The sequence below is a fragment of the Acartia tonsa genome, chromosome 11, assembly GCF_053477335.1.
Source record: "Acartia tonsa isolate MP-2025a chromosome 11, ASM5347733v1, whole genome shotgun sequence".
Classification (NCBI taxonomy): Eukaryota; Metazoa; Arthropoda; class Copepoda; order Calanoida; family Acartiidae; genus Acartia; species Acartia tonsa.
The window spans coordinates 7,941,526-8,229,883 of NC_137270.1; the positions used below are offsets into that span (position 1 = coordinate 7,941,526).

Consider the following 288,358-nt stretch of genomic DNA (forward strand, 5'->3'; position numbering starts at 1 on the left):
TTATTGGACATTTAGTGTGAATTCGAAACAGTCCAGAAAAACATTACTGTATATTATAGACTTAGAGTTGACTAGTTTAGCCAAAGTCTTTTATACTTCATATAAGAAACAAAACATTGAAAATAATAACATTTCATTTTGGTATTCCCTAAATGCATTGGAGGCCCTTCAATATTTTGACTAAAAGATTAGAAGCAATCTTTTCTAAGCAAGATTATTGAGTATTTTAAGATAATTTTTTTTTTTTTACACAATTTTATTTATTATCATTTGCCAATAAAAAAAAATGGAAATTGTATAAACACCATGTAACATCATAGGTATGACTTCCGTTCACCAATGTCGATTAGGAAGGGTGTTTACATGGGGCGTAGAAGGGGATTGGAGACCACCTTTTTTAGAATTCAGGATTGGTTTAACTTCCAGAATACAACCAAATTGAATCTTCAAAATTTTAAATAACATTGACAAGAAAGGTATTTTTTAAAGGTTTTACCGTTTTGACACTTAAAGGAGAGAGTATATTCGATAAAAAAATATCCTAAATTGGAGAGAACACCGAAAAAAAAGTAAATTTTGCCAATTTTTTTCTATTAGCTTAGATCTGAACTTCCTGATATCGTTTTAGAATTTTTTTGTTAATAAGTGATCATATCAAATAGCCCCACTTTTATTTGATTTTGAATATTCCCCTGTCCCCACGCAGTCTATACGTTTTTTCTACATTTATGTCCATTCAGAAAATCTATTTCAGAAAACCTATAGTCAATCCTATCTATCTATCTATCTATCTATCTATCTATTTATCTATCTATCTATCTATCTATCTATCTATCTATCTATCTATCTATCTATCTATCTATCTATCTATCTATCTATCTATATATCTATCTATCTATCTATCTATCTATCTATCTATCTATCTATCTATCTATCTATCTATCTATCTATCTATCTATCTATCTATCTATCTATCTATCTATCTATCTATCTATCTATCTATCTATCTATCTATCTATCTATCTATCTATCTATCTATCTATCTATCTATCTATCTATCTATCTATCTATCTATCTATCTATCTATCTATCTATCTATCTATCTATCTATCTATCTATCTATCTATCTATCTATCTATCTATCTATCTATCTATCTATCTATCTATCTATCTATCTATCTATCTATCTATCTATCTATGTAGGAACGCTCAGCGCAGATGAGTTGGGACGAATCAATAAGTTTAATGAGTTCAATCCTCCGGATGAGAAAGAAACTGTACAACACCAGAAAGGAATTTATCCAATGTTTCTTTTTATTGTATTAGGGATATGTTAATTAAGAAAATCCCAGGGAGGAAGAAGACATTAAAATGTAAATTACACTGGTACTTAAAGTTATATCAACCAATTTATCTTATCGTTGGCTAAAAGTTTTGGGGTTATTTTATTTATCATCATTGGGGGTCTGTATGAATTTATCATCCTGGACATATGAAAAGTTTTGAAAAAATAAAATCCCCATTGGATTAGCGGCATGCGAGATTTATGCTTCAGACAGGCATACAAACATCCTGTTACTTTAGTATAAGGATTAGTAGAAACATTGATAATTGTGCCACAGGAAATGGAGTTAAGAAGCCAAAAGGTGGAGTTGATAAACAAGGCGATAAACCTGATCAGGTTCTCAAACTAGAAATTATTAAGCCCATGGGTAGCGCAGCGACAACATAACTTTCTAAGCCGGTTAATTATTACAGTTGCTTAACACGTAGCGCATCCGCTCGTCGTCGGTGGGGTCATGAGTTCGAATCTTGTCTCAACACCGCTCATAACTAGAATTCAAAGTGGATTGTTTGTTTGTGTGTTACTATAGCATTAGATAAAGTAACTACAAATATGTAGAACAAAGGTTCCTTATTATAAAATATCTTTTTCGAAATCTTTTAATATTAGAACCTGTTATGAGTCATACTAAATACTAATGTATAACATCGTTTTACAGAAAATTGTCCTATCGATTTCAAACTTAGCATTTTAGTTAGGTAAGATTTAGAAAGCGTAGCAACTCTATGATTTTTACCAGATTACCCTTACGTCCATTTTAAACATGTTGATTTTTTACTTTTTTAACAGCAAATTTTTATGGGTATAATAATTTGATAGATCTGAGTTTTGAAATACTAATTCCTTGCGCAATGTTAAAAGCGAAGCATCTGTATAATCAAGCTCTAAAAATGTAAGCATGTCCTTAAACATTAACATTACTATAAAGTGTTAATGTCCCTTTGTCCAACCGTTTCAGTGCTTCACTTTTATGGATGTTGTCACCCTTGTTATTTTAGGAAAGAGGAGGACAGCCCCCAATTCTACCAGTTGTAGAACAAAAAGTTATACAAATGCCCCAACAAGAAAATATTAATCCAAAAGAAGAATTGATAAATAAAAATGAAATTGATGTTCTTGAGAAAAATGAAAATGTTGTTGCTGTTGAACAAGTAAAGGTTTTAGATTAATTCAAATGAAAGTTTTGGCCTTTTGCTTTATGGATAGTCAAAATGGCAATTAATTATTTTAAATCGGTTATGTAGTTAGTGAGATATCAAGCTTCAAACAAACAATAAACTTTACTGCTTTATATAATTGGACTAGCTGCTGCGCCCCTAACATCTAGGGGTTCTGTATTAGAAGGGGTGGGGGAGTTGTGGGTGGCAAGAGCCTAAAATCATCAGCTTAAATCCTATAAACAATATAGCCTAAAACAATGCCAGGTCCATCCCTTGAAACGACAACACCATGGGTCTTAAGCATCAAACAAAAAAAAACTTTCTAGTTTAACATTAGTTCCTTGAATATCTGTTATTTTCATATTAAGGAGGTGACAGAGGAAGTAATAAAAGAGGAGGACAAAATAACCTTACAAGAAATTGAACAATTCAAACAAGAGAACACTGACAGGGTCAACAAAGTGAAGGAAGAGTGCTCCAAGTTCTTGGCTGAAGAAAAATTGGACTTTGTCAAAGTTCTTCCTGAACATGTTAAAAAAGTTCATCCTAGAGTTGAATTGTTTACTATAAGCAAAGAAAAAAAGTAAGTTATCATTTTAGATGCATAGCTATTCCTTAACATCTGTATGCCTGTACAGCTTTGAAAATAAGATGTTATGTGAATATTTATTTAACTAAAAACAACCAATTGTCTTTTTTTTGTTCTACTCGAATGTTTTATATTTCTATGGTTTATTAGGTTTTGCTATTTATCCTTAAATAAAAGTTACAGGATATCTGTCTGTCTCTTTGTGTAGCAAAGAATCTATCTAACCGCTGAACCGATATGGTTCTCCAATTCAATAAACCTTATTATAGTTCCAGGGTAAGTATTGATCGATTTTTCTCTCAAGAAAAATCACCCCTAGGAATAATTCCAACCGATATTTACCGTTTTTTCTTAACTCTAAAATTAAATTTGGAGGGTCATCCACCCCCCCTTCTTGTTGTTTATTTTTTCATAATCATAATGCATTTTTTATAGTTTGAGTTGGTGTAGATCAGGAAAGGTAAGCAATTTTAATTTTTAGAATAAAAACTTTATTTTAACTTACGATGATTAAAGTTACACTATAACATTGTCTTTCCGTTAAGCGATTTGTAAGGCTATGGGTTAATGTGATTGCCTCGGCTCCAATCCAAGATGGACGCTTGATTTTTTTGTAAAGATTCCCTATACAAAGAGCATCCAGTATATAATTTACTTGATCCGTCAGTCTGTCAGACATGATACAAAAATATAAATATTAAAACATTAGAAATACATGGAAAAGGTTTCGTGATTTTTGTACAATAAATTTACTCTTTATTATGACTAAATCTTCTCTTAAAATCGTTCGTCCGCATTTTCAACCTCCAAGTTTTTAAGATTCGCTACTTAAAGATGTTATCATCCTTGTCTTTTATTTTTAATTAGATTGGTACGACAACCTGGTCTGTCTTGTTTTCTAGAATATTTGGACAAGATAAACTTTCTAGCAGACTACATATGCAGGTAAGCAATGTTTTTAAAAAGTGAAGCTGTTCTATAATTGGGGTCGGTCCGTCCGTACATTCGTCCGTCCATCTGGAACAGATAGGTTTTTACGTTAATTTGGGCATGTTATAATTTCCTATCGATTCCAAACTTTGCATAGTGATCCGTAGTAATTAGGTACGATTGAGAATGAAAAGCAACATTATAATTTTCACTAGAATGTCCGTACGTCCATTTAAACATGTTGGTTTTTAACTTTTCTATCGACAAATTGTTTATGTGATAAAATAATCCGATTGACCTGATTTTTTTGATACGGATTCTGAGGACAACAAAGTACAGTGTTATAAGCGAAGCATCTCTATAATCAATTCCAAAAAATGTAAGTATTGTATGCCCTTGTTTATTATTCTGTATTTAAGCAGTTTACAACATATTTACTTTTATACTTTTATATTTTAATTATTAAGTTTTGAAACTCTACAGGAATTAATGTGCGTTTGTCCTACCTTTTTAGAGCTTCGCTTTAATGGATGTTGTCATATTTGTTATATATAAAAATTCGGTGCTTTGACGCAAAGTGACTTTATTTGATATTCATGGATTCATTGACAATACCTACCAAAACCATTATTTATTCGACTAGCTTTTCAAAAAAAATTAAAAACATTGCTTTAAAAAAGATTTAATTTTCACTGGATAAAATATTTCCTATGTATACTTTATAATTAATAAACATACCTTAGCTTGTTTTAAAATCTCTAAAGCAATCTATTGATTAATTGATAAAATAAAAAAAATAATTTTTAAGGCTAAAAAATTGGAAAGAGAAATGATAACGTCTGCACAGAAGAAGGGTACAATTAATTCTCTTAGAAAACCTAACCCTATCAATAGAGGTGATAATTTTAAGCTCTTGGCGATTTTACAAAAAGTACCTTATCGAGCACTGAGATCCCCCAACCCTTTTTAATTAGAAAGGGTCTGGAGGTTAAGCAAATAATTTTTTGTTCGTTTATTACTTTAGGTCAGGTTATATTGAGTAGCCCCGCAGGGTTAGAGCACCGCAGTTATAGCAGGAGTTAGGCAGAGGAAATATATTTTTTATTTCAATAAAAAGGGGAAAAAGGTTCAACAAACACTTTGTGTTAAATCACCAAGAAACTTTTTTTAGTAGCGAAATATCCATCGTCTGTCCGTCAATCAGGATGTAGGGGAAACGTGATTTTCTCGGCTGAAATTTTCAGGGATTAAATATGTTAACATTGTTCCTATTTTCACCAAGTTTCATTGAGATTCAATTAACTGGGATGCTAGATCGATTCCTACATTTTTTAATTTTCATGATTTTCTCTATTCCTATTCAAGTTATACGGATGAAATTTTCAGGGATTGAAAACCTTAATATTCTGCATACTTTTATTAGGTTTTGTTGAAATTTGCTTAATGGCTGGGGTGCTTGTTCGATTTCTAGAATTTTAAGTTTTCATGATTTTCTTTACTCATTTTCATTTTTTCAGGATATCCATCCATAATTTTTGAGCTTCGCTACTTACGGATGTTGTCATCCTTTTTTCAATTGTGATTCTTTAAGTTTTATATTTTTCAAAGTCTAAAAATTATACTCTTTTATAGTTTAATGGATAGTTTTAGTAATCTGAAGAAAAAAAGTCATCTGTTAATCTGTGTTGCTTTAAGGTATGGTTGCAGCTAGACATCCTATTGATAGACTTATGTCTGCATACAAGGATAAGATTGCTAGAAGGAGGTGAGTAGATAAGTAGAATTTAAGGTTGCTAGTCATTATATTGATAGATAGATAGAACAGATAGTTAGGATTAAAGACATAATGTTAAGATTACTACTAGAAGGTGAGCTGATAAAAAGATAGATAGATAAAAACTTATCCAAATTAATATTATATAGTTCAGAAAAGGATATGTGAAGTACATTGATATTCCATTCTATTGCATTCTATAAGGCACTATGGTTTTTTTTTTGATAGTCTGTCTCACTAACTACTGAACAAATTGAGTTCTACAAGCTTTTATAGCAGGTTCTTAGAATGTTTTTTTATTTATTTTAGCACTCCTCCCTTTCCTCTCAAACACAGAGCCCCTAGATTCTAGAGGCGAAGCCACCAGTGTAAAATAAAGAAGCAAATAATTAATATTTAATTATTTCAGAATAGTCCTGAATGGAGTAAATACCAAATCTTTACAGCCAACCTTTGCCAAGTTCTTGGAAGTTATTGTCAAATCTGCACCTGCACATCAAAACAAGTAATTTACACCTTCTAGCGTTTAGTTTTTAAACTAAATTACTTTATCTATTTAAGTAAATCTTATAAGAAGTTTGGGTCTAAAGTACCAAACATTGGCATATACATAAAAGAGTAATTACAAAGAAAACAATAAGATGTTGACTTAATTATCTAAAAAAAATAACAACTAATAGTGTACAGTAAATTTGAAATGAAAAAGTGAAAGTGAAAGTTTGCAATTAATTTCCTACTATTATTGTATAATACTTGAATTATTTTCTTATGAAAAACTCAAAAAAAAACTCTTTTTATTACTCCTAATACGTAACTGTTGTTTCATAATGTTGTTTACTACTTTGGGTGAAGTTAGGTTAGGTTCTATATTGGGTAAAGGGAAGCGCATCAAGTTTAAGACAGTTCAGGTATAGACCACACAGTATTAGATCCCCAACAGGGGAAAGGAATAGAAAATAAAAGTAGTCTCCCTCAGTTTCAATTTACTTCAAAATAAAAAGGAGGGGAGCTATTGCTCGATAGGAACATTGAGGGAAAGCACTAACTACTTTGTTTTAGACATTGGAAGCCAAACTGGGTGTTGTGCAACCCCTGCATGTACCATTATACCTTCATACTGAAAATGGAAACTTTTGATAGAGATTCAGGCGCTGTTTTGAAACTGGTAGGTCATGTCTTTTCAGGGACTTAAGGAAAAGACAATGACCGATAAATTGATGTACATCCCCAAATGATGATACAAAAAATGCCCCTTCTGTAGATTACAATCAGTGGTTAAAACTTTTAGATTCTCAATGAACCAACAAATTAAAAGCCAACGAATGAGAAAACGTTACTATATTGTAATGAACAAGCCCAATGTCCCCTCCTTCTCTGTGTATTTGTTTTCAGACATATAGGTTTAATTGAAAGGTAGATGTATATAATTTATTAGGATATATTGTTATTTGTTACCTTATTTATTAAATTAATTTTTAATCTTGAAAATCACGAAACCTTTAAAGAGTGTCCGACAGACCGACGGACTAAGTAAATTATGACACTAATACTTAGATATTATTATTTCATTTTCATGATAGAAAGTTTAATCTTTCTAAAAAAATATATTAACATGTTTTTTTTCATTTTTAATGCTTTTTTAACAGAATGCTAATTATTTTAATTAGATCAACAGTGGAATAGATACAAAGATCAACCGTTTCAATGCAAGTAAACACCCTGCTCCAACTGATTATGTAAAAATGTTAGGTAAGTTTGTATATTAAATATATTTGCATTCATTAGACCCCTCCCACCTTCTCCTAAACATTTAAAATTTTGTAGATTAAATTTTTTAAAACATGAGTATTAAAATAATGGATATAGAATATACGTGGATATTTTGACAGGTGAAAAATTATCGTCAATTTAGGTTGCTAACATGGACATAATTTTTTGTCAGTTCGCTCATCCAGTAGGAGGGGAAGGGATGGGTTATAAAGAGTAGATTGGGGGTATCGTTTTAGACAGCTATAAGTTTCACTTAGTTAGAGTATAGATATTGATAATCTGGAGTAAAATCCAATTGATAATAAGTCCATTATTAAAATGTACGTTGCAGGTGCCGAGTCTCATTTTAATGCTTTTCTAAATAATAATTCATTCTTAATTATTTTAGAAGACGTAGATTCAGCCACACTGGAAAAGATATTGAGCATGTACTACTTGGATTTCAAATTATTTGGTTATGATATTCAACCTTTTATAAACATATTGGAATCAAAGCGAGCTAGTGAAAAGCTCTCAGGACTAAATGGTGTTTAAGGTTTTTTTGTCTTAAAAAATCCAGTAAAAAAAACTTACAACAATATAAAAAGTGAACATTATATTAAAATGTGAATTCTAAACTCAAAGAACAAAAGCTGTTGATTGACACCCTTCTGGCGAAAATGAAATGACATCATTCTGATGAATCTTATATCAAATATCTAAAGAGTTAGACATTGACCGATAGATTAATGCACATCCCTAATGTTAATACACGAAATTATCCCTTTGGACGTTTAAGAAAACATTATTATAAAACTTTGGGGACTAGTGTTATAAACAGTTCGATGTCCCATCTCTCTCTGATCTTAAATTCTTTGTGATCACCAATTTAGCATATGTTAATATTTTGAACCTAGTAATAGTGTCTAACTTTTTATCTTTTTGACGTAACACAATTCGAAGGATGAGAGGGGAGGTGGGAAAGGAAACCCCTAAAAAAGAGATGGATTTTTTTTTACGTCACAAAGATAAAAAAATTGACACTATTACTAATATTTTGAGAATATACTACATTTTTCTTCATCCTGTTTTTTTTTTTTGATTTACCAGCGGCTTCGCCGCTAGCCTCTAGGGGCTTTGCCCCAAGAGGTTTAACCAAACCAATTTTTCGTATTTTAGATTTAAAAGAAAAATTTTAAAAAAATATGGGGGGGGGATTTTTTTTTAAGGGGGTGGTAGTCGACCCCACTATTTTAATTTTCGTTTTAAAAAGAAAGAAAAAAATTTGGGGGGGTATTTTTCATTTTTTGGAGGGGTTGGGGGTGTCCTACCCCCCCAAGAAAATGGTTATAAACCTTCCCGGGACCTATGAGAAGCTACCCTGTAAAGGAGAACCCGTTCGGTTCAGTGGTTAGCGAGATCCTTCGCCACAAACAGACAGACAGACAGACATCGTTCTACTTTGTATTATAGATTTCTATGAGATTGCTACTTTTGGTTCTTGTCATTATTTTTTATTAGGTACTAATACTATTGATATTTTTTTATTTATTTTAAATAAAATAGAATGTAAAGAAAGTTAATATTGTATTTCTAATGTTTTAATGTATTTCCATGATAAAAATTAATATTTCAATATGTTATTTTACACATAATTTTTTTGGTAAAATTTTTAAAAATGAACATAGGGTTTATTTGCTTCACATCTATGGAGATTCATAAATCATATTTTTATAAGTGTGTATTTAATTATAGTAGCATAAAACTAGAAAAATATGAATGACGTCAAACACTTTGTGCGCGTAGCCAACCAAGGAAAGACTATCGCGCGCGCAAATTACGGAAACGTCTTACCAAAACTTAAATACAACTCACACTAGGTAATTTCGTAAACAATAAAAAACACGGATTTTTTTTACGTAAATATTTTTTATACACGAAATTTATTACCTAATCTTTTTCTAATTAACATTCATGTTAAAATCATGGACAAAAGATGTTCCTTATTTATCTTCGTTTTGTTAACGAGATCTTACGGGACATAAACTCACACACACACTCACACATATAGAGTGAATATGGTTTTTAAAGGAATAGGGTCTTTTAACTTATTTTCATTACAGCAAATCTTTATGAACAATTTTTATTTTCTAATTATTTGAACAGATATATTGGTTGTTCTTAGTGGATTTCTAATCCAGCAATATGGATTCAAAATTTTTATATTTCAACAAAAGCCTACTCTCTTAGCGACTTTCTGAAGGGTTTGCTACCCTACCCTACATCTCCCCCCTCTATGGGCACGCCTAGGGTTGATGCACTATGTATGTTTAACTATATGTCCTTAGTATGACTAAGCAAAAAACTGACATAAATATCTATAAGAGTATTTTTTGTGAATTACAAATTTATAAAATTTGCTCTTTATAGAGCCACTTAACCCGCGGCTGTATCGTAACATGCAACATATCCGCTCGACGCTGGTGAGGTGATTGGTTCTATCTATTTTTGGCCCAAGGATGCTATACGTATTGGTGCAAAAAATGGGGACAGTTTTTAAATTGATTTGACGGGGCTGTTTATTTACGTCACAAGTGAGGGGAGAGAAAAGGGAAGGAGGAAAGAAACCCCCTAGAAAAGAGATGGGGGTATGACGTCACACGCTAAAACAATTTGAAATTTGTCCCCATTTTTTGCACCAATACGTACAGCATCTGGCCCAAGCTGTGTCATAACTAAAGACACTAAAAGTTGCATCTACTGCTGTTATTTTAGAGTAAGAGTAGCGGGAAATGCATTGGCACAAAACAGGCGCAACACAATACCATGCAAAGTATAAGATGCGATTGATAATGAGTATTTTTTACTTGAAATATATTTCGGAATGATGAAGTAGACTTTTTTCCTTTTAAATTGGGTTGAGAAAGATTTATAACTGAATAGTTTTTTAAAGTAAGGAGTATCAGACAAAGCAGTGGCGTTCACAGGGTTCAGCCATGGGGATGTGCAAAGCTCACTAAAAATTGTTGACACAACCCATAAACCCGTATCGATGGCCGGGTGGTGTATTACATAATTAAGGATTTAATTATTATTAGTAGTAAAGCTGCTCTAAAAGTATATGTGTCTGTCATCTGTCTTTAATTACAGGATGGTTCGCCACTAGTGGACGTAATTGTTCTCAATTTAGGGCCCCAGCCTTCCCCCTTTAAACATTAAATGGTAAGGGGAGGTTTTACAACCCTCATGGGACAAAGCGATTTGTGGGCTAAAATAGATACATAAACATTTCCATTCTCCAAAGTTTAAATGATTGATTGCCAGGCCTATTATATTGTCTAACCCCATTTTCTTATATGTTTTACATTATTTAGGTTTCTGGTTTAAAATAATGCGTGTCTGTTTTGGTATTTCCAAGTTTCCAAACCTGCAGGCAATTTTTCATTTATAGTAGACATATCCTATTATATAAAGTAGTAAGGCTTTCTGTTCTGAAGCTCAAGATCTCAATAACTACTGAACTGATTGGGCTTTCTATTTCAGGTTAGCTTCATATTTGTCTTGTGGTGGTTTTAGGCTATTTTATTTTAAGTCGTCGGATGGTTTTAGGCTATTCTACTTCAAGTCCTGGGAAGGTTCAGGCTTCTTTCTAGGCTAATTGCTAGGGGCGTAGCAGCTAGTTTACAATAATTCAACAATACTGCAATTTTATGTGTAATTCGTTTTTTTAATGGGTTAACTTGACATAGAGGCGTACAGAAAAGTGGATGACAAGTTTCTAAATACCCCTAATAAAGCCAAGCCAAGTACAAAAGTCACACACCTCTTGAATTTTAAGAGGGTGTGAAAAAATTTCTGCACTTCGCTGGTCAATTTATGTACTAGAGGACGATTATTTGACTTTTCAGTATGTTGATTAATAGGGAATGGACATCTAGGGGGGTTTATCCACTTTTAATTAAAGCCATTTAATGGATATCGTCCGAAACATTTCAAAATTAGCATATCAATATTTGTCCGCAATAAACAAATTTTCTTCAAGCCGTAAAGTCGACATAATCTTTGAAATTGCATATTGATATAATGCAGTAGACAAAATTTTTTGCCAATGGACAAATTTAGATATAATTTTCAATCCGAAGATATTTGCCATTTCTTAGCATGAAATAATGCCAATTTCCTAGGGTGAAGACACTTCTCTTTTAAAATAATTAATTTGGGTTTGCTTTTCAAGAAAAATTAAATTCCTACTGAATAATGATGTAGTATTAAACCATTTTATTTGGAAGGTTTTATTCCTCCTTATTGTCTCAGAAACCTGAAAGTTGTAGTTTGCATTAGATATTGCATATTGCTTATAAGCAAATTACAATTAGCAGGGCATATTCATGTGAAGGAATATATAATTTACCGATGTCCTATGTGTTATATTTATTATTTTTTTTGCTTTCTGTATTTTCAAGTATGCAAATAAACATGCAAATTTTGTATTTAGTAAGGAAAATATTGAGTAATAAAAAGGATATTGCACATGGAATAAAGGTGTCAGTCCCTCCACCCCCTTAAAAAGCCCAGAAGCCTATAACTTTAAATTAGATTTATTAATGATTAGGGTCCAAGAATGTTATTGACAATAAAACTTAATTTTAATCATCACTTAATTTAACAAGGATGACATCATCCATAAAAGCAAAGCTCTAAAACGATATGACAGACGAACATTAACTCTTGTGTCAGAACTGAATATACAAAATATGAATATATAAGTTTTGACAAAATTATACGTAAATTTGTTGCAAAACCTCTTAAATACAGAATTCTGTTTAAGGACATACTGACATTTTTAGGACTTTAGTTTATAGAGATGCTTCGCTCAAAATATTGTCCCTTATTGTAATAGGAATCAGTAATCTAAAAATCAGATCAATCGGATGATTTTATCACATAAAAAATTTTTAATAAAAAAGTTTAAAAATTAACATGTTTAAAATGGACGTACGGACATTCTGGTAACGATTATAAAGTTGCTACGCTTTCTAAATCGTACTTAACTACTACAGGAATAACCATGCAAAAATTAAAATTGATAGGACAGTTCTAACATACCTAAATTAACGAAAAAAACTTATCATATCTGGTCAGGTTTTTAAGCATCTTGTACAATTACATTGCTCACTTCTAATTAGTGTTAAAATTTATTTACATTGTTACTTTGTAATTAAATTTTTTTCTGGCCATCTGAATGTTGTCAGCCATTTAAAAAGCAAAGTTTTTCTATAATTAAAGTATGTCCACCTGTACTATACCGATGATTTTATAATTTTAATAATTATTGAACAAAGTAGAGTGTTATAAGCAAAGCATCTCTTTAATAAAATCCTGACATTAAGTATATCCTTAAACAGTATCCTATAATTAAGCAGTTTTGCAACAAATTTATATGCATTTTTGATTAGACTCATACATTTATATTCTTCTTAATTTAAACAATTAACAATTAATGTTATAAAAAACAACAAAATTGTAATTTACATTGGGAATAGAAAGTTTTATAGAGATGAACGACCGTTATTATATGCTGTGTGGCTGTGCCATCAAGGTTTTTTAGTGGCGAAGCTACTTTATAATTCGAAATGTCTGTCCGTCCGTCCGTCTGTCCGTCTCCTATAAAAGATTTTCATGGATTAAATATATTACCATTCCTCAGATATCAAAGACTTTTTCACTCAGTGATTTTATCCTAGACATGATAATTCCTGTTATAGTTAGGTACAATCTAAAAATCGTAACAACTTTATAATCAATGACAGAAAGTCATCATGTCCATATTGAATAATGCTAAAATAAAAAGAATTTTTAATTTTGGTATTCATTTGGTATATGGCTTCCTGGGGGTTATTTTATGAAAAATATTAAGACAAAAAAATCAAATAAATAAACCTTGTAAATTGGTCTTGATCCAATAATATCTTTATCAAACAATAAAATAAATTATAAAAAAAAACCTTGTTTAATTTTTGCATTTGTGAATTTTTTCATTCTTTTTAAAACTAATTCAAAGCTGTGAAAAAAACTGTATTTGTGAATCAAACAAGTTATTTTAAAAAGTTTATCTGTTAAATATGATAAAACTAAATATAATAATTGAAACAAAATTTGCGGTATTAAGAAAACAACTGAAAACTTTTTAAAAATGTAATTAACCAAAACCATTGAGAATAGAAAGTTTTACAGCGGTTTGTGGCCTTCATCATAAGCTTAAAGGATTCGAGTCTCTAGCGGCTGTGCCCCTAAAATAAAAATTTTATTTGCATTTTACATTTTAAAGAACCAATAGAACAAAAAATTCAAATTTTGCCCCCCCCCCCCCCCATTTAAAAGTCTTGGAAGTCCTTGACATTATCCCTTAAATTCTAATTTAAATATTGACAAACTTTTATTTGATCATATATTTATATTATAATGAGAACTAAGTATTTTAATCAACATTTTAAAGCAAAGCTTTTTTATAATTTAGGAAGCATAGCAACTCCTTAATCGTTACCAGAAAGTCCATACGTCTATTAAAAACATGCAAATTTTTTACTTCTTCGACAACAAATTTTTGTATTATATAATTAACCTATTCATCTCTGGAATACTGATTCCTATTTCAACAAGTTACTCTGTTATAAGCATCCCCTCAAGATAATATAATCAAGTCCTAAAAATATATTTTGTTTAGACTTATACATTTAAATTCTGTTTCTTCAGTTCTGACACTTTACAATTATCAATGTTTGTTTTTTCTTTGCTTTTGTGAAAGTTTATATCCTTGTTAATGATACACTCTTATTCTGTCCATACTTTAGCGCGCTTTGGTACTTCACACAAAAATTTTTAGTTATGAATTACAATTATTTTCTTGAAACAACCCTGTGGAAAAAAAGTTTTAAAAAGCCGTTCCAATTTTACACACAAAAAAACATCAAAAACAATTCTTTCCTTATATGAATGTAAAAGGATGTTTGTCTGTGTGGCTTATTGTTTTACCTATCTGTAGCTAACATCACTAACTACTGGACCAATATAGTTCTCTTAGGTTCTTGGAAGGTTTATAACTAGTTTGTGGGAGCGTACCATCACCCTCCTTAGAGAAATTGCCATTATTAATAGCTAAAATTAAAAATATAGGGTGGTTGATCCCCCTCCCCCTTTAAAAAAAATATAATCCCCCTCTTCAATTTTTTTTATGAAACATTTTTGACAGGGTAGGAAGAAATATCCCAACATACACATGCACTCTTCAAACCCACATATGCATATACAATTATTCACCCTCCTAGAAAGAGAAATGTATAAAAATTAGCGCACCACACATGTATAAAAACTGGGATTTTCTATTCTGCTCCTCACTTTTCACCTAGCTACTAACAAGATCACAAACTTTAAAATGTTTGTTTCTAAATTGCTTCTAACATTGCTGTTTTTTGTATCCTTTGAGGCAGGGTAAATATTTTAAATCTTTACTTTTATATAAAAAAACCAATTAAATATTTGTTTATATTGGGACAAAGAAAATTAAAGAATAAATTTCATTTCCGGTTTACTGTTTTAATTCTAAAATTTTAAAACATGAGGTGTTTGATATAATATAAAAAATATATCTTTTTGTGCAAAGAAGATGATTTAACTGAAAGGTCCCTCATTATCTGACTTTTTTTTAGCTACACTCAATTCCGCAAAAATTATGCATTTGCAGCGGCACCTGCTACTTCTGGAGACTACCGTAAATGCACAACATCATCTGGACCTAAAACTGGATTTCGATGCAAGTTTCCCTTCACGTAAGTGTTTTATAAATTACTTCATTTTTAGAATCTTATTTTATGTTAGCCAAAGCTCAAATAAGTTTAATTTTTTTTACTAAATCTACTTTATTTATATTCAACAGCCATTTATGGAATGGATATTAATTAGAAATGAATATGCTTTTGGAGTAATTTTATTCAAAAAATGAACATATCCTGTTTGACATTATTATGAATTTTGCTTAACTTAAGGTGTTGATGTATTATTTATAAAAGTTCCTACTTTTTAATTTGTAGATAGGTATAACAAAACTGAAATAATTTTACACAATACTTTTGCCTGAAATTACTTAGAGTTATATTTCTCCTGCCATGGTCCATAATTTAATGTTTTAAATGATTTTTTAAGATTCAATGGACAAATCTATCACACCTGTGCAAGAGATGGAGATGGTAAGATATATATTTTAATTGTATCCTATGATAATGATGATTTTTTCTGTAGTATATTATTGAAACATTGTTTATCCTACATAAATAATTTTTTGTCGTGCAAGTGTTCATGTTTATCAAACTTCTGAACTGTTTAGGTCTATTCTGGTGTTCTACCAAGACTGATTATTATGGAAACCACAAGCAAGGGAACTGGGGATATTGTGGTACAGGCAATGGCTGTTATAGTTATAACAACGGACGACCATCTGGGTAATAATCCAACTTCAAATAGTTTTTAAAATAGTTTACATGCAATCAAATTTTAAATTGATAAAAAAAATAACCTACCCTACAAAAAATATTTACCTGAATCTCAACTAAATTTTCACAAATTTTTGTTAAATAATATTTGTTATGTTTACAATCAATTTTATGAATAAAAATGTAATCTGTTGTAAATAGTCTTTTTATCAAATATATATCAAATTAGTTTTTATATACAAATATTTCAACCCAAAGTATTCACTTGAAATAAAGTTTAACAAAGATGACAACATCCATAAGTAGTATGCCTGTTACTCAAAATACACTTTTTCGAATTTAATTCTTCTGCCGACCAAAAAAGTTAATTTGGGGGCCTATAAATAAATGCACAAAATTTCACATCTCTATCTCTACTGGCTTTCTAGCGCCAGACCTCTAACAGATAACAGAGCATCATCCGCGTGTGATGGGATATAATGCTAAGTAACATCCATCAGACAACTAACCCTTTGATTACACGACCTTTCTCTGAGAAGTCCTAACTGTGCACGGTAGTGAAATGCGCCTGTTTATTGGCCAAGGCATTCCCCCTACTCTTACTATTTATGTCGCGCACCTGACATAGCTGTAGTAGGAACCATTTTTAACGTCTTTAGTTATGACGCTGTGTTGGCCTGAGAGAACCTATCACCTCCACGGCGACAAGCGGATGCGCTACGTGTTGAGCCACGATCTTACCACTATTATATGAAGGAAGATATTATTTCCCAATGCCCCATGATTAAATGATGGAAAATCTATCCAGTTGCCCATTGTCCAATGTATTTTATATTTGAATTAGGTTTTTGTTTGAAGGAAATGGTTGTCTGTGAGCTATTTCCAAAGTATGCCAACAAACAGGCATATCTTTTTATTTAGTAAGCACAACATTGAGTAATTGGTGCAGTGCACACGGTAAGGAAGGATACCCCCCCCCCCCCCGGCCCTTCCCTTGAAAAGCCCTAATTATCTACAATTTGATTTATTTATTATGATGGCCCAATGGTGTTATTTGCAATAAAACTAAATTTTAATCACCACTTAATTTTAAAAAAAGCATCATATTAAAAAACAAAGCTTTACTACATATAGGGTCTGTAAGTAATGGATAGCTCTTAACATGAACATGAGGTGCATGTTAGAATTGTCCCATCGAAATCAAGCTTGTTATGATTATTCAGGTATTAATAATTTATATGCAACTATACATATAAATATTTCCAGAAAGTCTTTATTATAATTATTTTATTATTATTTATTCTTTCTTTTAAAGATAACATAAATATAACGGAGCTTTTTGAAATATTGGTTCCTAGGACCTTTAGATATATGTATGTTAAAACAGAATTATATCTAGCCAGAAATATAAGCATCCTGTACAATTACATTAAAGTAATTTTCACAGAGATTTGTAGGGAGATTTTGCTCAGACTTCTAATTGATGTTAAAATTTAAATAAATTTTTACTTTATAATTCAAATTTTTTCTGACCATTTGAATGTTGTCAGCCATTTTAAAAGCAAATTTATATGCAATTTTGTTTAGACTAATACATTTATATTTTTCTTAAGTAAAAAAATGTAATGTTATCAAAAATAACAAAATTCAAGAAAAATGTAATTTACATAGAAAATAGAATAGAAAAAATTATAGAGATGAACGACCTTAATTATATGCTGTGTGGCTGTGCCCTCAAGGTTTTTAGTAGCGAAGCTACTCTATAATTCGAAATGTCCGTCTGTTTGTCTGTTTGAGACAGAAAGTAGGAAACGTGATTTCCCGGCTCCTATAAAAGATAGACAAATTTGAAGGGATTAAATATATTACCATTCTTCATATTTTCAGGGATTGAATATTTTAATATCTTGCATACTTTTATCAAGTTTTATTGAGATTTGCCTATTGGTTGGGGTGCTAGTTTAATTCCTAGATTTTTAAGTTTTCATGATTTCCTTTACTCCCATTTGTGATAGACAGCTGATATTTTTAGGGATTAATTTACATATCCCCACAAAGTTTCATTAGAATTTGCTTATTGGTTAAGGTGCTAGATCGATTCCTAGATTTTCATGTTACAAGGTTGTGGGATTTTTTTAGTTTAATGTTTGTTATATATAGTTATAGTTCATTTTTTCCAGATATCCATCAATAATTTTTTAGCTTTGCTACTTATGGATGTTGTCATCCTTGTTTTATTTAAAAATCCCCTCAAACAGCCTAAAGCCTAACCTATAAATGAAAACTTTCTTATTCAAAAAAACAGCACAGACACACACACACATCTACGCTTCGCAAAGATAGATTTATCACATTTTATCCCACACACCTTAGTCTGTCCTTATTTTAGAGCTTTAAGTTCTTCCCACATAAACTCTTAATTGTGAATTACAGAATCTTTTATTGATAGTACATTACTTAAACTAAAAATAATTCCCTGAAAACAAGTCAAAATTATCCCTGTTTCAAACACATATAAACAAAACATCAAAAGAATCTCATATACTCTGTGTACAAAAGTAACAGGATGTTCATACATGGTGTTTCAATAGAAATGTCTTTTTAAAAATCTTAATTATGCATTAAGAGATATAAGTTTTCCGGAATTTTAATGTAGGGAGTAGATTTGAAATCTGCATCAAATTTTAAGGATTTTTTATAGAATTCGTTTTTTGTAAAATTCTTTATCTAAAAGCGAAAATACATTTTAAGTTAATTAATTTTTACCAATAGGATAGGTGGATTTTAAACTACCTGCGCTCTAATTGGTTGAATGATGTACGACATCCAATCAGAGCACAGATTTTTTAAATCCACCAATCACAGATGCCAAAATTAATTACCTTAATTTGTATTTCCGCTTTTAGATAAAGAATTATACAAAAAACGAATTTTATAAAAAATCCTTAAAATTTGATGCAGATTTCAAATCTACTCCCTACATTACAATTCCGGAAAACTTATATCTCTTATTATGCATAGAAAAAAAACAATTATACAAAATGCTTTATATATCTTGAAAACCTATTCTGCTATTCTGGGACATTTATGTTTCAAATATCTAAATATGCCTTTTTAACAAATTATGCCTTAAATGCCGGTTTTCCAAAGGCCTTATTTTTAAAGATGTATGTTTATGACGATTCTATCGGCATGCATAATGTTTTTCTACTATTAATACAAGCCGCGCAATTCGAATTTTAAAAACGTGCAAATTTTTTCCACAATCTTTAAATCTGGAAACCCAGTTTTTATGACATAATTTGTTGACAAAATCATTTTTGGATATTTGAAACATAAATGTCCCAGAATAGGTTTTCCAGATATATAAAGCACTTTTTATAATTGTTTTATTTTCTATGCATAATTAAGATTTTAAAAAAGACGGTTCTATTAAAACACCCTGTAGAAAGATTTATAATGGCCAAAAAAGGTTTTAGTCTATTTGAGGTATGACACCTTTCCCCCTTTGAGATAATGCCACTAGAAACTAAACAAACAAGGATGAAAACATCTATAAAAGCGAAGCGCTGAAACGGTAGGACAAATATACATTAGCACTTGTATAGTGTCAGAACTGAATAATCAGAATACAAATGTATAAGAGTCGATGCAAAATTCTAAGTAAATTTGTTAAAAAAATGCTTGATACAAAATAATGTTTATGGACATACTAAATTTTTAGGACTTAACTATAGAGTTGCTTCGCTTATCATATTGTATTTTGTTGTCCCAGGAATCAGTATACAAAAAATCAGATCAATCGGATGATATGATTATATAAAAAATTGTTGTTAAAAAAGTAAAAAATCAACATGTTTAAAATGGACGTACGGACATTTTGATAATGATTATAGAGTTGCTACGCTTTCTAAATCGTACCTAACTACTACAGGAATGACCATGCAAAGTTTGAAATCGATAGGACAATTCTAACATGCCTAAACTAACGAAAAAAGCAATCCGTTACGGACGGACGGACGGACGGACCGACCCTAATTACAGAAAAGCTTCGCTTTTAAAAATTACCCCTATCACAGAAAATAACAAAATTAATTTTGTGCCGGGTAGCTTAAAGGTTTATTTTCTCCTCTCTGAAATAAAATCCTCCTAACAGGTTTTTTCTTTGTAGAAAACTGAAAAGAAAAACTGTCTGTGTGTCTGTCATACATATCTTATTTCTTTCTAGGTTTGCCTTGAGTTTTCCATTTTTCTAATGTTGGACGTAATTGTCCTTGATTCAATACCAAATCATACAACTGTCTTACCCGAACATAGTAACATTACTTGTCTGCAAAAATTTGCAACAAAATGAAACTTTGCCAAATCTAATGTCAGTTTGTCTGTCCATAATGGATAGCTTTTACCGTGAAAATAGGTATGTTAGAAGTGTTTACTTCAACCTAGACATGATTAGTTAACTTTTAACATCCAGTTAAAACTACAAGGTTGATCATATTATTTTCTTTTTTTAGCAACATTTTCTGCCTTCATAGTTCCACAAATTTCTTTTTACCAATCTTTTAATATGTAAATTAAATTGATATGATTTATGTCATTTAGACTAAAAAGGTTATGAAGAGGGTAAATACATTTCAACAAATAACTAATTTTTAATTTTGGTATTCATTTGGTATATGGATTTCTGGTGGTTATTTACCGCTATTTTATAACAGGTTGCTCTATTTATTAGATTTGCTTCATTGTTTGATTGAACTCATTTACCACAAAGAGAAAGTTGTTTTGTAGTAACATTAACCTTGCAAATTTTTTTTTCATCTTCAATTTTCTCTCTCTTTTTTTTACTTCCAACTGACACATTTTATTAAGAGAAAATTTTAAATTAGTTTTAACTTGTATTGTTATAATAACTCTCATAATAACTTTTTAATGTAAATAATTAAGACAAATAAAGAATCAAATAAATAAACCTTTTAAATTTGCCTTGATCCAATAATATCTTAATCAAACAATAAATTAAATTATAATAAAAACACCTTGTTTAATTTTTGCTTTTTTGAATTTTTTCATCCTTATTTTAACTAATTCAAAGTTTTGAAAAACAACAGTATTTGAGAATGAAAAAAGTTATTTTCAAATGTTGATCTGATAAAATATTGTCTCAACCATGACACTTTGGTTGAGCTTGACTTCCGAATTAGCGGGAAGTTCACGAGATCAGTTGGCGAACATACAAACCCCCAATACCAGGAACCATCAAGTTTCAACAGCAGGTTTGAATATAGATTTATTGATGAAATTATTTCAAAAGACCTGAAATTACAAGATCAATTAATAAACAGAATAAAATATTATTCGTTATCTTAAAACTTTGAGCACTAAAAAAATCTTTTTCTTTTCTTATGGTTAAAGAATCTTTGGAAACTTTGGCTTTAAAGGAAAATTATTTGGTTTAATAAATCATTGTTAAATGCAACAATAAGGCACATAAAAATTACTAAAACATATATTAATCATAATTAAGTTTCATGCTTAGCTGGCTAAAGCCTTTTTTAAAACTACATATAATCGTCCTATACACCATACTTCTTAATCAAATTAACAAATTCTACCTGAAGCTCTTATGGTTTCAAATCCCTGATATACTAGGGTAGTTCACACTCAATGAGACCAATGATAGGCCCAATTTTGTTCTCCGAAATCTTCACACTCTCATATCTCATTCAAAAGTGGAAAACGTGGGCGCATATAAACAATCCATGCTGCGTCACATTATGAAGGGAAAGCCAAAAAAGACGACATTTGCGCTTAGTTTTTTGGATTAATGATAAGGAATTAATTTTGCACTTGATAAACACAAAGCTTCCTCGAAAAGAGGTTAAGACACACCCCCCGTTTGAAAGTCAAATTAACTTCCTTAACGAGATTCAAGGTTTTTTTGCGCTGAGCACTAGCAACATTTCTCACTAAACTCAACTCACCATAATCACATGAGAATGGCCACATCCCGAAAACGTGACAATTTTGCTCCTAACTAAATGAAACCCCGTGAAATGCATACACAATATTATACTCCTCACTAGGACTCATAATACCTCACATTTTAGGATAGAAGGATGGGGATTGGTTTGTACCATACAACATTCCATGCACATGACAATCATAAGATCACATACACAAATCCTAAAATGGATAATCCTATTAATCATGATGTTGTAATATAACAACTATACTAGATAATAATCATTTCATAATCAATAGGTAATAAATCATTATTAATAAATCAATAAGTACCTACGAAATCAGGTTGAAATGTAAATGTAAACAATAATGGTAAAAATAAAACGAAATAAATCTTAGACAAGAAAATTAAGATTTATAGGTACTTAAAACTAAATTTGTTAAGCATCAAAAAGAGTAGTAAGAAAAAATTTTTCAAAATCCTTGGGCAGAAAGTTTTTCAAACCTAATGAATAAGAACTGTAATATCTTAATCAACAAATAAAACTTTTTAATACTTAAAGAATAGCAAAATAATAATATCCTCGTTAGAATTTTCATTGGAATTATGAAAAAATACCAATTTTTCTTTGTAAAAAATATGAGACTTTAAATATGAATTTTCAATCATTCCTTGATCTGAATAAAAATGTTTTACTTGATTGAAATTCATATATAATTTTTAAAAAAAATCTGCTAAAAAAATACTTGATTTTTTTTTTCTTAGAATAAATATCGAATCACGCAACCTCGACACATTTATTCCTTTTTGTTAAACTTTTCAGGTAAGTTTTATAATGAATTGTACTTTTGAAAAGAAATTAAACTCAATAAAATTAAATTTGAGCATATGAAATAGAATAAAATTTTATCGCATTTCATTTGATCCTTATTTTAGGCATAAAAATAGGCATCTGAAAAATGTGGCTTTTTTACTAAAAAAAATCTCAATTTCCATAAAATAAGAATCAATTATTATCATAATTTTTAATAACCGCTTTTATTTTAATATCTGCGATAAAATGAAGGAAAGGTTAATTTAAAATATGCATAGTTTATCTTAAATTAATTCTGTGATATTCATATAAATAATAATCAATAATTTAATAATATCCTACATCGTGTTCATTATTATAAATGCTTATCTCATAGAAAATAGAGTTTATATTTAAACATGAACGAAAATATATGTACCTAGGAAATAATTGCTATAAAATACTTCTCAAAGTTTAAAATTGTCCGAAGTCACTAGGTACATATATTACTACGAATCTCTGCTCTCGGAATGAAGAAAAAATCTTTACGCGTGGATTATTAGGAATCCTTGCCTCCGGAGTGAAAGAAAAAACTTTATTTGCTTACAAATTAAAACAAATATCTTGATTTTTTGCGATAATCTTTTTAAAATAATAATCAGAAATATTTTTAAACATTATCATAATAATTTTACATGTTGTGTTCTTTACTTTAATGCATTATCTCATATGAGAATCTGAGAAATAACATTTTTTAAGCAAACGTGAACCATGAAAAAAATACCTCGAAAAATAATTTTAAAAAATCTATTTTTCTCAATCTAAAAAAAAACTGCAAAAATCATTTGGTAGTTAATACACACAAACTTTTGCTTTTCAAAATCATACTTAAAGAAACCAAAATCTTTTAAATCTGCTTTAAAAGTCTAAACAATTTTGTAGAATTTTTGTGCTTAAATATGAATAATAAAATTAGTTGAATAATGAATACTTATTCTTTGCAGAACCTTTTTAGGTTCCCTTCACAAGCTTAATATAACTTGTAATATTTTTTCTTTAAAGATCATTTTCACATAAATAGTTTATGTCGTAGATTAGATATGTGTGGTTTGAAATTTTTCAATGACTTTCTGGCGGCAACACCCGCCATATTTCCACCCGCCATTTGCAGGCCTCTTACCCTTTGTCGGGCGGCAAGGTTGGCAGCAGCCAAGTCGATTCTTGATTCATGACAGCACCAGGGCAAGTAATAAAAGTGTGACTGTCATAAAATTTAGAATCATCTACCGGTTTTTGTCCAGCCGGAACCGAAACTCCCGTCGGCTCTTGTCCGGCTGGAACCGAATCATTCAGCGGCTCAATACCCGCCGTAACAATATCCTCAACGGCTACAGTAACGTTACCAATATCATCAGGAATAACTGCAGCACAACTAACATCATTATCAATAGCAGCTACGGCAGACCCAACCGGCTCATTATCAACAGCTACGGCAGTACTAACCGGCTCATTATCAACAGCTACGGCAGTACCAACCGGTTCATTATCCACCGCTACGGCAGCTTTATATGCAGATTTCTGCTGACCAGCTCCATAGTCAGCACTTGTACAGATAAAACCACTACCAAAAATGGTTCGCCACAACATAGACTGGCCCACTTTCTGGTAGGTTGATGGAAACACGTCAGGATGTGTATTTCCAATGATGATATCTAAGCCTCCACTAATATATGTAAATCTTTCTGGCGGCATCTTAAATATTTTGGCGGCGGTTTCCGGATGGACCGAGCGCATCTCGTTGCCACCTCCGAGGTTAGGCATAACAGCTGCCTCAAATTCTCTCAAGTTACCATCCCTGTCCTTCAGATAGAACACCACACTGCGGCAGGATGATTCACTACCGTCAGCAACAGAAATGTTTGTATATCTGCCGGTAGATTTCAGCTTCAACTTGTGGGACATCTTCTCAGATATAAGTGGTAGACTCGAACCCGAATCAAACATGACGGCGGCATGGCAGGCGCCGCCGCCAGGTGCTACAACTGGAACTATTTGCAGCAGGAAGGTACATGTGCTAGGCTCAGAACTTAATTTGTAGACTGTATTCACACTAGCACTAGCCTCATGCAACATACGACTATGATAACCGTCGCAATTATTGGTGCCACAGACACCAAGCTTATCCGATTTATTACAATTGTCAGCAGCATGACCCTCACACAGGCAGAGTTCACACAATTTATTCTGCTGGACAACTTTTTTTCGGTCAACAACATCCATCTTCTTAAATGTGGGACAACGGAAAATAGGATGTTTATCCTCGCAATTTTCAACAGGACATGCACTGTTCCACTTGGAAGCCTTGTCCTTTCCAGCCTTTCCATTCTCATTGTCACTGCGGCCAGACACTTGCGCGGCGGCAGCTCTATCACGATTTCTCTTGCCGGCGCCATTGTCATAGGACATATCACCGGCCAACATGGCACCCCTGGTCCTCTCCAGCAGTTCTACAATCTTCTGGATGTTTGGTTGGTTCATGCTACCTAGCTCCATCATAATTTTGTCTCTCAAATTTTCAGGGCACTTGTCTTTAAAAATATGAATAAGAGTTAGGTGATTGTAATCCTTAGCTGCAGAACCAACGATGGCTTCTACCTCCTGCATCATGCTCTTGAAGGTAGCAATTGCGCTAACCACGTCCACAGGTTTATCCACAGGTTTCATCTTGTTCAACTTAGTTAAAATCCTCATGAACCGGCGAGTGTTTGATAAAAACATCTGATCAAGAAACGCCCATTGTTCATTATGATCTCTAATCGCTGACACTTGCTTGCGTAGTTCCGGGTTGGTTATCACCTTCTCCATACACAACATCAGACTTAACCTCTGGTCAGCAAATCCATAACCAGAGCACAGGTCCTTAAAGACCTGTTTAAAGTTTGGGTAATCCGTGTCAGTACCGTCGAACGACGGCAACAAACTGTTGTCCCAGCGCCCATACTGCGGGTTGGAACTCCGAATGTCCACGGCAGACATACTTCTGGAGAGAATGGCAGGTGTCCCACTCTCATCCAAGTTAGATGAACGACGTTCCATCTCTCTAAGCCTTCGGTACATATCACGTACTTCTTGGCGCAACTCCATGGAAATTTTAAGCACTCCCATGTCCATCTTCACCTTCTCAATGACGTCGAGGTTCTTGGCGACAGTGCTTGACCTCGCGTCGTCTGAATCATTGTCAAGCCAGTACAGAATTTTTGTACACTGCTCCAACGACGCATAAACTTTATCTGCAACAGTTTTCTGCTCACTAGCTTCATCCAAATCACGCTTGAACTCGCGCAGCTCACTAGTATCCACGGCAGGTTTTAGACTTTTTATTAGGTCAGATTGATCCTTGACCTCACTAAAAATGTCACGAATTGATTTTAAATTCACATTTTCACATGAACTAAAACTTTGGCAGGCTTTTAGATTTTCATAAAACACTTTTATCTGTTCGTCAAACACCTCTAGCCTTTCATTGCCAATAGCGATAGCTCGCTCAATTTTCTGCTTTTTAGTGAGCACCATATTGATTCACTAGGTAATTATTTCACAGAAAAATTGTCAATGTTTTTTTTGCATCAATATACTATATGCTATTGATTTATTGAAGAATGCTAACGCCTATTCTTCAGATTCTTTGAAGAATGCTAATGCCTATTCTTCAGAACCATTTGAAATTGCTTGTGCAGCGCCTTCAACCATCATTCATTTGAAATTGCTTGTGCAGCTCTTTCTTTTTTGCATCAATAATCTAGATGCTATTGATCTCTTGATGAATGCTAACGCCTATTCATCAGATACTTTGAAATTGCTTGTGCAGCGCCTTCAACCATCATTCATTTGAAATTCGCTTGTGCAGCTCCATCAAACTTTAAGACTTTGAAATTTGCTAACGCCTAAACTTCAAGTCCTTTGAAATTGTCTCAACCATGACACTTTGGTTGAGCTTGACTTCCGAATTAGCGGGAAGTTCACGAGATCAGTTGGCGAACATACAAACCCCCAATACCAGGAACCATCAAGTTTCAACAGCAGGTTTGAATATAGATTTATTGATGAAATTATTTCAAAAGACCTGAAATTACAAGATCAATTAATAAACAGAATAAAATATTATTCGTTATCTTAAAACTTTGAGCACTAAAAAAATCTTTTTCTTTTCTTATGGTTAAAGAATCTTTGGAAACTTTGGCTTTAAAGGAAAATTATTTGGTTTAATAAATCATTGTTAAATGCAACAATAAGGCACATAAAAATTACTAAAACATATATTAATCATAATTAAGTTTCATGCTTAGCTGGCTAAAGCCTTTTTTAAAACTACATATAATCGTCCTATACACCATACTTCTTAATCAAATTAACAAATTCTACCTGAAGCTCTTATGGTTTCAAATCCCTGATATACTAGGGTAGTTCACACTCAATGAGACCAATGATAGGCCCAATTTTGTTCTCCGAAATCTTCACACTCTCATATCTCATTCAAAAGTGGAAAACGTGGGCGCATATAAACAATCCATGCTGCGTCACATTATGAAGGGAAAGCCAAAAAAGACGACATTTGCGCTTAGTTTTTTGGATTAATGATAAGGAATTAATTTTGCACTTGATAAACACAAAGCTTCCTCGAAAAGAGGTTAAGACAAATATGTATATAAAATTAGATATAATCATGAAAAAAAAATTGCAGTAACAAGAAAATTACTGAAAACTTATAAAAAGTGTAATTTACCAAAAACATTGAGAATAGAAAGTTTTACAGTGGTTTGTGACCTCCATCATAAGCGTAGAGGAGTGGCCCTTTGTCTCTAGCGGCTGTGCCCCTAAAATAGAAATTTAATTTGCATTTTAAATTTTAAGGGACTAATAGAACTAAAAAATTTAATATTGCCCCCCCCCCCCCTCCTTTAAAAAGCTTGGGCGTCCTTTACATGATCTCCTAAATTCTAATTTAAAAATTGATAAGACAAACTTTTATTTGCTTATATCTTTATATCATAGCCAGCACAAAGTATTCTAATAAACATTTCATTTTTAAAGCAAAGCTTTTCTATAATTTAGGAAACATAGCAACTACATAATTGTTACCAGAAAGTCCCTACGTCTATTTAAAAAATGCAAATTTTTAACTTTTTTGACAACAAATTTTTGTATTATATAATTATCCTATTCATTTTTGGAATATGATTCCTATTACAACAAGTTACTCTGTTACAAGCATCCCCTCGTAATAATGTAATCAAGTCCTAAAAATGTGCTTTGTTTAGACTTATACATTTAAATTCTGTTTATTCAGTTCTGACACTCTACAAGTTTGCATATTTGTTTCTTCTTCGCTTTTATGGATGTTTTTATCCTTGTTTATGATTAATGATGTATTTTCGTGCGCGCTCTGGTACTACACACTAAAACTTTTAGTTGTGAATTACAATTATTTTATTTATTTTCAACCCTGTGAAAAAAAAAGTTTTAAAAGGCCAGTCCCATTTTACACACAGAAAAATATTAAAACAATTCTTTCCTTATATAAAAGTTAGAATATTTTAGTGTTCTTTCTGTAGCTAACCTCACTAACCACTGGACCATTATGGTTCTCCTCTACAATGAAGCTTCTCTTAGGTTCTGGGAAGGTTCCAAGAAAAAATCGCACCTAGAAAAAATAAACCCCCCCCCCCCAATTTTTTTAAAAATTAAAAATGTGGGGTTGTTGATTGTTGGATTCAGTATTTGCTGAACCAATACTTTTCTCCTTAACAATAAAGCTTACTATATTAGGTTCAGGGAAGGCTTTGACCTATTTGGGGGAAGGTACCTTAACCCTCCCAAGAGAAATTGCCCTGATATATATTTCCATAAAAGAAATTATTATTTTCATTTAAAACTAAAATTTAAAGATGAGGGTCAACTTTACCTCCCTCATTCTTTTCTCTCAAATGCATCTAGTTGTCTCTAGTAATTTTATAATTTTAGGGTTTAATAAAATCTAAAAATGCAACTTAAGTACAACAAAGAATTATAATTACTCCTTTATTACTTAAAATTCTGAAACATTTGCTAAAAATTGAATGTATATTCCTCACTCAACCATTTAACATTTTTTGACAGGGTAGGAAGAAATATCCCAACATTCACCTGCGCTCTTCAAACCGACATATGCATATACAATACATTCACCTCCTTAGAAAAGAGAAAGATAAAAAAATTAGCACACCACACATGTATATAAACTAGGATTTTCTCTTTTGCTCCTCACTTTTCAAAGAACCACCAACAAGATCACAAATACAATCTTTTATCATAAAGAAATGTTTGTTTCAACTTTAATTACAGCATTACTGTTCCATGCAGGGTAAATAGAATTTTTTTTAATTAAAATTTTTAAAAATGATTATTTTTATAGTGATATTATGTACATTACTTATTTATTTCAACTTTGCAAGTTTTTTTTGAAGGGTTTGCAATAAGAGTTCACCCTTTGAAATATTTCAAATAGGATTTAAAAATAATACAGTTTAAGCTTTATTACATTTCCTATTTTGTGTTGGGATTGATTACAACATTGACAATAAATTATATGCTTTCTAAAAGTTATTAATTCAGGAGGGGGTTTATAATTCATAAATATAATCATCAGTATTTGCAAGGAAATATAAAAGTAGAATTCGTGGTGGTGTGGGGGAGGGGGATGTGATGAGCTTATTTTGACATATTTTTAAAAATCTAAGGGCCAATATTATGTTTTGCCAAAGAGGAGGATTTAACAAAATTTGATATTTTAGCTACAGCCACTATGCAGCACCACCACTAGTACCAAGAACACAATGTACAACAATCTATGGTGAGAAATGTGTATTTCCATTTACCTACAAGGGCAAGACCTACAAGTAAGTTTTCTTGTTTTTTTGCCTAATTTTCTTGTTTCTAAGTTATATTTAGCTTATTATTAATTTTCTAGTTGCTTAGACCATAACCTTCAAGGAATGTCAGAAAATAGCCAAAAATAAACTTACTTTGTGAGGAAAAAAACTTTCATGAAAAATACAATCAATTTAAGATTTTATAAATATAAAAGTAGGCTAAGTAAATATTTATACTTATATACTCTGAAAATATAAATTGATATTATACTTTAATTTAGTAAGTGTACAACAGCTAACAGTGTAAATGGAAATGCTTGGTGTGCCACTGCAACCTATAGTAATGGAGTAGCTATACCTAATAACTGGGAGGACTGTAACGGAAAAAGTAAGCATAAACTATTTACATGAAGTATTTTACTTTCCATTTTATATTGCTATGACTGATTTTTGTTTATTTCAAGCAGTCTTGATATTAAATTAAAATTAAATGATATTTATTTTATAGCTTGTTCACTGTACCGAACCGCCCCAAAACCAAAACCCCAAAAGCAAAAACCCAAAATCCCAAAACCAGGGAAGAACACACCAGGATATTGTGTAACTACATCTGGACCTGATGCTGGAAGTCAGTGCGAGTTTCCCTTTACGTAAGTGAATTATAAATATCTTTTTTTATTTTACCTTAAAGATAAGTCTAAATATGACATAAACTTAAATATAAAATATCCTACTTTTTATATTTTAAACTTTGAAGCCATTAATCATTTTATTCTGAGTAATATCTAAAAGATAAATATTAATATCATAGTAAAATTAAAAGACAAATAATTTACTCAACCTAAAAATTATCTAAGGTCTCTAATGTATCTGAGTAGTTACTCTTTAAATGAAGTATGTTATAAAAACATTTTACACAATGTATGATCTTATATAACAACTCATTTATGATTCTGTAAATTTGACATTTTGGTCTGAAAATTATTTTTATTGATATTTTTTCAGGTACAAAGGAGAAACCTATTATTCCTGTGGACAATGGAAGTGGGGAGGACATGGACACGGTAAGTTCTATCCTTTGATTATAGTGTTCTGGTATATGATAAGGAAACATTGCTTAGTTTGAAGACAGTCAAATGATAAGATATAAGGTTGAGGTGGGTTAGAGAATGGCAGACAGGAATATTATTTGCTTCAAAAATTTTATGACTTTAGTTAAAAAAAAATTTATTATGTGGTGTTCTTGTTTATAAAAATTTTGAACTGTTTAGGTCAATACTGGTGTTCCACAAAGACTGATTATTATGGCAACCACATCAATGGTCAAGGCTACTATGGATTCTGTGGTGTTGGAACTGGGTGCTATTGATTCCAACAACAATAATTTTTTTTGGGTCTAACCAAAGACTAACCTTACTTTGTTGAATTGAACTAGTTACCTGAATATCAACTAAATTATTGATAATTTTTGTTATTTCTGTTAAAAGTTATTTGTTATTCAATTTTGTGAATAAAAATACATTCTGTTGTAATTAATTTTTTTCATCAATTATACCAACATTTTATTCTAAAATGCAGTTTTAAAAAAGGGTTCCATTCAAATCATAGGTAAAAGTCTTTAGAGAAAGTAACAAAACCGATCATTGTTTGAAATAACCAAATAGATTTTGTTGGTTAAAGATCAGAATATACAAACTGAAAAATTTGGGTTTAGAGTTAGCAATGCAAATTTTAAAAAAGGAGAAAAGTGAAAATTTGAGTTTACTTAGTTTTTGAATTACATTCTCTCATTTGTTGGATTAAAATCTTTAGTGTCCCCCATCAAATGTAAAATATTATTTGCTTTACTCCTCTCGCCAAATAGAACACATCCCCAACAAATGAAATAACAAAAAGTTTAGGCATGATTGAGGGAGAGGGGTCTCTTTTTCTTTGTGTAGCTAAAAAAAGTCAAAACTGCTAAAAACATAACCATTTAGATACTTTTCTTTATTGCAGTGTTGCGGAGCCGGAGCCGCCATATTTTGCTGGAGCCGGAGCCGTAGTTTTCGTTAAAAAACGGCTCTAGCTTCGGACTAGATCAATAAAGAGATTTTTTATAAATTATAATTTGGTAACTCTTGTTTTGTCATGTGCAAATGCCCCTATTAAGTTTTTCAAGTCCATTTTTATCAAAAATTGAACGTTTAAAACCTTCAAAAGTCAAAACTAGACGCTGGAAAAAAATATGTCGAGTTTTTTCTTGATTTTAGGTCGGAGCCGGAGGGAGCCGCACCAAAATCAAACAGCTCCAGAACGCTACTTCATTGAATAACCTTTAAAAGAAGTTGTTTTTTTTGCTTCATGACTGCAGGGGCAATAACCCTGTGGGTTGTTTACCTCCATGCCCTAAGCCTGTGGGCTATCCAACCTTTACCAATTTTAACCTCGGCTTAGGAATCATAACTAAGTTTAACAATAAAATTCTTTACCAGTATTATTTACCAAGGAGAGAGGGGACATTGGGCTGTTTATTACACTAGTCCCCAAAGTTCTATAATAACGTTTTCTTATTTGTTGGCTTAAATACTTTAGGGACTTATATTGAATTTTGATTGTTTGGTTCAATTAGTTGAGTGTTTAAACGTTTCAACCACTAATTGTAATATACAGAAGGATTAATCTTGTGTATCATCATTAGGGATGCACATCAAGTAATCGTACATTGTACAGGATAGTGTCTTTATATATAAAAAACACAGCTGAGAACAAGGATATTACTGCTATTACAATAATTTTTATTTGTTTCTAAATAAGGATAAAGGGGGAGTTTTTCAGTGCTTTATCAGCAGTTTGAGGGAAATTACATATAATTATATATTCTCTCCTTCTTGAAAATTAAAAGATTTTCAATATTTAATGATTTGTGGCAAACAATACCACAATTAATCTTATAATATGTTTGTGAAATAAGTTTAAATGCAGCTATGAACGTGAATTAGAAGGTTGAAAAAGATAATGTCTTAAAAGTTACAAGGATTGCATATCATTAGAAACAAGTGCAAAATATTTGGCACATATTCCAGTTCTATTGGTGTGAATACTATACAATTTGGGAGCTGCATTTAAAGTTGTTTTATCAGACCAAAAACCTTGTAAATTAGTCTTTATCTATTAATATATTAATGATCAGTTACTGTAGGTAAACATCTTTTTAAGGCATAATTTGTAGAACTTCCCAATCTACGGAGAAAAATGATTCTGATTTGGTTAGGTGGGTTTAAATGAACATATGGACATTCTGGTGTAGATTATAGAGCTGCTATGCTTTCAAATCATATCTTCTAAGTTTGAAATTATAATAAAACAATTCTAATATGTCTAAATTAACAAAAAGAGCTAACCATTAAAAGTTAATAAAATAAATGTAAAAATTGAAAAAATTGCAGTAATCTATAATACAAAGTAGCATGATGTCTGTCTGTTTGTCTGTTTGTTTGTAGCAAAGGATCTCGCTAACCGCTGAACCGATCGGGTTCTCCTTTATAGGGTAGCTTCTCATAGGTTCTGGGAAGGTTTTTAACTATTTTCTTGGAGGGTGGGAAACCCCCCCCCAAAAAAAAAAAAAAAATTTCGTTTTAAAACTAAAATTAAAACGGTCGACTATCCCCCCCCCCTGCAAAAAAAATCACCCCCCCTCCCCCCAAATTTAAAAAAAAAATTTCTTTAAAATCTAAAACACGAAAAATTTGTTTGATCAAACCTCTTGGGGCAAAGCCCCTAGAGGCTAGGGGGCGAATCCGCTAGTAAATAAATAACTTAAAACCTAACTTAAACTAAAAACCTAATAATATAAAAAATATAAATTACAAATTCGTGGCCTTCATCTTATGCAGGAAATTATAGCGAGTAGGTATTTCAATCAGTCCGCCTTTTCGAGCGCGCTTTGGTACTTGACATATATTCTTTTAGTTGTGAATTACAAATATATTTTCTTAGTACAACCTTTGGAAAAAAAGGTTTTAAAACGCCCAATTTTAAACACAAAAAAACATCAATACAATACTTTTTATCAATAAAAGTAAAAAGATGTTTGTTTGCGTGTCTTATTGTGTAACTATCTATTTGTAGCTAATCTCAATAACCGCTGGACCAATTCGGTTTTCCTTTATATAAAGCTTTTCATAGGTCCTGGGAAGATGTATAACTATTTTGTGGGAGGGTACTGCCACCCTCCCAAGAGTAATCGCCCCAAGAAAAAAAATTACCCCTTCAAAACTTTATGAAACTAAATTCAAGAATGGATGGTCAAATTCAACCCCCCATCATGTCAGGTGCGCCTAGAGGCCTCTAGGTGCATAGCATATAATAAAGTAAATACATTTCTCTATGTATGTCCAGTCCACTTAGATCTTGTAAATGGCTTGACTGACAATTCAATATTTTGAGGGAATTTTACAAAGAACGAGAAAAAAATTCTCCATTAAATTTTGAGGTTTTTTAAACGTTTTTCTAAATTTTTTCTTTATTGAAACTGTATATAAAAGTAACTGTCTGAGGATTTCACTTACTTTACACTCCCAAGAGAAATTGTCCTTGGATAAATGAATTTTCCCCCAAAAAATTATTATTTTCTTTTTAAAACTAGAATTCAAAATTAAGGGTCAACTATACCCTTTTTTGTCTCAAGTGAACTTAGAGGTCTCTAGTGGCATAGCCGGTAGTAATTTTATTATATTAAGTTTCTATAAAATCTTAGCAACTGAAAACTACTAAAAGTATTAAAATTACTATTTTTCCTTAAAATTCTTATTTTAAACAAATAAAAAAGTTAAATTTATCTAACAAACACCTAAACAACTGTAAAGATTTGCTGTAAATTTGCTAAAAACTGGCTGTTCTTTTTAACAGGATTGGAAATCCCCCCATATGCTAATTGTTCACTCCATTTAACATTTTCTGACAGGGTAGGAAGAAATATCCTTACATACACATGCCCTCATTCACACCGACGTATGCATAAACCCTAGTTCACCCCCTAAATAGGAAAAAATATTAAAATTAGCACCCCACACATGTATATAAATTGAGATTTTCTATTCTGCTCCACACTTTTCAAATAACCACCAACAAGAGCACAAACATTCATTAGAAATGTTTGTTTCAAGTTTGATTACAGCATTGCTGTTCCAGGCTGCATATGTTGCCTCTCATGGAAGGTAAATTTTGGATTTTCACTAAACTACATAAATACATTTGGTTTTACTTAGTTTTATTAAATAAATAATTTATGTAGATTTATATACAAAAGTTATCTATATCAAATTTGCATGTTTCTTTAGTAGAGTGGGCAATAAGAGTTAAACTCTTTTAAAAATTCTAACATTCTAAGTTTTAATTATAATAAAATTTATCATATTTATATGTCTTTTTTATTTTGGGGAAAATACAACACTGAAAATAATTTAAAACCTCCTGAAAGTTATAAATTCAGAAAGTATGATTGATAAATATAATCAATAATTATAAATCTGCCCCTGACATCAAAGTGTTTGCTAGAAGTAAAAAAAATATAGGGAAGGGGGGCTTATTTTACATATTTCTAAAAATCTATATCGGACAATTTAATGATGATTTAACTTAAAATCTGATTTTTTAGCATGCGTTCTTGGCGTCAGGCAGCACCAGCACCACCTTTACAATGTACAACAATCTATGGTCAGAAGTGTGTATTTCCATTTACCTACAAGGGCAAGACCTACTAGTAAGTATTCTAGTTTTTTTTGCTAAATATTCTCATTTATAAGTTTTTTAGCTCATTATTGATCGTCTAGTTGCTTCGCCTCTAACCTTTAAGGGATGTCAGAATATAGCCTAAAAGCACCCCAAGATGTGAATAAATCTGAAAAATATAGCCAATTTGAACCAGTAGTTCCCAAGATCCTTAGCTTCAGACAAAAAAAAATCTCACTGTTTTATATCCCAGGATAATATTATGTAAAAATAAAGTCATTTCATCCTTCAGTCATAAAGTTTAATCATTTCTTTAGTAAATTTTGTTTCTTACCAATCTAGTACTCATAATTTAGGCTGAGTAAATCAATTTTCAGAAACCCTTCATATTCTGAACATATAAATTATCATTATACTCTTAGTGAGTGTACCACAGACAACAGTGAAAATGGACAACCTTGGTGTGCCTATGAAACCTATAGTGATGGAGTAGCTATACCTAATAGATGGGAGGACTGTAACAGACAAAGTAAGTATAAACTATTTACATGAGAGGTTGGGTGACTTTGTTTATAATTTATTTCAAATATTTATAAGGGCTTTCAGTTTTCACACTATGAGGGAAAGCATCAATATACCTAATAATGTTTTTTTTATAGCTTGTGCACTGCAAGAACCACCAAGATCCTGCAGTAGAACAACATCTGGACCTGATGCTGGAAGTAAATGTATTTTTCCCTTTAGGTAAGTGATTTATAAATAACTTTTTTCAAAAATTTTCAAGCAAAGATAAATCCAAATCTTACATGATTTTTCAAATATCTTACTTTTATATATTAAACTTTAAGGCCATTACTAATTTATTTATATTCAAAATAGTGTTTAAAATACACATTTTAATATCATAATAAAACTTAAACACAGATATTCTAATCAACCTGAAAATGATCCTATCTTAAGTAATTGTTCTTTAAATGGGGTGTGTTATAAAACAGAGCAATTTCACCCAAAATATGATCTTATTTATTAACTCATTTATAATTCAATATTATTTTATATTTTCTTAAAATTATTTTTCTTGTTATTGCATAATTTTCCAACTATTTCATAATTGATATTATTTTAGCTACCAAGGACAAACCTATTATTCCTGTGCACAATGGAGGTGGGGAGGACATGGATATGGTAAGTTAGAATTTGAAAGTGCTATTGTATCCTATGATTAGTATGCAGTAATATGACATGAAAACATTGCCAAGTTTAAAGACAGTTAATAAAAGGGGAAAATAGTAAGATTAGAAGTTTAATTGTGTTAGAGTGTGTCAGATTTCTTATTTGTTTATTGTGTGGTGTTCTTGTTTATTATAATTCTGAACTGTTTAGGTAAAACCTGGTGTTCCACAAGGACTGATCGTTACGGCCGCCACATCAATGGCAAAGGCTACTATGGATTCTGTGATGATAGTTGTTCTACAAATTCTTACCCTAGTAATGGTGGATATCCCGCACCCACTTCTAGAATCTGGTGAAACCATCACATTCCATCAAAAATTAAGCATTGATAATTTCTAAAAAGTTTTAGCTGTTTTAACAGTTTACAAAACATACAAAAACTTTTTTTTAAATGTAATTCTTAACCTAACTCTAAACTACAGTTACCTGAATCTCAACTAAATTCTTACAAATTTTTGTTATATCTATTGAAAGTTATTTGTTATGTTTTCAATTTTGTTAATAAAAATATATTCTGTTGAAAAATTGTGTTTTTTTTTCTCAATTATTTTTGTACAGCTTAGTCCATTTAAATTAGAAAACTTATTGGTAACATACCTAACCTAAAATATTTAATAGATTTTTTATGCCTTTATGAAAAAAGGCATCTAGTTTTTAATTCTTCCAACAAATCAATTTTATACAATGCTTTCTTGTCATTTTTAAGGCCCGTAGACATCTGAAATTGTGGTTTTCATACACCCTAGTTCACACTAACTCTAATAATATTTGAATATAGTAATCTAGAAGAATGTTTATCTCTCGGCTATTATTAAAGATGGCTAGACAATTTTGTGCGTGTCCCCTGATAATGAATTTTGACTATAAGGGAGTGAAAGTCATTTTTTGCTTCCTTTACCCTTTCACAACCTTTGTTTTTAGGTAGTTTTACACTTGAAAATTTTAAAAGGCTGTAATTTCCTTATTTTTTTTAGCTAGAAGAAATTTTTTTCTTTATGTAGAAATTTCAAAACATAAATTTCGGCGGTGGCAGAAGATGCTGGAAAACAGTGGCGGGATAGAGATATTGAAAAAATTCCAACTCTGGGTTATTTGTCATACCCATATTTAAAAAGTTGCTCAGTTATGGCTCTCTATCTTTCACACACAGAATATGAGATAGAGAAAAGCGCTAAGGGTTTATGTCACAAATATACAAAAGAAATTGAAAATTTGATTTTTGTTGCCAAAAATAATATCTTTGTTAATCCAGGTTAATTTGAAGGTGCCTGAACAATACTAAATATATTCTTTATTCCTTTTTTTGCCCCAAACACAAAGTAACTATGATAATAAATTCCGGAATCTATTCCGTCTGTTTGTACAAAAGGATCTTGCTAACCCTTGAACCATTATGGTTCTCCTTTACAGTGTAGCCTTTTATAGGTCCTGGTTAGGTTTATAGCTATTTTGTGGGAGGGTACCAACACCTACCAGGATGTATCGATAAAATACACAAAAATCTTTATAAAGTCCCACTGGTCAGCGCCACTTGCATTTTGATTTATACCTTGTTTTAAAACTTTTATAAGTTATTATACAATTAAATATTTATATTAAAACAAGGATGAAAACATCCATAAAAGCGAAGCACTGAAAAGGTAGGACAAACGGACATTAACACTTAGTGTCAGAACTGAATAATAATAATATAAATGTATAAGAGTCAAAGCAAAATTGTAAGTAAATTTGTTAAAAAAACTGCTTGATTCAGGATAATGTTTATGTACATACTTACATTTTTAGGACCTGATTATACAGTTGCTTCGCTTATTAAATTATACTTTGTTGTCCCAGGAATCAATATACCAAAAATCAGATCAATTGGATGATTAGATAACATAAAAATTTGTTGTTAAAAAAGTAAAAAATCAACATGTTTAAAATGGACGTACGGACATTTTGGTGATGATTATAGAGTTGCTACGATTTCTTAATCGTACCTAACTATGAAAGGAATCACCATGCAAAATTTGAAATCGATAGGACAATTCGGGTATAGTCCTTTCCACGACATCCCTCCATAAGGAGCGATTCTTCGTATTTTTCACAGTAGCTTTTCTCCTATTTCTAGCCCCTGCGGGGGGCTCTAACCCTGCGGGGCCAATTACCTAACCCTGTGGGGCAATCACCTAACACAATATAACCTAACCTAACCTAAAATAACCTATAAATAGCCATTTTAAAAATACGAAGAATCGCTCCTTATGGAGGGATGTCGTGGAAAGGACTATACCCGACAATTCTAATATGCCTAAATAAACGAAAAGAGCTCTCCGTTACGGACGGACGTACAGACGTACGGACGGACCGACCCTAATTATAGAAAAGCTTCGCTTTTAAAAACAATTTTGACAGAGTATATTTTATTCACAAAATTAATTGAAAACATGACAAATTACAAATTGTATGTAAATTATTAAAAGCTCGAACTTTAAAAAAAATAATAACAATGCTTTATTTTTTTAGGTGTTTTCACCAAGTATTAGCAGTATCAGTTGAAATCAATAGCATCCATCTCCAACACCACAGAATCCATAGAAGCCTTGCCCATCAAGGTGGTTGCCATAATGATCTGTCTGTGTGGAACACCAGTATTGACCTAAACAATTCAGAATTTTCATGAACAAGAACACCACAAAATAAAGTTTTAATAGTTATTTCTCGCATCGTATTATAAATGGCTTTCCGTGGATATAGAATGTACAATTATGAGATTAACACTAGTTTTTTTTTAGCCCCGAGGTGCCGAAGGCACCAGCTAAAAAAACTGGTTTTAATATTATGATTGAACATTTTATATTCGTAGAAAGCTGGATATGATACGATGCTAGACATAGGTTTTTCGTATGGATGAGAACCGGTTCCTATCCACCGGATTCAAATGAATACGATTAAATATTTTCTTTGAAAGTCATAAAATCCGTGAAGCAAATAATTTTCATATCTGAAATTCTCTAACTCACTTCAACCCCTCATGTCTCATCTTATTAATTTCAACTTTTTTTTCACTTTCTTCTGATAAAGAAATATTTCCAATATCATAAAAATTTTAATAACTCTAATTTTAGGATAAAATCACACTTAGAAATTCTAACTTACCATGTCCATGTCCTCCCCACTTCCATTGTCCACATGAATAATAGGTTTCTCCTTTGAACCTGAAAAAATTTAATTAATTAGAAAATTTGGAAAATTGGAAAATTATGCAATAGCAAGTAAAGTAATTTTCAGACTAATACGCCAAAGATTATAGAATGAGTTATTATACATTAATGTTTTATAACATAACCCATTTTAACAAGTATATTTATTTGAGACCTTAGACAATTTCAGGTTGAATAGAGTATTTTTGTTTTAATTTCATTAGGATATTAAACTAATCAGAGTATATTAATGGCTTTAAAGTTTCAAATATAAAATGTAGGATATTTGAAGGTTTATGTAATACCTAGCTTAAGCCAAAACAAGCTAAAATTTTGAAAAATGTAATTTATAATTCACTTACGTAAATGGAAACTTGCATTGTCTTCCAGTGTCAGGTCCAGATGTAGTTCTACAATATCCTCCTGCTCGTTGTTGTGATGCTACGTAGGTTGTGATGCTTCGTTGTGCTGTTACTTTTGTCTCCAGAGCACAAGCTAGAAGATAAATAACATTATGTGTATTGAAGCTTTACTTTAAACTAATGGGCTTTGAGATGGATTGAAAACTAAGAGGTTATTTTTTCCAATGCCTAACTCATTGGGAGGGCCCTAACCCAATAGGGCTTGTACCCACTGTATACTTCTGTTGTGGGGTTTTACAGTAACCTGACTTGACCTAAAGTATTAAACAACAAACAAATTTTATGTTTTTACCCATTCTCTCATGTAAATAGTTTATGCTTACTTTCTGTACTACAGGCATCCCAACTGCCAGGTACAACTCTTCCATCTCCATAGGTTGAAGTGGCACACCAATAGTTTCCATAGTTTCCATCTGTGGTACAATGACTAAAGTAGAGATAAAATTTAAATTAGTATTTATATTTAAGAGTATGAAGTAGATAGCTTTTTGTCTGTAGCAAAGGATCTCGCTAACCGCTGAACCAATCTGGTTCTCCTTCACAGTGTAGCTTCTCATAAATGTCCCTAGATGGTTTTAGACTTTTTTTTATAAATTATATCTGGGTATGGTTTTAGGCTATTTTTCTGCCCCTCCATATCCCTTTGAATAAAAAATCTCCTAGAATTTAGGGGCTTAGCCGCTGGTAAATATAAATAGGAATATAAAGCAAACAAAGAAGAATACTTACTTGTAGGTTCTGCCATTGTAGATAAATGGAAATACACATTTCTGATATTTGATGGTTGTACATTGTCCTTGTGGTGTATAGTGAGCCAATAAAGCATGAGCCAAGCTGTAGGGGATAACTCTAAAAAAAGTCAGATTTGAATTTTAATCATTTGCTTTGGACTAAACAATAGATTGTTTTACACTTAGCTGCTGGTGCTGCATTATTCTATATTTGTTTAAATATATAAAATGCTGAGTATATTTCAAGCTTTTCTCTTAGAAACCATGCTAAAGAATAGAGAAGCGGTAGTTGAAATGCTGTACCCCCTACGACCATTAACCTCATAATGACACCTTACTGATTCTAAGATTTGTCTGCTTACACTTTTATTTTAGGAAACAATGCAGTAGATGAAAAAAATGAGAGATTTGCTTTTTCCTGCATAAACAAAGCATATACTTGAAATTATTAATGACATACAATTTTTAGCATTGTTTTTAAAATTGGTAATGCTTTCCATTCTTTTAAAGTGTAAGCTTGTTAAGATAAAGACTTTCTGCAAAATTAGGGTTCAATGAAAAATATTTAAGGTGGTTGTCTGGTCTAATCCGTATTTAAAAATTTGCAAACTCCTACATATCCTTATTATAAAATAAAAGGATGTCTATGTGACTGTATGTGTGTATCAAAGGATATTGCTAACCACAGAACTAATATGGTTTTCCTTTACAGAGTAGCTTATCATGGGTCCTGGGAAGGTTCAGAACAATTGTTGGGGAAGGGTACCACACTCCAAAGAGAAATTGTCCCTAGAAAAAAATAACACCCTCCCAATTTTTTTACTTTTTCTTTTAAAACTATATTTAAAAATGGGAGGGGGGAGGGACTTCGACTTTCCCTTCCGACGAAGCCCATTTTGTTCCGAATTTGTATCACTTTTGAAAAGTGCGACTCCAGTTACATCATATTTTTCTTTCCTGAAAAAGGGAAGGGGGAAAGAAAATCTCTTCAAAAGAGATGGGGAAAACCCCCTTTTCTCTCATCTCTTTTTTCTTCCCCCCTTCCCTTTTTTTTCTTTCCCCCTTCCCTTTTTCGGGAAAGAAAAATATGACGTAACTGGAGTCGCACTTTTCAAAAGTGATACAAATTCGGAACAAAATGGGCTTCGTCTTCCCTTCCCTCAAAGGCGCTGGTACAAAGTTAAGTAAAAATCTAAAATTTACCTTTGATGCAAGGCAACATATGGTGCTGGTGCTGCCTGTGAGGCAACATATGGTGCTGGTGCTGCCTGTGAGGCAACATATGGTGCTGGTGCTGCATAGTGATCTAGTGAGGCAACATATGAGGCCTGGAACAACAATGCTGCAATTAAGCTGGAAACAAACATAGTTTCAATCTTTGTGCTCTTGTTGGTGGTTCTGCAAAAAGTGAAGAACAATAAGGAAACTCATGGTTTTTATACATGCAGGATGCGCAAAGTTTTTGGCTTTCTCTTTTTAGGGTTGAATGTATGCATAAATGCGTGGTTGTATGTGTGGGGTAGGAGATCTTTCTTTTTAAAAGCGAAGCTTTTCTATAATTAGGGTCGGTCCGTCCGTAACGGATAGCTTTTTTTGTTAATTTAGGCATGTTAGAATTGTCCTATCGATTTCAAATTTTGCATGGTGATTCCTTTAGTAGTTAGGTACGATTTAAAAAGCAACTCTATAATCATTACCAAAATGTCCGTACGTCCATTTTTAACATGTAGATTTTTTTACTTTTTTAACAACAAATTTTTATGTGATCTAATCATCCGATTAATCTGATTTTTGGTATATTGATTCCTGGGAAAGCAAAGTATAATGTTATAAGCGAAGCAACTCAAGTCCTAAATATTTAAGTATGTCCATTAAATGCAGTCAATATTTTTTTTTTCATGGAATATTGATGCAGTTACTTTTAAAAAGGTAATTAAATAATAATTCATTTATAAAAAAAATATTTTATTATAAATTTTATTAAATATTTTAGTATAAATAACAAAGATATTAAAAACCGCATGAAGATTTAGGGTTCGCAGAGTTATAAAATTTCAAAAAAAATCATATCAAGAATATAAACTTTTCAGATAATTGGCAATTAAAATCCTTATTTGTATCATAAAAGGTAATAGCTGCACTATTATTCCAAATGTTATAGTCATTTTAGAAAATATTGACTGCACTTAACATTATCCTGTATAAAGCAGTTTTTCAAAAAATTTACTTACAATTTTGCTTCGACTCTTATGCATTTATATTCTGATTATTCAGTTCTGACACTATATAAATGTTCATGTCCGTTTGTCCTACCGTTTCAGTGCTTCGCTTTTATGGATGTTGTCATCCTTGTTTTCTATTGTAAAACCAAAAAATTAAATAAAACATTAAATAAATCTATCCAAAAGCAGGATAGCCATAGCCCGCTACCTCAAGTAGATAGATACATACATAGTTGCAGAGTCAGACAGAGGAAGGGAAAAAACGCCTATAGAACACATATTGAGTTCGAGTACCAAAAAGAACATAACTTTAAAAATGAACACCTCTGTTGTTGAAGAAAATAAAATTTTGCTTATATTGTTTATTAAAACTGGTTTAAAAGTCTAGTTTACTATAACAAACGATGATAACATGAGTAGAAAACCTTAATTTACCCGCTTTGTAGCGGTTATTAACATACTTTTCAGTTTCATTGTATAAAATGGCGGTATGTAACCGCCAATTACAGGAAATTGGAGGTCAAAAATTAGCCGTTTTTTTTTAAATTGTCCTAGAGGAATTGAAAAAAATATTGGGTATAGTCCCTTTCTTGACAACGCCACTTAAAGGGCGTTTCGTCGTATTTTAACAGTATCTTTAGATAGGTTATTTTAGTTTAGGTTAAGCCCGCGGGGTTAGGCAATTGGCCCCGCAGGAGCTAGAAATATGCAATAAGCTATTGTGAAAATACGATGAAACGCCCCCAAAGTGACTATACCAAAAAATTCCTACAGGCCATTTTCTTTTTTAAAGGAAAGCTTTTATATAATTAGGGTCTGTACGTAAGTTGATTTAGGAATAATATAATTGTCCTATCGATTTCAAACTTTGGATGATGATTCCTGTAAAATTAGGTGTGATTTAGAAAGCGTAGCAACTCTAAGACGTAGCCGTACGTCCATTTAAAACATAGTAATCTTTTTAACTTGTTGACAATAATTTTTTGTATGAAAATATTATCCTATTTATCTGATTGTAAGGGGATGAGGAAGGAGGGAGATTAAGGATATCTTCATTTTAGCCCCCTACTGAGTTCACTTTATTATAAAACATAAAAATCTGGTGTAAGATCCAAGTATTAATAAATCTATTTCTGCTAATTAAGTTTGTTAATTATACATAATTTTGTCTATATCTTTGAATTGATATTCTGCTTATTAAGTTTTGCCTTTTACAAGTTTTTATGTTCATTTGTTCTACCATTTGACTTTTGAGCTTTTATTGATGTTGTCATCATTGGTTATTTAAGTTCGTTGTCAGTTCAACAACTTTTTATTCCAGCGGCCAGTGGACATTAGAAATTCCTACAAGCCGAGAAACCAGGGCTCGGCAGCCTCGGGTCAGCCTCAGTGAAATCATATAACATTAAAATTCAAATAGATGTATAAACGTGTTTCTAAGCAGAAAATTCATCTTTCCGAATTTTTTTTTGCATAAAAGTTACTTTCAATTCGAGGCGGAGGTGCTGAGCCCTGATAAAAGTTTTTGGTTGTATTTAACAGTGTTTTTGTTTTGTGTGAATTACAGCAAATTCCGGACAATGACTTTTTTTAAATGGACATACAAAAAGTTTGGATATCTCATCTGATAATCATTATGTCTACATTTCTTTTTAAGAAACAAATTTTTTATGTTTGCACAGTTTGTTTTATTTTGCAGATTTTCTATTTTATGAACATCATAAATTGTTTTTTAAAGCATTCTGCATGGTTCTCAATAAAGATTATCAAAGTTAACTCATTAACTTTCGTTCTAACTTTTAGGTGAAGCCTCTTTACAATTACACGTCAAGCAAGGCAAACAAAAAAATCCCACTAATCTATTCAGGGACGCTTCCAAACCATTCACAAATAAAAGTAAGTAGATATGCATATTCACTATAATGAACAGGTATACAATAAAAGTATAAGTATAGATGTAAAGTATAAACAACTACTTGCCCCCAAATACCACCCTATTCGTCTGCTAGAAAATTGGTTTTATTTCTAATGCTGGGACCCAACTGTGTTTATATTTCTGAAGATGATATAACAGACAAATCCGGCATAGGGTCATTGTCCCCTATATTCTTTACTTCACGCCAATATCCATAAGAGCGAAGCTCTGAAATCAAACAGTATAACAAATGAACGTGATCAGTTGTAGAGTGTCAAAAATTAATAAGCAGTACATCAATCTATAGATACAGACAAAATTGTATATAAACGTGTTTCAAAATTGATTAAATACTTGATACTGTTTAAGAACATACTTACATTTTTAGGACTTGATTATCGGGACACTTTGCTTAAAATATTGTGCTTTGTAGTCCTAAGAATCATTGTTCTCAATTTCAGATGAATAGGAAAATTATATCACACAAAAAATCGTTGTGAAAGAGATAGAAGTCAGCATGTTTAAATGAACGTACAGACTTTCAGATAACGACTATAGAGCTGCTACGCTTTTGAGTCATATCTTATTGTAACAGGAATCAACATCCAAAGTTTGAAATTGATAAGAAAATTGTAACATGTCTAAATTAAAAGAAGGAGCTGACCATTATGTACGTATGGACGGAAATATAGACCCTAATTATAGAAAAGTAGAAAGCTTGGGATTTAAATTTTAAACAATTTATTGAATGGGCAAAAGAAATTGCATACCAAACTATTTTGAAAATGAGATTATCATCAGATAGAATGGCTAACAAATAGAATAATTATTTTGCTTTATCTAAGCCTTTGCCATTATAATTTGAGAGTTTCTGTACAACTGAATGGTTAACTTTTAATTGAAGATAATTCAATTTTTAAAATATCCATTTCTAATTCTTCAAATGATTATGCCCGAATTTGGGGGTGACTAAATAAATATTATCTACTCAAATTTATTGATATCAGGCTTCGGTTGATGATAAGAAACTTTTTGCATATTCCCGATCATTTAATTCAAATGGTGTATTAGATACCAGCGGATACGTCCCCTAGAGGCCTCTAGTGGCACTTTAAATGTTTTTTTTTATTCTATTTCACATATGTCTGTTACGTTCAAGTCTCTACGTAAAAGCCAAAATTAGTTATGAACCTTCCCGGGAACAATAAAAAGCTACCCTGTTAAGGAGATCTCGATCAGTTCAGCGGTTAGCGAGATCCTTGGGAACAAACATACAAAGACACAGACAAAAATACATCCTTTTACTTTACTATAAGGATTTGGTGGTTTATCTTCTAATATTATTCAAAATAAGCATAAATCTCAACTTAATCTTTTATTTTTGTCAAATTTGTTTTTCTGGTTTATAAAGTTTTCATATAAAAGTTAATTTCAATATTTAGTAGTTTAAAAAGATTAATCTACTTTAATTTTTTTTCTATGTGTTTGGTAAATTTATTTGTAACTTAAGTAACTTCTAATCTCAAAAATTTCAAGTGGCTTTGAAATGTTCTTGGGCAAATTTTTTTTGGTTCATTATTGCACATGGCAATTTTTTCTCTGTGCAAATACTTTCAGTCGATGAATTGCTCTCTTTTTTGGATAAATTGTATTAAAACAACTAGAAAATTGAAATATATTATTTATTTACAATTTTAAACATTTACAATAGAAGAAATAATAAAGTATAAATACACTCAATTCGTTAGTGGGATACTTTTACCTCAACCCTTACAATTTATTCCCAAAAACGATCTTTTACATAAAAAAACGTGAAGCCATGAATAATGTCATATCAGAATAGTCCATTATTCCTATATGACGTCATTCAGGATTTTTCGGTCAAAAAGTTTTTTAAATTTGTCCATTTTTAAAGGGCTTCAAAATACCTTCATAAAATGTGAGGGGGGGGGGCGGGTGGCCCACAGACAAATCAAGTAATTAAGTAAAAAAGAAATAACTGAAATTACATTTGAGGTTCAAGTTATCAGGTACATAATGTGGTACATGATTTTAATTATTAAGAGGTTAAAAGTAAGGCCTACTTAAAGGTTTACCAAGGTAGAAAAAAAGGTTTACCTAATAGGAGAGAGAAAGAAAGATTCTCTGGTTTAAAAAATGGATATTTTCTTGGTTTTAGTGAAGTTACTTCATTACAGTTTGTGTCTGTCCTTCTGTCTGTCTGTCTGTCGGTAAAAGAGAGAAAATTACGTGATATACCCAATTGACGGCGCCCTAAAAGCAACATCATTTTACTAAATGTTTGTTAAGCAGGACTTTATGAGCCAAATACAGTTGCTGTACAGACTGACTTGTGTAGATTTCTCTCTTTCTCTTAATGTATATTCTTCATAAATTATATTATGGACATACATATACAATAAGAGATATAAGTTTTCCGGAATTGTAATGTAGGGAGTAGATTTGAAATCTGCATCAAATTTTAAGGATTTTTTATAAAATTCGTTTTTTGTATAATTCTTTATCTAAAAGCGGAAATACAAATTAAGTTAATTAATTTTGGCATCCGTGATTGGTGGATTTAAAAAATCTGCGCTCTGATTGGATGTCGTACATCATTCAACCAATTAGAGCGCAGGTAGTTTAAAATCCACCTATCCTATTGGTCAAAATTAATTAACTTAAAATGTATTTTCGCTTTTAGATAAAGAATTTTACAAAAAACGAATTTTATAAAAAATCCTTAAAATTTGATGCAGATTTCAAATCTACTCCCTACATTAAAATTCCGGAAAACTTATATCTCTTAATATACAATTATAGGATGTTGCTTGCTAATTTCGGACAAGCAGGGTAATTTTGGAACAAATTAAGAATTTTTTTCCATATTCCAATTTCTCTGCTAGTTCAAGCTATGTTGTATGTTCCTTAATTATTTCTGTTTCTTCTTTCCCTCTTGATGGTTTGTTGTATACTTTGGATATCATTTCATAACCTCTTCGTTGCTATTGACATAATTTTTATTTTCAGTTTATATATTTTTTCTTCTAGAATTGATTTTTCTTCTGAATGTCTTCACTTCTAACATAATCTAAAAGAAATGATAATAAATTCAAGGATGGCAACTTCCATTAGTTGCATAATTTAGCTTTATCCCAGAAAATCATTCTTTATTGATCATTTACAGGAAGGTCATTTAAGGACTACGGACCAACTGACATGAATCTATTGTATTTTTGCTACAAAATAATAAATATAGAAGCAGCTTATAGTGCTTAAAAAAATATGATTTCATACAATACAAATGGCCAATGATAGGCCAGTATACATTGTAATTGACCAATGGTAAAATGTACAATGGCCTATTAATGGTCATTTATATTGTATGACGTTATTTTTTATTAGGCTCTGTAAGCTGTTTCTAAATAAATATACTCACCTAACACTGACCCAATTGCTTAACCTAGGGGACATAACCAAGAACACTTCTCTGGGACAGCTGGTGCTTCTGTAGATGCCTGGCATGGAGGGTCAGGAACATAGGAATGGAGAAAAACTGGAGGATTATCAGCTGGAGGTTGTTCAGTTGGGGGACATGGTGTTGAGGTAGAGGTAGTTGTGGTGGTTGGGCATGTCCAGTAGCATCTAGGGGGTGCTGGAAGGATGTAGGGACGGGGGGCTGGGGTTGTGGGACTTAGCATTACACATAAAAATATCAAACTTATCTAAAAAGAAACATACATAAAATATATTACAAAAATAAAATGTTAATTATTGTTTAAAGCTACGCTTTTTAGGGTGGGTCCGTCCATACGTCCATCCGTCCGAAAGGAATATATCTTTTAGTTAATTTATATGTCAGAATTATCCTATCGATTTTATCCTTTGCATGATGATTCCATTAACAGTCAGTACTATCCAGGAAGCGTCGCAACTCTATTGTCACTACCAGAAAGTCCGTACGTCCATTAAAACATACTGATTTTTTGTATGATATAATTATCCTATTCTTTGATTTTTGAAACAATCATATAAATAACAACAAGGTACAATAATATCAAATCCAAAAAATAAAAGTATGTTTTTCACTGAATCCTGTATTTACACAATTTTGCAACAAATTTTGTACAGTTTAGTTCTGACAATACAAGAGTTATTGTTCGTTTGTCCTTCCTTCTGATTATAGAGCTTAGTTTTTTTTTTGATGTTATCATCATTGTTAAGGTTAAAATTAAAATATTTTTTGAAAACTAAAACATTACTATAAGAGTTCTTAGAGTAGATATATGCATATAAATGTAATTATTAATATACTTACAAACATATTTCTGAATAGCATGACACTTCCTTAATGTTGTAAATCCGTTGTCTAACTGAGAAAAGAAACAACTTTCACTAGCATCGTTGTTTGTCAACTTTAGTCAGGGGTTTGAAATTGACTCATGCTTACTCGATCGGCAAACCATTTTTTTCTATTTTAGACGTCTGCTAAAAAAGCGAGGCTTTGCTATACTTAGGGTCAGTCCGTCCGTCCGTAACGGTTAGCTCTTATAGTTAATTTAGACGTAGAACTGTCCTATCGATTTTAAACTTTGTACGATAATTTATATAACAGTTTAGTACACATCTTAGAAAGCGTAGCAACTCTATTATCATTACCAGAAAGTCCGTACACGTCCATTAAAAACTTGCTGATTTTATGTCATATATATGTAATTACACTCTTTATATGATTATTGGAAATCTAACTCCTAGGACAATATAGTACAATGTTATAATCAGGAGTTCTCTGTAATCAAGTCCTAAACAGTATCCCACATGGGTTAATATTTGTCTGTCCTACCAATTCAGCGCTTCGCTTTTATTGATGTTGTCATTAGTATTTTTAAATAAGTTGTTCAAACTTATTTTTCTATTTATAAAAACTAAGACATATAAAATATAACATTAACAAACAACAAAAATTGTGTCTGTTTAAAATCCCCACTGTCCATCATGATAACGTTTTTGTGAATCCCCTAAAAAGTGGCACACTTTCACCAGAACAGGGTGAAGGTTAAGAATCGGTGATCAGCGATAAAATGCCGTTTCTCGAAGTCGTACGAGGTCATGCGCAATATTGGAAGCGTGACGCAAATTTCTGATCTCGGTTTTCGCTATTTTATTTACTTTTTTCTCTGTAAGATAAAAGCGATGCGTGCAAATTTATTTAATTCGCTATGATATAAAGATAAGTTTTTTTCAAATCGCGAAAACTGAAATCTGTAATGTGTGCCACCCTTCCAAAATTGCGTATGGCTGCGTGCGACCGCGAGAAACTGCATTTTTATACTGACTATCGAAGGTTGAGAATCAACTTTCACTCCTCACTCGAGAAATTAATATACCCCACTCGCTCCCCAACAAAGAATAATATTTGCATTTTTTGAAGTTCACATTTGTGATTATGGCAAGATGCAATTTTAAATGCATGAGTTGACTATGAATCAAATCAAAGAGGTCATGGCCAACATAACATAACGCATCGGGAAGAAATTAAGTTTAAATTTTCAAGTCATAACTAAAGACGTTAAAAATGGTTTCTTCTATAGATTCGTCAGATGCACGACATTAATAACTGAGAGCCTTTGTCCAAAACAGGCGCAACTCATTACCATGCACAGTTAGGACTTCGAGACAAAAGTCATGTTCATTAGCAAGATTTTTTTTAGAGATACATACATATAATCTAATGGTGTATAACATCTTTTTAGAGGTATACTAGAGGAAGGGGGTGTTCCATTTGTTTATTTTAGGATTAACAGCGGCTTTTTGCCCACACATATGCTTCATAGTGAAAATGGTAGTGGTGGGGGGAATGCCCTCCCCCCCCCCTTCTTTACAACTAGCAATTATACGGAGAATAATTCAACGATACAACACCCCCACAATAATCTTAAACCAAGTGCACATCAACCCCTTTAAATAAAACCTGTGCACACCCCTACCAAGGTTAGTAGTTGATGTATGCATATATGTTGGTAAAAATAGAAAGTGAAGGTGTCTCAATCAGGGAGGGATTAGACATTGGGCTGCTTGTTACACTAGTCCCCAAATTTTTATAATAATGTTTTCTTATTTGTTGGCTTAACAACTTTGGGGACCTTAATTGAATTTTGATTTGCTGGTTCACTAAGTTAAATGTCCAAACATTTCAACCACTACATGATAGAAGGGGAAATTTTGTTTATCATCATTAGGGACGTACATCAATTTATAGGCCATTGTCTTATCTCTTTAGATTCCTGAGTTGTTATATTTATGCATGTTGCTAAAAATAGAAAGTGAAGGAGTCTTAATGCCATGGCAAGATTCAGGGATAGGTAAATGGAAAAGATTATATTTTCACCAACTCTTTTCAATGTGAATCAAATTATTGTTATTTCCAAAGTAGATAAATATTTTTTTTATATACCAAAAAAATATTCCATTAGCTTATTCATTAATTTATGGGTTGGGCACGATTTGATTATCATTGATTAAAATGCACTTTTAGGTTTACTCATTACCAAAGTTATTAAGTTATTAAACAAAATAAATTCAAATTTACAATTATGCGTTTTTTTATGCACTACTTTGGTAATTCTTAAACCTAAATGTGCAATTTAATCAATGACAGTGTTGAAAAAACTCATAGCATGTTTTATATTTTTTGATCACTAATTTTATATACATTTGTCTAATATGTATATTAAAAGCAAAAAGAACTATTTTCTTTAGATTTTCATACTTTGGTTACTTTTTGCACTATATTGACTCTAAAAAGGATTCTATATCTGATTTTTACATTTAGGATGATAGACTTTATGCCAATTATTGTGTTTAAATCAAGAAAAAAAATATTTTATCTTTTTTATCATAAAATGTGAGAAGCTGCTTTTTTTATATATAAGATGAAAAAAGTAACAAAAAGAACATTTTTTTGCCTTAAGTACATAGAATAAGGAGGAATAGAAATGAAAACCCTAAATATTTCTGGGAAATTTGAAGGAATCTTTGACTTGCGCAGTAAAGACAATAATTATAAAGTACAAATCACAATGACTAGTTGAACAAAACTAGAAAATTTTAATTTGTATCAACATCTAATATAAGAAACATAAGAGCGCAACCTAGTTTTATAATATAAATACTGAGACCAATATTTTGTTGTAAATTTTCTTACATAATTATTTTTTTAAGGCTTAATATGCACATTAAATTCATTTTTAATCCATTGTGAATAGGGAAGAGGAAGCTGGATTCTTGGCTACATGGCTTTAGTAAATCATTGGAAAAGAAATTTATTTTGAATATTTTTTCTGAATAATTACTGAAATCATGTTATTTACTAACAGCCTTGTAGCCGTTTTGGTCTTTCAAAAGTTCCAATTTTACTTCAGGCTAGCCAGGCAGAATCTTCTACCTGGATTCTATTCTATACTTTATCTTCTTTGCTTAAGTATATTCTAAACTTATAGATATACAACTTTCATAAAAAAAATTTCTAAATCTTTCATTTTAGGCATAAAAATAATTATGCAGATTTTTGCAAATAACTTGCAAATATGATTTCTGCGGATTTTCTAATTTACATAGGCGTTTTCTATTAATATTCCTCTTTCCAAAAATACCTCTCTTGTCAAGATTGGATTAAAAAATCTTTATGGTCGAGATTCCATAACTGTGGGTGGTGGAGGGAACATTAGACTGTAAATTACAATGATACCCAAACTTTTTGAGAAAAAAAATTTATTTAATTTTGACAATTAACATTTTACAACCAATATCTTAATCTACAGAAGATGGATTTTTTTTTATAATCAAAGGAGATTTATATCAATTTATCTTCTTTATCTTATCCCTTAAGATTCCTGGCTCATTTAAATAATTTTTATCAATTAGTTTTGTTAAGAATGTAGTTCTAATTTTGAAATACATCAAAGTCTTTTCTAGAAGTCACACTTACTGATTTGTCTGTCTGTCTGTTCTTCGCCCATTTGAGTTTCATTAATTTGATAGGTATTAAAAAAATGTTGTTAGATATATCTTACAATTTATTGTGTAAAATTTTAAGAAAATAAAGTATTAGAATATTTATTCCACTTATTCCATGGCATCAAGCAGATCTAAAGTAAATAAGTTTAGCACTTTCACAAGTAACAATATATTTAAAGTAATAATATTATTTTATTAAATGGATCCTGTACAAATGTTGTAAAAATTTGCCAGAAGTTGAGAGAGTTTTTAATCATTATTGTAAAATTCTTGCGTTTTTTATCTAAGTTTTTTTTAATTTAAAATTTAAAAATAAATACATTCATTAAGTTTAGTTAAATTACCTGCTGGGATAGATATATTATAAGATATTACCTAAGATAATATGAAAATTAATTAATTTGATTGATTAATACAGTTTCCAGATCCTTAAATAATTAAAAACAATGTAAATTGATTAAATTTAAAAGTTTAGGGCTTGGTAGCCATGCGTCAGCTGCAACTAAGACTCAAATTAAAACCCTTTGGAGCTTGGAAAAATTTTGTAAAAGAGGGATTGCTATATTTGGGTAAGTTTAAGACTTCCAGCTAATAATTAAGATTTTAAAAGGTTGATTTCCCTGAGCCTTTCAAAAGGCTGACGCATAGATACCGGTCCCTAAAAGTTTTTTTTTTTAATTTTAATCATTTCTGTTGAAATTTTATTAAAATTTATGTTTTCAAAATTCAAAGGCCTTAGAAGGCCATTTGATTTACCTGCTGGTCTCAGTTTAGATTCATGATAGATATGCCTAGGCTTATGATGGAATAAGCTAAATTTAAGCCCATGATCAGAAAAGCCTGAAACCTTAAGCTGAATACACAAGCTGGATATAATTAAAAAACATTTTAAAAATAGATTAATTATATGATCAATGCAATGTCCTGAACCTGAAACAATTTAGTAAAATGTAAATAAAAAATTTCAATATAATTTTTTGTGACAATATATTTTCCTACCTGCATTGACCAATTTCAAAAAGATTTAGTAAAAATGTTTGAAATTATAATAAATTCTTGAAATAAATTTTCACCTGAAGTTTCAAGAATTATATCTTCACACTTTTGGATTTTGAAGAATTTTAAATTCTTCATAAATTCCTTGTTTTTTTTTGTTTTTTTTTTTTGAGGGGGGGTTACTTACCAGCACTGGTTTTAATAGATATCTCCTTTGTAAAAATTCAAACACAACATTTATGATAATATATAGAAATGATTCAAGCTCTAATTTTTTCAGGAAAAATGATATAACATGCAAATTTAAACAGTAAAAATCATATGTCCTCTTTTTAGTTTTTATATTTAAGATTGTGCCTTCATGCTAAATTCAAAGTGAAATAATAATTGAAAGACAAGAACAAAATTGAGGTAATGTTGAAAAAATTATCATTTTCACAAGCACTAGATTACCATGAAGATTTAGTTTTCAATGTTTTTTAAGAAAAACTTTGAGAGAAAAAATCTTTGAACTGAAAAAAATTGAGAAAAAACTCCTCCAATGAAAACATCTAATAATTCAAATGCTAATATTTCTAGTGCTTTTTGTAAAAAAAAATTGGTGCAGGATTGGCCTACCAAGTTTTAAGTCTTGTATTTTTAAAAGCTATGTACTCTAAAATATATAAAAATGCCATTTCTTACCTATAAGTTAAGCTTTTGGCAGACAAAGAATCTTCCTCAAAGTTGCATTTAACCCTAAAAATTTTTACACTATCATAATTACCGTAAAAACAGAAACAAGTTTTTTAACATACATAAAATCACATTAATCAATTTAAAATTTAAAACTTACTGTACTTCGCTGTTATTGATAAGAATCCTAAAAAAATATTTTAGATTTATATAATATACAATATATTAAAACATTAGGAATTTAGAAATAAAAATTAACCTGTATCTATTAGTTAAATATGAATGTCTTTGAAAATAAAGTTGACCACAACTTGTAGACTGAGCCAAGTCTGTCAGTTTATAATGATCCTAATAATATAATAAAGAATTGATTCTAATAATTAAAAAATAATAATTTTAATCGATTATTTAAAAAATTTAAATTCAATTACCTTGAACTGACAATTTGAATCAAAATTCCAGTTATTTACATTGCGATCAAGTAAACATTTACAGTCATTATTCTGAGAGAAAATTATTAGAAAAATTATTTATTCATTTTATATGTAATTAAAAAGGATGATTAAATTCTAGTCTGCATAATTTAGTTAATTAAATTATTACATTAAAAGTCAAGTAAGTTGATTCTGTTCAATTAACTTTTTTTCAAAACTGATTACTTGGGCTTGTAAAGAAACTGTTTCAGTATTTAGATCAAAAATGGTCTGTTTTGTATTTTTGACAGAGCTTTGGCCATTACATAATAAAAAAAACAGACTTTACTAAAACTTACACTTTCTTTAATTCCAATATAGCCTCCTTTAATTTCTCTTAAATAATCATCTTCATTATATTTGCCTCTACATGTCTCAAGACATAGCATTTGATATCCATGATTATTGGTCATTATGTTTTTCAATGCAGAAACAGCAGAATTCTAAATAAATATTAACAAAAAGAAGATATTTCTTAAGCTTGCACAAGATTTTGATCACAAATGATTTAAAAAATTAAAATTTAGTAAAGATGTGACTTTGATAATTTGATTCTAACATGGTGTTAATATAATTTGGTAAAAGCTCAGACTAAAGCTATCTTTTCCACAAGCCAGAAATAATCAAAAAGTAAATTAAATAGATTATAAAAATTGGAGGGAAGAGAGCTATTAAGACAGGGGCCTTCACACCTAAAAAAAGTTATATCAAAACACAAAATATTTTTAAAAAATATTTTAAAGGGATTTGTTGAGTACAGCTACTAAAAAACTCACAAAAACCCGAAGATAAATGATTGATTATTTACCGTATGTTCTATCACTGCATTAGTCTTAGCTAAACAACCTCGTGATGTCACTAAAGTATGAATAGTTATTTCTCGTATCGTATTATAAGCGGCTTTCCGCGGGGCTAAAAAAACTAGTTTTAATCTTATGATTGTACATTTCTATATTCGTAGAAAACTGGATATAATACGATGCTAGACATAGTTTTTTCGTATGGATGAGAACCGGTTCCTATCCACCGGATTCGAATGAATACGAGAAAAATTATTATTTGTTAATTCTTTTATTGTTTAACAAGGATGGCAACATCCATATGTTGCAAATAGTAAGATTTTAAATTGTAGGATTAATTCTAGTTTTGTTAGGTCTGTAGAAAAGCATACATAGGTATATGTCCTTTGTGCCATGGATAACGGTAAATTATGCTGGTTGCTCTTTGGTAATGGGAAGCTGTACAAAACTATAAGCCCTCTATTTTAAATTGAAACCGAAAAAATCAAATTTCCCTTCAAATGTTTCATGCAGACAGAAATTTCAAATTATAGAGTAGATTAAGAAATATTAAATCCTATTTCCAAGTTGCTCCTGAAATGATTATTTCTAAGGGTGCCTCATCCCTCTTGCTGTCTTAAGCAATAGCTCATCAATTTATATATTTTCTCAGAACCGATTTTAATCCAGCAGAAATCAATTAGAATTGGAGCAATAATTGAAAGATATCTTACCTAATGTTACTGAAAATCTGAACTGGCTGGCAATGATGGAAGTTAATAAAATGATCTTTAAAAACAATAAATCCATTTTTCTAAATATTAAAAGAAAGAAATGAAATAAAAACATCTAAGATAGAAAAACTAGTGAGGTACAACAAATTGAAATTGATGTTAACTGAAAAGTGCACCGTATGCTAATGACTAATTTTTCATAATTGATTTCCTTCCTTAATTTCAGGTCAATTGAGATTTAATTAGTCCTATAATATTGGCATGTAAAGCACTTTGTTTAGAGGGGGGGGCGGAGATTTTGAACACTTTTCCAATTTTTGCCACCCCCCTCCCCGGCCCTAAAACAAAGTTGGCAATAAGAGCGGAGGGGCATTTTTATTAACAATATAGATTTTTAAATACGGAAGAATAAGGTTACATAATTTAGGGATAGTGGACAAAATAATGTCATATCTCCCGGTCATGGGCCGTCAGGTTAAAGGGTGGCGCCAATTTCAGATCCCAGATCTTTTGAATTAAATAATCTTGCAAGCATCAATTTTATCTTCCTTAACCCACTCCCCTCTATTTACTGGATGAGGGGGCATGTAGTCATAAAGTCATTCTAGTTTATTAATATGTGAGTGCTTTTTTCCTTCAGGAATAAAGTGATTAAAGTTAAATTAACAAAATTAAAGTCAGTTATAGTATTGAATATTACTCTATCAACAATTAAAAGTATTAGACACTAAAGTACATTAACAAACTTTTACACAAATATTCTAATTTCATTGACATTAGGGGGACATTGGAATTTAATTTACATACACTTGTACCAAAAGTTTTATAACCATTCTATTTTACTTTTTTGCCCAAAAACATTAGGTACTTTTATTTAATTTTGATTGACATGTTCCAATCTTGTAGTATTTACCAATGTCTTTCATCAGAAGGTGTAAATTTGTTTATCATTTTAAATCAATTTATATTTAATTATCTTATCCCCTAAGATCTCTGACTAATTTGAATAATTTTGATTAATTAGTTTTGTTCTAATGCAGTTTTAATTTTGATTTATATTGACTATTTTTGTTTAATTTTTTTATTCTTTTTGCCTAAACTACTCTACAAGTCATGCTTATCAATTTGTCTGTCTGCCTGTAATGCTCTTTTTTGTCTCTTTTTATGTTCCTTTAATTTAATATAAAAAAATGCATTAAAATATATTTTACAATTTTAAAAAATTATTTATTGAAATTAATTGATTCCAATGATTCCATCACATCAAGCAGATCTAAAGTAACTAGGTTAAAGAGAGTAACAATAATTTTAAAGTAATAATACTATAAAATTAAATGAATGCTGTACAAATGTTTTTTAAGTTTGCCAGAAGTTAAGAAAGATTTCAATTAAAAAGTTTTTTTTTAAAATTCTTGTCTTTTTTAATCTAAATCCCTTAATAGTTACCTGCAAGACAAATTTTTTTTTTTAAATATTTATAAAATATTTTCATTTGATTGATTATTACTGAGTCTGATCCTTAAATAATGCTAAAGACGGGAAATAGATTAGATATTAAGTTTTCAGGGCTTGGCAGAAGCGCATCAGACACAAATAAGACTTGACAATTCTTTTGAAAATGGGTATTGACAATATCATGATCATGATCAGTTAAGCCTAAATTGTCTCAAAACTCCAGCCTAGTTCACAGGCATTAAATTAGTTTTTTTTACCAGTAATTTCAGATTATTTAAAAGAAGGTGTATCAACTTTTTTTTTATAGCTAGCCGGTTCTTTTAGTAAGTAGTAGATGTAAAATTTTTCATAGAATTCAGATATGCAATCGTTTTTTTTGTAGACCTCTTATTTTTTAAGTAATTTAAGTTTTTTAAAAAAATAATTAAGTCGGTTTTAAGGTACTAAAACGCAACAAAATAAAAGAAGAAAATGGCCAGTAAGAACAAAAATAGTAAGATCTTTAATTTGACACCTTACTTTTAAAATTCTGTTGAGTAATTATTGAAAAAATCTATTTTTTTAACCTCGGTTTAATAAAAACTTTAGACCTAAATATTTTCTCAAACAGACATAAAAAACATGGGTTCATATATACCTTTAGAATCAGAAAAATATTACGAATCCATTGTAAGCAAAATTGAAAAAAAGTAAAAAAATAAAAAATTAAACAAATGGCCAATTGTATTTTTTGTTCAGGCAACACTATCGTATTCCCTTTCTTATCCCCTCTTTACCCTCTCTTTACCCCCTTCCCATTTTTATACTCAATTCAAGAATTAAGACGTTGCCTGTACAATATAATATGTTATTTTCATATAATTCCTTTTATTGTAGTTTATATACTATATTGTAAACTTTTTTTTTCAATTTTGCTTACAATGAATTCGTAATATTTTTCTGATTCTAAAGGTATATATGAACCCATATTTTTTTATCTGTGAAATAATAAAATTAAGTTCAAAGTTTTTATTCTCGTGGGTTTAAAAAAATCGATTTTTTCAATAATTACCTGACAGAATTGAAAAAGTAAGGTGTCAAATTAAAGATATTACTATTTTTGTTCATAATGGCCATTTTCTTTCTTTTTTTTGTTGCATTTTAGTACCTTAAAATCGACTTAATTTTTTTTTTAAAACATAAATTACTTAAAAAATAAGAGGTCTACAAAAAAAACCGATTGCATATCTGAATTCTATGAAAAATTTTACATCTACTACTTACTAAAAGAACCGGCTAGCTATAAAAAAAAAGTTGATACACCTTCTTTAGTAGGTTTTAAAATCATGATAAATTTTTAAAATAAATTTTCACCTGAAATTTAAAGTTATAGCATTTTGGATGAATTTTGAAATCCTCTTCAAGTCTTATTTTTAGATTTGCTTATAGTTTCTAACAAGGTAACATTTTGCGTGGAAACGTGGAAAATGTACTATAATAAAATATTTTACATGATTTTTCAGCATGACTCAGAACCGATATTTACTCCTGGGGACATCAATCAGTTTCCAAGATAAATTGGAAACTTTGATTTGTCCATAATAAATAAGGAAATTAAGCACTAATTGTTTTTTAATGACTTTTTTTTTAGCTATTTGAGTCATTAATGTTTTATTAATGGATGGGAAACAAAGAAATAATTTTAAAGTTTTGCTATTTAAAAAGTAATTATTTAACTTTATAAAAAATGAAATCATTAATGATCATTTTAATTTTATATTGATTTATGACCTAGACAAAACCTGTCGTCTTTTTATAGCTAATTAAAGCAAAAAATTTATTCATAATTTGAAAAAAGTAATTAGGTCAATTGAAAACAAAATATCTGTTTTAATTACATTTTATTTTATGATATTCTAAATTGATACTATAAGTGCATCTATAATTAAGTCTTAAAATGTGAATGCATATATTAATCATTCTGTAATTGTTTTGGGGTTTGCTTTCATTTAGACTTCTTAACAATGTTAAATATTAAATGTGTAGTATACCCTAACATTTTTTTTAAGACTTGTAGAGTAGCCTCGCTCTCAATTTAGTAATTATGACCAATTTTGTATTCAACTTATTATTTACTAAGTATATTTGCGATAACTTTTATTTAATGAAATCTTCCAATTTTTAACATGTACAAAACGGCCTGCTTAATTGCTTCAAGATCCATGTCAGATCTATATAGGAAATAAATGTCTATAAACGAGCTCAAGTTTTCCAAGGAATATTTGTTTAAAACTCATAGTGCTCCAATAATCCATAATAAACTCTAATTGCCCAGAACGATAAGACCCATTATTTTACTTTATTAAAAATAAATTCCTTTTTTTAATTTCATGTTGCCATTTACCTTATATCAATGTATTTAATTTCTAATCATAAAAAAGAAAATTTAAATTTATAATATAATAAATTTAAGAAAACTCTGTTTTAAAAGAATTCGATTGTGGCGACACTTTGTGTGTTCAAATATTAAACTAAAATTGTAATCATCATCATTAACCCTTTGGTGATGGTAATGTAAAGAAAAAAATATAATTTAAAAAATCTTTTTAAAATCATTTAGATTATTAAATATTTACTTTCTTTTAGATAGTAATGCCGGGTGAGGAAAATAGATTTATTGAGAAATAGATATGCATATAGAAAACTAGCCAATAGGGAGATAATTATATCGAGCCAACTCTAGTCCTATTATATTGCTATGAGTTAATGGTTGTTCCCCTGTCTTCCCTGCCCCAAGGACAGGGATAGACATTGAGTTAACCATTGTTATTACTTATGTTTTGCTTATATGATTTAACTTTATACCTGTACATATGAACTGTAATGCATTTGATGTAAGTAGTTAGTTGTTTTTTTTACCGTTGATCAATATACATATAAAATAGACCTTACCTGGTTTATGATTCCATATCAGCGTAGCTGATCTATAATTAGTGAACTGTACGTCCGTATGTCTACCGGTGCTCGTTATTCAAAGAAATGGAAAGCCTGTCAGCGAGGACACACTCTTACAAATGCGCTGTTACTCTATATTTACTAACGTTATCTGATTTATTGTTAGTAGCGAAGCTACTCTATAATTCGAAATGTCCGTTCGTCTGTCTGTTAGAGACAAAGTGGGGGAAACATGAATTTCTCAGCTCCTATTAAAAATAGACAGCTGAAATTTTTAGTGAAGATTCCTATGACATATGTGTATCTAATATATACATTGTTTTGTCCGTCTGTCTGTTAATTGGGGTGCTAGATCGATTCCTAGATTTTTACGTTTTTGTAATTTTCTCGATTTCTGTTCAAGATAAACGCCTGGAATTTTCAGGAATGAAATACATTTTACATATTTCCATCAAGTTTCATTAAGATGCCTTTATTGGTTGGGGTGCTAGATCGATTCCTAGTTTTTCAAGTTTTCATCATTATCTAAACTCCTGTTCAAGATAAACGGCTGGAATTTTTAGGGATTAATTAAGTCAACATTCTACACATTTCTATAAAGTTTATTAAAGATATGATAATTGGTTGGGGTGCTAGATCGATTCCTAGTTTTTCAAGTTTTCATGATTTTTTCGACTCCTGATAAAAAGCTGGAATTTTTAGGGATTAATTAAGTCAACATTATACATATTTTCACCAAGTTCAATAAAGACTTGCTATTGGTTGGGGTGCTAGATCGATTCCTATATTGTACGTTTTTCTTTTTAGCTTAATGCCTCAAAAGACATTATACATTTTTAAAATGTTTCGTGATCTATTCCATTTATGTCTCTTTAACATACTCAAAAGATTATTCTTTTCCAGATGTCTATCAATAAGTTTTGAGCTTTGCTAATTATGGATGTTGAAATCCTTGTTTTTCTAATAGTTACATTAAATGAGTCACATACATACAGAAGACAAGCTGACAAAGTGAGTGATTTTAAGCTTTATAATGCACCACACTAAGTATGTTAAAAGGTATTTTTTGTGTCCTTTTTTGTAGCATTAATGAACTTTTGTCTTTATTCGTTTAAAACTGGCATCAACAGCCGCGCTGCTGCCAAGCCCTGGTAAACAATAGTAGAACAAGCAAACAAACAAAATTAAGCTGCTTTAATATTTATTCAAATATAATTATACATAAGTAATTTAAAATTCATATGGTTTTATCGTGCATTTTAAAATAAATCATAAATAATGTTTACAAAGTTGATTCTCGAGTTTTTAACCCCAGTAGTTCAAATATGAGCACAGATCAGCATCTGAAAAAAAATGTAGTGAGAAAGAATCGTCCTATTTAATAAAACTCTACGAGTAAAAACTTGTCATGATGGAATATATCGTAACTGAAGGGAGGTGGTGGGTAAGAAGGAAGAGAAATAAGGGTGGCGGTTTTGGGGAAATTTTCATTTATAATTGTTTGTCTGAATCACATTTGTCCAGGGACTTCCAGACAAATGTATTGCTATCAAAGTGTTGGTTGTTTGCTAGGTATTCCTTGGGTGAAGGCGCAACACCTTCAGTCCAAATTAACGATGCACTAAGGTCATTGGACGAGAGCTTGAAGTCCCCACTCTTACAAGGAAGAATGCGTGAGCTGTAGAGCAGCTGCACTATAAATAAAAACTTACAATAATAGTCTCTCATGCAGCACATTCCACTGTCCAGATCACACTTGATTGGCAACCATCCGTTCACTAGAAAAAAATAATATTTTAGTAATTTTATCAAAAGTAAGAATTTCTCAGAAGCTATAAATGTTTAGGGTCTGAATTTTCTTGAGTAGATTTTTGTATTTTAGGGTCATGTTTAAGTATTTCATGACTTTGGTAGTCAATCTCATTAACTGATTTTAAGCCGCTTTTTTTTATTTTATAAAATTTGTTCTTGTATCTATTAAAGAAAAACTATGTCTAGCATCGTATTATATCCAGTTTTCTACGAATATAAAAATGTACGATCATAAGATTAAAACCAGTTTTTTTAGCCGGCACTCGGGGCTTAAAATCTTATAATTGTATGTTTTTATATCCGCAGAAAGCCAGTTTATAATACGATGCTAGAAATAACTATTCTGTATGTATTTTTACCCCCCCCCCCCTGACCATGGATGAGCGTACTCGCCAATATCTGAGGACTGTAATAGCAAACTAAATTGACTAAAAAAATTTCCTTGTCCCAGTACCCACGTATTTTAATTCCATTTAACGAGCATGTTTAATAGCAATGTCAGTTAGACTGTGTTCTTATATCTATAGGATATGTTACTAATGGACAGTATTCTCCTTGTTTTATCTTGATTTAATAAGCTATTTACTGGGTATTTAAAACTGTTTTTGCTTGCTTTATTTATAGACCTGAAGGAACTTTTCTTTCATTGGTGATATCGTCCTCAAAGAGAAAAGTAAAGGATATCCAAATATATCCAAAACAATCTCAAAATAGCCTAAATCCTGTCTTAGGCTAATACTACGCATTTATAATAGTCGACTCAATACATCCAGTTACTTTATTAAAAAGAATAAAGGATGCGTACGTGTAAAGTTAACATAACGTCCCAGCTGTCCGTTCTGGTACATGGTCATGTACTGGCTGAGGGAACTGGCCAGTGAGCAGGGTTTGTAGCACTGCAGCTGGCTGGCGGCGGCGGTTGTTGTAGTAGTGGTAGTAGTGGTTGTAGTTGTTGTTGTAACAGGGGTAGCAGTGGCCTACAATTGTTTGGTTGTCAGTAACAGGCGGAATGACTCACTTGACAACAAGTTTTAAGAAAGAAAAAACTCAATTTTTGGGTCTAGTTTTTCCTAGAGCGATTTCTCTTGGGTGAGATACCCCCTTAAAAAATAAGTAAAAAACCTTCCCCGGACTATAAGTTGCTTTACTGTAAAGAAAAATCATTTTGGTCCATTGGTTACCGAGAACTTTTGGAACAAACACAAGACAGGCAGCAAACCTGTTACTTTTATATCCTGTATTATAAAGCAATAAGATTTTTTAAACATATGCTTAAGATTTTGATTACTATTGAACCAATTGAGTTCTTAATTTTTTTCCTTCATCATTCCCATGGTTTTAGGCTATTTTTTAGACAAAATGTTACCTGTCCCCCGCAAGGATAGTTGACACCAGCGCAGAAGTCTTGTCCGTCTGTGGAGCTACAGTATCCAGCGGCACAGGTCACTGGGTATCCATTGACTAAACATCAACATTTATGCCAAAAAAAATATAGTTTGAGTTAATTAATGCGCTGAATTTTAATTGGGTCTTTGAATATCAGCCAATAGCATCGTAAATATTGACACAAAAGAGCAGCAGAAAACAATTTGCTGGCAGAAGAAAGAGGCCCCAAAGACAGGGGCCAGGTAGTAAACTGGGATATACAATATACATCTATGCTCTGCTCCACATAGTGTCGGCCTGTGAAAACTCTACTCCCCACATTTAAAAAAAAGTTTATTGAAATTTTTCCTATGTCTTACCCCAACAGCATAAATTAAACCTAAACCTTACCGGATCTAAAGTAATAAACAAAAATCGAAAACCTACTTCCTTGTTTTCAATTTATTTAGAAATAAGGGGGGGGGGGTTACAAGAAATTGTCTTTATTTTAAACTTACTGATGTAGCTTCCAGTGAGGGCACCCAAGTTGGTACAGGTAATGTCACAACCTAAAAAGAAATACCATAATTTATGTTGTATAAAATTAGATAATAAATGTGAAATTACGCCATATAAAGTTAGGATTATTTTTATTTACTAACACATTAAGTTAATAATTTTTTTTCATGGGTGCATTCACTTAGGAGAATAGAAATACCCTACCAAAAAATTTGTATATACCTTCCCTATAAGAAGCTTCACTGTAAAGGAGAACCATATCGGTCTAGTGGTTAGTAAGAAACTTAGCAATAAACAGAAAGGCACATAGACATCATGTTACTTTTAAATAAGGATTAAGTATTTCAAAAAAAATATTGGATTACCTACACCAGGAGCAGCAGTTGTGGTAGTTGTTGGAGCACTTGTTGGTCCTGTTGTGGTTCCACCACACCATCCGTCCTGCATAATAACAAATTATCACATTGAAAAAAAAACTTTCATATTATACCTTACACATAAATTTTCTTTACTGAAGGAGATAAAAAGTGTGTTAATATAAGTAACAACGCAAAACTGTTTAGATAGCCTAACAGACATACGTCCAAATTAAATATATGTTTATTAGTCAGGTGCGTAACCACAAAAAAAATCTCCTAAATCAGCCAAGTAAATCACATTTCATATTCAAAATTCGTTGTTCCTTCAGGGCATTACAAAGTTACGGATTATCTGTGGTTTGCCTTTTATTCACACGTAGCTTTTTATCTTAAATAGCAGCCAAGAAAATCATGTTACCAATGTACACGTTTTAGAAACACCAATATTTTGAATTAAAATCCTTATACTAAAGTAACAGGATGTCTGTCTGTGTGTTTGTACCAAAGGATCTCGCTAACCGCTCAACCGATCGGGTTCTCCTTTACGGGGTAGCTTCTCATAGGTCCCGGGAAGGTATATAACTATACAACCCCAACCCCCTAAAAAAATGAAAAATACCAACCCCCCCCTCAAAAAAAATAAAATTTAGTACAAAACAAAGAATAAAATTAGACTTACAGCAACATTGGCATTAATCCAGTCCAGGTATCCAGTCACTTTAGCATAAACTCCGGCATAACCGGTTCTGGCACATCCAGATCCGTAGGATACAACACCAACCAGAGTGTTTCTATAAGTAGAATAATAATCTCAGGTATTAAGTTTGCTCTTGTTATATAAGAGTGTCAGGATGTCTGAGTCCGTCTGTGTGTAGCTTATCATAGGTTCTGGAGGTACCACCAACCACCCAAGAGAAATCACCCCTAAAATGATTACCCATTCTCAGATTTTTTTCTTTTTCTTTTTAAAATTAACATTAAAAATGGGTTAGAGTCGCAATTCGTGTTTTAAAAAAGACATAGACGTCTCAAACTGAAACCCCCCATCCCTCAAAAACCTCTCATTTTACTCCACTCAAAAAAGCTTGGACGTCCTTGAAAATTGGGTACTTTTTTGCATACCCCTTTACATCAATTCTATATTCCAATCTTCTTATAATCCTTTAATTTGTACCTTCCATCCTCTTTGACAACCAGAGGTCCACCGCTGTCACCTTGGCAGCTGTCTGTTCCAGCTGTGTACGCACACATCTTGATGTTTCCATCGATACGATACTGAAAAATTCATATATTAGAATAGGTTTCATGAAAATATGGGGCACCTAAAAAAGTCCTTTTTTGAAGATTGACCAGGTAATTTTGTATTGGATGCTTATCGGTTAAGAGAATCTTCACCAAAACTTTCAGCTGACCATCTTAACTAATAGCAGAGAAAATTCCTTTTTCCTAATAGTATTTAATACAGACTGATGAAGAGTGTGCCAGACAGACAAAATGAATTATGGAGTAGATTTGCTACCAAGAAAACTAGCTTACAGGTGTGCAAGTGGCATCATTGTCTGGTACAACAGAGACTGTTGTCTGCTTGAGGAAGGGGCTGGTGTTTCCTCCTTCAGATGTGGTTCCCCATCCTGAATATAAACAAGAACGTTCAGATTTTTCGGGTTTACCTTTTTTTCCTCCAAAAATGCCGCAAAATCAGGACATAAAACCTCAATATTGTTGTTAATAATACCAAATTGGTTGATTAAGAAATTAATAAAAGTAATTGATAAAAACGTTTATCAAATTTTGTTACAATTCCATATTTTTGTTTAAGACACCTAGCGGCAAAATTAAAAACTAGGTAAAATATCAATTTAATATTATGTCTGTTGCTATTTCTTTTAATACTACGGGTATAAGCACGTACATCGGAGAGGGGGGGGGGGTGACGTTATTCAAATTTGAACCAGATGCAATATTTTTCAGATTTTAAATTATGTATTAACAATGACCTAAAATTCTTGTGCACGCCCTTGGCCGCGGGTACGGTCAACCTGCTTACCTGAGACTGTAGCTTGTTGACCAGTGTATGAAGTGGCGGTGCTGCTGGGCAGACAGGCAGGTACAACATAGTCACTCAAAGACACATCACGTGACAGCTTCAGGATGGCGATATCGTTGTCAATTCTTAAAAAAATGTGTAGAAAAACTAAAAATAAATAAGACCCCTTCAGAGAATCTAGGGTCACAAGAGGCAAGGGGAGTGTAGTCGACCCTCTCACTTTTAAATTTTAAGTTTTTAAATGAACATTTCTCCCCAAAAATAGATATGTACCATCTCTAAACTACTAGAAGATTAAATGGAAAGGAGAATCATATCGGTTCGCGAGATAATTCAAAACAGACAAATACACGCAGACTAAGAGACAATTTGGTGCGCCCTGAATCTCGCGCTGCGTAGAGTGTGCCGTACGGTCGGACATGTCCTAATGATAGAGTAGCGCCGCTGGTGAAACGAAACTTACGAGTTCTCATTGTAGTCGGATCTTTCGATGATTGTGGAAACAGAAATTGTCTAAAAATAAAGAAAATCAATAAAATAACTGGTGCTTTTACTCTAACTTGCTTCTTTTGACCATGAACCAAATACCCCTATTTTTTTATGAAAAAATGTTTTTTTCTAACTCTATAGGACCCTTATCATGCCGGGCCGGGAACTTTCCTGCTTTGCTCCTGAAACCTTTACGGTAGCGGACAAAGTAGCGGATTTTGTCGTATTTTCACAGTAGCTTTTTTTTAGGTTAAGTTGGGTTAAGTGATTGCCCAGCAGGGTTAGGTAATTGGCCCTGCAGGGTTTTCTTTTCTTGATCCGTTATTCTAAGTAAAGGTTTAACTTTAATGAGACCTACAGGAAGGGCAAAAAGATGCCCTTCATTATAATTAAAATTTGAATCCTGACCTGAGGAGTTGCACTTGTCTCAAAGGATTGTTGTATATTGTGCTCTCCAAACACAGCCTAAAATAAAAAGTTATTCTTTTAATGTTTATTTGTCTGTACCAAAGAATCTCGCTAACCGCTAAATCGATCTGGTTCTCCTTAACAGGGTAGCTTCTAATAGGTCCCGGGAAGGTTTCAAACTATTTTGGGGAAGGGTATCACCACTCTTCTAAGAGAAATTACCCCTTCCCCCCCCAAAAAAATGTATCTTACTTTTTAAAAATATATAAATTAATCAAAACTGGTTTTTTTTATTCAACTCCTCCTCTTCAAGTGCCTCCAGAGTCCTCTAGGGGCAAAGCCGCTAGTGTAATACCAAGTATCAAGGCTTTGTGCTTGTCCGTTAAGATCTTGCAAACAATCAAACATTAGAAAATATTTAATTTCGAACACAGTAATAGTGTCTGACTGATTATGACGTAACAAAAAAAATTAGCCAGAGAGAGGCCGTTATTGACCAATGGTAAAATTTATAGTGGCCTCTCATTGGCTAATTTTTTTTGTTACGTCATAATCAGTCAGACACTATTACTGTGTTCTTTAATTTCGCATTTTGGCTTCCAATAGGTCCAGGGATGGTTTTAGGATTTTTAATTTGTAAGTTTGTTTCAGGCTATTTTCCTGCCCCTATTAGTTAAAAACACAACCACAGTCATAAGGACTTATGTTATTTAATCATACCCTAATTAAATCAAGTTCTAGGCCTAATACGTGGCATGATTAAAGATATTAAAAGATTTCCACTACTAAAACAGCACAGGTGAACGCTGCCTTTGCCTTAAAAACCATTGTGATGACTTTTAATTCATAATTTGAACTTTTAGACAAGGATCCAGCAATCTAGGGGTTATTTGTTTATAATGCTACATTTGCAGGGGCTGCTCACTGGAAAATAATCCTACCTCAACACTTCTGGCCTGCTCAGAACCACTCTTGATACAATGCATAGCAGTAATGATGTATCTCTTGTTGATCAAAGTGGCTGAAATTTTGTAAAATGAAGACGACAAAAAATTTATTTTCTTGATGAAATAATTAACAATCTGAATGTTTGAAATTCTATTCATGTAAATAATGTGATAATAGTTATTTCTCGCATCGTATTATAAACAGCATCGAAGGCACGGGCTAAAAAAAACTAGTTTTAATCTTATAATTGTACATTTTTATATTCGTAGAAAGCTGGATATAATACGATGCTAGACATAGTTTTTCGTATGGATGAGAACCGGTTCCTATCCACCGGATTCGAATTAATACGAGAATAGTTATTCATCGCACTGTATTGCAGACAGTTTTCTGAAGATAATAAAATAAAAAATACTATATCCCGGGCTTACAACACAGGGACTAATTTGATAATTATTCTTTTATTTCATTATTCGTAAAATAATTCTCCATAATACAATACGATATAGGATTTTTTTGTATGGCTTAGAAATAGATTTAAAGCCAAAATGGAATAAACAGTCTTCTGCGGATAGTAAAATGAAATATTATTGTTCGCTGAAGGTCCGTGCCAACTAAACTGGTATTGATTTGATTTTATTATTTGTTAAACATTCTTCATAAAATAATTATTTACCTCCACAGAGAGCACAACCATTGCTGAAGCAAGGCTAAAATAATTAAAAGTTTATTATTTTATTTGGAAATCTAATGACTAATCTGTTAATCTTTAAATAAAAGTATCAGGATCTGTGTCTGTCTGTGTGTACTAAAGGATCTCGCTAACCACTGAACAATGTAGTTACTCATAGGTCCTAGGAATGTTTATAACTATTTTTAAGGAGGGTACCATAAGAGAAAACGTCCCAAGAAAAAAATACTCTCCGCAAATTTTCCATAATTTTTTCACTTTAAATCTAAAATTTGAAAATAAGAAGGGGGAATGTCCCTTCCCCCACCTTAAGTGCCCCTTTAAATAATGCTTTATCAATCTCTATCTATCTATCTCTATCTGGATATAGACTTGATCTTGATAGCTATCTCTATCTACCTGCTATCTATCTATATTTACCTGGATTCTGACTTGATAAGGAAGAGAGTGGATGGGATTAGCCTCACTGCCACCAACAATTCTGCCTGCAGCTGGGTTGGGGTTCACCACAGAATATCCACATCCTTGTTTAATTTTAATGTGTCATAAGTTTAGAGTGAAACATTAGAGGGAGAATGGATCAAATAACTTAATGTCCCCACCCAGATGACCCTGTGCCGACTTTCAATTGGAACTTTGAAAATCAACCAATAGCAATGGGAATAATAACACAGTCACGTACGTCGCTTCAAAAGAGCAGAAAGTAATTTGTTAGCAGACGAAAAAGGTCCCCAACAGGGGGATCCAGGTCGTTGTCTAGTTATACATCTATATTTATAGATTTCTTGTCATACGAGTGATGTTAAAAAGAAATTTTTTAACTAAAAAAATCTACGAGAAAAAAAATATCAATATCCATAAGTAGCTATTCTTAAAACCTTAAAGGTCATAAGTAACAAGCAAATAACAGGCTTAAAACCAGGATTCCCCTTAATGAAATTGAAATGAATAGGCGTACAGACAAGTTTAATTATTGAGTAGCTTCAATTCTAAATAATAAAAAGATTACCACAGTCAGTAGTTGCTCTATCCATAGCTGCCTCAAAATCATCATCTGAAAAATAATTTCAGTCTTTTTTTTGTGTTTAAAAATCTATAATATGTAAAACTAAGTGGTTGTTTTCAGTTAAATTAGGTTAAGAAGGTCTAACTGGGTCACTGCCCCGCATGGTAAGGACAAAATCTTGCAAGCAATTAGCTGCTGTATAAGTTGTGTCTGTCTGTCCTTCTATATGTCTGTAATGCTCTCTTTAGCTCTCTCTCTCCTGTATAAATGCAATTTAAACTTCCTCTATCATATTTCTAATTCTTTCTTTTATTTTTTTTCTATTTGTATGCTCTTATGTCAAACTAGATTTTTTTTAAATTTAAAAAATAAATTTTTACCTCCAGTAACATAGGTAACATTAAGGGCCAGTTTGGGTGTCAACTGTATTGGCAGGTTGATTCAAGATATCATATATTTTGCTTAGCATTATATGATTAGACTAGTGGCAACGCCCCTAACATCTAAGGAAGCTGTACTCAGAGAAGGGCTAGAAAAATAACTGAAAACCATCCCAAGAACTATAAATAGCCATCATCTTTACAGGACCCATGTGAAGCTTACCCATATCGGCTCAGTAGTAATTAAGATCTTAAGCTTCAGGCAAAAAACTCTTTCTACTTTAAATAATGGGATAGATCATATTGCGTTATCAAAAGGCAACTACGTACTCTATAATGTTATTTAGTTTGATAATAAGTCTGTTCTAAGTAAATTACATTAAAAATCGCTGTAAGTTCTAAATTGAACTGAAAACTGCTATTTTAAAAACTGCTTATTACTCTCTTAATATTTAATTTAGCTAAGTAGAAAAATGAATTGGCAGCCTATTACTGACTATTTTATGTGATAATTAGAAAAAATCCACAAAACTAACAGAAAAAAATCTACGAGGTAATACTTACAAGAGTTGGATTTTAGTTAGAAAATTAGTTAGTCTTGAATCCCAACCTTAGAAGGATCAACCAATCCATCGTTGTGAGCGGGAATGGCGTTCAATTCAATTTCTCTATCCATTATTAACTTCGGCGTTAACTGTGAATTAAGTTTTGTTCATTCAAGTTTTTTTTAAGAGAAGTACGCTCTTAAAACCGTTCCTTATCTTGCTAGTAATCAACATTTGAACATCAAATTGATAGGATAATTCCAACATGTCAAAATAGGAGAAAAAAAGACGTACAGACTTTCTGGTAATGATTAAAATTTGTTGCTCGTTGTAGGAATCTTTAATCAAAGTTTAAACCGAATTAAACTACTTTAGCACGCCTATATTTACTAATGAAAGCCATGCTATGGACAAGCAGACATGTCTTATTAAGAGTTCAGCTACGCTACTAAAAAGTGGTAGTACTTGAACCCAGGAAGGAAGGGGACAATAAGCTGTTTATTACAATAGTCCCCAAAGTTTTATAATATCATTCTCTTATTCCTTGACCAAATAACTTTAGGGACTTTTATTGAATTTTGATTGGTTGGTTCATTTAGTTGAGTGTCCAACGTTTCAACCACTAATTGTAACCTACATAAGGGATAATTTTGTGTATCATCATTGGATTTGTTCATCAATTTGTCGGCTATTGTCTTATCCCTTTAGATCCCTGACTTGAACCAACAACCACCTGTGAAGGATCAATGAGTCCATCTACATGGGCAGGAATGGCGACAAAGTCTGGAATACCTAAATTAATGGATGTAGAAGAATATACCTGGATATTATGACGAAATAATTTACGTCAATTTATTTTGCTTACTGGAAATTATTTATTGGTCAGTTCGTTCATCCAGTAGGAGGGGAGGAGATGAGGTACGGTAAAGGTGGTAAATAGGGTATCGTTATTTTAGCCAGCTACAAGTTTCACTTTTATAAAGTAAATGATTATCAGGTGTAAGATCAAAGTAATAAAAATCCATTTACCTAATCATATGGTTAATTTATTTTTCTATCATATCTTTAATAAATCTAAATAAAGTAAGAGGATGTCTCTGTGTTTTTAGTGAAGGAACTCCCTAACCTCTGAACCAAAGTGGTTCCGCTTTACGGTGAAGCTTCTTAAAGGTACAGAAATGGTTTGTAACTATTTTAAAGGAGGGTACATCCAACAAAGGACCTCAACGTTTTTTTTTAGGGGGTAAAATGAGGGGTTTCAAAGGTTTGAGTGGTATAATTTAGTGAAAAATTTAGAGGGGGGTAAAATGAGGGTTACTAACTTTGAGGGTAATAAAAACAATTTTACCTCCCACCCTTATGGAAGTCTATGCCTTCAACCCTCTAACAAAAATCACCTATAATTATGCATCCATCTATCTATCTATCTGTACCTTGTCTGTTTCCAACTAGTTGTCCATCGTCCAACTGGAGGTCGATACCTCCAACATCAATGGTACCGGCTGAAGCCTAAAAAAATATTCAACATAATCAAGGAAAATTATGTCCATGATTAGCGCGTCAATAACCATAAAATTTTAAATGGAAAAAGAATAGTAAACTGTAATTATGTGGTAAATCCAGAAAGATCACAATGATTATTTTTCTTCTATCTAAAGTTATAAACTTGTTTTTCAATTGCTTATTGCTCCAAAATTGCTGTGGAATTATTAGGTAACCTAATTCCTGTATTAAAATAAAAGAATGTATCTCTATATATGTGTGTAGCAAACAATCACGCTAACAAATGAACCAATATGGTTCTTCTTTACAGAAAAGCTTCTCATAGGTCTAGTAAAGGTTTATAGCAATTTTGGGGACGGTACCACCAACTTCCCCCGAGAGATCGCAACAAGAAAAATAATGATAACTTCAATAAATGTTACTTTTTCCTTTTAAATTAAAATAAAAAGTGTAGTGTATGGTTGTCTCCCATTCCTTCAAGCACCCCCTAGAGGCCTCTAGTGACATAGCCGCTAGTATAACTATACTAGAGGCGGCGTTCTAAAATTATCCCGCTATTGGCTAGAATGAATATTAAACCGTATTCATAATTTTGTCTCTCCCTTTCCTTAAAATATTTTAGGATCCTAGTATTTTTTTTTATTTCAAATTATCGTCCTGAAAGGGTTAAAATGTTTAGTTTAATGTTAAATTTTAGTTTACTATCTGAACACATTTCGGACGCCTCGCTAGTTTCAAATTATTTTAAAAGTAAGTTTTCTTTGATTTACTATTTTATAAATTTAAATTTTCTATTTTATGAATAGAAATTTAATACTTTAATATAATTGAAATAGCAACATGAAATGAAAAAAAAAGAATTTAATCTTCATAGAGTAAAATACGGGGTCTTATCGTTCTGGTCAATGAGAGTTTATTATGGATTATTGAAGCACTATGAGTATTAAACATTTTACTATTGGAAGACTCGAGCTCATTTATAGACGTTTATTTCCTATATAGATCTGTCATGAATCTTGATGCAATAAAGCAAGCCGTTTTATAAAAAAATCTGTCGAAAATAATTCATAAGGTAAAAAACAGGAAAAGTAGTCGCTCATATAGGTATAGAATAAATAGATTTACACAGAGGAGTCCTGAAATTAAATAACTAACTACCTGCAAGGCACACAAAGCAAGAACAGAGAACCTAAGCATTCTAGAAAGAAAAATAAATTTTTACTTTGTTTTTATATATCTAATTTATCATAAAAAAAATAAGCTGTTTATAAGTCACAGTGCGTTTGAAGGTGCTTTGACTTTTGTGTCAGAACCTAAATTGGGACATAGTGCATTTCATTACCCTTGGTTAGGTAACTTCATTTCACTTTTCAATAAAATCTAAAATGCAGCCGTTTTTGAGAAAATTAGGTTTGAAAATTTCAAGTTCAATTTTCATACACTAGGAGTTACCGCATAATCATGACAAGAAAAGCAAAGATTATTTATTAAAAATTTTGAATAAGTTTGCTTTTATAAAGTTCTTCATAAAACCACTCCTTAAGTGAGTTGATTCATGGCCATTCTTATCAGTTGCTTTGCTAAGGTCACGGAAATTCAGCCTTAAATAAATCATATATAGAGAGGTTTTGTAACAGATTTTATAAAAGAAGAGTTGTTCAAAATTTCAAATAAATAATATTTGCTTTTCTTGTCATGATTATACGCACTGTGAAGTGTTTTTACTGGGATCTAAGTAATTAATCTACAAGCCATGGGTCAAACCTATAGTTTTCTAGGCAAGCCAAGGCTGGTAGTCAGTGTTCCCACGCCTTATATATATATTTAGGAAACCCTAACACTTAACCAAAATTTAAATCCTAAAGATTATTGATTACAGAAAGATTTTAAATTTACATGATATTAACGAAAGAATCTTAAGTGTACATGCTCAATGATGATTCACAAAACTAACCCTTTTGTAAATATATTATTGGTGGGAAAGTTGAGACACTGTTAGTTTCAACAAACCAATCAAAATTGAATACAAGTCCCCAAATTTACAACGTGGGTGTCAATGTAATTGGTTCAAAATCCTCCCTGGCAATTCCATGCAGTCAACAGTGAAATGTATTGATTAAGAGATATAAGTTTTCCGGAATTTTAAAGTTAGGGGGAGATTTGAAATCTGCATCAAATTTTGAGGACTTTTTATAAAATTGTTTTTTTTTCTATAATTCTTTATCTAAAAGCGGAAATGCAATTTAAGTTAATTAATTTTGGCATCTGTGATTGGTAGATTTAAAAAATCTGCGCTCTGATTGGATGGCGTACATCATTCAACCAATTAGAGCGCAGGTAGTTTAAAATCCACCTATCCTATTGGTCAAAATTAATTAACTTAAAATGCATTTCCGCTTTTAGATAAAGAATTATACAAAAAACGAATTTTATAAAAAATCCTTAAAATTTGGTGCAGATTTCAAATCTCCCCCTAACATTAAAATTCCGGAAAACTTATATACCTTAGTATTGATGTTGATATAGAAAAAGTATGCTAGTTAGGGTATCGTATTACAGCTTTCCGCTAGTATTAATTTTTGTGTTCGTGAAAAATTGTCTATATAATAAGATACATAATTTTTCAAAATGGACAGAACGTTTCTAATCCAGCGGATATTCATCGGTTTCGAATCTATATAAGTTAATAAATGTTACCTCTGTATATTGGGACACGAAAGGTGACTGTTTTGGGATAGCTTAAAATTTCCTTTTTAAATAAAAATCTTCTATTATCTAACCAATAAACATCTGTACTTTTCAGGATGTTAGGGAAATGTAAATCAGTCAAACTTTGATGTGTTTATATTAACCGAAGAACGTATTAGTTATTTCTCGTATTCATTTGAATCCGGTGGATAGGAACCGGTTCTCATTCATACGAAAAAAACTTTGTCTCGCATCGTATTATATCCAGCTTTCTACGAATATAAAAATGTACAATTGTAAGATTAAAACTAGTTTTTTTAGCCCCGAGGTGCCGAAGGTATAATAGAAACAGTATAATAGAAACAATTCCACAGATATTAAAATGAAAAAATTCCACGGATATTAAAATGAAAAACGATTGGAATAAAACTAGGCGAGCAAAACTGGTATTAATTTTATGATTTTTTTATATAATATTCGTGGAAAACTGTCTGTAATATGATGCTATACTCATTTTTTCCGTATTGCTGTAAACTGGTTCTAATCCAGCGTATTTCAATTGGTTTTGAAGCCATACTGGAAATTCAATACCAATTTCTTGAAAATCGTGTTGATATGTCAGTCACTTTTCATAGAATAAACAAGGATGACAACATCCATAAAAGCGAAGCACTGAAACGGTGGGACAAACGGACATTAACACTTATATAGTGTCAGAACTGAATAATCAGAACATAAATGTATAAGGATCGGAGCAAAATTGTAAGTAAATTTGTTGAAAAACTGCTTGATTCAGGATATTGTTTAAGGACATACTTACATTTTTAGGACTTGATTATAGAGTTGCTTTGCTTATAACATTAAACTTTGTTGTCCCAGGAATCAACATACCAAAAATCAGATCAATCGGATGATTAAATCACATAAAAATTTGTTGTTAAAAACTAGTTAAAACTACTAAAGGAATCACTATGCAAAGTTTTAAATCGAAAGGACCATTCTAACATGCCTAAAACAACAAAAAAGCTATCCGTTTGTGACGGACGGCCGTACGGACCTACCCTTATTATTGAAAAGCTTCGCTTTTAAAAATAATGTGTTAAAAAAACGAGTGCATAATGTCAATTATGACAACGTTTTCACAATACATATAATCTAGCCGACAAAGGAAATTAAAATTTTATAAAAGAAAAATTATTCCAGAGACGTCCTAGGGGAGGGCGGGAGGATTACACCCCCAAGACTTTTTGAAACCCCTTATTATTTTAGGCGCTTTGCTCCGTGATTCAAAGCACTTGCTTTTTACAAATCGAGTAATTTCTAGACCAAAATTGTTGGGGCGGATCGAAAAACAAATATATCATTTTACTTGGTATTATAGATTGAAATTATAATGTGTTTTTATTTTTAACAAGGATATCAAGTTATATACTTATCCATCTGTCCGTGGCAATAAGTAAACCTTATTGTTTACTTTTCTTTATTGTTATTATTATACGTCTCTATAGAAGATGTGAGAAAATAGAAAACAAGAACATAAATATGCCAAGCGCAATATCTTTAACTAACGGATATGCCTCTAGAGGCCTTTAGGGGCACTTGGGATGGATGGAAGTCGACTCCCCCCCCCCCCCATTTTAATAAAAGTTTTATAAAGAAAAATATAAAAAAAAATTTACGTGAGGTCAGATTTTTCTTGGGGCGAATTATCTTGGATGATAGTGGTACTATCCCCCAAAAATAATTATAAACCCTCCCATGATCTATGAGACGCTACCCTGTGAGAGAGAACCATATCGGTTCAGTGGTTAACGAGTTACTTTGGTACACACACACAGAAAGAGATCCTTTTACTTTATTATAGAGGTAGAAACTTTATAAATTTGACCTTTGGAAAGACTGAAATGTCTAAAAGATCTAATATCGTCCATTTATATTCATTATATGTCAAAATATTCTCTTTTTTGGGGGGGAGGGGGGTCTACTTGGGACTTATTTTTATTTGGTTGACAAATCTTTGCGAAATAGTCTAAAACCAGCAATAGACAGATAATGAGTTTTCCTGAAATGTTTAAATGAATCAGCCCAGTTGTTTACATTGGACATGATGGACCATAAATTCATCTATCGCCCATTTCCCGAAATTAATCCTTTGGAAGCTTAAATGGTGGAGAATTTTGAAGAATATCAATTTGTCCATTCAAGTTTTGGGGATCTTAAGGATAATACAATGGACGGTAAAATAATGTACACCTCCAATTATGAATAAACAAAATCTTCTTTTCTGATGATTAAAAGTTTTAACTCTACAAGTTTGTACCATTCGATGAGCATTTCACAAAAGTCCCCAAAGTTTGTGTAAAATTTGTTTGTTAAATTGGGTACCAGTATAATTTACAGTCAAATGTCCCTAACCTCCCGCCATTGTCCCCTCAATCTCTCGGCCTTTTTGAATTTAGCGGCAAAAAACTTTCTAGCGGCTGTTGACCTTAGCAAACATTGAATAATAAGGCTATTGTTATTCCAAATGACACCTGAAAATCCTTGTCGCAACTAGATTTTATTTGTTGACATACAGCTACCCCTGTCAAAAAGTTGTGTCATTATTATGTTAACATAAACGTTCAGATATAGTGTCATTAGGCTGTCGATATTATGTCAGCTAAATAGAACCATGTAGTCGAAGTAAAGATTATCAAATATTTATTTTAGATATTGCGTATCGATATTATATCAGCAACGGCCACTTTGGATATGATACAAAGCAACAGGATGTCTGTTTGTTTGTCTGTAATAAAGGATCTCGCTAACCGCTGAACCGATCGATTTCTCTTAACAGGTTAGCTTCTCATTGGTCCCGGGAAGGTTAATAACTATTTTGGGGGAGGGTACCACTACCCTCCTGAGAGAAATCACAAAAAAATCAAAATGTTTTTAATATTCTTGAGACTTGAACAAAACATAGACACGAAAATTTTTTAATATTTAAGAGACTTGAACGCAACATAGACACGAAATGAAAAAAAACAAAAACATTTAAAGTGCCACTAGATGCCTCTAGGGGCGTAGCCGCTAGTATATCAATATAATGCTTGCAGTTATGGCATGGACAATAATTTAAATCGCTCATATGGCTTTTTAGATAAAGAAACCTAAATCCTACATGTAACTATTTTTTATGTTGATAAAATATCAACCATGCAGTGGTGTGCACAGAGATTCACTAAGGTTGTGCTAAACCATTAGAGGGATGAAATTGATATTGGGAAGGCAGGCCTTCCCAATTTCAATTTTAAGGGGGATTATTACACCCCCTACCACACGACATTGATTTAAACACTAAATATTTCTATGGATAATTCATAAAACTTTTTTCTTGTTAATTCTAGATTCATGAAGAGAGAAATATTATAGCGCATCTTTTGATCTGATAAAACATTTGTATTTTTTTGTAGTAAAGCTTCCCTATAATTAGGGTACATCCGTCACACCGTAAATGAAATTAATATGATTCATGAAGACTTTTATTAGCTCTGATGATTGTTTGGTAAAGCTGCTCTCTATAAGGTTCTTTCTTACTGGCATGCTTAATTAAACTGCACAAAAAATTTAGATAAACCAATTTTATTGTTAATTATGACTATCGTACTTTGACATTTCATTTCCTAAATAACAGTATTTGATTCAGTTATCCCTCACATGCCTTAAGGAGGGATTAGTTTTTCATTTCCTTGTGTATTACTTTAGGTCTTGCAGGTTAGGTAGCACTGCAGTGTAAGGGCCCCCCAAAGGGGTTAACAAAGCGAAAAGGGAACTGGTAAATGTAAAAAGTACAAACTATGTACAATATTTCAGCTCAAAACAATTTTTCGACATACATATAAAAAGCGTGCGTAACATTTAATAGTTATTTCTCGTACCGTATTATAAACGGCTCTCCGCGGATATAGAATGTACAATTATAAGATTAAAACTAGTTTTTTAGCCCCGTGGTGCCGAAGGCACCGGCTAAAAAAACTAGTTTTAATCTTATGATTGTACATTTCTATATTCGTAGAAAACTGGATATAATACGATGCTAGACATAGTTTTTTCGTATTCATGAGAACCGGTTCCTATCCACCGGATTCAAATGAATACGAGAAATAGATTTATAGAAATATTAAATACCCTTAACGAAGCACATCTACTTTTCAGCGTTACATTACTTATACATTCTTAAAATTTATTATGTTGAATAGGAACCAAGAAATTACGTTTCAACTTATAAAAATGCGGCTAAAACAGTCTAATTGATATGAGTGTTTTGTACTTACTACTTCTTCATAATATAGAGAAGGAACTTTAGCCGCCTCTCTTTTATAGGAGCTGAGAAATTAACGTTTTCCCAAAAAGTTTTAGTTGGATATTATAATTAAATAGGTAGTAGATCAGCTACAAATTAAACCTAGGCATAAGAGGTCTAAGAACAGTGCTGGATTGCAAAGGTTTGCTTATTTACATTCTTAGCCAATATACAAGTGTCAAATATGACCTATTATTAATAGAAGTAGTGCGGCTACCCTATAATAAGGTATATAAGTCCGTTCGTACTACGTACACTGTATACTCTACGTAGCGAGGTTCAAGGGGCGAAAAATATAAGGATTCAATGTTAAAGGCATTTTCAATTTTGTTTAATGTAAATTTTAGTGAAAAGTGTCCTGCACATGAACCCCAACCCCTTCTTTTTGAAGCAGTACCAATATCTGCTAGGGTGGGTTGATTTTGGACATTTTGTATCTGAGACCAATTGGGGATCTGCAAATGATTTGCATGAATAATACACCTCTCGATGATTTAAAAATTATCCTAAGTTTTAAAACCGCTGACGACCAGACATTCAATTGTATAGCTATTTGTAAAAGGGTGTCGAAAATTTATGGATTCAGAACTATAGCTTCATGGTGCTCCTAGGAAAGGCATTGAGGAGTAGAATCAGAAACTTTTGACCGTTTCAAAAATCTCGTTCCTAGCCTGAGAAAATCTCAAAAAACCTCTACAAATTGGACAATTCTCAATAAACCTTTAAAAATGGTGTTTTTTTAGTAATTTCTAAGGCTAAAAACGAGATATTTCAAAACAGACAGAAGTTCCTGATTCTACTCCTCAAGGCCTTTCCTGGGAGCACCATGAAGCCATAGTTCTGACTCAATAAATTTTTTACTCTCATTTTAAATTTGCTATAAAATTTTATGTCTAGTCGTTGGTAAAAGGTTGTTAATTAAAGGGTAAGGAAGCGAAATATGACTTTGACTGACTTATAGCCGGAAATTTATTATAAAACTGGGGAAATACACAAAAAAAAATTAGCCCTCTAGCACTAACAGTAACTGAGATAATAAGTGGAGAGCACTCGAATGTCGTCTTTGCATTTTTTAAAATTATGAAATACATTTTAAGTGGTCTAGTTCTAAAACTGAATTTTTAAAAATTCTTTTGGTCAGAAATTTTATTTAAGTTAGTTTTATATGTTGCACATCCCCTCCTTGTCTTATTCCGATATGAACCCGCCCTAAATCTGCAGTGCACTAAGCCTGGGGGGGGGGGGGGGACTCTAAATCAATATGACACCAAGCAAGGTGACACCAGCAAAAACAACCCCCCGGCCTATTTATTTTATAAAGATGGGATTGGGGGGAGAGGGAGGTGGGTTCTGTGCTCGTCTAGGCACTTTATGGGAAACTGCCTATATATCATTGTTCCATTCCAGAAATTCTAATATCTATTGTGACTTAAAGTAAAAGTAAATATTAAAAAATTGATTTTATTTTACAATGATAGCTGATTGAATAAAAGCGGAACATGTAAAATTACTTCTGAAACTAGCAATTACATATGGGTTAGGAAATTTCTGAAGTCTAACTTACATAGCAACCAAATAAATCACATATCCTAAATAGGAAATTCATATCATTAAGGAATCTTCACAAGAAAGTTCAGACGCCTATCACACACTGTAGCCAAGACACGCTCATTTCTTACGTCTATCTTTAATGTCAGCTAAAAAAATCTCATTTTCCAAACTGGCGGGAAATTGTTAAGTAGCCTCGCTTCATTTGACGTTATGAAAAACAAGTGTAAGGACTGAAAAGAAAATGTTTACTTATTTGTATTCTTATTTATCTTAATAGAATAAAAGAAAATTTGTTTCGTACATATCGATTGAAATGGATGTAGAATATACATTAGGTATACATACGTAGGAGGGGAAGCGATTGGATGGTATCATTATTTCACTTTATTAAAGAACAAGAAAATCTGATGTAAGCTCCAAGTATTGATTCATAAAATATTATCAAATATCGATGTTTTTCTAAAATATTACATTTTTGATGGGTTATATATGTTCGGAGGTTGGGGTAATAACCGTCTAAATCTGGCCTGAAAAGCAGTGTCCAATAGGTCCAGCGGTTAGCAAGATCTTAAGGATAAATAGACATTGTTATACTTTGTATCATAGGTATGGAGGGGACGTTGCCGTTCCTGCAACTGGCAGAAATACAGTGGATGTATTTTTGTCAAAATTGTTTGTCTGGATGTAAATTCGACAATAATTTGCTATATATTGTAGGTATGCTGACAAATATACATCTAACATAGGCATTTAAACATCCAAAATTGTCAATTATACATCTATTTCTTGCCAATTTCATGCACATCTAAACTTAAAACTACATGTTTAAAACCAACTAACCGAAATTCAAATTGAAGTAACCAATGTTTTTAGCCAACCTAACCTATAGGATATGGTTCACTCCAATAATCTAAACCCACCCTAAGACGTTTAAAAGCTTCCCTTAAGAGAACAACCAATGCGAACCAGCAATTTCCAAAATCTCTAGTTTCATTTTTATATGAGCTGGATGCTGTTTATAATACGATGCGATATTTAATCATTCGAGTTCGTAAAGACAGTGTGCCATCACAATAGCAAATTATCCTAAGTGTGTTTAATTATCGTGTTAGGTAAATTTTATGCTATTTCGTACGCCTCCCATATTTCCTACTTGCGGCTACGCCCCTTAAGGCATCTAGAAAATGTATTTTTTCTTTTCGTTAAGATCAGCTGGCCGCTAGATGGGGTTAGTTATGTATTTTTTTTTGTTCGATTTCTCTTGCAATTGGGGTGGTTGTTCTACCCCAATAAGTTATAAACTTTCACGGGACCTAAAAGAAGCTACCGTGTAAAAGAGAATCATCAGGAGATCCTTCAGTACAGACAGACAGATATCCTGTTACTTTATTGGATAAAAATTTAATATCTAAATTATTCTCAAAATCAAAGTTTATTTTTGTATTTAAAAAATTATCAAAATTAAAACATACAACACATTGAAATAAATAAGCATATGTATGTGAGCCTTGGCTCCACATAAATCACTGGGAATTTTTCAATTAAAAAAATACAAAGAATAATAACACATTATTTTCTCCATGATTTAAGAAATGGTTCTAAACCAGCGGAAGATAATCATATTTGGAGACATACAGAAAAAATACATGAAGTCTTTGTAAGGAAGATTTTATTCTTAGACTCTTCTCCAGTTCGCAAACAAACCTATAAAAAAAAACAAGGATATAAACACGCATGAAGGCGAAGCTAATAAAAATAGACGTTTTAAGCTGTAAAGTTGTTTAGAATTCAAGATTCTTAATATTGACTAACTTAAAGTTAATGTTAATAGAAATCAATAATGTAATATATTGTTGTTGCACTCTTTATTAAGATGACTGTTATTAGCGAAGCTACTCTTTAATTCGAAACATCCATAAGTCTATCCCGTCCGTAAATTTCTCGGCTGCTATTCAAATTAACTGAAGAAAATGAGGGAGGGGGCAGATGTGCCACTTTTTGAAACTAAAAGTAAAACGCGCATGATCTCAGCCCATAAAAGAGTTACAGCTCCAAAATTCGGCACTGCAGTTGCTTTTGTGGAGAACAGTATGGAACTGTGAAAAAACGGCCAATTTTTTCGTTAAGTGTATAAGGGCAATTTTTTTAAAATTTTATCTCAGATGATTGAAAATTGTCTATTATGGCGAGAAAAGGTAAAAAAAAAATTCGCAGCCGTTTCTTCACAGTTCCATATTGTTCTCCACAAAAGCAACTGCTGTGCCGACTTTTAGTGCTGTAACTCTTTTATGAGCTGAGATTATGCGCGTTTTACTTTTAGTTTCAAAAAGTGACACATCTGCCCCCCCTTTTTGGTAGTAAGCACCCAGAATATAATACACTTAGTCCGTCGGGCTGTCGTTCATGCTTGTTTTTTTTATAATACCTGTTGTTGTTTGTATAATTATTTCTTGTATTCTAAGTTGATAGCTTGCACTAAGAAGCTGTACATGTCAGTTATCTCTTCAATTTTCTAGAAAACAAGGATGACAACATCCATAAAAGCGAAGCACTAAAACGGTAGGACAAACGGTTATTAACACTTGTATAGTATCTGAACTGAAAAATCGGAACATAAATGTATAAATCTCTAATCAAAATTGTAGGTAAATTTGTTGAAAAACTGCTTAAAAACAGGATAATGTTTATAGACATACTTACATTTTTGGACTTGATTATAGAGTTGCTTCGCTTATAATATTGTTCTTTGTTGTCCCAGGAATCAATATACCAAAAATCAGATCAAACGGATAATTAAAACACTTTAAAATTTGTTGTTAAAAAAGTAGAAAAATCAACATGTTTAAAATGGACGTACGGACATTTTGGTAATGATTATAGAGTTGCTACGCTTTCTAAATCGTACCCAACTACTACAGGAATCATCATGCAAAGTTTGAAATCGATAGGACAATTCTAACATGCCTAAATTAACGAATAAAAGCTATCTATCTCGGACGGACGTACGGACGGACTGACATACGGACGGACCGACCCTAATTATAGAAAAGCTTCGCTTTTAAAAAAGTAAAGATTTATGAAAATTCAATTTTGTAATAAATAAAAACAGGCCAAGAAATCCAAAACAGAATGATGTGCCCTAAAAGTAAGCTGGTATTTTCAAATTCGGATGGGAAAATATGTTACACACGAACAGACCAACTTTATAAAGACCACTGTTTTGGAGATCCTATGGGCCATACAAATGACGAGAAAGCATTATTTCTTTTTGAATTGGTGGAAGTAGTGAGATTCAGGCATAAAATCTTATTTCTTGACACTACACCGATCATCATTTCACTAACTCTTAGGTAATTAAGCCAAAATAAAAAATGCTAAAATTTTTCCGAAAATTTTGTTTGTGGTCCAATAATCGACATATTATCAGTTGGATGTTGCATCAGATTTTTAGTTAAAGTGATGCTCGCAGCTGGCTAAAATAACGATACCCCCCAAAAAATTTTTTACCCCATCCCCTTGACTTAAACTGGAAAAAAAACTGACAACTAAAAGAGCTAAAAGCAAGCTAAATTGACGAAAAATTTTCCCCTGTCAATATAATAATATCCACATAAATCCTATATCCATTGGTCCAATATAAGTTGTTTACCTTGGAAGAAGGAGTGCCTGCCCCGTGCCCAGCCTTGGTGTCAATCCTAACCAACAAGGGTTTATTCTAAAATAAAATAAGATTAGTAGTTTTCATAAAAACTGATACCTTTTTTTAAATAAAAAAAAAGATGACTGTCCATTCGTGTAAAGACATACCAAGAAGACTCAAACATCACTGTGACGGACACACACACACACACACACACACACATAAAGAAAACGTTTTAAAGACTTAAAGACTACTGTGTTGGAAGTCCCAAGAGCCAAATGACAAGTGAGCCTCACTTTTTTTAAGTGGTGGAAGAAGTGAATACTAGATGCCTCTTTTTTTCAAAGAGACATACAAATTTCTCGTATTCATTCGAATCCGGTGGATAGGAACCGGTTCTCATCCATACGAAAAACCTATGTCTAGCATCGTATTATATCCAGCTTTCTACGAATATAAAAATGTACAATCATAAGATTTAAACCAGTTTTTTTAGCCGAGCCTCCGGCACCTCGGGGCTAAAAAAAATTAGTTTTAATCTTATAATTGTACATTCTATATCCGCGGAAAGCCGTTTATAACACGATGCGAGAAATAACTATTATAGGCTTAGTAATATAAAATCAATTTGATCATAAAAACAGGAGACATTAAACTGTAAGTTATATTGAGATCATGTTTTAAAAACACATACTCTCATTCGTTGGCTTAAAAACTATAATACTTTAAATCTCATTCTTGATTGGTTGCTTCAAACAAGCAGTGTCCAAACATATTCAATAATAATAATAGAAAGGGGTAATTTTGTTTATATTACTTGGGAAGGTACATCATTTTATCACGCATTGTAAGAAGCTGCCACATACTCTTGAAATTTAAATCACACACAAGAAAAAGCATCAGAAACGATTTTTGTATAGTTGTTTCTTGATATTGGTTAGGATTCGAACCGAATATTTAATGTGCTACTTTTAATTCCACAGTCGTCGAGAATACAACACGTACCTATAGTTTGGGTCAAAGTAGCCAAAAAAAAAACGGTCAAAAACCTGCGTGGGTACAGCGCCCATGGTGTGTTGAAGTGTAGCCATGTATTTGAGGGTGTGGGAGGGGACAACTCGGTCATCATGGTCACCGGTCAAGGCAAGAACAGCCGGGTATTTACCACCCTCCGGAATTCTAAAACAATATTGATTCTCTTATTAAATGGCGCAGCATTCTAGAACAGACGAAAGATTAGTAAATCTGTCTGTCTATCTATCTATCTATCTATCTATCTGTCTGTCTATCTATCTGTCTATCTATCTGTCTGTCTATCTGTCTGTCTATCTGTCTGTCTATCTGTCTGTCTATATGTCTGTCTATCTGTCTGTCTATCTGTCTGTCTGTCTATCTGTCCATCTGTCTGTCTGTCTATCTGTCTATCTGTCTGTCTGTCTGTCTGTCTATCTATCTGTCTGTATGTCTGTCTGTCTGTTTGTCTGTCTGTCTTTTTGTCTGTCTGTCTGTCTATCTATCTATCTATCTATCTATCTGTCTGTCTGTCTGTCTGTCTGTCTATCTGTCTGTCTATCTGTCTGTCTATCTGTCTGTCTATCTATCTGTATGTCTGTCTATCTGTATGTCTGTCTATCTGTATGTCTGTCTATCTGTATGATTGTCTATCTGTATGTCTGTCTGTCTGTCTGTCTGTCTGTCTGTCTGTCTATCTATCTATCTATCTATCTATCTTTCTATCTGTCTATCTATCTATCTATCTATCTATCTATCTATCTATCTATCTATCTAATACGTTTAACTAATAAGTTACCTAATATTATGAAGAGGAGAAACCTTAATCAGATTGTCGTATTCAGGTTTAGAATCTTCACTACATCCATAGTTAGATTTCCATGCGTACCCAATTGTGTACTTGTGGAACCGTAGCATATCCATGACACTAAAAAAACAAGGACAAAATCTATACAAGCTTAATAATTGATATGCCTAAATAAATTGTCAGAGCTTAGTTATTGTACTAATGTTTCAAGTCCTGAACAAATAAACAAAATTCTTTTTTTTTAAAATGCACTGAACAACACCATCAATCGATATGCACCAGATTATCAAGAACTCAGATATAGTTATGCTCGCAGCTGGCTAAAATAACAATATCCTTCATCAACCTCCTTAACACAATTCCCTCTCCTTCTACTGTATGAACGAACTGTCCAATAAATAAGGTCAATAATAATAAATTAAATTGATGACATTTATTTATATTTAGTTTCCATTATTAGGTGGCGAAATTAATTGTAGGGGAAGATTTTCTTACTTCAATTAATCATCCCTGTAATCATATTTTTTTCAAATTTCTCTGATTTAAACTAGATTTCATTTAATATGCAGGGATACAAAGGATATGACAACTAATATTATTAATTAATGTTACAAAACAATGTTATTGTTTTCGCATTGTAGCAGCGTTTCGGAGCCGGAGCAGCAACATTTTTGGTGGAGCCGGAGCCGTATTTTTCGTTAAAAACGGCTCCGGCTCCAGATTAGCTAAAAATGATTTTTTAAAGTAATATTATAATTTGGCAACGGTTTATTTCCATATAATAAACTGAAAAACTATTGTTACTTAACAAATAGACACACATCCTTCTACTTTTATATAGCTTTAATCAAATAAAAACAAAAATTGATATATTAATTTTAAGGTAGGAGCCGGAGCCGTATTTTAATAGAGTACATATAACTACTAAATGCCTAGTTTGTCTTAGAAGTCTGGTAAATGTTTATAACTCTTTGGGGGTAGGGTACCTCCCCCCTCCCTATCACCACTGCACTGGAAAGACAAGACAAAAAATATTTGAACTGCCACTAGTGGCCTCTAGGGCTGCTGTAAGTATTGGTGCAAAAAATGGGGACGAATTTCAAATTTATTTGACGGAGCTGGTTTTTTTACGTCACAAGTGAAGGGAAAATCCCATCTCTTTTCTAGGGGTTTCTTTCCCCCTTCCCTTTTCTTTCCCTTCACTTGTGACGTAAAAAAATCAGACCCGTCAAATCAATTTGAAATTCGTCCCCATTTTACTTACAGCATCGCCTCTAGGACTAGGTCCAGAGAAATCTTTTTCAAAAAGCCAATAGATGCCTAACCAATAGGGGCGTAGCCGCTTGTAACTACTATACTAAAGTATGTCTGTTTATTAGAATAGAGTACATGTATCTTTAATTTAAATGTCTTTATTTTCTTTAGAATTACTTTTAAATCAAGACCTTCTACTCCCTGTTAAGATATTAAATTAGGTGTATATTTTCTACCATAAATATTTATTATATCAATACATCTTTAGTATCATTCATCTGTTTCTATAAAGTAATATGTTATTTTGATCGTTAAGATCTCGCAGACCACTCAACTATTTGAATTATTTAAAAATTGACAAACTACTCATTCCCCATTATTATACTTTCGTTATTAACTATCCATTTTATCTATTTCTTTTTATTGCAAATATAAAACACACGTAAATGTAGGAACACTAGATATGAAATACATACAAAAAACTGCTTAAATAAGCAATTTTCTATTTAGAAATTCCGTAATGTAAACATACGTAATAATAATATTATATGCCAGTGAGTCATAGTACACTTATATGTTATTTCAAGTGATCACTTAAAAGTAGCGCAGCAATACTTGAAAATAATCAATAAAGAGGACTATCCACGAACAAGAGCAAGTGATTCTAAGCATCTTCCAGCATTGACCCATAGTATTTTTTTAGTGAATATACTAGATTTATGTTTAATATTTGCTTTATCGACTAAAAAGTTACGTTTCACCATGGTTTTATATGAAAAAACTTTGAAATGTTAAGCATTGTTTGGTGCAATATCATCGAATGTTTTGATGAGTTCAAACTGTTGTAAACAGTTTAATCAATGTACTTTAGCAATTTACAACATTTGATGCTTTTTTTGCAGTGTTATTTTACTTTGTCCTTTGAACTCAACAAAGCATTTGATGATATTGATTTAAAAATTGCTTTACATTTCAAAGTTTTTTTCATATCAAGCCATAGTGAAACCTAACTTTTTAGTCGATAAAGCAAATATTAAACATAAATCTAGTATATTCACTAAAAAATACTATGGGTCAATGCTGGAAGATGCTTAGAATCACTTGCTCTTGTTCGTGGATAGTCCCCTTTAAGTTGATAGAAGTTATATATATTAAGATATATAAGTTGGAAAGAATTTTAATGTTAGAGGTAGATTTGAAATCTGCATCAAATTTTAAGGATCGTTTTTTGTATAACTCTTTTTATAAAAGCGGAAATACAATTTAAGTTAATTAATTTTAACATCTGTAATTGGTGGGTTGAAAACTATCTGCGCTCTGTTTGGAGAAGCTTAGGTGTCGTACATCATTCAACCAATTAGAGCGCAGGTAGTTTTCAAACCACCTATCATGGATGTCAAAATTAATTAACTTAAATTGTATTTGCGCTTTTAAGAATTATACAAAAAACGAATTTTATAAAAAATCCTTAAAATTTGATGCAGATTTCAAATCTACCTCTAACATTAAAATTCTTTATAAAAACTTTAAAACTTATATATATTAATATATACCTATATACCCTTAAAAAACGACAATTATGTCCAAAATTGGCATAAAAAGAGATGGGATGCAACATTTAAAGCTTTCTAGTATATTACTTAAAATAGAGCACCCAATCGGTTCAATAGTTATAAAGATCCTAAGGTTTAGACAAAAACTATAACTGCTTTATATAAAATCTTATTCAAACACTTTTTCGTGCCTAGAATAAAAAGAATCTTATTTAACATGTTCAACAAACAAATCCTTGTTTCAGCCCTTTTAGAGATAACAAGGATGACAACATCCATAAAAGCGAAGCACTGAAACGGTAGGACAAACGGACATTAACACTTGTAAAGTGTCAGAACTGAATAATCAGAATATAAATGTAGAAGTAAATTGTAAGTAAATTTTTTGAAAAACTGCTCGATACAGGATAATGTTTATGGACATACTTACATTTTTAGGACTTGATTATAGAGTTGCTTCGTTTATTGTTGTCCCAGGATCAATATACCAAAAATCAGACCAATTGGATGATTAGATCACATAAAAATTTGTTGCTAAAAAAGTAAAAAATCTAAATGTTTAAAATTGTAATGATTGAGTTGCTACGCTTTCCTAATCGTACCTAAGTACTAAAGGAATCACCATGCAAAGTTTAAAATCGATAGGACAATACTTCCGGAGCTCCAGGCCTGCAGGTCCTCTCTGTACAGGTAAAAATGAAAAAAAAAAAAATTTTTTTGAAGAGTTAGAAGTCAACTTATGAAACAAAATATGCGTTTTTTTCTTCAAATATGTGAATAACATTCAAAAATATGCATATTTTGTTTCATAGGTTGACTTCTAACTCTTCAAAAAAAAATTATTTTTTTAATTTTTACCTGTACAGAGAGGACCTGGAGGCCTGGAGCTCCGGAACCTGGAGGCCTATCCAAAAAATCTTAAAACTTGGGAAAATTCATCATATAAGAATGATTTTATCCCTAATAACCTATCCTCTCAGTCCAAAGATAAAGCCTATACTCCCTGTTTACGCAAATGTGTCAAAACTTCCCCCCCCCTTATATATCTTCCAATAGATCTATGGCCTCCTTACTGTAAAGTGGTCAGAGAGATCTTTTGGTTCAAACAAACACACATACAATCACTATTACATATATATAAAGATTTCAATAAATTTGTTCTTGTTTCTAATAATGCTTACATATAAATTGTAACAAATAATGTGTGCCATCACTTTCGCATATTGTCACTTCCCTATTTTTGTAGAGGAATAAAACATCTGTACAAAGTAGTTCAGTGTCTGTCTGCCTGTCTGATTCTTACAATCTACTTGATTTGCTTTCCAATACACCTACTAGTCCTGTTGTGGTTTTAATATTTCTCAAGGAGAAGGGCCAAAAAAATCCTAATTTTTTGTTTTATGTAGCATTAATTTGCAGTTCTATTGAATTGACAATGTGATACTCTTTGTGGAAATGATAACACACTGTAACAAATACGCCTTTAAACAGTTCCAAAAAAAAATTATTTACAGTTGTAATTTTGTGTTAAAAACATTTTTAGAAAATAAACTGAAGTAATGAAGTGATTAAAGATGAAAGTTCTATTAGCTGTTTTAAGTTATTTCTTTACTAGGTAATTTAAGTCAATCTCTACCCCAATCAATTAAAAAACTAAAACAATCAAGAGAATATTTATTGTTCCTTGCACTTTGTTCATTCTTCCATAAATCTTAAAATGTTTTTTTTTGTTGTAGGGCAAATGGACAAGATTCAACTGTATTAAACAGCTTAGAAGTATGCTGTAAAAAGGTACTTTTTCCAATTATGCTTTGGGGATTATTAATGGATCTTAAGGTTAAGGGATAAGACAATGGACAATAAATGATGCATAATCCAAACAATAATAAAGAAAATTTTCCTTTCTGTAGATTATAGGTTAAAAAGTTTGAACACTACTAGTTAGGAACAAACCAATGGTCCTAACCTTCTAAAGAATACCAAAAACATAAATCACAAGAAAAATTCTAATAATCTAATTTGTACCTAATTTTTGCTTGTTAATTTTTTATTTATTTATTTTTAGGGAGAGGTATGGAGTAAAAACCTAAATCAGGAATGCATGAATTATCCAACCCCAGTGCTCAATGTGATACCAGAAATGCAGCAAATATGCTATACTTCCATTCAGGTTCAAAAGTCATACAAACATATTTAAAATTAACTTGAATCTTTAAAACCTAAACCAATAGGTTTATAATTGTGAAGCTTTGCTAGTAAGAAGCTATTTATAACAGGTAATCTCAAAAGAGCCTCGCTTTACATGTGACTTAAAAATTTCTGTGTATATCTAATCTTGTGCCAAGAGTTCAATAGCTTGCCAGGCCAGGTTTGGCCTATTTCTTAGGTTCCACAAGCCTTCCCTTGAACCACTAATGTATATCCTTTCTTCAACCTTCCCTGTGTATTAGAATTAAGAAAGAGAACCTATGCACAATTAGGGGGTAAGAAAAAACTTTGTAGCTTGAAAGTGCATAAAATTTATAAAAAAAACAACAATTTAACAGATGTGTTGTACAAGAAAAAGAAGAGAACAAGAATGTGAGAGTGGCAAAGAAGCGGCTCTCAGTGGAAAAGAATGCTTTATTGGTGAAGAAAGGTAATCTATAATTTAAATCATTTTTTTCATTCAATAAGAAATTCATTAAAATTAAAATTACATCTAACATAAAAATATCTATTTTTAAAATATAATACTCTGTTGTAGTAAATAATATAAAATCTGACTATTGGGATCATGAATTTTCTCATCTAAGACCAGAGAAAAAGAGGTATGAAGATTGTTGTACTGCTTGTACACTTGGCATCACTGTAGCCTCCATGGAGCAGAAGTGTGGGGGAGTGGCGGATAAATATGGAGCACCTTGGCAGGTTAGTTGAGTAAAATCTATTGGCCTAGATGAGTTGAGGGTTGCCTTGAAGCTGGTTGTATCACAGATGGTAATCTAAGGCACTTTACATAATTAATTTTGATTTAGAGCCAATTAACTACTAATTATCTGATTATGCAAAACAAATTCAGATTTTAGATCAATCTGAGGAAAAACTTCATTTATGGTTTGAAATTGATAAGACAAATAATTAAATAGTGAACACAGACTTAATACATTGTAGGATCCCTTCAACCAGTGTTGTGAGGAGAACCTACTTCCTGTATTAACAAATGATACTGCCAAAGATGAGACATGTACTGAAGGATTTTCTTTCAATGAAACAATTTCTGCCTGTGAAGACATAGATGAGGTTTGTATTTTACATAAGCTCAAAGATCAATATCACTAATTTTAGTAATCATTTAAATGAGAAATAGAAATTAATGTTTATGTTTTAAAAAAGGTCAATGTTCAATATCTATGCAACATATATCTCAAAAATAAAATTTAGTGCATAAATAATTTCAGCATTTTAAAATAAATTCTATTAATTTGTAGTGTTATGGTTTTGAAACACCCTGTTTGGAAACAGAAACATGTATCAACACAGTTGGTTCTTATGAATGTGAACCATTGTTAGGAGAGGATTGTCCTTCAGGATTTAAAGTAAGTCAATGTTCTGTAAACACAAGCTTTAATTGCTAAAGTTTATGACACTTTCAACTGACCCAATGACTTATGTTCAGGGTAAATAATATGACTATATTGATTAAAATATCTTAAATGTAATAAGTACTTCTATCTTCAATTTTATTAGTTTTTCTTGATATCCTGTATTGATATTGATGAATGTGAAGAGGAGAATCCATGTGGGGATGATGAGGACTGTGTAAATACTGAGGGCAGTTACACTTGTCAGAAAAAGGAGGAATATAAGGTAAATTATTTTGTTCTGTAAAATATATTAGTGTTAATACTAAAATTTGACCAATAGAATTTTTCACCTAGTGTTTTTTTTCTTCAGGACAAGAATCTTTGTCCAGTTGGATATTCACTGACAGATGGTGAATGCAAAGATATCAATGAATGCCAGACAGGAGCACACACATGCAAAGATTCACAGCGATGTGACAACACAATAGGCTCCTTTGTTTGTGTAAGGTAATATTAAACAATTAAATTACCATTATTTATTCTTGAGCTGTATTATGGTAATTTTAGATTAGCAAACTGTGGTACAGGCTATACAGTTAATTTTGATACTGGAGAGTGTGAAGACAATGATGAATGTGCGCTTGGAACCCATCACTGTGATACCTTAGGCCCTGAATACATGTGCAGAAATATCAAGGTGACACACTTTCATTTAAATTCTAGTTAATGTCTGATATGGATTCTAATTTGAATGTATAAAAATTGGTGGATTCATGAATTCAACTGAAAAACTTATATAGATTCTCTTACTTATCATTCAAATCTTGTAGGGATCTTTCCGCTGTGAGAAGAAGAGATGCAATATTGGAGAAATCCTTGATCATAATGGTTTATGCATTCAGCTTAATTGTGGAGTAGGATTTGAACCTGGGCCATTAGGCAACTGTATGGTAACTAAATAATTCAAATAACTTGATTATGATTCAATTGCAAGATTTTACTTTTTAAAAATATGTATATCATCAACTTGAAATATTAAAGGATATTGATGAATGTGCTACTCCAGACACATGCAACAATGGTGAAGAATGTATCAACACAATGGGAAGCTATGATTGTTTGTCAAAGTGTGAGAGAGGACTAAAGCTAAATTCTGCTCTTGGAATATGTGAAGATATTGATGAATGTGCACAAGGGACAGCTCAATGCTTCCATGGATCTCAGTGTCGCAACACTATAGGATCATATTTGTGTTCTTGTGGTCCTGGTTACAGAGAGGTGAATGGTGTCTGTAAAGATATTAACGAGTGTGCTTTGAATAGTAGATTTTTGTGTGGTATGGATTCAGAATGTCAGAATACTGAGGGTTCTTACAGGTAGGTAAATGTTCAATTTTGGGATAATATTATATGCAAAAGTACACAATTTTCTTAAACCCTAACCATTTAAACATTTTTATAATATAGATGTATATGCAAGCAAGGCTTTAAAAGTGACAACAATAGATGTACAGATATAGATGAATGTGAAGAAGTGCCAGATATATGTGGACACATGTGCCAAAACACTTATGGATCTTACTGGTGCAGATGTCAGCCTGGATATCAGCTAGCTGCAGATAAGAGAACTTGTGAAGATATTGATGAGTGTGAAGAACAGAGGTAAACTTTTAAATTACTGCCAATAAATCATCTTAAAGTATAGTAACTTGACTTGTGAAACAACAAATATATTTATTTGTTGTTTTTTTTTTAGGTGCATTGGAATGTGTGTAAATGAACCAGGCACATTTAGATGTGAATGTCCAACTGGATACAAGCTAGATTCTGATGGAAAGACATGCTTGGATATCAATGAATGTAGTGAACAAGATCCTTGCAATGATGGGGAGTACTGTCAGAACACTAAAGGAAGGTGATACATTTTTGATAAAATGATATACTATGTACCAAAGTAACAGGATTGCTGTCTTTTTTCAATAACAATACAATCAATCTACAATTTTCAAGGAAGTTTCTCATTTGTCAGGGAAATTTTTTTAGGTGGGTGGAGGAGGGGAGGGGAGGTGCTGTTACAAAATCCAAAATCCCCTTTGTATATTTAGAACTAAGTATGATAATGATATCTCCACCCTCCTCTTGATCAAAGTTGCTAGTTTTAAATGATGTAAAAAATTAAACACAACCATTGTATCTTATTTGCTAGTTACAAATGTATGGATGTCAGTTGCCCTGAAGGCTACATAAAAGAACCAGGTCCAAGTCACAGGTAGCTATAATTGATTGCTTTTGAAAATGGTAAAGCTTTTAAAATAATTAGATCTAAAGTTATTTGTTTTAGTAAAAAAATGGGAAACAAAGATTTTGCATGAAACATATTCAACTTAACATATTATTTTCCTTCATATGAAAACATTTTTGTGTTAAATTGTCAAGATAGTTTAAATTCAGGTGCAAAAAAGTGAACAACAGATGTAGAATGGGAGACCTGGAATGCCTTCAGAAACCTGTATCACTTTCTTATAACTTCCTTGCAATTGTTTCCAAAATACCAGTAAGAATTATTTCTAAATCCTATTCATATTAGTCATTAAATAAAATAACTACTTTAATTTTATAGATTGCAACTTCAGGTCTAGAGTTATTTACAATGCAGAGTGCTAGGGTAAGTGGAATATTATAAAAATAAAAATATCAAAACTCCTTCCCTGACATAGACAGATTTTGGTAATAGAAATGGATAAATGTAAAAATTTTATGTAATGTCTAAGGAACATAAGACATAATTTTATAGTTACACCAAAAATTACTTAAAAATTTGCATGTTCTGGAAAGTAACTTCAAATATATTTCATGATTATTTTATAACCATTTACAACAATTCTTAAAATTTTAGTATGCTCAAATATCAACAAAATTCAACTTGGCTTTGCTGAGTGCCAGAGCACCTAGAGGAATTACACCCGCATCCAGGTAAAAATTATAACCAAGAACATGTTAATAATTAAAATATCAATAATCCAAAATTTGTAATATTCGCTAAGTTTTATTTGATTTTTTTGTTTCAAATTTTGATCTTGGTAAGATTTTTATATTTTCTCAATTTTTAATATACATATTCAAATGTTTTAAATACTTAAAAAAAAGAAGATAGAAATTAAAAATCTTGTCCAGGCAATCCTTTTTTTTGAGAACTGGAGTTCATCATGCAACACTAGCTCTAAGAGAACCTTTAGATGGTCCTCAGGTAAGAGAACATGTGGTTTAGTTAGATACTTGCCATTTGAAATTTTTAGCAATTATAGGCGTAACTTTGAAGGCATAACTTGGATTACATCGAATTTCTTCTGCATTAAGACTTTTTTCATTTCATCAAGAAATAACAAAAACAGTACTTTTAAAAGAAAAATAGCTCTAGACAACTGTTATACTTAAGATTATTTGTTCTTGTATGTCAATATAAAAATTTTGACTCCCTAACATTTGGCAAAAAAAATTGATAAACACACAATTGATTGCCCATTTTTTCCCTAAATTTCAAAGTTGTACTACAGATAACCCAGCTATTTCAAAAGCTATTTTCAGCTACTCCGGTCAAAGGGAAAGGCTTTTTAAATTTACAAAGCAATTTATGCATTGAAAATTTTAATTTTTCAAATTTAGATTATTTTGAAGTTTGATGCTTTTTTTGCTAGTAGTAAATATGTAGATAGGATGAGGGTGTTTTGTACAAAATCGAAAACTAAACACAGTGCCTTCAAAGGTGCTTTGACTTTAGTGTAAGAACCTAAATTGGGACAAAGTGCATTTCATTACCCTAGGTTAGGTAACTTCATTTCACTTTTCAATAAAATCTAAAATGCAGCGGTTTTTGAGAAAATTAAATTTGAAAATTTCAAGTTCAATTTTCACCCACCAGGAGTTACCGCATAATCATGACAAGAAAAGCAAAGATTATTTATTTTAATTTAAAATTTTGAACAACTTTGCTTTTATTAAGTTCTTCATAAAACCACTCCTGAAGTGAGTTAATTAATGGCCATTTTTATCAATTGCTTTGCTAAGGTCACGGAAATTCAGCCTTAAATAAATAATATATAGAGAGGTTTTATGACTGACTTTATAAAAGCAACGTTGTTCAAAATTTTAAATAAATAATCTTTGCTTTTCTTGTCATGATTATGCGCTAACTCCTAGTGGGTGAAAATTGAACTTGAAATTTTTAAATCTAATTTTCTCAAAAACCGCTGCATTTTAGATTTTATTGAAAAGGGAAATGAAGTTACCTAACCTAGGGTGATGAAATGCACTATGTCCCAATTTAGGTTCTGACACTAAAGTCAAAGCACCTTCGAAGGCACTGTGTAAAAGTGAACTGTTTAAAATATGTAGTAAAAATTTGTTATTTGTAAGGAAATTGAACTGGAATTACACATGGAAATGTATTACAGGTTAAATTTTAATTAAGTAAAATGTATTTGGGAAATTTACAAGTCATGTCAAGCAGAACACAGTTACATTTTAGCAAAATTCTCTATTAATAAATTAAATACTAACAAAATTAACTTATTTTATAGTGACAGGCTCTGTATTGAGATACATAATGTCTATAAATAATTTTTACTTTCAGAGGAAAGTTTGCAGGTGCTGCTCTTGCCAAAGTATTTATCTTTATTGGTGGACATCCATTTTAACTATTTTTTACTTGTATCAATGTATTACATATTTATTCTATTAAAGGTAAAATTTTAAAACTTAAAAATGTCATCAATATTTTCATGATGTTGTTTTCTCTACCAGTCAAATCAATCATTATTAAGGCAAAATGATGTTTTATCATTGGTGGAAAAGTTGGAACACAAATTTTAATAATGTGATATTAGGCAGCAGTAGAAAAGACATTTTTGTATCATTGTATTTGTTTATAATTTTAAATCTAAATATATTGATATTTTCTTAATTCTTTTTCTCTTGGCTGACTAATTGTGATAATTAGCCAGCCATTATTCCAGACTAAAGAATATTCATTCTTAAGATTTTAACAAGCACCTAGACAATGACATCCTTTATTCATAAGTATCACTTAGTCTTACCCTACAGAGGCCAAGGTGGCGCCAAACAGGTCGGGCCTCTGGTTAGTGCAGGATCCAACCTAAAAGCAGTAAAATATTTTACCTTTTTTTCATGGAAAGCATAACTTAAACAATTTGTGACAAAATAGCATAGATAAAATAAACTTACTGTGAACTTGCTAAAAGTAAAGATAAGCTACAATACTCACGGAGGTAAGGGATATTGGACTGAAAAATAAAAAGGTAGGTAAAATTTCTTACCAAGAAGCCACCATGAGAACCACCATGGATGACAAGCTTTGCTTTGTCGGCATACTTCTCTTTCACTAAATATTCACCAGCCATCTAAAATAAAAAAATTTACAAGCTATGCCTTTATGACTGTTATCAAAGGTATGTGCGTCAGTAAGAAAAACAATAGAGCAAATTTCATTTTCAGGTAAAACAATTTTTGTAATTAGAAAACTAGGATAATATAAACCTTATGCAACAATGGACCGTTTTGCGCAAACTTTGCTTGACAGTTCAAGAAATCCATATCCCCTGGTATAATCTAATGATAATCTGAATATGTCTTTTATTTACTCAGTAAAAAATATCTTAGCCTTACTCAGCTCACCCATGTTCAGACATGTTTGAAGTCTGTTAGAAACGACTGTATGTCAATGTTTTTACCTAAATGTCTTTTATGTCCATATTTTTACCTGGAAGTCTGTTAGACATGTTTGTATCCGTATTTTTTACCCGAGAGTCTGTTAGACATGTTTGTATGTTCATCTTTTTACCTGGAAGTCTGTTAGACAAGTCTGTATGTTCATCTTTTTACCTGGAAGTCTGTTAGACAAGTCTGTATGTTCATCTTTTACCTGGAAGTCTGTTAGACATGTTTGTATGTTCATCTTTTTACCTGGAAGTCTGTTAGACAAGTTTGTATGTTCATCTTTTTACCTGGAAGTCTGTTAGACATGTTTGTATGTTCATCTTTTTACCTGGAAGTCTGTTAGACAAGTCTGTATGTTCATCTTTTACCTGGAAGTCTGTTAGACATGTTTGTATGTTCATCTCTTTACCTGGAAGTCTGTTAGACATGTTTGTATGTTCATCTATGTACCTGGAAGTCTGTTAGACATGTTTGTATGTTCATCTTTTTACCTGGAAGTCTGTTAGACAAGTCTGTATGTTCATCTTTTACCTGGAAGTCTGTTAGACATGTTTGTATGTTCATCTGTTTATCTGGAAGTCTGTTAGACATTTTTGGTTGTTCATCTTTTAACCTGGAAGTCTGTTAGACAAGTTTGTATGTTCATCTTTTTACCTGAAAGTCTGTTAGACATGTTTGTATGTTCATATTTTTACCTGGAAGTTTGTTAGACAAGTCTGTATGTTCGTTCATCTTTTTACCTGGAAGTCTGTTAGACAAGTCTGTATGTTCATCTTTTTACCTGGAAGTCTGTTAGACAAGTCTGTATGTTCATCTTTTTACCTGGAAGTCTGTTCATCTTTTTACCTGGAAGTCTGTTAGACAAGTCTGTATGTTCATCTTTTTACCAGCATCACTCCAGTCCTCTCCATATTCACCTCCACCACGAATGTTAGCAATAGCCTATAGTAAACAAGATTATGACAACATTTTTATATAAATTGATTCCAAAATAAAAAGAATAGGAATGGCAGTTCTAACCTTCAGGGGACATTATTCAAAACTTAAATGAAAAAATCATGGATAGACAAATGACCAAAGTGCCATATAGAGCAGGTGTTCAGTAATAATAAAAGATAAAGAAGAATAAACCACATAATAATAGAAAATCAGAAAAGCTTTGTGAACATGAATTAAATATTTTTTGTGGCATGACTGACGAACCAAGTAAATTTTATACTAGATTTTTTTGTTATGGAAAATCTTCACAAAAAAAAGTAGGTAGGTATATACAGTGAATTATAGATTAGCTTCACTAATATAAATTCTACAGTAAAAAAAAAGACAATTGTTGAATATTAATTCAACAGAAGTAACAACCAACAACAAACTTAGAGCTAAATTTTAGCTATAATATATCAAAAAAGACCATAGCAGTAATAAGAACTTACCACAGCTCCAAAATGTTGGGCAAAGTAAGTTTGAGAAATGCTAAAGTAGGGAGTCATACTGATGCTAAAACCACCGTAGGCATACAGAAGACATCCGCTTGTTCTAAAAAAAAGCAAGATTGTAAAAATTTGAAGAAACTGACTTACCACTGGACCAAAATGTTGGGCAAAATAGGTCTGGGAAATGCTAAAGTAGGGAGTTATACTGTGGCTGAATCCACCGTAACCGTACAGCAGACAACCAGTAGTCCTGTAAGTACAAGGATAGGTCAATGGCAGAATATAAAAATTTGGGAAATTTGATTTTGTAATTTGTATTACTTAATACCTACTCCTATATTAAAAACATAATTTGCTTGAATTCCTTTTATTTTTAAGTTTGTTTAACCTTAAAATAGCACTTAACGTAAATATATAAATGTATATAGTTTAAAGAATCTAGCTCAATATTTAGACCATTTTGCTTACTGTTTAAGTTTAGATGTCATAATGCCCCCCCCCCCCCCTTATATGATAATTTGGATGTGTAAATGTGAAAAAGGTCCTTTAACACAAATTGCCCGTCGAGCACTCATCCATCCCCCTCACTTAATTTTTATTAGGGGGGGGGGAGTTTCTTCCCTAGCCACTATCCTGATATAACCTAACATGAACTTAACTAAAGTACTAAAGAAACAAAAAGAAAAATCAATATCCAGTGTGTTTTTTTTTGAGAGAACTTTTTTGAAAGCAATTTTACCCCACTTATAGTTATCAGAATTTATTGATTAATGGCTTACCTATTTTCTTCGTTTTTTAATGCAATTAATGGAACATTAAAAAAATTTCAGTTTTTTTATTAAAAAGTGCAGAAAAATCTAAAATTCGAAACTTAGGTGACAACATCTAAAAATGGGTTTAGCGCATTTTTCTTAAGCTCAAATCTTCAAAAAAAAAATTGGATTTTCAGTAGTTGACTTTGGGGGGCCAGTACTCCCTCCCTGATTGAGATATGGCCTTCAAACTTTAATATATTCTAGTAAATGTCCCCAATAGTATCTGTATTAATTTTTAGCTCTATATCTCAACATTTTGTAGCCATTCTTGCAAACGGTAGAAGATTTGAATATAAGAAAAATGCGCTAAAACCATTTTTAGATGTTGACACCTTAGTTTTGAATTTTATATTTTAAAGTACTTTTTAAACAAAAACTGTAATATTTTTCGTTTGTTTTATCAATTGCATTAAAAAACGAAGAAAATAAGCCATTAATCATTAAATTCTGATAACTTTAAGTGGGGTAAAATTGCTTTCAAAAAAGTTCTCATAAAAAAAAACACACTGTAGAAAACAAATATTCAGATAGTGAGAGAAGCAAAGCTTTATAGAACACGCTTTATGCATGAAAAAATTACTTTTCAGCTAAAACATCTTTTCTAGTAGATAGTAATGAAAATAAAATATATAGGAACTTTTTACCATCTTTGCTTAAATTGAAAACTTTACAGTCATAAATATAGAGTGCGTGAACCAAAACTTTATAGAACACACTCTATGCATTAAAAAATTACCCATCAGCAACAAAATCTTTTCTTGTTGTAATAAACATTGGGATCTTTGTACCATCTTTGCTTGGATAGAACACCTAAATTAATTTCAAGAACGATTATCCCTCAAAGTAGCTTTGATTATAGATACATATAGTTCTATAAACAGAGGGCATAGTCACATAAGGCCATATTAAAACAAACTAAACCTATTACACAGCCATTTTGACAAGAAAATTCATTTATGATTTATTGAACTGTCATTTAAAGATGACTGTATTTAAAAAAAAGATTTTTCTGATTATTTAGCTCTTACTTTTTCATTAGGTATCATACACTATAACTAACTTAATTTGTACAATTTTTTTTAGGTATTTTAAGGGATATTAACATACCTAGTAGTAAGCATTTATGGAGGTTGCCATTTTTGTTTTAAAAAATACCTGTTCTAAGTTAAAGTCATCAGGATTGAAGTTGTTCACTTTGGTTTCTGAATGGATTTTCTGGTTGACTGTTGAGTTAGACAAATCTACATGGTAGATTCTTCCTAAATTGATAGATGAATACATTAATCACCATATAAGTATCAGGATAACTGTGTGTATGTCTGTAAAGAATTTCGTTTACCAATGAACCTATATGGTTCTTCTTTATTGTGTAACTTCCTAAAGGCCCAGGTAACTTTACTGGGGGACCCTCCCAAGAGAAATTGACACTAAAACAACCCCCCCCCCCCAAAAAAAAAAACCCGAATATAATTGTAATAATCTAAAAGAAATTAAATATAAATTAATAAAATAATTTCTGCTAAATAGGTAAAATGTTTAACACAGCTAGTTTGAACCCACCAATTAAGATTTACTATAAGTACACAAAGGTTTTATGCCAACGAATGATGGAAGGTGTTTTTAAAACTTTAAATACAAGTACAATAAACAGTTCAATGTATGCCCCTTCCTTATCACAATTAAAAAAGCCAACCTGGAACAATTTGTGAGGAGAAAGAGTAGAAAACTTCATTGTGCCTAATGTTCCCACTGAAACCTGTGACACTACCAATAGCCAGCTCAAAATTGTGGATCAGCTCACCAGACAAAGATCTTTAAAAAAATAGCATCTTTTACTGTATGACAGTTAAATCTACCTATTGTCTGTATATCAGTTTATATATTTTTTTTCAAATGTCTATTTATATACTTTTGTATTCCTTTGACAAATACATTGTTTGACTCTCTGAATGTATCTTTGATTTGGTGACTTTATTTATCTTTCTTTCTGTTTGAATCATGAATGTTTGTCTTTCTGTCTAACCATTTGATTTTCACTGTTGCATGGTTCACTTGATATTCTGTTTGAAACCAGGAACTATCTATGTGTTTGTCTATATTTCTATCTATTTATACACCTAAAATTATCAATTTTAATTTGGCTATCTATACATCTGACTGTACCTAAGTTGCATGGTATTCTTGACATCCTGCATGTAGCAAGTAACAAGTTTATCCCCGGCCACAGCCGCAGCCCACTCAAGAACATCCTAAAAAAATTTTAGTAAAAACTTGTTACACCCAAAATTATAGGTAAATAAAATTTGCTACAAATAAAAAATAATAGAAATCTTTAATATGACAACTGATTAAAAGGTTTTTCTAAAATGGATATTTATTTACATTTGCTAGGTATAGATAGAAAAGCTCACATGTAAGCAAAACAAAAAAAAATTTATCTTGCCTCCAATTTACCTTTTCATGTTCTGGCACAATATCCACCCAATTAGATTCTTCAGGTTTTGTACTGTCAATACTAACAAGTCTGAATCTCTTTGCATTCTGAACAGATGATTTGAAATGAAAGTACATGTAGCTAGGTTTTAGCTAGCGTGAATCTTGTATTGTAAACAAGTAAAACTATAGATCAAAGGTCATGAAGCTAAATTTGTAACATGTTTTATTCTGCTAATATGAATGAAATTGAATGTCTTTATAATTAACAATCTAAGATGAAAGGATATGAAGCAATTTTATAAAATTTTGTCACTTTCTGACTTTAAGAAAGCTTTTGATATGACATCAATATGAGTTTCTTTTATGAAAAAACAAATAGTGTTATAACTTACCTTGTTTGTATGGAAGTAGAATTTTGTTCCAACATTTGTCACATAATCATAATCAGCTTCAAACTAAGTGTTAATACAATTTATCCAACTATTTATACAATCTTCATTATGACAAGATTAACTTTAACACTTTTTTTCTACATCTGTATGTCAATCCAATAAAATACATATACCTATCTAACTTAAGTTCTAACCATATCTGGTATATAGCTTTTCTGGTAACTTGAATAAAAGCAAGATTATCTTAAAATCCTCTCTTTAATTATCTATCTTGTTTTAAATCCAATAAGCTGTGTCCATCTAACCATGTATAGTATTTATATGTGTGTATAATATTTCCTCCTATATAATAGCAAGATAAAACCCTCCAGAAATGTATATCTAAGCAGCTTTCTAACAAACCGTCTATCTATCCAACTTTATTTGTAACTATCAATAGGATGATTGTATTTCCTGTTCAGGTACAAGTGGAGTGATGGCAAGCTTATCCTTAACTCCCTCTTTACATTGGTCAGACAAACTAAAAAAGACGTAGTACCTATATTTTCACTTTATTTTACACATTTGACTTGAGCGGAAACACAATATAATAAAGAGATGTTTTCAAGACTTATAAGACATTAACTTGTAACAAGTTAATTAAAGAAAATTTCTGGTAGGTATAGCCCCTTTATTTATTCAGGTTAAAATAAATTTGTTTATATGCGCTATTGATATTTAATACTTTATATTAAAATTCTTTAAATTAACTTGACTATAATAACATGCTTTAATAGTTATTTCTCGTGTCGTATTATAAACGGCTTTCCGCGGATATAGAATGTACAATTATGAGATTAAAACTAGTTTTTTTAGCCCTGAGGTGCCGCAGGCACCGGCTAAAAAAACTGGTTTTAATCTTATGATTGTACATTTCTATATTCGTAGAAAGCTGAATATAATACGATGCTAGACATAGTTTTTTCGTATGGATGAGAACCGGTTCCTATCCACCGGATTCGAATAAATACGAGAAAAAATATTAAATTATTTTTACCTTGCCAGGTACACTAGGTTATATTTGCAGGAGTCACTTGTTGTTATAACTATATAGTTGCCACAGTCAGTTATCTCACAGCCAATCAGCCACTTGGGGTGTTCAGGGAACTCCACCGCCAACACATCCTAAGAAAGCATAAGAGAGGAATATTTTTTTTGTATCATTTAAACACAAAATTAATTTTCTATAAATTCAAAATCTTCAAATAAGAAAGATTTAGGGATCTTAAGGGATAACCTTCCAATTATGATAAAGCAAATTACCCCTGAAGTAAATTAATTGGAAAATTATGGAAAAATTTAGACATGGACAATGTTGGTTTATAAAAACCAGTCAAGATTTTTTTAAAAAGTCCTCAGGGCTTTAAAGCCAAAATATAATTTAAAACTATTTTTTAAGTTAAATGTTTCCTTACTTTCTGGTAAAATCAGATTATATTTATTTGCTGGTTTTTATTTCATTTTACAATCTTTGATTATTTGTATACCTTATCTTGTGTGGTTCCCACAAGGTGATAGTAAACCTTCTGATTTTCAACATTGGCTGTATCTCTACCAGTAGCCTTGCTGTCTTCATGCAGGGGATAACAAGCATAGAAGAATCCCTAATTATAAAACTTAAACTAGATAGGAAGTATTAGTAATATACTAAATCTACTGCTGCTTCAAAAGAGGCATGTATACATCTTTTTAAAGCCATCATTTTGGCTATAGTTTTTTCATTACTTTATAATTACAGATAATCTAAGCTTTTATATCAACATTTGTTTTGTAGTTTAATTGTAAATTGAAATTAATAAAAATAATTGCACCTGTTAAGTTGCCATTTTATTTAAATGACTTTTTGAGTAAGCAGCAGGTTTTATTTTTATCTAGGTACTTAAGTTTTCCAGAATATTAGAGACACCCACCAACTCTTCAATTAGCAAATATGATTTAATATACTAAAACTATTTTCTAACAAACCTTATTATCATGGGTCCAAGCAACAGATGAAAATTTAATTTTCTCCAAAACTTCTGGGTAATCTTCACCAGACTCAACTTTCTTGATTCTAAAATTAAAATAGTTTTATTGATGTGATAAGAGTAAAAAATAAAATACTTTGCAGTTTTTTAAAATTTGAGCAGAGATCATCATTGTAAAAGATTTATAATTTAAGGGGCTGGTAGCATAGACGTCCAAGGGGGGGGGGGTAATTGGGCGATTACCCCCCCCAAACGATTTTGGGGGTGCACCCTCAAAATTTTTTTCATTTTACCCCCCCCCCCCCCATTTACACCCCCAACCATTTAGGAGGGGGTATTTACCCCCCCAAACAATTTTGGGGGGGTAAATAACCCCCCCAAAATAAAAAATCTCTAATAAAAAAAAATTTTGCGCGCCTTGCGCGCATTTTTAATACTATATATTTAATAAAATTTAAATTACCCCCCCCAAAAAATTTTACCCCAGGGGTAAATTTTGGGGGGGGTAAACTAAATTTACCCAAGCCAACAGATTTCAGGGAGGGTAATTACCCCCCCAAGCAAATTTTACCCCCGGGGTAAAAATTTTGGGGGGGGTGAAAAAAAATTTGCGGCGCGCTTCGCGCGCGCCATTTTACCCCCCCCCTTCAAAATTTTTTACCCCCCCCAAAATAAAAAGCTTGGACGCCCCTGGCTGGTAGCTTAGTTTAATAATAATCTCATTGCTCAAATAATATTTAATCAATTACAACAAATCTTTTGCTGGTTGACCAATGAAAACAAATCTTACTTGATACTTGACCAATCAGAGCCAGACTGAGAGAGTCCATATGCCATCATGGAGCCATCATAACTCCACTTGGATAACTTCAAACTCACCTAAAAAAGATTATCCACAGTTAGGTATCATGATAAATTGATAACAAAGCCTAGTTGATAAAATCCGTAATTTATAAAAAAACATTTTTAAACGCATTCATCCTCGAAGTATATTGGATACCTAGTTAAGAAAAAGTTTAGCCATATCTCTTAAATATGGCAAAGATATTACAGTTACAGATATGGACAAACTGACATTCTCATATAATAACTAGGTATAAAAACAGACAATAAGGAAACAATGGAAGGATATAGCAAGGATAACAAACTGACAACAAAAAGTAGTTAAAAAATTGCAAGCAGTGGTACTTACTGTTCCATCCTCAGAGAGTTGGTTAGGGTCAAGGAAGACTTTGGGTTCACCCTCAAGGGACTCTTGGACGTACAGCACACTAAAATATTTTTTAAAAACCTCTTACAGTGAATGATAATAAAATGTAATTATTTAGAAATAAATATTTTTTTTTCTAAGAAAATTGTCCACTAATTTTTTATCGCATTGGATTTTAGAAAGCTTTATGTGGATATTAATATGAAAACTTAAAAGATTAAAACTGTTAATATTAATCGGTTTCGAAGCCATACATAAAACATATTAATTTTTTAATAATTCACCCAATAGAAACAGTTAAAGAAAAGAAATAAATTTGACAAATGCTTTCATCAAGTCTAAAGTACAGAAAAGGAGTATTTAGGTATGATAAGGCACTCTTTCCTCCTGAATTTTCATAAATGTAACTTTGAATATATATTACAATATACCTATCTATTTATGTATTTGACAATCTAAGTAGCAACCTTTGATTTTGTAGACCAGTATTCATAGAGAAGAAGTATCTAGTTCCCTTCTTGTGAGGACAACCATACTTGGGAAAGTCCCAGAGATCAGTCAGCTCCTTCTTGATATGCTCTCGGTCCTCTAAGATTATAATTTTCCTTTAGCAGTGAAGCTTCCCTTTGTAGAATTGGGTCTTAAATAATATTAAAGGAAGCCTGCAAGAAATACACCGCTCCACTTGCAGTAAGACTGCCATAGGTAGACAAGGGTATTGGGTCTACTTGTGGCAAACTTTCAGCAGTTAGAACAGTGTATTTCTTGCAGACTTTCTGTAACAATTTTTCTTGTATGTTTTTTGTAAAAAATAATGACAACGACTAGATATCGAAATGCTTGGTATCTAAAAACTGACTTACTACAGGCCTCAATGTACTCCTTGGTGATCTTATTCTGGTTGTCAACAAACTGTTTGGTCTCATCACAGTCGGGGTCCTCCAGGTACTTGTATGGGTCAGCCACCTTAAATAGGACAATTATATACATAGTTATATACCTAAAAAGAATGAATAGGTATAGAAATTTTAAATAAAAACTCCAATTTGGCCAATAGCAGCACTCAGTTGGAACAATCTGACAGTATTATTGGTTAGAAAAATTAAACAAAATTTGAAAATCTGATATAAGATGGCCAAATTACATAAAAGGGATATTTGCACGAAGTGCATTTAAAAAGTTTTATTGCAAGCATAAGTTACAATACCATCTAACATTTATAATTTTGTATTAAAATGAATAGCAATAGTTTACCTAACTATTGAACAGAAAAAAAACGTGCAGTTTACAAAATTCAAGTTAAATGCACTTCATGCAACTACACACCTTAATCCTACTTCTTTATAAGATTGATATCCAATATGTGCATGGAAATGGAAATATATTTAATTTCCATTATTACGATTAAAACAGATTCTCAGTCATACTGAAAAATCATGTATAGCATCATATTACAAACCATTTCCCACAAATATTTAAATAAAAATCATAAATCAGTTTAATTAAACTGGTCCTTTGACCATTAGGGACTAAGAAAATTGGTTATAATCTTTTCATTTTAATATCTGCGGAAAACTGTCTATAATACAATGCGATTCATAATTATTCTAATACTAACCTTTTCTCCATGGAAGTCGTCAAAGTGGGTTTCATCTCTCCTAGCGGACGGGTAAACAATTCCAGCCATTATTCTCTGAAAAAAATGTAAAAAAAATATTTCATAATAAAACCAATAAAAGGAAATATCACTTAATTGTTAAAATTATCTACCTATAAGGATTATTTTTTGTACCTTATTGACTTAAAATAGTAAGTTCTTGTTATCATTAAATATTTGATTTTAAAGTTATAAAACAAGCATAGTGTCTTTTCTTTTCAATTGTTGCCTCGTTATCCCCCAGTTTTTGGCGCCATTTTTCTTTTGTCTTTTTGGCGCCTTTTTGCTTTGTCTCTAAGGTACAGAAGTGGTTTGTTTACATAAAATCATCAGAATCACTACCGCCATCTTTGTTGCTCTTCATATTTGTTTCCTAAAAAAGAAATATGATAAGGTAATTTTTCAAAACAACCTCTTTTATAACTGTAATAGCACAGCTATTTTTCATGGTCAGCTAACTGGTAATGCTTCATTATCAAATAGTCTATTATGTTCAAAGCATTACATACTGGTAATCAAAACTCAAAAATCATAACACTTAAAAAAAGAATAGTTATTTCTTTCATCGTATTATAAACCGCTTTCCGCGGATATAGAATGTACAATTATAAGATTAAAACTAGTTTTTATAGCCCCGGCTAAAAAAAATGGTTTTAATCTTATGATTGTACATTTCTATATTCGTAGAAAGCTGGATATAATACGATGCTAGATATAGTTTTTTCGTATGGATGAGAACCGGTTCCTATCCACCGGATTCGAATGAATACGAGAAAAATCTTTAAATACACAATAAAATATACTGACAAACAGAGCTTTTATCTAACACCCTTTACATTAAAAAAAATTAAGCATAAAGAAGCAAAAACAATACCTTCATAAGATTTGAATAGCTTCTCATTTCAGCCTCTGCTTTTCTTTGCTGTTCTTCCAGCTAAATAAAAATAAGTTCAAATAGATTGTATACAGATGACATATATTAAATAGTAGATTGAAACAGTGTTCTGGAGCCGGAGCCGAGAGCAGCAACATTTTTGGTGGAGCCGGAGCCGTATTTTTCGTTAAAAACGGCTCCGGCTCCGGATTAGCTAAAAATGATTTTTTAAAGTAATATTATAATTTGGCAACGGTCTATTTCCATATAATAAACTGAAAAACTATTGTTACTTAACAAATAGACACACATCCTTCTACTTTTATATAGCTTTTAAATAAAAGCAAAATATTTTATATTATTTATTTTATTTTATCAAATTTAATAATGAAAAAAATTGATATATTAATTTTAAGGTAGGAGCTGGAGCCGTATTTCCAAATACGGCTCCGCGGATATAGAATGTACAATTATGAGATTAAAACCAGTTTTTTTAGCCCCGAGGTGCCGAATGCACCGGCTAAAAAAACTGGTTTTAATCTTATGATTGTACATTTTTATATTCGTAGAAAGCTGGATATAATTCGATGCTAGACATAGTTTTTTCGTATGGATGAGAACCGGTTCCTATCCACCGGATAGCTGATTTTTGGCTATTTTCAGGGCAATCCCATCAGTAATTATGTAGCAATCAACTTTTGAATGATATTTGTATTTTGTACATTGTTTGGTATTAAAATGATGCTCTTGGCCAGCCGTTAAGCGGCTGGTACTAGAAATTTTTAAAAAGTTATATTCAATTTAGGGAATTAGACCTACCAAGGATCACTCATGCCAAGTTTCATAACAAAATTCGGATTCTAAGTGCCATTTGCGCATTAATTACGAGATAATTGTATTAACCCCCCCCCCCCCTTACCTTTTTTGCTTCTTCAAGCTTCTTAAATTGTTGTTTTTTAGATTCTCTCTCATTTCTGTCTCGGGTTTCTCTTTCAGCCCTGAAAGTCAAATTAATTAATTTTCAAGGGAGTAAGGAATCCGCATATTGGAATCTTTCTATCTATTTTCAATTTTTCATGGAGATTCCTATAATGATAAATACATAAAAACTATTATTGTTACAAGGAAGACCATGCATTAATTTAGAACTCAACATTTTATTTTAACTTTTAGACCCGAAATTTTGAAAGTATGTTACCTAATATCAAATATGTTTTGACAAAGGGAAAAGTAGGTTGCGGGTAAAATCCGTAAAGGTGTATGTTTTAAGGTTAAAAAATAGTAGTAACTTAGTAGAACGATAATATTCACTAAATATGTGTACTTCTTATAGAAAAGAACTAGAAACACACAAACTTTACGGATTTTACCCGCAACATACTTTTCCCTTTAATCTTTCCTTTATTTGGCGCTATAGATCACTTTCTTTTATTTCTCAACATTTAATGGTAAGAATATCACTCTTTAGAGACAGACTGACAATCTCACAAAGTTGTAGAGTAGCTTCGCTACTGAAAATTCACAAATAAAATGGCTTACCTAAAGTCCACCTCCTTCTCGACTTTTGTTTTGTTTAATCTGTTAATTACAGTGTTGTCCTTCTTGGGAACTCTAAAAAATAAAGTCAACAGTTACATGAAAGAATGGATATAGAATTACTTGGATTTTACATCAGATTTTCATCTAGGCCTCCCCAAAAATGATTTTTTCAGCTGGCTAATATAACAATACCCTCCTAGGGTTGGCAATCCGAATCCGGAATCCACCCAATTTTTGGCCAATTTTGGAATCCAAATCCGAAATCCGTTTTTTAATAGCGGATTCGGATTCTTAATTGATAAGCTAAAATTAGCATCATGAGTTTGTTCTTTCAACTCCCCCTTTTTGAAGGCAAAGATTATTTTTATTATATATAATATCTTTTAAAATCTGGTTCGATTCTTTGAAGTAAATTATAGAGAACACCAAGAACATTAATTTTTAGGACACATGAAGCGCTTAAAACTTGTTTAATTTAAAAAAGCCTCTTAAAATATAGCTAGAATCCGGAATCCGAATCCGGAATCCGCCAAAAATAAGAATCCGGAATCCGCGAGAATCCGCCATTTCTTGGACGGATTCTTGTAAGAATCCGAATCCGGTCCAAAAATTTGACGGATTGCCATCCCTATACCCTCCCCATAGCTTATGACCATTGAGTAACATATTGACCAATATCTGTTGACTATTTTAGTAACCTAAACTGACACAAAAATTTCCCTGTAACAAGATCCACATATTCTGTATTCATTCATACAAGTGATAATGCTAATAATAATTTAGCCTTTCATAGTATAGGGTTGGGCCGGATACTTTTTTGGCCGGATACCGGATATCCGGCTGATTTCAAATGCCGGATATCCGGTAACCGGCCGGATATCCGGCCAACGCCGGACATCCGGCAAATATCCGGTTATCCGGCCGGATAACCGGCCAAATTACCAGATATTAAAGTAGTAAAAAAAAATTTCTTCAAAAATCTTATACAAATTTACATAAAGTTAAACTTATTCAGAAAAAATGTTCTTCTAGCTTCAATAATAAGAAAATTATAGCCATTTAAGATTTTAAAAAGCAGAGATTTTTGGTGTAAAGTATAAAAAATTATAGAGCCGGATATCCGGCCGGATAGTTTCAATATCCGGTATCCGGCCGGATATTGAAAATGGCCGGATATCCGGCCCAACCCTAGTACACAACATAATACATTTGCCTATGTAATGATTGTTTAGGTAAACTTGCATACAAATTGGAGCCACATAGTTTTTCTGCGGATTACAGATTATCTACTCTATTCTTTTACTTTGTTGAATCAGTGTAAGATGTGAATTTGTGAAAACTATATGCCTTTTTTCTAAAAGGCATAAAATGACAAAACCTTTGAAATGAAAATTTATTTCCCAATCATTAACCTATCCCTAAAAGAAAGTGGAAAAGGAAAAACTATCTGACAACTTATTTTGAAAAGGCATGAAAATAAAAAGATCTTACCTAAACTTTTTAACTGCTTTTTGACTATGGAAACCAATCTGGCCAACCTAAGATGAAAAAGCAACATTTAATAAAAATACAAACTAGAGTAATTTAAAAAGTTTAATTTATTTCAAGTAAGTATACTGTGATACATAAGGTACAGGTTTTAAACAGGTGTACTTTTGTAAATCTATCCTCAAGTTTAAAAACAAAAATTAAAAATTGTTTACAATTGTTACATTGTGTTTTTCTTTACCTGATTTTTATTTAACCTCTTGAAATCTTATTGTATAAGAGGAAAGACATAATATTAAACTTTGTTACCTCCATTGATTCTGTTTTATGGAGATTTGACCACATAGTATACACTATATCAACGTCATTCATCTAAAGAAAACATTCTAATTTAAGAAAGATATTAATAACATCGGTCTGTCCGTCAAAAATTATACAAACCACTGGACCAATCAGACTGGGTTTTAATGGAAATTGTAACAACTACGATGGTCAGACTAATAGATATTACAGGAGTGTATATTCTGCACAAGATTTAATTTTTTTCCCTGCTACAAAATTTTTTATTCCCCCCTCCCTAGTTTTTTCTCATCAAGTAGGGGGGAAAATGGAAAAATATTTAAAGAACTCTATATTTTATTTATTTTATCCCTCCTACCACACAATTCTTTAGTTTTGTTTCACCAAGGAGGAGGAGGGGGGGGGGGGAATGGAAAAAATGTTTTTAGTTTCTTAATTTTAAAATTTTTTTCCCTCCAACTACTTATTTTTTATTTCCCCCCCCCCCCCCTGAGCAGGGGATCCCATGTAGAATATACACTCCTGAGATATTATGACGATGGTATTATAGACTTTCTACTAGGGTTGGGCCGGATATCCGGCCATTTTCAATATCCGGCCGGATACAGGATATTGAAACTTATGATTTAAATTGCCAGATATCTGATTATCCGGCCGGATATCCGATAATTTGCCGGATATCGGGCAATTTTCAATATCTAGCCGGATATCCGGCATTTGGCCAAAAAAGTATCCGGCCTAATCCTACTTTCTACACTACTGAAAACTATACCTTACATCCTTCTATGCTGTTCTGTTTGACAAGCTGACATGCGTCCTCTACCAAAACCTAAACAATACTTTGGAAATTAAAAACCTAAAAATTTTCAAATTATTTATTCAGAAGGCATTTAGACCACAATCAAACTTTTTAGGTAAAAAAAAGTAATTTAGGTCACATCACAATACATAAAACTGAAATTAAGGTTGGCTGATAATGTTGGTTAAAAAATATTAATAGGTTTCGGTATAAGAATCCAATTTTATAACATTCAAAATGTTTTAATAATATATCCATATCCATTGAAAACCAAGAAAATCTTTATCCAAAATGGATATAAGTGGCTGTTTGAGTAATTGTAAATAAAAAAGTTTTTGTAGATAAATCACTGTATCTAACGTTTGAAGGGTTACATAATACATACCTTGGGAATAGTTTCAATAGTTTGTCCCTCACTCAGCCTCAGATACACGTGAGCTGAGGAAACCTGCAAGTATACAAGCAAAATTATATCCATTTATATCGCAGCAAAGTAACAACATTTTTGAAAGAATAACACTAGGTAGCTATACAAATGTTATAGGATCCTGCTTGTTCTTGCGTTATTCATAGAACTGGTTCTAATATAGCAGAAATTAATTGAATGCAGTACTTTTCAGCTCCTTAGTTGCGCTAAGTGGCCCCTCTCCACCTTTTTAAAGGGTTGCCCCTCCTTTTCATAGGGTGGCCCTTCACAAGGAGGACAAAAGTTTAGTTTAACTTGGGTTGCCCTTCATAAGGAGGACAACAGTTGGATTTCACTTGAGTTGGCCATCTAAAGAAGGACAAAAGTTGGGGTTTACTTGAGTTGGCCTTCACAGTTGGGCTTCACTTTGGTTGCGAAAACCCAACTAATGCATTGCAGAACCACACTGAAAATTTCTTTACCTTATCAACGTGGAACCATACGTCTTCAGGCCAGCCATACTTTATCAAATCCTAAAACAAATAAACCTATTTTAAGCATTTTTTTTTAACTACTGGATTTGTCCTTAAGTAGAGTTGAGATTACTCAACAAATTCCAAATAACAAGGATGAGAACATCCATAAAAGCGAAGCATTTTTCAGCAATATTTAGAAGTGTAAACAAAAATTTCGAGTAAATCTATAACAAATACAGGTTCTTAATACAGACATAAATACCTACATATTATAGAAATGCTTGGGATAAATCCTAGTGCTTAATAGTCATAGAAATCATTGTTTCGAAAATTGTATCACTTAACAAAAAGTCTGAATGGTTTGATAACAAATTATTTTAAATGGGCCAACATAATTCTGGTAATGATTATAAAGCTGCTACGTTTTCAAAATTTTATCTAACTGTTACAGTACTGTTACCGTTACGTACGATCGGACCGGCCCTAATTCATAATAGAAAATCTACGATTTAAATGATTAAAACGCTTGATATCTATTTAACACACAAATGCAAACTATTTAATACCTATTGATGATTAAGTTTTCATCACACAGTAAATAGATGAGTTTCCACATAAGAACAACAAAAAACATTTAGACAATTTATTAGATATAAAATATTTCCTTTTATCTATTTTCCATCCTTATCAACGATATCTTGCCATTTCCCAATATCCCTCATAGTGTCCTGTTGTGAAATAAAAGGGGGGGGGGGGGGTATTGCAAAAATTTCGTAATCTGTGAGCAAATGGCACTTAGAATTCGAATTTTGATATGAAATTTTGCATAAGTAATCCTTGGTAGGTCTATTTTCCCTAAATTGAACACAAAGTTGGAAAAGTAACGGCTAACGCCTCAGCCGTTTAGCCATTGTTAAACTATTTTCAAGGCAAATCATAACGAAACCTATCTCCACATAATACTCTTTGCTGCTCCAAAACTAGTGATGGGAATCCGGATCCGGAATCCGAATCCGGAATCCGCCCAATTTTCGGCCAATTTTGGAATCCGGACCCGGAATCCGTTTTTTATAGCGGATTCCGGATTCTAAATTGGTAGGCTAAAATTACCGTCTGGAGTTTTTTCTTACAACTCCCTCTTTTTGAAGGCAAAGATCACCCCCCCCCCCCCCCCTCCTCCCCAACACACCACCTTCCCCCCAAACCCCCCCCTCTTTTCTTCCCACATAAACCACGAAGTTGATATACCAGCTAATAACACAGAGCTCTCATTGTCAGGCCAGCGATCACGTGATGAGCTATTCAATTCCAAGACCTCAGATTTGACAGCCAACGATCACATGATGAAGTGTAATCCACTCACCATCAACTAAGCCCTCTAATTGGCTGTACAGTGATCACATGACATAATAATATACACACTCCCGTTAGAAAATACCAAGCACATTTTTAGGACATACGTAGCACTTAAATTTTTTTCTACATAACAAATTTTAATATTTAATAATGTGATGTAAATGTTTTAGTTATGCTGGAAGTCAACACTTTTAACAAAACAAGGCTTCAACCAAGTAACATAGTGATAAATTAACGAAAAAAGCTATCCCTTTGTGACGGACGGCCTTTTAAAATACTGCTAGAATCCGGAATCCGAATCCGCAAGAATCCGTCACTTTTTTAGACGGATTCCTTAAGAATCCAGAATCCGAATCCGGCCCAAAAATTCGACGTATTCCCATCCCTATCCAAAACGTTAGCCGTTACTTTTTTAACTTTTTGTTCGATTTAGGGAAAATAGACCTACCAAGGATTTCTCATGCAAAATTTCAGATCGAAATTCGAATTCTAAGTGCCAATTGCTCACTGATAACGAGATGGTTGCATTACCCCCCCCCCCCCACTTTAAAACGGTAATTTGAAATAAATTGAAAAAAAGTGGGGGCAGGGGAAATTTTTTGTATCATTTTGGGTCAGAGTAGGTTATATTTGTAGGGTTTACCCCTGCTTAACCTTTAGGGTTCCATCAATCCATAACCTATTGTCTTACCCCTTAAGATCACTGTAAGTTAATATTTATTAGCTGAACTACATAAAATTTCTCTTAGAATTGTAAGATTATTAGTTTAATAACTATTCTTCACTATGCAGCTAAACAACACTGTTTATGACTAATCACCATATACCTCATTCTCATACTTGTCTCTGCCCATGAAGAGCAGAGCCGGAGGGTCCACAACTGAACTTGTAAAGTAGAACACCATTTTTACAACAACAAATCTGCTTAGTAATGATCTGAAAAAGTTGAAAAATGTAAAAACAAAGTCTTTGTTATTATTATTACTTGGGTGACTATGCTATTATAATTTCTTACGTGTGGAGAAAGAATTGAAAATGCGGTAAAAACTGCCCACTTCTAACCAGGGTTTCGGATCCGCATTGATTTTTTGCAGATCCGGATCCTCCAAATTTGGTCAGTGCGGATCCGGATCCTTGACAATAAAAATAAAATCACCAAATTTTTCAAAAATATTTATTCTTTAATTCGAAGTCAAAAATACTTTTAATTTTCAAGTCTGACCCTAAACCTTAAAGATTGGCTCTCATCAAGAGAATGTCTGAGATTTTATATAAATTTAGGTAGATTTTTCCATTTTTTTGCGGATCCGGATCCTTGGACTCAAAAATATGCGGATCCTTGCGGATCCGAAACCCTGAAACATACCTTTTATAATAGTGGGAGAAGGATGTGACGCCTGCATGGACATGGGATAATGCATACAAAAGAAAACTATTTTACACCAACCAATCAAAAATCAAGTTGAAATTGTTGCCATCAATTATCCCGTTAAAAGTAATGAGCTGATTTATAAAGATGCAAATTTACTTAATTGATGATGATTACAACATGCTACAAATAGTATGCAGAAAATAAAACGTAAAAAACCGAAATTGGCATTCTATTGCTAGGGCAAAATAGTTTCCTTAAAGTGAACTAACCCTTTGTTTTTAAAGATTTTTCTATGTACACTCTGAAAGTTGTAAAAAGTTTAAACAAACTAAGAAATTAAAAATTATAAAATAATGGACAAAAATGATTGAATAGGTTTTTTTTATTGAGTATAAAATTACTATTACAAAACTCTACAAGTCTAAACAATAAGATATTTATAATTATTAAATATTAAAATAAATCCCCCTTCCTCTATTTTACATATTTTTTCTATAAATATTACAGAAAGTGTCGTTTCTTACATAAAAATTAAATAAGCTAGGTAGTATTTTCCTCTGCAGTTAGTTTTTTTTTCAAAATTAAGTGTTTAATACACAAAAAAAAAAGAAATTAAGGAAAATATTTCAAATCAAATGAAATTTTTTTTTACAACTGCTACCTCTCAAAATAATGACTACAATAAAAGCAACTAAAATGCTGTTATTTCATTACAATACTTTGATTAAATACAATGGATTATTATTCTTTTAAATGGCCATAAAATACTAGGTAGTTTTTTTTTATAAAAAGGTATCTATTTTTTTAGGTTGGCACAATAAATATTTAGATTTTTCCAAAAAATCTGTGAATTTACATTAATAATTAATCAATAATCATATAATAAATTTTTATTTTTGGTTTACTTTTCTGAATCAAAACAAATCATTACCACCATGCAACACAAAAATCATATATTCAATTATTTCAAAAATATAACAATACAATAAATAAAAATATGAAATAAATAATAAAATTAAGAACAGATATTGCATCTAGAGTTAAACTATTTTATCTGAAATTTTGTATTTGTCTCCCGAAAAAGGTAGGACATCAAAATAGTTGTCTTTTGATAAAATATCCCTTAAAATTATCTGTTATTTGCTATAATGATGCATATTACTGTAGAATAATAAATAAACTAACTGGGTTCAGGGCAATTATGTAATCAGAAATTTTTATCTGTTGCACTTTTATCAAAATTAAATTTTTTCCATCTTCATTGAGCATAAGGTTTTTGGTTAATAAATCCACGAAATTGTAAATTAAATGACAAAATTTTAACTACGTTTAATTGCTGGTTACTTAATTGCTGACTACAAAACATTGCTATTGATAAAATGGATTGTTTGGTTGTGAAAATATAACTCTCAAACCCCCAAAAAATAAAATATGATGTTATTTGGTTTTTTTTTTTCATGGGATTTGACAGTTTAATGTATAAAGCTTTCAACAGTGCTATGTCGATTTTTCTGTTTTGTTATTTTTTTCTGCACAAAAATGCGCATTTTAAATTTAAATGTACAATTGCCGCGTTCAATGTTCAGCATTTTGGCGCCAAAGTTGTACATGTTGTATTGACAAGCACGGATGCCGCATAATTATTTATTAAACAGACTCGGTGGCCACGGTGACAAGTTTGCCGCCCTTGATGACAGTTTTAAATTGCTCCGGCACAGGATGCTCCACAAAATCTTCTCCCTGCAACAAAAAAAACATTAACCAAAGAAAAGGCAAGCTAGAACCCAACGGCGAGAATATAGTAGGTATCAGGTTAGGTAAATGCGAATATAAACAACACATGGATAAACACAAAAAGTTATAACCTAATGTCCGACCTTGAGAAGTATTTTATCATGAATATTTTATTATTTCAACCATGGATTTACTTAAATTCTATAGAAAAAAAAAGATTTTTACTTTCTAGGATATTTTCAAATTTGTCAAAAACCTTGATTGAAATATTTTTGTAAAGCTTGTGATGGTAGTTCATATTTTTAGAGTAATCAATATTTAAAAGGCAACAACGAAGCATCTCTGACAATTCAGCTGTGCTGTCTCCAAAATCTTAAACGCTTACCTGGGGAAAGAGAATGTTCATTTCACTTGACTTAGCAGAAATAATCTCGGCACCAAGAGAATCCTAAAATTTTAACAAAAATCAGTAAGCTTGTTACAGACTCAAGGATTAATTTAGTTTCGTATCATTTTCTATCTACTTAAGATTTAGGTATTGGCATTATGAATAGCAGTTGCTTAGAACTTGTTATATTTTTAACAAATATCGCCATTCTAGGATTAGGCGGCAGCTAATCATTTTCTTACAACTGCAACTGTAGATATTTGACATAACTGGATCTTATATTACTTTTTTATCCAAAAGTTGACTGAGTATGACAGATGTCCTACTTTATCATAAACTACTTTTTATAATAGAATAAAATAATTATTTAAATGTTACCTTGCTCAAATAAACTTGACACCCATCTGTTTTGTCAATAGAAATAGAAGCAACTGCTCCCATAACCTGCAATATTATCTAATAAAATTCTATCGGTTCTGTGTGTGTGTGTAGCCATAGTTTTTGGACCTAAGTAGTCATGGAGTAGGACAAGACACTTTTGTATGCTAGCACCAGGGTCAGCTCAAATTGGAAGGACTGATCGAGAGAGTCTGTCGGTTCTCTTTTATATTTGTACCTTTCGATTTTCTTGAATTTTTTTCATGCAATTATATAGGTATCCTTACTAGGTAACTTTGTGTACTAATATCATAATTCCTTAAATAACTAAGAAAAGTTAAAAAGGCGTAACATCTACAATTGGATTATGCTTAAAAATGTAAGGATACTTACATAATTCAAAAAATTTAGGCAAAATAAAAATAGAATTAATGTTCAGTCCTCTATATGAAAGTTTATCATTATTGAAAGCGGTATTTTGACGTGTCCTGTCCAATCGACAATGAAACTAAAAAATATGTTTTATCAATTTTCTACTTTTCATACACCATTTTTTTGTTTTTAACCACGTTCATCCAGTAATAACTTCCCTCTTTCAAGATGATACTTTACCCCCCCCCTCCAAAAAAAAGCTTTGTCGTCCTCAGCGCTGTAACTGTACATTTGTCAATGTTTGTTTATCCTATCATACCTGCATCTGTACTGATTGACAATTGATGAATTCAAAGCCAGAAACAACGGTATCAAAAACGACAGAAGTTTTCTTGCACGAGTCCATGATAATATTGTTCACTTTTCCCCTTAAAAAAATTAAATTAATCAATAACATTAACAAGATGATTTTTAAAAAAATCTTTAGTATTTTGAAATAAAGAAAGCTTTAATTTTCTTTCATGTAAGGATGTATAAACACATAGCCAATAATTTTCGCTAACAAAAAAACTTTGGGGACCAGTTTGATTTACAGTCCAAATCCCACGTAAACTCCTTAAGTCATTTTAGTAACTAATCAACGGTCAACCAACATAAAATTTTTTACTTGTTATGTAGTAGCTACGCTATAAAAAATTATTAATTACAGTAGACAATCATGGAAGGAGGAGGTAACATTAAACTGTAAATTTAAATTGTAACCAAAGTTTAAAACCATGCTAACTTATTCGTTGGCTTAAAAACTAGGGTATTTTTGTTGAATTTTGATATTTTATTTTTGGTTGTTTACAAACAAATAGTGTTGTAACTTATCAAACATTAATTTTAATCTACAGAACGAGTAACTATGTTTATAATTATTAGGGATTTTTATCATTCATCCATTGTCTTATCCCATTATATCCCTGGTAGATCATGCTTACTTGACAATAATCGTAGATCCTTCACATCTGTAAATGTAAACAGAATGATTATTCTCTGTCTCGCTAATATCAATGCTCGGGTTTCCCTTGAAGTATTCCACCAGCCATTTCTTGCCGTCCAATTCCAGTTTGGAAGGCTTGGAACTGGCGGCACCGATGGTCGCGGCGGTTGCAGCTGCTCCATACTTGGGCGGCAAAGCCGGCTTCTCCTATAACAAATATCCTCATAAATCTATCTAATAATTTAAATGTCTGTTCATCTTTCTATCAGTCTCAAGATTCATCAGCTTATCATATATAGACATCTATCTATCTTCAAAACTGTTACTTGTCTGTCCACCTGTTCGTTGTCTATCTTTAAGTCTATCCCTTACTTGTCTACCTATCTGTCCATCTGTTACTTGTCAACTTAAGTCTATCTATCTGTCCATCTGTTACTTGTCATGTCCATCTATCTGTTCACCAGTTACTTGTCTATCTATCTGTCCATCTATCCTCTCTATCAGTCTGTTACTTGTCTATCTATCCATCAATCTATTACTAGTTTATCCAGTGTTGTGGATCCGGATCCGCATTATTTTGAGTCCAAGGATCCGGATCCGGATCCTGGGGTATAAATTTATGGAAAAATCTACCTAAATTTATATAAAATAGTCACTTACAAATTTTGAAAATCAGACATTCTCGTGATGAGAGCCAATCTTTAAGGTTTAGGTTCAGACTTGAAAATTAAAAGTATTTTTGACTTCGAGGTTAAAGAATAAATATTTTTTGAAAAATTTGGTGATTTTATTTTTATTGTCAAGGATCCGGATCCGCACTGACCAAATTTGGAGGATCCGGATCCGCAACACTGAGTTTATCTAACTGTCACTTGTCTATCTATCTGTTACCTATTTATTTATCTGTCCATATTTTGCTTATTTATCTAACTGTAACCTGTCTTATCTATCTGTCCACCTGTCCATCTGTTACCTGTCAGACTGTTAAACTATTATTTGTCTATCTTTCCATATGATATTAATCCATCCATTTATGTTACCTTGTGGGGTACAGTGCTGGAAGCTCTGAGGGTTGGATTTTTGTGTGTCTTTTGATCATCGGAAACCTACAAAGTTGATCAATAAGGTAAAAAACTTTATAAGGATGCCTCCGGAGGACCCGCGCGTTTTTAAAAGTCAACCTCTGATTTTCTACAATCCTACTTTTCATACCTACCAATTTTATTCTGTTTATATATATTCTGCACAAGATTTATTTTTTCCCTGCTGCAAAATATTTCCTTTCCCACTCCCTTAGTTTTTTTTTTCACCCAAGGAGGGGAAAAAATGGAAAATGTATTCAATAATCTTAATTTTTTCCCCTTTCCATATTTTTCTTGTTGCTTAATATCGATTGAAATAAAAAAATGTATTAAAAGGTGAAAATTACCTTTTTCAGGCCCTTAGTGATTTCTGTGCCTCTGTTAAGCGCATTGAGCAACTCTGCGCGCGCATTTGTTCCAGAATTCGCGCTGCCCATGTCTAGGGCGCCTGGGGGTGGAGGAGGAGGTGGGAGAGGGGCGCCTTAACGAATGGATACTTGATTTAATTATCTAACTAAAAATCCAGGGATTTTACAGGATAAAACCATGTACTATAATTTAATATAAAACCTTAATTATGAGCAAATTGCAAATTATGTACTTTAAAATAATCCGTTGAAAATTTGAACCAACCAGAATAAATTGATACAAATACCTAAATTCTTAGTCTACCGAAAGTACCAGTATAATATCCTTCTTGTTGCTTTTTTGATCAATTAATCAAATTAGGAAATTCTTACACAAATATTTTGATTTAAAAACTTTTTTAAATTAAAAAATCAAATGAGAACAATTTTTAACAAAAACTGTAACTGATCAAAGGCTTTTAATATTTTTAGTATTTTAATTTGCAATATGAATCAAGTATGATTCCTGGAGGGGGTGGGGGAGGAGCACCACCCGCAGAAACTGCACTCGCTGAGCCGCCCTTGGGATTCCAGGTCAGTCCTGTCGTGTGGTATTCTTTTACATACGCCTAAATAGATAGATTGATTTACAAATCATAGCAATTGAATGTTTGTCTGCCTCACACTGGTCAGCTAATCTGTCATTCTTCGTTTTTTTTCGGGCTTTTGATGACAAAGTCCGTTTTAATCCAATAAATAGAAGACACCACAAAACATAGAAGCATATTTATACCGTTTGTCTGTCTGAATAGTAACAAGCAGTGTATTTTTATATTAGATGTCTGTTAATCTTCTATTTATCTATATATGTGTCTTTCTGCTAATATTTATGTTTATTGTTAATCTTTATGTCAACCCAGCAAGATATTTCGCCATAGAATCGCCTTCGAGCTCGTACAATATATGTACCGAGTCTTATGCTACCTCGAAACCCATTCGAAATGAATTAACACCTAATTTTTTTGGCGATAAACGTTGGAAAATCGGCCTTTCAAGCAAAAGGTAGCATGCAAGTTCGCCATCGATATCGTAGCAGAGTATGAAGCGAAGTCGCCAATATTAGCATTAATTAAAAGAGAGAGTGAGAGATAGGATAAAAATAGAAGTGAGAAATAAGAGCTGAGAGGCCTTTTACTTTTATACTTTAGAAAGAACCGAATAGAGTGCAGCATTATGCTACTCTGCTACGATATCGATGACGAACTCGCATGCTACCTTTTGCTTGAAAGGCCGATTTTCCAACGTTTATAAACAAAAAAATAGGTGGTAATTCATAAGCTACCATTTGAGATATCGAACAACGTAGCATGTTACCTTTTTTTTAAAGTTTCGCTGGGATATGTTAATATCCAATAGGTTATTTTTCTATCTTTGTACCTGTTTATCTTTATATTTGCCAATCTGTCAATTGAAAAGTATGTCTTAGTCCTTATGCTCATATGTTGAAATATTTATTAATCTTTTTGTCTGTCAGTTTACCTGTAATTCTGCAAGTGTTTGAATCCATGTTTTTGTCCACTCCACGTGCGTCTCGGATTTTGCTTTCCAATCCTAAATTAAACAAGGATAACAACTTCCATAAGTAGCGAAGCACAAAAAAATCATGGATGGGAATATGGACTTTCAAAGAGCATTTGTAAAATCTAAGAATCACGAAACCTTTCATCGCGTATATTTAAATTTTTAAATATTTTTTTCTGTAGCATGACTGGCAGACTGACGGACCAAGCAAATTAAATACTGGATGCTCTTTGGTCAAGGGAATCTTCACAAACAAATTCAGTTCTCTATCTTTAATAACAGATGAAAAAATCACGTTTCCTTAAAGCGTTAGGGACTGACTGACGTTTAAACAGTGAATTGTAGAGTAACTTTACTACCAAAATTATTTGAAACAACAAAGGAATAATTTTAATAAACACATTTCAACTAGGGGCGCATCTGCTAGAAATACGATAGAAACAAAAACATTCCCATTTTGAAATGTGAGAATCAATGAACTAATGATTCAATGTAATAAACGTTATTAGTTCAAAGTAAAACTTAAAATAAATCTACTATTCCATTCATATTGTATTATAAAACAAAAAGTAAAAACAAAGGTTCATAGTAACGCAGCAAACAATAACCGTTTAGCACAAAAGTGTTATAGAATTTATTAAAAGATAAAATGCTTTTAAATATTCTAATAATCTCCACTGATAGATTCTTACGAATATGCCTAAGATGTAAAGTAGATATACTAGTCAAAACAGACATTTTCTTTTAATGAATAAAAAGGTCTATTGAAAATCTACACCCCTTGAGGCTCCTATCACCAAATCTCCTGTTTCTAATAGAAAATGGATTGAGAGTAGATGGTTTTCCACAATTATAACTGAAACGTTTTAAGTAGCCATTTCTGGCAGAGGACAAATTCTTAATAGGTTGTTATTTATCGCATTGTATTATGGACAGCTTTCCTATGATAAGATTAAAACCAGTTATGTTAGCCCAGAGGGACCGAAAAGTGCCTGTAATACGATGCTAAACATAACTTTTTCAGTGTGGCTGAGAACCGGTTCTAATCTAGAGAATGTTAATGTTTTGATACTGGAAAAGTTTTATTTCTGTGTATTTTCAAAATTTAATTTACTACAATGGTCGTCTCTGTCTTTAAGAATTATTCCTGGAATTAATTTCTGCCGTTCTGGGATCATAATGAGCATTTGCTGTTATTTTACATTTTATAACTCCATTATTATACATCTTATAAAACAAGAACAATAATGTTTATGAGATGCGTAACATTAACAAATACTTTATTTCAAATATCTTATGGTATTGTCAAAAATCAAAAAACTTTTTTCTAAAAACTTAGGACATAGGTATTTGATAATTGTTGTCAAAAAGAAATCGTTTTTTTTAAGTAATAAGTTCTGATAATGATTACCCATAGAGTTGCTATCCAATAGTTATAATAATCATTATGCCAAGTTTAAAATCGATAGGACAAATCTAACATGCCTATATAAAGGATAAGAGCCATTGGTTACAGACTTGAAGACGAACAAAACAGCTCTAAATGTAGAAAAAGTTCGCTGTTAAAAAACTTCTAATACAAATGTAAAAGTACAATAGATTGATATCATAGAATCTGTCGTGTCTATATTCTCACTTTTATACTGACATTGACATTTGAAAACAATTTCACTGAAGAGACGAAAAGGAAAGTAACAGCAACAAGGATGATTAGTTCCAAAAGAATGAAGAAAAAAGATGAATAGAAAGAGAGAGAGGGGGAGGGAGAGAAAGAAAGAAAGAGAGAGAAAGATAGAGAGATAGAAAAGATATATATATATATAGAGAGAAAGATAGAGAAAAAGAGAGAGAAAGAGAGAGAGAGAGAGAGAGAGAGAGAGAGAGAGAGAGAGACAGAGAGAGATAGAAAGAGAGAGGGACAGAGACAGAGAGAGAGAATGAGAGAGAAAAGAGAAATTTTCTAGAGAATTTTCGCATTACAGACAGCTGATAGAAAGACAAATCATTAAAGGATATCTTTGCTTCTAAAAATCCCAGTGAGATCAATACTATTAAATTATTCATAAGAGACAATGTGAAAAGGAGAGGACGAGGAGTCATTTGTATACTTCGCGTAATCACTAAGTTATGTATGTGCCTACGATCCCCCCCCCCCCACCCTAGTACAACAATAATACTTGTGTTAAGGAAAAATTAAGTTTTATTCCCAATGCCAAATTTTAAGTAGCTTAATATTCATTTTATCCATATAGGGTGATATTTTGTGTTTTTAATAACTTTTTTACGAGATCTGTACATTAAGTAAGTCTTCCCTTTTTTAACATTATAGCTGTTAATATGATCTTAAAGGGCACACCCCACCACAATTAATTTTTCCATAGAGATGATACCCTGAAATTAAATATAAAAGTAGATCATTTTAACTTTTATCTACCTACCAGTTACCTATGCCTGCACTTTGAAATCATGAATATTTACCTTGAGAACTCTGTTTGTGTAGAATTGTCCAGCATCGTTCATCTCTTTCACAAAAGGAGCTGGCGCAGGCGATACTGATACCCAACCTAGATAGACAGATAGTTATCCTTATATTAAAGTAACAGGATGTTTGTCTGTGTGTCTGTACCGAAGGATCTCGCTAACCGCTGAACCGATCGGGTTCTCCTTAACAGGGTAGCTTCTCAAAGGTCCCGGGAAGGTTTATAACTATTTTGGGGGAGGGTACCACCACCCTCCCAAGAGAAATTACAATAAAACGAAAAAAATTTAAATATTTTCGCCGCATAATGTCGCTAGCGTAGTTGCGCTGCATAGAGACATGAATTTAACAGCTATTAACATAGACAAATTATTTCTCAAATTAGATATTTAAAATAAAAAAAACATTTAAATGCCACTAGAGGCCTCTAGGGGGCATTGCCGTTAGTGTATAAAGATAGGTATTTAGATAGATATACATATTTCTTTCACCAATGGAGCTGGAGCAGGTAGATAGAGTAGGTATTCATATTTATTTAACAAAAGGAGCTGGCAGGGGTTTGAAAATAATATGTAACTAAGGTATATCGATAGAAAAATAAAGCAAACTTAAAACTCAATAAATAGTCATAATCACAAAAATGTTGAATAAATTGTAAGTTTACATACAACTATATAGTCTAAAAAGTGGAATTTGAACCATTAATGCATTTTTGTTTAAAAGTTTAATCCTTTACTAAATTCCAACACTAACACTAACAATAACATACACTCTCTCACACACACAGACACACACACGTGACACAAACTATGAATGCATGTAAAAATTAGGGAGTGGCCATTTAAATACATGATATATGGTTAATAATAGGGTGGTTATTATTTCAGATTTTTATAAATATGACTCCTTTTATTATTTTATAATTCCATGTACAAAAATAGGCACGGAATGGTCGTTTTGCTGCCGTTTCTTCAAAGTTCTCATTAATAGCAATTTTTTTTTTGAATGGTATTCCAAAAGTACATTTTCAAATACTATTACAATCTTTATAAGGTAAAAAAATAGCTTATCAGGGTTCAATAAAATTAGGTTAGGGCTTTTAATATCTACAAATTTCAATTCGATATGAAAAATGGCTTATAAGCCCTAACTACGTTGTCTTTATTATAAAGTCGTTCAAATAGTTCCATAATAAATGACCCTCTCTAACCAATATTTGAAAGTATTGCATTATAATATGATTATATATTTTATACTTGACTCATATATTGTACATACATATTTATCATGTATTAATATTAAACAAAAAATATTTTTAAGTTTCTATTTAGCTAAATAATGTTTTTAATTTAAGGAAATAAAGTTTGATAACAATTAAATTTAAATGTATTTTAAAAGCGAAGCTTTTCTGCATGTAGGGAAGTCAGTATAGCATATATTAAATACAAATATGATCACTTTTGATAGACTTTTTTTATGATTCCAATGCTACGAGTTGTTTATTTAAAAATAATTTTTAACATCTCTTAAACCCAACTATAATTCAAAGAAGTTAACTATAGTAGATATGTAGTTGAACTCGTTATTTCCCTTTCTTTAATACTATTAGAAGTAAGATTTTTATTGTCCGTCAAGATATCGCAATCCACTAAACTTTGAATTCTCCATTTAGGGAAAGCTCGTCATTTTAGACTATTTTTCTGCTTTTCCCTCCCAAATATGCTAGTGACGTAGTCGTAAGTTGTAATAAAAACTATCAAAAAATAATAAAGTTCCACATAACTAATCATGACGTTTGAATAAAGACAACACCCAACTTAATTATAAGGTCAGCTAAAAACAAGGATAAGTGTAGCCCAATATAGAGAGGCAATTTTAGATGGAATTAAAGCTGCTTTCATACATTCATTTTCGGAAATAAATTGTATGTACTTTTAGCCGCTTAGCCTTTAACTGTATGCCCATACAACAAATAATGATAGTTTAAAGGCTATTTTATGCACTGCTATTATATGTATAACATTTAGGGTTTTTGTTTGTCAATTAAGATCTCGCTAACCACTATACCAATTGGTATCTCCATTATATAGGAGCTTCAAATAGGTCATAAGATAGTGCTATTTTTTTAAAAACTTAGTCTAAGGATAATTTAAGGCATTTTCACTGTATCCCCTAGATGCTTAAGGTACAATCGCCAGTTGTCGATAAAAATTGAGAGGTTGACTTTTTGTTTTATCTATTCACGTTCTTTTTTCCCTCTTTTTTTGTGGATATAATTATCCTTGCTAGATTAAACAATTTAAAATCACTGTGCATTATGAGTGGGTAGAATTTTCTATGCATCACCATTTATTAAAACCTACAACTTAAGGAGGGATACTTATTCCAGAAAAAAAGACTATTTCGCCTCCACTTAATTTATTCATTACTAAAGCATGATGTCTTGTTTTTCTTATCCTAAATATCAAAGATTACCTACTGTTTAATTGTTATTGATTAAAAATTGACTTTTTAACTCATAATTTCACTTGCAGAAAAGAAAAGAAAATAAGTGTTTCTTTATCAACCTTCTTTCCCTGTTAAATTTAGGTACTCAATAAATCAAAATTTAGTTTAGCTTTTTTTTTTTAATTAAGCACTGCTATGCAGAAACTATTTGTAATTAACAAAAACTATAAAATTCTATAACAATTTAACATATGTAGAAAATATATTGTGTTAACTGTCATTGCAGGGTTCAAAATATAAGGGGGGGGGGGGGGGAAGTTCTGACACATTTGCGTAAACCTGGTGTATAGGCTTCATCTTTAGACTGAGAGGATAGGTTATTAGGGATAAAATCATTCTTATATGATGAATTTCCCCCAGATTTAAGATTTTTTGGATAGGCCTCCAGGTTCCGGAGCTCCAGGCCTCCAGGTGGTCTCTTTACAGGTAAAAATGAAATTTTTTTTTTTTTTTAAGAGTTAGATGTCAGCTTATGAGACAAAATATGTATGTTTTTTCTTCAAATATGTGAATAACAATCAAAAAGAAGCATATTTTGTTTTATAAGTTAACCTCTAACTCTTCAAAAAAAAAATCTTATTTTTAATTTTTACCTGTACAGAGACCACCTGGAGGCCTGGAGCTCCGGAACCTGGAGGCCTATCCAAAAAAGCTTAAATCTGGGGGAAATTTATCATATAAGAATGATTTTATCCCTAATAACCTATCCTCTCAGTCCAAAGATAAAGCCTATACACCAGGTTTACGCAAATGTGTCAGAACTTCCCCCCCCCCACTTAACAAATCTTAGGATAAAACATTAGCAATTTTTTTTTAAAAAGTTTATATATAAAGTTGTTAGATATATTTGTTAAGAATGGAATTAAATCTATAGAGGAAAATTGGCATTTTGCGTAGAAATTACTTAAGAATCCTTATAAATTCTTTAGTACAAGAAAAGGGATAGTTTTAATAAAAAAATTCATTAAAAGTCTTAGGTAACAAATTCTGTAATCGTAAATAATATTAAATTAGTGTTTTAGAGTTTAAAATGGGCTAAAATTGCATCTTCACAGGAATAAGACAATGGCCTTAACTTGGTGTACATCCCCAATTTTAATACACAAAATTACCATTTCTGTATATTAAAATTATTGGTTTAAACTATATAAGGCAACCAATCAAAATAAAACAATTGTCCTAAAAGTTGTCAAGCCAACAAATAAGAAAAAGTTTTTTAAAAACTTTGGGAACTAGGTAATAAAAAACCAAATGTCCCCTCCCTATCTGAATCTTGCCCTGGAACATTACTAAACTAACTTCTGTCTTAGTTAAATCGATAAGGATGACAGCATCTGTAAGTAGCGAAGCTTATAATATAAAAGATGTAAGAAAGGCTATTAGTAGTCATTTAAATCTTCACACGTACATAGATAATATTTTTTATTAATGTGAGAAAAACACTTAGGTATATAGGTAGTCTGATATTTAGTATAAAAATTTTAAAATATTGTTCTTGTATAAATAAGCTAATTTGTTTAATTACAAATACTTTTAAATAGTTATCATTCTTGGAAGTTCCCTTAGATTATCCAATATAATATGTTTAATGAAATGCCTTAAATTTGTCAATATTATTATAATAGGTGGAAAGGTATTTTTAATGATGTTAATTGTTAACAAATAATTGCATTTGAATAAGGCTTCAGTTTCATAAGATTTAAAATGTTACAATGCTTTAGAAACATGTCAATAAAAGGATTTTCGCTAAATATTTTTCCAGAAAGTCATAAAAACCGGTTAATAACCGCTGAATTAGAACCGGTTGTAGGCCATACAGAAAAATAATGTATTATATTGTATTGTAGACAATTAAAAGTAATAGAGTAATCCCTGTACTTTTGGCCCGGGCCCTCGGGGCCAGAAAAACTGGTTTAGTAATTTTTCATTTTACTATCCCCAAAAAACTGTCTGTATACGATGCGATAAATGACATTATTATAATGATATTATTTTGTTAATAATTCAAACTTTATATTTTAGCCTTGTTTCCTCATTCTAATATATATTCAATACTTCAAGGGGGGAGGGCATCCCATATTTTTGTGGCTGTAATGTTGAAAAATTGAAGAGGGCTAAATAATATCCATATAATCCCAGTTGACATTCTTTAAATATATATTAGCTTTGCAAACCACGCATTTACAACATATTGTATTTCTTTACTAGCAGCTACGCCCCGTCCAGTGCTAGATGGGTTTAGTTGTTTTCTTTGTTAAAGCTGTTTACCAAAAGTTTTGTTTTATTTATGGCGATTTCTCTTGGAAGGGTGGTACTCTTCCCCAAAATAGCTACAAACCTTCACAGGGCGAAGCTCCCTGTAAAGGAGAACCATTACCGAGATCCTTCTGTGAAAAAACAGACAAAAATCCTGTTACTTTGTTATAAGGATATACGTTCTTGTTGATCATAATTGTCCTTGTTTATTTACTTATCATATTAAACTACAAAGTGAAGTTAAAGTGTGAACATAGAAGCCACAAAATAAAGGCAAAGATATATCAAATGACAACAAGAACTATTTTGTCCATGTGAGAAGTGCAGCTTATAATAGGAAATTATATCTTTAGTAGCGCGGCTGTGCTATAACTTAGGTAATCGTTTACGTCCGTCAATCTCGGTAAATTACTTGATTTTTTCATAATTTAGATAGTTTTCAAAATAATATCAGTACAAAATTCCATACTTCCGCACGCTTTTAAGGGATTCAAAAATTGCTTAAAATCCAGTAAGTTATATAATATATTTTATAAGGATATATTTATGGACAATATTTGACAAAATCAAAATATCTTGGATAAGCAACAATTTTTATGCAATTTTCATTTTCAATATTTTTTTGCAACAATTCATACCTACCCGATTATATGCACATTTAAAAGGTGATGTATTATTGCAGTTAATCTTAGAGAAGCTTCGCGCTTAACATGGAGGGAGTTAAGCTTCATGCCAATGCATAAATATTTCTCATTATTCAATAAGAAATGAATTAAAATACAATAAAAGGATTGTTTTAATTCTGAAATTCTTTGTTTTGCTGATTTTAACCGCCAGAAAATTCAAGAATAGTTCTAAATGTAGTAGGGTAAAGCGGGGCGAACTCGGTGTATTTTTCGGTTTTTTGAACCTGCAAATCGTAAAAACTATTTTTTTTAAATGGGACCAAGACCAGTAGAAAGATCTCGGAAAAGTCGATCAGTTCCTAAAAGGACGTAAACCTAGGACTTTGGGAAGTTTGTCAAAATTGATCTCTAAAACGGCACCGACTTCGCCCCGCCTTGAGGCAAAGTCGGTAGGGCATTTTCAAGCTTCGAAAAATCGATGACGTATTGATTTTATTACAGCATGCCCAAAAGGTAAAAGTTGCTAAATGTAATAAAGAGTATGCACAAAAAAATTTATTTAGATAGGTCAATTTTTTCTACCAAAAAAAATAATTTTTCCGAAGTACGCGAAATTTGACTTTTTTTTCGAAAATTTTTTTGATAAAAAACATAAAAATACTACTAGAAAAAATAACTTTTTATGACTTTAAAGGCCTGATCCTTAAAATTCAGGCAATTTTGAATAGATTTGGCCAAAAAAAAAATTAGTTCTATTAGCAAAATTTCCTAAAAAAATCAAGTTGAAAAAAAGAGAAAAGTTTGGCAAAATCTGTGGTCGATTTTCCAGCTTCAAAAAACCTATGACATATTGATTTAATTACAGCATGCCCTAAAGGTTAAAGTTGCTAAATGTAATAAAGAGCATTCACAAAAAAAATTATGAAGATCGGACAATTTTTTCTACAAAAAAAAAATAAAGGGGGATGTGGAAAATAACCATTTGGGCAGGGGGGGGGGGTTTACTCGAGAACCCTTAGAGCTAGAGGGAGCTAATTTTGGATATAAGCTTCTATGGGGCCAAAGTTACTTTTAAAATTATCGTCGACCCCCCACCCCCCCCCAAATTTTTTTTTTGGGGGGGGGGCGGGTGGATTATACTATGGGATGTTTCTCATAAACGACTTGAGATAAATGGAGCAAACCTTGGGATACAAGTTTTGTAGGCCTATATTTGATATTAGAATTATCGTTGACCACCCACCCACCCCAAAACCCCTAATTTGGGGGGGGGGGGGAGGGGCGGGTGAATTATACTATAGGGTGTTTCTCATAAACGACTTGAGATAAATGGAGCAAACCTTAGGATACAAGTTTTGTAGGCCTATATTTGATTTTAGAATTATCGTTGACCACCCACCCACCCCAAAACCCCTAATTTGGGGGGGGGGGGCGGGTGAATTATACTATAGGGTGTTTCTCATAAACGACTTGAGATAAATGGAGCAAACCTTAGGATACAAGTTTTGTAGGCCTATATTTGATTTTATAATTATCGTTGACCACCCACTCACCCCCAAACCCCTAATTTTTTTTTGGGGGGGGGGGCGGGTGGATTATACTATAGGGTGTTTCTCATAAACGACTTGCAGCAATTTTATTTTGGGTGCTACTCCCTTAGTTTTAGAGATAATTGGATGAAATCTTTTGGGCTGGGTCACTAATTACCCCAACTATTGGTATCTTTAAAAAAACGGCTGCGAGACCGCCGCTCCCGCCGCCCGCCACCATTTACCGCCGCCACTAAAAAAAATTTTTTTATTGCATTTCTCACCGAATTAGGCAATTTGGAATCATTTGAGACCATGTTATTTTTTTCAAAAATTTTTCACCTTACAAGCAACCCTGCGGGGGATTTAGTCATTTTTTTCAAATTCTCAAAAAAAAATAACATGGTCTCAAATGATTCCAAATTGCCTAATTCGGCGAGAAATGCAATAAAAAAAATTTTTTTGATGGCGGCTGTAAACGGCGGCGGGCGGCGGGAGCGGCGGTCCCGCCGCCGTTTTTTTAAAAAGATACCAATAGTTGGGGTAATTAGTGACCCAGCCCAAAAGATTTCATCCAATTATCTCTAAAACTAAGGGAGTAGCACCCAAAATAAAATTGCTGGTATGTCGTGTGATAAGTCACCACATTTCCCCCCCCCCCTTTACTTACAATTTTGTTTCGACTTTTATTTTGGGTGCCACTCCCTTAGTTTTAGAGATAATTGGATGAAATCTTTTGGGCTGGGTCACTAATTACCCCAACTATTGGTATCTTTAAAAAAAACGGCAGCAGGACCGCCGCTCCCGCCGCCCGTCGCCATTTACCGCCGCCACCAAAAAAATTTTTTTATTGCATTTCTCGCCGAATTAGGCAATTTGGAATCATTTGAGACCATGTTATTTTTTTCAAAAATTTTTCGTCTTACAAGCAACCCTGCGGGGGATTTAGTCATTTTTTTCAAATTCTCAAAAAAAAAACATGGTCTCAAATGATTCCAAATTGCCTAATTCGGCGAGAAATGCAATAAAAAATTTTTTTTTGATGGCGGCAGTAAACGGCGGCGGGAAGCAGGAGCGGCGGTCCCGCCGCCGTTTTTTTTAAAAGATACCAATAGTTCGGGTAATTAGTGACCCAGCCCAAAAGATTTCATCCAATTATCTCTAAAACTAAGGGAGTAGCACCCAAAATAAAATTGCTGGTATGTCGTGTGATAAGTCACCACATTTCCCCCCCCCCCCCCTTTACTTACAATTTTGTTTCGACTTTTATTTTGGGTGCCACTCCCTTAGTTTTAGAGATAATTGGATGAAATCTTTTGGGCTGGGTCACTAATTACCCAAACTATTGGTATCTTTAAAAAAAACGGCAGCAGGACCGCCGCTCCCGCCGCCCGTCGCCATTTACGGCCGCCACCAAAAAATTTTTTTATTGCATTTCTCGCCGAATTAGGCAATTTGGAATCATTTGAGACCATGTTATTTTTTTCAAAAATTTTTCGCCTTACAAGCAACCCTGCGGGGGATTTAGTCATTTTTTTCAAATTCTCAAAAAAAAAACATGGTCTCAAATGATTCCAAATTGCCTAATTCGGCGAGAAATGCAATAACAAAAATTTTTTTGATGGCGGCTGTAAACGGCGGCGGGCGGCGGGAGCGGCGGTCCCGCCGCCGTTTTTTTTTAAAGATACCAATAGTTGGGGTAATTAGTGACCCAGCCCAAAAGATTTCATCCAATTATCTCTAAAACTAAGGGAGCAGCACCCAAAATAAAAGTCGAAACAAAATTGTAAGTAAATTGGGGGGGGGGGGAAATGTGGTGACTCGTCACACAACATACCAGCAATTTTATTTTGGGTGCTACTCCCTTAGTTTTAGAGATAATTGGATGAAATCTTTTGGGCTGGGTCACTAATTACCCCAACTATTGGTATCTTTAAAAAAAACGGCAGCAGAACCGCCGCTCCCGCCGCCCGCCGCCATTTACCGCCGCCACCAAAAAAAATTTTTTTTTATTGCATTTCTTGCCGAATTAGGCAATTTGGAATCATTTGAGACCATGTTATTTTTTAAAAAAATTTTTCACCTTACAAGCAACCCTGCGGTCCCGCCGCCGTTTTTTTTTAAAGATACCAATAGTTGGGGTAATTAGTGACCCAGCCCAAAAGATTTCATCCAATTATCTCAAGGGGGGGCCTAATTCGGCGAGAAATGCAATAAAAAAATTTTTTTTGATGGCGGCTGTAAACGGCGGCGGGCGGCGGGAGCGGCGGTCCCGCCGCCGTTTTTTTTAAAAGATACCAATAGTTGGGGTAATTAGTGACCCAGCCCAAAAGATTTCATCCAATTATCTCTAAAACTAAGGGAGTAGCACCCAAAATAAGTCGAAACAAAATTGTAAGTAAATTGGGGGGGGAAATGTGGTGACTCGTCACACGACACACCAGCAATTTTATTTTGGGTGCTACTCCCTTAGTTTTAGAGATAATTGGATGAAATCTTTTGGGCTGGGTCACTAATTACCCCAACTATTGGTATCTTTAAAAAAAACGGCAGCAGGACCGCCGCCCGCCGCCATTTACCGCCGCCACCAAAAAAATTTTTTTTTTATTGCATTTCTCGCCGAATTAGGCAATTTGGAATCATTTGAGACCATGTTATTTTTTTCAAAATTTTTCACCTTTCAAGCAACCCTGCGGTCCCGCCGCCGTTTTTTTTAAGAGATACCAATAGTTGGGGTAATTAGTGACCCAGCCCAAAAGATTTCATCCAATTATCTCTAAAACTAAGGGAGTGGCACCCAAAATAAAAGTCGAAACAAAATTGTAAGTAAATTGGGGGGGGAAATGTGGTGACTCATCACACGACATACCAGCAATTTTATTTTGGGCAATAAAATTTTTTTTTTTTATGGCGGCTGTAAACGGCGGCTGGCGGCAGGAGCGGCGGTCCAGCCGCCGTTTTTTTTTAAAGATACCAATAGTTGGGGTAATTAGTGACCCAGCCCAAAAGATTTCATCTAATTATCTCTAAAACTAAGGGAGTGGCACCCAAAATAAAAGTCGAAACAAAATTGTATGTAAATTGGGGGGGGAAATGTGGTGACTCATCACACAACATACCAGCAATTTTATTTTGGGTGCTACTCCCTTAGTTTTAGAGATAATTGGATGAAATCTTTTGGGCTGGGTCACTAATTACCCCAACTATTGGTATCTTTAAAAAAAACGGCGGCGGGACCGCCGCTCCCGCCGCCCGTCGCCGTTTACCGCCGCCACCAAAAAATTTTTTTATGGCATTTCTAGCTGAATTAGGCAATTTGGAATCATTTGAGACCATGTTATTTTTTTCAAAAATTTTTCGCCTTACAAGCAACCCTGCAGGGGACTTAGTCATTTTTTTCAAATTCTCGAAAATAATATGGTCTCAAATGATTCCAAATTGCCTAATTCGGCGAGAAATGCAATAAAAATTTTTTTTTTGTCGGCGGCTGTAAACGGCGGCGGTCGGCGGGAGCGGCGGTCCCGCCGCCGTTTTTTTTTAAAGATACCAATAGTTGGGGTTATTAGTGACCCAGCCCAAAAGATTTCATCCAATTATCTCTAAAAATAACGGAGTAGCACCCAAAATAAAAGTTGAAACAAAATTGTAATTAAAACGGGGGGGGGGAAATGTGGTGACTCGTCACACGACATACCAGCAATTTTATTTTGGGTGCTACTCCCTTAGTTTTAGAGATAATTGGATGAAATCTTTTGGGCTGGGTCACTAATTACCCCAACTATTGGTATCTTTTAAAAAAAACGGCGGCGGGACCGCCGCTCCCGCCGCCCGCCACCGTTTACAGCCGCCACCAAAAAATTTTTTTTTATTGCATTTCTCACCGAATTAGGCAATTTGGAATCATTTGAGACCATGTTATTTTTTTTGAGAATTTGAAAAAAATGACTAAATCCCCCGCAGGGTTGCTTGTAAGGTGAAAAATTTTTGAAAAAAATAACATGGTCTCAAATGATTCCAAATTGCCTAATTCGGCGAGAAATGCAATAAAAAAAATTTTTTTTTGGTGGCGGCGGTAAATGGCGGCGGGCGGCGGGAGCGGGGGTCTCGCAGCCGTTTTTTTTAAAGATACCAATAGTTGGGGTAATTAGTGACCCAGCCCAAAAGATTTCATCCAATTATCTCTAAAACTAAGGGAGTAGCACCCAAAATAAAATTGCTGGTATGTCGTGTGATGAGTCACCACATTTCCCCCCCCAATTTACTTACAATTTTGTTTCGACTTTTATTTTGGGTGCCACTCCCTTAGTTTTAGAGATAATTAGATGAAATCTTTTGGGCTGGGTCACTAATTACCCCAACTATTGGTATCTTTTTAAAAAAAACGGCGGCGGGACCACCGCTCCCGCCGCCCGCCGCCGTTAACAGCCGCCATCAAAAAAATTTTTTTTTATTGCATTTCTCGCTGAATTAGGCCCCCCCTTGAGATAATTGGATGAAATCTTTTGGGCTGGGTCACTAATTACCCCAACTATTGGTATCTTTTAAAAAAAACGGCGGCGGGACCGCAGGGTTGCTTGTAAGGTGAAAAATTTTGAAAAAAATAACATGGTCTCAAATGATTCCAAATTGCCTAATTCGGCGAGAAATGCAATAAAAAAAAATTTTTTTTGGTGGCGGCGGTAAATGGCGGCGGGCGGCGGGAGCGGCGGTCCTGCTGCCGTTTTTTTTAAAGATACCAATAGTTGGGGTAATTAGTGACCCAGCCCAAAAGATTTCATCCAATTATCTCTAAAACTAAGGGAGTAGCACCCAAATTAAAATTGCTGGTATGTCGTGTGACGAGTCACCACATTTCCCCCCCCAATTTACTTACAATTTTGTTTCGACTTTTATTTTGGGTGCTACTCCCTTAGTTTTAGAGATAATTGGATGAAATCTTTTGGGCTGGGTCACTAATTACCCCAACTATTGGTATATTTTAAAAAAAACGGCGGCGGGACCGCCGCTCCCGCCGCCCGCCGCCGTTTACAGCCGCCATCAAAAAAAAAATTTTTTATTGCATTTATCGCCGAATTAGGCCCCCCCTTGAGATAATTGGATGAAATCTTTTGGGCTGGGTCACTAATTACCCCAACTATTGGTATCTTTTAAAAAAAACGGCGGCGGGACCGCAGGGTTGCTTGTAAGGTGAAAAATTTTTTTAAAAAATAACATGGTCTCAAATGATTCCAAATTGCCTAATTCGGCGAGAAATGCAATAAAAAAAAATTTTTTTTGGTGGCGGCGGTAAATGGCGGCGGGCGGCTGGAGCGGCGGTCCTGCTGCCGTTTTTTTTAAAGATACCAATAGTTGGGGTAATTAGTGACCCAGCCCAAAAGATTTCATCCAATTATCTCTAAAACTAAGGGAGTAGCACCCAAAATAAAATTGCTGGTATGTTGAGTGACGAGTCACCACATTTTCCACCCCCCCAATTTACTTACAATTTTGTTTCGACTTTTATTTTGGGTGCTGCTCCCTTAGTTTTAGAGATAATTGGATGAAATCTTTTGGGCTGGGTCACTAATTACCCCAACTATTGGTATCTTTAAAAAAAACGGCGGTGGGACCGCCGCTCCCGCCGCCCGCCGCCGTTTACAGCCGCCATCAAAAAAATTTTGTTATTGCATTTCTCGCCGAATTAGGCAATTTGGAATCATTTGAGACCATGTTTTTTTTTTGAGAATTTGAAAAAAATGACTAAATCCCCCGCAGGGTTGCTTGTAAGGCGAAAAATTTTTGAAAAAAATAACATGGTCTCAAATGATTCCAAATTGCCTAATTCGGCGAGAAATGCAATAAAAAAAATTTTTTAGTGGCGGCGGTAAATGGCGACGGGCGGCGGGAGCGGCGGTCCTGCTGCCGTTTTTTTTAAAGATACCAATAGTTGGGGTGATTAGTGACCCAGCCCAAAAGATTTCATCCAATTATCTCTAAAACTAAGGGAGTGGCACCCAAAATAAAAGTCGAAACAAAATTGTAAGTAAAGGGGGGGGGGGGGGGAAATGTGGTGACTTATCACACGACATACCAGCAATTTTATTTTGGGTGCTACTCCCTTAGTTTTAGAGATAATTGGATGAAATCTTTTGGGCTGGGTCACTAATTACCCCAACTATTGGTATCTTTTAAAAAAAACGGCGGCGGGACCGCCGCTCCCGCTTCCCGCCGCCGTTTACTGCCGCCATCAAAAAAAAATTTTTTATTGCATTTCTCGCCGAATTAGGCAATTTGGAATCATTTGAGACCATGTTTTTTTTTGAGAATTTGAAAAAAATGACTAAATCCCCCGCAGGGTTGCTTGGAAGGCGAAAAATTTTTGAAAAAAATAACATGGTCTCAAATGATTCCAAATTGCCTAATTCGGCGAGAAATGCAATAAAAAAATTTTTTTGGTGGCGGCGGTAAATGGCGACGGGCGGCGGGAGCGGCGGTCCTGCTGCCGTTTTTTTTAAAGATACCAATAGTTGGGGTAATTAGTGACCCAGCTCAAAAGATTTCATCCAATTATCTCTAAAACTAAGGGAGTGGCACCCAAAATAAAAGTCGAAACAAAATTGTAAGTAAAGGGGGGGGGGGAAATGTGGTGACTTATCACACGACATACCAGCAATTTTATTTTGGGTGCTACTCCCTTAGTTTTAGAGATAATTGGATGAAATCTTTTGGGCTGGGTCACTAATTACCCCAACTATTGGTATCTTTTTAAAAAAACGGCGGCGGGACCGCCGCTCCCGCCGCCCGCCGCCGTTTACAGCCGCCATCAAAAAAAAATTTTTTATTGCATTTCTCGCCGAATTAGGCAATTTGGAATCATTTGAGACCATGTTATTTTTTTTTGAGAATTTGAAAAAAATTACTAAATCCCCCGCAGGGTTGCTTGTAAGGTGAAAAATTTTTGAAAAAAATAACATGGTCTCAAATGATTCCAAATTGCCTAATTCGGCGAGAAATGCAATAAAAAAATTTTTTTTAGTGGCGGCGGTAAATGGCGGCGGGCGGCGGGAGCGGCGGTCTCGCAGCCGTTTTTTTAAAGATACCAATAGTTGGGGTAATTAGTGACCCAGCCCAAAAGATTTCATCCAATTATCTCTAAAACTAAGGGAGTAGCACCCAAAATAAAATTGCTGCAAGTCGTTTATGAGAAACACCCTATAGTATAATCCACCCGCCCCCCCCCCCAAAAAAAAATTAGGGGTTTGGGGGTGAGTGGGTGGTCATCGATAATTATAAAATCAAATATAGGCCTACAAAACTTGTATCCTAAGGTTTGCTCCATTTATCTCAAGTCATTTATGAGAAACACCCTATAGTATATTTCACCCGCCCCCCCCCCCCCCCAAATTAGGGGTTTTGGGGTGGGTGGGTGGTCAACGATAATTCTAAAATCAAATATAGGCCTACAAAACTTGTATCCTAAGGTTTGCTCCATATATCTCAAGTCGTTTATGAGAAACACCCTATAGTATAATTCACCCGCCCCTCCCCCCCCCCCCCCCCAAATTAGGGGTTTTGGGGTGGGTGGGTGGTCAACGATAATTCTAATATCAAATATAGGCCTACAAAACTTGTATCCCAAGGTTTGCTCCATTTATCTCAAGTCGTTTATGAGAAACATCCCATAGTATAATCCACCCGCCCCCCCCCCCCAAAAAAAAAAAAAATTTGGGGGGGGGTGGGGGGTCGACGATAATTTTAAAAGTAACTTTGGCCCCATAGAAGCTTATATCCAAAATTAGCTCCCTCTAGCTCTAAGGGTTCTCGAGTAAACCCCCCCCCCCCTGCCCAAATGGTTATTTTCCACATCCCCCTTTTTTCTAAGTACGAGAAATTTGACTTTTTTCTCTCGAAAATTTCACTTTTTTATATAAAATTGAAAAAGTTAGTATAAAAAGTGAAAAAACCGAATTCGCCCCGCTTGACTTTTAGTCGATTTAAGAAAAAACTATACAAGCTTTTTTAAAGTTTTAAACGGAAATGGATAGCCTATTAGATTCTTAATAAGTCCCCTGAAGACGTCTAAGCTCTAGCTCTTACCAGTTTTTGTCCAACTTACCGTTTTTCCGACCGAAGCAAAAAAATCGAAAAAAAAATACCCTAAAAATTCAGCTCACAAAAATTTCATTTTATACTTTTTTGTAGGCAATTTAATAAGGAACAAATTTGATTTAATGTTTTTTTCTGTCATTCGATTAGAACATGGAGAAAAATGTCATTTAATGAAGGTGGTCAAAAAAATACCGACTTCACCTCAAAACCGAGATCGCCCCGCTTTACCCTACTCTATATTTGAATCTAGAAAATGTGCATAGGATTTAAATATATTAGAAAGCGAATCTTTTCTTAGTTGAAGGAAAGTCTGTTTGTACATCCAAAATTGTTAGTTAAGACTTAAGATAATAAATCTATACTTAATTGTTAGAATTCATAATCATTCCTGTGCTAATAAGAAATAATTTTGAAAGCATTGCAACTCTATAATTAATAATGTAAAGTCCTCATGTCTTTTCTTAATTTAACTAAAAACAAAATCTAGTTTTGTATTGTCCTATTGGATTGATATATAAAATGGTGATTCCTATGATTCTTCTTTGCTATCCAACAGCCTAAATTTCAGACAGTTTTACGTCGGATTAAAACCAACTAGATTGTCCCATAGCTTTGCTTAGTACTTACATGGATGTTGTTATACATGTTAACGACTTTTTTGGTTTTCTATTGATGTTGTCATCCTTGTTAAATTGAAAACAGTGATGCATATTTTTGTGAAGTAACTTTAGAACTATATAATTGTTACTAGAGCATAAAACAATTATAAAGAACTACAATTGGGTCGAACACTTGCAGATTATTCATGTCAAGTTTTAAAGAAGCGACGTTACTCTACAACTAAGTGTAGCCGTACGTGCGAAAGCATCACAGTCAGTAACTTAAAAGATTGTTGAAGATGAAAATTTTTTATATAATCAAGAATACAGACAAAAGATTACCTAACTGATTTTTTTCTTTATAAAACCATTACTCTGCTATTTAAAACATATTTTTCTCGTTATAAAAAAAATATTGAACAATTGTGATATGTTTCTATGAAACTACTCGTTCTTTTTCTTACTTATTTCAATTCTTCAGAATAAGAAATATTTAAATTACTCATAAAAAAAACATGTTGAGATAAATTCTTTTAAAAGCAAAGATTTTCTGAAATTGGTGTCAATGCGTCACTTAAGAACTTTCTCTTATATAAACATTAAAATAATTAATGATTATTCGGCAACATTGTTTCATTTTATTGTGTTATTTCATTAATTCTAAGCATCAAAGTTGCTCTATAATTGTAACCCAAAAAATGTCATAATTCTAGTTAATTCAAATAATTTCTTTGAGCAAATTCAAATGTACAGAATTTAAGATTTAAGTGGATTTTTAACAGGGTAATGGTTAATAAGCATGGCTATTTACAACTTCTTTATAAAAATTCTTACCTAGCGCGGCAATACTTTCAGAAATGGCAGAAAGATGGTTAAAATATTCTGAACGGCGGTTTTTCTCTCTGAACTCGGTAATTTCTTGGATTTTGTTGGAAATGGGACTCAGTAAGGACATTAATTCCTAAACAAATAAAAATTAAATGACTGAGTAAGTAAAAAAGCTGAATTAAAGTAGGACATCGACCTTCTAAGGCAAGAGTTTATGAGTTAATAAGCGGTATTCAAAGATGCCAACATACATAAGTAGCTAAGATCAAATAATGATATATGGTTGAACGGACATAGTAATGATTAAATAGAAAATCGCCAAAAACAGTGTTCTGGAGCCGGAGCCGGGAGCAGCAACATTTTTGGTGGATCCGGAGCCGTATTTTTCGTTAAAAACGGCTCCGGACTAGCTAAAAATGATTTTTTAAAGTAATATTATAATTTGGAAACGGTCTATTTCCATATAATAAACTGAAAAACTATTATTACTTAACAAATAGACACACATCCTTCTACTTTTATATAGCTTTAATCAAATAAAAGCAAAATATTTTATATTATTTATTTTATTTTATCAAATTCAATAATGAAAAAAAATTTATATATTAATTTTAAGGTAGGAGCCGGAGCTGGAGCCGGAGCCGCATCAAAATTATACGGCTCCGGCACCCTGGCCAAAAACTTTATCAATAAATACTTACGTACGTCTCCGCCCCCAACAACCTTCTAAGATCACTGTAGGTTGCAGAGATTAGCGAGATCTTTTTCTACAGACAGAAACATAGATATCATGTTACTTGTGTATGTCTTTAGTATCATATTCAGGGCGACCACTCCAAAACCAAAAAAATATAGTATATTTATAGTATATTTTTTTCTCCCATATAGTATATATAGTATATTTTTTTTTACTCATATAGTATGATATAGTATCGGACTTTGAATTATTTAGTAAATCATAGTATATACTTCATCAATAATACCTCAAAGCAATGTTGTAATCAAAGCAATCTCACATATAATTAAGTTAATTCTATGAAAAATAACTGATATTTAAATCATGATCACAAACAATAATTTATTTTAAGGGATTTTCTCATATCTTTCTTACTGTAGCAGTGGCGTGCGAAGCACTTTGTCTTGAGGGGGGGGGGGGGCATTTTGAAAATATTGCCGCCCCTCTTAATCAAAGAGCCCCTCGGAGGCACTTTGCTTTAGGTGGGGGGGGGGGGCATTTTTAACATATAAACCAATTTTAAATAAGGGCGTTTTAAGGGGGTGGGATTACTTGATGGGTCTTTAATTCCTTAAATAACTTGATTTTTTTTGTGATTTCTCTTGGGAGGGTGGTGGTACCTGCCCTCAAAAAAAAAATAGTTATAAACCTACACGGGACCTATGAAAAGCTACTCTGTTAACCCTTAACGGTCGGGGGGGGGAGGGGCGTTGAACGCCCCCCCATCCAGTTTTTTCTATCTCATTTTCTGTGTGTGAAAGATAGAGCCCAAACTGCTTGACTTTTTAAGTATGGGTATGACACATAACTGAGAGTTGGAATTTTTTGAATATCTCCATCCTGGCGGGCACAGGATGCCAGCAAACCTGGCAGGGTCATCCAGGTAAAGAGCAAAAATATTTTTTTGACTATAACAAAGCATTTTATCATACCAAAATACTAAAAAATCCTCTAGTAGTACATCCTTATATAAAATACAGGTGTTCAAGTCACATTCAGGTTCCAGGTATGATCCTTCAGGTCCTGATCCTCCTGGTCTCCAGAAATCTTTAAAAGGCTCCTGTGGCCGCAATTTTTAAAAGTGAAAAAATATTACCAAGAGGATAATGCCAAAAGTTATATCACCATCTCCCACCCTTTTAAATGGCACTTTAAAAATCTGTCACTTTTTTAAAGTGGTGTTCGCAAGGATTTGCTAGGGTGGTGCGCGAAACGCTCCTAAGTTAACTCCTAACCCTGGAGTTCAAATTTGCTGGGGGGGGGGGGGGTAATTACCCGCCCTGAAATCTGTTGGCAGGGGTAAATTCCCCCCCCCCCAAAAAATTTACGCCGAAAATTTTTTTTGGGGGGGGTAATGTAATTATATAAAAAGGTAACTACCAATTATAAAATATTTAGTAGTAAAAATGCGCGCGAAAAAAAATTGTTTGGGGAGGGGGGTAAATATCCCCTCCTAAATAATTGGGGGTTACACAAAAAAAAGTTTAAATTAGTAATCCTTGGTAGGTCTATTTTCCCTAAATTGAACAAAAAGTTTAAAAAGTAACGGCTAACAGCTCAGCATTTAGCCGTTTTTTGACTATTTTTAGGGCAAATCTGTCATAAATCACGTAGCAATCAACATATTTTTGCTTTAAATCATGTGAGATGATACCAAAATCTACTTTTTTAATTTCTAGTACCAGCAACTACCGGCTAGAACCGTTTGATAACGTTTTCGCGTGGCAAAGAGTATTATGTGGAGATGGGTTTCGTGACGGATTTGCCCTGAAAATAGCTAAAAAATGGCTAAACGGCTAAGCCGCCAACCCTTCACCGTTACTTTTCCAATTTTTTGTTCAATTTAGGGAAAAAACAACTATCAAGGAAAACTCATGCCAAATTTCGTAACGAAATTCGGAGTCTAAGTACCATTTAATCATTGATTACGAGATGGTTGCATTAACCCCCCCCCCCCCTATTGGTCATAATTGGCAATTTCGTAATATGGTAAGATTAATGGAAGCTTCTTAAGGGGCGTTTCATCAAATTACAGTAGCTTTTGATAGGTTAGGTTAGGTAAGATAAAGGTTAATGATTGCCCCGCAGGGGCTAGAAATAGGAGAAAACCTAAAAATAAGACAAAACACTCCTTAAGAGGTGTTGTCACAAAATCCGTTTTTTGTTATATAAATATAATATTATATAGTATATATAGTAAATTTAGGTCAAATAAAGGTAATAATATATAGTATATATAGTAAATTTTGGTCATATAGTATGATATAGTATCCAAATTCATCCTATATAGTATTTATAGTATATATAGTATGCAGTGGTCGCCCTGCATATTGTCAATTGGGTATGAGCAGAGAACAAGTTTCAGAAGAACAGACATATAACATTTTCAATTAGAAAGTAGCTTGTGTGTATACGTAACATTTGAACATAATCCATCTATAACAATATAGCATTGCGATCTCTCCAATACTTGAAAACATTTATAACACAACAATAACAAATCTATTTTTACCTTTTGATCAGTTGGCTTTTTTGATTTAGAAGCGATAATAATGAAATTTCTCTCAGCACTTAGGGCTTGCTGGGTCATAGCGGCAATTTTTTCAACGTCACCACCTGACAAAAGAAAGATTCATTAAGCTTTAACATAAAAATGCATGCACTGCTTTTGTTTTAAATCAAATTTTATCAAAAAGAGGATTTAAAATTAACATAATTTCAGGTGCAACATATCTTACCAATAATTTTGCTTGTATTCATGAATTTAACAAAAGAGCCGGCAAGAACAGCATCAAAGGCAGCAACAGCAGCCGCCAAACTGGTATCGTCAGCACCTGAGCCGCCACCTTTACCTGTCAGTTAAACATTTTGATTATTGTATTATATCAGTTTATAATGAAAATATTGTCGGTTACGTCAATAAATCTTAAGCTAACATCTTAGGTATCTCAATATGTCCAATGTGATTAAAATCTCGGGTTTATTATGCTCTTTGTCTTCATCTTCTATAACTAGAAGACAAATCTTTCCTCGACATGCATTAACCTAGTGAAATGTTTAAATACAAATGTTCCAGCTTGCAAATGACCTCCCAAATACACAAAATAACTATGCATGATGCTAAATATTTACAAATCTATGTACGCATTTGAAAAGAAAATTAATAGATAATCTTTATTACAACAAGAATATATTTTCTGTTGGCAGTTAAAATGTTATCTGTTCCTGCAGCTCCTTCCAGCCTGAGTGCCACAGCCTCTAGCCTGTTCACCAGAGTGCTCAATTCATCCATACCTGGCATTTTCAGATATAAACTTTGTCTGTATTTGATCCCTGATATAGGAATGAAGTTTTACCTAATCTAACCTTACTGCGCGCTTAATTAATTAGATGTAAAAGGATGTCTTATCTAATTCAGTACAGATCTAGCTAACTGCTTGGATAATGATGGTACTCTGATTTAGTAATTGGTCCAGGGAAGGTTAATAAAGGGGGGAGGCGGATGCGCCACTTTTTGAAACCAAAACTAAAAGTCAAAGGAACTCAACTAAAAAAAGAGTTACAGGTCTGACATTTTGCATGGCATTTGCTTTATAGGGGTACAATATGGAACTGTGAAAAAACGGCGGCACAACCGCCGAAAACCGCCGAGAAAGGGCAAAAAAATTTCGGCGGAAAACGGCGGTTTCGCCGCCGTTTCTTCACAGTTCCATATTGTTCCCCTATAAAGCAACTGCCATGCAAAATCTCAGACCTGTAACTCTTTTTTTAGTTGAGTTCCTTTGTTGACTTTTACTTTTGGTTTCAAAAAGTGGCGCATCCGCCTCCCCCCTTTTTAGAGGGGGGAGATAACTAACCCCCTCCCCCAAAAAAAAAGAGTCGAATTCCCTCTTAACTTATTAATAAATAATTTACATTTATAAGTAAAACACTCCAGTGCATCACCTGAGGGACATCCAGGAGACAAAATAATAATAATAAAACTTAAAAATAAATACCATAGAAAAGTTCAAAAATGTTTTGAAATTTCTAATGTAGGTTAATTATGAGATAATAAAGTTTTGGAATTATAAAGGTCCTTCAAATAATATTGTAGTACAAATGTTATTTAATTTACGTTAATAACATTGGCAAATAACTTTTCTCGCTTAGATAGATCTAAATTCTAATCACAAAATTAAGTCAGACTCAGAAACCGGCGAGCGATCTTTTTCATAGATCCGTCAGTAGGTGGGGACAAATACAGAGTGGCCAGATTCGTCAATTAAGATAATTTTTAAACTTTTTTATACAAATTTACTTTAGGTTACAACTTAATTTACTGAGTTTTATTTATAAAAAATTACCTTTAAATTGTCATTTCAAATTTAAAAAAAAAAAGGAAAATGAGTTTTTTATGTGGCACATCTGTTTTACAACGGAGGAAAGAGAAGTAAGGGGGAATAGACGGAGTTTTAAGAGGGGTGGGTTAGAGGGAGAAAGTGAGTCATTATAAAATTCAGCGGCATTCTGCGCTTTTGTTATGGCTTTTAGTAACTGTAGATATTTTTTTTTTTTAAATACTAAAATATTTAAAAGGTTATTTAATTTTTTGATTAAAAAAATCCTTTTCAATATCATTAAAATACATTGTTACATTGTATTCTAAAATTTTATTTTGTGTTTTTCTTGTAAAAAGAATAATATATAAAAGTATTTAGTTTTACTAAAAGCCTACAATATTGTCTGCTAACTTTCCAATAATCAAAACAAATGGGAATGACCCGGCAGAAAAATGAAAATAATGTTACAATGAATTTGTATTTTCACTAGTAAAGTTTATACAATAATTCACAAGTTGCATGATTTTGAAATGTTGATTCCTAGAACAATTAGGCTCGAAGTCAGATTTTAGCATTGATGTTTTACGTTTTAAAGTTTTTCCAGTATAATCTCTTTTTATCTATCATTCTGAATTTTGTTCTGATAGTTGCATGTTGCCATAATGTAAATAAAATTTAGAGAAGTATTAAAGTATAGTTTGCTTGTATCTGCAGTTTATTTTTTAGACAAAATGGCAAGACGTTATGACTCTCGGACAACTATTTTCTCCCCCGAGGGACGTTTGTATCAAGTTGAGTATGCTATGGAGGCTATTGGACATGCCGGCACCTGCCTCGGTATTTTAGCTAAGGTATTATTTAATTACTACAATATAGCAGGGGTGAATATTTTCAAATTTGACCCTGCTGGGGGGTGGGGGGGGGGAGTAAAAAAACATCTGGTTGGGGGGAAAAAAATGTTAAATTTAAGAGAACTGATAGCATTTTTTTCTATTTTCTCACCTTTATGGTGAAAAAAACTAAAAGAATATGTGGGAGGGGTGATATGAATATAATATAGAATTTTGAAAATATTTTTTTCATTTTATTTCCTTCCGTGCTGGAAAAAACTAGGAGCGGAAAAAAAAAAAAATTGCAGCAGGGGAAAAAATGAATATTGTGCAGAATATACACCCCTATACAATATAATAGGATGGATTTAATTATTTGTTCTTGAATAATAACTAGATTAACTATAAAATAGATGTAAATATATATCCGTCTACCATTAAAATGATTATTCAAACTTCTTGTTTAATGATAATTTCAGAACATGTACTTTGAGTCCCCTAGCTTAAAGTACAAATTATTTTAGTTTTAAGATACATGTTGCTTTAGACTTTTGTCACTTAGATTATAATAGGTATGGTGATTCTTTAATGTTAAGAAGGAACAAATAAAAAATCAATGGTACATATAGGGGTATTTGAACTAGGTTAGTATGATTTTTTTGATTGAATTTTTACTAATTTCCAGGATGGTATTGTGTTGGCTGCAGAGCGTCGTAACACAAACAAACTATTGGACGAGGTCTTCCACTCTGAGAAAATCTTCAAACTGAACGATGATATTGCTTGCAGCGTAGCTGGTTTAACCAGTGATGCTAATCTCCTTACTAATGAGCTCAGGCTTATTGGACAAAGGTAACAGCAAGCAATTATATTATATCTATATTATAAAGTGGGAATAAGAGTTTAACTAACAAGCAAAATAATTCTAAAGTAATATTTGAGGACAGAAGAGAAGAATTCTATTATGTGTTGTTCCCCAAGGACAGCTGAAAATCGCACATAGGTTTTGTGATTTTATTCCGAATTAATTTCGTTGTTGGTATAAGCTGATAACAAAGTAGTACATTTTCTTTTATACAATTTAATTTTAAGGTATAAATATTCCTACGGCGAAAGTATTCCAGTTGAACAGCTAGTTTCTTGGTTGTGTGACATCAAACAGGCATACACTCAATCAGGTCAATATATTACTTATACCTAATAAGATTTTTAGTACCTACCTAGTGTATCTAATTGATATTTATATAAATTACTTTTGTTCCATTTATTACCTAATAAAATTTCTAAATAAATTATATTCCTCCAAATATTCACGTTTTCAGATATTTAATTTACTTTTGGCCACACAATAATATACCAAGGAAATTTTTTTTAAAATTCCTATCGGTGGGTACAGCCTCTTAAATAGTTTAATACAAACCAAACATACAGCACTTATTTACCTTCTTTGATATATAGTCTTTTTTTGTGTGTAGAGAGTAAGAATTGTGAAAACCTCTGCTATCAATTGTACTACATATTATTTTTAAAGAAATTTATTTATAGGTGGTAAAAGACCCTTTGGTGTCTCTATCCTGTACATGGGTTGGGATAAGCATTACGGTTTCCAGCTGTACCAGTCTGATCCCAGCGGCAACTATGGAGGCTGGAAGGCAACCTGTGTCGGCAATAACTGGAACGCTGCCGTTAGCATGCTCAAACAGGAATGTTGATTCATTTATAATAAATTTTGATAAATACCTAGGCATACATTTGTTTTCATATACTTCTAAAAGTTTTTTAGTTAACTTAAAAAATTAAAATAACTTAACAAAAAGTGAATTAACCTTGAAAACCAGGAGTACAAAGAAGATGAAACTTCTCTGCCGGACGCTTTAGACTTGGCCATCAAGGTTCTCAGCAAGACACTGGACATGACAAAGCTCAGCCCAGAGAAGATTGAATTGTCGACCTTGACTAGGTAAGCTTTCTTTAATTTTTGAGGTTTTAAAAATGTGATAAAAATAGGCCATGATTTGGGACAGATCAAATATAAAGAAAGGTAAAGGTGGTGATCTTTAACTGATAGGGTAAGTTTCACGAAAACTTAATTTAGTGAACCCCATATTTTTTCCTAGTTAATGGGTTAAACTACATTTATATAGCATATATTTGAAATAAATTCAATTTTCTACCTCGTAGTTTTTAAAATATCAAGACTTGAAAATTGTCTTTTTGTGATATATGCAATTTGAAAAGACGATTTTTAAGTCTTGATATTTTAAAAACTATTTGGTAGAAAATTGAAATTCTTTCAAGTATATGCCATATAAATGTAGTTTAACCCTTTAACCAAGATAAAATATGCGGTTCACTAAATTAAGTTCAAATGCATTTCGTGAAACTACCCCTTTTACATTAAAGGGTTGGGTTTAATTTAAGTACTCTTCAAGACAAATGATATAACTAAGAAACTTCAGTGTATTAGGTTCAAATAACAAAAAAAAATAACTTTCTTTGGGATCTAAGGTTCGATACTACCACTACCAGTACCTATTATAAACTGCAATCATAGAATAGATATTAAAACACCTGCCATAGTATTCTTCGTGTAGACGTGTCTTGTCATCTTAGTGCATCAGAAATATCTTTCCACAACAGTAATATTATTATTATTTTCAGGGAGAATGGACAGACCAAGATCCAGATTCTAGCGGCTGACAAAGTGGATGAACTGATCAAGAAATATGAGAAAACTGAGGCTGAAGCCGAGGCCGCCAAGAAGGAGAAAGAGAAGCAAAAACCATAAGAAATCCGCCATATTTTATCATAATAATGTGGGGAAATTTATCGGCACGCTTTCCGTGTTTTTTGGTGATTATTAAACTAAAGTCATTTTACACTTTTATGATAATATCTAAAAAAAAAAGATCACATGAATGACTTTAAACCAGCAAAAATTGTATTATTGTGATATGTTTCTTATATCATTATGTATTTATTATTAAATTGCAACAATATAAAATATTAAAAAGAAAATGTTTTCTTACTAAAAATTCTTTTTTTTTTCAGATTTATTTGTTTTTAGAAAAATGTAGAGGAAAATAAATCAAAATGAAGAGTTGGATTGAAAAGAAATGTCGAATATTAAAGATAGAATTTTTGACAATGTTCTATAATTCTCATATATCTTCTGATTATGTTTTTGACACATTAGTACAGGTAAATTCTTTGACGTGCTTAACTTGTTCTGTACAGATTTGCTTTCATAACGATTTAAAATCTAAAGGAATTTTATTTTTACTTTTTCCATCAGTGAAGATTATTTTGAAGAATGATATCATGTAATTAGTACCTATGGATCAAGATCCCCTAAAACTAAGTTTTTGTGATGATTTGTACGGTTATTAATATATTATCTATCAATATTAGCTAGTACCTAGAGGAGATTTTACAAAATAAAGTTCTTGAGACTACCAACTACACAATAAAGTAGTAAGTGGGGTTGGGCCGGATATCCGGCAATTTTCAATATCCGGCCGGATACCGTATATTAAAACTATCCGGTTACAGGATATCCGGCTGATTTTTGACGACGGTTATCCGGCCGGATATCCGGTAATTAGCCGGATATCGAACGTTGGCCAGATATCCGGCCGGAACCGGATATCCGGTATCCGGTCCAACCCTAGTAGTAAGGCTGTTAAGTTGCAAAGATACCGGAAATAGCTCCCATTGTGTTTTGCTTTCTAGGATAGTCTTTTATTTAATAGAGGTGTATTTGGATTTTACCATATCTTGGCTTCTAAAAGGCTAGAGGTGCAGCTACATTAGTCAATAACAGAACTCTCGTCTTTGCCTAAAAACGTATACAAAATATTTTAGCCTGGTTTCTGGTTTGTTGACAAATGTGCAGGACTTCTCGGACCAGCTTTTGTCCTTCTCGTTACATTTTTAACAGTAAGTAGGTATTATTATTTTCTGAATGTTATATAGGTAATCTTAATGTCGCTGCGCAATTTTTGTACATAATTGTTTTTGTATTGTTCACATGACATAAAAACCCTTTGATTTTTTTTGTTATGTGATCACAAATTCGTGTTTGATTTTAATTTATCATTTTTCAGAGTTTATATGTTTTTGGCAATATGGTAAGATCTCTCATCTTTAAATACTATATGCTTAAATGCTTTTCAATGCTTGTGTTATGCTAACATTTTTATTTACTTTTCGATTTTCTTTTCCATTATTAACCTATACAAATTGAGCTGCTTTAATAATATTGGAAAACCAAACCATACAAATACTAATGTTATTTTACGCTTTAGTTAACTGTGATATTTATTGTATACTGGGTTGGTCTACCCTACTATCTGGAGCATAAACCTTTATGGTTTGTTTGGGGTAAGTTGGTTTCCTACTTAGTATTATATTTTTATTAGCAGTTACTAGGTGTGCTATAGGTGGAGGAGGGAAGGGGGGTAGATAGACGACCCCCAACTTTTAACTATCTATAATACAAAGTAGAATGATGTCTGTCCGTCCGTCTGTCTGTCTGTCCGTCCATTAAGATCTAGGTAACCACTGAACCGATTGGATTCTACTCTTCAGGGAATATACCTACTGGTCCTGTGGTGGTTTTAGGCTATTTTCTTGGGGGGTGGGACACCCCCAACCCCCACCAAAAAAATCCCCCCCCCCCCCATTTTTTTTTTTTTTTGCTGAAGATTTCCTTCGTCCTTTTACGAATTTCGCCAAAAATTTGTTTAGATCACCTCTTAGGGGCGAAGCCGCTAGTAGTTTTAAAAAGTATTAAGTAGCGAAGCATATAACAGACAAATTGAGTTATAGAGCAGATGTTGAATGGTGGTTATAAAGATACTAGAGTTGGCTCAATATAACTATATCGCTATTGGCTAGTTTTCTATAAGTACATATCTATTTATCTATTTCTCAATTAATCAATTTTCCTCCCCCGCCATTACTATCTAAAAGAAAGGAGTAAATATTTATTAATTTAAATGATTTTAAAAAGATATTTTCAATTATATTTTTTTCACATTACAATCACCAAAGGGTTAATATGATTAAAATTTTTGTTTTAATATTTTAACACAAAGGAAGTGTCGCCACAATCGAATTCTTTTAAAATAGAGTTTTCTTAGATTTACTCTATTATGAACGTATACTTTTTATTTATGAAATAAGGATTAAATACTTCAATGTAATTCAAATATCTACATGAAGTGAAAAACTTAATTCATTCCATAAACAAATAGGATAAAGGTCTTATTGCTTTGGTCAATGAGAGTTTAATGAGGATTATTGGAGCACTATGAGTTTTAAACACTTTACCATTGGAAGACTCGAGCTCATTTATAGACGTTTATTTCCTATATAGATCTGTCATGGATCTTGATGCAATAAAGCAGGCCATTTTGTAAATGTTAAAATTTGGAAGATTTCATTAAATAAAAGTAATCGCAAATATACTTAGTAAATAAAAGATGTCCTTTTTATCAGGACTGACGGACAATCATAGTTGCATACTCTGTGGTTAGGGGTGTCTTAACAACAACAACAAAAAACAGCTGAGAATATCATATTTTTACTGACGGAAAAGGTCAGTTATATGGTAGCCATGCTAATACTAAGTTATAAAATTTATTTTTATTTCAGTTTTGATTGTAGTCGGGCATTATCTTCTTATAAATGTTGTATTTAATTACTGGTAAGTAATATTGTTTTATTGTAAAGGTGCTAAATTTTTATCTAAGTTGAAAAATACTAGTTATAAGATCTGATACAAAGCTAAGCTAAAATATTTGTATAAAAAGCTACCTAAAGGTATACAAAAATGCCTTTTTTGTATACCTACTAGTATTCTCACACAAAAAATGTATAAAATAGTACCAAAGTACTTTAATCTACAGAGCGGATTTTAAAAATCGGACAATAAACCAAAGTATTGTGGAAATCAGCTGTAAAAATGACCAACATGGAGAGGTTCGTAACTTAGATATGCTCAATAATAATAAAAAATCAGCCTTATATTTAGGAGCAACCGAGTAAATAACATTTTCCTTTATGACGGAGAGACAAAGTTAGTTATAGAATAGCATCGCTACCAAAAATGCTTGTTTATTTTTAGGATGGCATTAACCACTCAACCCGGGATTCCTCCATATGAAAAAAATCTTCCAGAGGTAACAACTATTTATTCAAAACCTTAAATGAAAGTCACAGTTTGTTTGTCTGTTGTGAAAGATATAGATAATCGCTGAACCGATATGGTACTTCTTTACAGTAATTTATAGATAAACAATGATTTTTTAACTGTTCAGCAGGGGTGTATATTCTGCACAAGATTTATTTTTTTTCCCCTGCTACAAATTTTTTTATTTTTTTTCCCCCCTAGATTTTTCTTAAAAAGTAGGGGGGAAAATAGAAAAATATTTAAAGAACTCTATATTTTATTTATATTATCCCTCCTACCACACATTTTTTTAGTTTTTTTAACCTAGGAGGGGGGGCGAAATGGAAAAAATGTTTTCAGTTTTCTTAATTTTTACATTTTTTTCCCCTCCAACCACTTATTTTTTATTTCCCCCCCCCCCCCCCCTGAGCCGGGGATCCCATGCAGAATATACACCCCTGCTGTTCAGGTAGGTTAACTCCACCATAAGAAAAGAAAGCGCTTTAAAAAATAACCCCACTTTAAAAAATAGGTATTTTTCAAGCTTTTTTTAAGACTATAAAAAGACCGTCATAGACATAAGGACTGAACCATATTTCAGTTATCAATGTTAAAATAGTTTTTCTTTTACAGGTAGTATCAATATGTAAGAAGTGCATAGCACCGAAACCGCCACGCACCCACCATTGTAGTATTTGCAACAAATGTGTACTCAAGATGGATCATCATTGTCCTTGGTAAGCGCTTACAATATTTTTGCATATAAGCACAGGGATAGGTGTATAGAGCAAACGTATATTCTTTTATACCAATTAGGTAGTAATAGTAGCGCAGCTATTCTATATCTAGAGGATATCAGACAAGAAACTCTTAATCTATGGCTTAAAAACTTAAGCTACTTTTATTTGATTTTTCTACTATTAGTGTACAAACATATAGTTCAATTACAGAAGGGGTAAATTTGATTATAATCATGGGGGATGTACAATGTACATTAATTTATCGTTTATTTTCTCATTTCTTAAGATCCCTGAACCTAAGTATTGGGTCTTGTTTAAAGTTCAGCTACTGTAAGCGTTATTTTGTTTAGGTTAAATAACTGTGTGGGCCATTACAACCATCGATATTTCTTCCTGTACATGGTTTATATGGTGGTGGGCTGTGTTTACATTATGACATTTGGATTTGAAATTATTTTTGATCTTGTCTTTATCAGGTATAGTACAGTAGTAATTACTGGGAAAGTTATCCCCCTCCACTCTCTTCCTTTTATAAAAGCGAAGCTGTTCTTTAATTAAAGTAGGTTCTTTCGTCCGGAATCAGAGCATGTAAAAATTGTCCTATCGATTTCAAACTTTGCAATGCATGATGATTCCTTTAGTATTTAGGTACGAATTAGAAAGTGTAGACACTCTAATCGTTACCAGAATGTTCTTACGTCCATTTTAAACATGTTGATTTTTAACTTTTCAAAACAACAAATTTTTATGTGATATAATTATCCGATTGATCTGATTCCTAGGACATTTAAGTACAATGTTATAAGCAAAGGATCACTATAATCAAGACCTAAAATGTAAATATGTTCTTTTAACATTATCCTGTATTAAAGCAGTTATTCAATGATTCTTAAAATGTTTTGATAAAATATTTTAATTACTTGTAAGGTACCTAACTTTTTATTTTGAAATTTGTGATTGTTAAAATGACCATTTTAGTAAAAAGAGAATAGCAAGAATATGAAGTAATTGATAAAAAAAACCACTTGATTCAGCATCAATTAAATTCTGGTGTGATTTAACGAAAAAATCGGTAGAAGTTGTGTTGTATATCCTAATATTTTCTAAAATACTTTGTTAAAATTGTAACCATCGTTCATGGCAAAATTATTGAGATTCAAATAATGTTACATACGAAAGGTTTTGATTTTTTATTTGATTTTTGTTTTAGTGATGATCCAATGAATTTAGAGCCATGTTTCCTCATGTTTAGGAATATCAACATAAAATAATCAAGGATAAACATTAATTTGTAAGTCTAAACAAAATTGTAGATAGATATTTTGCAAAATTGCGTAAATACTGGATACAATGGTATTATCCTCTTAGAAGTATTTTTTTTCAATTTTGAAAATTTTTATACCAACCCCCCACCAGCAAATATTCTAAGAAAAGTTTTAATAAAGTTAAGATAAGCAAAATACCAATAGTAAATGAATATATGATGCATTCGTAATAAGATAATAAAGCTTATTATCAATAGAAAGATAATGAATAAAATATGTTGATAACTCTTAATTAAAAGTCGAAGAACCCTAATTTGGTACGAAGGCTTTTTCACCACGTCCTGTTTTCTTTGTCTTGGAGTCCTCATGTTATGGCATGCTAAACTAATTCATCATGGCCAAACTTCTATAGAGGTATTATTATATTTCTATATGATATCTGTCCTTCTCAGAAATAAGGTACATTTTCTGGGACATTTATGTTTCAAATATTTAAAAATGATTTTTTTTGACAGATCATGCCTTAAAAACCAGTTTTTACAAAGGCCTTATTTTTGAAGATATACAGAAGTAAAGGTTGTGGAAAAAAAGCGCTTATTTTTAAAATTTAAATTGCGCGGCTTGTATTAATAGTAGAAAAATGTTATGCATACCGTTAGAATCGTCATAAGCTCTAGCTTTTGGATATATCAGAACTATTCCTTTGCTACGTATAGTTTAGGAGCTACGTGGTAAAATGTTCCAACTTACTTAAAACTTTTCATCCCTTCTCACACTTTTCAACGTAGCTCCTAAACTACAAATAGCACAAAAATGGCACTTATATTTCCAAATACTAGAGTTTATGACGATTCTAACGGGATGCATAACGTTTTTCTGCTATTAATACAAGCCGCGCAATTTGAATTTTTAAAATGTGTGCATTTTTTCCACAACCTGTAAATTCGTAAATCTTCTAAATTAAGGTCTTTGGAAAAACTGGTTTTTAAGGCATGATCTGTCAAAAAAAATCATTTTTAAATATTTGAAACATAAATGTCCCAAAAAAGGTTTTCAAATCTATAAAGCATTTTATATAATTGTTTTATTTTCTATGCCTTATTAAGTTTTAAAAAAATGCATTTCTCTTGAAACACCCTGCACAGTGCATAACCCAAAAGTGAAAAAAAATCTTAAATAATATTTGGGGGGCAATTTGCAAATGGAGATGTAGCCAATTTTACTAGGTATATGTTGCCGCCAAATGACAGCTGAAAACCACGTATAGGTTTCGTAATTTTTTTTCGAATAAATTCCGTTATCGGTATCCCTAAGCTGTGTCCGCCTATTTTTAGTTGCTTAGTTAATCTACTAGGAACTTTATTAGATCACTTCAAATAAGATTAAAAATATATTGTTTGTGTTTACAAAGTACATCAATCTTGACGCTTTTCCCAGTTTGTAATAATTCAAAACTTCCAATGTCTTATTTTTCAAGTTCATATGTTGCTTTTAGCATTAAATTTTTGATATAAAAATATGAAAGCTTTCCATTTTGTTATTGAGGGCAAGATTAATTTATTTTCCGTTGATATATGCTTGGTTTAAGTTTTTCTTTTATCCGAGCATATAATTGAGGTTATTGTAAACTTTGAATGAAAAGCAGAGTACACTTACGCACGTAAAATTCAATGTACACAACACATACAACCCCCCCCCCCCCCATGTCCCAACCACGCATATATAGTGAAAAGCAAACCATACGTTTCCTTTATTCGTCCGTGTGGATTTCCTTCACACACAGCTAGGTAGTTGAAAGCCAACGAAGTAAAATAATATTACCATATATGGTATTATTTGTGTTTATATTGTTCATCCTTATATAATAGTAACAGGATCTCTGTCTGTCTGTACAGAAGGATCTCGCCAACCGCTGAACTTATATGGTTCTATTGTACAGAATACCTTCTCTAAGGCCCCGGGAAAGCTTATAGCTATTTTTGGGGAGGGCACTACCACCCTCCTAAGAAAAAGCCGCTTTTAGAAAGGAAAAATACCAATAGAAAGTCCCGCTTCTGTAGGCGTAGGGTGCCGAATCTTTTTCGTTTTAAAACTACAATTCCCCCCACCTCTAGCGTTCTAGAGGATTCTAGGGACCTAACCGCTAGTACATAATATAAGGGGGGGGGGGGGGGGAAGTTCTGACACTTTTGCGTAAACAGTGATTATAGGCTTTATCTTTGGAATGAGAGGATAGGTTATTAGGGATAAAATCATTCTTATATGATGAATTTCCCCCAGATTTAAGATTTTTTGGATAGGCCTCCAGGTGGTCTCTGTACACTACAGGTAAAAATGAAAAGTAAAATTTTTTTTTGAAGAGTTAGAGGTTAACTTATAAAACAAAATATGCTTCTTTTTTATTGTTATTTACATATTTGAAGAAAAAACATACATATTTTTTCTCATAGGCTGACATCTAACTCTTTTTAAAAAAATTTTTTTTTCATTTTTACCTGTAGAGAGACCACCTGGAGGCCTGGAGCTCCTGAACCTGGAGGCCTATCCAAAAAATCTTAAATCTGGGGGAAATTCATCATGTAAGAATGATTTTATCCCTAATAACCTATCCTCTCAGTCCAAAGATAAAGCCTATAATCACTGTTTACGCAAAAGTGTCAGAACTTCCCCCCCCCCCCCTTATATTAAAAAAGAAATGTAAATCTTAAACCATTTAAATAGTATTTAAAAATACGACCTAAGTGAAACCAAATCAATTTGTATTTTATGCATGATTATTTTCGACTGTTGAAGGAATAGTTGAAATATGACTCATTTAGAAAGAATTCCATTTGAACAAAATTTGACTATTAGTCATTTCATAACAGTAGAAGGAAAGTGAACAAAGAAAGAGTTTCTTATTATCTCTGTCTTATCATTTTAAACGAAATTTTAAAGTTCAAATTGTTTAAAATTCAATAAGTTATGTCATTTTAAGTGATTTTTTTACACTATCTGCAATTCCTCTCTTTAACTTTTTTCAAAATAAATAAATTACATTTATTTTATTTATCAAAAATAATATTTGCTTGTTATCCTAGCTACGCTAATAATGGATATATTATTACTTGGATCTTACGCCAGATTTAATGATCTCTAATAAAGTGAAACACACAGTGCACATTGGGGCAAATCAACCAAAAAGGGGATTTAATTATTTAGTACCCTTAAAATTCGTCTCACAAAAATTTCATCTTATACTTTTTTGTAGGTAATTAAACAACAAACAAATTTGCTTTAATGTTTTTTTCTGTCATTTGAAAGGAACATGGAGATAAAGGTCATTTTATGAAGGTAGATAGAAAATTACCAGATTAACCCCTCCCTAAAATAGCCCCCCCCTTACCCTATCCATCTATCTATCCATCAATCTATCCATCTATCTATCCATATATCTATCCATCTGTCTATCCATCTATCTATCCATCTACCTATCCATCTATCTATCCATCTATCTATCCATCTATCTATCCATCTATCTATCCATCTATCTATCCATCTATCTATCCATATATCTATCCATCTGTCTATCCATCTATCTATCCATCTATCTATACATCTATATATCCATCTATCTATTCATCTATCTATCCATCTATCTATCCATCTATCTATCCATCTATCTATCCATCTATCTATCCATCTATCTATCTATATATCTATCCATCTATCTATCCATCTATCTATCCATCTATCTATCCATCTATCTATCCATCTATCTATCCATCTATCTATCCATCTATCTATCCATCTATCTATCCATCTATCTATCCATCTATCTATCCATCTATCTATCCATCTATCTATCCATCTATCTATCCATCTATCTATCCATCTATCTATCTATCCATCTATCTATCCATCTATCTATCCATCTATCTATCCATCTATCTATCCATCTATCTATCCATCTATCTATCCATCTATCTATCCATTTATCTATCAATCTATCTATCCATCTATCTATCCATCTATCTATCCATCTATCTATCCATCTATCTATCCATATATCTATCCATCTGTCTATCCATCTATCTATCTATCTATCCATCTATCTATACATCTATCTATCCATCTATCTATCCATCTATCTATCCATCTATCTATCCATCTATCTATCCATCTATCTATCCATCTATCTATCCATCTATCTATCCATCTCTCTATCCATCTCTCTATCCATCTATATATCGATCCATCTATCTATCCATCAACTATTCATCTCTTTTTCCATCAACTATCAATTTATCCATCCATCAATCTATCCCTCTATCTATCCATCCATCTATCCATCTGTCTATCCATTTACTTATCCATCTATCTATCCATATATCTATTCATCTACCTATCCATCTATCTATCCATCTATCTATCCATCTATCTATCCATCAACTATCTTGAATTTCGTGTTTAAAATGTCTAATTAGAGGTTTTGGTTATCAGAGCAATATGAGAATTTTTTAGTAGCGCAGCTTTTTGGGCCCTTTAAAGTGTAACTAGGTTAATTGTAGTCCGATTTTATTGTTCAAAGTGTCAAATTTGGGGTCATGGAATTCATTTCAGTAGGAGGGGAGGGGATGGTGTAAATGGGGGTGGATGGGGATCCTTATTTTAGCAAGCTACAAGTTTCACTTTATTTTTATTTTTAATAAATCCCCTATAAATGTGGGCATGATTAACATAAATTTTTATTAACTAATATCTATATTTATAATGATATTATGATTCTTGTTTACTGTTTATATGTATACTAGCGGCTTCGCCCCTAGCCTCTAGGGGATTTGCCCCAAGAGGTAATTAAAAAAGGATGACAACATCCATGAAAGAAGCGAAGCTCTGAAATTGAAGGACAAACGAACATTAACACTTGTGAAGTGTCAGAACTGAATATTAATGCATGTCTATACAAAATTGTAATTAAAACTGATTAAATACATATTACTGTTTAAGGACATACTGACGTTTTTAGGACTTGATTATAGAGATGCTTCGCTTATAACAATAGACGTTATTGAAATAGGAATCAGTATTCAAAAAATCAGATGAATAGGATATTTTTAACATTCAAAACCATTAGGGTCAAGCGGGGCATTAACTGGTAAGGGGCATTTCCGGTAATTTTTTACCCACCTTCAGAAAATGACATTTTTCTCCATGTTCTAATCGACTGAAAGAAAAAAACATTAAAACAAATTTGTTTCTTATTAAATTGCCTACAAAAAAGTATAAAATGAAATTTTTGTGAGATAAATTTTAAGGGTACTTTTGGGGTCTCAAAGTCGGACAACAAATTTTTTTTTTCAAAAATTTTTTCACCTATGTGTATAAAGATCGACCTACACAAAAATTGGTAAGACCTAGAACTGATCCGTAAAAACCTTTTGAACTAAGAATTGCCCGCTCTTTCCAAATCCGTTGAGAGCTTAAATGTAGAGTTAATATTTTTTTCAAAAATGACCAAAGTTCGCGCGGGGTATTTTTCGGTAACGTCGAAAAAAAAATTCAAATTCGATTTTTAATATCAATTTTCAGGTTTTCTTTGGTAAAATCTAAAATTCAATATGGGCTTTTTAAGAATTAGGCCAAAAAGTGAATAGAACAGATTTTTTTATATAAAAAAATTCAAATTTTATTTTGAAAGAAAATTTTTGTGAAAAAAAAATCGAAATTTCTCGTCCTTTAAAAAAAATGATTTTTGACATAGAGGGAATAGTCCGATCTTTATGAAAATTTTTGTGGATAATCCCTATAACCTATACTAATTATGATTATTTATGTTTGACTGGCCGTTTGGCCGTTTTTCATCGATTTTTTTTAGGTTGAAAAGACGTTACCCACAATGCCCCACCATGGGGCATTTATCGGTAATTTCTTTGAGTCCAATTATGACAAACTTCTAAATGTCCTAGGATAACGTCCTATTAGGACCTGATAGTCCTTTCCGTAAGCTTTCTAATGGTCTTGGTCCCATTTAGAAATATTAATATTTACCCCATTTTTTTTTCAAAAAACCGAAAAAATTACCGGTAATGCCCCGCCTCACCCTAGGTATTTGTTGTCAAAAAAGTAAAAATCAGCTTTTTATAAATGGATGTAAGGACTTTCTGGTAAAGATTATAGAGTTGCTGTGCTCTCTAAGTCGTACCTAACTGTTGTAGAAATCAGCATAAAACGTTTTAGATCGATAGGACAATTCTAGCCTGTTTAAGTTAAGTAAAAGAGCTAACTGTACCAGACGTACGGACGTACCGACCCTAATTATAGAAATATGAAAAAATTGAGGGGGATTTTTATTTTTGAAAAAGATCTTTAAACAACCACAGGACCAGTAGATATATTCCCTGAAGAGTAGAATTCAATCAGTTTAGTGGTTAGCGAGATCTAAAGGGATGGGCGGACAGACAAACAGACATCAAGCTACTTTGTATTATATATTAACACCTAGGGATCTAAGGAACAAAACAATAACCGATTAATATGTACATCCCCAATATTGATACATATTTAATAAATACATATTTAATAAATTATATTACAAAATTATTTGTCTGTAGATGACAATTAGTGGTTGAAAAGTTTTGACACTCATCTTAATGAACCAACCAATAAAAAATCAATTAAATTTCCTGAAGTTCTTATGCTAACGAATATAAAAACGTTATTATAAAACTTTGAAGTTTGGGTACTAGTGTAATTAACAGTCCCCTCCCTTTCTAAATAAAACTGCTGACTTTAAACATGAATACCCTGTAACTACATAATTTAAAAACAAAGCATTATCAATAGACAGACAGATAGACTACTTGCTAATTCCAATTTAGAATGATTATAAGAACCTCACGTTATTTGCATATTAACTTTACCTTTCCGCAGTGAGGTAGGGGACATTGGGCTGTTTATAACACTAGTCCCCAAAGTTTTACAGTTGTGTGTTCAAACGTTTTAACTACTAACTTTAATCTACACAAGGGGTAATTTTGTGTATTATAATTGGGGATGTACAACAATTTATTGACCTTTGTCTTATCCCTTTAGATCCCTGATATTTGTAATAATCTATAGAAACGATTATTTAGTTACATTAAAACATCAAACATAAAGAGGTTTAGGTTTAGGTTTAGCCCCCCCCCCCCCCCTCTCCTCCCCATCATTTAGTACAATAGAACTTGAAAATATTTATTATTAACTTTAATTCTAAGTCAGAATAAATATTTCCCAATATGTCTATGTTTTTGTGTCTTTTATTTATTTGAATTATATCTTAAGTTTTGACTTTAAAAGCGCACTTAAACGCCTTTTCTTACAAGCTTTTCGTGCACCCACGTTCAGAAAACGGGCTAAAAACCCCTACGGGGGCGCGGGGGGGTAAATGAAACCAGTACTGGCGATTAAAATATGTCTTTGGGTAATCAAATATCGTATTTTTAGCCGGTGGCAACCGGTGAAAACATGTTTCCTCTTACTGTCTTCTGAAATGTTGATTAAAAAACAAACAAATAAAAACTAAAATCTTGACTTCAACTAGAATTATTTAGGACTAATTTCTTCAATTTGTGTTTTTTTTCTTTTATACTGTCAAAATATATGTAATGCATGACTCATCAGAAGTTATTTTGTCTAATTACGTTAATTCTAAGAGATTTTATAATACTTTTAAAATTGTTGGTGAAACACAAAAAGTATGCCTTTTTCTGTAAGAAAATTTTTGCATTTCTTGACTTTCATGCATTAGAATGCTTACTTAAAAAGCGTATTTTTACGATTCCTTTGAAATCTGATGTACATTGGGTATGATAATACTCATAGAATGTTTAAAACTTGATTTGGGGGTGGTGAATTGTTGCCCCTATGTGCAGTGGGTTAAAATAACTTTTCACCCATTCAAACCCTTTACTCCCTTAATCTCTCCTTCCATTGCATTGGATGAACGAGGTTACAAATGTATGTTAGCAAGCTAAATTTACGACAATTTTTCCCCTGTCATAATATCCACGTGTATTCTGCATTGACATTGACATGATTATCCTTGTTTAGGCGCATATCAACAAGTCGGAGAGGAAGAGATTAGCTTCCCTGGGCAAGAAGTATACAAATATTTATGATTTTGGTCCGAGATATAATTGGTATCTGTTCTTAGGTTAATATCTTTAGCCTAGTTGCTACTTTATATTTCACTTTGTCAGACCGTCTTCTGAAATATTTTAGGTTTAGCAACTTGAAACAAGAAGTATATCAATGACGTCATTGGGGGGTGTAAAATGGCGCTCATATTTTAGTGTAAAGATATTAAATATTTATCTGATTTGTGAAAATTAAGGGCATTGAACCATGGATGATTTTAAAGAGTGTATTACTCCTTAATCCCTGCTTTAGAAATTAGACATTATTTGGACCATTCTTATTGATGATAAAATCCATACATAGCATTGAATAAAGGAAAAGAAATATCATAAAAACTTTATAGGAATTTTATGTCTAACGTTGCTTCAGAGTTAGGGAAATTATATATCGCCTACAGGACAGATAGATAGACAATGTGAGTTATAGAGTAGCTTTATCCTTTAATATAAGGTATTCAATAAGTTTTTTTTTAAGCTAAAGATCTTAAAAAATACTGGTTCAAATTATTTAAAATTTTCATTTAAGCTTTATAAAAAGTCTCGAGCTGGTTTAAGGCTACTTCCATTACCTCATGCCCCCTCCCCGGCCTTGAGGCTCGGTGCAAAGCAACTACCTAGTTATTATTAAACAACAGCAATGAAGTGTTTCTAAACGGATTTTGAACATTTTTGAATTAAAAAGCTTAAAATTTTTACATACATCTAGGTTTGCTGGATGGCCGAGGTTGGTTGTCTGTTCTCTTACCCTCAAAACACAAACCTCCCAGGCAATCAATCAATTTATGTATAAAATGTTCCTCTAAAAGGGCGGCCCATTTACCCTAAAGGGTTTGAACCGCCTCTTTAGGGCACAAATCTTAGAATGAATATTTTTAATCACTTTTACCCTCTAAAAAACATGGACAATTTTTTCTAGGGGTCTTTAGAATCGTAGTGGGGGTGGGATATGTCACTCTATTAAAAAATATTTAATGTTCTAGATCACCTAAAACATCAACTTGCCCCCCCCCCCCCACCCCTTGCTCTAAAAATCGGCTATAAAAATGTAAGTACCGTAGCCTTTCTGGCCCTAATGGTTTTAAGGTGGCCTTAAACTGCCTGGTTTAAACTATCTAGTTAAAACCTGTGTCGGGTCGAACTAACCCTGTTCCTGATATCTCTTTTTCCTGCACAGCATCGTAACTGTTTAGTGATATTTGATTGATTGATTGATTAATTACCACAGGGATGGTCTAACTTGGGACACAGTATATTCAGAGAGCTTGAATTGGACCTATGATGCTTATAGAAAATCTTCTTTATAGTCAATATAGAATAGTTTCTAATTTGTTCTCAAACTCTAAATTGTTAGAGGTTTTAAAAGCCTAGGCAAATGACACTTTATTTCATGCCAATGCCTTATATAAAACATTGTCAATAATTTCTAAGTCATATTAACATACATTGATCTCATTTTTTTTGTAAGTAATAGTGAAATTTATATTTATTTATATTTTGTTCATTATATTATGTTGTAAATTAAGTAACTTTAAGCATTTGGTTGTATAATGTATATTATTTCTGTCCAAAAAAATAGCTAATGTATTAAAAAACTTTGCTTTTCAGACTGCTAAAATGGCAGCTGAAAATGAATTTGAAAATGAAGATAGTTCAATAGAAGAGTTGCCAGGAAATTATCCATTTGATAAATAGCATCGGATTATACATAGACATTTTTCCGTGGATTTTTAAATGAAAAATTAAGATGAAGCCGAAGGCCTATGCTAACAAATTTTTTATGCAGGAATTTGAAGGTACAAGACAATAGCTAATAAATTCTTGTACATCCCCAATGATGATACACATGATTACCACTTATGTAGAATACAATTAGTGGATGAACATTTGTACACTATTCTTAATGAAATAACCACTTAAGATTCAAAGGGTGTTAAGCCAACGAATAAGAAAACATGGTTGATGAAATAAACATTCTGTCTTAGTATTGCATAAAAATAGGTAGGTAGAAAATTAGTTGTATATCTTTCATTTGCATTTCCCTGCATAGGATGACCGAAAAAGTTTTCATTTATGTCTATAGGTGACACAGCAATAATAGGTTTAAATAGATTAGATAATAACTGTACCAGTACCTAATAGAAGAGAAGAAATATAAAAATTTTAGAGACTGCATAGAAACTTTTTCCAAAACTATTACACAGGACATACTTACTAAAAGACATTTTACCAAGTATCATAGGTAGTAGCTATGCTATTAACAATGGATTAATCTCTTGTCAGATGTTCCTTTTGAACATTTGATGACTTACCTCACACACTCAGACAAGAAGTGCCTCAGGCTTGGATCACCCAGGTAAACTTATAAACCTCTGAAATTGCGTATTTGGAATCCTTGGCCGATTACATCTACTCTATGTGTATGTATTTTGGTAGATTTTGTATTGTTTTTTTTTATTATTATCTTGTTGTGTGTTATTATACGAATAATTTATATAAATTATGCTAATTGAGGGGAAGATTAATTTATATCACATTGCACCATTCATGTTAACTTTAAAGAGTCAATAGTTCTTCGTTGTATTAGCCTTTAAAAGAAAGGTATTTTTAAAAAAGCTCTCTTGTCATTTATTTGGTTTTAATGACCTCTAAAACAGAATTTCTTAAAACATTATTTTTGAAGTATGCATCAAAGTAGTATGATGACTATATTTGTATGTCCCACTTATTTTTAGTCGTTTCTATCTTAGTATTAAAGTATTGCGACAGAGACAATTAAAATCTAAACATAGGTAATTCTTGGGGACTTGTATGTAAAAAAGGACAGTCTATTAGCGTTTTTTAAAAATAAAACTAATACTATCATTCTTAAGTCTTGCCCACAGAGTAAAGTGCTTTGATTCAAACTTCAACATTTGGAAGATTAATATCAGGAAAGATTTAATTTTCAATATAAACATTTTATGTTTTTAAAAAACAAATTTTGAAGGAGAAGTAGATGTAATTAGATTTTTGTAAGATGCGGATCTCCAAAACGAACTAGATTCGTCTGTGCGTACATTACACCTTTCTTTATGAATATTGAAAATATAGGGGGGGGGGGGGGAGGGTTGATTTTGCCGCTGTCTGAAACATTTTTGGCACAATCACATTACCATTTAAAATCACTCTATTATTCATACAAAATAAGAATCTTCTTTCTACTATTAGACTGTTTTTTATTTTATTTTTATGGATGTTTCTGGATGTTATCATGATTGTTAATAAATCTTTAAATTTGACCAGTAATCAAAACTATGATGCGACCCTGGCAGACATGAGAAAATATGTTCAGAGTCTGGACTATGGCGACTCTGCTGTTGGCCTTCATGTTGACCTCAGCAAGTATAAGGTTTGGCGTTATAGTTGACTTCACACAAAGTTCCTGTGAAGCACTGATAATTCCCACTTAATTTTGAAATAAATAGCCTAAAGGGAGGGGATGTTTTTTTCACCCTATGCCAAACCCTTATTCCCAGTACCCAATTAACCTTACATAACCTGATCTTAAGTATTTAACAAACCAACAACAAACTTCCCCCTTAATTTATATCTATTTTATGCTCAACAAGGTACCTTGTGTAAGGGCACCTCGTACTTTTTCTCATTTAATTATATTCTATTATAAGAAATAGAAAGGTTTTTATTTTATTTTGTCTATTAAGATCTCGCCAACTTGTAAGTTAAATATTTTAGGATTTTTTTGATAAAATTAAAGTCTTGTAATGGTTTAAGGATTTTTTATTATAAAAATGATATATGTTGCGACAAAGGCAAACTAAAAATAATAAAATATTGAATTAATTTTTTTGCTTCTAGGGTATGGATATTTCAATACTAAAGCTGATAGCTCACAGAATTACGGGAATTGTAAACATTGGAGTTGACACCCTCGATTATCTGGTTAAAGTAAGTATCTTGTAATGAAGATTCCCTAAAACACTTATCATCTACTCTATAATAAACTTAGTCTTTATTTTCATAACGCCATAGTTGTAAGTATCTATCATTTTGAATTAAAGTGTAAGATTCTTTAAGTTAGGCCCTACTTGTCCTGAGGAGAATCATCATTATCTATCTATCCAGCTGAAATTCTGTCTATCTAATATTTTAGTCAGGTATAAACTTCTGGAAGTTGGCCACACTTGGGCTTGAGTACAACATCTATATTCTATATATATTGTATCCAACTGGTTATCTATCTATCTATCTTATATTTCAGTCAGGTATAAACTTCTGGAAGTTGACCTCACTTGGACTGGAGAACAATATTTATCTATAACTTAATTTTTACTTATCTAATATTTTAGTCAGGTATAAACCAGCTTATACCAACAATGAAATTAATTCGGGAAAAAATCACGAAACCTATATTGTTTTTCAGCTGTCGTTGGGGGGCAACACATCGTAAAATTGACGACCTCTCCATTTGCCCCCCAAATATTATTTTTTATTTATTTCGCTTGTTGGTTATACCTTATACCTGGGTATAAACTTGTAGAAGTTAACTATACTAACCCTACTTAGACTTGAGAATATCACCTATCTATATATCTATCTATCTAATATTTCAGTCAGGTATAAACTTCTAGAAGTTAACTATACTAACAATACTTAGACTTGAGAATATCACGTATCTATCTATCTAACTGAATATGTATCTATCTAATATTTCAGTCAGGTATAAACTTCTGGAAGTTGAACAAACTTGGGCTTGACCATATCATCTCTCTATCTATCCAACTTGATTTCTTTTTATCTAATTTTTCAGTCAGGTATAAACTTCTGGAAGTTAACCACACTTGGACTGGAGAATGTAAGGGATTCTGACCTAGATAATGCCAGGTAAGGAAGACAAATCAACCCCTCTTATTGTTCTTATCTAAGGAAGACAAATTAGTCTTTCCCCATACCTTCTCCTTTATATTTTTAAAGTACACAAGACAAAATTTCAATCTATTGGTTTATGGGTATTATTATTCAAGACATAGATTAAGATGTTTTTTAAAGAGAATAATGGGGAGGGATGGGAGGTCTTATTTCGCTAAATGCTAAAATAATGTTTGTTATTAATTAAAATTTTGAAGCACAAAAGTACCTACCTTATAAGTTTAGTGTTTAAGCTGGTTATCATGTGTAGCAACTACAAATATATACCTAATGAAATATTGCAACTAAACTGCACTTCTGTTAGATAGGAAAATTGTATTTTAAATTAGCCAATACCTTGAAAAAGATCAATTTGTATCCAATAACCCATGTTTTTTTTTTTTTATTGACAGGTTTACATCAGAATTGTACAGCAATGAAAAAACACTCACAGACTTGGATATCTTGGATAAATTCCTGGACCAGTGCAAGGCAGGAGTGGTTGTTTTAATTTATAATAGCAGCTTCTGCTCTAGAGGCCCTCTCCCTAGAAATAATTGTAATTAAACATTCTCTTGACCTAGAAAAAGCTTAATTGTACAGAAGGAACATATGAAATAATTCAGTGGTTAACATGATCCTTTGCTGTACATAGACGGACAGACAAACATCATGTCACTTTCATATAAAGATTATCCAGTGAACTTGCGCTTAGTTTCTTGTGAGACTTTGCCCAAGAGAGGATTGTTTTGACAGCACCTTACATTTAAGAAATTGGCTGGGGTATCTTGCACAAAATAAATATTCCATGGACATTGTAGACTATTCGGTCCAAGTTCATCTACAGTTTTCTAGCAGATAAATGTTTAAACATGTAAAACAACCCTCTTCCTTAAGATTCCACTGCAGACCCTGATTATGAACTCTTGTGAACTTACTGAAGACTTTATCATTAGGAATATAGCACATTTATTTTAGTAGTAAATCTTCTCTAAAAGTTAACTGATCTAAATAATAATACCGTATCCTATTTAGAGCTAGGATACTATTTAATTGAAATTGCCTAGCACTCTTCCAGTTTTGAGAAAAGGGGGGGGGGGGGGAAATGTGGTGACTCGTCACACGACATACCAGCAATTTTATTTTGGATGCTACTCCCTTAGTTTTAGAGATAATTGGATGAAATCTTTTGGGCTGGGTCACTAATTACCCCAACTAGTGGTATCTTTCAAAAAAAACGGCGGCGGGACCGCCGCTCCCGCCGTCCGCCGCCGTTTTCCGCCGCCACCAAAAAAAAATTTTTTATTGCATTTCTCGCCGAATTAGGCAATTTGGAATCATTTGAGACCATGTTATTTTTTTCAAAAATTTTTCCCCTTACAAGCAACCCTACTTAGTCATTTTTTTCAAATTATCGTTTATCAAGGTATATCTTAAATACAGTAATTCTCCTGTGATTTTGAAGATATTGAAACAAAATCTTTTTAGGTTGGTAAGTTTAAAATATTTGAATTAAGAAAACGGCGGCGGGACCGCCGCTCCCGCCGTCCGCCGCCGTTTTCCGCCGCCACCAAAAAAAATTTTTTTATTGCATTTCTCGCCGAATTAGGCAATTTGGAATCATTTGAGACCATGTTATTTTTTTCAAAAATTTTCCCCTTACCCTGCGGGGGGACTTAGTAATTTTTTTCAAATTCTCAAGGTATATCTTAAATTCAGTACTTCTCCTGTGCTTTTGAAGATATTGGGTGGCGGCGGAAAACGGCGGCGAACGGCGGGAGCGGCGGTCCCGCCGCCGTTTTCCGCGGCCGTACCTCTGCCATTTGTTACTAACCTACCTAAAAATATTTTGTTTAAATATCTTTTAAAGCACAGGAGTACCACTGATTTTAAGATATACCCCCGCAGGGTTGCTTGTAAGGAGAAAAATTTTTGAAAAAAATAACATGGTCCCAAATGATTTTAAATTGCCTAATTCGGCGAGAAATGCAATAAAAAAAATTTTTTTTGGTAGCGGCGGAAAACGGCGGGAGCGGCGGTCCCGCCGCCATTTTCCGCGGTGGTACCTCTGCCATTTTTTATTTAAATATTTTTTACTGACCTACCTAAAAAGATTTTGTTTCAATATCTTTATAAGCACAGAAGTAGCACTGTATTTAAGATATACCTTGAAAAAAAGTCCCCCCGCAGGGTTGCTTGTAGGGGGAAAAATTTTTGAAAAAAATAACATGGTCCCAAATGATTTCAAATTGCCTAATTCGGCGAGAAATGCATCAAAAAAAATTTTTTGGTGGCGGCGGAAAACGGCGGTTGCGGAGGAAAACGGCGGCGGACGGCGGGAGCGGCGGTCCCGCCGCCGTTTTCTTAATTCAAATATTTTAAACTTACCAACCTAAAAAGATTTTGTTTCAATATCTTCAAAATCACAGGAGAATTACTGTATTTAAGATATACCTTGATAAACGATAATTTGAAAAAAATGACTAAGTCCCCCCGCAGGGTTGCTTGTAAGGGGAAAAATTTTTGAAAAAAATAACATGGTCTCAAATGATTCCAAATTGCCTAATTCGGCGAGAAATGCAATAAAAAAATTTTACAAGTCCCCCCGCAGGGTTGCTTGTAAGGGGAAAAATTTTTGAAAAAAATAACATGGTCTCAAATGATTCCAAATTGCCTAATTCGGCGAGAAATGCAATAAAAAAATTTTTTTTGGTGGCGGCGGAAAACGGCGGCGGACGGCGGGAGCGGCGGTCCCGCCGCCGTTTTTTTTGAAAGATACCACTAGTTGGGGTAATTAGTGACCCAGCCCAAAAGATTTCATCCAATTATCTCTAAAACTAAGGGAGTAGCATCCAAAATAAAATTGCTGGTATGTCGTGTGACGAGTCACCACATTTCCCCCCCCCCCTTTCTTGGCTCTTATCAAAGATACATAAGGCTAAATGTCTTCAGGTCTTCAATGACTTTAATTTCTGCGGATATTAAACCAACCAATCTGAAATTAATCGTGAAATATTTCATTTTTCTATCTTACGATGCAAAACATGAGTTTTTCAGTATGTCTCAGAATCAGAACCGATTTTAATACAGCGGATATTAATCGGATTGATAAGGTTTTTTTTATTATTTCGTACCCATAAATAAGATGTCTACTAGAGAAGTTTTTTTTATTAGATATGAATTATAAATGTGTTTTAATCATGAAGGAGAAAGAATAAATTTTGTGCCTTGGAGACAATTTTACTTGAATCAGATATGATGAAAGAAATTGCCCTGGGGGCCTTGATTTCAGCAAGTTGCAGGTATTTTATCTAATCCACAGGATGAACTGAATTGAACTGTAAACAATAAAGGTACCCAAAGTTTCATAAACAAGTAAGAGGGAAGTCATTTTCTAGTAAATCCCGTAAAGGTGTGTGTTATAAGGCCAAAAAATAGTAGTAGAACGATAAGGTGCTCTATATATTTGTATTCCCTATTGAATAGAACAATAGGGAAATTTTTTTTTTTTTATAACTGTACCTGGAATATCTTAAAAAAATAAAAACTTTCTATCAAACGCTTTGTTTGGCTCAAACTGACTAAAATTAAAAAAAAATATAATTATAATAATAATGTTTTCTATAGGAACAAGGTAAAGGTTAAGAACAATCTATACCATTAAACAAAGGAAAAAGCCATTCTTTACAGGTTGATTTATTCAAGGTGACAAAAATTAGTTTTATGTTTGTGGAATTTCATGTTTGTTTGCTTTGAAGTAGAAGGTTTAAATGTGCATTGTTTCATTTCAATTTCACTACAGCGAAGAACTACATTTTAGAACATTTTTTTCTGTAAATTAAACTTTCATTATCAAAAAACTAACTTGTTTTTCAACTATATTTTGGTCAATCTTTATTATAAAAAAAAATATTCTGGCTTTAAAATAGGATTTGAAACTAAAAATGACATACTACACAACAAACAAAGAAAGAATATGACATGCAACCTCCACTTTGAATCTCTTACCTTCTTATATAGATTGTATATCTGAATGTTTTCAAAATTGTCTGTATGTAACTTGTTGTGTTGGTTTGTTTCACTAAGTCATTGTATTAATGATTTGTTAAAGTTTCATTTTAATGTTCACTGCTCGTACAACCTGTAAAGAATGGCTTCTTCCTTTATTTAATGGTATAGATTGTTCTTAACCTTTACCTTGTACCTATAGAAAACATTATTATTATAATTATGTATTTTTTTAATTTTTGTCAGTTTGAGCTAAACAAAGCGTTTGATAGAAATTTCTTATGATAGATATTCCAGGTACGGTTATCAAAAAAAAAAAAAATTTCCCTATTGTTCTATTCAATAGGGAATACCACTATATAGAGCACCTTATCGTTCTACTACTATTTTTAGGCCTTATAACACACACCTTTACGGGATTTACTAGAAAATGACTTCCCTCTTTATTAGTGGACTTTATTGGGGACTTAATTTAATCTTGAGTTTTTAAAACAAAATTGATGTTAATTGTCATAACTTTTCTGTCAATAATTTAAAACTACAGAAAGGGTAATTTGTGCTTTTACCATAATTTTAAGTGAACATCAATTTATCGTCCATTTCTATATCTTTGAGATCTTCTAAAAAAGAAGGATTGAACAAGTTTTATGAATAGCAATGTTTCTTGCAGGGCTTAGCAGCTGCGCCTCAGCCGTGCATAAGCCTAAAATTTTAACCTGCTTGAGTACCAAAAAAAAGATCGTAAAAATGGATTGTCTGTTTAGGAAAATATTTAGAAATCCAGCAGAAATATATTATATAATATGACGATTTTACTGAGGCTTACACGCGGCTGCCGAGCCCTGGTTCTTGCATTTTTTTTACATGTTAGTTTATAAATTAATACAGTCTTCTTTGTAGATAAAAAAACCATGCAGGCTAATCTATAAAACGTTTCTTAGGACACTGAAACGGTTGCAAATGAACGATATCCGAGTGGGAATGTCTTTTGAGCGGATAGCTGCCGGCCTCGAATGTTTGAGCCTACAAAAATTGAAGATTTTTAGTCAGATTTCAGTTATGTCAGGTATATTAATAACGGCAGGTATAGTATTAAATGTTGTTTATGCTCATTTTTATGTCAGTTCTAAATGAGGGAATAGATTTGAACAATAGCCGTAACGAATAGTATGTACTTTGCATGGCGTTTAAAAAGCATGTACATTTTGGTAGTTATGAGTGGGATATTTCAGTACCATAGAGCTGTATAAGGGCTAACTTCAAAATTAAGTTTTATAGGCCGAATGATTCTGAAAAAAAATTCTTGCCCATCCACCCCTCCCTCCTACTCCAGCTTTCAAAGTGTATACCCCTCTAATGAGTGGTAGGAGATCCTTGGGTGTTAGCCGTCCTTAAAGGTTGTTTAAACTTTTGGAGGGGCGGAGGATTAAAACTCCTTAATAAGTTGAGTTTGGTATTACTATGTCTAACTTTTGTTATTAATTAACAATAGATAACTTCTCCATCCAGCCAATTAAAAGAAATCTTTTTAAAATTTATGTTTAGGACTAGGACAGTTTATAGAGAAAACCAGCCACTCTCTGCATTCCTTGGACATAGAAAGCTATCACCAAAGAGATAATGCCGTACCAATACAGGAAGGTCGTCAGAGTCTTTTTTAATGGGAAGGATGGGGTTTAAATCAGGTATAGGAGGAAAGTATACTGCATAGTGTTAGAAATGTCAAAATCAACCTGAATTCTAAAACTTATATGCATTAAACCCTGACTGAAAGTTGCAAAAATAATTTGTTTATTACCTATAGGATTATAGGAGGCACCACCAAAGAGGGGTTAATTTTTAAAAGTTGTTGGAAGGGTGTTGGGACGTTATAATAACATAGGTATATTTTTCATAATTTTGATGTTATTATTACCTTGGACGTCCTTGAATTTAGGAACCTATTTCATTTCCAAGCCTTAGAACATTGCATATTTCCAATTTAGGAAAGTTAAGAACTTATATTTTAAGTTGCCTGTTTTGTTTAGTCTGTGTATAATTCTGTCATAAAAAATAGGTTTTTTGTCCATTAAGATCTCGCTAACAAATGTAATTGTCCAAAAAGTTTCACTTAAGTGACTGGATATTTTGAGGCTATTTTATATTCAAATTTTATTCTTGGGATGTTCATTCATAATATAAGTTCTTAATATGATATAAGTATAGGAAGTACAGTGTTACCACCATTTACCAACCTTTTCAACCTTTCCTCTCTTACCATAGAATCTGTAGAATATTTAAGGTTTGTGTATTTAGTAAACAAGGATGGAAACATTCATAACAGTGAAGCTTAACAAATCAGACATAAGATAAAATTAGATATTAATATTACGTAATAGCGCTTTCATTATTCACAAGACTTCATATATATGTGATGTTATATGATTTAAATGCAGAATACTTAGTTTGGACATAATTCAAATTATCCCAAGCATCACCAAATGCCTCCTGTAATTTTAATTTTATAAAAATCTATGATTGGCAGAATAAGGATGGAAAGCCAACCTGATTTTACTTCAGATGTGATATTATCTTGTTGTGACAGTTTCAATTTTTAACTTTGTCGGGCACAGACCAACCCTTCCAACCCCCTCCCCAGCCCCTTCTTTTGAAATAAATTTTTTTTTAATGTGGATGGGGGGTTAGTTTTTTCTTCTTATTTTCACTGTTACCTTATTTTTTTATATTTGGTGAAGAGTAGTCCAAAAATGGTTATGGTACTGCACTAGCCCCCCTCCCCCCCCCCCCCACCAAGGGTTAGGTATATATAAAGAAACCCCCACCCTCTCTCTTGTTTTCAATTTAGTAAAAAATAAGGTATTATATTTAGGGGTTTTGTTCTCGCTAGACACTTGGAAGGACAGCAATACTCCTTTTTCTAGTGTTAACAGATTTTTCTATTTTTAGAACGAATGGATTGTTGAACATTCTGCACAAATGCTCAAACTCTTTAAGAAAATTAGAACTTCTAACTTTGATTGATGGAGTTAATATTGTCCCAGGAATCTTTTGGTTTATATTAAAATAAAAAGACAGGTTGATCACTCCCACTCTTCATAAATAGCTAAAAACATGTAAAAGACCAAAGCTAAGCTTTTCTGAAAATGTTTTTTTTAGGTCTAACTGATAACAAAATCTTGATTGACATTTAAACACAAATATGTAAAATACAATTTGATACATGTATTACTTGGATGTTCCACCAGATTTTATGTACACTGAAAAGGTGATGTTCGCAGTTGTCTAAATAAACGATAATTCCCATTCACCCCAGTTACCCTATATCATCCCCTTCCATCCTACTGTATGAACGTTAAGATATAAGTTTTCCGGAATTTTAATGTTAGGGGGAGATTTGAAATCTGCAACAAATTTTAAGGATTTTTTATAAAATTCGTTTTTTGTATAATTCTTTATCTAAAAGCGGAAATGCATTTTAAGTTAATTAATTTTGACCAATAGGATAGGTGGATTATAAACTACCTGCGCTCTAATTGGTTGAATGATGTACGCCATCCAATCAGAGCGCAGATTTTTTAAATCCACCAATCACAGATGCCAAAATTAATTAACTTGAATTGCATTTCCGCTTTTAGATAAAAATTATAGAAAAAACGAATTTTATAAAAAATCCTCAAAATTTGATGCAGATTTCAAATCTCCCCCTAACTTTAAAATTCCGGAAACTTATATATCGTAATGAACGTACTAAACAAAAAATTAGGTCCCTAAACTAAAGACACATTTTCTCCTGTCAATATATCCACTTATATCCATTAAAATACTACTTAATTTTAAGAATTACTTATGAAAAAAAGATATTTCAATTTTTTGTAACTGTGTTTGAATTTTCAAAATATAAACCTTAAAAAACTACTAGATTGTGACATCCCCTATCTTACAACTCTCAAGATTGATACCTTCACATCAAGTATAAGGTAAAAACCAAATTATAGACTAGGTACAATTTTTTTTAGCTAGCTAGAATGTTCTATTTAAAAAGTTTGTCTCTGCTTTCTTTTAATACAATTTGGTTTTTCTAAAAGAAATTAGATATGAGTTTTAGTCGATCTATTTTATTTTGTTTGAACTAGTCCCCAAAATTTTGTAATAACGTTTTTTTTTATTCATTTGCTTTACAACTTTGGAGACTTATGAATTTTTATTTTTAGTTCATTAAGTTGAGTGTCCAAACGTTTCAACTATTAGTTGTAATCTAAAGAAGGGGGAATTTTTTGTATGAACAACATTAGGGATGTACATCAATTTTTGGTCATTATTTTATCCCTTTAGATCCATGGAATTTCTTAACCTCATATTCAGTGTTGCGGAGCCGGGAGCCGTGGAGCCGCCATATTTTGCTAGAGCCGGAGCCGTAATTTTTGTTAAAAAACAGCTCCGGCTCAGGACTAGATAAATAAAGAGATTTTTTATAAATTATAATTTGGTAACTCTGTTTTGTCATGTGCTAATGCCCTTTTCAAGTTTTTCTTTCAAAACCTTCAGAAGTCAAAAATAAAAAATATTTTTTATGGGGAATAAAATATGTCGAGTTTTTCTTGATTTTAGGTTGGAGCCGGAGACGGAGCCGGAGACGGAGCCGCACCAAAACCAAACGGCTCCGCCACACTGCTCATATTTCTTGATTTTTCAGGGGCACAAAAATGGGTGAACAGGTGCTGAAGCTGATAAGCAGATGTCCTAATATTGAAACTTTGATTCTTAAAGGAAACAAATTAGAGTTTATTAAAAAATTACATGATTTTTTCTTAAGTAGCGAAGCTACTCTACAATATGAAATGTCCGTACATTCATCTATCTGTAGTTTTGAGGAAAGTGTAAATTACTCGGCTGATTTCAGGATAGACTGCTGATTTTTTGTTAAGATTCCTTATATCAATAAGCATAATTGACGTTGTCCGTCGGTCAGGATTAAAAAAAACAACACATTTTTTATGCGAAATTAATTCGGGATGTATTATATTTTTATTAGCAATGAATAACTGCTCTGCAAGTCATTCAGTTTGTTTGTCTATCCACAATATTTTTGTGCTTCGCTACTTACATTAAAAGCAAATTTAAGTATTAATAATTCTATTGTGGAATAATTGTAAAGGTAAAGGAATCATAGATTTTGGATGTTTGGACGATTTTAAGTTGAAACTGTCCTCGCTCAAATTTTTGGTTCTTGAAACTATGCAAGGTAAAACTAATTGATTTATTACGCTAGATTGACATAAAGGCACAATAATGAATAATTAGTCAGATTTTAGAAAAATATTATTACGAGAATATTTGTTTACGCAACAAAAAAGTAACCCACCTTTCTTATTTTTAGTAGCGAAGCTACTCTATAATTTGAAATGTCCGTCTGTCCGTCTTAATTTGGGGGAAACGTGATTTTCTCGGCTCCTATAAAAGATAAAAGGCTGAAATTTTTTGACAACATTTCCATTGTAAAGGAGCACAATTAACTATAATACATCAATGGCGTAAGGACCGCTTTTTAGCAGGTTTTAGGCGATTTTTGTATTTTCACATTTTTTTCCATATCTTTGGTGTTTATGGTCCGATTTCCAAAATTTTTAACAGTTATAGTATCAAAATTAAATTTCCTGTTGTTTCAAGAAAACAACTATGACGGTCAGACTGCCTTTAAGCAGGTTTTAGGCTATTTTTTTATTTTTCTTCATTCCTTTGGTGTTTATGGTTCAATTTCCAAAGTTTTAAGTTATAGATATCAAAATTAAATTTCTTGTCGTTTCTAGAAAACATCAATGGCGATCAGACTGTCTTTTTGCAGGTTTTTAGCTATTTTTCACATTTTTCCTCATATCTTTGGTGTTTATGGTCCGATTTTTAAAATTTTTGTAGTTAAAAATATCAAAATTAAATTTCCCGTTGTTTTGAGCATCCAGTATGTAATTTACTTTGACCGTCAGTCTGTTAGTCATAGTACTGAAATAAAAATATTGAGAAATTAAAAACAAATGTTGAAAAGGTTTCGTGATTTTTTTTAAATATACATGGCATGCTTTTGACAACTAATATCTAAATTCTTATACATATTTTTTGTGCTTCGCTACTTATGGATGTTGTCATCCTTGTTTTAATATTTTTTTAAAAATGGGGGGAACTCCGAAGCCCCGATTAATTTGTTTTGTCTTTATTTGTCGACCATGTAAGTTGTAATAAGATTTTATAAATATAATTTAAATATCAGGACACACCTTGGCAGGCCTGACCAATTTATCCAAGTTTTTACGAGCCTGTTCTTCCAGTATAATGGAGGTTAGTTAACTTAGTAAGCCGTAGATCAGGGATACAGGATTAGGCATAGAAGATTTATGTGAAAAAGACATATTTATATTGATAAAAGTTTTATTTCATTGCTTTAACGTATCCTCGGGATTACGGGGATAGGGCAATGGACAAGAATTGCAATGTGAATATTTTGATTTAATATCTTTTTAGCCACCAAATGGTTGGGGACTTTGCTTTTAAGAATTATTAAAATGTAGAATAGATATACCTAGTAACTTAAGCCAGTGGCGTTCGAGAGGGGTTGACAACACCCCCCTCCCCATGAGATAGGGTAGGACTGGATAGGATAGGGTATAGGGTAGAACTGCCCCTCCCTGTTTTACTCCCCCCTGGTAAATCGCAACTTATGAAAGCCTTTCAAAAATTTCTTAAACTTTTTCTACCGTAACTTTTTTGTGAGAGCGTCGTTGTAACATTTGGTCTCTTGTTTAGGTGAATCTGACTGGAAACCTGGTGGACCTGGATTTGACACCCGAAGACAACCTGCCCTCGCTGAGATCGATTATTATCAAGGGGACAAATGAACCTGGGCCAAGTTTGGTCAATTTACTGGACAGGTAAATGGTTGGAGAGATAGATAACTAGGTTTTATGTAATGTAATAGACGGAAACCGGTGACTGTCCGCATGTCTTCTAGGCGACAAGATCAAATATTGGCTCAACTGCGTCGAAACTAAAGACTTTAAAAAGAGGTATCTGCTCCTGATATGCTCGACATGAATAGAAAGCAATGGGGTATGCCTTGTCCCAATATAAACTAAATAGTTGGTTTTCTGCAATTGTTGTGAAGTAAGTGCCTTGGACCTACTATAAAGAAGTAGGGTGAGCTGGTTGAAAGATTTAGACAAACAAACAGACTTCTATTCCTTTTATTGATAAATATATATTTTCTTTCTAAAGATGTCACAGCTCCCTGAAAAGTTTAGACCTTAGTTTGCCTGTTCTGGACCTGACATGGATCCAGGATTTGCCAGAAGGTCTTCCAGAACTCAAAAAGCTAAACCTCAGGTGCGAGAATATGATATAATTTGACCCTTTTTTTTAAATGTTAAACTTTTCATACAATTAGTTATGTCCGAAAATTGAACCTAGTAATAGTGTCTAACTTTTTATCTTTGTGACGTAAAAAAAATCGAAGGATGAGAGGAGAGGTGGTAAGGTGGTCTCGAAATAAGGAGAAGCCAACATTGGGCCTTGTCGAGTTTTTAGACATGGTCTCCCCCACCTTGGTATCCCTCAATCTCTGGCACATTAAACTTCAGGAAATTATTATGGTAGTCTGTAAAATAAATATATAAGTATAGATGTTTAACTCAGACAACTACCTGGTTCCAGTGGTGGGGACCTTTTTCGTCTGCAATTTACGCTCTTTTGTCTGGCTGTGTTAATATTTTCGTCGCTATTGGCTGATTTTTAAAGACCCAATTGAAAGTCGGAACAGGGTCCCAACTCCGTGGACATAAAGTTTTTAACTACTTCTCCCTCTATTATTTTATTTTGGTGTCTGACATTTTTACGATATTGTGGCGTAAAACATAGAACATACGCGCGTCGTCGGGGAGGTAATGGGTTAGAATCTCGGCTAAAACCGACCATAACTTAAGACTTTGCTTTGGTTGCGGTTTGTTTTGGAAGAGTGGATGTCATGCTTGTCTTATTTATGCTTAGTTACAATCTTTCAACACAGAGGTTTTGAATAAAAAATAGAGAATCTCTAACAACTATAAGCAGCTGTTTCAAAGATCATAATTGACACATAAACATTTCATTCGTCATGTTACAAAATTTTTGACCAATTGAAATACCATGATAAATCCTCAGGATATGGATAAGTTATCACGTGACCTGCCCCAGTTGAGGCATGTATCTATCTATCCCAAGACCAACCCTGAAGACCTTCATCCACTAAAGGCTAGATGTCCTGCCGATGCTGAATTCAAATAGAAAAAAATTGAGAGAAAATATGTATATAAATGGCGCGTGAAAATTATCTACCGTGATTTAAATTTACATTGGTAGGGGAGTTAATGCGCCCAATAAAATGTGACGGGGTTAAAGATTGTTGTGAATTTTGAGGAAAAAAATGAACTGACTTGCTAAAACTTTGGGCTTTGAAATTTAAAAAATCTTAGGTTTGTTATCATCCAGTAACATAATGGGTGTTCCCGATTGATAGGAGATATATTCATTTTTAAAAGCGAAGCTTTTCTATAATTAGGGTCGGTCCGTTCGTCCGTAACGGATAGCTTTATTCGATAATTTAGGCATGTTAGAATTGTCCTATTGATTTCAAACTTTGTATGGTGATTCCTGCATTAGTTAGGTACGATTTAGAAAGCGTAGCAACTCTATAATCATTACCAAAATGTCCGTACATCCATTTTAAACATGTTGATTTTTTTTTACTTTTTTAACAACAAACTTTTATATGATCTAATTATCCTATTGATCTGATTTTTTGTATACTGATTCTTTAGACAACAAAGTACAATATCATAAGCGAAGCAATTCTATAATTAAGTCCTAAAAATGTAAGTATGTCCATAAACATTATTCTGTATCAAGCAGTTTTTCAACAAATTTACTTACAATTTTGCATCAACTCTCATACATTTATATTCTGATTATTCAGTTTTGACACTATTCAAGTGTTAATGTTCGTTTGTCCTACCGTTTTAGCGCTTTGCTTTTATGGATGTTGTCATCCTTGTTTTATATTAATCCAGTATTTGCTTCTTTACCATAGGAATCAAATTGACTAAAATCGAGAAAGTAAACTATAAACACTTGAGTAATAAAATAATGATTTCATTCATATTAAAATTTTAAAAATGAGATAATTACTGTCCATAAACTTGAAATATTTATATTATATTTTTTCTATGTATTGTATTGTTTTATTGTGCCTAATATGGAACATACACACACACCAGTATTGTACAGCATTTTTATATTATTTTTTTATCTGAATATTTGATATTTATAGTATTTTAAAATTTACATTTTTGTATTTTACAATAAATGTATTTTAGCTTTAATTCTTTTTTTGTAATATCAAAACTCTAATGATTTTTCTACAGGTCTACAGAGGCAACTGTAACCAACTACTGAATTAATTCGAAAAAATTGTTTGTAAATTCTGCTGATGTTTTCGTGATTTTGGGGGGCAATGCTTCGTAGCGTTTTATAAGCCCCCACATATTATTTTAGATCTATTTAGTTTTATGGCTATACCTTATTTATGCGATGATTCACTGTGATTTCTGAGACAAAATGATATAAAATCACAATGATAATAAAGAAAATTCCACATAAGATTAAAAAGAAGTTGCTGTTAAGTTTGGACTCTTAAAGAGTCTGAATCTAACCAATTAAATTTCCAGAAAAGTATCCAAAGTTTACCAACCCGTGAACGAAGTCATAAAACTTAGGGAACCTATGTAATTTACAGTTCTCTGTCCTCCCCCCCCCCCCCCCCCCAGCTTTTTTTATTCATGATTATCTTGTCTCCTCTTGGTGATACCTCAATAAGTTGCGCTACATTAAACGTATTGTTGTTACCAGCGTGCCGGAGCCGGGAGCAGCAACATTTTTGGTGGAGCCAGAGCTGTATTTTTCGTTAAAAACGGCTCCGGCTCCAGATTAGCTAAAAATGATTTTTAAAGTAATATTATAATTTGGCAACGGTCTATTTCCATATAATAAACTGAAAAACTATTGTTACTTAACAAATAGACACACATCCTTCTACTTTTAAATAGCTTTAATCAAATAAAAGCAAAATATTTTATATTATTTATTTTATTTTATCAAATTCAATAATGAACAAAAATTGATATATTAATTTTAAGGTAGGAGCCGGAGCCGTATTTCCAGATACGGCTCCGCGGAGCCGCATCAAAATTAAACGGCTCCGACACGCTGGTTGTTACCTTTGTATATAATTGTCCCTGTTTTAATATATGAATGAGTACCACCACTTGTGTGTACCGAGTAATATCAGGGGAAATGTATAAATATATATTATATAATAAGTTTTCTCGTATTCATTCGAATCCGGTGGATAGGAACCGGTTCTCATCCATACGGAAAAACTATGTCTAGCATCGTATTATATCCAGTTTTCTACGAATATAGAAATGTACAATCACAAGATTAAAACCAGTTTAAATCTTATAATTGTACATTCTATATCCGCGGAAAGCCGTTTATAATACGATGCGAGAAATAACTATTCTAGTATGAATCTGAAACCGATTAATATCTGCTAGATTAGAAAAGGTTTTTAAAAAAAATCATTCATAGCATCGTTTTACAGACAATTTTCTATGTATATTAAAATAAAACTTATAGTTTACCCAAGAGGAAAAACTAGCTTTGATCTTATATTTTTTTAATATCCTTGGAAAGCTGTCCATTAAGAAAAGTCAATTTTCATTAAAATCAATAAAAATTTTGGAATTATAGTGCAGAAGTTACCTTTTATAATACAAATAAGGATTTTAATTGCCATTTATCTTAAAAGTGTATTTTCTCAATATGAAACGCCTAAAAACATCGGGTTTTTAAAACGAATAATTTTTGTAATAAGTTGTACTAAAACAGTAGCTTTAGGTCTTATTAGAATACAAATAACGAAAAACTGCAACAAATCTACGTTTTAAGACATAAAAGAGGAAAAAGTATTTAAATAAAGTTCATGTATCAACAAACATTGTCGCCAATAAAGAAAGAAATATTTAAATAAAAAAAATTTATGTAGGTTAAAACGTGTTCTACAATAAGTCTCATATTCAATAACTTAATAATAATGAACCAGGAATAAAGGCTATGGTAATTTTTTTATTTTTTCACTTTATTAATTTTGCAGTATGAATTAGCTTTCCTCAAAGATTGTAATTTTACAGAAATATATTTTAATCCTTTTTTCTTCATACATTTATCCCTGGTGATTTATATTTTATATCATTGTTTTTAAAATTTAGCAGACGAAAGCTGGTATAAGACATTCTTAATTGGGGAATATAAGATGAAAGAAAAGTGTGATTTAATATCAATTTAATATAATAAAATATTTTTTTAATTATGAATTATTATTTAACTGTCTTTCTGCAATATCATTCCAAGGAATAAAAAATATTGACTGCACCTACTGTCCATAATCCTTGGAGAAAAAAGAACGATTATTTAATGTAAGTTTGACTTTTTAAAAGCATTTAATATTTTATACTTTTTAAATAAATCCGACATGAATTAAAAACTAATCAATGATAAAAAAAATTACAATTAGGTATAAAGATAAGTTACAACCCCATCTATTGCTCCTTATCCCTGATAAAGAACGACAATATTGGAAAAATAAGAGGCTATTTCTAAAAAATATTTATTGGTAAAATCACTTTACTATATGAGAAGAGCAAGAATATAAAAACCACTGTGATTACGTATTATTGGAAATATTTTGAGGTTTGTTTGACATACAAAGATTCATTAATAACAACACAAGGATTATATTAGATTTATTATAGATAGATAAATAGGATAATATAATAAATAACATGGGCGTATACAAAATCATGTTTTAGAAGGTCAATACACCTTACCCCTCCCCACACCCAAGAAACAATTGTCCCTCCCCATTTTATTTGTTTTTAGGGGAGGGTTGTGGGTAACTCAATCTTTACCAGGAAAAGCCAACAAGCGAAATAAATCTATAATAATATTTGGTGGGCATATAAAAACGTCGTAAATTTTACTATGTGTTGCCCAGGGGCGTCCAAGCTTTTTTTATCGGGGGGGGGGGGGGGGGTAATCTTTATTTCATAGAGGCATTTTTTTATTTGGGGGGGAGGTAAAAATTGAAAATCCAAAATTTTTGGGGTGCATACGGCACCCTTAAATTCATTTGGGGGGAGGGTAATCACCCCATTATCCCCCCCCCCTTGGACGTCTATGGTGTTGCCTCCTCTATTACAGCTGAAAATCACGTATAGGTTTTGTGATTTTTTTCCGAATTAATGTCGTTGTTAAATCTTTTACATCATTCAGAATAATAAACTAAAATGATTGCATACACTTGTATTAAAGATAGATGGATAAAAACAAGGATAACATCCAGGAGTAGCAAAATATTTGTGGTATTTTTTTATATATGTAGCATCTCTATAGTATTCGCTTTTCTCACTGACTTTTTCAACAGAAAATTGGCCTCAAAGAAGAATCGTTTAGAGAATATCATTGGTTATATGAGATAAAAACCCTTTCTATTTTGTAGTTGCCTATTTTTAGTAGCGAAGCTACTCTATAATTTGAAAAGTCCGTACGTCCGTAAGAAACGTTTTGGGGGAAACATGATTTTCTCAGCTCATATAAAAGATACAGCTGAAATTATTAGTGAAAATTCCCATTATATATGCCCATCTAATATGTACATTGTTTTGTCCGTCTGTCTGTCATTTGGGGTGCTAGATCGATTCCTATATTTTTAAGTTTTCATGATTTTCTCAACTCTATTTCAAGATTCAGGGATTAATCAATTTTACATTCAACATATTTTCACCAAGTTTTTTTGTCTATAAATTGGGGTGCTAGATCGATTTCTAAATTGTTAGGTTTTCGGGATTTTCTCTATTCCTTTTCAGTATTGACGGCTGAAATTATCAGGGATTTAATTTGCTCATATTCTACATTTTTCATTAAGATTTGTCTATTAATTGCGGTGCTAGATCGATTCCTAGATTTTTAAGTTTTAAAGGTTGATTGATTTCCATATTTTATCAAGTTTAATGTATGACACGGCTCTATATTAAATTTTTTACGATATCCCTACATCATTTTTGAGCTTCGCTACTTATGGATGTTGTCATCCTTGTTGAAAATTCACCTCTATGGACAACTGTTTTGTGCTTTTGTACACTAAAATCCGTATCTTTTTTTAAAAAAATGTCCCATGGAGAGGACTGCTCAACTGTCTTAACCTCTTTTCGAGGAAGCTTTGTGTTTATCAAGTACGAAATTAATTCCTTATCATTAATCCTAAAACTAAGCGCAAATGTCGTCTTTTCTTGGCTTTCCTTTCATAATGTGGCGCGGCATGGATTGTTTTGTTTATTTTGATGCGCACGTTCTTTACTTTTGAATGAGATATGAGAGTGTGAAGATTTCGGAGAACAAAATTGGGCCTATCATTGGTCTCATAGTGTGTGAACGACCCTAGTATATCAGGGATTTGAAACCATAAGAGCTTCAGGTAGAATTTGTTAATTTGATTAAGAAGAATGGTGTATAGGACGATTATATGTAGTTTTAAAAAAAGGCTTTAGCCAGCTAAGCATGAAACTTAATTATGATTAATATATGTTTTAGTAATTTTTATGTGCCTTATTGTTGCATTTAACAATGATTTATTAAACCAAATAATTTTCCTTTAAAGCCAAAGTTTCCAAAGATTTTACCGTAGAGAAAAATGATTTTTAAAAAGCAAATAAGATTACGTGGTTATAAATAACTGGAATTATGAACTAATTGATATTGTAATTTCAGGTCTTTGAAATAATTTCATCAATAAATCTATATTCAAACCTGCTGTTGAAACTTGATGGTTCCTGGTATTGGGGGTTTGTATGTTCGCCAACTGATCTCGTGAACTTCCCGCTAATTCGGAAGTCAAGCTCAACCAAAGTGTCATGGTTGAGACAATTTCAAAGTATCTGATGAATAGGCGTTAGCATTCATCAAGAGATCAATAGCATCCAGTGAATTATTGATGCAATAAACTGTGACAATTTTTCTGTGAAATAAGTACCTAGTGAATCAATATGCCACTAACCAAAAAGCAGAAAATTGAACGAGCTATCGCTATTGGCAGTGAAAGGCTAGAGTGTTTGATGAACAGTTAAAAGTGTTTTATGACAATCTAAAAGCCTGCCAAAGTTTTAGTTCATGTGAAAATGTGACTGTAAAATCAATTCGTGACATTTTTAGTGAGGTCAAGGACCAATCTGACCTAATAAAAAGTCTGAAACCTGCCGTGGAGACTAGTGAGCTGCGCGAGTTCAAGCGTGATTTGGATGAAGCTAGTGAGCAGAAAACTGTTGCAGATAAAGTTTATGCGTCGTTGGAGCAGTGTACAAAAATTCTGTACTGGCTTGACAATGATTCAGATGACGCGAGGTCAAGCACTGTCGCCAGGAACCTCGACGTCATTGAGAAGGTGAAGATGGACATGGGAGTGCTTAAAATTTCCGTGGAGTTGCGCCAAGAAGTACGTGATATGTACCGAAGGCTTAGAGAGATGGAACGTCGTTCATCTAACCTGGATGAGAGTGGGACACCTGCCATGCTCTCCAGAAGTATGTCTGCCGTGGATATTCGGAGTTCCAACCCGCAGTATGGGCGCTGGGACAACAGTTTGTTGCCGTCGTTCGACGGTACTGACACGGATTACCCAAACTTTAAACAGGTCTTTAAAGATCTATGTTTTGGTTATGGATTTGCTGACCAGAGGTTAAGTCTGATGTTGTGTATGGAGAAGGTGATAACCAACCCGGAACTACGCAAGCAAGTGTCAGCGATTAGAGATCATAATGAACAATGGGCGTTTCTTGATCAGATGTTTTTATCAAACACTCGCCGGTTCATGAGGATTTTAACTAAGTTGAACAAGATGAAACCTGTGGATAAACCTGTGGACGTGGTTAGCGCAATTGCTACCTTCAAGAGCATGATGCAGGAGGTAGAAGCCATCGTTGGTTCTGCAGCTAAGGATTACAACCACCTAACTCTTATTCATATTTTTAAAGACAAGTGCCCTGAAAATTTGAGAGACAAAATTATGATGGAGCTAGGTAGCATGAACCAACCAAACATCCCGAAGATTGTAGAACTGCTGGAGAGGACCAGGGGTGCCATGTTGGCCGGTGATATGTCTTATGATAATGGCGCCGGCAAGAGAAATCGTGACAGAGCTGCCGCCGCGCAAGTATCTGGCCGCAACGACAATAAGAATGGAAAGGCTGGAAAGGACAAGGCTTCCAAGTGGAACAGTGCATGTCCTGTGGAGAGCTGCAAGGAGAAACACCCGATTTTCCGTTGCCTCACGTTTAAGAAGATGGACGTGGTTGACCGAAAGAAAGTTGTTCAGCAGAAGAAATTATGTGAACTTTGCCTATGTGACGGCCATACTGCTGACAAATGTAATAAATCGGATAAGCTTGGTGTTTGTGGTACCAATAATTGCGACAGATACCATTCCAGGTTACTCCATGAGGCTAGTGCTGGTGTGAATACAGTTTACAAGTCAAGTTCTGCACCCAGCCCCTGTACCTTCTTACTTCAGTTAGTTCCTGTTGTAGCACCTGGCGGCGGCACCTGCCACGCCACGGTAATGTTTGACTCCGGGGCAAATTTGCCACTTGTGTCTGAGAAGTTATCCAACAAGTTGAAGCTGAAATCTACTGGCAGATATACAACTATTTCTGTAGCTGATGGCAGTGAGTCTTCCTGCCGCAATGTTGTGTTTTATCTGAAGGATAGGGACAGCAATTTGAGGGAGTTTGAGGCAGCTGTCATGCCTACCCTCGGCGGGGCCAACGAGATGCGCTCGGTCCACCCCGAAACTGCCGCCGAGATATTTAAAATGCCGCCAGAAAGGTTTACATATATTAGTGGAGGCTTAGATATCATCATTGGAAATACACATCCTGACGTGTTTCCTTCAACCTACCAGAAAGTGGGCCAGTCTATGTTGTGGCGAACCATTTTTGGTAGTGGTTTTATCTGTACGAGTGCTGATGGTGGAGCTGGAGATCAAAAGTCGGCTTATAAGGCTGTCAGTGTCAGTGGAGGCACTTTGCCAGACTTTCTGACGTCTGAATCGTTTGGCGTACAGCCGCAGGCACTTTGTCCAGGATGTACTGCTTGTCAAGAGTGCAAGGCTATGGCCGATGGCACTACCTGGGACCAGCGTGAGAGGCAGAGGATAATTGAGGCAGGTTTAACACTAGACTTGCAGTCCAACAAGTGGACAGGTCAATATGCTTATATTGAAGATCCTCACACTTTACCCTACAATGAGAGTTTAGCCCGCAAAATTGCTGAAAAGGATCGTGCCAGGATGGTCAAGGAAGGTACCTATGGAATGTATGTGGAGGTATTCAACGACGCCATAAGAAGAGGCGTTTTTCAAAAAGCCACGCCTGAAGAATTGCAGTATGAAGGACCTAAGTCTTGTTCATCAATAGTGGTTGCTTTCAAGGAGGATTCAAGTTCCACACCCATGCGATTGTGTGCAAATAGTTCTCTGACGTTCAAGGGTACCAGTTTTAATAACATAATGCTGGGAGGCCCGCCGCCAATGCAGAAGATTTTTTATCATTTGATGCTTTTCCGCGGTTACAAGGTTGGTATAACCGCGGATATCTCCAAGTTTTATAACTCCATCCTGGCCACAGAGTTCGACAGCCAGATGAAGAGAGTTTTATTTTCCCCGACGCCAGATGGTCCACTTGAAATTTACCTGACCAAAGTTGTGAATTTCGGCGAGTTGGCTGCGGGAAACTTGGCAGTTACAGCCCTGAAGTTGACGTCCCGCCTGTTCGGCGGAAAGAGTGAAGCAGAGGTCAAGGAGATGTATGGAGAGGGGCAGATAAACGGTAGTGAAATTGTTGCTAAACCTGAGTTATGGAAGGAGCCACCAATACCTACCTACCCTGATGAGGAATTCAAGTTACCTCAGATTCCAGTTGCAGTCAAGCTTGAGAAGCACAGCTTCATAGATGACGTTATTTCGGGAGCAGGATCGAAGCCAGAAGCCAAGGAGATGATGAAAGAGGCCGACAGAATTATCGGCAAAGGTAGTTTTTCCTTCAAACAAGTTATTTATTCTGGAGATGATTGCCAGCCTACCAAGGTTCTCGGGCTGATATGGAAGCCAGCCACTGATGTGTTGTCCATCGCCACAAGAGTCAACCAAGATGGTAAAGTCAAGGGAAGGAAGGTGAAAGAGGATGCTGATTTGTACAACCTCCAGGACGCCTTGGACGAGAATCTGACGAAGAAGATGGTCCACAGGTTCGCCGCCCAAACCTTCGACCCGATTGGGCTTTGCAGCCCTATTCTGTTGAGAATTAAACTTGTCCTGCGGAAAACATGTTTGCTGAATTTGGGTTGGCAAGATTTCATTCCAAAAAGTCTACGGGATGAACTTGTTAAGTCGCTGGAGGATAGAGCTGAGGTCGCTAAATTGGAGTTTGACCGTTGTGTGGTTCCGGATGAACCAACTGGCCTTCCATCCTTGATGATGTTTTCGGATGGGTCATCAGAGGCTTATGCAAGTAATGCATATTTGAGGTGGCCAACTAGACAAGGATTTGAAACGTTTCTGCTAGCCACCAAGTCAAGAGTTGCGCCGGTCAAGTGTGAATCAATTCCACGCCTTGAGTTGATGGGGTGCCAGATGTCCACAAGGTTGGCAAAGTCCGTCAGAGATGCCCTGCCCTTTGATATTATCAGAGTGATGTACTTTACTGATTCATCGTGTGTATTATCACAAATAGTTTCCAACAGTGCTATGTTGAACACATTTAATTCTCATCGTATTGGAGAAATTCAATCTGCAACCAACAAGGATGACTGGAGGTGGGTCCCGGGGACGCACAATGTTGCAGATTTGGGCACCAGAAGCACCTGCAAAGTATCAGATTTGGGACCAGGTTCCAGGTACAGATTGGGCCCAGAATGGTTGCGCCAGGATGAAAGTGCGTGGCCGGTGAAAACTGCCGAAGAAGTCAAGCAGGTTTTACCCCCAGAAGAGTTGAATACCAAAATGGTTAAGTTATGTTCAATGAAAGTTGCCGGAGAAGCCGCTGAAGATGTCTTTAGGTTTAAGCACAGGAGATCATTTGGACAGGCCAAACGTATTATGGCAGCTGTCCTGCAAGTTGCGAACACCTGGTTGAAGAAGCTAAAGAGCAGACAAGAAGGTAAGACTACAGCCGTTGGTAGTCATGTAGCAGCCGCAGATTCTGTGTACAAGCCGTCTTTGTACAATTTTATGGCGGCGGCGGAACTTTTCATTGTGTCACGAAGTCAAGAGGATGAGTGGATAAATGACGCTAAAGGCAATTATGCGTCATTAAATCCATTAGTGCATGAAGTATCATTGACCTGGCCTGTCGTTGGTCCCGGAGGAAATTATGTGACCAGGGAGATGAGGATTCTTAAAATGGTTGGTCGTGGACAGCCAGTCATTGACGCCATTACTGGTGGCCGTAAGATGATATTTGAAGACATGCCAGGTTTAATAATTTTGGAGCCTGGTAATTGGTTAGCTGCTGTTTTTATGAGAGAAGCGCATGTTGAGCTTCACTCTGGTGTCCGTGGAACTTTAGCTGAGAGCCGCCGTTGGTGCTGGATTGTGAAGGCAAGGAGGTTGTCCATCATGGAGGTGAAGAAGTGTTGGCCCTGCAGTGTTGAGAGGGCTAAGGAATGTCGTGCTACCATGAAGGACGTGTTACCTGACAAGTTGGTCCCGAGCAGGCCTTTTGAAGCTGTGCAAGTCGACCTGATGGGTCCGCTGGTTACGAGGAGAGCTGCCGCCAAAACGAGGAGTCAGACAGCAACGAAGAAGGTGTGGGTGTTCGTGGTGGTCTGCAGGTTCTCAGGGGCGTTATGGTTAGATGCCTTGGAAAAGTATGATACCAGCAGTATCCTGTTGTCCCTGCGCAAGTTGGAAGCTGTTCATTGTCTGCCGAAGATCATAGTAAGCGACATGGGCACACAATTATCCGGTGCTCGCAAAGTTTTAGAGCAGAAGTTGGGCAGCCAGGTAGAGTTTTCTTGGTCTCAGATCCCGGCCCGAGCCCACCATTATATTGGGCAGGCTGAGAAAATGGTGGGATTAACCAAGAGATTGCTGTCCAAGAAGTTGGTGAATAGTTCTGTTAATTTCAACGAGCTCCTGGTGCTGTTGGCGGAGGTCAGCAAGTTGATGAATAGCAGACCATTGACGATTGAAGCTGCGAACGACGTGGAGAATTGGCGGCTGATTACCCCTGGCCAGCTGCTGGGAAATGTTGACCGCCAGCCGTTGTGCAATGTGGCGATGAAACCGGAGGACCAAATTTCCTCCAGGTTGAAGTTGTTGGAAGATTTGTCTGCCCAGTTTTGGACTGCCTACCGCCAGGAGATCCTACCGAAGATATTACGGATGTCCAAGTGGAAGGATGAGATGGCGGAGCCACTAGCTGACGGAGATATAGTTCTGGTTACGAGTACCAATCCGCTGATGAGATGTTTGAGGATGGGCCGAGTGACGAGAATTGAGGATGGAAGAAAGACTGCAAGAGTCTTGTTCAGACTGACAGATAAATCTCCCCTAGAAGAACATGCTGTATCAGTCAGGCAGTTATTAAAAATTATGATTAATAATTGATTCTTATTTTATGGAAATTGAGATTTTTTTAGTAAAAAGCCACATTTTTCATATGCCTATTTTTATGCCTAAAATAAGAATCAAATGAAATGCGATTAAATATTCTTCTATTTCATATGCTCAAATTTAATTTTATTGAGTTTAATTTCTTTTCAAAAGTACAATTCATTTTAAAACTTACCTGAAAAGTTTAACAAAAAGGAATAAATGTGTCAAGGTTGCGTGATTCGATATTTATTCTAAGAAAAAAATCAAGTATTTTTTTAGCAGATTTTTTTTAAAAAATTATATATGAATTTCAATCAAGTAAAACATTTTTATTCAGATCAAGGAATGATTGAAAATTCATATTTAAAGTCTCATATTTTTTTTTACAAAGAAAAATTGGTATTTTTTTATAATTCCGATGAAAATTCTAACGAAGATATTATATTTTGCTATTCTTTAAGTATTAAAAAGTTTTATTGTTGATTAAGATATTACAGTTCTTATTCATTAGGTTTGAAAAACTTTCTGCCCAAGGATTTTGAAAAATTTTTCTTACTACTCTTTTTGATGCTTAACAAATTTAGTTTTAAGTACCTATAAATCTTAATTTTCTTGTCTAAGATTTATTTCGTTTTATTTTTTACCATTATTTGTTTACATTTACATTTCAACCTGATTTCGTAGGTACTTATTGATTTATTAATAATGAATTGTTACCTATTGATTATGAAATGATTATTATTTAGTATAGTTGTTATCTTACAACATCATGATTAATAGGATTATCTATTTTAGGATTTGTGTATGTGATCTTGTGATTGTCATGTGCATGGAATGTTGTATGGTACAAACCAATCCCCATCCTTCTATCCTAAAATGTGAGGTATTATGAGTCCTAGTGAGGAGTATAATATTGTGTATGCATTCACGGGGTTTCATTTAGTTAGGAGCAAAATTGTCACGTTTTCGGGATGTGGCCATTCTCTTGTGATTATGGTGAGTTGAGTTTAGTGAGAAATGTTGCTAGTGCTCAGCGCAAAAAACCTTGAATCTCGTTAAGGAAGTTAATTTGACTTTCAAACGGGGGGTGTGTCTTAACCTCTTTTCGAGGAAGCTTTGTGTTTATCAAGTACGAAATTAATTCCTTATCATTAATCCTAAAACTAAGCGCAAATGTCGTCTTTTCTTGGCTTTCCTTTCATAATGTGGCGCGGCATGGATTGTTTTGTTTATTTTGATGCGCACGTTCTTTACTTTTGAATGAGATATGAGAGTGTGAAGATTTCGGAGAACAAAATTGGGCCTATCATTGGTCTCATAGTGTGTGAACGACCCTAGTATATCAGGGATTTGAAACCATAAGAGCTTCAGGTAGAATTTGTTAATTTGATTAAGAAGAATGGTGTATAGGACGATTATATGTAGTTTTAAAAAAAGGCTTTAGCCAGCTAAGCATGAAACTTAATTATGATTAATATATGTTTTAGTAATTTTTATGTGCCTTATTGTTGCATTTAACAATGATTTATTAAACCAAATAATTTTCCTTTAAAGCCAAAGTTTCCAAAGATTTTACCGTAGAGAAAAATGATTTTTAAAAAGCAAATAAGATTACGTGGTTATAAATAACTGGAATTATGAACTAATTGATATTGTAATTTCAGGTCTTTGAAATAATTTCATCAATAAATCTATATTCAAACCTGCTGTTGAAACTTGATGGTTCCTGGTATTGGGGGTTTGTATGTTCGCCAACTGATCTCGTGAACTTCCCGCTAATTCGGAAGTCAAGCTCAACCAAAGTGTCATGGTTGAGACATCAACTAAATAAAAATCCGTCGATAATCAAGAAACAAAGTTAAAGTTGAAAAACCAACTCATTATTACACGGACGTAATAACATACTTATAGAGCAACTGTACTACGCTAAACAAATAATAATTTAGTATTCAGAGAAGGAAGATTGTATTTTATCATTAAGCTATGTAATAATGAGAACAATAAAATCTCGAGTAGTCTCAGGAATATACAGAAATCCTATTATTTAAAATAATAACTTTTTTTTCACTATCCGCTGAACCAATATGGTTCTCCTGTACAGTGAAGTTTCTTATAGGTCCATGGAAGATTTGTTTTATATATTTTGAGGGAGGGTATATTCACCCTCCCAATAAAAATTACACCCTCAAAAAAATTCTTTTTTAAACTTTAAATGAAAATGATTCTCACCACTTACCTTAAGTGCCCCTAGAGCCTTCTAGGGGTGTAACCGATAGTAAGCAATATAGAGAAAATATAAAGCATATAGGTTTTTAAATTGAAAATATTTAATGATTAAATAGACAAAACCAATCCTAATTTTTTTTTAAAATAGCTCTAAGCCAACCTATATGAACGTGAAGCTTTCATAAAATGTAGGACTTAATCGTTTCAGTGATGTTGAGATCTTGATAGACATACAAGAAAACCTTACTACTTTAAATAGGATTATTTTATTTATCCTTATAATGCATGTTTAGAGTAGTATTTTTTTCCTCCTCAAAATCTTGTTGCCTTATGTTTTGAATATTAAGTATTTATTTGTTAAGAGTTCACTTATATCTTTATTTCTGTAGAGAATGCTGAATTATTAAAAAAAAAAGATTTAGTCTTAGAGAAGAGGCTAAAGGGAACAAGGGTACATTGGAATTAGAGATAAAAAAAATATCATAAGATGGAAAAAAGGAATCATAAGCGTTTTTTTAGAAAAAGAATGAGGGTTAAAAAGATAGAAACAAAGAGAGAGTTAAAAATGATTCTGAATATTTTCCCTTAAATTTTATTTATGTACTTTTATAAAATCTTGAACTATCAGTAACTAATCTTTTCGACTACAAACTTTAATCTTTAGAAAGGGTAATTTTGTCTTTTATAGTTGGAAATGTACATTTATTCATTATTAATTGTCTTCTCCCTTATGATCATTGCCAATCGACACAGTCTATTTCTTGTAAAAAATCGATCCTCCCACTCTGCCAATAGAGCTTGGCCAGAAGCAATATTATACAAGTATTTAAAGGGATACAGAGATATGTTAATAGGGGGGGGGGGGGGGACGGATACAATACCTTACAAATATATTCTTTCCAATAACTGATAAAATTTAACTTATCAGAGACAGTTTTTGAAAACAGAACAGGAATAAGCCCTATAATTTTCTAAAATAGATACGGCTCTTATTTTTTTAAAGTACGACTCGAAACTGGTTTTAATCCTGCGGAAAGAATCAGATTGAGAGCCATTAAAAAATAGCTTATATTGCTGCGCTACTATAGCCACAATTGTCTTTATTCCGATGAAATAATATTGTACTTTTCATAATTCACTGAAAGATTAATTTTTCTGCGATTGTCCTATCTATTTCTACATGCAATATTAGAAGTATTTATAACAATTGGTAACCAATAAACTGTCACACTTAATGACAATTTATAGCAGATTGATAGATTAAAAAAGTGATAGGTAGATAGATAGATAGATAAGTAGGTAGATAGGTAGATGGATAGATAGGTAGTTCGATAAATAGGTAGGTAAATAAATAGAAAAGTAGAATAGAAAATATCATCCATCTATATAGAAACAAGGGTGACAACATCCATAAGTAGCGAATGTAGTAGGATTATGTAATAGGAATCTTTACTAAAAATTTCAGCTATCTATCTTGAATAGGAGCCGAGAAAATCCCGTTTCCCCCATAGCGTTACGGACGGACGGACAAAGTGAATTATAGAGTAGCATCGCTACTAAAAACAGACAAGTAAATGAAATTTTCCAAAATAACTGAATTAAACGTCTGAACATTTCTGATAGACTGACGTAACAAGTAAATTATATGCTGGATGGTTGTCTTTTCGGGGAATCTTCTAAAATAATAGACATTTGCCCAGGCATTTGGTTTCTTTGTCCAATACCTCAGAAACAAATTTTTCCTTTTTTTATTTAATTATTCGCGGAACACTGTTTTGAATACAAAAAGATTAAATTTTATTTCAATCTATCATTAAATTGCTAAAATATCCCTTTGGTAGGTCAGAAATATTGCTATTTTTCTTTCCCTTCTTGGTTTTTGAGTGTCATTAGATATATTGGGGGAGAAAAAATACCCACCCCCTCCCGTCCTCCCATATTCCACTTTCCCTATTTTGCAATACCCCCACCCACAGTTTTGTAAATAGTAGTAAATCCATTCAATAAATGGAATATGTGTTTCTTATTTCCGGCCAAATAAATCATATGATAAATCTTTAGACAACGGTTAAGTATGCTTTTATATTTCACGACCATTGTTAATATTATTCTTTTTAAAAGCGAAGCTTTTCTATAATTACGGTCGGTCCGTACGTCTGTAACGGATAGCTTTTTAGATTAATTTAGGCATGTTAGAATTGTCCTATCGATTTCAAACTTTGCATGGTGATTCCTGTAGTAGTTAGGTACGATTTAGAAAGCGTAGCAACTCTATAGTCATTACAAGAATGTCTGTACGTCCATTTTAAACATGTTGATTATTTTACTTTTTTAACAACAAATTTTTATACGATCTACTTATCCAATTGATCTGATTTTTCGTATACTGATTCCTGGGACAGCAAAGTATAATGTTATAAGCGAAGCAACTCAAGTCCTAAATATGTAAGTATGTCCATTAAGTGCAGTCAATATTTTTTTTTCATGGAATATTGATGCAGTTACTTTTAAAAAGGTAATTAAATAATAAATCATTTATAAAAAGAAATATTTTATTATAAATTTTATTGGGTATAGTCCTTTCCACGACATCCCTCCATAAGGAGCGATTCTTCGTATTTTTCACAGTAGATTTTGCCCTATTTCTAGCCCCTGCGGGGGGCTCTAACCCTGCGGGGCCAATTACCTAACCCTGTGGGGCAATCACCTAACACAATATAACCTAACCTAACCTAAAATAACCTATAAAAAGCCATTTTAAAAATACGAAGAATCGCTCCTTATGGAGGGATGTCGTGGAAAGGACTATACCCATTTTATTAAATATTTTATTATAAATAACAAAGATATTAAAAACCGCATGAAGATTTAGGGTTCGCAGAGTTATAAAATGTAACAAAACTGACATTACCCGAATGTTCTCATCTTGAATTTATTTAGTTTTTGGCCAACATTGTATTACAGTTTATTGTTATTTTTTATAAGTGAGATGGATAAAATTGTAATATTTTTGTTGGTAAGTTAGTGAGAGTACCTTAATGTGAAAATGATCCTTGTATGTCCATTTCTATGATAGAAAACTTGAGGTTTCTTCATTACAACAAATAGTAACTACAACAATTATAGTTAGGGTCGGTACGTCCGGAAAGAAAATTTTTTCTCGTTAATTTAGACATGTTATAATTGTCCTATCGATTTCAAACTTTGCATGTGTTTAAGTACTTTTTAAACAAATTTACTTACAATTTTGTTTCGACAATTAAACATTAATATTCTGATTATTCATTTCTGACACTCTACAAGTGTTAATGTTCGTATGTCCTACCATTTTAGAGCCTCTCTTTTATGGAATTTGTCATGCTTGTTGGGAATATTATTACAGATTTAGGCGGTTTCCCTCACATTGTCTAGCGACCACAAGTTTACTTCAAAGTTAAATTAATATGTATATAATTTAATTTAATATGTAATACTGTGCCATCTTTATTATTATAAAAATTTTATGTTGATATAACAACAACACAATTTTTATGTTGTTTGGAATGGATATTTATTACATTTCCTTTGATATAAAATTCCACATGTTGAATAGAAATATCTACCAGTAATGGAGGGAATCATAATCTGCATAAAAATCGAGATACTAGGAAACAATGGAAACAAGGAAGTTTAAGCTTTTTTTGTAGGGTGGGGGGGCCGGATTTTGGAGTTGCCTACCAATGGCAACCCAAAATTTGTTTAGGTGGTGTTAACACCCCTTTAATCCCCCCCCCCCCCTTGGACACCTACTTCAATTTTTATTTATCTTTAACTTAAAGTTTCATGCTTTTGCAATCTACAATAAGATAAATTTATCTGCAAATGATTTACTTCATAAATTAATCATAATTGGTTCATAAAAAAAAATCTAAAAAGAAAATAATAATTGTCTTTCTTACCTATCATTGAATTCCTGAAAATACCTACTTACATAATGCTATTAGCAGGAATCAAGGAATAAAAAGATTCTCTATAATAAAAATTATCTGTAAGTTTTACAGATAACTTTTCCAAACTATAAGAAAAATATTGGTAATGTGAAGGAAACAAAGTTGCGAGTTTTGTCGTATTTTCTCAGTAGTTTTTGAAAGTTTATTTTAGGTTAGGTTAGATGATTGCCCCGCAGTGTTAGAGCCCCCCCGCAGATGCTAGAAAAAGGAGAAAAGCTACTTCACATAAATATTTTTGTTGCGATCTACAGTTATCTACATAAGTAGCGAAGCATTTGAAGTTAATATTAGTTTAGATGATAAAAGAATTGCATACTGTTTTTAAAAAATGAGTAAGTAAGTAAATTTAAGAAAATATAGTAAAAACGTAATAAAAATTGATAAAAAATCACTAAACCTCGTAAACTACATTACTATACCTTTAACCCCTTACAGTCGGGCCCCTTGCCACAACTTAATCGGTCGGGGGGGGGGGGGTGTTCAACGCCCCCCCCCCTATTATCTCAGGTCCTATTAGAGCTAGAGGGCTAAAAAATTTTGTGCAAGTCCCCTATTTGATAATGAATTTCCGACCTTAAGTGAAACGAAGTCAATTTTCGCTTCCTTCACCCTTTTATTTAACAACCTTTGTTTTTAGGTCCTTTTTCACTTAAAAATTTCAAACGACTGTAATTTTCTCATTTTTGAAGCTAGAAGAACAATTTTTTCACAGAAAATGTTTATCTTTATGTAAATTTTATATTAGAAATAAAACATAAATTGCAGCGGCCCCAGCTGTACTTGGCAGCTGCCAGCCGCCGCAGTCGGCGGTCGGCGGGAAAACAGCGGGAAAAAGCTTAAGTTTAAAATTTGAAGTCTTTAAGTCAAAAATTGCAGTCACAGGAGCCTTTTAAAGATTTCTGGAGACCTGCAGGATCATACCTGGAACCTGAGATCGACTTGAACACCTGTATTTCATATAAGGATTTACTACTAGATAAAATGCTTTGTTTAAGTCAAAAAAATATTTTTTCTCTTTACCTGGATCACCCTGCCAGGTTTGCTGGCATCCTGTGCCCGCCAGGATGGAGATATTCAAAAAATTCCAACTCTCAGTTATGTGTTATACCCATACTTAAAAAGTCACGCAGTTTGGGCTCTTTATCTTTAACACACAGAAAATGAGATAGAAAAAACCGGATGGGGGGGCGTTAAACGCCCCCCCCCCCTTAGTAATTAAAATAGTAATTTTGTATAAAATATAATTTCATTTCTTTGATGAAAATAATTTATTTTTAGGTGGGCCATAAAAGATTTTAGATATCCATAATTCTAGGATAGCCGGCATTGCACTTCTGTAAAATCATTTAAAAATCCATGTTTTATTAGCAGCACAGTGGCGACGACTACGGCTACAGCTACAACCACAGCTACGCCTACGACAACGACTACAACTACAACTACAGCCATGACTACGGCCACGGCTACAGCCACGCCAACGGCTACACATTTAAAGATCCAGCTCTGCTCTACTGACAAGAACAATTTAGTTTGTAGATTTGCTTCTATTGTTGCTAGCTTATATAAACTTACAATTTATACAAATTGGCAAAATATCTTATTTAAATAATCCCTTATTCCTGATTAATAATGGAACAAAATTGCAGGGATTATTATTCCCTCTTCAACATGTATTAATGTGAATATCCTAGTAACTGACGGATTTATTTATGTGTGTGTGTCTTTAAGATCTCATAAACAGTGTACAATTTTAATATAAGGTTTGCATAGGATCAGCAGGTTTAGGGCTATTTTGTTGGGTGATGGACCCAATGATAATACACACAGCTTCCCAACCAAGAACAAAAATCTTTAGAACTCAACCTCTAGGGGCAGAATAATTACTCATTATAGATAAAGGAAAGTGAGAAAAATAGTGATAGAGAAATAGAGAGAGAGAGAGAGAGAGAGAGACATTGGAGGAAAAGGAATAAAGAAGAACAGAACAATTTTGGGGTATAGTCCCTTTCGTGGCAACGCCCCTTTCTTCGTATTTTACAGTAGCTTTTCTCTTATTTCTAGCCCCTGCGAGGGGCTCTAACCCTGCGGGACTATCACCTAACCCAATATAACCTAACCTAAAATGATCCATTAAAAGCCATTTTAAATATACGACGAATCGCCCCTTAACATTGCCACGAAAGGGACTATTCCCTAATTTTGTATACTATAGTAACAGGATGTCTAACAGTCAAAAAAAAGTTTGGTATCCCCTAGAGGCTAGAGGTGAAGCCACTAGTTGTGTAAAAGGTACATAAATGTAGGACAAATAGAAAATAAAGAAAACAAATGAAAAATCTCATTTTTGTCGATTGAGGGGGACAGTGATCCCCCTCTTTATTTTTCGTAAAGTGGGATAAGAGAATTCTCGTATTCATTCGAATCCGGTGGATAGAAACCGGTTCTTATCCATACGAAAAAACTATGTCTAGCATCGTATTATATCCAGCTTTCTACGAATATAAAAATGTACAATCATAAGATTAAAACTAGTTTTTTTTAGCCCCGAGGTACCGAAGGCACGGGCTTATTTAATCTTATAATTGTACATTCTATATCCGCGGAAAGCTGTTTATAATACGATGCGAGAAATAACAATTATCCATCTGCGATTAAGACTTTCAGACAAAATTTATGCGGGAGGGGGGAGGTAGGGTTGTGGATGGCCCATTTACTTATTTGGAGGATATTACCAAGAAAATAATTTTCACCTGACCAAACTAATGACAATAAGATAAATTGTTTCTTTAGTTTCAACAGGAAGGGAGAGGTCAATGATGTTTAATTTATTCTAGAACCCATACTTCATCCTGGTATTTATTCTAGAACCCATACTTCATCCTGGTATTTTAGAGGTATCAAAGGCAGAATTTCTAGGACACAGGTATGGGATAATGGATGATTAACTACTCTCACCCCAAATTATTACGTCTTAAACAGAATTAACAACAACGAACATAAGAATTGAGGGGAAAAGAATTTATTGTTTATTGTCACATCCCTGTATCCCTAAGTTTACAACAATTATTCTATCTTTCTACATTGACACAAGTTTTGTTTCTAAAAAAACCTTGAATTAAGCTGATTCATATTGTGACCAAAAAATATTATATTGCCCCTCTTCCACCTCAATTATTGTGTAGATCCAAATCATCGGTTTATAAGTCTGGACACTCTTTCTTTGAACAACCAAATCATTTTACTATTTATCTCCCTCAAACAAGCAAACAAATGGTAGAACGCGTTTATAAACTTATGGGGAAGTATGATTTTTTTGTCCATTCTTTTCCTTTCCCCTTTGTTTTTAGCAAATTACATTCTTTGTTGATAGCATTAAAGCATTATTGTTCACTTAAATCAGTTTAATAACTGTATCTCCCCATTGCACTGTCCTTGTGCAGACACTCAATTGGGTCATTGAAAATCAACCAATGATTTCGGTTATATTAACACAGCCAAGTAGCAGAAAACAATTTGATAGCAGACGGAAAAGGTCATTGAATAAGGGAGGGAGGTAGTCATATATCTGTATATACATCTATACTATAGATCTGTTGGAAATACTAACAAATATACATTAGCTATTTTTCTAAAAATTATTATGTTACATTGAAGGTTAACCATACATAATGCTAGGATAACGAATTGGATATATTTCTTATTATTACTCATAACCATAATAGGTTTTTTACATAGATAGATGGATTGATAGATAGATATATTTCTTAAAATATCGATCAATCACAAGGATGACAACATTATAAGTAGCGAAGCAGGAAAAAATATCTAGAATTACGGAAAAAGTAATTTTAAGAGAAGATGTTTAAATAAAGAATAGATTTTTAAGAAACAAATCACGAGCCTTCCAAGTTTATGCTTATTGATGTAAAGAATCTCCACACAAAAATTCGCCATCTATCTTGCATAAGAGCCGGAAAAAAATCATATTTCCCCAATAGTGGTACATGCTAATGAAGGATATACAAAGTGAACTATAGAGTAGGTTCATTACTAAAAAGACGATAGAAATTAGAAAATTAAATTCGAATCTTATCAATGTGTTTGAATAAAATCTAAGTTCTTTTCCAGAGATCCAAAGGGATAAGATAATGGCTGATACATTGATGTACATCCCAAATAATGATACCTAAAATTACCTTTTCTGAAGATTACAATTAGTGGTTGAAACGTTAGGACACTCAACTTAATGAATCAACCGGTCAAATTCAACAAAAGTTTCCAAAGTTGTACAGCCAACGAATAAGAAAAAGCTATTATATAACTTTGGGTCTAGTGCAATAAACAGCCCATTGTCCCCTCCCTCCCTGGTTTTTTTCACAAGTGGCTAAGGCTGCAGATTCTCCCCACCCTTATCCCATAATCTTAGGACCATTTACCTAACCCCATAAATCCTTCATCAATACACCATCCCAAGGGATAGGACAATAAAATCGAAAAATAATATATAAATTTCAAATCCAATCCTCCATGAATGTCTTCGACTAAATACTATTGGTGTCCATTGCGGCTGTCATAATAGCTTACATTTCGTTACTTGTCATCGATATCTACTAGAATGCTGGTTCAACATATAACGCCTTTTTGATAATGATACACTTACTATATATATAGTCTAAAGTTGGTACAATACAAGCAAGAAATTTTCTTGGCTAAATATTCAGCCTATCAACAACGAAATCAACTTATACGCGATTTTCAGCTTTCGTTGGGGTTGAACATATATTAAAATTGACGACCTTTATATCTTCCCCCCAAATATTATTTTGGATTTATTTCGCTTGTTGGTTATACCTTATTCCAGGTAAATATTGGGCAAAATCATCCTTGTTCAGAGTAATATTTATCATACTTTCGTATAAAATTTTGTATAATGGTAAAAAAATGGGGGAATACCAATTATGTAAAGTTTATATTGGATAAAGGCGGATTAGAATATATAACCATTGGGATAGTTATATTGGCGCCAGCTACTCTATAAGTAAAATCTCCGAATGGCAAAGTCATTTAATGGACAAGGGATTATAAATTGAAGTACACTACCAATTACGATAATCAAAATTACCCCCTGTTGATTAAAATTTACGCCTTATGGTCTATATTATATACTTATTTAAAAACATTTATTTTTATTAAAATACTGCAAAAATCTTGTTCTTTAATAATTTTTAGTTTTCTGTACTAGTGAACTACAATTTTTATATTAAAAATGACACACATTAGAATAGAATAACCATTAGAATAATGTTTTTTTTTAAGTCGCTCTTTCCGGCAAAGGTTTAGCCCTGCTGCAAGGGCTAAAAACTAGCAGCTACGGCCTAGTATGAAAACATCTTAAGATTTAAAGAATAAAAAAAAAAAAAACCTAAACCATCCCACAAATATCGAGACCTTTATGAAGTTGCCCTAAAATGTAGACCTAAATCGGATCAGTAATTACCAAATCCTGAGCTAAAGTCAAAAATCTTTACTACTTTTATATAATAATTGCAGGGAGAAGGGAAACATTGGACTGTAGAAGTTTTGTAAACACATTCTTTCATTTGTTGGCTTAAAACTTATTTTAAATAAGTCTTCATTGGTTGGTTCAAACTAGCAGTACCCAAACTTTTTAAATCTACCTTCTATAATTTTTCTATCTAACATGACATCTATAAATTCATTTATCTATCTATCTATAATATTTGGTTTAATAATGGTATGTTTGTGTGACGATATTAAGCTATTAGGTACACATGTCACTCCATATTCCTTAGCTGTACAGGGATGGCACAATACATGATAAATTTATGTTTCTTTAGAGTTATGCAATACACAATTATGTACATGAATAGGTCAATGAAAGACAAATTATTCTTTCCTCGTATAGTTGAAAAATCCCGGGGATCTTGCCTCTTGGGGATGAAATAATGACTGATAAATTAATGTACATTAAAGTAACGAATTCCAATGGAACCAAGAAAATTAATTGTTAGGAAGAGAAGAAAATTTTCATATATAGATAAAAATATTTAAGATATTTTGCTTGCTGTTAATTGTAACCATTTTAACAGCCATAAAGTAGTTTAGGTTAGATTAATCAATTAATCAAGGTTTAGTTAAGTTAGGGGTTAGAACCTTTGAGTTAGTCGATATTTGGAATCAAGATTGGAGATGTTTATAAAATTTGTTATTCTTTCAGGAATGTTTTTTTTTATAAAAAAGTTTTTCAAACTGAGCTTCTCTATTAACACAAAAAACTTAGACTTTGCTTTAAAAGACGTTGTCATCCTTGTTGTTTAAACAACTAACATTTATTACTAAAAACAAAAAAATAACATAAACAAAGAATAAAGTTATATTATTATTTTGTGTATGTAATAGTGAAAAATGAAATATCTGTGTCAGGATATAAACCTCAACATAAAGTTTGTAGCTGAGGTCTTGTTTCAAAACTTTAAACAAAATCTTTCATATTACAAAACTTATTTTAGGAATTATGGTAAGAGGGTGTATGATGGTGCAACTCAAATTTTGTACAATATTTTTCATTGTCCTCTTCCCTCTGTGACAGACTAAATAACCCAATTACTCACTCTTTAAATCTTGTAAACAAAAATTCTTTTCCCTCATTTCTCACTGATAGTCTAACCAACTCACTTACTCACAAGTTGACTCAGACTTTCTTTATATTTTAAGGTTATTTTATAAGTTAGGGTAAAAGGTTGTATGGTGTTGTAACTCAGATTTTGTATAGTATTTTTTATTATCCTCTTCCCTCACTGACAGTCTGACCAAATCACATACTCACCCTTTTACTCAGAATTTGTGTATATTCTACATATAGGAATAATAATTAGACGGTGTATTATGGGGTAACTGAGATATTGTACAATATTTTTATTGTCCTCTTCCCTCACTGACAGTCTAATCAACTCACTCTCTCATTCACACATTGACTCAGATATTTATGTATTCTAATTCTAAAGATTATATTAGGAAATATGGTAAAAGGGTGTATGATGGTGCAACTCAGATTTTGTACAATATTTTTCATTGTCATCTTCCCTCACTGACAGTCTAACTAATTCACTCTTTCATTCACACATTGACTCAGATTTTTTTTTGTATATTGTAAATCTTAAACTTATTTAGGAACTATGACAAGGGGTTATATGATAAAAATAGTGCATTTTCAATAAAATTGAAATGAAGCATCCTTTAAAAAACTTACAACTCAATTTTACTACTTTTTTCTAATTTTAGTAACAAATAAACCAATTGAGGCTTTAAGTGAATCAACCAATAAACTAGTGTAGCAAATATTTACTATCTACATTTAATTGACATTGTTTTTGAGTTGTTTACATTTGAGAATTATTAATTTGTTGGAACTTGGATTCTTAACTTTAATATGACATAATTTCAATTGAGCAATTTTTGAGTTAATCTGTGCATTATGGGAATTACATTTACAATATGGGGAGAAAGGATTTCAATAATGGGAAGGGAAATTTATAGAATTAATGTAAATGTAAAAAGGGAAATGGGAGGATGAATAAAAATGGGGAAAAAAGAAGGGTTGTTGTTAATGAGTTTAAGAATTGAGATCTATGTAAATGGTAGATAAAATTATCCCACCTAATAATTTTTTATTTTTGTAGTTGTCACTATTTCAACCCTCGCCGCTGCAGTACATACTAACTAATCTTAGACTATTCACTGTACAGTTAAATGAATTGTCTTTTGACGGCCTGAAGCCGAAAAATGCAAAAAAAACTTGCCACTTTAGCCGAGCAGCCTTTTTTTTTACAATCTCCAGTATACCCCAAAAAAGTTTTTTTTTATTCTACCTAATATTTTTAAAAGCGAAGCTTTTCTATAATTAGGGTCGGTCCGTCCGTCCGTCACAGAGAGTTAGCTCTTTTCGTTAATTTAAACAGGTTAGAATTGTCCTATCGATTTCAAACTTTGCATGATGATTCCTATAGTAGTTAGGTACAATTAAGAAAGCGTAGCAATTCTATAATTAATACCAGAATGTCCGTACGTCCATTTTAAACATGTAGATTTTTAACTTTTTTGACAACAAATATTTGTATGTTAAAATTATCCGATTCTTCAGATTTTTTGAAAACTGATTCCTATTACAACAAGGTATAATGTTATAAGCGAAGCATCTCTATAAACAAGTCCCAAAAATGTAAGTATGTCCTTAAACAGTATCATCTATTTATGCAGTTTTGCAACAAATTTTCTTAAAATATTGTTTGTACTGATGCATTAATATTCTGCTAATTCAGTTCTGACAATCTACAAGTGTTAATGTTCGTTTGTCCTTCCATTTCAGAGCTTTGCTTTTATGGATGTTGTCATCCTTGTTTTGGTTGCACGTAAATAATCATTACCTGTCCCTGATTCTCTGATTTACTTTAGAATGTAAGTGAATTTAAATCATATCTAGAGAATGGTTGTACAGAAATATGCAAAGGATTTTCTCGTATTCATTCGAATCCGGTGGATAGGAACCGGTTCTCATCCATACGAAAAAACTATGTCTAGCATCGTATTATATCCAGCTTTCTACGAATATAAAAATGTACAATCATAAGATTAAAACCAGTTTTTTTAGCCCGTGCCTTCGGCATCTCGGGGCTAAAAAAACTGGTTTTAATCTTATAATGGTACATTTTATATCCGCGGAAAGCCGTTTATAATACGATGCGAGAAATAACTATTATACATTTTAAAAAGCAAAACTTTTCTATAATTAGGGTGGGTCCATACGTCCGTCCGCCTGTTAGCACTTACTATTAACGTGGGCATGTTAGAATTGTACTATCGTTTTTATACTTACATGAAAAGTGTAGCAACTCTACATATGTATAATCGTTACTAGAAATTCCGTACGTTTATTTAAAATATTAAAATAAAGGTTATATCATTTTCTATGCTTTTTGCTTACTATTTTGCGCTTTCTTAAATAAACTTTTTACTCATATGTGTTAGGTTAAGTAAGGTTAATTGTTTTATCTTCATCAAAATTATAATAAGGGATTTTCACAGATAATCATCTTCTGTAATTATGTAATGTTTAGCTCAAATTTAACACTTATTTTCACTAAACCCTGAACTGCATAAGTACTTTGGTTTTTTAAGCTTTTGCCCAGGTTCTACGAAATACCATAAAAAAAGAGTCGTTTTACCAGAAAAGTGGTAAAGCTGGTCAACCTGGTATAATATACCAGTTTCGTGGTAAATTTTACCAGCAAAAATTTTAGCCAAAAAATTAGTCAAATTTTACCATTTTTTTTGTAAAATTTGACGAAACAAAAAAACCCGTTTTTTGTGTTTTAAATAAAAAACAGCTCTTCATAATCAGTTGTAGTACTTTAAAATAATGACTTTTATACAATGAAGCCTAAATTTAAATTTTTTTTTTTTTTTTCAATTTTACCACTTTTGGAAGTTTTACCAAAAATGTGGTCAATTTTACAACTCTATTTTTCAGGTTAAGTCCGAATTTTCGGACTTAGACAAAAAACACAATTTGGTCAATTTTTACCAAAAAGTTGGTAAAATTTGACAAGGTATTTTTTTAGGCTAAGTCCAGATTTTTGGACTTTGCCAAAAAAAATGAACTTGGTAAAATTTGACCAACTTTTTGGTAAAAATTGACAAGGTAAATTTTTAGGCTAAGTCCAAATTTTTGGACTTTGCCAAAAAAAAAAACTTTGTAAAATTTGACCAACTTTTTGGTAAAAATTGACAAGGTAAATTTTTAGGCTAAGTCCAAATTTTTGGACTTTGCCAAAAAAAAAAACTTTGTAAAATTTGACCAACTTTTTGGTAAAAATTGACAAGGTAAATTTTTAGGCTAAGTCCAAATTTTTGGACTTTGCCAAAAAAAAAAACTTGGTAAAATTTGACCAACTTTTTGGTAAAAATTGACAAGGTAAATTTTTAGGCTAAGTCCAAATTTTTGGACTTTGCCAAAAAAAAAAACTTGGTAAAATTTGACCAACTTTTTGGTAAAAATTGACAAGGTAAATTTTTAGGCTAAGTCCAAATTTTTGGACTTTGCCAAAAAAAAAAACTTGGTAAAATTTGACCAACTTTTTGGTAAAAATTGACAAGGTAAATTTTTAGGCTAAGTCCAGATTTTTGGACTCTGCCAAAAAAAAAAACTTGGTAAAATTTGACCAACTTTTTGGTAAAAATTGACAAGGTAAATTTTTAGGCTAAGTCCAGATTTTTCCAAACAAACATCCTTCTACTTAATGATAAAAATCGCAAATAAAATATAATGAGGAAATATTCAGACCTAATACTTTCCAAACAAACATCCTTTTACTCAGCAATATTTGCTTTCGTTATATGGAATATGAAATTAATAAAATATGATGATAATGATTTTATTTAGAATTTATTTCATATTATAACATAACAGGTCATATAGATATTATCCAGGTCAATACTGAAACTACAAAAGATTGGCATCCAAGATAACAACAGTCTAGTACTGATGCCTAAATGTCGATTGATAACAGTGCCACCTGGAGAGGGAAATTGTAATGCTGCTTTTATGGAGATTAATGTACTGAAGAACAATCAGGCAAGTCTCCTACCTGGAGGTACTCTGACTATTTGGCTGGAAGTTATAAAACCTGGACCTGAAAGTGCAGTATCCTGTCTCTCTGGTGACCTGGAGAATTGTTTTGAGGATCCAGAGTTTACTGATTGTTTGATAGAAACTAGTACCTCCAAATTAAAAGTGCACAAGTTTATACTTGCCTCAAGATCTCCAGTATTTAAGGTAGGTTTTTCCATTCTTACTTGTTAATTAAATTCTTGTCAATATTTTTAGGTAAATTTTTAGGCTAAGTCCAGATTTTTCCAAACAAACATCCTTCTACTTAATGATAAAAATCGCAAATAAAATATAATGATGATAATGATTTTATTTAGAATTTATTTCATATTATAACATAACAGGTCATATAGATATTATCCAGGTCAATACTGAAACTACAAAACTTACTAGTATCGTTTCTGTAAATAACATTTTTTAGAATTTTAGCTTGTGGAATGTTTGGAGCTCTCGAGTAGAACTTAATTAATAAACACCGATTGGGCGGATTGTAATCAATACGCTTTATATGTTAAAGTCAATATTTTTTAGAATTTTAGCTTGTGGAATGTTAGGTGTCAACATTGTCGTCATAATAAACACTGATTGTAATCAATACGCTTTATTTAAGTTAATTTTAACTGACTAACAGAATATTCTCTGTTCAACATTGATCGTCATAATAAAACTTATTAGTATCGTTCTGTAAATTATTTGTTAATTTTAACTGACTAACATATTTTCTCGGTTCAACATTGTCGTCATAATAAATAATGAAATTTTTTGTATAATCTGTGACTGTTACATCTTGAGATGGAACTCTAGTTGTTCTCCATGGAACTGCAAAGCTCCACACTTCAAAACTGGTTCAACTCCAAAATCCTGAAAAAGAATATTCATTTTTAAATTAAGCAATTAAAGGATTAACAAATCAAAAAGGCCTTACAAAAAGGAAAGTTAACGGTTTTGGGAAAATTTCATGGAGAAAGTAGATACAGCTTGTGTACGTGCCTGCTTATTAGAGAAAGTTTAATTCAGTTATCAATACATAACCAGACTGAGAGAAACTAAGAATGTCTTATAACGGGAATTTGGAGTTATGGTATGAATTAAATAGTCGTATGTTAGTTTTAAGAGAGAGTCTAGAGATTAGAGCCAGAACTGACAATGTCGAGATCCAGAGGGAGGTTTGTAAGAGGTTATATCAACATGGATGGATTACTACACATCTTAATCGCTGCCGTCCTTCCCCTCTGCTGCCCGCCGCTGCCCAGACTGCCGAACTGGCAGCTGTTCTTCACGAAGTAAACATGCACGAGGATGAATGTAATGCTGTTTAGATTTTAATAATATCCTGAATGTACTGTTTCAATAATATAAAGTAGTAAAATCTAATTTTAAATAGCTACCTATCTAGTACATTATTTTTATGTATTAACTTTTGTCTAACCAGTTTAATATCTATCTAATAAATTTAATAATAGCTTAATTGTTAATATAATTTAGTATACAGTTTCATAAAGGTAGTTCGATGTGTGTCTGTGTATATTAACTTCATATTTGTTATGCTTGTATACATGGAAACTACCTTTTGGGGCCGAGGTGTTGCCGTAGTTGCGTGTAGGATTATTCCAACTATCTTTTATTACAAATAATTAAACACTTACTTTTAACGGATGAATTTCTGACGGCAACAGCTTCATGTTGGTGCAAGAAATGTTCCACGGTCGAATTGCGGTCAGCTTATAATCGGAGAATAAACCCAGCTGTGTGCGAAGCTAAACCTGAAAAAGAATATTAATTGAAATATAATTTATATATATTTTTAATATTATTTTACATAAAACACATCTTATAATATCTTTCTATTAAGGGTATAAAAATTCGTTACGCTTAAAACAATCATAAACCTTAAAGGGCGAATATAGGTTGGATATAATATGAGCTTATTTCAAAGGTGCTATTATATAGATTATAATAAATAATTTAAAGATAATGACATATCTAATTGTATTAGTCTGTTTACAGCTTATAAAACCTGTCTAACTCAAGATAATATTATGTAATTAGTGTGGTTCCCTAAGAACTCAAACACTCTACCATCACACAAGGCTTCGTAGCAAGGTTGAATTAAAAAGGCTTCGGTAAAGGATAGTCTTAATAACATGGCCTAAAATATCCATGTTCTTATTAAAATTATTTTAACACTTACTTCTATGTAAACCATTCACTAATTGCAGCGCCCATATATTTTCTCACGAATCTGATTCCTGGTTAAGTCTGAAAAACAATATTAATTGAAATATAATTTGTTAATATTTCTATTATTATTTATATATATTAATAGTAGAATACTTTAAATATTAAGAATAGGATAAAAAGTCGTTCTTATATCATATATCAAAAAGGTTTAAAAAATTATATAACAAACAGTTTATCGAAGCAGCTTAAAACCATGCGTAAGGTCCTAAATTATATTGATTTTTTATTACATTATTTAAACACTTACTTCTATCTCGCCAATCTTTAATTGCAGCGCCCAAATAGTTATTTCTGATGAATCAGTGTTGCTGAACCTGAAAAACAATATTCAATTTAAATATAATTTATTAATATTTCTTTTACATTCATATATATTAAACCCGGATTATTTAATATTAAGAATAGGATAAAAAGTGTTTCTTAGATCAAATCAAAAAGGCTTAAAAAAGGCTTAAAACAATTATCCTATTATAATTAATATTGTTCTCTTTTACAACGAAGCTTTTTATTTATTTTAATCTATAGCTGAAACTCAAATTAAAAATAGGATGAGGCCTCGACTTTTCTCTTCCTACTTTAAGTGCCCCTAGAGGCTTCTAAGGGGCATAGCCGCTAGTAAAACTTAAACCGTTAATCGAAGGCAGCCTAAAACCGTACGCTCAAGGTCCTATATTATTAATGTTTTTATATTAAAATTATTTAAACACTTACTTTTACGCAAACCACTCTTTGATTGCAGGGTCCATATACTAACAGCCAAGACTGAAGGTGGACACGTACTTTTTTAAACTTCTGACTATCATCTCTTTGATTGCAGGGTCCATATATCAACACTAACAGCCAAGACTGGTAGACAAGTACTTTTTTAAACTTCTGAATATATAGCTCTCTAGGCGTTCTTAACTGACATTCATATAAATCTTGTGACATGGACCATCTCCTGTCAATCATACTTGGATATAACACGTATTTTCTCTAAGAGACTTGAACTATAACACTCATTGTTTACAATAGTTTTCAATCGGTATAGCGGCATTCATGCACATGCTCTGTACAGGTATACAACTTTATATTGAAAAATATTTCTTTTATATCCATTGCAATATATTTTTTTATATTTTATCGATGATATTTCATTTAAGTCATTGCAAAAATATATTACATTCACATTAAAAAAAATTTACATTAATTTAACTTTCGTAACCCTGTTTTCAGATGATAAAATCAACGTGCTGGACAAAGTTGCCAAACTTTAAAAAACACCTTATGTATATAATATCATTTTAATATTTTACCGGTTAATTAATTAAAACTGCATAACTTATATAATTCATGAAATGTTATTATTCGTTGCAATTTTACGATTAAAAATATAACTGTCTTGCAAAGTGTTTTGCCACCTATTCAATCTGTATGTTGGCAACCGTAACTTTCCATCGGCGCAATAATTCAACTGGACTATATGACTACGGTGCATTTTTGTATTTTAGTAATCATTTTTAGTGAAATTACAGTGAATTTTGAAGTTAATATGTATCATTCTGTTTTATAATTCAAATTTTATCATTAATTATTGAAAATTCTTTCTAAAATATTCTTCGTATTCGTTTTTTCTCCCATTTTTGGGACTCTTTTTAGCTTACGTAATATACAGGACTTTTTTAAATGTAAAATTAATAAATATATGTCTTGCACCGTAGTATAAACGGATTGTCGCAAATATAGGAGTACAATTATAAGAATGAAACTACTTTTTTGGCCCAGAGGTGCCGGAGGCACTGGCTAAAAATAACTGTTTTTAATCTTATGCTTTTAGATTTTTATATTCGTAGAAAACCATGCATATAATACGATATGCTAGTTACCTAGTTTTTTTGCGTATGAATGAGAACACCTGTTCCTATCCACCGGATTTGAATGAATACGAGCTATTTTTATTTTGTAATTTTTTATTTCTTAAATATTCTACCTTTTCAGATAGTTCTGAATAACAGGCTATTCAAGTCAATCACCTGGGTACGCGTACATCATAATAACAGGTATGGGTGTATATTAGCTGTATAAGATTTATTTTTTTTCTCCTGCTACAAAATTTGTTTTAAATAAATAGGGGGGGGGGGGGAAGTTTTGACACATTTGCGTAAACAGGGAGTATAGGCTTTATCTTTGGACTGAGAGTATAGGTTATTAGGGATAAAATCATTCTTATATGATGAATTTTCCCAAGTTTTAATATTTTTTGGATAGGCCTCCAGGTTCCGGAGCTCCAGGCCTTCCCCCCCCCCCCCTTGTTTAAGGACAAATAAAATACCGGAAAGTTAAAAAACATTAATCACACCCCTCCCAAAAATAAACAAGACAAACAAAATAATCATTCCTCAAATTAGGATGGATCCATACCAATACCACGAGCTGCATGACAGATGGGACGCCCTCATGGTTAGGATGTTGAGACTCTTCTCCAAGTTAAATATTCGAGTTCAAGAAGAATCATGTGGCATTGATGACGCTGCTGAAATAGTAAAACTGTTATACCATCACGGTTGGGTAGAGACACAATTAAAGAAGAATGAACCTATGCCCGAGAATCTCTACGAGAACGAGAGACCCCGCCTGGATGATACCGAGAGATATGTCATTGACCATGAAGCCGACTGTGCACCTTTCCTCACCAACGTCAGCCCTTTTTTCTAAATAAAACCCAGAGTAACAAGGTAAAAACTACGAAATTATTGCAGGGGTGTATATTCTGCTCCGGGGGGGGGGGGAGGGGAGGGGGAAAAAAGAAATAAGTGGATCAATGATGGAAGTTGCTTCAAATCACCTGCTCTTGTTCATGGCTAGTTGTCTTTTGTAGCAGGGGAAAAAATTGTTTTTAACCAAAAAATGTTTCAGAATTCTTTGAGTTTCTTCATTAAAAAACGCTTTAGTTTTCTCATTTTTAATTCAATGTTCTTTCCTTTCAGGGAAGAGAAAGGAGAAGCTAGGAGAAGCCGAGCTCGCCGCCGGCGATTTCATCCAGCCTCCGGATATCCATGCTGAAAGCGAATTTTAATTGTAATTTGTGGCGTTATCCTCTTAGAAAATTTTGTTTGTATTATTTAACTCCCCATCCCCCCCCCTCAAACTAAATTGCTGGGTTAGGTTAGGCTAGGTTAAGTTATACGGCTAGGTAGAGGCCAGGCGCCGTTTTTCTAGGGGGGGGGGGGGTATTTCCTAAGAGGATAACATCAATTTGTTCTTTCAGAACATTTACGTTAACCTCTCTTTGATTGCAGCGCCCATATATTTTAGAATTAAGTACCCATGGTGACAGTGATCGAGCCCCACTGGTCGTGCAGATATATAATTTCCTGCATATAAACATTAATAAACATTATTTACCCCTAAAGCCGACGATTACGTATGCACGTGTACAGTTTTTTAAGCTTCTGGCTATAGCTCTCTAGGAGATCTTAATTGATATGTTTTATTTTTTGTTTTTGTTTTTTGATATTTTTGTTATGTTGTTTTATATTATTTATTATTATTTATTTTATAGCAAATTAACAAATTTTCTGGGTTCAACATTGTTGTTATAATAAAACTCCATGCAACTGCAGAATTCTGCAAAAGTCACGACCAGTGGGGCTCGATTATATATGCGTTCGTCGGCTTTTCAGGGAAGGCAGGAAATTTATATAGGTATTATCCAGGTCAGGACTGGAACAAACAAAATTTTATGTATATATTGTATATAGTTATTTTTTTCAAAGTAAAAAAATGTCAGACCAACGCTGGATGACGTATGTATAATTGGATCACAATTTTGATAGGTAAGTTTAATTAATTTTATAGACAATCAAAGAATAAATAAGGTGTAGTGGGTCTTACTTGAGATACTTGTAAAATAAGCAGAATGGCATTTTCGTGATCCTAAACGAGTGGACAGATTTTTATGAAATTAGTACCATTTTAAAGCGTTAATTTTTCTCTATTGATTTTTCTTTTATTTGAATTTTTAAGCCCACAAATGACGGATCTCGAGTTTTAATTATGAAACATTTGTACTTATTATATTCTGTTAAAATCTTGATAATCTTGTGATATCTCATATGAGGCCATATTTTTCCAAGAAATCAATATACATATAATGCTCCGCATTTATATGTATATTTGACCTTTCTATCATCTACGCGTGTAGGTTTTAGGCGATATTTAACTTATGTACTTTTGTAGAAGAGAGCCCCAGTTATCCAGGGATTTGGCATCCTCAATGCATCACGGAGATTTACCATGCACAACTGAACGTGACTAAACGGGAAACTCAACATACACTCCGGCCTGCTGATATATCCTACGCAGACCTACGTGTATCCCTTGCCATCCCTGTATGATCAGAAACGCCCCCTCAATACTTCAATACTCTCTGTAATTTTCCTATATGTATATTGATATAATATGTATTCATTAATTTTGTGTAAACTATACTTGTCTATTGAAAATACATCAGTTCCGCACAAACAGTTGTTAGTAGAGTATCAACTCCAATTTGTGGGCAGCTAATCCTAGCTGCAATTAATTATCCAGAAACATATAAAATCCCCTGTGGGTACTTGCGTGTAGTATTCGTTATTTAACTTAGCGGAGACGTACAAACGAAGGGAACGAGTTGCTTCGCTCTTGGATCGCTTCAGCCACAACGTTACCATTCCAACGTGAAGTGCCGCCACACCGCTCGAGGCGGGCTTTAATAGTTTTTAAAAAGCTATCTATTACGTCCGATCTGCTACAGTCAAACTGGTGGCAGCTGTGCTTGGATAAACCGCAGTGCTCAACAGGAGATTTACGAGGAGATTACCCAGAGGAACTACGGTAATTTCGGACGATTGTGTACATCCAGACGAGTTTTATGAGAACTGAGATCAGAAAGGACGAAAACCCCTGTGTTTGGAGACCAGTGTGGAGCCATTCTGACGTCTGGGACATCAACTTGGTAAAATTTTCCTTAAATTTTGAAGAAATTTCGTTAAGTTTCAAAGATGGCGCAAGCTCAACAGGCCGCTGATCTAGAGCAGTTGAATTTGCAGCGTGCTATTCAAGAGGCACAGGCAGCAGGAGCGCCGAATGAGAACGCTCAACTCATTGCGCTAGGCGAAACCTGGTTGGAGAACCAGCGTCGGAAGCTTAACAAGCAGAATTTTCCCCGGTTTTGCAACCGTGCCGGAGAAGATTGGGATGGCCACAAGACTAAGATGGCCAACGCGTTTAGAATTGCCCGTCATCACCCATCGGATCAAGAGGGCAGGAAAGGCCAATACATCCAGAGTCTCGACGGAGAAGCGTTCCAGATGGCCCGAGAAGTTGCTGACAACCAAGAGGCGCTCACCCTTGAGCAGGTAATGGATAGGCTGGATGCCATATTCCTAGCACCATCAGATTCAGACATCAACAAGGACGCGTATAAGCAGTTGTCGCAGGGCAAGAACGAGATTCCGCAGACGTATCTTGCCAAGAAAGAGCAGATGTGGTTGAAGGCCTACTCCCCAGACAACCGTGATCCAGGCCAATTCCGGAAAGAGGTAACCCTTGGTTTACGCCATCGAGAGGTACGAAAAAGAGTTTTCTGTCAGCTACCTAGTATTACCAGCATGGGTGTCCTACGGAACGTTATTATGAACGAGATTGCCATGCAGCGCCAACTTATTCACCATGGAGATGCTGAAGATACCTCCATGGATGGCCTCGCCACGTCCAACCGTGTCATCTATCGCAACGACGGCACCGAGGATATGGAGGTCAACGCTGTCGGAGATGGAACCAGTAGCGTCAAGTGCTACAATTGTAACCAGACAGGCCATTATTCGCGTAATTGCCCTAAGAAGAAACAGCAAGCGAGTAAGGGTACGGGCGGTGCCACCAAAGACAAACCGAAAGGCAACTGTCGGAGGTGTGGCACGCCTGGCCATTGGCAGAAGACGTGTACTATTCCTGAGGACAAGCTGGCGAACGTGCGCAAGAGGAACCAGGAGAAGAACGCCAACAGCGGCGGACGCGGCCGACAATATCAAGATCGTGGCCGGCACGCCGTGCGAGAGATGCGTACCAACGAACCTGGAGACGCGGACAGTGGCGTAGGAGATGATGACCAGGCGCAGTTCTACGGAGATGTCAACTGTCTGGAAGCAGTTGGCCACAGAAGCAAGACTTCAAAAAATGTGAGAGAGGGCTCCCGTCGGTAGGTCGGAGTCCCTCAGCAGCTGTAGACCCTACCACCCTCAATCAGATGCAAGGACGGAGAGGCGCCCGGGCCATGGTTAAGATCAGCCTGCGTGCAAATGGACCGACTGTGCGGACCTATGGTCTCATCGATACCGGTAACAAGTTGCACGAAGGAGTCGCCGTAAATGAGGAGTTAGCCCGGAAACTACAGTTGCCGATCGTTCCTTGCGAGTTATCAGTGGGAACAGCGGCGAATGGCGGCGATATGGACGTCATCGGCCGTGTTTACAACATCAGCGTTATCTTGGGAGACGACTGTCCTAGCTACATTCGAGAGGCCTTGGTTATACCTGAGCTTCGCACCCCCATCAATCTTGGGTGCAAGTGGGTCGAGGAGATTCGTGGAGTTCTAGATTACTCATCACCGGTGCAGGCGGCGTTGGTCGTGAAGCAGACGAGAGTCCCGCTTGTACAGTCCATCGACTACGAGGTTCCAAGTACCTCAGAAGACGAAGAGCGGTCTGGAAAACCGCCGGGGGAGCACTCGCCCCCCAACCCTCAGATAAGTGTTTCATTACGAGCCTTCGAGGAGCTGAATGCAGAAATAAGTAGCTATAGTAATGCTGTAAATGTTTGTACGCCCACTTTTAAAGATTTATGTAAAGCAGAAGATAATTTTGCGAATGGTAATGTGCACCATTCACGTGAGTTTTTAGCCATTAAACCGGATTCCGTCGAATCATATGTTGCGCAACTTTCTTTTAAGCACAAAGCAAAAGCAGATTTTGAGCGCAAAAACGTTTGGACACGTAATGTCAAGGGACCGCTTCGTAATTCCCAAGGGCCGGCCGTTCGTTTGAAAACCGTCGCAGTAGGTAAGCGGCCGCGTCCTGTCCGTTTGTCCGTCCAAGCGACTAGGATTCTCGCGCCAGAGTCAGTGTCTGTCGTGAATTTTCTTCCTAGCCGAGAACTCCGACCGCAAGCGATTGTCATGGTAGAAGAGACCGTTTTAGATGATAGTCCAGTGCGTGTGTTGGAAGGAGTATACAGAGCCCAGCAGAATGGGATAGTCCGCATCCCTGTCGTCAACTTGCAGGAGGCGCCGTGCATTGCATCGGCCGGGTGTGTGTTCACCGCCGAGATTTGTGAGGACAGCAGTATGGTGATCAACACCGAGAGCTTGGTGTTGAGAGAGCCCCATGAAGTTATTCAGTCAATGTCCGAGAACAAGACGAGCGACGCCACCAAGCCCATGACGAAGGAGCAGATGGAGAACCCCACGTTCAAGGAAGTCTGGGAGGACCTGGAGATGGAGGACAACGAGCTACTGAACGAGCACCCCGATGTCAAGAAGCAAGTCAAGGAGCTCATTTACGAATACAGAGACATATTCAGTCGAGAGGCCCCTGGGCACACAGACCTGGTAACCATGAAGTTGAAGCTCAAGCCAGGGACGGAGCCCATCAGGCAGAGATACAGGGAACTGAACCCTAAGATGTTGAAGGATCTGGAGGCACAGATGGCCGACTGGCTCAACCAAGGAGTGATTGAGCCGAGTTCATCGCCATGGGCGAGCCCCCTTGTTCCCGTGCGCAAGAAGGATGGAAAGATCAGATGGGCAGTGGACTTCCGCAGGTTAAACAGTTGCTTAGAGCAAGATAGTTACCCGCTGCCGAGGATACAGACGCTATTGGACCGCGCAGGAGGACATCGTGTTTACTCAACGTTAGATGCCACAGCCGCCTACTTCAACATCTCCATCGATCCAGCATCCAGGGAGCTGACGGCTTTTGCCACGCCAACGGGTTTGTGGCAATTCCGCCGCATGCCCTTCGGCATCAGCACAGCACCAGCGGTATACAGCAGATTCATCAGCACCGCAATGAACCCGCTGGGGAGCGAGGTAGCGCAATGCTACCTCGATGACGTAATATCATACAACCTGAGAGTTGCGGATCATGTACCACAGATGCGACAGGTTTTTGAGGCCCACCGCAAGGCTGGAATCAAGCTGAAGGCTAAGAAGAGCAAGCTGTTCCAGAAGAAGATCCAGTATCTTGGCCACATGCTAAGTCACGAGGGTATCGGTATGGTGCCAGAGTATGTGGAGCGTATCAAGAACTGGCCGCCGCCCTCAACTGTCGCCGAGTTGAATAGTGTCCTTGGTTTTTACGGGTACTACCGGACCTTCATACCGGAGTACGCCGACTTGACGTGTGAGATGAATGCACAGAAGAAAGCCACGAAGCTAGAGTGGACCCCAGGGATGGATGAGCAGTTCCAGCAGTTGAAGGACAAGTTCCAGAATGCCCCCATCCGCGCTGTGCCTGATTTTGAAGCGGAGACCCCATTTCAACTGACCACCGACTACTCCGGAAGAGCAATCAGTGCGATCCTGAGTCAGGTTCAGAATGGCGCCGAAAGGTTGATCGCCGCCATGGGACGTAAGACGACTGGCGCGGAACAGCGATATCCCTCATGGAAAGGAGAAGCCTCCGCAGTTATTTATGGCATCAGAAAGTTTCGGACAATCCTGAGCTTCAAGCCGTTCCAAATTAATACGGATAACAGCGCCCTCAAGCAGTTGAAGTCACTGAAGAAGAACACTGGCATGATGGCCAGGTGGACTGAGGAGCTGGCTGGTTACGAATTCCGTGTGGTTCATCGGCCGGGGAGACTCAATACCAACGCCGACGCGTTAAGCCGGCGTACCGATGCTGACATGCCAGACCCCACAGCCGAGGAAGAGGCTGAGCAGGAAGAGTACGTCGGAGCTGTGGATGATCCTGCTGACGAGCTTCCTGACCGCCGAGAACGGTACAGAGATAGAGTGTACCGGCATCAGTTAGACGACCCTATTTTGGAAAAGGTTCGTAGATGGATAGGCGTTGACCGGCGTGCACCAGACAAGGCAACCCTGCGTGGAGAGAGTAGGGACGTGCACCGGCTGGCTGAGATTTTCGACACTCTGCGCATTGCAGAAGATGGAGTCATTGAGCAGGAGATCAACACTTTCACAGGGAAGCGACGCAGAATCATGGTCCCCTTGTCCCTGAGAGAAGAGGTGTTCACTCACTGCCACAGAACTACCACAGGAGCGCATTTTGGCATGCACTCCACCATATCGAAGTTTTTGAGGAATTTTTATTATGTGGGACATCAAGCAGACATCCGCCTGAGGATCGCCGTCTGTCACGACTGCGTCCAGAAGAACATCAAGGCCAACATCAAGATAGGAGCGCACGTACCCATTCAAAACGGGTACCCGCTCCAGACAATTTATATGGATGTGGTGGGCAAGTTCGACACAACTACAGAAGGATACAATTTTATCCTGACCTTACAGGACGGATGGTCACGCTTCGTTCAGGCGTACCCCTTGAGACAGAAGACCGCCGACGAGGTCGCCACGACGATTATGGACAAGTTCATTTGTACCTTTGGATGCCCACAGGCATTCCACAGTGATCAGGGAAAAGAGTTCTGCAACACCATCATGAAGAAACTCTTGCAGAAGCTCGGTGTTAAGCACGAGCTAGGCCCCGTGGCGAACCCCCAGAGCAACCTTATAGAGAGGTGGCACCGGACCATGGAAGAGACGCTGAGAACCGTGATCCAAGGACGGGAGACTCTATGGCCAGAGTACTTACCTGGAGTTGTCCTGGCGTACAACACGAGGATCCACAGCAGCACCGGCGTGACCCCCTTTCTTGCCTTCCAGGGTAGAGAGGCTACTCTACCCGCGGATTTGATTTTGCGGTTACCCAACCCTGACGATGACAAGGATATTCCCACAGCCGTGAGAAATTTATTGGACAGATATACGACCATGTATGAAGCCATGGCGAAGAGTCAAGCAAGCACCATTCGAAGAAATGCTTTGCAGTATCACGGCAGTCGCGAATTTCGAGTAGGCGACAAAGTTTTTTATTTGGCACCCAACCATGGTAAAGCAAAGAAGAAGATGACCAAACATTGGAGTGGACCATACTTAATTACCGAGAAGTGTGCCGACGTTCTATACAAGATTCAGACAATACCAGCGGGAGAAAAGGAGGACTTAGTTGTACATGTTGGTCGGTTAAAACCATATTACCCCCCAGCAATGACAGATGGAGACCCAACTTCTCCCCCAGAACCATTTGAAGAAGACGGAGATGAGGCAGGGGAGCAAATTCCCTTGAATCCAGAAAGGCAGGTGAAGCCGCCTAATCCAAGAGTTGATTTCTCAAATGGGGATGACAGCGATGATGAGGGAGGACCCCCCAATAGACCGGGAGGAGCACCACCACCACCGCCCAACATTGACCCCCTCAACCTTCCCCTACCGGATACACCACCGCCCAGATCACCAACGATGCAGCGCACACCGCGCAGAGAACAGAGTGAGAGGAGAGGGAGGGAGAGAGATCAATCTTGCGAACCGTCCGGTTCGGGCACTCAACGGAGAGATGCCAAGCGAACCCCCGATAGAGAGAGAAGCCCGAGAAGAAGCTCGCCCCCGCAGACACCGCGCCGAGATAGAGAGCGCGAGCGAGCTACGTACACATACCCTTCCGCACCCCGGGTAGAGAAGCGCGCTCTGAGCGACAATGAAGAGCCGTCCACGGACTCACCCGAAAAAGGGGAGAGGGTTAAATCCGGAGGAAAGAAGCAGAGGAGTGGGACACTTTGGCAACAGCAAGTGGAAGAGAGCAAAGAGGTGCTAGATAGCTCGGACGAGGATATGGACCCGCCTGCAGTGGCTACACTTGCGCGGACAATCAGAATCCCCGTCAAACGCGGAGCAAAGCTGCCGTACAAGGGTACGAAAGAGAGTGCGGGCCATGACATATACTGCCCCGCCCACACAATCCTTCCCCCTGGGCAACAGACTTGCGTCCCTCTCAAGCTACACACCCGTGTACCCCCCGGATATTTTCTGAAACTCTTTGGCCGTTCAAGCATAGAACGGGAGGGAGTAATTTTACTGGCAGGATTAGTGGACAGCGACTACACCGGCGAGATACAAGCAGTCTTCTGGAACTTGAGTACCGAAGCAGTGGAGTTCAACAAGAATCAACGAGTGTGTCAAGCGGTGATCCTAGAGACTCGCGAGGTGGAATTTTATCATGTCGATAATCTTCCTACCACTGATCGCGGTGCTAACGGCTTCGGTAGCACCAACCAGTGAGGCATATTCAATAGATATAGTAGATTGCACAAACCCTTCCACCATCAAGAAATTCAACAAGGAAACAATATGCAGAGCAGAGGAACCTACACAAGAAGTTCCAGTGAAGGAGCGCTACACAATTTTACAGAGGCCAACATTGACGAAGGTACACGGATACTCCTGCGAAGTGAGGGTATCCCTATACCATTTCAAGTGCGGAGTTTGGGGCCACCTCAAGTTACAACAGGTACCCCAAACTATGAGGCACGAAGAAATCACTGCAGAAAATTGCCGCCGCATGTCACTAGTGCAGGAATATCAAATTTCTGGCTACGGTGACCCTATCAAAGTGAAACTTAACCGCCCAACCTACGTTTCGGCAACCCTGGCCGGATCCCTGAAGATGGAAGACGACAAGATCACCTGCATTGGGCAGACCATCCGCATGGGCGACACCATCCACTACAACACCCTGAAGTTAGCTGAGTACCAGATTCTACTTAAAGAAGAAACTTTTCTGGTTAGCAACAACAAGGTAGAGAGTGAAACGGATCATCTATCTCTACCATGTCCATATCATAAAGGGGAGTGCATCACTGGCGCCGCGACATTCGTCTGGAATATCAACGACAGTTCCTGCACTCTACAAATGGTCAACACCATCAACCCCCTCACCACCATGGACACCTACCTAGTGGACCACCAGCAGCAAGTTTTACTCAACACTACAGGCGCAATGAAATTAATGCATTGCCCCTTTAATGTCATCACCACGGACCACGACGGCATCTACCTGGGCAAGACCAGCGAACTCAGCAGACTCGCCACCATTGACCCCGGACAAATAGATGTAAATCTTCAAGCTGCAGTACATTTAAATTATTTAGCCTACAGTATGCGCCAGACCTTCAGCCAACTAGATGTAACACTACGGAAGACCATATGCGAAACCCATTACCATGGAAAGTCAGACCAACCAGTGCTGCTACACGAGCAGACTTACGGACTCTTGAAGGGAGACCTGTTGATGACCTTCCAGTGCACCGAGAGGACTCAGAAGATCAAGGACGACATCAATTGCTATCAAGATATACCTTTAGATCCTGATGGTTATGCAGATGCTGCAACTAAACATTATAAGTTGCATTCTACAAGGGTAACGTGTTCAGCAACTTTCCCCCTAACTGTCAAGTCTAAAGAAGGCTGGATTCAGCTGACTCCCGCCATCATCAAGACTCAGGCCCCCATGGAAATGACCATCGACACCCCTCTAGTTAACTGGACGGATTTCAGCCATGGAGGAATCTACACGGAAAGAGAGAGAGCTGAATGGTTACACACCCTCACCTTCCCTTCCTACACCGAGGCAAGCCTGAAGGAGATCACCTACGGACTCTGCATCGGAGATGGAAATTGTAACCAGCTTTCCACCAACAACCTACCCCTGTATACCCTTGAGAACCTGGTGCCGGACATGGAACGCAAACTTGATTTGTGGAGCAGCGTCAAGAGCTGGCTCCATGAATATGGCGACCTAATGGCATTCGCATGCCTGGTCATCCTAGGGCTAAAATTTATTACTGATCTGATATGCATTATCCTCACATTTCTACGTGTAGGACCTGGAGCCGCCATCGCCTTAATTGCTCACCTTTATCTTTATAACAAGCATTCCTACCAGAAGCTTATGAGAAAGAAGAAGGCCGACACCAGACCTGAGAGGCGAGAACCTACGACAACCGCAGAGACAACGTCGCTATTACCAACGACATCAACCCCGAAGATCCAGATGACAGAGATACAGCCCATCATGTTAGATCCTGCATCCTTGCCATCATACAACACTGCGACTAAAACATCTAGGCTATCCACCTTAATACCATGACATCGCAATAGGTAATATTGGCCGACCAGTCTATTGTCTTTGCCAATTTGAGCGTTATGTTATCTGGCACGTCTGTTCGCCAGATAAAAAGGGGAGAAAATGTAGTGGGTCTTACTTGAGATACTTGTAAAATAAGCAGAATGGCATTTTCGTGATCCTAAACGAGTGGACAGATTTTTATGAAATTAGTACCATTTTAAAGCGTTAATTTTTCTCTATTGATTTTTCTTTTATTTGAATTTTTAAGCCCACAAATGACGGATCTCGAGTTTTAATTATGAAACATTTGTACTTATTATATTCTGTTAAAATCTTGATAATCTTGTGATATCTCATATGAGGCCATATTTTTCCAAGAAATCAATATACATATAATGCTCCGCATTTATATGTATATTTGACCTTTCTATCATCTACGCGTGTAGGTTTTAGGCGATATTTAACTTATGTACTTTTGTAGAAGAGAGCCCCAGTTATCCAGGGATTTGGCATCCTCAATGCATCACGGAGATTTACCATGCACAACTGAACGTGACTAAACGGGAAACTCAACATACACTCCGGCCTGCTGATATATCCTACGCAGACCTACGTGTATCCCTTGCCATCCCTGTATGATCAGAAACGCCCCCTCAATACTTCAATACTCTCTGTAATTTTCCTATATGTATATTGATATAATATGTATTCATTAATTTTGTGTAAACTATACTTGTCTATTGAAAATACATCAGTTCCGCACAAACAGTTGTTAGTAGAGTATCAACTCCAATTTGTGGGCAGCTAATCCTAGCTGCAATTAATTATCCAGAAACATATAAAATCCCCTGTGGGTACTTGCGTGTAGTATTCGTTATTTAACTTAGCGGAGACGTACAAACGAAGGGAACGAGTTGCTTCGCTCTTGGATCGCTTCAGCCACAACGTTACCATTCCAACGTGAAGTGCCGCCACACCGCTCGAGGCGGGCTTTAATAGTTTTTAAAAAGCTATCTATTACGTCCGATCTGCTACATAAGGGTATTTTCTTATGTTTGTAACTCTAACTCTTTATTTTGTGAGTTCCTTTGACATTTAATTTTGGTTTCAAAAAGTGTCACTCCCCCCCCCCCCCCCCCCTTTTTTGCTTTCTCCTTCTTTCGTTATATGTAAACAAGTAATAACCTTATTATTATAACCAGGGGTGTATATTCTGCACAAGATTTATTTTTTTTCCCCTGCTACAAAATTTTTTATTTTTTTTCCCCCCTAGATTTTTCTGAAAAAGTAGGGGGGGAAATAGAAAAATATTTAAAGAACTCTATATTTCATTTATTTTATCCCTCCTACCACACATTTTTTTAGTTTTTTTAACCAAGGAGGGGGGCAAAATGGAAAAAATGTTTTCAGTTTTCTTAATTTTTACATTTTTTTTTCCTCCAACCACTTATTTTTTATTCCCCCCCCCCCCCTGAGCAGGGGATCCCATGCAGAATATACATCCCTGATTATAACATATACTTCTTATTTCAGGAGTTACCTATACACCCCTGTTAGACGTTATTGAAATGGGAGACAATTTGATTGGTACACTCTCTAAAGCTCTACTGAAGCGTATAAGAAGTGGAGATAAGACGAAAAATGTACAGGTGACTTTTTACAACTAATTATTTCTACATATTTAAGATGAGACCTTACTTTTCATTACTGTACTTAAAGTATAATCTATGCTCGACTTTAATTTCTATTTTTCACTTGCAGTCAGCGCACTATAAACATGCTTGCTCTTACACCAGTATAGTCATATGTACTGTAATCAATTGACACGTGTAGCTTGCCCAAATAACGATCCATAACAACTCCCCTATATTATTTTAAATAAGTAATTCACTAATTATGTAATCTTTTTCCAGTTGCAGCATAAACTGAGGTCCATAAGAAAACTCTTCTGTAAGGTAACGAGAACCAGAAAATGGCGCATGCAGAAACATCAACAAAGTGAAGACAGTCAGCCATTACTAGAAGAAGAACAGCAGGAGGATTTGATGGATGTGGAATATGAGAACGAAACTGCATCGTCAAAAGGTAACCTACAATATCTGTAATATAAAGTAGAACGATGTCGGTCTGTCTGTTTGTTGTTTGTTTGTCCAAATTCCCACAAACATTGTCTCCCAATTTTTGTTTTTTATTTTCCTTTCAATCTAAATTTCAAACAATTGGTTTGATCAAACGTTAGTTAAGTTTGTCTCAAGATATCCTTGTTCCAGGGGTGTATATTCTACATGGGATCCCTTAACCTAACCCACCTTCACCCACTCTCTACATTTATCTACTTTTTCTGGAATTTTTAATTTTTTAACTTTCTAATTTGACTAGTTTTTCTTTACGGCATTATCCTTATACTAAAGTAACAGGATGTCTGTGTGTCTGTTCAAAAGGATCTTGCTAACCGCTGAACCGATTGGGTTCTCCTTTACAGGGTACCTTCACATAGGTCCCGGGAAGGTTTATAACTATAAAACACCATGTTTAACATCGTATTTTTTTAGGTAAAGTTTGTACAGGCTGCAATACCAACTTCACAAAGGAAACCGAAAGTATATGTTATCAATGCTACGCAAACCAAGTTTTGGAGCGATTAAATAACAATCCTGAAGAAACAAACTACATTAATATTGTTGTAGACAATATTAACAACAATAATACCAACGATAATAATGATGCAGACAATGACAGCATTCAAGATGCCGAGGACTGGGACCACGTCGAATTGTTTGATATACCTGAAGATTATTTTGACCCAGATGATGACGATGACCCTGATGACGAACCTGATGGCGAACCTGATGGCGATCATGACGGGGATCGCTTCAAACATCTTACAGAACTTGAGAAAGAAATTGTTAATGATTTCAGAAGCGTTTGTGTTCTAGACAACCCCATCTCTCACAACAAAGTTAGAATCATCCTGGCGATTCTGAAACGCTCGTGTATTTTCAAATTTCCGTCATATAATACATTATTCAAACCCAAATACAAAGTTGAAATCAAAGAAAACAAATATAATCCTACAAATGCTCCTGGTTCACTGATTGAGTGCAGGTATGTTTATATACGATTTAGAAAGCGTAGCATTACCAGAATTTCCGTACGCCATTTTAAACATGTCGATTTTTCTCCTTTTTTAACAACAAACTTTCAAGTGTTCTAATTATCAGTTTGATCATTCTTTGGTATATTGCTTCCTGCGACAACTTGAGAACAATATTATAAGCGAAGCCACTCTATAATTAATTCCTTAAAATTTAAGTATGTGCATAAACCTTATCCTTCTTGAAGTATTTTTTTTTAACAAATTTACTTACATTCAATTTTGGTTCGACTTTAATATTTTTAAATTCAGTTCAGATACTTCACAATTGTTAATGTCCGTTTGTCGTACCGTTACAGTGCTTTGGTTTTTATGGATGTTGTCACCCTTGTTCCATTACTTTTCATCGTAATATTATTTGGAGCCCGATGGTGCAAAATTTCTTTGAATTGTGCAAGTTTTAGTTAAAAATATATTTCTTTTTCCAGATTCCCTACCTATGAGATCCTCCAAGACGCCATCACAGACTTTAAACGGTTGAATGGACAACAGGCCGTTGATGATCATATAACTTTTGACATCTCGGGCGACGGAGTGAAAGCAGCTCAGGGATCTCATATCTCCTATTATACTGTCTGGATTAGGTAAGTAATTAATATATTGTGGATTTGAAAGGGTTGGGTTGGGATAAAGTTCTTTTCATATACAGCATGACCCTCGAAAAAATATTTTTTAGGATTGGCAGCCTATATTTCAAAGGATATCAAAATATTTGTTTTACATCAATTGACAGCCCAGATTTTTAAAGCCAAAGTTTAGGAAACCATTCAATAAACAAATAAGAAAGAAAACTAAGTTTACAATTGATACTTTTTTCTATTGCATACATATATAAAAATCTGTCTTACTGTATACCAGGACTTAATTAATACCATAAGTAAACCTAGTTTTTACCACTTTTACGGTAAAATTTTACCAGCCTTTACGTTTTATAAATCAGTGACTACAATTTTAAGTCTAAGGTATTAAATGCTATTATTATTAATTCTTCTTTATTATTTCAGGTTATTCTTCAACAAGGATTTCAGTGTTATATTGCCAGTCAGCATATTTGAGAAGACGAGGAGGCGTCCCTACAGTTACAACTTTCTGGATAATGTTACCCGATTCATCAACAAACTAATTCAAGAAGGATTACCTGGACATACCTTTCAATGTAGAACCATCATCCACGATGCCGTTGCCAGAGCCGATGTATTCGGCATTCTTGGCCATGGATCAAAAAATGGATGCCCACACTGTGACCTTCCAGGGATGGCTTTTTCACAGACTTATCTCCGTCAAAAGAACTTGGTATTGTTTGAATCAATGAATGTATTTTACCCCAGTGACAGTCAAAATATGGGTACGCCGAGGTCTGACGAGAAATTCCGCAAGTTAGAGGAAAATAATCAGAACATGAAAACCAGTTTTTCTGACCTTGACCCGAGCTTGGATTTAATACAAGATACCCCCAGTGATCCGATGCACGCGTTGCACCTGGGCTATGTAAAGAAAGTGATGACGTACCTGAAGAAAGGACGTAATAGTTATCCAGAATTGGAAGAAGAAGACTTAGTTCAAATGGAGAGAATTACAGGGATGTACTGCATTTGACTAAAGAAATGACGCGTAAAATAGGTGTTTTCTTCGCGCATTTCTCGGCACTGCGATAAAATTCTGCATTTTTAGATTTATGTCTATTACACATTATTTGTACGCCTTGTTATGCCGCTTAAAAGAGTGTTAGTTTGAAAAGTTTAAAGAACTTAAATTTTGAAAATTTTCTCCTTATCACCCATATTTTACCATGAACTGCAGTAACTCCAATTATAGATGAAATCAACGATCAATTGAAGCTTGTTGGCGATTTTGATCGCGTTCCCCGTACGTCCATCATGCGCCTGACAGAGAAGAAGCTAGCCCTCAATTTGAAAAGTTCTGAATTCAAAGTACTGGGCTTCTACCATATGATATTTTATGCAGAGGTAGGTTTTTACCATATTATAATCTTTTTAGAATTTAAAGCTTATTTCAGTTTCATTATATTGTATAGCAATAACATTCTTTTTAAATTTGCGCACGTGTGCTATATTATATATATATTTCTATTGAGGAGGGTGGACTTCCAATAAGTATATAGGGCGAAGCCCCTAGAGGCTAGGGGCGAAAGAGCTAGTTTTACCTTAAATTATTACAATGTTTTTTTTTTCCAGTTGGCAAATCTTAAAGATGAACAACGTCTGATATGCAAGTTTTTATTCCACATATTGCGCAGTCTCGAAGAGCATATAACAACTGAACGTGTGGCTGAGCTCAAGACCATGATAATGGTCCTGAACTCAAAATTGGCGGAGATGTACGGCGAATCGTGCTTGAGTTACAATACTCACATGCTTTACCATATGCCGGAACATGTCCGCCGATTTGGACCATCCATGGCGTTCAGTTGTTATGCTTTCGAAAGTGCCAATCATGTGATATCAACTTACATCCGAGGATATAATTTTGGCCTTAAAGAGGTTTCAAACAGGTAATACTATTTTTTTTTAGTTGAGTTCCTTTGACTTTTAGTTTTGGTTTCAAGAAGTGTCACTTCTCCCCCCCCCCCCCACTCTTTACAAATTTTAATGTAATTTTTAAAAATGTAACATAACTTTCTTTCCGTGTATTGCTGATCAAACACTTAAGCTATAACGATTTCACCAGCAACATACCTTTCCGTTTAACAGCCATTAATGACATAAATGACATATTTAGATTGTTGATATTTCACACAGTGAAACCGTACATAAATGAAAAGCTGGCTGTCAGGGGAAAAAGGAATGCCAACAAACGAAAGTTCGAAAGTAATCAATTCTATACAGACTGCCAAGACCTCTACTTTGTCCCAGACTGCCGTCGTGATAAAACAGTATGGTTGGTCCACAAAGTGAGGACATTTTTTCCGGCATACACCTTTCCTGAAGATTCCAGAATAATAGGTAGGGGTGTATATTTTGCACATGATTAATTGTTGTATAGAAATATTTCATGAACTATACATTTCATCTAATTCCTTTTTAACCTACCACAATTTATTTGTAATTCTCTTATCATGCCAGGAGGAGAGTGTGGTAAAGGGGGGAGGGGGGGTCTAGGAAATATGAATTAAGTTTTATGGTTTTAAACACTGAAAATATACACCCCTGGTATTAGGAGTAGGCAAGACTGACGATCCCGAAGACTATAGCCATCCTCCAACACAACTAGCCTCCAACCTACTGAAGTACAGAGTAGCACATATCTCCGTATACCTGTTGCATCAAGATGTCTCCATCGTAATTCCTATCGGAATTTAATTTTGTACATTGAAAGCAGAGAAAGGGGGGGGGGGGGGAAATGACACTTTTTGAAACCAAAACTAAAAGTTCCATATTGTACCCTTATAAAACAACTGCCATGCAAAATGACAGATCTGTAACTGTTTCTTTAGTTCAGTTCCTTTGACTTTTAGTTTTGGTTTCAAAAAGTGTCACTTCCCCCCCCCCCCCCCTTTTGTTATAATATGTATGTAAAATGTTGTAAAATTCAACTGAAGGTCCTTCCCTCTTTATTTGGAATTTATGTGAAATGTACTTTAAAATATTTTTTTCATTAAAATTATTTTTTATAGCTAATTTTAAAAAAGGCATGTCAACTTTATTTAGCAAAACCCTACCTTTTTGGCCATCGATGGGTATGAAGTTAAAGTGTTATAAGTCTAGTCTGTAATTTGAAAGAGTACATGTTTGCAATTTAATTTAATTTTACATAAAATTTTAATTTCTGTCTACACATTTCAGATTTAAAACTATGCAAATTGCCCATGCCAACGACCTGGATACAACAGCGTAATTTCGACTGGCAATTGACCAAGCTAGATCCCAAAATGACGAGGACTGGAAAGAGTGCTAGTTCTGTAAAGGTAAAAATTATATTTAAGGCCTAATTTACTATTGTACAAATTGCTGCTACCCTTCGCTCTTAAAACTTATAAATTCGCATGTTACCGGATCGAAAGGAAAACCTTATCGGTTCATGCTTAACAGACCACAAAAGATTATTGACCAAGTATAATTATTTATTAATTTTCCACAGTGTGTTTAACATTTGATATTAGTAATTAAAATTCTAGGGGCGTAGCCACTGCTATCTAATATCTTATTATGCATTGTAAATACAACAATTATTTCTTGCTTTAGAACAACAAGCCTACTGGAGGTGGCAAACCTAATGGAAGTGCCAGAGGTGGAAGTGCCAAAGCTGCAAGTGCCAAACCTGGAAGCAACAAATCTACTGGAGGTGGCAAAGGTACAACAGCAAAGGTAGGATTTTAAGTTTTATTGTTATCGGTTTTTGGTTTGTTGGTGTTTTGTTGTTAAACTAAACTTACTAACATGATGTCTGTTTGTGGGTTTGTACCAACAAATCTCGTTAACCGTTGAACAAATTGGGTCCCTCTAACCATATAACTTAACCTAGCCTAACCTAACACAGTCATTTTGTCGGGAGAGGGGGGGGGGTAGGGTAAAGTTTTAAAAAATAGAAGAAAAAAATTAGGATAATGCCGGTGTTGTTTAAAACTATAATCCTCGGTAAGTAATGCTTTACAATAATTATCTATATTATTTTTAGAACACAACTAGAACCACAACATCTCCAATAAGGCCAATAAATATTACCCCACCTCCATCTCCATGGGCACGGCACCCCTCCGTGAATCAACGGACCGCGAGAGTTGTAGTTCCTCCTGCAACATCATCACGACCCCAGCCCCAGTCATCACGACCCCAGGGATCATCTGGCCCTTCTGGTGAGATGGAAGAAAGCGAGGTATTATTTTTATTTCATTTTGTCATCCAGAGGATACAAATTACAATTATTTAGGATATATATCGACTTAGCCTGGAAAAAATAACTTGTAAGATTTGACTAAATTTTTGGTAAACATTGACCAATAAAAATTTACCTTGTAAATTTTTACAAACAAGTTGGTCAAATTTTACCAAGTTGATTTTTTGGTCAAAGTCCAAAAATCTGGACTTAGCCTAAAAATTTACCTTGTCAATTTTTACCAAAAAGTTGGTCAAATTTTACCAAGTTTTTTTGTTTGTCAAAGTCCAAAAATGATGGAAGATGCTTAGGATCACTTGCTCTTGTTTGTGGATAGTCTTCTTTTCTACCACGTAGTTTTTAAAATACCAAGACTTGAAAATATGTGGTTTAATATGTTTAATTTTAAGGATTTGTTCACCGGGGCCGTTATGAACCAAATTCAGAACCAATTTCAGCAGCTACGTACTTTCTTGACCTCACAAATGAAAAATCAAATAGAGCCCATTAATGCGTCCATCAGAAACTTGGTAAACAAAACGTCCACAAACCATGAATTAGTGAAGAATGAAATCAAAGACCTGCAAGACAGTGTATCAAGAGATATGGCTGAAAATACTGTAACCCTGACAACAGAAATGAAGAAAACCGGAAAAATAGTGGAAACCTTGGTGACTGATCTAAGAAGACTGACCAATGTGGATGAGCTTGATGAGGAGGAGGCGAATAAAGGGCCTAGTGAGAATCAGGATGTTGTCGTGGACCGTATTTTCTCACCAGAATTTTACAAAGAAAGAATAAAGAACCATGACCCCTTGGAAAAAGATGGTTATATGCGAAGAGAAGAAATTGTCTTTTTCATCCAAAATTTTGAAGACTCACTGAAAGTGGATAAAGGCTGGCAAACCTTACTGAAAGTATGCCGAGACATCATAACCTTCCTATATGTCGTGTTCGAGCAGTTCACCTTTGACGCCCGCATCACCGCTGCCTTTTGGACTGCTCCGGAACTTATTGATGACGAAACTGGTAAGTAAATATTATTTTGTAAATTTGACATGATGAGAAAACGTTTAAAACAGGGAGAAGGGAGGTGGGGGCAAGGGAAATAAACCGAATAAAAGGGGCATTCCTATTCTTGCTAGCAGGTGACCATGTACAATAATCTTTTTATATATATATTTTATTTGTGAAAATAAATCTTGTGCAGAATATACACCCCTGGTACAATAATAAACATGTACCTATGCATAGTTAATTGAAAATTTCATTATTATTTCAGTGGAACGTTTCTTGGATCATTGTAAGTTAGTGCTTAACGAGACGTACCTACATGAAGCTATCCCACCAAATTTGTGGAGAACAGGAACCTATGTGTCTTCAAGCGACCTTTTTCTAGTGAGGAACCACATACAAGCTTGTAGGTAATTCAATTATTTATCGCATCTATTCCGCGTCTATTAAATGTGAAAGTGGTAGTTTCACAAAATGCATTTCAATGTTCTTTAGTTAAAAAGTAGTTTCACGAAATGTTAACTGCATATTGTATTCTTGTTAAATTGTTAAACTACATTTCTATGGCATATGTTTCAAAGAATTTCAATTTTGTACCATGTATTTTTTTATGTGGCAAGACTTTTAGTTCATCTTTTCTTGATATATGTTATATGTTATATATTGAGACTGTTTTGATATAAACCCTTTTTTTATCTAGGTTCAAGCGCAATTTCGAACACACTTTTAAAAAGGACGCGACTGGTTTTTGTGAAAATATGAAGAGGGCCGAAGATTATATGATTGCTAATGAGGATCCTGTCTGCTGGAGGTTATTTCGAGGGCTGGTAACGCGAAAACAAGAACGCGCATTGTCAACCCCCCTCTACAAGTATGAACAGGTTTTTGAAATCAAGCCAAGCAAGGAGACAAGCAATAAGAAAGGCAAGAAAGACAAGAAAGACAAGAAAGACAAGAAAGACAAGAAGGAAAAGCCACAGAAACGATCAGCCTTACAGATGTGTGAATTGTATCTGGCCCCTGCAGAGATACAAAGAATTAAGCGGCGTATTAAACCGAAGACAATCACAACTTCAACACCAGGTGTTACAGCCGAAGACAAGAAATTTTACTACATGTTAGGTGCCCACTCAATGGGTTGCTTACCCCACGAAGTTCAAGGAAAGAACCAGATTTACTTGAAAAGAAACAATGACAGGTCGAGTACTACATTTCAGATCAAAAATTATGCAGACATTGGGAATGCAAAGAAATCCAAGCAATTTTTCAAGACAGTCCATAGTGATAAGAAGGTTATACAAAGAGCTGTAATGTATTATTCGTACGCCACAAACAATTTGAAACCAGAAATGAGTGAAGAACAGACAAAGATTCACAATGCCAGTGAGAAAGCAACAAAAATTTCCAGAAATAGAAAGATCGGAAGAATGAACACCACTGCTGATGAATCCACTGCTGATGATTCCACTGCTGATGATTCCACTGCTGATGATTCCACTGCTGATGAATCCACTGATGGTGAAGACAATGATGGTGAAGGCAATCATGGTGGAGGCAATGCTGTTGAAGACAATGATGCTGAAGGCAATGCTGTTGAAGAAAATGGTATGGAAGACATTGCTGATGAAGAAAGCAACAATGGTGAGGAGCTTGTAATTGATGACGGAGGCGACGACGTTGAAATGAATTCAAATGATGATCAGATTGGGAATGAGTTACGCATACCACCCGCGGAGAATCCAGCAGTAACTCCAGAACCAGTAAAGCAACCAGTAAAGCCACGTAGGTTATATGAAGATCCAATTGTCAACAGCCAGTCCAATAATAAACCCAAAGTAAATGTATTTGAAAACATCACAAGCTCCAAAAGGAAGAAGCATGGAAAGGGCTCGAAAAAGTCGAAGAAGATAATTATTTGTGAAACAGACGATGAGGGCCAAAATGTGGGAAATCTTGATGATACAGTGCCAATGCAAGATGATGAACCACCACCAAACTTTCCACCACTGCAAAGACAGAAAGAATTTTATGGACGAAATAATTCAATCACAGGTACATATTTGTTGAACATTAATTATTATTTATAAGTTTTATCTTTCCTCGTATTGTGTATATACTGCACAAGATTTTTTTTCCTCTGCTACTAATTTTTTTTAAATTTTTCTTCCCCCCCCCCCCTAGTTTTTTTTCACCAAGTAGGGGGAAAATTGAAAAATATTTAAAGAACTCTATGATTTATTTATTCTATCCCTCCTACAACACATTTCCTTTTAAAATTTTTTTTTCAACCAAGTAGGGGGGGTGGGGGGGTGGAAAAAATGTTTTCAGTACTTGCTTTTTGTTTGGAAACGTATAAAATTAATGTATAAATTAATTATTTACAGGCAACAGTAACGAGAGACAGGTGACTGGAAAGGCAACAAGTGTCGTGGAGGAAAGCAGCAGTGATGAGAATGATGAGGATGCCGAAGGTATTGTTATTTATAGTTTGAAAAACGTAGGAACTGTATCACCTAAATTTAAGTTTATTAATATTTTAGTTGAGAAGTAGTCTTAGATAAAAACCCTGTGGATTAATTTTGTTTTAAGGGAAACTTCGTACAGGCCCTGACAGGGTTTTAGGCTAAAATTTGTATGGGCGCAGCCGCTATCTATAATACTAAGTAGCTTAATGTCTGTCCGGCCGTCAGAAGCTTAAGATCTCAGTAACCACTGAATCGATCGAGGTTACGGTAAAATTTTACCACCTTTTAAATCGTATAGGCTGGTAAAATTCTACCATAAAAGTGGTAAAAACTAGGTTTTTTATGGTATTAATTGTATCCTGGAGATCGGATTCTACTCTTCTGTGTATTGGTCCTGCGGTGATTTTAAGCTATTTCCTTGGAGGGGGGGGGGGGGGTTGGGTAACATTTATACTATTTGAAATAATGACTATAATAATTATTTAGATGATGTGCCGATCATTCCAAAGAAGAACCGGGAGCGAAGGCAAACCGCATTGGAAGCCGAAGCAAAAACCAAGAGAAGTTTACAGCTGGACTCAAATGAACCATCATTCGAGGTGGATAACGAAGATGACGGAAACGAGAGTGACGAAATTTTGGAGGTTGAGGACATTGAGGGCAAGAATGACGGCAATGCAAGTAAGGAAATTCGGATACATCCATGTGGAATAATATTACCCAAACTTGCCATTATAATTGAAAACCACACGGGTCATTATGAGGTTGTTGCAGTAGGCTCAAATGTTTCTATACACAACCAAAGGGAAATTTTAGAACTCATCAACATTGACGGTAAGTTACAGGTCTTAATGTAATAAATGGGGGGGGGGGGGGGTGGGCGAAAGTGACACTTTTTGAAACCAAAACTAAAACCAGCCTAATTTTTTTGGGGCTTTTATTGGCGGTTCTCGGCGGTGGCGACGCCGTTTCTTCACAGTTCCATATTGTACCCCTATAAAGCAACTGCCAATGCAAAATTCCCCCTTTTATCTTTGATTGGCATATAAATATAGGGTAAAAAATATTGCTTGTTTTCATTTGAATCTGATTAATAGTAACTAATGTTCATATAGGTATGGAAATAATATTGAAGCTACAATTATGTACATTTGCTTTAACATTTTTTATTTCTTTGTAGGAGAAAAAGCAAAGTGGAAAAAAGATGAAGAAGAAGGTGATTTAATTTCTGACATCAAAGAAGAAGCACCAGAAAGTGATGATACAGATCAAGGTCATCAATCAGACCCAGACACTGGAACTGGCAGTAGTAGTAGTAGTGAAGAAGAAGAAGATGAACGCAGGCCAAAAGCAAAAGTGGCCCAAAAGCCAAAGCCTACCAAAGAAGTTCCTAAACGTCCCAGAAAACAAACAAAATTTCCATCAACGAATCAAATTGAAGCGGTGTTGTACAGAAACCAGAGCAGAGCAAGCACGAGCAGAGCACAAAATGAAAGCCGGGAATATGCTGAAAGTTGCGGAGGCACATCAAATCCTGATGAAGACGTAAACCCAGAACCAGGTTGTAGTTATAGTCAACTCAGTGCAGAGCCAGGTTGTAGTAATAGTCAACTCAGTGAGCAACCTAACCAAATTAGGATGCAGCAAATGTTGAACAGAACAAATACACATTTGCCCGATTTCGGCCAGCGTGGTGAGACTCGGACAAGAAGAGATGCCAACAAACGAGTAAAGGCCAACATGAAGAAGCAAAGATTGTGGGAACAGGGAATCAGGCCTGAAGATGAAGAGTTAGAGAAGAAGAAAAGATCAAGCTCCAGACCACCACAGAGAGCAAGTTCTCAACAATGTTCTCAGAACATAAACAATTACAGTATCTTTGGCAGCTACATTACAGCTGATTCGGGAAAGGGGTGTATATTCTGCACAAGAAATATTGTTTGTCCACGGCTAAAAATTTTTAAAATTTACAAATGTTTTCAGTTTTCTTAATTATTACCTTTTTTTCTTACCTCCATCTATTTATATTTAATGAAATATAATATACATCCCTGTGCAGACTTGGAAAAAATATTACACATCCGAACCATGTAGAATATACATCCCTGGCAGAATGGAGACAAGTATTATTCGTCGGAACTTTCGTCTGAAAACGAAGTACAAGACGAAGAACAAGACGAAGAACAAGACGAAGAACAAGACGAAGACCTGATAGCTCCCAGTCAATCCCAATAATTCCAGGACTTTACGTATATATATATTTATATGTAATTTTTTTTTATGTCATAAGTTTCATCTTCAACTTTTTTTTATAATATCTAGAAAGGAGTAGTTTCCCAAAATGCATTTGAAGTTAATTTAGTGAACCGTATATTTGAACCTGTTTAAATGTGTTTAAACTTTATTTATATGGCATAAATTTGAAGAAAGTTAAATTTTCTACCACGTACTTTTACCATCTTAACAAAGAAAAATATGCAATTCACAAAATTAAGTTCAAATGCATTTTGTGAAACTACCCCTTTCCACCAATTAAGTTTAATGAGCTTAAAGTTAAGAGCTTAAACTGAAAATTTTTTGTTGTATAATCTGTTGCATTTTTTGTAATTCAGTATATAGCAGTTGTAGTTTACCCCCTAAACTAAGGAAAAAAAGTATTCACAACTAGCTTTTGTTAATTTTATATATTTGTTTAATTTTGTATATAAATATTATATATATGACAGTTATCGTAGGGAATGTTTTAATTAATACGGTGGTAGATTTCCATGGTAAAATCCGTAATGTTTCTGTGCTGTAATTAAAAAAGAGAACGTTTCAAATTTGTATTAACTTTTTGTAAATGAAATTTGTCTATATACTTGTTTACAATATAAGATATACCAATATGTGATCTTGCTGGACCCTATTATATTAAAATTCCCTACGTCAGTTTTTTGGACATTTATTCATGAAAATTTATAATTACCAGTGATAATTTGTTTCTTTTCAAATTTAATATAGAATGTCCGACATGTCCATGTCAGCCACAGCAGCAGCCGACTTAGAGAGAGACGAACAGCACGAAGAACAGAAGCCGGAAACCACAAGTGGGTGAGTAATATTTTAATATGTATAAAACGAAGTAGAATGATGTCTGTCTGTCTGTCTGTCCGTCCGTCCGTCCCTAGCTATATTTTGGTAACCATTCATCGAATCGGATTCGACAATCCATCACAACATAATTACATAAATACATATTACATATTTTTTGGTAATTACTTCTTTGGGCAAAGGTCCGATTACCTGGGATATATAATATATATTTATATATTTCAGTGATAGCGAAAAAGAGAAGAACGAAATGAGTGTGTCTGAGCCTGAGCTGCCTGCTAAGCTGGCTGACCTGCCTGATACCCCTCCTAAATCGTCTGATACAGAAGATTTGAACCTAACTTTGGATTGCACTACGTAAGTTTATTTATTTTTGTTACCATTCTATTTCTGTTCGGAAGGTGGTAGTAGCCGGATTGAAAAGAGTAGGATAAACATTATTGTTATGGCGAATAATTATAGTTTCATTCAGGGGTGTACATTACGCACAAGATTTATTTTGTTCCCGTGGTACAAAATTTTGTATTTTTTTCCCACCTATTTTTATCTCACCAAGTAGGGACGGAAATGGAGAAATATTGAAAGAACTAAAATTTTTGGTCCTACCACACATATTTTAGTTATTTTCCCCCCACCACCTGAACAGGGGATCCCATATAGGATATACACCCCTGATATTTCAAATTAGCAGCTACGCTAAACCCTCTAATATGAAGTATATCTCTTAAAGTTTCTTTTGCCACTCCCTTCCCTTGCCGGTACCTATGAGAAGAACCCGATCTGTTCAGTGGTTATCGAGATCCTTCGGTACATAAACACGGACATCCTGTTACTTTAGTATTATTTTTTTTTATTTTTCAGGGACGACGATGGATGGGAGACAATGCAGAAAATAAAACAAGACCTTAGGGCAGCAAAGCAAAAAATTGCTTCTTTGGAAGAGGAGATCGCTTGTTTGGAAACACAAACAAAGTAAGAAATTTTTTTCACTTCTTTTTTTGGTATTTAATCCGGGCGACTGTGTTGTAAATGATTTTTCGGTACAGACAAATTCACCTTTATATATTACAAAACTAGCAAGTATGCCTCTAGGGGTAAGGTGGGAGGGGTAAATGTGGACCAAAAAAAAAGTTTACTATTTAATTATAATATGATTGCTTAATTCAGGGAGCAATCCAAGAGATGTCCGGCGGCACAAAAGGATGACCAGAAGGTCGGACAAGCCTCTGTTATGGAAGGAGAAGCAAAGTAAGATATCCTATTATATAAAGTAGTAAGCGTTTTTTGTTTGTCCCGAAGGATAACCGCTAAACCGATATTGTTCTCCTTTAAAGTGAAGCTTCTTATAGGTCCTGGAAAGGTTTTAAACTATTTTTGTGCAGGGTGTCTTCACCCCCTCCCCCAAAAAATATTTTTACTCTTCTGAAACTGAAATTGAAAATGGGAAGATGTTGATTTTTCCCCTTCCAACCTTAAGTGCCCCTAGAGGTTTCTAGGGGCGTAGCCACTAGTTTCTTTTAATAATCTTTTTTCATACTTTATCCGGGCGACTGTGTTGTAAATGATTTTTCGGTACAGACAAATTCACCTTTATATATTAAAAAACTAGCAAGTATGCCTCTAGGGGTAAGGTGGGAGTGGTAAATGTGGACCATAAAAAGTTTACTATTTAATAATAATATGATTGCTTAATTCAGGGAGCAATCCGAGAAATGTCCGGCGGCACAAAATGATGATCAGAAGGTCGGACAAGCCTCTGTTATGGAAGGAGAAGCAAAGTAAGATATCCTGTTATATAAAGTAGTAAGCGTTTTTTGTCTGTCCCGAAGGATAACCGCTAAACCGATATTGTTCTCCTTTAAAGTGAAGCTTCTTATAGGTCCTAGAAAGGTTTTAAACTATTTTTGTGCAGGGTGTCTTCACCCCCTCCCCCAAAAAATATTTTTACTCTTCTGAAACTGAAATTGAAAATGGGAAGATGTTGATTTTTCCCCTTCCAACCTTAAGTGCCCCTAGAGGTTTCTAGGGGCGTAGCCACTAGTTTCTTTTAATAATCTTTTTTCATACTTTATCCGGGCGACTGTGTTGTAAATGATTTTTCGGTACAGACAAATTCACCTTTATATATTACAAAACTAGCAAGTATGCCTCTAGGGGTAAGGTGGGAGTGGTAAATGTGGACCATAAAAAGTTTACTATTTAATAATAATATGATTGCTTAATTCAGGGAGCAATCCGAGAAATGTCCGGCGGCACAAAATGATGATCAGAAGGTCGGACAAGCCTCTGTTATGGAAGGAGAAGCAAAGTAAGATATCCTATTATATAAAGTAGTAAGCGTTTTTTGTCTGTCCCGAAGGATAACCGCTAAACCGATATTGTTCTCCTTTAAAGTGAAGCTTCTTATAGGTCCTGGAAAGGTTTTAAACTATTTTTGTGCAGGGTGTCTTCACCCCCTCCCCCAAAAAATATTTTTACTCTTCTGAAACTGAAATTGAAAATGGGAAGATGTTGATTTTTCCCCTTCCAACCTTAAGTGCCCCTAGAGGTTTCTAGGGGCGTAGCCACTAGTTTCTTTTAATAATCTTTTTTCATACTTTATCCGGGCGACTGTGTTGTAAATGATTTTTCGGTACAGACAAATTCACCTTTATATATTACAAAACTAGCAAGTATGCCTCTAGGGGTAAGGTGGGAGTGGTAAATGTGGACCATAAAAAGTTTACTATTTAATAATAATATGATTGCTTAATTCAGGGAGCAATCCGAGAAATGTCCGGCGGCACAAAATGATGATCAGAAGGTCGGACAAGCCTCTGTTATGGAAGGAGAAGCAAAGTAAGATATCCTATTATATAAAGTAGTAAGCGTTTTTTGTCTGTCCCGAAGGATAACCGCTAAACCGATATTGTTCTCCTTTAAAGTGAAGCTTCTTATAGGTCCTGGAAAGGTTTTAAACTATTTTTGTGCAGGGTGTCTTCACCCCCTCCCCCAAAAAATATTTTTACTCTTCTGAAACTGAAATTAAAAATGGGAAGATGTTGATTTTTCCCCTTCCAACCTTAAGTGCCCCTAGAGGTTTCTAGGGGCGTAGCCACTAGTTTCTTTTAATAATCTTTTTTCATACTTTATCCGGGCGTCTGTGTTGTAAATGATTTTTCGGTACAGACAAATTCACCTTTATATATTACAAAACTATAGCAAGTATGCCTCTAGGGGTAAGGTGGGAGTGGTAAATGTGGACCATAAAAAGTTTACTATTTAATAATAATATGATTGCTTAATTCAGGGAGCAATCCGAGAAATGTCCGGCGGCACAAAAGGATGACCAGAAGGTCGGACAAGCCTCTGTTATGGAAGGAGAAGCAAAGTAAGATATTTCTTTTAATATTATTTTTTCATACTTTATCCGGGCGACAGTGTTGTAAATGATTTTTCTGTAAAGACAAATTCAACGTGTTCCTTTATTTATTAAAAGCGAGTACTAGCAAGTACGCCTCTAGCTGGGTAAGGTGGAAGGGGTAAATGTGGAACCAAAAAGTTAACTACTTAATTTAAATAGATTATTATATATATATTGTTTAATTCAGGAACAAAACAGCTGCAGCTGGCTCTCCAGAAAATTCGGATGAGAACGAGGTTAAGGAAGTCACTGTTATGGAAACACCAGCAAAGTAAGATTTTTTAAAAATTGTTTTTACTACTTTATCCTGGCGACTGTGTTGTAAATGATTTTTCTGTACGCTAAACCCTCTAATATGAAGTATATCCTTAAAGTTTCTTTTGCCACTCCCTTCCCTTGCCGGTACCTATGAGAAGAACCCGATCGGTTCAGCGGTTAACAAGATCCTTCGCTACATACAAACAAAAATCGTTTTACTTTGTAGTATAGATTGTTTAATTTCAGGATGGAAGACAAACCGGATTTTGATATAATTTATGAGAACATAAAGAATCCAGGACCAAAAAGCCCAGGTATAGTACAATATTTATACTAGCGACTGTGCCCAAAGCATATAGTGAAACATTTCTGTACTAGGCACTAAGAAAATGCCGTAATACATTGTATTATTACACTAGGTTAGGTTAGGTTAGGTTAGGTTAGGTTAGGTTAGGTTAGGTTAGGTTAGGTTAGGTTAGGTTAGGTTAGGTTAGGTTAGAATAGGCTAGGCTAGGCTAGGCTAGGCTAGGCTAGGCTAGGCTAGGCTAGGCTAGGCTAAAACTAGAAATATTACTCTTTCTATTAATACACTAGGTTAGGTTAGGCTAGAAAAAAAAACTATTGTAAAATTGAAGTATTTTTTTGTAAAAAAAAGTAATTTTAAAAAATATTTTAATTTCAGTGTATCGGGTGTCAGATGATGAGCAGGAGATGTTTGAACCACCCCCTCCTACAATCCCGCCAGCATCAAAACTGAGTAGGCGCAAAAGAAGTGCAACACCGGGGAAAATCAAGACCTGCGCCCATGGACGCAGTCCCCGAAGCGAGCTGCCATTGAACACAAGACTCATCGAATGCACCTATATGTGTCCAGACTGCCGCGTCTTCTTTCACAAGAGGCAAAAACAAAGAAAAGAAGGACAAAAGTAAGCTGATGTATAATAGTCCTTCCAGTCAGATCATATATAAACTATTTGTGATAAAAAAGTGATATATATCAAGATATCTTGAGTCAAAAATATGTTTAACCACCTTTAATTTGTACGTACATTAATCTATATGACAGTTTTGACAGTTTTGTTCTGACGATGAGAATATTCATATAATATTATATTTGAAACCGCTATTCCTATATAGCAAATTTTTGAAAATTTAATAATGGAAAGTAACTTCGTAATATATTTTTCTTGTGTATAAAAATGTTCTAGTATAAAGTACAATTAGAATCCAGATCTCAGCAATTAAAACCTATGTATATTTGTGTTAATTTCTCAGCTTAAACCGATTAAACATGCAGTTATATTATCTGTAAAACTATGTAATATTTGGTCATTTAACCACGTCTAGAATTATAGACTAATTAAGAAAATTTCTGTGAATATATACCTATATAGTATCGCGCTATAGTACCTATGTAAATCATTATGTAAAAAAATATGTTTAAGTGTTTCAATCAATAAAGATAATAATGAAAACAATTTTTTTTTTATTTTTGCGATTTGTGTACAAGCGAGGTTTTTCTATAATTAAGGTCGTTTTTTACCACTTTCTCGTGATTTTTACCACCCGTTTTTACCACAATTATTGGTAAATTTTTACCATATTTACCCTATTTCTGGTAAAATTTTACCAGTTTAGGGCAAAAATATTACCAGGTGTTGAACAGTTTTACCACTTTTTCGGTAAAATCTACCAGAAATTTGCGGTAAATTTTACCAAAAAAGTGGTAAAAATTGGTCAAAATCTGGTATAAATTTGCGTCCTAAAATGGTAATATTTTACCGGAAATCTGGTAAAATTTTACCGATAATTGTGGTAAAAATCGCTGGTAAAAAGCGTCACAGAGTACCACCAAAAGTGTTTTTACCACGATTACGGTAAAATTTTACCACCTTTTAAATCGTATAGGCTGGTAAAATTTTACCATAAAAGTGGTAAAAACTAGGTTTTTTTATGGTATTAATTCCGTCCTGGGTGATAGTTTTATGCTTTTTGATATAACTCTTTAAAACTTAAAGGAACCTCTTCTGTCCCTTTCTATTACTAAAACAGAAACCCTAGATGCCAAGAAAATAATAGCGAAACTAAGAATATTACGTTCATTGTCAACAAACTTTTTCCATTTCTATGGGGAGGACATATACGTTTTGAGGCAGAGTTTAAGAGGATAAGTAAGGAGAATAATAAATTATTCTCCTATTACCTATCCCTGAATCCATCTTAAAGTAAATATGTTATCTGAAAAGTGAAATTAATTTAGTAAATTTAAGATAAACATTGCGGAATTGTCTGAAAGGGGGAATATAACAGTTGGATGCGTGGATGTGACTTTCCATTTTAGTGGCGTATCTACTCTATAATTATGTCTATGTCTGTTTGTCTCCCAACTTTCTGAGAGTCCAAAAGGCTGTGTTTAGCTAAACATAGCGGAATTGTCTGAAAGGGGGAATATAACAGTTGGATGTGTGGATGTGACTTTCCATTTTAGTGGCGTATCTACTCTATAATTATGCTATGTCTGTTTGTCTCCCAACTTTCTGAGAGTCCAAAAGGGCAAAGGCTATGTTCAGCTAAACATAGTTGAATTGTCGCAAAGGGGGAATATAACAGTTGGATGCGTGGATGCGATTTTCCATTTTAGTGGTGTATCTACTCAGTAATTATGCTATGTCTGTTTGTCTCCCAACTTTCTGAGAGTCCAAAAGACTGTTTTATAGCTAAACATAGTGGAATTGTTGCAAAGGGTTAATATAACAGTTATATGCATGGATGCGACTTTCCATTTTAGTAGCTTATCTACACTATAATTATGCTATGTCTGTATGTCTCCAAACTTTCTGATAGTCCTAAAGACTGTTTTATAGCTAAACATAGTCGAATTGTTTGAAAGGGGGAATATAACAGGTGGATGAGTGGATGTGACTTTCCATTTTATGAACCTAGTAATAGTGTCTAACTTTTAATTTTTTAGGGGTTTCCTCCCCTCTCATCCTTCGATTTTTGTTACGTCACAAAGATAAAAAGTTAGACACTATTACTAGGTTCATTTTAGTGGCATATCTACACTATAATTATGCTATGTCTGTTTGTCTCCCAGCTTTCTAACAGTCCAAAAGACTGTTTTATAGCTAAACATACTGGAATTGTCTGAAAGAGGGAATAAAACAGTTACAAGATGCAACTTTCCATTTTTGTGGCATATCTACTCTATACGTAGGTTGTGTAGTCAGCACATACTTTATGATATATTTAAGATCTTTCTTAATCATTTACTTTTTTTGGTGGTAACTTTTATTAGTCTTTTACAGGATTTAACCCCTTTTTGTATTTGATTTTACGTTGAAAAAATCTTTTTTTGGTGTCAGTCAAGAAAGTCTATTTGAGTTCCCCAACTGCTATTGCAAATGTAATAACATTTGAATGCACTAATAAGCGAAAGTATTTGCTATATCAGCATTTTTGATTAAATATTTAATTTATATTTACTTTATATTGATAACATTTTAGATTTAGAGATTAATTTAAACTTCATTTAAAAAAAACCTTTTTCGTTTTTTCTCGTATTCATTCGAATCCTGTTGATAGGAACAGGTTTTCATCTATACGAAAAAACTATGTCTAGCATCGTATTATATCCAGCTTTCTACGAATATAAAATGTACAATCATAAGATTAAAAGATTAAGGTTTAATCTTATAATTGTACATTCTATATCCGTGGAAAGCCGTTTATAATACGATGCGAGAAATATTTATTCTTTCATCAAGAGTAATTGAACTTATTGAATCCCTTTTCCTTTGAATACAGAGCCCATAGATGTTGAGGGCGCAACCACCTCTAACCCTATTATAAAAGAAGATCGAAAGCTTTATATCGAAGGCAAAATTCTAAACACAAAGATTATTCTAACGTCCATTGTCATTTCCATGAAATATAAAATGTTGGTAAAGAGCAGGGGTTTAAAAGGATTAGTCAATTGATATACACCCCCGATGATGATAAACAAATTCACCTCTTCTATAGATTAGAAACAATAGTTGGACACTGCTAGTTTGAATTAAAGATTTGATTTAAGTCCCCAAAAGTATTTTATGCAACGAATGATTGAAATGGTTTTCTCGTATTCATTCGAATCCGGTGGATAGGAACCAGTTCTCATCCATACGAAAAAACTATGTCTAGCATCGTATTATATCCAGCTCTCTACGAATATTAAAATGTACAATCATAAGATTATAACCAGTTTTTTAGCCTGTGCCTTCAGCACCTCGGGGCTAAAAAAATAGTTTTAATCTTATAATTGTCAGTGGCGTGCGAAGCACTTTGTCTAGGGGGGGGGGGCATTTTGATTATATATACTAATTTTAAATAAGGGCGTTTTAAGGGGTGGGATTATTTGATTATGGGCCTTCTAGTCCTTATCCCTTCTTCCCCATCCCTATTTCCCGTTTATATCCCCTATCTCTTCTCCCCCATCCCTTCTCCCCACCCTGCAATGACCGAAGGAAAGGGAGCTAGAAAGCATCTTCAAAAAAAAAGTACAGAATATAATTTAACCTCCCAAGGGAAGGGAGCTAGAAAGCATCTTCAAAAAAAAAGTACAGAATATAATTTAACCTCCCCCCCCCCCCCACCACAAAACATTTTTTATGGGTGGAAGGGAATGTTATAAAATCTCAGCAGGAAGGATAAATAACCCCATTAAAAAAATTTTTTTTGGGGGGTGGAGATAAAAACACTCATTTTGGAAATAATTTACCAAAAATTAACCTAATATGTAAAACTGATTTTAAATATTTCTTTATTCAACAAGGATGACAACATCTTTAAGTAGCAAAGCACAAAAAATCATTAATAAGAATACAGAGAAGTAGATTTAAAGAGCATCTGTTGAAATAAATATATATTTTAGGTAGAAAAAGTCACAAATCCTTTTTCCTGCATATTGTGTGATGACAGTCAAAGTAAACTACATACTGGATGCTTGAAACAGCGAGAAATTTTATTTTTTTTAATAAAAACTTTGGGGTATAGTCTCTTTTGTGGCAACGCCTCTTAAGGGCATTTCGTCGTATTTTCATAGTAGCTTTTAATAGGTTATTCTAGGTTAAGTTAGGTCAGGTGATTTCCCTGCAGGGTTAGGCAATTGGCCCCGCAGGAGCTATAAATAGGGAAAAGGCTACTGTGAAAATACGACGAAATGCACCTTAAGAGGCAATGTCACAAAAGGGACTATAGCCAAAATTTAAAAGACACAAAAATAGCCAAAAACGTCCTGAAAAGCAGTCCGACATCCATGAATTTTTAATAGTTGATTATACTCCATAATGATGGGAATGTTAACATTAAGTTTTAGCCTTCTATCTTTAATTGCAGTTGAAAAAATCACATTTCCCCCTTAGCATTACGTACTGACAGCCATAGTGAATTATAGAGAAGCTTAAAAGTTATATCCACATATCCTAACCTCTTTAAATGGCACTTTAAAACTCTGTTAATTTTTCATTAAGAGTGTAGTTAGTTTTAAGGGTTTTTAATGAAAATTGCCATAAAAAACATGTCTTTTTGTAAGGGTATGTAAACAAAAAAAATGATAAACTTATCCTGAAAATAATATGACATCATATATAGTTATTCATTTAGACAGACATACAGTGTTGAGAAAAAGGCTTAGATAAATATCAACGCTGTTTCTTTTTTATATAAAATAACTTTTTGATTAAATATTTGTTGTTTACAAATATTTTTATAGAAAAAAAAACAAAAATACAATGCATGTGATAAAAAGCAGAAACCATTTGGAAGTGCGCGAAGCGCAATTTTTTTTCTTCAAAGGAGGGGTTTTTGGGCTATTTATTACACTAATCCCAAATAATTCATATAAAATTTTCTTATTCGTTGGCTCAACAACTTTGGGGACTTTAATGGAATTTTGATTGGTTGGTTAATTAAGTCGAGTTTCCATACATTTCACCCACTAATTGTAATCTATATGAGAGGTAATTTTGTGTATCATCATTGGGGATGTACAAAATTTCTTTGGTAAAAAGTTTATATTATACCAAATAAAATACTTCCTATTACCTGGTTTGTTATGTTCAGTGAAAAAAGATTATAACCTAATTTCTACACTAATTAAAAAATTTGGTAAGGTTAAATGAATAGTAACTGTCTGTTTTTTTTGTTGAGTATTTCTTGATCTTTTTTTTGGAAACTGGGATAGTTTTGCTTTTTGTAGGGTAGGGGGCAAAAAGGGGCATTTTTGTTGACCAGGGGGGGGCAAAATGGGGCATTTTTCAACATTTAAGGGGGGGGGGGCAGGGGGGGGGGCGATTGCCCCAAATGCAACCTTCGGTTCGCACGCTACTGATAATTGTACATTCTATATCCACGGAAAGCTGTTTATAATACGATGCGAGATATAACTATTAAAAACTTTAAAATGATTTATGGAAAAGTTTGTAACAATACAGATTTATTTAAAATAACAAAAGATTCAGGGCCAACAAATACGACATCGTGTTTATAAAACCTTGAGGACCAGTATGGTTTCCAGTCCAATGTTCCCTCCCTTCCAGGTAAAGAGTCTCCAGCACCAGCCAAAATACATTTCCCTCCTGGAATCTAAATCTGTGTGTTTCCATCCACGGATATAAGGATAAGACAATGAATGATAAATCAACAATTTCTTTTGTGTAAATCTCTATGTTTGAGAACTTGTTAAGATGAGATGTAGATTAATTTATCTGCAATTTTCCTCTCCATCCCTGAATTACATGTTTTGAGTGAATTATATGTGTAAGTTACCAAGGATTCAGAGACAGATCAATTGAATAAAATTTAATATTATCCAAAGAATTAATATATTTTCTCGTATTCATTCGAATCCGAGGGATAGGAACCGGTTCTCATCCGTACGAAAAAACTATGTCTAGCATCGTATTATATCCAGCTTTCTACGAATATAAAAATGTACAATCATAAGATTTAAACCAGTTTTTTAGCCGGTGCCTCCGGCACCTCGGTGCTAAAAAAACTAGTTTTAATCTTATAATTGTACATTCTATATCCGCGGAAAGCCGTTTATAATACGATGCGAGAAATAACTATTCTCTCGATTAAGGTTTTGATAAAAGCATAATTTGAGGATTCTTTTATTGAAAGAAAAACTTTTTTTCACCTTAAACTTTTTTGGTAGTCAAAACTAGTCTCGTAGAATTTTCTATGTTGATAACAATAACATTATGATATTGTAAACTAAGATGCAGAAGATCGAATCTTCTTGTCTTAAGATTGTAACTGTGCGACCAAACAATTTTCATACTTTATGAAGACTATTGTATTAAAAAGCTAAATAGCTGAAAAAGTGTTACTGGGTAGTTTTGGCTAGAAAAAAAGTGGAGGTCATTATAGTTTTTCTTCAGACAACGAATCATTCTTGATTAAATAGATATTATAATTGAATATGGAATTATGTAGATTATTATACCTGCAATTGTTTTATCCTGGTTTCCCTGATGTGTAGAAGGTGTCTGTGCGCCAATTTTTACAATCTAAAATTGGATAAAAGGGCAATAAATATTCAGTTCCCATCTTACATCTTAAACACTCTGACTAGAGTTTGATACTTAAATAAATATTCAGTTCCCATCTTACATCTTAAACACTCTGACTAGAGTTTGATACTTAAATAAATATTCAGTTTCCATCTTACATCTTAAACACTCTGACTAGAGTTTGATACTTAAATAGATATTCAGTTCCCATCTTACATCTTAAACACTCTGACTAGAGTTTGATACTTAAATAATTATTCAGTTCCCATCTTACATCTTAAACATTCTGACTACTTAAATAAATATTTAGTTCCCATCTTACATCTTAAACATTTTGACTAGGGTTTAATACTTAAATAAATATTCAGTTCACATCTAAAATCTCAAACACTATGACTAGAGTTTGATACTTAAATAGATATTCAGTTCCTATATTACATTTTAAACACGCTGACTAGAGTTTGATACTTAAATAAATATTAGTTCCCATCTAACATCTTAAACACTCTGACTAGAGTTTGATACTTAAAAAAAATATTCAGTTCCTATCTTACATCTTAAAAACTCTGACTTAAACACTCTGACTCGAGATTGATACTTAAATAAATATTCAGTTACCATCTTACATCTTAAACACTCTGACTAGAGTTTGATACTTAAATAAAAATCCAGTTCCCATCTTTATAAATCTTAAACACTCTGACTAGAGTTTCATTCTTAAATAAATATTCAGTTCCCATCTTACATCTTAAACACTCTGACTAGGGTTAGATACTTAAATAAATATTCAGTTTCAATCTTACATCTTAAACACTCTGACTAGGGTTTGATACTTAAATAAGTATTCAATTCCCATCTTAAATCTAAAAGAATAAATTTCCATTAAAGCTAATGATTCTTTCATTATTTTAAGGAATAAACCAACACCACAAAAGGTAAAAGATTACAGTTTATAAGGATAAGACTTAACTTGTAAAAAAAACATAGACATTACTGAGAGTATAATTGTTCTCTAGAGTCAGATAAATGTCCAGTAAAAGTGATTCCTTTATGTTTACTTTTCAAGAAACATACCATCACCAACATTTAATGGCAAAAGATATTTTTTTAAAATTATTAGGCTCTAAATATCAAAATTAAAATTTATAGATTTTAATGAGGGTATAATTGTTCTATAAAAACAGTTAAATGTATAGCTAAAGTAATTCTTATATGCTTGCTTTTCAAGAAACATACCACACAAAAAACGCAAGAGGCAATATTTTTAAGGATTAGACTGAACTTGTATAAAAACATAGAAATTACTGAGGGTATAATTGTTCTCTAGAGTCAGATAAATGTCCAGTAAAAGTGATTCTAAACTGGAAACAAACATTTTATATATAAATACTAGTGTATCGGTGGTGCAGGCACCACCTAAAAAATTATATTCTACTTTATCTCACTTCTGAATATTAACCCTATTCTTCCATTCACCTATCCCTGACTATTAACCTTTTTTCTTCCATTGACCTATCCCCGACTATTAACCTTTTTTCTTCCATTGACCTATCCCCGACTATTAACCTTTTTTCTTCCATTGACCTATCCCCGACTATTAACCTTTTTTCTTCCATTGACCTATCCCCGACTATTAACCTTTTTTCTTCCATAGAGCTATCCCTGAATATTAACCTTTTTTCTTCCATTGACCTATCCCCAACTATTAAACTTTTTTCTTCCATTGACCTATCCTCGACTATTAATTTTCTTTTCTTCCATTGACCTATCCCCGACTATTAACCTTTTTTCTTCCATTGACCTATTCCCGACTATTAACCTTTTTTTCTTCCATTGACCTATCCCCGACTCTTAATAATTTTTCTTCCATTGACCTATCCCCGACTATTAATAATTTTTCTTCCATTGACCTATCCCTGACTATTAACTTTTTTTCTTCCATTGACCTATCCCCGACTATTAACTTTTTTTCTTCCATGGGCCTATCCCCGACTTTTAACTTTTTTTCTTCCATTGACCTATCCCCGACTTTTAACTTTTTTCTTCCATTGACCTATCCCCGACTATTAATCATTTTTCTTCCATTGACCTATCCCTCAATCTCTCTCTCTCTCTCTCTCTCCGAACCGTATTTCAAATCAAGTTACTCATAAAAATTAATATTAATAATTTTTCTTCCATTGACCTATCCCTGACTATTAACTTTTTTTCTTCCATTGACCTATCCCCGACTATTAACTTTTTTTCTTCCATGGACCTATCCCCGACTTTTAACTTTTTTTCTTCCATTGACCTATCCCCGACTTTTAACTTTTTTTCTTCCATTGACCTATCCCCGACTATTAACTTTTTTTCTTCCATGGACCTATCCCCGACTATTAATCATTTTTCTTCCATTGACCTATCCCTCAATCTCTCTCTCTCTCTCTCTCTCTCCGAACCGTACTTCAAATCAAGTTACTCATAAAAATTACTACGACTTTTATAGTTTCGTTTATTCATCATTTTTTAAAGATTTAATGTCCCTCTCCCTCACTTCCCTTTTCTTCCGTCTTCGTTTTAATTTCATTTTTTTATTTAAAACCGTATTTATAATTTTGTCTCTCTTTCTTAAAACTATTTTAGGATCCTAATGTTTTTTGTTTAAAATTATCGTCCTGAAAGGGTTAAACTATTTAGCTAAATGTTAAATTTTAGTTTAATATCTGAACACATTCGGGCGCGTCGCTAGTATCATATTACATTAAAACTTAGTTTTCCTTGATTTACTATATTATAAACTTAAATTTTCTATTTTATGAATAGAAATTTAATACTTCAATATAATTTTAATAGCATAATAAAATAAATAATTTAATTTATTCTTCATAGAGTAAAATAATGGGTCTTATCATTCTGTTCATTGAGAGTTTATTATTGATTATTGAACCAGTATGAGTTTTTAACATCTGACCTTTGGAAAACTTGAGCTCGTTTATAGACATTTATTTCCTATATAGATCTGTCATGGATCTTGATGCAATACAGCAGGCTGTTTTGTAAATGTTAAAAATTGGAAGATTTCATTAAATAAAAGTAATCGCAAATATAAGTATTAAATAATAGAGTTTCACACTTTAGATTTATTTCTATTTTTTTTATTTTTTAATGTATTTTTTTATGTACCAGTGAAAACTTGGTGGTGTAGCTACTCTAGAACTAGGGTCAGCCTGTACGTATTTTTGTTACTTTCATTTCAGAATGTCCATTCCTTAGATGTCATTAATTACGCTTAGCTATATAGTGAAAAAAGTCAATAATATTTTATTTTACACTAGACTGTTACTTGCCCCCCCCCCTCTTCCCCCTATAATGTTAAAAACCAAATTTACAGTAAAGGTAGATTGTATACCTATTTAAATTTGAATAAAGAAATATATTCAGACACACAGGGATACGAAAATAAAGGATAAATTAATATTTTATGCTTAAAATATCCATTTAATACCTTATTATTGAAAATGAAGAGGGTGAAGATTATATTGATTTTGCATTGCACAGACTGTATAGGAGGGAGGGAGGGGACTGTAAATTAAAGAGGTACCCATAATTTATAACCAATTTATCTTCAAAACTTACTTTGGGTACTTTTATTGAATTTTTATTTGTAATTTCTAAACTTATAGTGTCCAAACTTTTAAATTATTAATTCAAATCTATAGAAGGAGTAATTTTGTTTACCACCTTGTGGAAATAATTATGTATATCAATGTATCGTCAATGTATTGTCTTATCCCTTTAGATTCCTGTTGGCTACATACATAATATATCGTCAGTTCTTATGCTATGCCCAATTTCTGAATATGCTATAATATGTTTTTATCACATCGTATTATACACAGCTTTTGTTGATATCAAAATGATAAATTAGAATACTAAATCTAGTTTTGTTAGCCCCGATTATTTTCATTTTATTATTCGGTAAAAGTTGTCTTGGTTTTTCAGTATGGCGTAGAACCGGTTTTAATCCAGCAGATATGAATCAGTTTCGAAGCCATACTGGAAAAAAAACTTTCTAAATAATAACTCTCAATATTTTTTTGAGAGGAGGAATATTTATGTTCCATTAACCTAACCTTGTATGCCTGATTTAATATAGTAAATGTCCGAAAAGGATGTTTAAATAGGATCTTTACATAGAATATAAATTATGTAGATTTTTTTCACCCCTATTCACCATTTTTAAAACTTACAATCATATCAATAATCAGCAGAGCAATTGAAAAAGACCAAATAAAGCAATACAATCCAATTTAAGAGTTAGGTTAAATTTAAGTCCGGTAGGATTTCACTAACCACTGAACCGTTTGGTTTATCCAATTTAGGGAAGCTTTACGATCATGTCTTGAGAAGCAATACAATCAAATCCTATTATATAAAGTAGTAAGCTTTTTTTGTCTGTAGCAAAGGATCTCGCTAACCGCTAAACCAATATGGTTCTCCGTTACAATGAAGCTTCTTTTAGGCCCAGGGAATGTTTTTAACTATTTTGGGTGAGGGTATTTCCACCCTCCGAAGAGAAATAGCCCCTAGAGAAAATAAACCCCTCAAAAAAAACAGTTTTCCTTTTTAGACCTAAAAATTGAAAGTGAAGGGTCTACTTTTTTTACTCCCCATTACCTAAGGTGTCCCTAGAGGCCTCTAGGGGCATAGCCGCTAGTTTTAAAAAAAGTAGTTGTCCTTGTTTTCCCGTTTATATCTCACTTTCACATGAATCGTTTGAGTTATCCATTAAAGGGAAGCTTTAAAAAGCTCCCAGATAGTTGTTAAATTTATTTATGTCTTGATTTATTAATGTCTAGAGATTTTTCATTGGGTACATGGCATTTTTACGAAAAACAAATATACAACCACTGTCATAAAGATGTAATTTTCTCAGTTAGTAAAACAATATTGCCAATCATACACCTAATAAACAAATTGACAAAACCACATTTACTTTTTGTCAGTCGTAGAAATGGCAGTATTCCGTTGCAATTTCTCCCTCTCCCAATAAGAATATATTTGAATTTGATGCTTCACTAGAAATAATTGAGAGAACAATAATAGAACCCCTTAATAATAGGGGCACAACCGCTTTTTAATTTAAAGTAATATTTTTTTTCTTTACAAATCCGCCAATGAACTGAACATGTTAGCATATTAGCCGATTTTCTTACACATCAGACATGCCGTAATTATAGAGTAGAGAAACCTGAAAAATCTACCTCACCGCGTATCTATAGTAATTTTCATAAGATTTCAAATATCTTGTACATATGTTTAAATTTCGATAAAGAGGGGATATTTTTGGTGTACCTTCAGTTCCGCACACGTATCACATAATCAAATCGCAATGTCCTTTCTAAAGGGATAGGACAATGCCCGATAAATTGATGTATATCCCCAATGATGATACACAAAATTGTCCCTTTTGTAGGTCAAAATTAGTAATTAAAACGTTTGAACACTTAAATTAATGAAGCAACCAATCAAAAATCACTAAAGTCCTCAAAGTTGTTGGACAAACTTATAAGAAAACGTTATTATAAAACTTTGGGGACTAGTGTAGTAAACAGCCAATTCTCTCTCTGGTCTTTGCAGTTAATTTTGACAATTCACAATCTTTTACATTGATAAAAACCCTCATCAATTTTGTTTTATATAGTTTTTTTTTGCTGATAGAAAACACAAAAGATCTAAAGTATCTACTCCCCTTTTCCAAGGACCTTTTCCGTCTGCTAAAAAATTGTTTTCTACTACTTGGCTGTGTTAATATTCCCGACACTATTGGTTGATCTTCAAAGACCCAATTGAGAGTCGGCACAAGGTCCTTGAAATTGGGACATACAGTTACTTAACCCATCCCCTCTCGAGTATTTTTCTCTAATGGAAACACTAATAATATTTAATGAAATGCGGAAGTAATAGGACACCGATATATTCCTATCTCAACTATCTAAAAGTTCAAATTTAGACAAAAATAAGTAAGCTTAAATATTTGGATTTATTATTACTTGGATGTTACACCCGATTTTTATGTTTTCAAATAAAGTGAAACTCGCAGCGGGCTAAAACATGTTACCTCCCATCCACCCCATTTACCCCATTCCCACCCTCCCCTTTTTCTGGGTGAAAAAAAATGACCAATAAATGAGTTTCAAGTTAGCAACCTAAATTACGACAAACTTTTCCCTATCATAAAACCCTCGTATATCTTATTATTTAATGTTACTGTATTCTTATTTTGTCGCTATTATGTAAGTAATGACAAATAAAAAGTATTATACGGTAGTTTTTTAAAATCCCAAAACTGATTTTACACGTTTCGTTATGTTTATTTACTTATCCCAGTTAGCCTGGATGTTTGAAAGGTATGGTGTAAAAAGTATCAAATAACTGAGGTGACGCATAGCAGAATTTGGACAGGCTAATTATACAGGGGTGACACATGTATATTTTTTTATGCGCACATTTTTATTTTCAACTAGCGCAGCTACTCAAGAAGTTTGTCCGTCTCTCCAAAATGCACAGATTTATTGTAGATTATTTAGACACTATACAATCTGTCCCGATTTTGTATTACTTTTGCGGAACATTTTTCCAGTTACGTCATATTTTTCTTTCCCGAAAAAGGGAAGGGGGAAAGAAAAAAAAGGGAAGGGGAGAAGAAAAAAGAGATGTGAGAAAAGGGGTTTTTCCCCATCTCTTTTGAAGAGATTTTCTTCCCCCCTTCCCTTTTTCGGGAAAGAAAAATATGACGTAACTGGAAAAATGTTCCGCAAAAGTAATACAAAATCGGGACAGATTGTATTGTGTCATTATTTATCATACTTCTATTGTAATGGGGCTTAAAATCATCCCAAGACCAATATGATGACTCTCTGAATAGGAGAACCTGATCAGTAGTAAGCAAAATCTGGATAAAAAAAAACACACACACACACACAAACGAATGTTTTGTTAGCAGAGGTGATACCCTTTTTATAATGCATGGATAATATGTTATTTAAAAAAGCTTTGCTTTCTAAATTTAATATTTTTGTATCATATTCATATTTAACGCTTACACTTTTGAACATTTTAAATTTAGAAATTTAAAACCAATAAACTAAACTTTATCATTTTGGCACCTCTGTAAAAATGTCATTGCTAAAAGGTATTTTCTTTAGATTTACTACAGATATCAGAATGTCAATTAGCAATTACTTTTATAAAAGAAATTTTATTTGATTTTGAGGCATATAATAGTAATAGAACTTTTATTCAATAACTCTTCAATCCTGTTATGAGTAAATCACATAGACAATTAATTATTACATTGAAATTACATGTTAATATCTTATATTATATATTGATAATAATTATATGTTTTTATTATTACTGGTAAACATAATTGCGGATTTTGATGAACTAAGTGATTTCTCTTGGCGGCCCAGGTGTGGCTGAGCCTACTTCGGGCTGGACTGTGGTTGTTGTCGGTACCACTTTCGCCGGCCGGTAACCGCCAAATGCGGATCAGAAAGTTATCCGCCTGTGGTTCCACCGCTTCTCCTTCTGCGAGCTCGCCTTCACATCAGCTTTGCCTGCCTCTCCTTCTCCGTAAGGACATTTAAATTTTATGAAAAGCAAAGCCTCGATGTTTGAATACATTAGGTAATGAAGAATCTAATGTTTCATTTTGGCAGATCTTTTAAATAGAATATGTTAGATAGCCTTTTGATTTAAAGTTATTTATGTTTCTTTAACTGTAAAATTAGTCAAAGGGAATATCCTATAACATAAAGTAGTAAGGCTTTTTTGTCTTTAGTTTAAATCTAGAAAATGCTAGTCCTATTGGGTTAAGTTTTTCAGTGGAGCTCTATTAATGTCTTGGGGTGGTTTTATGCTAATTAGCTAACCTTCCCCACCCTCCCCTAGAGGCTTAGAGAGAAGCAAAAAGCATGGGGTGCAATATTAGGTTAAGTTGTGGTATTCGGCAACCTAGAGCCATGTTCTGTGGCAACCCTGACCTTGGTTCGGAGAAGGGCCGAGGGCCCTCCCCCGAGTACCGGGGAAGGGGTCAGCCTGACCCCTCCCTATGCTTTAAAATTAATAATAGATTTTGACAGCCTTATTATGGTTAAGCTGCATTGTTTGGTTCCCCCACCCTTTCCAGGGATGGGGGATCATTATTGCCCAATCTGATTATTGTATATGTATTTATATTGATTTTGCTTTAGTATTATTTATTCCAATCTGTGTATTTATTATTTGTTGTATTATAAGTTAGTAACCTTTGGACCCTGAATAAAGTAACATCTGAATAGACTTTGTTTGTTATTTAGTGATAGCTAGAGAAGCCCAGCTTCTCTATAATTATACGTGTCCCCGTCTGTTCGCACTGCCGTAATCATTTGAACTTGGGTATCTGCCATTTAACCGAGGCGAATACCACAAATTGGTGACAGCTGTGTGAGATTACGGCAAACCACAAGTGTAGAGCAGACGCGCAGCTGAGGTTAAGGTACTCCCAGCAGTGAAACTGGCAAAACTGACACAAGCAACCTGAATTACCCACCCTGGATAGCAAGGTCTAACTCTGTATCCGGCAGTTGTGGAAGCAAAACCTAGCGAAAGACCACGGAGAGTGGTGGAACCAGAGCTGCGGAGAGCAGCGAAATCGGACGAGAGACTGCAGAGAGCGGCAAAACTCGATGGAGAACCGCGGAGAGCAACGAAATCTAACGGAGGATTGGGCGCTCAAAGGCTGAAACAGGCCTGCGGACGGGCTGAAACAGGCCAAATAATTGCAAACGGCTGAAAACAGGCCACCATTTACTGAAAAAGATAGCGGGATCCGAACCCACGGCGCTGCAGGACGGGACATTCCCTGCCGCCACCACCCGGATTGGGACCCACAGCGCTGCAGGACGGGACATTCCCTGCCGCCGACTGGCTGAAACAAGCAAAATAGATGCGAGCTGTGAGCGAAAATACGAGTGTAGTGTACCAAACAGAAGAAAAACTATGTTAACTCCAAGTATCCTGAGAGGCTACAGCGCAGCCACCCATTGAGACAAACAGATATTATATCAGACTTCCAAGTATCCTGAGAGGCTACAGCGCAGCCACCCATTGAGAAAAACAGATATTATATCAGATTTTATGGATTACCACCCTGGTGTGAAAGCTAAACAATAGATTTATGGGCAGGGCTTGGTAAATAATTGCCGTGGATTGTGATAAGCCAAAAATAGAACTTGTGATAAGCCAAAAATAGAACCTAGATGTAAGATAACAATGCATTGGTAAACAATCGGACCCCCAAACCTGCAGCACGGCAAATACACCCCCTTATCCCAACGGAAGGGGAGGGGCCACCCATAAATTGAAGCAAATACAATTGAGGTGACATAAGATAAGCCAAGGATTAAGGGAGAAGCCCAATTACCTCACAACCCAGTCACCTCAAGCCTGCGGCACCCCCCTCCCCACCTGGGGAAGGGCGGCTTTACCCCGTCCTCTCACGCGTTCCCCCTTCTCCCCACACTCGGATAAGTCCATCTACCGTGCGGAGACAGAGACCGGGAGAACGGAGCGCATTTCACGGGTTGCGCAGCGGAGCTCGGAACGCAACGAAAATTCGACGGACAAAGGAGATAAAGCGGACCAATGAGAGAGCAGATTGAGGGATAGATGCGGGTTTTACCTGTGTGCGCACTCTGACGGCGCGTAGGCACGTTGCAAGAAAGGGGATTTCACGCACACACACACACACAGGAGGGGAGCTACTCTATAGCATACAACAGATATATTTTTAGAAAAAAAACTTGCAAAGCTCCTCCCCCCCTATCTACAGTGTGATAAGGAAAACTAAATCAGTTCCTGACAGCAGTTCAGACCCTCAACAACTCTCTACACCTACCAGCCTACCCTAAAGCTGAGAAGCTAGTGAAAAGTACCCTAGTGTACACCTACTTTATACCCTTTGTAGTTCAAACTACCAACCAAGTGATAAACGGTAGCGGTTGCTAGAATAGTAAACATAAGTGTAAGCAGCCTATAGTATTGACTTAAACTTAGTGCCCCGTCGCTGAACCTTTGACCCGATGGAGCAACAACAAGCGCAAGGAGGCGACCAGCTCCAAGGATGGCTCCAGGACGATCCCCAGCCGGCTCCAGCCGAGTACCGCAAGCTGATGTTGAGTAACCTGCCGGAGTACCGAGGACCGCCCAAGCAGTCCTGGAACTCCCACATCCGGAGGCTGGAAATGTCATGGGCGGCTTACCGCGTACCCGCCCATGACACGCTGAACCGCCGCAACGCCCTTTTACTATCCCTGGCGGGGCAAGCGGCGGAGATGGCCTCCCACCTGTTTGGGGAGGCAGGCCAAGCCTTGACCTACGAACAAGTCAAGGCCGAGTGTGAAATGTTATTTCGTCCAGCCTATGAGTCCCAGACCCTGAAGCAAGCCTTCAGGGACTACAGGCAACACTCGACGGAGCCCATCCAGGCCTATATCTCCACAAAGTGCGCCCTGTACAGGGAGGCCTACAGCCACGAAGATCTGGAGTTGCTCATTGATGAGCTTAACCGCGGCATCCGCAACGCCAACGTGAAACGTGAGATGATGGGACATGAGATCGCCTCGGTACCCGAGTACACGAGGCGAGCCATGTTCACCGTGACCATGATCACCAAGCAGCTGAAGGAGGGTGTGTGCCTAGTGGACGCCACCGACGGGCTCAAGGGATCGGCCAGCGTCCAGTTGCCCCAGTATGATGATTCGGAGCCAATGGAGATTGGCGCCTTGGCTCCGGGTCTCCACCAGATGGGGAAGGTTGCACCAGACGACGCCTCCAAGATTCCAGGCCGCTGCTACCGCTGCCATGGGAAAGGCCACCAAGTCAGAGACTGTCCTACGCCTATGGAGGTCAGCCTAGAAGAGCGACGCACCCAGCATCGCCGTGACCGTTCTGCCAGATGTGAACGTTGCCATTACTCAGGCCATACGGCAGCCGAGTGCAAGGCTGACTGGGACCAGGTAGCCGGGAGGAGACGTGTAGCCGGCAAGGGCGCTCACTCAGGGAAGCCCAGCCAGGTAGCCAACATGGAAGGGAGCACACCCCAAGCAACACTCCAGCAAGCAGCCGCCCCCAGCACTGTGGGCCACTCAGAAGGAATGCCGCAGTTCGGGACCATCCCAGCCAGGATCAACGTACTGGGAGGAGCGGCTGAACCCAACCGGGTTGGCCTGGGCTTCAGCCTCAACCACATGGGACCGGAGTTCGTGCAGCCAACCAACATTGCGGAGCCAGAAGTCCTGCGGCCTCTGCCATTCGGCCTCAACATGATGGTGCCCGCCAGAGCAAGAGCAGAGGGGCGCTACCCAGCGCCACCGGAACGGTGTACGGGGAGGCCCTGGCGGCCGCCGAGCGGGAGAGGCGAGAGGCGCTAGCTGGCGAGTCTGAGTCGATGTATGGGACGCCACCTGGGAAGGACGAGAGGTGTGGCCCCGCACCCCCAAGCTGATGTCTGGGGCGGCAACCGCCGCCGCCACCTGTGAAGACTGGGGGGTGCTATCCAGCGCCCCCACGCCGGTGCCTGGGGCGACAACCGTCGCCGCCACCAAGAGACCTGGACCCCGGAACGAGCCCGCAGCCCCAGAGGGAGGGGTGACATCCGTCACCCCAAGTCAGCCAGAGCCCCCAGCCAGCAGGGAGAGTCCAGCTGTCCCTCATCTAGAGCCCCCAGCCAGCAAGGAGAGTCCAGCTGTCCCTCATCCTCAACTGTGTCCAGCTGTCCACCACCCTCAACTGAGCCAGGATAAGTTAAAATTGACAAATGCATTGTACCCAAAATATTGTAACCCTCCAGCCTTGCCTGTGCCCCCCGCACCAGAGGCTGGGGAGATTGAGATTTGGGGGTATCAGGACTTGCCTGTGCCACATGCACCTGAGTTCCTAGGGCAGGGGAGGGATGTAATACAGGGCGAGCCTGTGCCACACGCACGACAGCCCCATGCCACTGGGCATGCTATGGACGGGGGAAGGGCCACCTTGAGGCTAGGGGAGCCGACGCCCAGACAGGCGCCAGTCGCCTGTCAGTCCGTCATTGGGGAGGGTATCGGGAAGCCCCGGGCGTCTAAAGATAACACTCAATGGAAATTTATATCTAGTAAGGAGCAGACCAGCAGTAGCCAGTCCCAGGAAGCCATTGTGGCCAGAGCCGAGAATCCCCAGATGCGCGCGCGAGGATGGTGGCTGTCTGGCAGGTTCTCCCATTGGTGGATGGTTCTGTGGGGCCTATTGCTAGCAGCTGTGTGGCCTACGACCAGCTATGTCTTAGTAGGGTGGGACTGTGCCAACCCCACCCATGTCACCGCCTTCAACAAAGAGCAGATGTGTAGCAAGGAGCCGCTACATCAGGAGGTGCCTCTGGGCCATGAGGTACATATCCTGCAGCAAGTTAAGATCCGGGAGACCACGGGATATAGCTGTCAACTCACAGTGTACCAGTGGACATTTAGGTGTGGAGTCTGGGGCCACCTGAAGGTGACGTCGGTCCCCACCCTCATGCGGCCAACCAAGATTGACCCAGAGACTTGCCGGGACCTGGCCCGGAGCCAAGTCTACACCCTGCCAGGCAAGACCAAGCCATTGACGTTCCAGCTGAACCACCCCCTGTTCTTCACCCTTAATATGGTAGGAGCATTGGTCAACAGCCCCAAGGGGGTGGGTTGTGAAGGGGAGGACGTCCATTTTGAAGGCCAGCTGTACCGCAATGAGTTAGTGCTCCAGGAGCGGCGGCTGCTGGTCAAGGAGGAGACCTACGTAGTTGAGAACGGATGGGTGGAGTCCCAGTCCGACCACCTGACCCTAGCGTGTCCCCAGTCCGAGCTGTCCTGTGTCTCTGGAGAGGCCATGTACGTGTGGGACCACCTGGGGAGAGATTAACCCTTGAGGCTGATCCGCAGCCTCCAGCCCAGCCTGGTGATGGATGCGTTCCTGGTTGACCATCAGGCACAATTCTTTATCAACATGACTACCCCCACCTCGATAGTGAACTGCGACTTTGAAGCCCATGCCACCAACCACCCAGCATTGTTCGTGGCAGCCAACCCGGCCGCGGCAGCGTTGCCCAGAGTATCAGCCAGGGACGTGGATGTCCCCCTCCAGGCCCAGATACACGCGGGCTACATCGGATTTACCCTGGAAACTCGGATGCGAAGCGCAGCAGCAGAAGAGGTAGCGGCCAATTGCGGGAAGCTCCAGCAGCTAGACCCGGCCCATCCGGTGCGTGTCCAGTGGAGCACGTTCTCTATTTTGAGGGGAGATATATTGCTCCAGCTTACCTGCCAGCGTAATAAATACGTGGTAAGGGAGAGCAATGAATGTTGGGACAAGGTGCCGGTGGAGCCCACAGGATTTGTAGATGCCGTGACAAAGGTGTATAGCGGTCACGCCACCAAGATTCCCTGCTCCTCCACCTACCCCCTAACTGTACACGCCGAGGAAGGGTGGATAGAGCTAACTCCAGCACCTAAGAAGAGGCCGCCCCCGCTGGATACACCCAAGCAACTGCTGACCGAGCCCTTGGATGACTTTAGCTCGGGAGGGTTGTATTCCCAGGCCGAGCTGAATGACTGGCAGCAGCTACTATCGTTCCCGGCGTATAAGGCCGCCATGCTGACCGGCCTGTCGTATGGCTCATGCGTCCAGCAAGGCAGCTGTTCAGCCACCGGAGACCATGGAATCGTGTCCTATAATATTGACCGACTGGCGGAGGAAGGAGAGGAAACCCTGGATGTCTGGGCTGGGTTCAGACAGGCAATTCACGAGTGGGGAGATGGCGCAGCCATACTGTGTCTGCTGCTGTTGATTCTCAAGCTACTGGGAGACTTAACCATCATCTCCCTGGCAGCGGCACAAGGAGGTGTACGTGCCGCCCTGAACGCGGGAAGCAGCCGAGGAAATGGTGTCCATGAAATCAGCCGATAGTGGGAATGACCGCCTAGGCAAGCCTGTGCCGCACACTGGAAAGCCCCGCGGCCCCTCGGGAGGCCAGGCTGTCGCCCAGACAGTCAACCTAGTAGCCAGTGCTCCAGCCGCTGCCACCGCAAACTAGAATGCCCCGTTGCTGACCGGCCCAGCAGCGGCTGCGCCCCATGCTGGCCTGACACCCGCTGGCGCCGAGCCACGTGCCCAACAAAAGCCAGCCTCTACCTTCTACCCCACGTTGGGGGCCCATCAACTCTGAAAAGCACCACTAGGATTCCATTGAATCGTTAACCCTTGTAAATAACAGTCCCCTAATGAGCGGGCCGAAGGCCTCAACCACTGTCGGAAGTCTGGTAGGGAAACCCCCTTCCGAGGGAAGAGTTGTGGTATTCGGCAACCTAGAGCCATGTTCTGTGGCAACCCTGACCTTGGTTCGGAGAAGGGCCGAGGGCCCTCCCCCGAGTACCGGGGAAGGGGTCAGCCTGACCCCTCCCTATGCTTTAAAATTAATGATAGATTTTGACAGCCTTATTATGGTTAAGCTGCATTGTTTGGTTCCCCCACCCTTTCCAGGGATGGGGGATCATTATTGCCCAATCTGATTATTGTATATGTATTTATATTGATTTTGCTTTAGTATTATTTATTCCAATCTGTGTATTTATTATTTGTTGTATTATAAGTTAGTAACCTTTGGACCCTGAATAAAGTAACATCTGAATAGACTTTGTTTGTTATTTAGTGATAGCTAGAGAAGCCCAGCTTCTCTATAATTATACGTGTCCCCGTCTGTTCGCACTGCCGTAATCATTTGAACTTGGGTATCTGCCATTTAACCGAGGCGGATACCACAAAGTAACATCCATCAGAAAAACCAACCCATTGATTGCACGACCTTTGTTTAAGAAGTCCTAACTGTGCATGGGATAAAGTTGCGCCTGTTTTTTGGGACAAAGCATTACCCCTACTTTAACTACTTATGTCATGCACCTGAGAAAGCAGCAGTATGAACCATTTTCAACGTCTTTAATTTTGACGCGGTGTCAGGTCTAGATTCAAACCTATCAACTTTCCGACGACGAGCGGATACGCTACGTGTTGAGACATGGACGCGGGTTTAATATAAATAGCTATGTTCAAGAGAATAGATATCCTTAATAATCAAAACTAATTGAGAAGGACTAATTGAATAGAATAATAGGATTACAAAAGCATAATGTTCTGTAATATGTGAGCATTAAATGGAAATAATATTGTCGGGGCATGCCAAAATCTAATACCAGGTTCTCAATTTCATTTTAAACTTATTAGGTCCACAACACTTAAACAAATTTAGTAATAGAATGTAGAAAGAAACAAGGATGACAACATCTAAAAAGCGAAGCTCTGAAACATTAACGAACATTAACTCTTGTAGAGTGTCTGAACTAAATAAGTAGAACATTAATTTATAAGTCTAAACAAAATTGTTGATACATTTGTTGTGAAATTGCATAAATACAGATTATAGTAAAAGGACATACATACTTTCATTTTTAGGATTTGATTATATAGCTGCCTTGCTTGTAATAGTATACATTATTGTCCTAGCAATAAAAAATGAAAATAAGATGAAATTTGTTTTCGAATAAGTTAAAATGCAGCATATTTTAATGCTGAATTTTAACTTGTAACGATTATAGAGTTGCTACGCTTCTTAAATCGTAAAAAGATATAAAAAATAGGGAATAATTAAAAATATCTCTTTTTTATCTTAGATTATTGATAGCGCCTTTTTTTATTTGTATCATGGTTTTTTTCTCATGTCTTTTAATTAATATACGAGTGAAAGTTAAAAGACAAAAGTTTTGTATTAATCCCAAATTATAATAGGTGATCCAGATTAAAAGGTCGACTGGAGAATAATTGAGAAGATCTCTTTCCTATCTGAAGACAATTAAGTGTGTTGCAGTTGCCAAGTCCTTGACATCTTCATTACACTCATTACTCAAAACCTGGCCCCACCCCAGCACATCCTTTGTGTAACCATTTAGGGATCTAAAGGGATAAGACAATGGCTGATAAATTGATGTACATCACCAATGATTATACATAAAATAATCCATTCTGTAGATTACTAATTGTGGTCGAAACGTTTGAACACAAAAATTTGTGAACAAACCAATCAAAATTCGATAAATAGTTCCCAATGATGTTAAGCAAACGAATAAGAAAACGTTATTATAAAACTTTTGAAACATTGTATTAAACAGCTCAATGTCCCCTACTTCCCTGGTAACCATTACTACACAGGGTGCAGAGATACTCCAAACCTGGTCCCACCCCTTTGTGTAACCATTACTACACAGGGTGCAGGGATACTCAAAACCTGGTCCCACCCCTTTGTATAACCATTACTACACAGGGTGCAGGGATACTCAAAACCTGGTCCCATCCCTTTGTATAACCATTACTACACAGGGTGCAGGGATACTCAAAACCTGGTCCCGCCCCTTTGTATAAACATTACTACACAGGGTGCAGGGATACTCCAAACCTGGTCCCACCCCTTTGTGTAACCATTACTACACAGGGTGCAGGGATACTCAAAACCTGGTCCCATCCCTTTGTATAACCATTACTACACAGGGTGCAGGGATACTCAAAACCTGGTCCCACCCATTTGTATAACCATTACTACACAGGGTGCAGGGATACTCAAAACCTGGTCCCACCCCTTTGTGTAACCATTATTACACAGGGTGCAGGGATACTCAAAACCTGGTCCCAACCCTTTGTATAACCATTACTACACAGGGTGCAGGGATACTCAAAACCTGGTCCCACCCCTTTGTATAACCATTACTACACAGGGTGCAGGGATACTCAAAACCTTGCCCCACCCTGAAACATGAGAAGCATTGAACTTTGCTTGAAAAATTTTAAAAATTCAGCCAATTTGTTAAGAAAAGATATTTAATACACTTAAATAAATTTATACAAATCATTTTAAATTTAATCTTTATATAGATACTATTGACGAACTTAAAACCAGTTAATATACCTATATAGATCAATTGATGTGTATCCAGATTGTAGATTCATAGACAACCAACACTTTGATTCCACTAATCTTATCTGGAAGCCTAATTGGGCCCTTTTGGGAAAATTCGAACATTATACCTATATAATTTTTATGACGTGTTTAGTTTTTAGGTAAAGCCAAATCACATGTTTTGAAGAATTACGTTTTTGTTCTACGATTACAAGGATCTTAAATACTATTAATGGTTCAGTTTTTAAAGATGCTGTTAATAATCTATTGAGAAACACTTGATTATAGAGATGCTTTGCTTATTTTACAAACCTTCTTGTCCTAGAAATCTACAAAAATTAGATAAATAGGATAAAGATATCATAAAAATTCTCTATGAATTGCTCTAAATTGACGTACGGACTTTCATATAACGAAGTTAACGAAAATTAAAATCGATAGGGCAATTCTAACATGCTCAAATTAACGTTAAGAGCTATTCATTAAAGACGTACGGACCGATCCTAATTATAGAAAACTTCGCTTTAAGAAACAGAAAAGTTTTTTTTAAAGACTGTTCCTTTTGATAAGAATTTGGCACTCGATGTTAAAAACCTTATTCATGACCTTTCATTACATATTACATTTATAATACATACTCATTTGATAACAAATCTTCTCTAATAGCAATGTTTGATGTAGACCTCGATGTAAATGGCTTAACATGTAGCGTATCCGCTCGCTGTCGGGGAGGTGATAGGTTCGAATCACGGCTTAACATAACTAAAGACGTTAAAGGGGTTTCTTGTGCTGCTATGCTGTGTGCGCGACATTAATAGTTAGATTCGGGGGATTGCATTGGCACAAAAACAGGCGCAACTCATTACTATGCACAGTTAGGACTTCCAGACAAAGAACGTGTAATCAAAGAGTTGGTTGTCTGATGGAAGATTTGGCTCCCCTTAGTTTTCCTGGGTTATTGGACTTGATGATGAAGTGTCATATAGACCTTTAAATATATATCTACTTTTTAAAAAATATCAACCCATCTTCTATTAAACTTCTTTCTATTTATCTTTTCGATATTTTATCTATGTACTTAGGATATATAAGTTGGAAGGAATTTTAATGTTAGAGGGAGATTTGAAATCTGTATAAAATTGTAAGGATTTTTTTTATAAAATTCGTTTTTTTGTATAATTCTTTATCTAAAAGCGGAAATACAATTTAAGTTCATAAATTTTGACCAATAGGATAGGTGGATTGGAAACTATCTGCGCTCTAATTGGTTGAATGATGTGCGACACTTAAGCTTCTCCTATCAGAGCGAAGATAATTTTCAATCCACCAATCACATATGTCAAAATTAATTAACTTAAATTGTATTTCCGCTTTTAGACAAAGAATTATACAAAAAACGAATTTTATAAAAAATCCTTAAAATTTGATGCAGTTTTCAAATCTCCCTCTAACATTAAAATTCTTTCCAACTTATATATCTTAGTATGTATCTATTTATCTTACTATTTTTCCTACCTAAATAGAAAATTTTTCTATTTTTGTTTGTTTATCTAACTTTATATTTTCTATGTAATCCTATTATATAAAGTAGTAAGCGTTTTTTGTCTGTCCCGAAGGATCTCGCTAACCGCTAAACCGATATTGTTCTCCTTTACAGTGAATCTTCCTATAGGTCCTAGGAAGGTTTTAAACTATTTTGAGTAGGGTGTGTTCACCCCCCCCCCAAAAAAAAAAAAAAGTTTTTTTAACTCTTTTGTTACTCAAATTATAATGGGATGAGGTCGACTTTTCCCCTCCTACCTTAAGTGCCCCTAGAGGCTTCTAGAGGCGTAGCCGCTAGTCTATAATACAAAGTAGCTTGATGTCTGTCTGTCCGTCCGTCTGAAGCTTAAGATCTCGGTAACCACTGAACCGATCGGATTCTTCTCTTCAGGGTATATACCTATTGGTCCTGTAGTGGTTTTAAGCTATTTTCTTGGAGGGTGGGACACCCCTAACCCCCCCAAAAACAAAAAAATCCCCCCCCATTTTTTTTACCCTGAAGATTTCCTTGGTCCTATGTTTTGTAGAAGATTTCCTTGGTCCTTTAACGAATTTCGCCTTAATTTTTTAATCACCTCTTGGGGCAAAGCCCCTAGAGGCTAGGGGCGAAGCCGCTAGTCTGAATATATAGAAATATAAATCTTTCTCACCTTTTATGAACTATTAATTTATTTATTTATATTAATTACCTAAATATATGTCTTTTTTTCTATCTCTATCTCTCTATCTATCTTAATATGTATCTAACTATTAACTCTGTGTGTAAACCTTTCAGTAAATCCATTAATTCATTAGGCACAAACTTTACTCGCGGATTCCTTAAATATTTAGAACCATAGCATGACAGTAGATTTGCTACAATGATTTTCCTTTAACTGTACTGTCATTGTACCAAGTGGGATTATTTTAGACATCGGTATAACAAATCAGTATGTTAATACAAAAACAATAGCTATTATGGTAAAAGTATTATGTTAATTTTGATATTGTATAGAGATTCCTATGACTATTGGGAGGAAAATAATATAGTTATTATAAAATTGTTGTATAATTTTACTCTAACCTTTTAAATAGTGATTTCCGGGATGATAAACATATTGTTACATAGTCTTAACTTGTTTGTTCTTCTCCTCTATAATTGTTAATGTTCGTTTGTCTGTTTGAGCTGTGTAACAGTGTAAAAGTATCATATTTGGTAATGTGTGGTTACCAACTAAAACCATGGTTTGACGACACAGTGGTATTTTTTCTAATCCAAAAGTGGAGGCTTGTTAAGGGTTTCTCCGTCTGTATGAAGTACATACTTCCTATCCTGAAATTTTGCGACTTATTCAAAAGAATCAAAAATTCAATTTTTCTAAAGTTAGAGTCTGTTTTATTTATCCGATGGTCTGGTATCTTTCGTCAAGTAAAGGAGAGCCAAGGACGTCAAAGGAAGGGGGAAGAGGGAATGTTTAACTCCACCCAAAACAAATTTTTGGATGCCCCCCCCCCCAAAAAAAAAAAGATTTGATGTCTTTGAGAGAACCATGGTTTAAATCTTAATTCAGATTTTAGCTACCGGTTTCTGATAGACAGAAGGACATACATACACAAAATCGTATCTCAAGGTATAAGTATTTTCTATAGTGCGAAAAAGGAAACATGTATTAATGAAGTGTTGTTAATGTAGTATAAATAAATACATATTTACATTCAGTTTTTATACTTCTCTGGTTACACTTATATCTCATTTACTTTTTTTTCTATTACGAGAACGACAATTGCATTCATAAGTAGAGTAACAATTAGTTTTGTTAATGCAGAATAAACAAAACACATCTACAAAGACGTCAAAGCTTATTATTTCAGTGATGGAATAATTTTTTGGTAATAAGGGTGATAAATCAAAATAGGTAGTAACAACCCTTATGACACTTTTTTGGGAGTAAAAACCCGAATGTTTGTCTTTTACACTCCCAACTTTTTTTTGGATTGTATTGGCTCAATTAAACAAATTTAATGTAAGATTTATTCAAATAATATTTATACTTACCTGTTCTTATGATATTATAGCAGCTACCACCCTAGAAGCCTCTAGAGGCAAACTTGCACCTTAAAATTTAACTCTAAAATTAAATAAGATTTTAGTAAGGTTTTATATAAATATTTTTTTGAGAGAGTTTCTAGTAAACCTATTAAAATATTTTCAATTAAAAACTAAAATATGATAAAAGCATTTAAAGTTTAAATACTTAAAATATCAAATATCTTTAAATGGCCATTACGATGATTTATGCGTTTAATACATGATTCATTGCCCTTACAAACAAGGACGATTTTGTACAATTATGAGTTTTTTGTTAACATTCTTTAGCCCGATCAAATTTTTTAGCGTATTAAAATGGATAGAGAATATACGTGGATATTATGACAGGGGTAACATTTAGGTTGCTAATATGCAACTCATTTATTGGTCAATTCGTTCATCCAGTAGGAGGGAAGGGGAGGGAGTAAATAGGGTGGATTGAGGTTTTCGTTGATTTAGCCCGCTGAGAGTTTCATTTTATTAGAGAACATGAAAACCTGGTATTACATCCAAATAATCCATTCATACTAATAAATATAGTTAAAAAATGTAGCATATAAATTGTTTCACAGCTTTAACGGTTGCACAGACGAACATTCATGACTTTCTAATTATTAAGTATCTTCGCTTATAATAAGAGCATTTAATATCATAAAAAAACCAAAATAAGCAAAACTTTAGGGAGCTTCACTACTACAAAAAGGTTTCAAATTATGATAACTAGAGCCACAAATGAGGAGGAAATGACAGTTTTTACAAGTATAATTTTTTCAGTATCGCTTCTAAACCGATTAATATCAAGTGGATTACTGAAAAATTATTTCTCATATTCATTTGAATCTGGTGGATAGGAACCGGTTCTCATTGATATGAAAAAACCTATGTCTAGCATCGTATTTTATCTAGCTTTCTACGAATATAAAAATGTTCAATCATAAGATTAAAACCAGTTTTTTTAGCAGGTGCCTTTGGCACCTCGGGGCTAAAAAAACTTGTTTTAATCTTATAATTGTACATTCTATATCTGCGGAAAGCTGTTAATAATAAGATGCGAGAAATAACTATTACAGCATCGTATTGTGATATTATGTGAACACCTTTATTAATTATTATATGTTATCCTATATGTATTGCATCATAGGTATGTTTATCATGAAGACAGTTCATGCTTGGAAAGCTAGAGAGCTGTCCAAGAATGAATGTCTACATCTATAAATATAGCTAGATGCCCTGTTTTAGGTTAGTTCTGTTTTGTCATTGATATTGTTAGCAATATCAATCGGACATAGGAGCTCTAACCAAAGACAGGTTATTGATCATGTATTCAATATTTACATATATCTGTATTGTTATGCCTATTGTGTAATAATAATACTTCTGCACCAACAAGGTGATTTTATTGATTGCCTTAGTAGTCAGGCTACACTACAAGTGTTACTAGTCTGCAGTCATAGACCGAGGGGCGAATCTTCTCAGTATTATATCTGGTTTTCTACAAATATAAAAATTTGAAAGATAATTTTTGTGTTTTTTTTTTGCTTGAATAAAAGCAAATTTCAAACAAAATTTATTCTACTATTAAAAAAGTTTTCAAATAAATATATAAAACTCAAATCAAATGTTATTCTTAAGTCAAGGTAACACGAAATAATAAAGTTATTAAAATCAAATAATAAATATCAAATCATAAAAAGGCAAGGAAAAAGAGTCCTTTATAAACATGACCTCTAATTTAAAACTTTGGGTACTTTCCTTGGATTCTGATTGTTTTTTTCAGACTAGCAGTGTCCAAACTTTTCCAACAATAATTTAATTATACAGAAAAAGGACACCATGGTGTCCAGAAAAAATAATTTTATCATTAGGTATGTATATTAAGTTTTAAAGTTTTAATAAAGAATTTTAATGTTAGAGGTAGATTTGAAATCTGCATCAAATTTTAAGGATTTTTTTTTATAAAATTTGTTTTTTGTATAATTCTTTATTTAATAGCGCAAATACAATTTAGGTTAATTAATTTTGACATCCTTGATAGGTGGATTGAAAATTACCTGTGCTCTAATTGGTTGAATGATGTACGACACTTAAGCTTCTCCAATCAGAGCGAAGATAGTTTTCAATTCACCAATCACAGATGTCAAAATTAATTAACTTTAATTGTATTTCCGCTTGGAGATAAAGAATTATACAAAAAAACGAATTTTATAAAAAAAAATCCTTAAAATGTGATGCAGATTTCAAATCTACCTCTAACATTAAAATCCTTTCCAATTTTATAAAACGAAATTCTCATGTATGATTTAATAGCATATTTTTGTATTTTAGCACTCATTAAAATCATTATAAATCCTCCAAAAATAGAAATTCTGGAAGATGGTGATTTTTTTTATCTAAATCTGACATTTACTTGAACACGAGTAGTTAGATTAATCCCAGGAATTAAGGGAAAGGTATTTTATGCGAAAATAATTAAAATTAATTGCGCCTGGTTTAAAATCAGTGAATTCTCTTTTATCTAATTTTCCAAGAAAAAAATAATTCAATGAAAACCTCTTTTAGATAATATGTCAGCTATTAGTGCATTTTATCAAACCATATTGTCAACGTAAACAATTGAAGTTGATAAAATGATGCCAACTTTTTTTTGCATAAATATCTTTTACTCATTACTTTTTGGGTGTTATAACCTTAGAACACAAAAAACTGATTTTTATATAGACCAATCACAAATTGGGATGGTTATGTATATGTATTTACTGACCATCAACCTTTGCATTAGATAACTTTTAACAGGAAGTCTTAAGTGTATGTGCCAATGAAGTATACATGTTTATTTGTATAACTTTTGTCAGGAGGTCCTAGTATGTGTGTATGTTAATGAATTATGCCCGAATTATTTGCTAAGGAATTCTCAATACTTCAATTGTTATTTATAAGGAAGGAAGCATTAGGTTTTTTAACCTCTTTTTAGTAGTGACGCAACTCTATATTTCGAAATGGCAGTTTGTCAGAATTCTATTTGGGGAGAGTGATTTTATCAGCTCCTGTTAATCGAATTCTTTTTTCTTTCTCTCTCTCTCTCTCTCTCTCTCTCTCTCTCTCTCTCTCTCACCCTCTCCCTCTCTCTCTCTCTCTCTCTGTCTTTCTCTCTCTCTCTCTCTTCCTCTCTCTCTCTCTCTCTCTCTCTCTCTCTCTCTCTCTCTCTCTCTCTCTCTCTCTCTAACTCTCTCTCTATCTCTCTCTCTCTCTCTCTCACTCACTCTCTCTCTCTCTCTCTCCCTCTCTCTCTCTCTCTGTCTTTCTCTCTCTCTCTCTCTCTCTCTTTCTCTCTCTCTCTCTCTCTCTCTCTCTCATTCTCTCTCTTACTCTCAATCTCTCTTTCTTATGACTACTGAACATGTGCCCCATAACTTACTTTGTCCGTTTGTCAATGCACAATTATGTCTGTGCTTCGCTACTTAGGAATGTTGTCATCCGTGTTCAAGAGTATGATACAATGATAAGACAATAGAAGAAACATTATTTCTGCCAAAATCATTCCTTTGATGGCTTGTACAAATAGGGGAGAAGAAGGCGGGAGGAATAAATTACTCTAAGTAATCTCAATTTTAAACGTAAAAGAACATAAATCATTTCTAACGAGCATGATTAAGATATCTTTCTCTCTCTTAATCTATCTTTTCTCTCTCTCTCTCCCTCTCTTTCTCTCTCTCACTCTCTCACTCTCTCTCTCTCTTTCTCTTTATCAAATAACCTTTCCTTCTATCTTCATTTCTCTTTTTTATCTCTTTATACTTACCATTCTAACTTTCTTTCAACTTATCTCCTTCTTTCTCTCCTTCTCTTTTTTTCTCTTTTCTCTCGCTCTCTCTCTCTTTCTCATTTTTTTCAATCCACCTTTCGTACCCTCTTTTTCAATCTTTCTCTCTCTCTTTTTCTTTTCTCTTTTCTTTTCTCTCTCTCTCTCTGTCTCTCTCTCTCTGTCTCCTCTCTCTCTCAAATTTATCTATAATTTTTCACTATTTTTTTTCTTTCTAAATAAATAATATATATTTATTCTTTCTATGAAATTTATGAATTTACAATAATTAAATTTGAGAGACTCTTAACATTTTAATATTATCTAAATTCAATTTTAAGTATTTCAAATTTTAGTTTTAATTTGATTTACAGCGTAGCTACAATATTTTTCACTTCGTTTCTATACTTTTTGAGAGAGCGAAGGGTTTGAATTTGACTCCCTCACTTTCATGTTAATTCTAAAATATAACTTATAAAAAATGGAGGGTTTGGTCATTTTGTTAGGAGAGGGGTGGGTGAGTCCACCACCCTCCGTTTTAATTTTAGTCTTTAAAAAAACCGGAGGGGGGAATAATAATATTTGTATTTGGTGATTTCTCTTTATTTTTTTGGGGGGGAGGGGGTAACCTTCAACAAAATAATTACAAACCTGCTCAGAACCTATGAAAAGCTAAACTGTAAAGGAGATCCATATCGGCTAAGCGGATAGCGATATCAATCAATGCATACACAGACACAGATCCGGTTACTTTTGCTTCAGAAAGAAAAATATTATTAGTTTGAAATCGCGATTTAAAGTTGCCTTTTCCGAGTATATTTAAGTTTTGAATGTTTATTTAATCTACCACTCGCTGCAAAATAGCATAAAACCTGATATTTCCGAGATATTAGTGTACATATTGAGCCCCTTAAATCTAGATTGTGTCAAATCCGACGAAATCATCGAAAAAACTGAATAAAATTGTTCTTGTATAATTAAAAGAGACTTTATTTTATTTTAATCAAATTTCTGTGTTATTTGATTTAAGGAGTTATTTTGAAATACGTAAAATTTTAAATTATTTTTAAATTGAATTGGGGATTATTAATTTTTTTATATTTGGACTTTTAATCTAAATCTACCTACACTTCAAAAAGGGCTCTGCAGCCACGCGTCGGCTGCGCATAAGCCTCAGTGAAAACGTCATATATATATTATATGGATATCCGGCAAATATCCGGTTATCCGGCCAAATTACCGGATATCCGGCCGGATAACCGGCCAAATTACCAGATACTAAAGTAGCAAAAAAAATTTCTTCAGAAATCCTATATAAATTTACATAAAGTTAAACTTGTTCAGAAAAAATGTTCTTCTAGCTTCGATAATAAGAAAATTATAGCCATTTAAAATTTTAAAAAGCAGAGATTTTTGGTGAAAAGTATAAAAAATTATAGAGCCGAATATCCGGCCGGATAGTTTCAATATCCGGTATCCGGCCGGATATTGAAAATGGCCGGATATCCGGCCCAACCCTAGTTATAACTTTGAAATTCAGTTAGATTTCTAAACCTATTCCTAAACAGACAATCCATCTTTTCGGTTAATTTTTTTTGCACACAAGTGGGTTTAAATTTAAGGCTTATGCGCGGCTGCCGAGCCCTGCATTAAATCTCTGTATTGCAGGGATATAAAGGGATAAGACAATGACTGATAAATTGATGTACAACCCCATTGATGATACACATAACTACCCATTCTGTGGATTAAAATTAGTGGTTGAATCGTTTGAACACTCAACTTAAAGAACCTAACCATCAAAATTCGCTAAGTTGTTAAGCCACCGAATAAGAAAATGTTATTATAAAAAAGTGTACATTATTTATCTATTTATGTTCTCTTTAAAAAATCAACCAAATTATCTATCTAAATATCTATCATCAGGTGAGCATTTAGCATCTAGTCGCCCTGTTGTTGGAAGGGAATCGGAAGAGGGACATAAGGTCGGCCTTAAACCATCCAATGATTTGAATACAAATATAAAATAACCTGAAACGTCTGTAACTTATATAAAACTTAATAAAATATAGAACCAAATCGTTTCAGTTGTTAGCAAACAAGAATGTATAATTCTATACGCAAGGATAAATTATCTATCTACCTATCGAATATACTGCAATGCTAATTAGAGTAGGTTCGGATTAGATAATTAGAGGTAAAGATATTTTACAGACATTTTTATTGAAACTTGAAATGTAACGCGCTAAAAAAACCTTATAAGCGAATGGTAAACCGGCTCACCCGCCCGAGAAGGTAATGGGTTTGTGTAATACCAGAGACGTTCAAAATGGTACGTATTAATGCAATGCCAGTCACGTAAAACTGATAGTTATAGTAGAGGGAATGCCTTGGCCTGTAAACAGGGACAACGAATTGGCAAGCAGCAAGGTTATAACTGGCAGACAAAGATTGAGCAATAAAGGGTTTTATAAAATCATTTACCCAATATTCATGGATGATAAAGCAACATGTTTAGCTCAAATAAACTAAAAAAGTAAATAAATAACAAATTAGTTTAACTGTACTTTATTGTATGCTGAAATTAATTTGATACCCTAAAAACCTAATTTTCAACCAGAGGTTTTTTTATCAGTCGTTATTTACAATTATATTTGGTGGCAAACTAATGCATGGTAGTACATCCGAACAAACTTACAAATTGATATACAGGGGAGATGCTATGCTCTTTTTTAAAAAGTTGAAATCTGTGGGACCAACAAGTAAGACAATGTCCATAATAGTCTGGAGTTATCCTAATATAACAGAAACAGGATGTATGCCTGTCTTTACCGCTGGTTCTCCTTTACATTAAATAGGTCCTGGTAAGGTTTATAATTATTTTTTAGGAGGGTGCCTCCACCCACCCAACACTGCATGATAGACTCGAAATAAAGTATTACCAAACTTTACCAATAATATGTAAACAAATATGATAAATATACAAGCAAAATAACAAGTTAATGTTGAGATTCAATTCCTTCTCGTTCCTTCTTAAGCATAAAATGAATTTGAAAATTTTTAACATAAACTTTAATATCCTTATCAGGATGTTGATTTTATATGTCGTCTTTATGAGAGGTGAAGATGTTATGAATATATTTCTTAAATTATGTATATAAAAGAATATTGTACGGTAATATCAAATTAAATTAAAAATAATTTATTTTTTTTTGTTTTTTTTGTACCAGAATCATCCCTGCAATGAAAGAAGAAAAAAATTTGTTTTGTTTTACATAGCAGACTAAATGTATTATGATAACATACAACGTCTCTTTGTGAGTTCATATTTATAATATTGATTTTTATAAATGAATTAATGAAAAAATATTTGTTTGAAATTTGACTAAATGTCATATTGTATAATTTACTTAATTCTTAACAGTCGGGCCCCTTGCCGCATCTTTATCGGTCGGGGGTGAGGGGGTGGTGTTCGACGCCCCCTCCCCTATTATCTGAGCCACTATTAGAGCTAGAGGTCTTAAAATTTCTGAGTATGTCCCCTGTTTGATAATAAATTTCCGACTATAAGTGAGTCAAAGTAAATTTTCGCTTTCTTCATCCTTTTATTTAACAACCTTTGTTTTTAGGTCCTTTTTTACTTAAATATTACTAACGGCTGCCTTTATTTTATTTTTATTAATATTTTATTTTCTACTGAGAGCTACAATTGAATTTTCATCAGAGCATATTTAAATAAATTTGTATCTACAAATAACTTTCTTCTTTAATTATAGTTAAAGGACGCCTGCAAGAAATAACACGCTTTAACAGCTGAAAGACTGCCACAAGAAGACCCAATACCCCAAATTTAAAGCCTTCAGCTTCAATAACAAAAAAGTTCTAGGCATTTCAAAATAGCATTTTATGTACAATGAAATTTTTGAAAGATTTCCAATGCTCATAAAAGAAAAAAACAATATTAAATTACGTCGCCTAGACACAAAATTATAACCTTATCTTTGTCAGAAACTTAGATTGCCTGTAACTGATTACATTTTTACAATAAAAACACCACATTTCATAGTCAAAATCTATTAAAAAAATTCGATTTAAATTGCATTTTTAAACGAAAATCATAGCGGAAACAAAGGGGTAAACTAATACAAGCTTAGCTGTGATTGGTTGTTAAGCTGATTCAGCCTTCTTATTGGCTACAGTACATTCGGTACAACGCAAGTAAAACTTAATTTTTTTTAATGATTTTGACTATAAAAATGGGTATTTTTATTGTAAAAATATAATTAGTTACTGGAAACCTAAATTTATGACAAAGATAAGCTTATAATTTTGTTTCTAGGCCACGTAGTTTAATTTCAAAGTTTTCAACATGAGCATTGCAATTCTTTCAAAATTTTCATTGTACATAAAATGTCATTTTAAAATGCCTAGAACTTTTTTGTTATAGAAGCTGAAGGCTTCAAATTTGGGGTATTGGGTCTACTTGTGGCAGTCTTTCAGCAGTTAAAGCGTGGTATTTCTTGCAGGCTTCCTTTAAGTAGTTAAGTGCTGCTACTTTATAATTACAATCTTCTTTAAAAGGACTGTTAATGTTTATGATAATTCATATTAGATTTCAGCAATGTGAAGCTGCTTTGTTTAGGAGTGAGGGGGTGTTTGAGCTAATACTATTCAGAATCAAATCTTTAGTGGTGAAGCTACTCTATAATTCACTTTTTCTGTGTGTTAGTTAGTCCGTAACACTAAGGGGAAAATGTAATTTTCTTAGGTCTTATTGGAGACAGCTGAAATATTCAGTGAAGATTCTTTTGACATTTATTCTTTACAATGCCTTTTTGTCTGTCTGTTGGTCATGCTTCAAAAGACATATTACATATTCTCTCCTCTCATTTGTATTTGTTAAGAAAACTTAACATCTGCTCTCACTTTGTGCATTTGACCATTACAAGATTTTTTGTGCTTTGCTACTAATGGTTGTTGTCATAAATGTTTTATTTTGACAATGATCTAAGTATAACCCAATAAATTTTAGCATGTTAGTTTGTTCTGAAATTTTTGCAAGGGGGTACTTTCATGAATAAAAATATATCACAAATACAGTTTGTCAAAAATATTAATAAGAAGAATGTTCATAAAAAAATAATACTAAAATTTTTGTTCTGATCCCACAATATAAGTTTCAAGTTAGTGTGAAACTGCATTTTGATACTCCGTGCATCATTTTACCCACAAACCTGTCGCATAACTCTTTTTTTAATTTGAATCCCAAAAAAGCTTGGGTGTCTTTGATTTTTATCCTTATATAACAGTAACATGATGTCTATTTATCTATTTGTCTCAAAGGATCTCGCTAACTGCTAGACAGATATGGTTTTTCTTTACATTAAAGCTTTATATACATATGTCCTGGCCATGTTTATAACTATTTTGGGAAAGGGTACCTCCACAATATAAAAATTGCTCCTAACAAAAAATAACCCTCTAAAATTTTTGAAAAACTATGATCTTAAGTGTAGTTGCGACTCTCCACCCCCCCCCCCTCCCTCCCCTTCCTATCCCCAAGTGTCCCTAGAGGATTTAAGGGTACGTAGCCGCTAGTCCTTATATGGAAATAACGGGATGTATGTATATCTGTCTCTAGCAAAGGAACTCGTTATCCGCTGAACAGATGTGGTCCTTGTTTTTTTTGTAAAACTTAAATTAAAAAATATAGGGGATTAAATTCTAGTGCCCATAATGATTGCTGGGGGCGTAGCGTTTTTAGCAAGCATCGTTTTAGAATTAAAAAGAAAATAAATGTTTCAGTTAATAACAACCCAACAAATAATGTCTATAGCAATTTGATCAGCTGATTGGTTTTAATACTAGATGTTTTTTTAAGTAGCGCAGCTACTCTAAATCTAGGAAATAAATCTAATTTTGCTTAGAATTTACTTTTAGGTGTTTTAAACGTTGTAAATTGAAGATTTTATTTTGATAATTAACATTTTACAACAATACCCTCTATAAACTGTGAGGAAGTTTGATAAAATTACGTTTATTTTGCAAGCTTTTTTGAAAATACTTCATTATTTTTATAATTCTGACAAAATAGAATTTCTGTTTAAATAAATAACATGGCCACAAAAAGGTTTAAGCAGTTATTGAAATATTTTATTACCATTCTTGCTAATTAAATAGTCGTTAACTATGTTTAATTTGCATTTTTTAAAAAGACAAGAAAAATATTCTACTTAAATGCTACTTTTATGAAGTAATCTTAAACCTTTTCCAAAAGTTTGTTTTATAAAAATATTTTATTTTCCATTGATTTTATTGATTATATAGGCTAAAAATATCAAAAGTATTTTTTAAAGGCTATAGATTAATTTTGATTAATTCCGATTTTTAATTTTTTTAATTTTTTTCAAATCTGAAAGAATATGCCTGTCTTTTTAAAGAATAGATTATATAAAAAAACTAAATTAAACATATTCAGGCTATCAAAAAGTTAAAAATATTTTTTTTTACTATTAAATCGCTAATTTTTAAAATCATTAGATTTTAAGCTTATTTTGGATGGAAACACACTTTTTCAGTCATTTCTTCTCAACAATGGATCTTAAATGATTATTACTGAAAACTTTTATGAAAATGTTATTAACCAAAACTCCAAATAAAGGAAATAATTGCTGTTGGCGAAAATGTGTGCAAAAAGTTGCCAATATCTCGTTAGAAGGGACTTAATGGATTTTAATTTTTACTGCTTACGACTTAGTGGACTATAAACTATTAGAAAAGTATCACTTCAAGGTGGAATTTTAAGGGTCAACTTTTTTTCTTTTAAAATTCGCAGTGCCAAGAGAAATTATCCCTAGAAAATTGAACCTCTAGGGGTGTAGCAGCTAGTATGTAGATAAGCAATAATTCCAAATGTTGCTCTGTTAGAGTCATAGTGTAGTATAATAGTAATGAGGAATCTTAAGGTATAGGACAATGATCAAATATTCTATGTACACCCCGATTGCGATAAACAAAATTACTCCTCTTCAATTAAAAATTATTAGTGAAAAAGTTTGGATACTGCAAGCTTAAAATCAAGATTTTATGAAAAATACCAAAAATTTTTAAACGAATAAGAGTATAAGAAATTTTGGGGACCAGTACAACTTAAAATCCAATGTCTACTCCCTCCCTGCAAAGCAATAGTTATGCATATTAAACTAAAATAAACAGTTTTTACATACAGACAAATGTCATACAATAAAAGTGTTTGTTGTTTGTAAGTTTAAAGATAAAATTTATAAGATTCAATTGCAAAACTGAAAGACCAACCTGACGACAACCAAACACAACTTATAGAGTTGTTTTGCTATGAAAACTAGTTGAAAGACTCCCCTAATTACATTAACAATTTATTCAAAAACTTTACCAAACTAATTACAGATACTTTTACATATCTTTCTATCTATCTATCTTTTTATCTATCTATCTATCTACCCATCTTTTTATCTATCTATCTATCCATCTTTTTATCTATCTATCTTTTTAAAAACTAATGTGTATACCTAACTCATTTTAAAATCTGATGATCTACAACCTTTGTGTGTGTATCAATTTAACTGTCTAACCATCTATTTGTCTGTCTGTATATCTATCTTTGTATTTAGCTACCTTTCTATCTATCTACCTATTTCAAAAAGGTTAGATGTAAATGATCGAAATATATATTCTTATTTTGAGCTGTGTGTTTTTTTCTTTTTTCTCTTTTCAAAATTAGTGCCTTGTATTGTTCTATGCTTCATTTTAATCCATCTATCTATATATCTATATGATTATTTGTCTTAACATATCTATATATTTATATGATTATTTGTCTTAACATATCTATATATCTATATGATTATTTGTCTTAACATATCTATATATCTATATGATTATTTGTCTTAACATATCTATATATCTATATGATTATTTGTCTTAACATATCTATATATCTATATGATTATTTGTCTTAACATATCTATATATCTATATGATTATTTGTCTTAACATATCTATATATCTATATGATTATTTGTCTTAACATATCTATATATCTATATGATTATTTGTCTTAACATATCTATATATTTATATGATTATTTGTCTTAACATATCTATATATCTATATGATTATTTGTCTTAACATATCTATATATCTATATGATTATTTGTCTTAACATATCTATATATCTATATGATTATTTGTCTTAACATATCTATATATCTATATGATTATTTGTCTTAACATATCTATATATCTATATGATTAGTTGTCTTAACATATCTATATATCTATATGATTATTTGTCTTAACATATCTATATATCTATATGATTATTTGTCTTAACATATCTATATATTTATATGATTATTTGTCTTAACATATCTATATATCTATATGATTATTTGTCTTAACATATCTATATATCTATATGATTATTTGTCTTAACATATCTATATATCTATATGATTATTTGTCTTAACATATCTATATATCTATATGATTAGTTGTCTTAACATATCTATATATCTATATGATTAGTTGTCTTAACATATCTATATATCTATCTGATTATTTGTCTTAACATATCTATATCCAACTAAATATCTATCTATCTATCTTCTTATCTATCTTCCTATCAATCTATCCATATACCTATCTAACTATCCATCTAACTATCTATCTATCCATCTACTTATCTATCTATCTATCCATAAACCTATCTATCCATCTCCTTATACACTTATCTACCTATTACCTGAAAGTTTGAGATATTTGTGTAGAATTTGTAATGAACCATTAGACCCAAGGGTGTGTCAATGGAAGATTTTTTATGCATTGTGAATAAATAATAAATGTATAAGTATAGATGTATAGCCCAGACAAGCAACTGGATCTGGTGGTGGGGACCTTTTTCGTCTGCTAGCCAATTGCTTTCTGCTCTTTTGTAGCGGCTTGGCTGTGTTAATATTTACGATGCTATTGGCTAGGGTTGGGCCGGATACTTTTTTGGCCGGATACCGGATATCCGGCTGATTTCAAATGCCGGATATCCGGTAACCGGCCGGATATCCGGCCAACGCCGGATATCCGGCAAATATCCGGTTATCCGGCCAAATTACCGGATATCCGGCCGGATAACCGGCCAAATTACCAGATATTAAAGTAGTAAAAAAAAAATTCTTCAGAAATCTTATATAAATTTACATAAAGTTAAACTTATTCAGAAAAAATGTTCTTCTAGCTTCAATAATAAGAAAATTATAGCCATTAAAGATTTTAAAAAGCAGAGATTTTTGGTGTAAAGTATAAAAAATTATAGAGCCGGATATCCGGCCGGATAGTTTCAATATCCGGTATCCGGCCGGATATTGAAAATGGCCGGATATCCGGCCACACCGGATATCCGGCCCAACCCTACTATTGGCTAAAATTCAAAGACCCATCTAAAAGTCGGCAAAGGATCCACGGGGTGGGAACATACAGTTATTTTATTTTCCGTTGTCCTATTCCTGTAAACAACCCTCTGATAAACCTCTCTGCAATAAGTTTCAACCACAAAATTCTGAAGAGAGGAGAGAGAGAGAGAGAGTGAGTGTGTGTGTGTGTGTAAGAGAGAGAGAGAGGGAGAGAGAGGATAGAAAGAGAGAGAGAGAGAGATACATTAAAGAGGGCGAAAGAGATAGAACAAGTGAGAGAAATATATTAAATAAAATTTAAATAGTAGAAAATCCTTTTTAACTAATTCTTACGCTAAAATATTATATCTAACGTTGAGAAAAATTGAGGGGGGGGGGAAGGGGAAGTTAAGTAAGATGGAAGTTGAGGGAAAATAAAAAAAAGGTAACATTATAATACAGGGGCGTCCAAGCTTTTTCATTTGGGGGGGGGGGGTTATCACCCCTTTACCCCCCCCCTCTCCTTGGACGTCTATGTTATGATATACAGGCAGACAGATAGAAGGACAGACAGACACAAACACAGATAAAGTAGTTTTGCTACTAAAAAAGAAGCATTAAAATAAGCATTTCATAATAGTAAGAAGGAACAAAATTAGTAAAATTTAGAATTCAAATATCTAGTAATTCAATATATAAAATTTAGATTCAAATACAGTCAAAACTAAATTGATCATTTTATGTATATTTCTCTATCTTTCAATCTTAAATAGTCCAACGTCTCCTTTCTTGTATTATTCAATGATTTTACCATATCATTGAAGGAATGATAATCTAAATGTAAAATTAATATAAAAAAACAAGGATGACAACATCCAAAAGTAGAAAAACACAAAAAAATCCCTGAATAAAATTACGGAAACATTGATTTAAAGAGCAGATTTACAGTGTTCATATTCATGAATATATCGGTTTTAAATAAATCACGAAATCTTATTTTCTATATACATGTATACACATATATGTATATTTTATATCTTGTAGCAGAATATACAGACTGACAGCCCAAGTAAATTATATACTGAATTCTTATTGGTACAGAATGCCTACGCCAAAAGTTTAAGCGGTCTACCTTACATAGCAGATGTTAAAATGTCATACTCCCCACAGAGTTACGGACTAACGGACGGAGAAACAAATATATTGAATTGTAGAGTAGCATTATTACTATGTTAAGTTTTTCTTTTTGAAAATGCAGGGAGTAAGGGAGGGGACAATGTGTAATTAATTCAAATTAAGAGTTTTCGCTGAAAAGCAATGAAAACTAGATTTATCCAGAAAATTTGACCAAAATTGTAAAGGGATCATGGTAATATAATTTAGAACCAAATTAGTTCCAAGAAAAAATCATTTACTTGAAAATTAAATTACCAGTACATCACAATGTAGTAAACATTCTGTAATTAATCACTAGAAAAATCACCCTTGGAACTTTGTCAACCCTTCTCATATATTTTTAATTGCTACCTAAATTCAAGGGATAAATATTTGTTAAAACCAGTCATCTAATAACAAATTTTTCTGTCTGCTATATTCAAACTAACTCAGCTAGTTAACGGGGCATTGATGCACTATTACCCAAAGTCAGCCAGAACCTGCTGAATTTTTGCACATTCTCTTGAAGCCAGTACCCAA

General features: G+C 33.8%; 20 protein-coding genes and 1 long non-coding RNA gene across 35 annotated transcripts; 14 read left to right on the top strand and 7 right to left on the bottom strand.

Moving 5' to 3' along the window:
* The first annotated feature begins 1,626 nt into the window (after positions 1 to 1,626).
* LOC145332136 (carbohydrate sulfotransferase 9-like) lies at positions 1,627 to 8,494 on the top strand. Its single transcript, XM_080177082.1, has 11 exons — positions 1,627 to 1,681; positions 2,344 to 2,496; positions 2,874 to 3,088; positions 3,530 to 3,554; positions 3,962 to 4,039; positions 4,833 to 4,920; positions 5,720 to 5,789; positions 6,208 to 6,303; positions 6,858 to 6,963; positions 7,466 to 7,547; positions 7,957 to 8,494. The coding sequence occupies exons 2-11, from the start codon at positions 2,398 to 2,400 to the stop codon at positions 8,100 to 8,102; spliced, it is 1,005 nt and encodes a 334-aa protein (XP_080033208.1). The 5' UTR covers positions 1,627 to 1,681; positions 2,344 to 2,397; the 3' UTR covers positions 8,103 to 8,494.
* A 6,432-nt stretch (positions 8,495 to 14,926) lies between these two features.
* On the top strand, positions 14,927 to 16,231 carry LOC145331388 (72 kDa type IV collagenase-like). The gene is made up of 4 exons (XM_080176014.1): positions 14,927 to 15,035; positions 15,254 to 15,373; positions 15,747 to 15,790; positions 15,928 to 16,231. Exons 1-4 carry the CDS (start codon positions 14,980 to 14,982, stop codon positions 16,044 to 16,046), a joined length of 339 nt encoding a protein of 112 aa, XP_080032140.1. The 5' UTR covers positions 14,927 to 14,979; the 3' UTR covers positions 16,047 to 16,231.
* Positions 16,232 to 23,830: 7,599 nt separating this feature from the next.
* On the bottom strand, positions 23,831 to 27,386 carry LOC145332257 (uncharacterized). The gene is made up of 2 exons (XM_080177208.1): positions 27,211 to 27,386; positions 23,831 to 26,911 (listed from the first exon to the last, which is right to left on the bottom strand). The coding sequence occupies exon 2, from the start codon at positions 26,359 to 26,361 to the stop codon at positions 23,965 to 23,967; it is 2,397 nt and encodes a 798-aa protein (XP_080033334.1). The 5' UTR covers positions 26,362 to 26,911; positions 27,211 to 27,386; the 3' UTR covers positions 23,831 to 23,964.
* Positions 27,387 to 29,043: 1,657 nt separating this feature from the next.
* Positions 29,044 to 31,228, top strand: LOC145332260 (matrix metalloproteinase-9-like). The gene is made up of 6 exons (XM_080177210.1): positions 29,044 to 29,188; positions 29,619 to 29,723; positions 29,978 to 30,084; positions 30,205 to 30,346; positions 30,702 to 30,760; positions 30,968 to 31,228. The coding sequence occupies exons 1-6, from the start codon at positions 29,145 to 29,147 to the stop codon at positions 31,063 to 31,065; spliced, it is 555 nt and encodes a 184-aa protein (XP_080033336.1). The 5' UTR covers positions 29,044 to 29,144; the 3' UTR covers positions 31,066 to 31,228.
* A 3,523-nt stretch (positions 31,229 to 34,751) lies between these two features.
* Positions 34,752 to 37,166, top strand: LOC145332261 (matrix metalloproteinase-9-like). Its single transcript, XM_080177211.1, has 6 exons — positions 34,752 to 34,894; positions 35,335 to 35,439; positions 35,831 to 35,937; positions 36,068 to 36,152; positions 36,535 to 36,593; positions 36,792 to 37,166. Exons 1-6 carry the CDS (start codon positions 34,830 to 34,832, stop codon positions 36,935 to 36,937), a joined length of 567 nt encoding a protein of 188 aa, XP_080033337.1. The 5' UTR covers positions 34,752 to 34,829; the 3' UTR covers positions 36,938 to 37,166.
* A 1,863-nt stretch (positions 37,167 to 39,029) lies between these two features.
* On the bottom strand, positions 39,030 to 42,484 carry LOC145331414 (72 kDa type IV collagenase-like). The gene is made up of 6 exons (XM_080176046.1): positions 42,183 to 42,484; positions 40,978 to 41,097; positions 40,572 to 40,675; positions 40,189 to 40,321; positions 39,783 to 39,841; positions 39,030 to 39,282 (listed from the first exon to the last, which is right to left on the bottom strand). Exons 1-6 carry the CDS (start codon positions 42,344 to 42,346, stop codon positions 39,185 to 39,187), a joined length of 678 nt encoding a protein of 225 aa, XP_080032172.1. The 5' UTR covers positions 42,347 to 42,484; the 3' UTR covers positions 39,030 to 39,184.
* Positions 42,485 to 48,057: 5,573 nt separating this feature from the next.
* On the bottom strand, positions 48,058 to 49,491 carry LOC145331774 (uncharacterized). The gene is made up of 3 exons (XR_013883897.1): positions 49,435 to 49,491; positions 48,556 to 48,841; positions 48,058 to 48,207 (listed from the first exon to the last, which is right to left on the bottom strand). It is a non-coding gene; the product is annotated as an uncharacterized LOC145331774 (long non-coding RNA).
* A 12,871-nt stretch (positions 49,492 to 62,362) lies between these two features.
* LOC145332669 (uncharacterized) lies at positions 62,363 to 76,011 on the bottom strand. 2 transcript variants are annotated; one of them, XM_080177675.1, is made up of 22 exons: positions 75,948 to 76,011; positions 74,409 to 74,448; positions 73,181 to 73,256; positions 72,481 to 72,539; positions 71,813 to 71,896; positions 71,203 to 71,245; positions 70,826 to 70,870; positions 70,237 to 70,340; positions 69,802 to 69,835; positions 69,119 to 69,198; positions 68,178 to 68,234; positions 67,744 to 67,793; positions 67,281 to 67,405; positions 66,770 to 66,864; positions 66,408 to 66,508; positions 65,913 to 66,024; positions 65,240 to 65,315; positions 64,874 to 64,924; positions 64,357 to 64,451; positions 63,796 to 63,967; positions 62,891 to 62,956; positions 62,363 to 62,521 (listed from the first exon to the last, which is right to left on the bottom strand). In XM_080177675.1, exons 2-22 carry the CDS (start codon positions 74,445 to 74,447, stop codon positions 62,484 to 62,486), a joined length of 1,602 nt encoding a protein of 533 aa, XP_080033801.1. In that variant the 5' UTR covers position 74,448; positions 75,948 to 76,011; the 3' UTR covers positions 62,363 to 62,483. The 2 variants fall into 2 exon arrangements, with proteins under 2 accessions (XP_080033801.1, XP_080033802.1); XM_080177676.1 differs by lacking the exon at positions 71,813 to 71,896.
* A 7,236-nt stretch (positions 76,012 to 83,247) lies between these two features.
* Positions 83,248 to 109,420, bottom strand: LOC145331529 (prolyl endopeptidase-like). Of its 7 annotated transcripts, none has more exons than XM_080176229.1 (25): positions 109,306 to 109,420; positions 108,551 to 108,653; positions 108,155 to 108,275; positions 107,670 to 107,748; positions 107,268 to 107,356; positions 106,476 to 106,563; positions 105,998 to 106,114; positions 105,508 to 105,635; positions 104,925 to 104,991; positions 104,472 to 104,534; positions 104,098 to 104,184; positions 103,807 to 103,892; positions 103,337 to 103,455; positions 102,799 to 102,902; positions 102,380 to 102,453; positions 100,829 to 100,931; positions 100,286 to 100,340; positions 99,686 to 99,726; positions 98,999 to 99,082; positions 98,759 to 98,817; positions 87,285 to 87,413; positions 86,524 to 86,653; positions 85,484 to 85,549; positions 84,264 to 84,346; positions 83,248 to 83,539 (listed from the first exon to the last, which is right to left on the bottom strand). In XM_080176229.1, the coding sequence occupies exons 1-24, from the start codon at positions 109,372 to 109,374 to the stop codon at positions 84,278 to 84,280; spliced, it is 2,130 nt and encodes a 709-aa protein (XP_080032355.1). In that variant the 5' UTR covers positions 109,375 to 109,420; the 3' UTR covers positions 83,248 to 83,539; positions 84,264 to 84,277. The 7 variants fall into 7 exon arrangements, with proteins under 7 accessions (XP_080032355.1, XP_080032357.1, XP_080032356.1 ...); XM_080176231.1 differs by lacking the exon at positions 100,829 to 100,931 and adding an exon at positions 100,976 to 101,078; XM_080176230.1 differs by lacking the exon at positions 99,686 to 99,726 and having other exon boundaries at positions 100,245 to 100,340.
* On the top strand, positions 91,540 to 98,625 carry LOC145331528 (uncharacterized). The gene is made up of 21 exons (XM_080176226.1): positions 91,540 to 91,715; positions 91,837 to 91,891; positions 92,166 to 92,270; positions 92,647 to 92,738; positions 92,896 to 93,010; positions 93,254 to 93,382; positions 93,571 to 93,678; positions 93,830 to 93,949; positions 94,037 to 94,173; positions 94,234 to 94,363; positions 94,497 to 94,616; positions 94,708 to 95,042; positions 95,133 to 95,327; positions 95,422 to 95,580; positions 95,872 to 95,934; positions 96,117 to 96,219; positions 96,286 to 96,330; positions 96,562 to 96,638; positions 96,840 to 96,912; positions 98,079 to 98,116; positions 98,296 to 98,625. The coding sequence occupies exons 1-21, from the start codon at positions 91,675 to 91,677 to the stop codon at positions 98,357 to 98,359; spliced, it is 2,304 nt and encodes a 767-aa protein (XP_080032352.1). The 5' UTR covers positions 91,540 to 91,674; the 3' UTR covers positions 98,360 to 98,625.
* Positions 109,421 to 109,624: 204 nt separating the features above from the next.
* Positions 109,625 to 118,173, bottom strand: LOC145331534 (coiled-coil domain-containing protein 25). Its single transcript, XM_080176244.1, has 10 exons — positions 117,410 to 118,173; positions 115,233 to 115,283; positions 114,730 to 114,792; positions 114,318 to 114,374; positions 113,555 to 113,617; positions 113,249 to 113,295; positions 111,758 to 111,829; positions 111,138 to 111,216; positions 110,219 to 110,278; positions 109,625 to 109,717 (listed from the first exon to the last, which is right to left on the bottom strand). The coding sequence occupies exons 1-10, from the start codon at positions 117,485 to 117,487 to the stop codon at positions 109,661 to 109,663; spliced, it is 627 nt and encodes a 208-aa protein (XP_080032370.1). The 5' UTR covers positions 117,488 to 118,173; the 3' UTR covers positions 109,625 to 109,660.
* A 148-nt stretch (positions 118,174 to 118,321) lies between these two features.
* On the bottom strand, positions 118,322 to 147,329 carry capt (adenylyl cyclase-associated protein 1). The gene is made up of 13 exons (XM_080176240.1): positions 147,209 to 147,329; positions 146,983 to 147,086; positions 143,741 to 143,867; positions 127,300 to 127,385; positions 124,780 to 124,851; positions 123,766 to 123,869; positions 123,241 to 123,373; positions 122,852 to 122,917; positions 121,810 to 122,018; positions 121,146 to 121,254; positions 120,455 to 120,520; positions 120,074 to 120,136; positions 118,322 to 119,694 (listed from the first exon to the last, which is right to left on the bottom strand). Exons 1-13 carry the CDS (start codon positions 147,228 to 147,230, stop codon positions 119,602 to 119,604), a joined length of 1,254 nt encoding a protein of 417 aa, XP_080032366.1. The 5' UTR covers positions 147,231 to 147,329; the 3' UTR covers positions 118,322 to 119,601.
* Positions 147,330 to 149,203: 1,874 nt separating this feature from the next.
* LOC145331533 (proteasome subunit alpha type-4-like) lies at positions 149,204 to 152,640 on the top strand. Its single transcript, XM_080176243.1, has 6 exons — positions 149,204 to 149,643; positions 150,308 to 150,474; positions 150,715 to 150,800; positions 151,168 to 151,322; positions 151,458 to 151,582; positions 152,284 to 152,640. The coding sequence occupies exons 1-6, from the start codon at positions 149,524 to 149,526 to the stop codon at positions 152,408 to 152,410; spliced, it is 780 nt and encodes a 259-aa protein (XP_080032369.1). The 5' UTR covers positions 149,204 to 149,523; the 3' UTR covers positions 152,411 to 152,640.
* Positions 152,641 to 152,671: 31 nt separating this feature from the next.
* LOC145331532 (palmitoyltransferase ZDHHC16B) lies at positions 152,672 to 167,567 on the top strand. 2 transcript variants are annotated; one of them, XM_080176241.1, is made up of 13 exons: positions 152,672 to 152,823; positions 153,487 to 153,561; positions 153,729 to 153,752; positions 153,930 to 154,005; positions 155,281 to 155,332; positions 155,753 to 155,807; positions 156,431 to 156,534; positions 156,888 to 157,013; positions 157,748 to 157,787; positions 158,100 to 158,216; positions 165,876 to 165,978; positions 166,668 to 166,728; positions 167,187 to 167,567. In XM_080176241.1, the coding sequence occupies exons 1-13, from the start codon at positions 152,716 to 152,718 to the stop codon at positions 167,263 to 167,265; spliced, it is 1,020 nt and encodes a 339-aa protein (XP_080032367.1). In that variant the 5' UTR covers positions 152,672 to 152,715; the 3' UTR covers positions 167,266 to 167,567. The 2 variants fall into 2 exon arrangements, with proteins under 2 accessions (XP_080032367.1, XP_080032368.1); XM_080176242.1 differs by lacking the exon at positions 153,729 to 153,752.
* A 3-nt stretch (positions 167,568 to 167,570) lies between these two features.
* LOC145331530 (uncharacterized) lies at positions 167,571 to 184,275 on the top strand. Of its 7 annotated transcripts, none has more exons than XR_013883775.1 (22): positions 167,571 to 167,627; positions 168,239 to 168,314; positions 168,832 to 168,888; positions 169,241 to 169,349; positions 169,817 to 169,906; positions 170,769 to 170,842; positions 171,280 to 171,358; positions 171,764 to 171,820; positions 174,071 to 174,168; positions 175,816 to 175,940; positions 176,420 to 176,509; positions 176,809 to 176,863; positions 177,084 to 177,155; positions 177,821 to 177,913; positions 178,792 to 178,851; positions 179,568 to 179,636; positions 180,025 to 180,116; positions 181,137 to 181,204; positions 181,670 to 181,794; positions 182,138 to 182,245; positions 183,059 to 183,369; positions 183,917 to 184,275. XR_013883775.1 is itself a non-coding variant. In XM_080176238.1 (21 exons), the coding sequence occupies exons 1-21, from the start codon at positions 167,576 to 167,578 to the stop codon at positions 183,093 to 183,095; spliced, it is 1,686 nt and encodes a 561-aa protein (XP_080032364.1). In that variant the 5' UTR covers positions 167,571 to 167,575; the 3' UTR covers positions 183,096 to 184,275. The 7 variants fall into 7 exon arrangements, 4 of the variants coding, with proteins under 4 accessions (XP_080032364.1, XP_080032362.1, XP_080032361.1 ...); XR_013883776.1 differs by having other exon boundaries at positions 183,964 to 184,275; XR_013883777.1 differs by having other exon boundaries at positions 183,984 to 184,275.
* Positions 184,276 to 228,165: 43,890 nt separating this feature from the next.
* LOC145332073 (uncharacterized) lies at positions 228,166 to 230,773 on the top strand. Its single transcript, XM_080177003.1, has 4 exons — positions 228,166 to 228,669; positions 228,934 to 229,105; positions 229,573 to 230,125; positions 230,603 to 230,773. Exons 1-4 carry the CDS (start codon positions 228,589 to 228,591, stop codon positions 230,760 to 230,762), a joined length of 966 nt encoding a protein of 321 aa, XP_080033129.1. The 5' UTR covers positions 228,166 to 228,588; the 3' UTR covers positions 230,763 to 230,773.
* A 742-nt stretch (positions 230,774 to 231,515) lies between these two features.
* Positions 231,516 to 233,494, top strand: LOC145332514 (uncharacterized). The gene is made up of 5 exons (XM_080177516.1): positions 231,516 to 231,696; positions 231,990 to 232,141; positions 232,370 to 232,686; positions 232,914 to 233,137; positions 233,352 to 233,494. Exons 1-5 carry the CDS (start codon positions 231,516 to 231,518, stop codon positions 233,492 to 233,494), a joined length of 1,017 nt encoding a protein of 338 aa, XP_080033642.1.
* Positions 233,495 to 235,093: 1,599 nt separating this feature from the next.
* LOC145331646 (uncharacterized) lies at positions 235,094 to 236,435 on the top strand. The gene is made up of 2 exons (XM_080176423.1): positions 235,094 to 236,036; positions 236,290 to 236,435. Exons 1-2 carry the CDS (start codon positions 235,391 to 235,393, stop codon positions 236,433 to 236,435), a joined length of 792 nt encoding a protein of 263 aa, XP_080032549.1. The 5' UTR covers positions 235,094 to 235,390.
* Positions 236,436 to 236,779: 344 nt separating this feature from the next.
* Positions 236,780 to 241,467, top strand: LOC145332515 (uncharacterized). The gene is made up of 5 exons (XM_080177517.1): positions 236,780 to 237,404; positions 237,546 to 238,073; positions 238,406 to 238,492; positions 238,973 to 239,167; positions 239,667 to 241,467. The coding sequence occupies exons 1-5, from the start codon at positions 236,780 to 236,782 to the stop codon at positions 240,476 to 240,478; spliced, it is 2,247 nt and encodes a 748-aa protein (XP_080033643.1). The 3' UTR covers positions 240,479 to 241,467.
* Positions 241,468 to 241,473: 6 nt separating this feature from the next.
* LOC145331647 (uncharacterized) lies at positions 241,474 to 243,714 on the top strand. The gene is made up of 4 exons (XM_080176424.1): positions 241,474 to 241,579; positions 241,805 to 241,936; positions 242,441 to 242,551; positions 242,747 to 243,714. The coding sequence occupies exons 1-4, from the start codon at positions 241,491 to 241,493 to the stop codon at positions 242,829 to 242,831; spliced, it is 417 nt and encodes a 138-aa protein (XP_080032550.1). The 5' UTR covers positions 241,474 to 241,490; the 3' UTR covers positions 242,832 to 243,714.
* Positions 243,715 to 244,884: 1,170 nt separating this feature from the next.
* On the top strand, positions 244,885 to 246,531 carry LOC145332076 (uncharacterized). Its single transcript, XM_080177008.1, has 3 exons — positions 244,885 to 245,253; positions 245,487 to 245,554; positions 245,923 to 246,531. The coding sequence occupies exons 1-3, from the start codon at positions 245,237 to 245,239 to the stop codon at positions 246,168 to 246,170; spliced, it is 333 nt and encodes a 110-aa protein (XP_080033134.1). The 5' UTR covers positions 244,885 to 245,236; the 3' UTR covers positions 246,171 to 246,531.
* Positions 246,532 to 288,358: the final 41,827 nt, after the last annotated feature.

Bases quoted from the DNA above. Each gene is read 5' to 3' on its own strand.
- LOC145332136 (XM_080177082.1), top strand. From the start codon at position 2,398: ATGCCCCAACAAGAAAATATTAATCCAAAAGAAGAATTGATAAATAAA. The intron at 3,555-3,961 runs GTAAGCAATTTT...ATTTTTAATTAG, and splicing joins GTTGGTGTAGATCAGGAAAG to ATTGGTACGACAACCTGGTC. The intron at 4,921-5,719 runs GTGATAATTTTA...TGTTGCTTTAAG, and splicing joins ACCTAACCCTATCAATAGAG to GTATGGTTGCAGCTAGACAT.
- LOC145331388 (XM_080176014.1), top strand. From the start codon at position 14,980: ATGTTTGTTTCTAAATTGCTTCTAACATTGCTGTTTTTTGTATCCTTT. The intron at 15,036-15,253 runs GTAAATATTTTA...ACTTTTTTTTAG, and splicing joins TTTGTATCCTTTGAGGCAGG to CTACACTCAATTCCGCAAAA. The intron at 15,374-15,746 runs GTAAGTGTTTTA...TGATTTTTTAAG, and splicing joins CGATGCAAGTTTCCCTTCAC to ATTCAATGGACAAATCTATC.
- LOC145332257 (XM_080177208.1), bottom strand. From the start codon at position 26,361: ATGGTGCTCACTAAAAAGCAGAAAATTGAGCGAGCTATCGCTATTGGC.
- LOC145332260 (XM_080177210.1), top strand. From the start codon at position 29,145: ATGTTTGTTTCAACTTTAATTACAGCATTACTGTTCCATGCAGG. The intron at 29,189-29,618 runs GTAAATAGAATT...TTGATATTTTAG, and splicing joins GCATTACTGTTCCATGCAGG to CTACAGCCACTATGCAGCAC. The intron at 30,085-30,204 runs GTAAGCATAAAC...TTTATTTTATAG, and splicing joins GGAGGACTGTAACGGAAAAA to CTTGTTCACTGTACCGAACC.
- LOC145332261 (XM_080177211.1), top strand. From the start codon at position 34,830: ATGTTTGTTTCAAGTTTGATTACAGCATTGCTGTTCCAGGCTGCATAT. The intron at 36,153-36,534 runs GTAAGTGATTTA...ATATTATTTTAG, and splicing joins AAATGTATTTTTCCCTTTAG to CTACCAAGGACAAACCTATT. The intron at 36,594-36,791 runs GTAAGTTAGAAT...TGAACTGTTTAG, and splicing joins GTGGGGAGGACATGGATATG to GTAAAACCTGGTGTTCCACA.
- LOC145331414 (XM_080176046.1), bottom strand. From the start codon at position 42,346: ATGTTTGTTTCCAGCTTAATTGCAGCATTGTTGTTCCAGGCCTCATAT. The intron at 40,322-40,571 runs GTAAGCATAAAC...TTTATCTTCTAG, and splicing joins GGATGCCTGTAGTACAGAAA to CTTGTGCTCTGGAGACAAAA. The intron at 39,842-40,188 runs GTAAGTGAATTA...AAATTTTTTCAG, and splicing joins CAATGCAAGTTTCCATTTAC to GTTCAAAGGAGAAACCTATT.
- LOC145332669 (XM_080177675.1), bottom strand. From the start codon at position 74,447: ATGCTTAGGTTCTCTGTTCTTGCTTTGTGTGCCTTGCAG. The intron at 69,836-70,236 runs GTAAATATAGAT...TAATTATTTTAG, and splicing joins CTTATCAAGTCAGAATCCAG to CCTTGCTTCAGCAATGGTTG. The intron at 64,925-65,239 runs GTAATCCAATAT...ATTTCTTTTTAG, and splicing joins AACTGCTGCTCCTGGTGTAG to GTTGTGACATTACCTGTACC.
- LOC145331528 (XM_080176226.1), top strand. From the start codon at position 91,675: ATGAAAGTTCTATTAGCTGTTTTAAGTTATTTCTTTACTAG. The intron at 91,716-91,836 runs GTAATTTAAGTC...TTTTTGTTGTAG, and splicing joins TTAAGTTATTTCTTTACTAG to GGCAAATGGACAAGATTCAA. The intron at 93,011-93,253 runs GTTAGTTGAGTA...AATACATTGTAG, and splicing joins AATATGGAGCACCTTGGCAG to GATCCCTTCAACCAGTGTTG.
- LOC145331529 (XM_080176228.1), bottom strand. From the start codon at position 109,374: ATGGCTGGAATTGTTTACCCGTCCGCTAGGAGAGATGAAACCCACTTT. The intron at 107,357-107,669 runs GTAAGTACCACT...AATCTTTTTTAG, and splicing joins AACTCTCTGAGGATGGAACA to GTGAGTTTGAAGTTATCCAA. The intron at 104,185-104,471 runs GTAAGTTATAAC...TCATCTGTTCAG, and splicing joins TCTACTTCCATACAAACAAG to AATGCAAAGAGATTCAGACT.
- LOC145331534 (XM_080176244.1), bottom strand. From the start codon at position 117,487: ATGGTGTTCTACTTTACAAGTTCAGTTGTGGACCCTCCGGCTCTGCTC. The intron at 111,217-111,757 runs GTAAGCCATTTT...TTTGACTTTCAG, and splicing joins GAGAAGGAGGTGGACTTTAG to GGCTGAAAGAGAAACCCGAG. The intron at 109,718-110,218 runs GTATTGTTTTTG...TTTCTTTTTTAG, and splicing joins GCTATTCAAATCTTATGAAG to GAAACAAATATGAAGAGCAA.
- capt (XM_080176240.1), bottom strand. From the start codon at position 147,230: ATGAATACAAGCAAAATTATTG. The intron at 127,386-143,740 runs GTAAGAATTTTT...CTGTCTATCTAG, and splicing joins TGAAAGTATTGCCGCGCTAG to GTTGGGTATCAGTATCGCCT. The intron at 119,695-120,073 runs GTAAGCGTTTAA...TTTTTGTTGCAG, and splicing joins TGAACATTCTCTTTCCCCAG to GGAGAAGATTTTGTGGAGCA.
- LOC145331533 (XM_080176243.1), top strand. From the start codon at position 149,524: ATGGCAAGACGTTATGACTCTCGGACAACTATTTTCTCCCCCGAGGGA. The intron at 149,644-150,307 runs GTATTATTTAAT...ACTAATTTCCAG, and splicing joins GCCTCGGTATTTTAGCTAAG to GATGGTATTGTGTTGGCTGC. The intron at 151,323-151,457 runs CAGGAATGTTGA...AACCTTGAAAAC, and splicing joins CTGCCGTTAGCATGCTCAAA to CAGGAGTACAAAGAAGATGA.
- LOC145331532 (XM_080176241.1), top strand. From the start codon at position 152,716: ATGAAGAGTTGGATTGAAAAGAAATGTCGAATATTAAAGATAGAATTT. The intron at 156,535-156,887 runs GTAAGCGCTTAC...TATTTTGTTTAG, and splicing joins ATGGATCATCATTGTCCTTG to GTTAAATAACTGTGTGGGCC. The intron at 158,217-165,875 runs GTATTATTATAT...ATCCTTGTTTAG, and splicing joins ATGGCCAAACTTCTATAGAG to GCGCATATCAACAAGTCGGA.
- LOC145331530 (XM_080176235.1), top strand. From the start codon at position 167,576: ATGGCAGCTGAAAATGAATTTGAAAATGAAGATAGTTCAATAGAAGAG. The intron at 169,350-169,816 runs GTTTGGCGTTAT...TTTTGCTTCTAG, and splicing joins TTGACCTCAGCAAGTATAAG to GGTATGGATATTTCAATACT. The intron at 171,821-174,070 runs AGGAATATAGCA...TTTTAATCATGA, and splicing joins TTACTGAAGACTTTATCATT to AGGAGAAAGAATAAATTTTG.
- LOC145332073 (XM_080177003.1), top strand. From the start codon at position 228,589: ATGGGAGACAATTTGATTGGTACACTCTCTAAAGCTCTACTGAAGCGT. The intron at 228,670-228,933 runs GTGACTTTTTAC...ATCTTTTTCCAG, and splicing joins ATAAGACGAAAAATGTACAG to TTGCAGCATAAACTGAGGTC. The intron at 230,126-230,602 runs GTATGTTTATAT...TTCTTTTTCCAG, and splicing joins GGTTCACTGATTGAGTGCAG to ATTCCCTACCTATGAGATCC.
- LOC145332514 (XM_080177516.1), top strand. From the start codon at position 231,516: ATGGGTACGCCGAGGTCTGACGAGAAATTCCGCAAGTTAGAGGAAAAT. The intron at 232,687-232,913 runs GTAATACTATTT...TGACATATTTAG, and splicing joins CTTAAAGAGGTTTCAAACAG to ATTGTTGATATTTCACACAG. The intron at 233,138-233,351 runs GTAGGGGTGTAT...CCCTGGTATTAG, and splicing joins TGAAGATTCCAGAATAATAG to GAGTAGGCAAGACTGACGAT.
- LOC145331646 (XM_080176423.1), top strand. From the start codon at position 235,391: ATGTGGTTTAATATGTTTAATTTTAAGGATTTGTTCACCGGGGCCGTT. The intron at 236,037-236,289 runs GTAAGTAAATAT...TTATTATTTCAG, and splicing joins ACTTATTGATGACGAAACTG to TGGAACGTTTCTTGGATCAT.
- LOC145332515 (XM_080177517.1), top strand. From the start codon at position 236,780: ATGAAGAGGGCCGAAGATTATATGATTGCTAATGAGGATCCTGTCTGC. The intron at 237,405-237,545 runs GTGAGAAAGCAA...CTGATGGTGAAG, and splicing joins GACAAAGATTCACAATGCCA to ACAATGATGGTGAAGGCAAT. The intron at 238,493-238,972 runs GTATTGTTATTT...ATAATTATTTAG, and splicing joins GAATGATGAGGATGCCGAAG to ATGATGTGCCGATCATTCCA.
- LOC145331647 (XM_080176424.1), top strand. From the start codon at position 241,491: ATGTCCGACATGTCCATGTCAGCCACAGCAGCAGCCGACTTAGAGAGA. The intron at 241,937-242,440 runs GTAAGTTTATTT...TTTATTTTTCAG, and splicing joins CTAACTTTGGATTGCACTAC to GGACGACGATGGATGGGAGA. The intron at 242,552-242,746 runs GTAAGAAATTTT...TGCTTAATTCAG, and splicing joins TGTTTGGAAACACAAACAAA to GGAGCAATCCAAGAGATGTC.
- LOC145332076 (XM_080177008.1), top strand. The intron at 245,555-245,922 runs GTATAGTACAAT...TTTTAATTTCAG, and splicing joins TCCAGGACCAAAAAGCCCAG to TGTATCGGGTGTCAGATGAT.